General features: G+C 42.1%; 3 protein-coding genes and 2 non-coding genes across 7 annotated transcripts; 2 read left to right on the plus strand and 3 right to left on the minus strand.

Annotated features, from left to right (window-relative positions):
• The first annotated feature begins 3,014 nt into the window (after positions 1-3,014).
• PRDM10 (PR/SET domain 10) lies at positions 3,015-103,889 on the plus strand. The gene is made up of 22 exons (XM_060605238.3): positions 3,015-3,128; positions 38,479-38,666; positions 40,940-41,104; positions 43,102-43,161; positions 55,641-55,866; positions 57,686-57,927; positions 59,369-59,572; positions 64,766-64,838; positions 66,921-67,038; positions 70,311-70,440; positions 71,433-71,675; positions 77,804-78,151; positions 79,599-79,754; positions 85,510-85,689; positions 86,612-86,722; positions 87,679-87,879; positions 88,556-88,699; positions 89,092-89,262; positions 90,960-91,100; positions 94,055-94,226; positions 98,123-98,226; positions 100,866-103,889. The coding sequence occupies exons 2-22, from the start codon at positions 38,598-38,600 to the stop codon at positions 101,064-101,066; spliced, it is 3,459 nt and encodes a 1,152-aa protein (XP_060461221.1). The 5' UTR covers positions 3,015-3,128; positions 38,479-38,597; the 3' UTR covers positions 101,067-103,889.
• LOC132662623 (U6 spliceosomal RNA) lies at positions 16,690-16,791 on the minus strand. Its single transcript, XR_009602640.1, has one exon. It is a non-coding gene; the product is annotated as a U6 spliceosomal RNA (small nuclear RNA).
• Positions 103,890-104,804: 915 nt separating the features above from the next.
• Positions 104,805-144,397, plus strand: NFRKB (nuclear factor related to kappaB binding protein). Of its 3 annotated transcripts, none has more exons than XM_060605234.3 (27): positions 104,805-104,913; positions 105,971-106,051; positions 107,201-107,356; positions 109,883-110,084; positions 118,787-118,914; positions 119,634-119,808; positions 120,357-120,494; positions 121,124-121,197; positions 121,978-122,062; positions 122,468-122,648; positions 122,929-123,037; positions 123,257-123,383; positions 123,633-123,698; positions 128,061-128,140; positions 128,462-128,508; positions 131,086-131,146; positions 131,565-131,739; positions 133,530-133,636; positions 134,001-134,124; positions 134,337-134,416; positions 134,552-134,772; positions 134,883-135,153; positions 135,774-135,983; positions 138,564-139,331; positions 142,137-142,243; positions 143,061-143,196; positions 143,312-144,397. In XM_060605234.3, the coding sequence occupies exons 3-27, from the start codon at positions 107,222-107,224 to the stop codon at positions 143,435-143,437; spliced, it is 3,933 nt and encodes a 1,310-aa protein (XP_060461217.3). In that variant the 5' UTR covers positions 104,805-104,913; positions 105,971-106,051; positions 107,201-107,221; the 3' UTR covers positions 143,438-144,397. The 3 variants fall into 3 exon arrangements, with proteins under 3 accessions (XP_060461217.3, XP_060461218.3, XP_060461219.3); XM_060605235.3 differs by having other exon boundaries at positions 131,089-131,146; XM_060605236.3 differs by having other exon boundaries at positions 120,393-120,494.
• Positions 144,398-147,803: 3,406 nt separating this feature from the next.
• Positions 147,804-186,078, minus strand: TMEM45B (transmembrane protein 45B). Its single transcript, XM_060605237.3, has 6 exons — positions 185,896-186,078; positions 152,952-153,148; positions 150,789-150,995; positions 149,832-150,016; positions 149,131-149,276; positions 147,804-148,089 (listed from the first exon to the last, which is right to left on the minus strand). The coding sequence occupies exons 2-6, from the start codon at positions 153,130-153,132 to the stop codon at positions 147,981-147,983; spliced, it is 828 nt and encodes a 275-aa protein (XP_060461220.1). The 5' UTR covers positions 153,133-153,148; positions 185,896-186,078; the 3' UTR covers positions 147,804-147,980.
• On the minus strand, positions 165,628-165,738 carry LOC132662604 (U6 spliceosomal RNA). The gene has a single exon (XR_009602626.1). It is a non-coding gene; the product is annotated as a U6 spliceosomal RNA (small nuclear RNA).
• Positions 186,079-288,358: the final 102,280 nt, after the last annotated feature.

Here is a 288,358-nt window from a genome sequence, read left to right on the forward strand (position 1 = left end):
ATACAGTGTAATATTAGTTTCAGATGTAGGATTTAGTGATTCATCACTTACAACACCCAGTGTTCATCACCACAGGTGCCCTCCTTAATATGCATCACCGTTTAGCCCATCCTCCCTCACAACTCCCCTCCAGCAACCCTAAAATCCTCAGTGTTCTTTGCAGTTGAATCTGTTTTATGGTTTGCCTCTCTCTCTTTTATTCCCCTATGTTCATCTGTTACATTTCTTAATTCCACATACGAGTGAAATCATATGGTATTTGTCTTTCTCTGACAAACTTATTTTGCTTAGCATAATACTCTCTAACTCCATCCATGTCATTGCAAATGGCAAGATATTCTTTTTTATCGCTGAGTAATATTCTATTGCATCTCTCTCTCTCTCTCTCTCTTTCTCTCTCTCTCTCTCTCTGTATGTATTCTACTTCTTCTGTATCCATTCATCGGTCAATGGACATTTGGGCTCTTTCCATAATTTGGTTATTGTTGATAGTGCTGCTATAAACATTGGGGTGCATGTACCTCTTCAAATCTGTATTTTTGTATCCTTTGGGTTAATGCCTAGAAGCGCAATTGCTGAATTGTAGGGTAGTTCTATTTTTAACTTCTTGAGGAACCTCCTTACTGTTTTCCAGAGTGGCTGCTCAGTTTGCATTCCCACCAGCGGTGTAAGAGGGTTCCCCTTTCTCCACATCCTTGTCAACATCTGTTGTTTCCTGTGTTGTGAATTTTAATGGCTGCCTTCCCCCCCCTCTGCCCTTCCCCCATTATTCTAGTCTCAGCTCAAACGTTAGTATTTTAGAAAAGACATTTTTGACACTCTATTTAAATTGTCAGCATTTCCCTCTCCTTTGCTTTTTCCTGCTTTAGTTTCTTCACAGCACTTATCATCGCCTGGAATTATCTTGTTAATTTTCTTCTGATGCCTCTATTACATACAGTACATATTCAATAAATACTTACATGCCAAAAGGGGTGAATTTTACTGAGTGTAAATTTAAAATTAAAAATTTATATGAAATGCAGAGTCCTGAGTTTCACTCAAGGCCTTCTGAATAAAAAAATCTCTGGGGTGGTGTCTCCCTGTAATATGTGTGCACTCTAAAGTTTCAGATCATTTCTCCCAAGTCTGTGAGGGTAACTGGTGCTTTGCAGTCCAGATGGCCCCATTCCTCATGGCAACTTCCTCTTTTGGATTCCTTGGTGTTATTTCTGGTCAGCGGACCTCATTTGGGACCATTGTAATCCATTAAGGGGCATGTAATGTCAAATATCAAAACGGGGAAAGTTTTCTCTAGAGGTCAAGAGATACAAGAGCGGACCTGTCCAGTCTCTGGCATTGTTTGTCTGCTTACAGCACTAAAGGGGAACACTGGAGTGACTCTTTTAACCAATACAGTCTTTGTTAAGGCAACTGCTTCCAAGTGTCTGTCCACTGAAGAGTTACTAGCATCCGCCTTATCAGGCCCCAGATTACGCTTTCTTCTCAATTAAATTCAAGTGTTTAAGGATCGCTGAATTCTAAGTCCAGCGTGACCTCCATCTCTGTGGAGGAACAAGACATGGTCTAGTCATGGTCTACCTTACAAGGTAATCAACTGTCTTGAAGCTTGAAAAACACTATGTTCTTCTTTCCACTTTGTTTCCAGTGTTGTTTTTTTTTTTTTCGTTTTTGTTTTTAATAAACCAAACAGTGAGGAGGACATTGCTGAATGAATTTTACAAATTCCCCTCCCCACCAGTGGGTGTTTTCCAGTCTCAAGTCTTTTGCTTAGTTGTGCTTTCTTCCCCTTCTTCTTGGTTAGCCAATTAGTTTAGCAGTTTTGTATGTCTTATCATCATTAACACCCTCTATTCGTTTGAGTTCCAGCGTGGGAGGTACTTTTACATGCAAATCTGTCTTCAAAACAATGTAGCAAGGTAGATGTCTTGGAAGGGAACACTCCCTGAAGGTTCCAAGGTTCGAAGTTTTTTCGAGATTTAGTTGCCATTCTTATTCAGGGTGTGTAACGAGGGCTGGGCGTCTTGCTCCAAAGCTTGGGCTCATTTCTGTGCACTTGGCTGCCCTTTGGGGAGGCAATTTTAAGGGATGGTAGGATGTGGAAGCCTGAGGTTAAGAAATGAGTGATTGAGTTGCCGGTTCATCAGTGTTGGATAATATTTCGTGTTTCTGAAAATCATTTCCTTTTTCAGAATGGGAAAGGGTAAAGGAGAGATGCAGTGAGGGGCTCCAGGGTTGGGCAAGGACTGAGCAAAGACGCAGTCGCGCGGTCAGAGGTGGCGGCGCCATCAGCCCCAGGAGGAGCGGCGCTCGGATCGCGCTGCACTCCAGGAGGCTGGAGCCCGAGGCCCAGGAAGGCGCTTGACCACCGGTCGAGGCCGGCGCCGCCTTCGGAGTTGGCGCGTAGCATCCGTACAGCTGAGCCTCCGCAGGCAGGTCGGCTTCAGGTGCAAAACTGTGTGAGGGCGCCAAGCAGGAGCACGCCCGTAAGCCGGCGGCGCGCTCCCCCCGCCACATCCCCTGGTGCGGCTGCTCAGCACACCGAGCATCTCGGGTGTAGGGGGCTGGCTCGGCCCAGAAGAGCACTCCAACCCGTCTAATCCGGCCACCGAGGTTGAACGTTTCCCCACCTCCGCGGCCACGGGACCCTCAGGGCCGGCTTGACCCTGAATCCTAAGAGTCGGGTTTTCTGATTGGCTGAGAGTACAAACGCAAGCGAGCGCTGACTGAGACCCGCTCTTTGATTGGGTTTTAAATGAACAGCAGAGCACGAAATAAAGAGGCCTTCAGTCATTGGGCCATTGTGTGAATCTCCTTTTGGCTTTCTCTGCCGCCTGAATAAGCGTCTCAGGATCTTCGTCATGAGTCTTAAATCTGGGCCTGTCAGTTCGCCCCAGCATTACTCGTCTCTAAGCAGGGCATGGGGTTTACGCAGTTCAACCAATCATATGACGTCGAGATCAGGTTGCCAGGCAGATTATGCTAATAAGGCCCCGCCTTTTATGCTGCTCCCACTCTGCGGCGGGAAGAACCACCTGGAGGTGGCGGGGGGGGTTTGATTTCCATCACCCCTAGGGAGAGAGGATCGGGGACCCGCTGATCTTCCAGCTCCCCTCACCCAACGTCGTGTAAGTACCTAAAGGATTAAGGGAACCGGATAAGCCAGCGTCCAGAGTACCCCATCGACTGGGAGGGTGTTTCGTCTTTGCTTAGTCCCACCCAAAATGGCGCCAAGCTCTTTCCGCGTCTCAGAGCCCGGCCGGGGCCAACCGACCGCGGACCCGGGTGGGGGGGGGAAACTGATGGTGGTGGTGGGGGGGAGAAATCCCGGCGGCACCGCCCGATGGTACAGTCCAGCCGGGGCTGGGACAAGGCACCTCACTCGGGGTGGGGGGTCAAACCATCTGCACCTTCTAAGGGGAAAGGGGCAAAACCCCCTAAAGGAGCCCCTCCTGGCGCTGCGTTCAGCGATGGCTTCGGCGCCTCTTGGCCCCTGCCTTCCCCGCGCGCAGCCTCCCCTCTGCGACCCCCGAGTGGCTCGCACGCTCCGCCGGCCGCGCGCACCTCTCCTCCCCTGCCCGCGTTGGTTGGGCCGGGACGGCAGTTGGGCGCCCTGCGCGCTCCTGCGGCGGCGGTTGGGCCGGCGCTCGGGGTGCGGCGGCCGCTCGGGGTGCGGCGGGCGGTCTCCGCCGGCCCGATACCCGGGGGGCGGCGCGGGGGTGGCGGCGCGGTCCGGGCCTCGGGGCCAAGCGGGCGGTCGGCCCGCGTGATGGAGGGCTCCCGCGGCTGGGGCGCCCCGCTTTGTCTCGTGAGGCCGCGCCACCCACCTGCCATTGATTGCCGGTCCCCCCCAGTCCCACATTTACAAGCTGGCGTCGCCGGGACCCGGGGAGGCCGGGCTTGGAGGGGCGTGGGGATGGCACGTTTGGGTCAGTCTCGGTAAACAGCGTCCCGGGGGTGGGCAGGGCGCAGGCCGAGGTCAACCTGCGCCCGGTGTTGCGTGCAAAGGCGTGAGCCCGAGGCCCTTTGCGAGCGGGTTGGTTGTGTGTAGTTCCAGCCGATCATCAGCTTTCCTTAAGCATTTCTAAGTCCGCAGCCAGGTGTTAGGTACTCTACCAAGTAAGATGAAAACGCGGCGCTGTTGAATTTTGTGTGCGGGCGTGTTTAGCCTTGTTTGGAGGATTTGCTGGATTTCAATTTTCAAACAGTGTTTGTGTACATTTAAGCACAAGGAGGGCTGCTGGTGGTGCTGTCATCGAGGATTAAGTGTGCGACGAGTCCCACCCAGCTCAGCCCTGTGCCGAAGTCTGCGCCATCGTCTGTTCAAATCTTGTCCCCCCAAATTCTTGATCCTCAACAGTACTTACCTTCATTAAAAACCAAAAGAATCACTCGTGACTGTACTGTGGCCTCTTTGCCCGACCCATTCCTTTGACATCACTCTAGCTTTTGCAGTAAGCTCTTTGAAGGCAGGAAGGTACACTGTTTTGGGTACTCTTCTCCGCACTCCACACCCACTCTCCCCCCCCCCCCCCCCCACCTCAGTAGTTTGCACCTTCAGGAACCATACTTCTATGTTGCCGTCCAATTCAGAAAACAAAATTGTCATTGTTGGCGGCAAAGCCCTGTTGCAAGCAGTGTTGATTCAAACTGGTATATTTAGAAAGTTACTTCTACGTTTACTTTTTTCGTGAATTGAGGTGAACTTGACAAATGAGCCGTTTTAAAGCGAACAATTTAGTCGTCGGTCTACATTTTAAAATTTTCGACCAGGACATTTTTCCCACCTTGAGACTCCTTAAGAGGAATCAATTAAGATTGATTTATTCTTTGAGCATTAAACTGCTTTCTGTTTTTCTAAGTGAAGCATTTTTTAGTTTTCTAATGTTTTGCAGCACAAGTATTAATGTGTGCATCTGTATTGTACGCGTGAATATAATCAAGATTCTACTACAGACAAGGCATGGGCCCTGAATGCTTTCTTCTTAGATTAGCGTGGTATAAGGGATAGCCTGTCAATGCAATATAATCCTGTTGATTGGCACTGCGTCAGATTCCACCTGTCTAAATTTTTTCTCCCTAGTTTTAACAATAATACGTGATCGTTGTAGAAAATGCAGAAAACCTAGGAACAGTATAAAATACCATAACTGAAAGTAAAATTACCAGAGATAATCCCTGCTGCTATTTTTAGTGTGCTCCAAATCTTTTGTGTGTGTGTATGAAACATTTTTACAAACTCGGCATCACGTGTGTGGTTTTTGTATCTAGTTTCCGTTGTTTTTAATGTAGATGGGTAGGTACCCTGAGGACTTCGCTGATGATTTGCCACTTGCAGTAGTTTTCCCCATTACTTGAAGGGGCGTCATGAAATCCTCTGAACTGCAGGAATTACAGCGTTTGATTTCTTTTACTTTTTACAAACGTATCCTGATGGGATGAGTTTCTGTATAACAAGCAGAATCGATCAGAGTGCTTAATTTTACCTTTTAAGCACTAGTCAACACATCGTAACTACATACTTTGATTTGGTAAAAGTGATAAACGGTGAAACTCTTGTTTGCAATGTTTGAATGGTTTAGTGCGAGTCTGTTTTAAAATTGAATGCTGATGTACTTTGACCTATTACCACATAAAATACATAATCTCCGACCCTACCTCTTGCCCAGAGAGTGGAGACACACCCTGTCCAGCAATTTGTATGTATTTTTACAGGCAGAATTTACTGATTATTGTCTAAATTTATCATAAGTACTTCAATAGATTAGCAAATAAGAATTTGATCTGGTGTCTAGATCTTAAGACCCAGTGAGTTAAGAAAAAGGAAATGGGGGCTCCAGGGTGCCTCAGTCCTATGCAGCTCAGTTCTGGGGTTCCAGCCCAGCCTCAGGCTCTCTGCTGTCAGCTCAGAGCCGGGTTCAGATCCTCTGTCCCCCTCTCTCTCTGCCCTTCCCCCATTTGCTTGCATGCTCTCTCTCTCTCTCTCTCTCTCTCTCAAAAATACATAAAACATTAAAAAAAAGAAAAGAAAAAGGAAACGTTTGCTACCACCAAATCTTTGCTGAAGGGTACCTCTGGAATTCTCCTTGGGTATTGTGTGGGAGGAGGAGGGTGAGAGGGGAGCTCTGACTTCATTATTTTGGTTCTTCTCTGTTGAAGCCTTCCTCTCCCTCTTCTGGCATTTTACCGTTTACATGATTTACTTAAATCACTGCTAAATCTAGCCTCTGTCTTTTTTTTTTTTTTTTTTTCAAAGCCACATTCCTATTTCAAGATTTATGTGGAACATTCTGAACAGGTGCCTTTCCAGTTTATTGCCTACAGCATCTTCTGTGACATTGATACTTCACTATTAGTACTGAAACATTATTTCCAATTCCCTTATCCAAATCCTTCAGAGGCTTACACATTACCTGTGTAGATTTTAAATTTGTTCCGGTTATGGAAAGCACCTGGAAGTAGTTTTTTTGTTTGTTTTTATCTTTTGTTTTTGATAACTTTGAAATAGTTTAGAGATTACTTGGTGGGGGTGGTGAGGAAATGGGGAGGGAGGGGAGAAATTATGGATAATTCCAAATCACAATTATAGCAAGACTAGTTACAATGTAGAGGAAACAAATATCATAAAATCAATACTGTACAATACTTTAAGAACCTCCAGTACATTGCTGAAAGGTCATTATCTGCTAAAATGGCCCATTATTGTTTGTTATTCATTTCCTAGTTGAACTCTCATTTATTTCAACATTAGAATATTGGAGCTACATGCTCCTTTTCTTGACCCATATCCTTCACTTTCCGGGTCTCTCTGGTTGTGATCCACAGCCTCTTTCCGGCTGTGATCTTTATACACACACACACATACACACATATATATATTTAATTTATTTTTTTAATGTTTATTTATTTTTGGGAGAGGGAGAGCGAGAATCCCAAGGAGGCTCCACACTGTCAGTGCAGAGCCTGATGTGGGGCTTGAACCCACCAACCGTGAGATTGGGACCTGCTCTAAAATCAAGACTCAGTCGTTCAATCTACTGAGCCACCCAGGTGCTCCATGTTGTGATCTTTGAAGGGCTGCTCCTGGGGCACCTGGGTGGCTCAGTTGATTCAACGACTGACTCTATTCTAGCTCAGGTCATGATCCCGGGATCATTGGATGCAGCCCAGTGTCAGGCTCCACACTCAGCTTGGGATTCTCTCTCTCTCTCCCCCTCTCTTCCTCTGTCCCTCGCCCCACCGTGTACCCCCCACCCCTCTAAAAAACAAAATAAATAAATACATTTATTCAAAAAAGAAAAGAGCTATTCCTTAGATCTGTGCCGTCCAACATGGTAGCCAGTAGCCGTATGTGGCTATGGAGCACTTGAAATTTAGCTTGTGCTGTAAGTGTGAAATACATGCTAGATTTTGAGATTCGGTATGAAAAAAATTCAATTTATAAAATACTATAAAGTTTAGTATTTTTAAATTAAGAGAATTCTTTAAGTTTACTTATTTATTTTTGAGAGAGAGAGGGGGACAGAGAGAGAGGGAGAGAGGGAGAGGGGCAGCTAGAGGGGGAGAGAGAGAATACCACACAGGCTCCATGCTTACAGCATGGAGCCCAACCTGGGGCTCTGTCCCACAAACGTGAGATCATGACCTGAGCTGAAACCAAGAGTCAGACACTTAGCTGACTGGGCCACCCAGGTGCCCCTATTTATTTATTTTTAAGTAATGTCTATACCCAGTGTGGGGCTTGAACTCATGACCCGGAGATCAAGAGTCCCATGCTCTTCCAACTGAGCCAGCCAGGTGCTCTTAAAATACTGATTATATGTTGAAATGATAATATGTTGCATATACTAGGTTAAATAAATATATAATTGCAGTTAATCTCACCTGTTTCAACTTTTAAAAGATGTAGCTACTTAGATTTAAAATTACATATGTGGCTTGCATGTATGGCTTATATGATATTTCTATTGAACTGTGCAGCTTTAGACTTAGTTTGATAGGGGTGGGAGTGTTTCTAAGCAGTAAGCTGTAATAAGTAATTACCTATGTATTAATTAATATGTATTATTACATACACTTAGTACTTAATATGGAGTAAGTAATAAGATAATGTATTATCTTTTCCTTTCTATGGTTTCATCTAATAGATACTGCTAATGTGTACATGTGTCTGATTTTTTTCTTAGTGCTTATGATAGCTCTCTCAGACACATTATTCTTTTGAAGAAAATCTTAAAACCACCTCCAGATAATTGAGTTAACTGTTGAATTAATGTATTCAATTAATCATTTGAACTTAAAATAATAAAATGGAAATCTGTTGAGCACATAATCCATTAAAAAAAAGTTGAGCTAAGCATAATCAGCTGAATTTTCTCAAACTTGGTCTGCTACTTACTCATTGATTTTTATAATGAATCACTTTTGCAAAGATTTAAGAAATATTTCTAGGCAAAACTTGAAATTGAGAAAATCAAGCTCACAGTTCTTTTTCTCCTATGACTTAGGAAAAGCCCATGATAATTTGATTTCAATTGTGGAACATTTTGGACCACCAGCTCATGGGACAATTGTCTTTTTGTTTTGTTTTGTTTGTTGTTTTTTTAAAGTAGGCTTCATGCCCAGTGTGGAGCCCACCATGGGGCTTCAACTCACGACCCCGAGATCAAGACCTGAGCTGAGATCAAGAGTTGGATGCTTAACCAACTGAGCCACCCAGGTGCCCCTGGGATAACTGTCCTTTTAAACACAAAAGAGTCATAGCCTACAGATAAAATCATATCCCTTTTATACCTATAATTGAAAACATTGAGAGTTTTGCCTCAACTTACCTTTGTAGAAATATTTCCTTTTACTACCCTGTATGGAGGTTTGATATGGTGTAGCATTGAACAGCATGGGCTCTGCAGGGAAAAGAACCTAGATTTATAGACTAGATTCACTTGACTCATCTTGGGTCCATTACATAATATCTGTAAACTTAGTTTATCAAATCATTTGGCTAGTTTCTTAATTACTATTATTTGTTAATTTTTTAAAATGCTTATTTATATTTGAGAGAGAGACAGAGAGAGCGCAAGCCAGGGAGGGGCACAGAGAGAGAGAGAGAGAGAGACAGAATCTGAAGCAGTATCCAGACTCTGAGCTGTCAGCACAGAGCTGGACACGGGGCTCGAACTCAAAAGTGGTGAGATTATCATCTGAGCTGAAGTCGGATGTTCAACCAACTGAGCTACCCAGGTGTCTTGACTAGTTTCTTAATTGTTAATGGGGATAATAATAGTATCCCTCTCATAGTCTCAGTGTGAGGATGCTTGTCATTAATTAGTACAGTAGTATAAACAGCTCAATAACAAAGCAAATAGTGATCAGTGGGTCAGTATCTGTTTGCTGATTTTGGACCCTCTGCTTCAGCCAAACTGGTCTTCCCACTGTCCTTGCAGTATTCTGGAGATTTCCTTCATGTTTTCACTCCTTCATTTCTCAAATGGAATGTTTGTCTTCTCCTTGTACATCCCCACTCCCCTGCCCCCAACCCAGCCTCCTCCTCCAGTTCTGCCTACCAAATTCCAATCCATCCTTCTAGAGCAGTTGGTTGGTAATTTTTTTTTTTTTTTTGTTTTTTTGGTAAAGAACCAGGGACTAAATATTTGTGGTTTTGTGGGCCATATGGTCCCTGTTACAACTATTCCTTCACCCCTGTCGTGTGAAAGCATGGCTGTGTTCCAATGAAACTTTATTTATGGGCCCTGAAATGTAATGTAATATAACTTTCATGTATGATGAAATACTCTTTTTTTTCTAAGTCTTTGCAACTATTTTAAAATGTAGAAACCATTCTTAGCACACAGGTTATATCCAAAAATAGGTGTCGAGCCACACTTGGGCTGTAGTTTGCCAACCTCTATGCTAGAGCAAGTCGAAAGCACATAGTCTTTCTTCACTGAGGCCCTATTTGACCATGTTACTTGGAAGTGATCCTTTTGTCTCTGTCCTACAGGATTTTTGTACTGCTTTGTAATTAATAGTACCATTTATTGAGTAATTAATCTGTATCACGTAGCAATTATTTGTGCTTATGTCTTGTTTCCTAAACATGTTATAAATTCCTAGAAGTGATGGATACTTTTTTGCCTCCCTCGTCATATAGAATGCGGTACAAGAATGCCTTTTACTTACTGGATTCTAAATGTTTGGAGGAATAAAGCAGTGAGTGTAATTAAGGTATTCAAAGTGATTTCTGAAGTTTTCTTCCCTTCAAAATTATTTTTTTTTAAGTTTATTTGTTTTTGAGAGAGAGGGAGAGAGTGTGTGAGCATGAGTGGGGAGGGCAGAAAGAGAATGCCAAGCAGGTTCTGTGCTGTCAGTGCAGAGCTGGATGTGGGATTCGATCTCACGAAGTGTAAGATCATGACCTGAGCCGAAATCAAGAGTCCGATGCTTAACCAATTGAGCTACCCAGGCACCCCATTTTCTTCAAAATTCTTATTTTTGTGTGCAAATCTCTACCATTTTCTTAGCGTTGCTTGAAGATTTTGAGGCCAATCTGTTGGGGGTTATTTTCAGTCTTGCTACAAACCATGATTGTAGGCAACCTTAGTCTCATGTCCTTCTGGTAGTGGAAAACCTTTGAGTAAATGTTGCTTTGTGTTTTTGACCAACCATTTTAGTTGTTTTCTAAGGAGTTTGTTTATGTTTCATCCTTAATGTGTGACATTGACAGAACCATATTGTAACTACTTTACAAATGGAAAAAAAGGAGGCAATTTTAGCAAATGATTTAAGAGTGGTGGGAGCTAAGGCCAGGAGCAAGGTGTGTGGGTTCTCAATCCCAGACAACAGTGTGTATATTAACAAGATTTCAGTCTCTTACTTATTTATTCATCCTGTCTTGAAGTTGATGAATGAAATTATTCTGCATTGTAAGTACTTCATACATTGATAACTATAAGGACCTACAACCAGTAGGTGTTTAGGCCACTTGTTTATGTGACATATAAGTTTTCTCAACTACATTAAACCTGCTGAGGTGAGATATGACATAAGTACAAAATGATAATTCTAGAATTAAAACTAAATTATGGGGTGCCAGTGGAATGTGTGACTCTCGATCTCAAGGTTTTGAGTTCAAGCCCCAAGTTGGGAGTAGAGATTATTTAAAAAACAAAACAAACAAACCCCAAACCTAAATTATATAGCTGAAATTGTACTTTGATGAACTTTGTTTTATTGAAAAATTTTAAGTATGTTTATATTCATTCTTTTATATATGAATGATATATGAGTTATCCCAAACTCTAGCTGTCTCATCAAAAAAAAATGATATATTTTTATACATCATTTAAAAAATCATTTCTTTTTTCAGACTATAGGAGCTGTAGGACTTCTGGTTGGCTCAGTCAGTGGAGCATGTGACTCTTGATTTCAGGGTTGTGATTTGGAGCCCCATGTTGGGTGTAGAGATTGTTTAAAAATAAAATCCTAAAAAAAAAAAGTATAGGAGATATATTTTAAGTCTAACAAAATATGTATAAAAGACCTTTACAAAAAAATTCTAAAACTTTATCGAGTGACTTTAAGTGAAGTCTAAATAAATGAAGAAGATACACTGGGTCAAGGATTGGAAGATTGGATATTGCAGTATGTCAGTTCTTTGGAAACAGACTTATAGATTTAATATAATTCCAGCAAATTAAAAAAACAACAACAACTAGACAAGCTGATGGGGTGCGTGGGTGACTCAGTCCGTTGAGCGACCAACTCTTGATTTTGGCTCAGGTCATGATCCCAGGGTCATGGGATCGAGCCTTGTGTTGGGCTCTGTGCTGAGTGTGGAGCCTGCTTAAGATTCTCTCTCTTTCTCTTCCTCTCCCTTTGTCCTTTGCCCCCCCCCCAAAAAAAAAACAAAAACAAAAAACTAGACAAGCTGATGCTAAAATATCTGTCAATGCCTAAGAAAAGGCAAGAGACTCTTGAAAAAGAAAAAAAATAAATTGGAAAAACTTCTCTACTGGAAGTCAACAAAAGCTATAATAATTAAGACAGTGTAGTATTGGCACCAAGATAGACTAATTGATAAATGGAATGCCGCAGGAGTCCAGAAACAGATTCACATGCATTCAAACACTTTATTTATGACCCAGGAAGCATGGCAGTTGAAAGGCAAAACAATAAATCTTTTAAGTTAACATAGGAGAATATATCCATGACTCAGTATAGGTCTTGAATATTGAATCTTATTGTAGATAAGATGTTACCTGCACTAATAAAATAATGGGCAGAAGTCTTGAACGGGCCCTTCAGAAAAGGAGATATCCAAATGTCTAATAAACCGATAATAAGGTGTTCACCCTTGTTAATAATTAAGAAAATGCAAGCTATAACCACAGTGCCATATTCCTGTATACCTAAATTATAGTTGGCAATAACAAATTCTGAAGCTGTGTTGAGCAATATGAATATTCACACCTGGCCGATGGGAATATAAGTTGCTATGACTACTTTGGGAAAGCAGTTTGGTATTACCTAGAAAGTAAAAAAATATGCAGTCTCTAAAGCCCAGCAATTCCAGTGTTAGAGAAATGCATATACATGAGATAACCAGAAAGTATATTTGGAGTAATTTTCCTGATATGAGCTGACTCAGTTAACACTGAGTATTTGAGGGCTGCTATTTTCTGTTCTGTACACACAGGTAGCTTTTGTTTTGGTACAACTGTGAATTAATGTTATTTATATTTTCCCTTTCTGCTGAATATTTTAATACAATCTTCCATCCAATCTGTTGTTTAGTTCCTAAAATAATGCTGGGCACAAAATTGGCATTTAATAAATATTATGTTTCTAAAAATTGTTGTTTGAATTTTTATTATTTTTATAGCTTTGTAGTTACCTCCACTCTCTGGCCCATTTAAACCTCTTTGTGGGTTTGGTAAATTATAACCTCTTTGGGTTCCTTTGAGATCAAGCCTACCCTAGTGATTGCATCATCTGGTAGGAGGCCAAGGCAACAGCAGCAGGTCCAACCCAAGCGTGGGTTCTGGCAGCTTTGCCTAGGAGGACGCTGTGCAGCAGAGAAGGAAATGATCAAGCTCTGGAGTCAAAGGGATCTGGGTTCAAATCCCACTTACCAGCGTTATGACCTTGGACAAGTACAAATTTTTGGTTGTTGTGAAGATTCAAATTGAGTATTTTTAAATTTTTTAAAATGTTTATTTATTTTTGAGAGAGAGACAGCATGAGTGGGGAAGGGGCAGAGAGAGAGGGAGACACAGAATCTGAAACAGGCTCCAGGATCCGAGCTGTCAACACAGAGCCTGATTCAGGGCTCGAACTCATGAGCTGTGAGATCGTGACCTGAGCCAAGTTGGTCGTCCAACCGACAGAGCCACCCAGGTGCCCTGAAATTGAGTATTTTTTAATTTTTAATTTTATTTAAAATGTTTATTATTTATTTTTGAGAGAGAGAGAGAGAGAGCCTGAGCATGGCGGGGGGTGGGAGGGCAGAGAGAGAGGAGAACAGGGGATCTGAAGCAAGGTCTGTGCTGACAGCAGAGAGCCTGATGCAGGGCTTGAACTTGTGAGCAGTGAGATCATGACCTGAGCCAAAGTCAGAAGCTTAACAGATTGAGCCACCCAGGAGCCCCAATTGAATATTTTTTATTTTTTTTAATTATTTTTTTTTAATGTTTATTTATTTTTGAGACAAAGGGAGACAGAGTGCAAGTGGGGGAGGGGCAGAGAGAGAGGGAGACACAGAATCTGAAACAGGCTCCAGGCTTTGACCTATCAGCACAGAGCCCGACGCGGGGCTCAATCCACGAACCATGAGATCATGACCTGAGCTGAAGTTGGACGCTCAACCGACTGAGCCACCCAGGTGCCCCTTGAGTATTTTTTTTAAGAAGGCCATCTCACAATGCCTGGCATGTGATAGATGCTCAGTAAATGGTAATAGCTATAATTATTACTATTCCCTTGGTGTTTACTTACTAACATTGGATTTCCACAGTATACATTTTCATTAAGATGGACTATGATTATGCTGAATTTTAAAATAAAAAACTGCATCCATTAGGGGATTCTAATTTTGTGGTTTCCGTTAACTACTTCACTGAATTTGCAAATGAATCCAACATGTTTTAGTCTACATCTGAATGAAATGGTTTGTAGAATGAAAGTGTTTGTAGAGTAGATATGGCTGAGCTTTCTAAACAGGAATGCAATGCCACTATTTTGTTTCTCTTTATGGAAGAAAATGCTAATCATGTAGTTTTAAAATTCTATCAGTTTTAATTTGAAATATACACATTTTCTTTTTTTTTTGAAATATACATATTTTCTTGTGAAACATATCAGCTGAGAACCCTTGCTTATAGTTAAGAGATATTTATTCCCAAATCAATTGTTTAATAATGAAAACATATTAAAATGTCTTTTAATTGGAAGTAAAACTTTTCTGGATATACCTTTATGATCTAATACTTAACCTGGGGTGATCATAACTTTAATAGTTATTAACATTTATAATATGCTCAATACTATTGTACTATATTGTAACTTTTTACTTGTCTTCACATTCAATATTTTCACCTTGCTCTGTACTTTAAGAAATGTCCTGGCTTGAAGAAGAAAGGAAGGATGGAAGGGAGGGATAGAGAGAAAGAGAGAGAGAGGTAGACAGAGAGAGAAAGAAAGAAGGGAGGGAGGAAAGAAAGAAAGAAAGAAAGAAAGAAAGAAAGAAAAGAAAGAGAAAGAGAGAAAGACATGAAGGAAGGGAGGGAGGGAGGAAGATAGATAGATCCTGGCTTATAGAAGACAATTGTGAATACTAGACCATGCTGGCCTCCTATAGTTAGTTTAAGATGGAGGAAGTTGAAATTTGAAGAAGATTGAATTTTGATTACAAGTCTTACTCATATGCCAGTAAGATAGAGTTTTTATGGAGACAATAACTGCTTCCCCTTGTCATCCGTCTTGTTAATCAAATGCTTGTTTTTGACCATTCTGTGTTTTATTTTTAAATTTGCAAACAAGGGACTGAGGTTGAGGAATGAAAATTTGAAAAGGAACAGCAGGTGAGACCCACATTAACCTGTTGTGGGGGAGTGAATTGGATATAAAGGGAATTACTTCAAACTAGTATCAATTTGCTTTTTGTCCTGGGTCAGCGCCATGGTCCCGCCATGGTGCTGTGTATATTTCAGGAGTTGAAGTAGCCTGAACAGGTAGTCACGCTGTTTTCTCTTGTATTAAACACATAATGTTAATTAAGGAAAATTGTGTTCCAGAATAATTTCCTGCAACCAATTTTAATAGGAAATTCTTTTTTTTAAGTTAAAACAACTTAAACCACTTGAATTTAAAGAGACAGCTTAGCTCTGCCCCTGCCCTGCTCGCTTTTGCTCTCTCTGAAATAAGTAAACATTAAAAAAAAAAAGAGAGAGAGAAACAGCTTAGTACTTAAGATTATGCTTCTTTACATTATCCAGTAATTTATCCTAACAATTTGGGATTGTGATGGTTGAGTCATCGTGACGATGGAGAACCATCTGTAAGAAAGGCTTTTAGAGCTTCAGAACACCCATCTGCAGTCTCCTACTTAGTTACTGCAATTGCTAATTCAACAGAAGAGCTTGAGATATTTGGGCCAGATAGCTTTCTGTGTCTAGGTGTGCCAAGGCCACAGCAAGTATTTGTACCCCTGCCAGTTGTCTGGTGAAGCAATGCTACTGTTTGAAAAGGGAGCTGGGGTTAAATGCTTGCAGCTATGTAAATCTATTATCTGAAGTTGAAAAACATGGGTGCTCAATATTACTTGATGAGTCATTTGTAGCCATTCGTATCCATCGTTGAGTCTTCAAATGTTCCTCATACATCCATATTTACTTTGGAAGCTCTTTTCAAATGTTACTCATTAAGTAGACAGAACAGATTTGCTTGTTAGCAAGTGGCGAAGGGAAGCTGGAAAATCAAATACCCATCAGAGCAAGGTGGTTGGCAAGGAAGACCACCTAAATTAACAATTGCCTCAGCCATTTCAGAATTCTGACATAAATTCCACAAACATTTTAGAGAGGCTGGTAAGTTATGTATTTTGAAAGGTGTCGGGATTCTTGCTAAGTTTTTGTTTAGTAATAAAGCGTTTTACTTTGTTTTGTTTTTTTTTAGGTGATGACTTATAGCACTGAAAGTTTGTGTATGAATGTCTATTACTGTCACTAAGCCCCAGTAAGAATTCAGAGCTCTGATCCTTCCTTGCATATTAAAGGCAGGTCTTGGCCTAATTATAATCAGTCTCTCATATTACTTCTAGAATGATTTTCAAAAAGTGTTACTGCTGTGATAAAAGATTTTTCTTTCCTCATTTGTCCAAGGGTTGGCCAGATTTGGCTGACATCAGAATCACTTGGGGACATTTACTTATTTAGTTTTTTTTTTTTTTTTTAATGTTGATTTATTTATTTATTTTTTTTTTTTAATGTTGATTTATTTTTGAGAGAGAGACAGTGCAGGAGCAGGGGAGGGGCAGAGAAGAGAGGGAGACAGACAACCCGAAGCAGGCTCCAGGCTCTGGGCATCAGCACAGAGCCCACGAGGGGCTCAAACCCATGAGCCGTGAGATCATGACCAGATCCAAAGTCGGATGCTTAACCGACTGAGCTATCCAGGTGCCCCTATTTAGTTTTTAAAAATATGGAACACCACGAGTCTGCGTGCTATCCTGGTGTAGGGGCCCTGCTAATCTGAACGTCGTTCCAACTTTCGTATGTGTGCTGCCGAAGGGAACACCTCCTGGGGATGTTGAAAAACTAAAATTCCTGTGGTTCCCGCCTATGTCTGCACTGAATTCTCAGGGAAGTGAGTGCAGGGCTGGCTCAGTTGGTAGAGTATGTGACCCTTGATCTCAAGGTCATGAGTTCAAGCCCCATGTGGGGTTTAGAACTTACTTAAAAAAAATTCTCAGGAGTAAGGCTCTGGAATTTGTTTCTTTGCCTAGCTCCCTAGGTGATTCTGATAAAACCAGTTTGTGAACTTTGGGAATTGTAACTCTTTTACAGGCTCATCCTGTTCCAGACTTTTCTCTCTCAGTTAGTACGCCCTGAGCATGCCCTCAATTCCTCTCAAGTCTGGAACTTACTTAACCTGTTTTAATATATATATATATATATATATATATATATATATATATATACACACACACACACACACACACACACACACACACACACAGTAATATATAATATATAACAATTACATAATAACATAAATATTATGTATGTACACATATGTCAAAGTTCTTGATGTTTATTGCCAAATTGCTTCCTAGAAGGTCTTCACTGATTTAAATGCTCATCTTTCTTTTTCTTTTTTAAAAATGAGTTTGTTGAGGTATCATTCATATACTATACAATTCACTCATTTAAAGCATACAGTTCAGAGGCTTTAGTATATTCATAGAGGTTTGCAAGTGTCACCACAGTCAGTTTTGGAATATTTTCATTACCTCCAAAAGAAATTCCATAGCTCTCATCCATGTTGTCCTAATTCCCCATCTTCATTCTGCTGCCTACCTCTATTCATTTGCCCATGCTGCGTATTTCCTACAAGTGAAATCATTCAGTATTTGGTCCTTTGTGACTAGTTTCTTTGACTTAGCAGAGCACTTTGTACCTGGTCCTATCAGACATGCCATACTACAGTACTTTCCTTACTGGTGGCCACAAATAATTCCAGTTTTTTTTTTCCCTAAGTTTATTTATTTATTTTGAAAGAGAGAGAGAGTGCAAGCAGGGGAAGGGCAGAGAGAGAGAGAGAGAGACAGACAGACAGAGACAGAGAATCCCAAGCAGGCTCTGTGCTGTCAGTGCAGAGCCCGACATGGGGCTCAAACCCATGAACTGTGAGATCATGACCTGAGTCGAAACCAAGAGTCGGATGCTTAACCAACTGAGCCACCTAGGCACCCCGTTTCAGGTTTTTTTTTTTAAGATTTTATTTTATTAAAAAAAATGTTTTAATGTTTATTTGTGTGTGTGTGTGTGTGTGTGAGAGAGAGAGAGAGAGAGAGAGAGAGAGGGCATGAACAGGGAAAGGGCAGAGAGACGCAGAAGGAGACACAGAATCTGAAGCAGACTTCAGGCTCTGAGCTGTCAACACAGAGTCCAATGTGGGGCTCAAACCCACGAACTGTGAGATCATGACCTGAGCTGGGGACAGATGCTCAATGGACTGAGCCACTCAGGCACCCCTTATTTATTTTCAATGTTTGTTTGTTTGTTTATTTAGCGCCTGTGTGCACCCGCGCACCAGTGCAAGCGCAGGAGGGGCAGAGAGAGGGGGAGAGAAAGAGAATCCCAAACAGACTGAGAGCTGACAGTGCAGCTCCCATGAATGGGGCTTGATCTCATGTACCATGAGATCATGACCTGAGCTGAAATCAAGAGTCAGACAGTTAACCAACTGAGCCATCCAGACACCCCAGTTCTTCCATTTTTTTTTTTTTTTAATTTTTTTTTTTTTCAGCGTTTTTTTTTTTTTTTAATTTATTTTTGGGACAGAGAGAGACAGACAGAGCATGAACGGGGGAGGGGCAGAGAGAGGGAGACACAGAATCGGAAACAGGCTCCAGGCTCTGAGCCATCAGCCCAGAGCCCGATGCGGGGCTCGAACTCACGGACCGCGAGATCGTGACCTGGCTGAAGTCGGACGCTTAACCGACTGCGCCACCCAGGCGCCCCTCTTCCATTTTTGATAAACACAGTCATCAGATAGAAGAGGAAATGTTTTCCACAGTCTCATATCTTTGGGATTGCCCTCACTTTCCTACTGAAAGAGGCAGCCAGCCAGGCCTTGAGGGATCAGATCCTGGGCAGAGGGGATGTTTATGAAAATGAGCCCAGGCCTTCTGCACCTGCTTTTCCTCTTGGACCATTTTTCAGTTCTTGGGATGTATCAGGAGTCTCAGAAGCTGGTTGGAAGGGGCTTGCTGAGAAGTCTGAGAGGCAGAGAATCCAAAGAGCTTTAGGTAGTCTCTTGGGACTGGAGAGATAAAGATCCGAGTTGAAGGGAGTCATAACAGGAGGGCCAACATTTCAGAGGCAAGGAACACACAGAGAGGTGAGCCTGAGACTAGCACTGGTTTTCCTCTGAAGGTATTCACTGCTAAGCTCTGCTGGTCAAGGGGCTAACAAGCACAAAAGCAACAGAACAGAAGAGCATGGATTTTGGTAGTCTCACATTGCTGGGGTGATAGAAACTGGAACTCAGGGCCCAGCAAGGACAAACCTCCCTAGGTGACACCTCAGAGTCTCTGCTGCAACTCCCAGAAGGTCAAAGCTAGGAGCAGACCCAATCTTCTAGTTTCATAGACTGCAGAACAGCCAGGGGTCAGCTCCCTGGGACTCAGTGCCCTGTCCTCCTGCAGCCTGCCATGGGATGGATGGATCGTGGAGGAAGATGGTAGCTGCCTGTGGGAGAGGGCACCATGAGGCTTTCAGGCGGTGGTGGTGTCCTGTTCCTTGTTCCACCGCCTTTACTGTGTGAACATCCCTCAAGTCGGATGCTAATGATTTGTGCTCTTTTCTGTAGGCCTGTGATACACTCTGCTGCTTTGAGGTTCCCTCCTAAAATCTTGTGAGAGGAGAATAGAGGACTCCTGACAGACTCTCTTTGAAATTGCTTTCAGGTTTTACCAGCCAACTAGCTATTCTTTGTAAAAAGGAAAAGGCAAACATCAAGGTTTAGCATTCTTTAGAACTCACACTGAGTGGTGGTTCCTTTTGAACCCTCAAGGATTTTAATGTAGAATTGTGGGCTCAGACCCCCAATAAGACTCTTAGCCAAGGTTTTTCTTTTCTTTGAGGAAGGAGGAGGACTCATTGCCTGGTGGGAAGATTTCTGCATGGGAAGTAGAAGGGCAAAGGGACAGATAAATGGAGGGGGAAAAGAAGGCCAAGGTTACCATTTCAGTTCTGCTTCATACTGCTTGATACACTTCATTCCTTGCTTGTTTTTGTCATCCTGTGTTTTTAATCTTTATTGTTATTATTACTTTTAAACCTTAGTTCAGTTCTCTTCTGGTTACACAGTGTTGTTCTTGATGACGGCCAGAAACGAATTAGGAAAGTTTCTTTAGGATATATTCTGCCATGGTTTTTAGACTGTAACACATCAGCCTTGTAATATTAAAAGTGCAGCTTATTCTGAAATGTGCCTGCCATCATTGCTCATTTACCCCATTTCGGAAGTTTTTTCTGGAGTTTTTTTTTCCAATGGCATAAAATTTTACCTGGAGGGGCACCTGGCTGGCTCAGTTGGTAGAACCTGTGACTCTTGATCTCAGGGCGGTGAGTTCAAGCCCCATATTGGATCTGGAGCCAACTTGAAAAAAAGATAAATGAATAAAATAAGATTTTATCTGGCGGAGTTTTTCTGCAATCTTGAACTTTTCATTATTTGCTTCACTGTTAACACTTATAATAAATGTTAAATGTGAATGGTGTCAGTAAAAATACCTGGAGGACCCCACTGTTATCACTTGTCAATTTTTTATCTTTACCCTCAGACCTCTCTGGTGATACGGAAATATTCCAAATCCATAACAGCTTACTTAGAAACACTTTTTACCTTTGGAACCTAGTCAGAGGCTGTTGTTATTACATTTTAAGTTTGTTGAAAACTTTTATGAAAGCCGAGTTTCCCTCATTATTTTTCCCCCTGCTCGCACCTAACTGGCTTCCCTGATTATTTACTTTCTCAGAAACCCTTAGTTCCGTAGGCATATTTTCCCTAATTAACATTGTGTTTATTTTACTTCACTGTGGAATTAAAAATAATATTGTAGTCCTGTGACTCTGCCCTCAAGCATGGGTTTGCAGTAGCCCTTTAGCTGGGGCAGGGGGGCACAGTAGGGTGGGGCTGAGCCCTGGCAAACAGAGGGGGCTCAGGCTGACCAGACCCACGGCTGGGCAAATTATGCCACCTCTCCCTGCAGTCATTTCTCGCTCTGTGAAATGGCACACAGTGTGGCCTTAGTCTCTTCCCAGGGTTGAGGTCAAGAGCAAATCAACAGCATCTGTCGGGGCGCTTGGAACCTCGCTGGACGAGGTTCTAGTATTGTTCTTTTAAACGTCTCATTTCTAGTTTTTCTCAATGTTCCCAATTTGTTGTGAATTTTTAAAATTGCGACACTTACGTGACAGCTTGTTTATTAGACTTCCTCTTCCCAGGAAGATTGGAGAATTTGTGCTGAAATTTGTATAATTTTGGGATTTGCCCATCGCTACTTGCGCTACCAGTTCCTGTTCCTCCTTTAGAATGGAGTCCAGTACTTTTTTCTTTTCTTCCGAGTTCCGAAATGATCTCTCCCAGAAATCAGTTAAATGTAAAACCTCTACTTGCCATTCTAAGTGAGTGAACATAACAGAAGCCCTTTATTTTCACTTCACTTGGCCTAATTTTATAGCTTTCGAATTTCATACTACACCTCAGTCATGGAGTGGTTAGCAGCTGTTCAGAGCGCTCGTTTATGACTCTGTACTGTTGTTTTCTGAGTGATGAAGGTATGGGTTTTAAACAACTTCATTGGGTTGTTGTGCTATTAAATTGATTCACAAATTGATAAGTGGTCATTGCTTACACTAGTGACTATGGCACGGAAGGCACTCAATACACGTTAGCTATCCACATATCCTGTCCCCAGGGTTGGCCCTGTGCACACTGCGCCCCCGGGCCATGCCCCGGGCACAGTGCCAGAACCAGAGGGCTATGGTTAACAGTAGATGCTCCCGTGGCTGGTGGGATAGGGAGTTTCCCAAACTTTGCGTTAAAAAACATGGTGTAAAACCCAAGATGAATCAGGACAGGGGGCTGAGATCCAAGAAATAAATCTAGAACCAGAGTCAGGGAGTTTGTGGGGTAGGAAACCAGGATGTGAGGGAAAAAAGGAGCAGTTGAAATAGGTCCACAGGGCGGCCTGTACTGACTGGGCCTTTAATAAGAAAGTGAACTGAACTTGGCTTCCTTTGTACCCTCTCACCCACCCACCCTGCTCCCCCTAAAATGAAAGTCTCAGAGGTCTCTCTTGTCAGGGAGGTATTTGTACCAAAGAAGTGGGAAGAATGAGACTAAGGTTGGACAGGACGTTGGCAATAAGAGCAGTCACTTCTATTTATTGTTCACCTACTGTGTGCCAGACACTTAGGGGGTGCTTTATATGGCAACTATCCTGCTAGAAGAAAAGAACAGCTAATAGGCTGTCAGGAATTCCAGAGACAGGTGTATTGGAAGTCAGCCCCTTTGACCTGAGCTGGGAGTGATTGCAGTGGTGACCTCAGGAGTGCAGGTTCAATCTGGCTGGACGGAGGCCATTGGAGGGCAGGGTTCATCTTGGATGGGAGAATCGATTAGGGGCCCCGAGTGACCATGGGTAACTTCATGGTCCTGATGTAAAAGGGACCAGTAGAATCCCATGTCCAGCATGGTGGAGATGGTTGACCGTTACTACTGCAGCCATATGGTGTATTTTTATCTTAATTTGTTTTTGTGGTAAAGTATACATAAAATAAAATCTGCCGTTTAACCATTTTTCAGCGTACAATTCAGTGGAGGTTAAGTACATTCACGGTGTTGAACAACCATCATCGTTACTCATTTTCAGAACTTTTTCATCACCCCACACAGATACTTTACCCATTAAACAGTAACCTGCCCAGGACCTGGTAACCTCTCTTCTACTTTCTGTCCTGATGCATTTGACTATTCCAGGTACCTTGCCTAAGTGGCGTCCTACCATATGTGTCCTTTTGTGCCTGGCTTATTTCACTTAGCATAATGGCTTAGAAAAAAAAATTTTTTTTTAAAGTTTTTATTTAAATCATCTCTACACCCAACATGGGGCTTGAACTCATGACCCTGAACAAACCTAGATCAAGAGTCACATGCTCCTCCTACTGTGCCAGCCAGGTGCCCCCTTGGCATAATGTTTTTAAGGTTCATCCGCCTTGTAGCATCTGTCAGAATTTCCTTCCTTTTTAAAGCTGAGTAATATTTCATTATATGTATAAACCACGTTGTGTTTCTCTTTTCATTTGTTGATGGCACCTAGGACGTTTTTAACAGCAGTGTTCTCGGCACTTTACCAGGGTCCCATTTGTTCCCAAAAGGTCACTGTACTTAGTAGTCTGAGAATGGTGGGAGCCTAACAGGTGTCTCCTCCCCCAAACCTGACTGTAACTGCTGGGCATCTTTTACCTCAGGAAATCTCTAGCATGGGAATAATCTCATGTTCGGCTTTCCCTTCTAATTCTTACCCAGTTAGCTCAGAACAATCAGATTCACTTTTTGTCTTTGGCTTTTCTTTCCCTTCTCCTGCCCATCCCCCCTCCCCCCTGTCTATTTTGCTTGTTAGTTATTCCTTTCTTAGATTTCTCTCCACCCTGACTCTGTTTATTCCTGTGTTTTCCTGCCTCCTTTCCTCCCAGTCTTATCGCTGTCTTCTGGAATACTCGTATCTCCTTCTGTTTCCTTGTTGCTTTCCTCTCTTTTCTTCTTTTCTTGCCTTACTTACTCCCTTCTCTCTTTCCCCCAGTTAATTTCTTCTTGCTCTACCAATTTTAATTTATGGCTCAGAATTGACCCTAATTATTACCTCTTTCATTTAACACCTAAAGTGCTGACTATATTCTAGTGTTCTACGCACTTTGCAGATATTAGTGCCCTTAATCCTCTTTACACCTCTACGAAGTAGATCCTGTTCTTGTTTCTGTGTTATATACGATGACATTGAGCCACAGAGAGGTTAGGTAATTTGTGCAAGGCCAACCGTTGGTGAGGGGTGGAGCCAGGATTCGAACCCAGGAGTGTGGCTCCAGCTTATGGGCCTGACCCACTTTGCCACACTGAATGGCGTTCCCTAGCTCACGGGCAGAGGGGTTTTGTAGTTCATGGTCAAGTTAAACGTAAACAATGCTTGTCCCACCAAGCTCTAAATGTTTACAGGTGCCATATCCAGAAGTCTCATTGTAGCAAGGGCTCAGGGGCACAAGAGCACCTGGCCGGGGGTCCCAAACAGGGCACGCTGCTCACAGCTGTCAGAATCCAAAGGCAGAGAGAGCAGTGGTGGGGAAACAAGAAAGGAATTTATTTCAGTGAGGCCAACACTGGGAAGATAGTCCAGTGTCTCAAAGACTGTCTCCAAAGTGCCAAAAATAGTTGCAGGTTTATATAAGGAAAATGTGGGGCAAAGCTGGGTGGGCACGTGCAGGTGGGCAGGAAAGGTCAGGTCAATCATTGTCTTGGGGTCAGTCACACTGAGTCTTGTGTCTTGCTGGCCCAGGGCAGTCCTTACTTCTCGAGGGGGCAGGTTCGGTTCCCATCAGGGAAGGTTATGCTCTCAGAGCCTTCCATCCTCTACAAAAAAGAACCCAACTGGAAAGTTTAAGGTCAGAACAGAGGCAGTCAGAGTCTGTTTTCATCATCTTGTATCTTTACAGGAGTCTTTACAACTTTTATCTTACACTATTTGAACCTGTATTTTTTTCAAGTACCATGATTTTAAAAAATCATTTAATCTTAATTATAAAGGTGAAAAGTATTTTGACAAACTTATTTTCTAAAGAGGTAACTGATTTTCCTTAATACATTTAGTTTTGTTTTCTAGCTTTGTTTAATCACTGACATCTGACATCATAACATAACAGATGGTTCCTTAAATTTTTATTTCAGCTAAATTTATGTTATTTCAATTAAATTATTAGTAAGTGAACTTTTTTATTATCCAGGGAATCAAAATATAGTACGTAACATAACTTTAAAGGAAATATACAAAGCATTGTCCATCAATTTAAATTATCACCGTTTGGAGTGTAATCCATGTCTAAGTTGCTTTTTGTCTTCTACTCATCTTTACTGGGAAGGTTTCTCTAACTGGGGAGTCAAGGACAATAAGCTTAAAAAAAAAAAAAAAAGGAAAGCTAAGATAAACAGTTTTAGGCAGCGTAAGAAATCTCTGCCTAAAGCATCTTCTAAATCTTTTCCACATTCAGTCCAGTGGGGGCAGTGGGGTGGAGGGGTGGAGGGGTGAGAGCCCTACAAGTCACCGGCTCTGCTTTTTGCTCTCTTTATTTGCTGTGTGACTTGAAGTGATGCACCTAATCTCTGGTTTTTCAGTTTGTCATCTACAAAATAGAAGTTGCTCCAGATGGGTGGTTCTCAAACTACTCCCCGCCACCCCGCCCCTTCTGGCCCAACACTAGTGCTCTACAGCTGTACCAAGGTGTTCTTTCTTTTAAATAAAAATAAAGGGTACAATTTTCTTAGTTTTGAGTTTTTACCACATGAAATCTCATTAACCTTTTGTTGCTGTTTCTGTCAGTTGTCTTAGCCAGCACTAGGAGGCCACAAAAAAGTGGCAAAAAGAAAAAAAAATCGGGGAAAACTTGGAACCCTAGTCCTGCTTAATTGATAGGTCTTTCTTTCTTTCTTTGAGGAGGGGGAGGGGGAGAGGGAGGGGGAGAGGGAGCATCTTAAGCAGGCTCCATGCCCAGTGCAGAGCCCGACATGGGGCTCCATCCCATGACCCTGGGATTATGACCTGAACCAAAATCAAGAGTTGGACACTCAACTGAGTGAGCCTCCTAGATGCTCCTATTTGATCATTTTTGAAAAAATTATAAAGTGAGGTCAGATGTGATTTTTATGTAGTTTATGTAATGGAGTTATTTGTGCTGGAATCATAACACAGGTGAAGTGTTCTTAGTTTATAGGATGAGAAACAGTGTAGAATAGTGGCCAAACACACGAGCTCGGCAGCAGGATCACTCAAGCTCATATTGAGCTCTCCTACTTACTCTCACTAGCTCTTACTAGCTCAGTTGCCTGGACAAAGCATTTTACCTCTTTCTCAGTCCTTCACCCATAAGGTGGAGATAATAATATACCTACTTCATGATTATTGTGAGGATTAAATGAATCAATGCATATTAAGGTGCTTAGAACATGCCTAGCACATAGTAAGTATGTTACAAATGTTAGCTATTGTTATTCTGTAACAAATGTATTAATATCTAATGGTACTCAGCCAAGAACATTGATTTCCCGAGCTCTGTCTTTTAAACGTATTTGAGAGCCAAGGGCCTGGAATTTCTCTTCTTGTTCTGAAATTCTGTTATTCTATGTCATAGAATTGGATTCCTATAATCTTCTTGCTCCCTTTTTATAACTTAGTGCCTTACTGAACATGTTTTTTCTCTATACATAGAGTGAACTCACTTTTTTCATTTATCAAGTAGAATCTAATCTTAAATAGGGCTTTAGAAGGGTTTCCTTTCTGTTTCTTGACGTAAAGGTGTTTTTATATTACATACATTAGTTACAATTGTTATCTATCATTAAATACCTAATATACTTTATTCTTTGTCCTTAAGGCTGAAGAATCTGAAGCTCAGAGAGAGTAAACAAATTGTCAAAAGCTCTAAGTGGCAGATCCAAGATTCTAAGCCAGGCTATCTGACTCCAAAGCTTGCCCTGCTAGAAATACAGCAAATCTGAGTTCCTATTCCAGTTGCTGTAGTGTTTATGGAAACTAATTTAAAGCAAGCTCAAGCAGCTCTCCTTTAAGTGGAGACTAATTTCTATGTGAGTATTCTATTTTTTTTTTTTAATGTTAATTTTTGAGAGAGAGGGAGTGTGGAAAGGGCAGAGATGGAGGGGGACAGAGGATCCAAAGCAGGATCTACACTGACAGCAGCGAGCCCAGTGTGGGGCTCGAACTCACTAACTGGGGATCATGACCTGAGCCAAAGTTGGACGCTCAGCTGATTGAGCCACCCAGGCACCCCTCTATGTGAACATTCTTGAGGAATGATCTTTTTATACAAGGGTCAGCTGAAGTCACCATGTAGCTGTTCATACTCGTTCAAAGAAAGGTGAAAGATCGAACAATGACCATAAGCAGTTGTTTGTGTATCAGGTCAGCGAGCCTCTGGGCCCAGCCACATTCTGCTTGCCCCAGAAGAACCTCTTGTCTGTGCACACTTCTGTCCTCACCCTGAGGGGAGGCAGCTAGCCAGTCTCCTGCCTGGCCTGTGGCCTCTCTGTTTGCCACCCAGCCTTCTTGCGCTACCTTGAGGATTCCTCACCTCTGGCAGCACCGGGCTGGCTCCTGTGTTCCTGTGTGGCAGTGATAATATAGGTACAACGTGGGCAGTGGGAGCTCAGGGAAATATTAGGGCGAGATCTACACAAATACTCTGCCTCCTCCTCCCCTTCTGTGGTGACTGGTCCCCTTCTGTTCCCCTCATGAGCCCATCCACAGCTCCTTCTCCGGATTGAGACCCCGCTTCCTCCATTTTATTCCTCACACTTTTTATGTGCATTTTGCAAATCTGTCAGTCTCCCTCTAGCTTCTTTCTATGGTGTGTCTAGTGTTGGATTTCAGGGAAGGAGCCAGCAGTTTATGATAATTAGTCAGTTTGTAATGAGCCAGGAAAGTTAATTTGTAAGCGCACTGTCTGCAATGTGGGACAGCTCTTTCCGTATGAATAATGATGGCATATAAGGTGCCAGGCCAATACAGAAACCGCTGTTGAATTCTTAATGTTTCTGAGTTTTAATAATGTACCAATAATCCTATGGAATTTAATTTCTCTGTGTAACAGCATTTTCTTTTTATTTTTAATTTTTTTCTAGTTTAAAAAATGTTTATTTTTGAGAGAGAGAGAGAGAGAGAGAGGGAGAGACAGAGAGAGAAAGAGAGAGCACATGTGTGGTGGAGGTGGGGGGAAGGGCAGAGAGAGAGAAAGAATCCCAAGCAGGATCCGAGCTGTCAGCACAGAGCCTGATGCAGGGCTTGATCCTGTGAACCATGAGATAGTGACCTGAGCCAAAATGAAGAGTGGGACACTCAACCCACTGAACCACCCAGGTGCCCCAATAACTATGTATAACAACATTAAAATTTTTTAAAATGTATTTCTTTGTTTATTTATTTTGAAAGGGAGAAAGTGTATGTGCAAGTGGGGGAGGGGCAGAAAATGAGGGAGAGGGAGAGAATGCCAAGTAGACTCCACGCCATCAGCACACAGCCCGATGCGGGGCTCCACCCCACGAACCCTGAGATCGTGACCCGAGCTGAGATTAAGAGTTAGACGCTCAACCAACTGAGCCACCCAGGCGCCACTGTATACCAACATTTTAAAGTGAAATTGTGTTTATAGTTCAACCCTTATCTTAGGTACACATCTACCTTTGAAGGCAGACCTGTGCCTTGTCTAACACCTCTACATTCAGGTGATGAAGTGAGAGTCTCTCAACTTTAAGTCCTGGGCAGTTCTGGAGTAGTGGCTTCATTTAGCGCTCTAGGCCCAGTGGTGGTGGGAACTAGGCTGGTGGATGATGAGGGGGTATGGCTCAGGGGTGAATGGCAGGATGGGAACTCTAGGAAGTAGGAGGAGGGCAGGCATTTGGGGAGGCTGGGCACAGTAGCACGGTCCATTGACCTGTTTAGACCCAACCTTATTAGTAAACTGGCTGGAACAGCAGGCATGTATCTTTCCTTCTTCCTTCCCCTTACTCTTCAGTGTGGTCAGTCTTTTCATGCAAGTATTACTGGGATGAGCTGGGAATTGGGCCGCCTGTCTCCTCCACCAGACTGTGAATTCTACAGGAGCAGGGTTTTTGCTCACCTTTTTATGTGTTTGATGTTCACAAAGCATGAAAAAATATTGCTACCATTTCTTGAATGTTCATCATTATGCTATGTTATCCCAAGTGTTACCATGTTTTATTGAATCTAAGATGTCTATGGTAAGATACGTAATTGCTTTATGTATTGTTACAAAAGAAAAGGCCTTGCCAATTAAACTCTGATACAAGTGCTTTTGCCGCTTAGAATTTTTATTGTATACTTACTGAAAGAGCTCTTGTAGATTTATTTAAACGTGGATTTTTATCACATTGCTCTTATGCACACATAAAAGGGAAAATGTAAGTGAAATAAATTGATTAAGGTATTCCCCCAATTTTATCACCTCCAGAGTCTGACTCTTCAGAATCTTTTCTGACTCAGAGTCATTGATGTATCTTTGTGTCATCAAGAGTGTTGGTGATGCAGTATTTCTTAAAAGAAGGCATACTGTCTCCAGGAATCCCCTCCAAGCAGCTAGTACCCATTCTGGGAGTTTTAATCCCAGTGTTTTTTCACTCGATCTGTGGCAGGCTAGTGTTCCCCGTATCCCAGTAATAACAGTGCATATTCATTGCCATCACTGTCTCCCCAGGTCCTATCGGCCCTTGGTTGTTAAGGTTATATTCCCAGTGATGAATATTTGCTTCCCTAATCAGATTTATGCTCAGCTGCTGTTCCCATGCCTTTCAGTTTTAATGCGAAATTATAGTGTAATCTTTTTGAAGACATTTAAAATGGCAGTTAGACTCAGGGTGTCCAGTGTTGACAACATCATGACTCAGTGAAGCGAGGACAGAGCTAATGAATGGCTGTGAGCAAGGTCACACGCAAGCAGGCAGTGGCATCCACATCCTGACTGCCACCTGGAAGATAGTGACCACAGGACACAACAGTTGTAAAATGGATTCAGAAGTGTTAAAATGTGGGGAAAAATGCACTATAGGCTTGACAAAATATAGATTGTTAATTCCAACAACAACCATGCTGGGCAGATCATTTGGATTTTCAGATGAGAAAACTGGGGATCAGTGTGTGGCTTATAACGTCAGAGCTCCTAAGCACCTGGTAGATTTGGGAGAGTAGAACCCAGGTTTGTCTGATTATAAAGTTCATACTTTCAACTATACAACATTATTCAAGAAAAGATAACTAGACTAGAAGCTTCAAGGAGGCAAGGATTACTTACTTATTTTAATGTTTATTTTTATTTTTGAGAGATAGAGACAGAGCACAAACCGGGGATGGGCAGAGAGAGAGGGAGACACAGAAACCGAAGCAGGCTCCAGGCTCTGAGCTGTCAGCACACAGCCTGACGTGGGGCTCGAACTCACGAACCACAAGATCATGACCTGAGCTGAAGTCTGATGCTTAACCGACTGAGCCACGCAGGTGTCCTTGTTTTTGTTTTTGATACACTGATGTTTCTTTTTTTTCTATGTTTATTTATTTACTTATTTATGAGAGAGAGAGAGAGAGAGAGAGAGAGAGAGAGAGCGAGCATGCATGAGTGGGAGAGGGGCAGACAGAGAGGGAAACAGAGAATCCCAAGCAAGATCCGTGCTATCAGAGCAGAGCCTGACATGGGGCTGAACCCATGAACCACAAGATTGTGACCTGAGCTGAAACCAAGAGTTGGACACCTAACAACTGAGCCATCCAGATCTTAAGGACCCAGAATTGTACCTGGCATATACTAAGTACTTAATAAATAGTTGTTGAATAAAGTCTTTAGAGAGAGGATAGAGATGCAATCATGTCCTATTTTCCTGGAAATGAAATCTATACATTTTGGACAATGGGTAAAAGCAGGGAAGATGGGTGACAATTTTCTAGACAAAGTGTAGTGTGTAGTTTACCAGTTCCTTCAGGTCTTAGAAGAAGCACAATGGTGAGGAATGGAAGGATGTCCATCGCTAGCTAGGAGGCTGTCAGCACCAGGCTGCTGGACAGCACTAAAGTAGTTCCTGGACTCTTCCTTCCCATCTCAGATAAATCAAGATCAACAAGGGAGGTACCTAGCTGGCTCAGTCAGTGGAGTGTGTGACTCTTGACCTTGAACGTGAGTTCGAGTCCCATGTTGGGCGAGGAGCCTACTTAAAAAAATAAAATATTAAAAAAAAAAAGATCAACAGGACTCTATGAATTGTATAGTTAAAATAAATAAAAATGGAGGGACATCTGGGTGGCTCAGTTGGTTGAGCATTGGACTCTTGATTTTGGCTCAGGTCTTGATCCCCAGGTTGTGGGATTGGCTCTGCATTGAGAGTGGAGCCTGCTTAAGATTCTCTCTCCTCTCTCTCTCTCTCTCTCTCTTCCTCTGCACCTCTCCCACACTTGCATGGGCTCTCTCTCTCAAAAAATAATAAATAAAAAATAAATAAAATATTAAAAAATAAGGTTTTAAAAATAAAAAAGGAAAACAAATCTGAGAAGACTTACTATCCAGGAAATTTGTATATAGGGCATATGTTATTGGATCAATTGCTGGGTTTAAGAAAATACATGAAATGTTTTGAAAATTCTGAAAGTCTTATAGCTCATCTGTAAGATATAAAAGTTGACATATTTGGACACTACTATGTGCTAGATCTTGTGCCTAGAAGTTTTTCATATATCATGTAACCCTTATAATAACTCTGGGAGGTGATTACTGTCTTCATTTTACATATGATGATATTGAGGGCAGACAGTAAGTGATTTGGCCAAGGTTATATACCTGTGAACAGTTGAGCCAGTCTGGGAGCCAGGATGTTCAGTTGGGATTCTGTGGATTTTCTTCTGCACTCTGCTGCTTCCCCTCTAAGCTGTTTTCTTTTAAGTTTTTATTTATTTGTTTGAGAGAGAGAGAGACAGATGGTGTGAGCATGGAAGGGGCAGAGAGAAAGGGATAGAAAATCCCAGGCAGGGCCCGAGCCGCCAGCATAGAGCCCAATGAGGGGCTTGAATGCACAAATCGTGAGATCATGACCTGAGCAGAAACCAAGAGTCTGATGCTTAACTGACTGAGCCACCCAGATGCCCCTCCCCTCTAAGCTTAAGTCAGGACTAGACTTTAGAAACCACTTTACACTCTCATTTTACAATGGAGACACTGATACTAGGGGATATAAAGTTACTTAGTAGTGGAGTCATGTCTAGAATTTAGGTGGCTTTTTTCTTAAAGATTTGATTAAAAATTTTTTTAAATGTTTATTTTTGAGAGAGAAAGAGCATGAGCGGGGAAGGGGCAGAGAGAGAGAGGGAGACACAGAATCCGAAGCAGGCTCCATGCTCCAAGCTGTCAGCACAGAGCCTGACGCGGAGCTCAAACTCACAAACCTTGAGATCATGACCTGAGCCGAAGTCGGATGCTTAATTGACTGAGCCACCCAGGCACCCCTAAAGATTTTATTTTTAAGTAATCTCTACACCCAACGTGGGGCTTGAACCCACCACTCTGAGATCAAGAGTCACATGCTCTACTGACTGAGCCAGTCAGGCACCCTTTAGAATTTAGTTTTCTTGAGCAATTTATTAAACAGTAAGTAATTATGGAATGTCACACTGGTGTTTTAAGTAGTTTCGTAGCTACAGAAGCTGAATAGTTTTACAACTATATTTTAAAGAACAAGAACTACCAAGTGAGTATTCTAGGGACTGCTTTGGATTCCGGACACTTTCCGAATTAAAGAGTTCTCACCCTCTTGGGTTCCTTTATTTGCTAATGGTATTCTAAAATTATTGGGAAATGCGACTGTGAGCAGTATTTCACATCCTCGTTGCTAAATTTTACTGGCAAGCTTTCCTACGTGTAGATTAACTATTGTGTTGTTTTGCTCCACATCTGCTAAGTAGTTATTTCCTTTTTTTCTGCCCTTTATCCTTGCCTTGCGTAGCTTACTGGTGTTTTATGCCGTGTAATGCCTACTCCCTTATTTGGGTAAGATTAGAAACAAGATGTTTCAGTCTGGGGCAAATGTCCTGTCCCTTCCTGTTTTGCTTTTCTGCTCCTCTCCTTCCTTCAGGTGCCCTCTTCTCTGAGCCCCTTCTTGAGCACCCATTTGGGACCAGGTGTCCTGTTTTCCCTAGCACACTGGAATTGCTTTGAACACTCCATACAGATTATTGGGTACCTGGCACATGGCAGATCTGGAGTTCCTCTCATGAGCACACACATTCCTTGGCCTGTAAGAACTTAATAGTTGAGATTGGAGAGCCAGACAATTTGATAGAAACATGATTGAATACCTTTTTTTTTTTAAAGCTAATATGTGAGTGTTATGTAGCAGGCATTGTGTTAATAAGCACTTCACATTTATTATATCATGTCATTCTCTCAATAACCTTATGATTCCCATTTTACAGAGAAGGAAGGGGAATTTAGAGAACTTCTGTGTTCTGTGTGAGGTCAGTTATGTTTCAGAATTGCTACCCAAATCCAGGTCCAGAGCCCAAGCTCTTAACCACTGTGTTCTTGTACTGACTACTGCCTCTGCACAGGTCAGAGGACTTTTCCCTGTGTGTCCCCTGTGCCCTCACTCACCATGTGCCACGGTTGGAATTTGAAAACTAGTAACAACTTACGAGTCAGACAGCCTCTCTAAATGATTCAGCATCTTCCCTCAGAGGCTTCAAAGGAATTCAAGATCTGAACAAATGTAAAACAGTGTCCAAGTTATTATCACAGTATTGCTTGTAATAGGAAAAGATTAGAAATAACCTAAGTGTTGGGGCGCCTGGGTGGCTTAGTCGGTTGAGCGTCCGACTTCGGCTCAGGTCATGATCTCACAGTTTGTGGGTTCAAGCCCCGTATCAGGCTCTGTGCTGACAGCTAAGAGCCTGGAGCCTGCTTCAGATTCTGTGTCTCCTTCTCTCTCTGCCCCTTCCCCACTCATGTTTTGTCTCACTCTGTTTCTCAAAAATAAATATATGTAAAAAAAATAAAATAATAAAAAAGAAATAACCTAAGTGTTGATCAAAAAGAGATTGATTAAATGAATTAGAATATATTTATATAATGAAGTGATGCAGCTGTGCTAAAGAATGAGGAAATAACATATAGATGTGGGACAATATAAAAGGTAGGGCATTATGTGGAATAAACATAACTTAGAAGAGATGTTACTTTGCATAGAATCAATAGTATGCTGTCATTTGTGGTGGGAGAAGCAGAGAGTGTATGTATGTATGTATGTATGTATGCATGCTTGTATGCAAGCCCTGTGTCCAATGTGGGGCTTGAACTCACAACCCAGGGATCAAGAATTGCATGCTTTACTGACTGAGCCACCAGGCAGGCACCCCTCTATTTTTGTTTGTACATGCATAAAATATCTGTGGAAGGATAGACAGAGATTGGTAATATAGGTTACTTCTGTAGAGTGGTTAAGGGATTCCAGGTAGGGAGATTGTCTGCTATATACCTTTTGTGTGTCTTGAATTTGGATTTCAAATAATAAGCACCTTCCTAGAAATGAAAACAAATACAGAAAGGCTTTCAAGGCTGTGTATGTTTCACGAATGTGTGGGATAAGCCTGCCTTCGTCCTTGCTCCATCCCAGTGCCTGGCATAGTATGTACTTGCGTATTTGTGCAATCAATGAACCGCGTTGAGAAAAATATCTCAAATTCCTGTATAGGAAGGGTACAGCATCTCTTTTGTGGTATGCCTGCTAAAAATACATATCCTGGATCTAACCATGAAGAAACATCAGACAAACTCAAATTGAGGAACAGCCTGAAAAATAAATGGCCTGTGCATTTCAAAAATGTCAAGGTCATGGATGGCTAAGAAAGACTAGGGGACTGTTCCAGATCAGAGGGGATGGGGGGATATGACAACTGAACGCACTGTGTGCAATGCCAGATTGGATCCAGGGCCAGAAAGAAAGTTGTTTCTTTCACCATAAAAGACATTAACTAGACAGACAATTAGCAAAATATGAATAAGGTCTGTAAATTAGGCAATAGCACTGTTACATTGTATCTTCCTGGTTTTGATAGTAGTACCATGAGAAAAAGTCCCATTTTTAGGAAATAGGCACTTATGATTTTAGTCGTAAAGTGGCATTGTCTGCAACTGACTCTCAAGTAGTTCAGGTAAAAAGCAAAAGAGGGAGGAGAGAGAAAGAAAGAATGGTAAAGTAAATGGGGTAAAATGTTACCATTTGGTGAGTCTGAGTGAAGAAATACAGGTATTCTTTCTACCATTTTGTAGCTATTCTGTCAAACTATTAAAAAAAAAATATTTCCTGTATGGAACATTTTGTGATTTTATAATACTGAGCCTTTTATATCCTCTTATACAATTTTATAGTTTTCTTCATGTAGATCTTTATATCTTTGGTAACATTTAGTCCTAGATTTCTTTATGTATTTGTTCCTTTAAAAAAATAACAGGTGGGGTGCCTAGGTGGCTCAGTCGGTTAGATGTCTGATTCTTGGTTTCAGCTCAGGTCATGATCTCACAGTTTGTAGGACTGAGCCCCACAGTGGGCTTTGTGCTGACAGCATGGAGCCTGCTTGGGATTCTCTCTCCCTCTCTCTCTGTCCCTCCCGTGCTTACACACTCCCTCAAAATAAATAAATAAACTTAAAAAAAAAAAACAGCTTTGTTGACTTATAAGCCACATATTGTATAGCTTGCCCTGAATGTCTTTTTATACATGCTTAAATGGTACTGTTATATAAGGAAAGTATGCTTTTTTTAAAAACAATAATAAACTTTTTTAGGGTATAATGTACATATATTAAACAAATTTTTTTAAAATGTTTATTTAGTTTTGAGAGACAGAGAGAGAGAGAGGGAGGGAGGGAGCAGGGGAGGGGCAGAGAGAGAGGGAGGCACAGAATCTGAAGCAGGCCCCAGGCTCTGCTCTCAGTAGTGCTGAACCACCCAGCCTAATTTGCACATATTTTAATTGAATAGGTTGATGACTTTTTTTTTTTAAGTTTATTTATTTACTTTGAGAGAGAGAACCCTCAAGGAGGGGCAGAGAGGGGGTTGGGGACAGAAGATCTGAGCAGAGAGCTGGATGCTGGGCTAGATCTCACAAACTGTGAGATCATGACCTGAACTGAAGTCAGACACTTAACCGACTGAGCCATCCAGGCTCCCCTGTTGACACACGTATTCCCTCTGTAACTACCCACCAGTCTAGATAGATACAAGATAAAGAATATTTCCATTTATGAGAAAGTTCCCCAAACCCCTTTGTTTGTACATGCACCTGTTGGTAGATGTAGGTGTTGTTTCTAGTACCCTCTGATGGAGAGAAGAGTAGGCTGTATGGGGGGGTGACTGTGTGTGGTGGGTGTGGTTTCTGTGGGGGTAAGGCTGACAGTGCTGAGATGAAGCAGGAACAGTCTCCTCAGAAGATCAGAAGAGGCTGCCAGGCGGTTGGGATGTGGCAGTTCCTGTATTCCGGAGTAAGGCCCAGACATTGGATGTTCCCATCTTTTCTTTCTTTCTTCTTTGGGTCTTATTCTGGTTCAGAGATTGGAGTGTGTACAATCTAAGAATGTGCTTCTTGGCTTATTTCCATTGATAATGGGGAAAATTCTGACTGAATCTGGTCTTCCTTACCTTTGGTTTAATGGTGTTCTGAGCAGTTTTAACCTTTTCTGTTTACGTATGCTACTTTCATGGGGTGGTGGGAGGATGTATATCAGGCACAGTTGCCCTATTAAACAGCAAATCTCACGTGACTCTTAATATGTCAGTGTTTTATCATTATGAAAAGGAAAGATTGATTTCCTTTTTTTTTTTTTAATTAAAAGAAAATTTTTAAATGTGTATTTTTGAGAGAGAGAGAGAGAGAGAGACACTGAGTGTGAGGGGAGGGGCAGAGAGAGAAGGAGTCACAGAACCCGAAGCAGGCTCCAAGCTCCGAGCTGTCAGCACAGAGCTCTCAGCACAGAGCCCGACGTGGGGCTTGAACTCAGACTGTGAGATCGTGACCTGAGCTGAAGTTGGACACTTAAGTGACTGAGCAACCCAGGCACCCCAAGAAGATTGATTTCCTTAAAACGCCTATTTTGGAAAACAATACGGTTTCAAGATGCAGAGTTAGTGCATGTTGATGTTTAGTAAGGCTTGTGATTTGTTCATTAATTGCTCCTGTATTGACCAAATGCGAAACAGTCTACATTTGTGTTCACCAAATTGTGAACTCAGAAAACTCAGAAAACTCAGCCCTCCTCGCCTGCCATTTTTCCCTTGTTTTGTGACTTTTATGATTCTGCTATACATTTCAAGTAGGGGGTATAGGAGGTCAGTGTTTAAGCAAGTGTGCAGGGGAGAGCTGAGCTGGGGCCGTGCAGCATTCAGGAGTGCATGTGAACCCATCACTTATCTGTGTTTACCATCCAGGAACTTCATTCTCCTTATCAGCAGAGCTAAGAGAGCTACCGTTAGCTTTTTTCCCCTCTCTATTCCACATTGTTGACCTTCGGTATTTATTCATTCATTTATTTATTTTTTAAGTTAACCCTACCCCTAACATGGGGCTCGAACTCATGACCCCAAGACCAAGAGTCGTGTACTCTGCTATTGAAGCCAGCCAGGCACCCCAGACCTTCAGTATTAAAAAAAATTTTTTTTTGATGTTTGTTTGTTTATTTATTTATTTATTTATTTATTTATATAATTTATTGTCAAATTGGTTTCCATACAACACCCAGTGCTCATCCCAACAGGTGCCCTCCTCAATGCCCATCACCCACTTTCCCCTCTCCCCCACCTCCCATCAACCCTCAGTTTGTTCTCAATATTTAAGAGTCTCTTACGGTTTGCCTCCTTCCCTCTCTGTAACTTTTTTTCCCCCTTCCCCTCCCCCATGGTCTTCTGTTAAGTTTCTCAGGATCCACATAAGAGTGAAAACATATGGTATCTGTCTTTCTCTGTGTGACTTATTTCACTTAGCATAACACTCTCCAGTTCCATCCACATTGTTACAAAAGGCCATATTTCATTCTTTCTCATTGCCACGTAGTATTCCATTGTGTATATAAACCACAATTTCTTTATCCATTTGTCAGTTGATGGACATTTAGGCTCTTTCTATAATTGGCTATTGTTGAAAGCACTGCTATAAACATTGGGGTACAAGTGCCCCTATGCGTCAGCACTCCTGTATCCCTAGCAGTGCTATTTCTGGGTCATAGGGAAGATCTATTTTTAATTTTTGGAGGAACCTCCACACTGTTTTCCAGAGTGGCTGCACCAGTTTGCATTCTCACCAACAGTGCAAGAGGGTTCCCGTTTCTCTACATCCTCTCCAGCATCTATAGTCTCCTGATTTGTTCATTTTAGCCACTCTGACCGGCGTGAGGTAGTATCTCAGTGTGGTTTGATTTGTATTTCCCTGATGAGGGTTTATTTATTTTTGAGAGATAGAGAGATAGAGAGAGAGAGAGAGAGTAGGGGAGGAGCAGAGAGAGGGAGACAGAATCCGAAGCAGGCTCCAGGCTCTGAGCTGTCAGCACGGAGCCCGATGTGGGGCCTGAACCCACAGACTGTGAGATCATGACCTGAGCTGAAGTCGGACACTTAACCAACTGAGCCACCCAGGCGCCCCCAGACCTTCAGTATTTTAAATGAGGGTTACACCTATTTAATGAGTGTGTAGAACATAGCAAGCATGCAATACATTGTATTATCATTATAAATAATTTCTCCATTTTTACCTTTTTGTCCAGGTGTGTTATCTTTTACAAAGCTCTTTTTTTCTCTCTCTCTGTGGTTGAAACTGCAATTTACTAAAATGCATTTATCTATTTAAAGACGTGGTTCCTTTTCTCTCTCTTTCCAGGCACGTTGCAGAGAGGTCTTTCTGTCCTTCATGAACACACGCGTGGTGGACAGATGACTGTCCCCCACCCTGTGCTGTTCTAGGTGCCCTGGACGTGGAGCTGTCCAGTAGGGGGAAGGATGGATTCCAAAGATGACAGCTCACACGTGTGGTCTACATCTGCAGAACATGAAGAGAATGCTGCACAGGTGAAGAGTGGCCTTTCCAGCTTGGTACTGATAACAGTTTTTCAGCTGGGTACAGTTTGCGGACAGCTACAGAAATTGCAGCTTCTCTGTAGGGATGAGTAGCTGGGAGGGAGCAGCACACAGGACTTGCACAGGAGGAATAAGGAGGGTTTTATCACTTTGAATGCTCCATCAGTGTGAGTCACTATGATTTAGAGGAGCTCTGTGACCCCCCCCACAGGCTTCTCTGCCATTTCTGCAACTTATCGTCATACTTTGTTTCACTGTTGTATTTTATGTTATTGGCACTGAAAGCCTCCAACTGTAGTGTGTTTCTTTTATGTTATCTCCTATAGGGTTTTGATTCTTCACGTGTAATGAAGCACAAAGTATGTCTGTAGAGTGGCTTTTTCTTTTCTTTCAAATTCAGAATGTAAAGGTCTAATTGAAAGTGGTCCCATTGAGTCAACCTCTTTCGAGGTTAGTCACTTACTAAAATGTGGCCATAATGGATGATCACTGCCTTTTGGACTGTGATCATAGCCAGCTGCATGTTCTTTTGAATATTCTTAGCAAAGGCAAATGTCTGCTTTTTTGGTGTGGATTTGAATTTTGGGAACAGTCAGCAGTCATATGGAACCACACGTGGCCAAAGTATAAAACTTGATTTTTAAGCATTGTAATAAATATGCAATTTTAATTCAGTGTTTTGTTAAATTACATAACCTTAGTATTATAATCAAAATCAGGCAGTTAACATTGAGATCCTTAAATATACACATTTCATTTAGCTTAAGTAGTATGACAAATGTTACAATAAATAAAGTTGATCTTCAATACTTAAAAACAAACAAACAAACAAACAAAAAAACGTTCTAGTGATGCTTCTAGCGGAATAGCTGAGAAAACTGTGCTGCTTCTCATAGAAAACATTTTGAAGACAACTTTCATGTAGCTATGCATTTTGGTGTATTTTGTTTATAAACAAAAACGTAGTCCATTCAGAAACAGGGTCCCCATTTGTAGGTAACCAGATAGTAGAGCTCAACACCCCTCATTGAAGTCCCCCTTCTCAGTTGATTCTTTTCCTAGCCAAGAACTCTGATTTAGCAAAGTGCTGAGTGATGGAGACCAAGTTTTGATGTTAATGAACAAATCTAAAGTCACAAAATTATCATGTAGCACTTAAAACTGCAAATATGTTATAAGCTTAATTCTTCCAATAGACAAATTATATCTTCATAGACAATCAAATTTGTGTAGAAACTGGACTAATCACTGAGTATAGAAGTGGAGGTTTGTTTTATTTCTCTGATGGTTTGATTCTGTTTGGTCCCCAGGTTTCTTTCTGGGGATTAGATTTGCTTATTTCATCTTTGGAATCTACTATTCTCCACTGGAGAACACTGGAAGAAAACAAGTTAGGTCTGAAGCCAAGATGATATAAGAGTAAAGATCCCAACCTAACTTCAGTATCAGCACATAAATTATTTCTCTCCCAAAATGTGTACTTGGCCATCTGCTTCCATACCTTCAATATCAGGCATCAGGCTATGTGCCAAGCTCCAGCCTTCAAGAATTCAAACCTCCAAAGCTGACTACTCAGAAAGCATTTTATAGAATTCAGTTTCTGCTTTAGTTCTTGGTAGATAGAAAAATTACTTACCTTGGTGATAACTGCAGTAGTTTTCCAAAACCCCTTGAAAGTGCTTGATTAGAATTTCCTTACTGGCAAGGAAGAGTTCAGTTACACTCACTGATGTAGCAAACGGTCACTGACATGTGTCCATATAGACTTGGATTGTGAAAAAACATGTAGGAAAGAAAGTGACCTTGTGTTAATGTGTCTCCCGAAAGGCACTGTTAGTTATAAAGCATGATATTTATGATGTGTTGAGAGCCATTGGCTTTTGAGTTGACATTTTTTTATATTACAGAATAATTTGTATTTTGTATTTTGGTCATATCGACAACCAGGAATCTTCAGTCACATTTCCAGGTTTAGCTAACTGCCCCCTCAGGACTCCCCAAAAGAGATGTCTGCATTGGACATTCGAGGCAAAGAGAGATTTATATCAGTTGCTTAATATAAAGCAGTAAATGATCTGACAACAAGGTCATTGGATCCTGTCTCCAAGTCACTAATAGTGTAGATGAAGGTGTATCAATTCTTCTTTCATTGGGGATGTTTTAGAAATACAACCGTGTACTGTGCTTGGTCAGCCATACAGCTTTGTGAGATTGGTTTTGTTCTACAAGGACACTTTCTACCTACTTGCTGCTTTTTGCCCCAGGTGCACTTTGTTCCTGACGCTGGAACTGTGGCTCAGATTGTCTACACTGATGACCAGGTTCGTCCACCCCAGCAGGTGGTATACACGGCAGATGGTGCCTCCTACGCTTCAGTGGACGGTCCTGAGCATACGCTGGTGTACATCCATCCTGTGGAAGCTGCACAGGCATGTGAAGGATTATTGTTTGTAGTTCGTTTGTTAATTGGTTAACTCACCAGTGACTTCTGTGTTCATTCTCTGCCAGTCACTGTGCTAGGTGTGGTGATGTATGATATGCTTCAGATAAGATTTGTGCTCTTCAGGAGCTTATAACTATCTTGGCAGAGGAAGATGTGCTTTGTTTATTTAAATTAAATGTGATGAGTTAGAGCACTGCCTTCCCGTGAGTTCTTGTCCCAGTCACTATTGACTCTCAACTTGTTACTTTTCTTTGTATCAAGAACCAGGTCAAAAATGGCATTTAGTTTCGTATAGCTTAATCAAAGACAGATCAGTGAAAACCATACAGACTATTTCAGTTAAATATGTAAGCAAAAAGTCCTACTAGCTTATTAACTACTATTTATTAATTTACTGATTTGTAGAACTGCGATGGAAGCAAAGGTAAATGCTGCAAATTAGAATTACTTTTATTTCATTTTTTTCTCAGTGACTTGGGGTGTTAGTTTCCAAATGCATGACACATATATATACACGGGTGGGCACCTGGCTGGCTCAGCTGGAAAAGCATGTGACTCTTGATCTTGGGATTGTGAGTTAGAGCCCTATGATGGGTATAGAGATTACTTGAAAATAGAATCTTAAAAAAAAAACAACAAAAAAAACCCCAAACCCCCACAAATATTTAATTGTTAGTTTGTATGTTACCACTTTAGAATGCACAGAGCACTTCTAAATGTATTTACAAAAAAGTTCCATACTTTTATAGTAGAATCCTGGTAATAAAAATTTACCCTCATCCAATATTTAATCAAGAGACTCTAGTCACTCTCAAGAAGAAATAGGGCCCACCTAATTAATACCTTTCAAATTTATATGAAGGTGAAATCACCTAATAGTCAGATGGTACTTTCAGAATGCTTCTGCTGCATTTTAGTCACATAACTATGTTAAAATAAGTCATATAGTTTATGTAAAGAGCCCAACTTTAGTTTATTACTATGTTACTAAATGTCTGATTATGAAGAGAAGTACAAATGTCTGACTTACTAGAAAAATTAGATGTTTGACTTATGATAATTTTTTTCAGTTTATTTAAATTTAGTAATCTCTACACCCAAGGTGGGGCTTGAACTCACAACCCTGAGATCAAGAGTCACCTGTTTTTCTGACTGAGCCAGGCTGGTGCCCCCCTGACTTAACGATAAGTTTTAAATATCAAGTCTAAGAAATCTTACAACTGGCTGAAATTCTCCTATGTGTACCTCTGGAATCAAAACTCAACTACAGTTCTTATTCCCCTAGGTTTGCTAAAAGCTTGAACAAATTAGAGGAAAGAAAACTTTTCTGGATTGGTGATTTTTTGTGGTGCCCTGGCTAAAATAACTTTGAAGATTTTCCTTCTCTAGTTAGCTTTGTTGTATCATGACCCAAATTATTATGTGTTTATAATGAGAACTTTTCAAAATTATGATTTTACTGGCTTTATCCAGGGATGAATCTGTGGAACATTAAATTCAACTTATTTTCCTTCTCGTTCTTTTTTGCTAATGAGCATGCATTGTGTTTGAAAGATATCCTTGTGTATATACTAGTTTTCTGTGTGTCTGTGTCTCTATCCATTTTCGCTTAATCACGAGTCTCCTCCTGTGATGTATAGTGTCATGTGTGAACGTATGCACCCTTGTTCATGCCATGTCTTTTACGTTTCTGTGACATACCCTTTTAATTAGTGCTGACATTCAACCTCAAGAGAGATTTTGCTTAAGAGTAAAATTGTCCAGTATGTTAGCTAGTTGAGATGGTTAACTTATACAATCTCTTTGGAGCCCTCTGAATGAAAGGCTTTAGCTAAAAGTACGATTACTATCTTTATCTTCTTTATTAATGAAGGATTATTACTAGCTACATGGGAACAAAGCCTGTCAAGAATTTTTCCTGTGCAGGCAAGCTGTCTAAAGATTTATTGATATGTTTTTTGTTTTGTTTTGTTTTTTGCCTAGACTCTGTTTACAGACCCAGGGCAGGTAGCTTATGTCCAGCAGGATGCTACAGCTCAGCAGGTAATGAGTTGTTTTTTTTTGCCTTTTTATTGTTTACTGTTCCCTGGGATGTGCCCCCCTCCCCCACCCTATGCTGTGCATTCTCTGGTTGTCTATTTCTTATGTGTTACAAATGGTCTCTACTTCCTTTGATGAAAACAAAGCAAAACATAGCCCGAACACATTCCAATCAGTACATATTGAAATAGTCTGGTAATAAGAAAATGATTCATCAGGAAAATGTGAAAATTAAGTCTATCAATAAGATATTGATTCAAGTTCCAAAGAATAATCCTGAGTTAAAAAATGTCTCTTTTTGAATTTGGAAACATTTTGGTACTTTTCCTATTTTTAAATATTAGGGAAAACATTTCTATATGTAAATTTGATAGCACCCTTTCTTATCCTAGCTTCTGAAAAATTGAGATCCTTCTTGGTTTTCTTTTAAAATGTTTTTTTCCCCTTTTATCCATATTTCTAGTATGTTCTATTTTACTTTGAGGGATTTCTTCCTTATTTTCCTCCAGAGTGTGAAACTGGTAAAGAAGGTATAGAAGCTAGATACCCCTCAGTCTTACTGTAAAGGAGCGATGGATCCAAATGGTTTTATTTCCATGTTGGCTAGCGTGACTGTTACTTAGCGGTACTACTGAGTGTCATGAGTGATTATGAAGTAAATTCCCATTAGTAAGCACTTTGTGCATTTAAATTCTTTTAGTAGATGATTCAGATATTTCCATTTGAAATATGAACAGTAGTTTTGTTAATGTTATTTATGAAATCTAGAGAGAATTCTTAGGAGTCTTTGTCATTTAAGTTATAGTTGAATTTATTCCTGATTGATAATAATCTGCAATTTTGTGGTGTCTGTGAACTTGAATGAGAATTTGTCTTAATCTGTTGAGGCTGCTGAAATACAATATGATACACTGGGTGGCTTATAAACAACACAAATTTATTTCTCACAGTTTTGGAGGCTAAGAAGTCTCCAGGTGTCTGGGGATGCCCGTTCACGAGGGCTCTACCTTCAATACCTAATCACCTCTCAGAGGCCCCACCTCCTAATATCATTACGTTAAGGATTAGCTTTCTTTATTTTTATTCCCTGTGTAGCTAATATACAGTATTATATTAGTTTCAGGTGTGGGATTAGCTTTCAACATACAAATTTTGGGGAGACACAGTCCATAGCAGAGTTATTTTATTTTAATAGTTTTAAAATAATTAGGTATATTCTTGACAAATCATATCCTTTTCTGTATTTATTGATTCCATCAAGCAAGCAAAGGCTAGATTTAATTAGTTTTGACAACTTGGCAGAAAAAAAATTTTTTGTCTTTCCTAGGTGATTAGTTCATTTACTCAATTTTGGGGTAATGATTTTTTTTTTCATAAAATATTGAAGCAATACAAAAAACAAAAACAAAAAAAAAGAAGTACATAAAAAAAAAAAACCAAATTCTGTCCAGAAACATCCTCATTAACTTAATATTTGGTGACTATTATTCCAGACATCCTTCTAGACATACAAATAGATAAACAGGCATGGGGCGGGGGGGGGGGACAAATGGCATTGTGCCCTAATGCTGTTACGAATCTAAATGCTTTAAACTTAAATTGACTTGAGCAGAAGAAAACAAAACTGAGGTGAAAGTAAAGGAGGTTGGAGTCATCATGTTCTCCTGGACTGCACTTGAGCTCTAGTCCTGTGTTGTCCTTGGCTCCTGCTGTGATAAGAGCATCACTGACGCTGACACTTCCTCCCAGTGTCCTCACCACTGTTCTGTGTCAGGTGCATTATTATTGTGACTCATATATTTATGTCCTGCTCACTAACCACAGTTATTTAGAGTTTAGCTGCATTCTCTACTGGCATTTCAATCTGTAGAAATCTTGAGTCTAATTTTGATTATTTTCCTCATTCCTTCTCTGTCTTCATGCCTATCTGATACTTTGTCCTTGAAGTTTTCCTTGGAAGTCTAATGACTTCGCCAGCATATGAATCAGAATTTCCCTATACAGTGTATGTCCTTGAGATGTATAGGTTAAGACTATTTCAGGAGCGTTTTCATTTATCAGACTTTTGAAAATCTTTTCAGTTTCATTTGATATGTTTACTTTTCAGGAACATCAGTCACAAGTATATTGACTCTTCTAGTTCTGTACCTAATCTATTCTCTATAATCATTTTTATATCTGTTCTCTTCCATGTTATTGTGTAGTTTCCTTTGTGTCCACTGTGTGTGTGTTTTTCATTTTTTAATGAACTTACAACATACATCTAGAAAAGCACAAAAGATTGTAAGCATATAGCACACTGATATATTGTGAAGTAAGCATGCAGTATAACCAACACACAGATATATAGAACATTCCCAGCTCCTGAAAGCCAACCTCATGCTTCCTCCTAATCACTTCTTGTTCCTTCCTCCTCAAAGTAACTACTCTCCTGCTTGCTAACATCGGAGATTAATATTCCATGGTTTTGAACTGTATATAAATGGAACTATTTAGTATCATTTCCTTTCTTTGTGGCTTCTCTTGTTCAGCATAAGCCCCCAGAGATCCGTTTGTGTTGTTGTGTTGTTGTTGTGTTGAAGCTGTGGGGTTTTGTTTCCTTCTTGTTTTATTGCCATCTAGTATTCGGTTTTATGAATATACCACAATATATATTCCAGAGTGTGATCCTTTCTCCACTTTGTTCTTCAAGAGTTTCTTGGCCCCTTTTCCACATGCATGTTGGAATCAAACTGGAAGTGTCCACAAAAGTCCTGCAGGATTTATTTCGCTTGGAATTTCATTGTATCTATGAATCAGTTTGTGAAGAATTGACATCTTTATAGTTTTGAATCCTCCAATCTGTGGACATGATATATCCCTAAGTTTAAAATAAAAGTTAAAAAACTATCTTCTGAGTAGTGAATCTTACACATCCTTCAGTGGACTTATTCCTGGATATTTGGTGTGTTTGATGATATTATAAGTGGTATAATTTTTAAAGTTTTCACTTTTTTAAATGTTTGTTTATTTTTGAGAGAGGGAGAGACAAAGACAGAGTATGAGCAGGGGGAGGGGCAGAGAAAGAGGGAGACACAGAATCCAAAGCAGGCTCTAGGCTCTGACCTGTCAGCACAGAGCCTGATGTTGGGCTCAAACTCACGGACCAAGAGATCATGACCTGAGCCAAAGTCGGGCACTTAACCGAAGGAACCACCCAAGCGCCTCTACGGTTTTCATTTTCTAACTTTTATTTTGGATTTTCTTAACAAACAGTCATGTTGTCTATGAATACTGACACTTTTCTTTCTTTCCGATACTTTCTAAACCTTATATCTTTTAATTTTATTTCTTTTTTGTTCCCCTTTTCATCTATTGGCTGGGATCTCTAATACATTGTTGAACAGAAGTGGTGCTAGTAGGTTTCTTTTTTTTCCTTCCTGGTCTCAAAGGAAAAATTTTCACTATTAAAAATGATGTTTAATGTAGGATTTTTAAAATATATATATTTAAATGTCTATTTATTTATTTTGAGAGAGAGCACATAATAGGCTTAGAGAGAGGGAGAGAGAATCCCAAGCAGGCTCCATGCCTGGCGTGGCAGGGATCTCAGGAACCATGAGGTCATGACCTGAGCCAAAATCAGTAGTTACATGCTTAGCAGACTGAGCCACCCAGGCGCCCCTATGGATGTTGACTTTTCTCAAATGCTTTTTCTGAATCTGTTGAGATTTTTCTCCTCTTTTCTGTTAATATGGTGAATTATATTAATTGATGTTTACAAATTAAGCCAGACTTGCACTCTGGAATAAACTCTACTTGATCCTTTTCATATATGTCTGAATTTGGTTTGCTAATATTTTGTTTGGATTTTGCATATTTATTCAGTAGTCAATGGTGTTTTCAACTAGAGTATTCGATTTTTTTCTTTTAAAATGACTTTCAAATATCAAATCATTATGTTGTATACCTGAAACTAATATAATGTTATATGTCAATTACAGCTCATTTTTTAAAAAAAGAAGCAAAAACAGAAGTACTTTCATCTTGATTTTCTTCTTTTAATAGCATCCTGAAAAGCTACATTGTCATTATTGACTGTATAGCATGTGTGTGTGTGTATATATATATATATATATATATATATATGTATTTTAATGTTTGTTTAATGTTTTAATGTTTAATATTTGGAGAGAGAGAGAGAGAGAGAGCATAAGTCGGGGATAGGCAGAGAGAGAGAGAAGGACAGATGATCTGAAGCAGGCTCTGTGCTGACAGCAGTGAGCTGGATGTTGGGCTTGAACTCATGAACCATGAAATCATGGCCTGAGCCAAAGTCAGGTGTTCAACTGACTGAACCACCCAGGTGCCCCTGTATAGCATTTTATTATTTATATTCTCTGTTTATTGTTTTATATGTAAGTTATTTTCTTTTTTTGCTACTATATAGAACATTGCCATAGATATCATATCCACTTATTTCCTTAGAATAAATTCCCCAAAGAGAAATGATAGAGACTAGAGGTATTCATATTTAAAGTTATTTAAGAGCCAAGATTTTTTGTAAAAGTGAAAAAAAGATACAGATGTAAAAATCAAACAAGTTAAATAAAATCCCAGAATGCTAAATCTGAATTAGAATGTCTGTGTAAACTCATAATGTGTTTTCTCTTAAAACACATGTTTTCTAGTTTGGACCACTGAAAAGGTTTAGCCCGAGTCATCAATCCAGTAACAATGAGCCAGTGTGGTCTCTAATACAATTTTCCAATAAAAGGGAAATGGCAGATTCAAGCTCTGGGACAGGAAATATACAAGATGTGCCTCAAGTGTCTTGTCAGAATGCAAGGAAGGTAGTGAAAACTTCTGGGGTCCTGTGGAAAGAACTCACAATCCAGCTTGAAAATGTCAAAATGGGACATTTGACCTGTAAAAAAAGGAAGGCATCAACAATAGATTGAAATACATCAAATGTATTTCAAATCTGTAAGGTCATTAAATAGTAAAAGAAATAACTCATTGGTCACTCTTTGAGGATGTTGGGGACGACCACATTATTTGAAAAACTGGTAAATGTTGGAAAGGAATCCAGCCTTTCTCTCTGAATGCACTCAGGTAAATAATTACTTGAGGGAAATTTCTTTATAGGAGCATTCCAACTAATAAATAAAGAGAGGGTGATTGGCTTGGAATATCACCATTTTTCATTTCCTAATGAAATGGGGATCTAGGCAATGATCATCAACAATAGTCTGAAAGCATCAGGAAAAAGCTGATGAGGCACTTTATAATGGATGGCTCGACCTAACCCTCTGGACGTAGTTAATATCACTGAGAAGAGAGAACCATTCATTATAGGCCTCCTGGTGTTGTGTACCTCCTATTGCATTTTACAACATATGAAGTGTTCCTCCCCCAACACCGAACACCTGAATCTCATTACATCTCCAGATTCTACTTTCATCTTAGAGGAAGCACAGTAGACAAAATGGAACAAGTAAAAGACACAAAAGGATGCAGTCAGTGTAGTTGGACTGTGGGAAGATCTTTGGACAAATGGCCTATTTTCTTCCACATGTAAATTGTGAAGGAAAAGAAGAGGAACAGGAATTTACACATTCAAGGAGTCTTCGCAGACATATCCATCACATGTGATATGTGGACCTTGAGTCCTGATTTGAACAAACTAACTGTTCAAAAACAGCAGCATGAGGGGCACCTGAGTGGCTCAGTCAGTTTGGCGTCTGACTCTTTTTTTTTTTTTTTTTTTTTTAATTTTTAAAATTTATTTTTGAGAGAGAGAGAGCATGAGCAGGAGAGAGACAGAGAGAGACACACACAGAATCCGAAGCTGGCTCCAGGCTCTGAGTTGTCAGCATAGAGCCCAATGCGGGGCTCAAACTCACAAGCCGCTAGATCATGACCTTAGCCAAAGTCGAATGCCTAACTAACTGAGCCACCTAGGCGCCCCACAGTGTCTTGTTATTGGCTCAGGTCATGATCTCATGGTTATGGGATCTAGCCCTGAGTTGGGCTCCATGCTGAGTGGAGCCTGCTTGGGATTCTCTTTCCCTCTGTCTCCCTCTCTCTGCCACTCTTTCTCTCTCTCTCTCAAAATAAATAAATAAATGAATAACTTTTAAAAAATGCAGCAGTGTAAGACAATTGGGGAAATTCTAACACCAGCTACATATTTGATATTACTAAGGAATGATGCATACAATACAGAAGTTCTTTTCTTTTTGAGATATCTACTAAGCCATTTATTTATAGATGAAAATGTATCATGTCAGAAGTTTGTTTCAAAATAATTTAGTGAAGGGGAAAGTGAGTGGCAGGATAACTGAAATAAGGTTGGCGTTCAATTGATAATTGTTGAAGCTGAGTGATGGGCGCATGAGGTTTATTATACTGTTCTCGCTAATTGATGTGTTGAAAATTGTTTTATTTATTTATTTTTTATTTATTATTTTCTTTCTTTCTTTCTTTCTTTCTTTCTTTCTTTCTTTCTTTCTTTCTTTCTTTAATATGAAATTTATTGTCAAATTGGTTTCCATACAACACCCAGTGCTTATCCCAAAAGGTGCCCTCCTCAATACCCATCACCCACCCTCCCTCCCTCCCACCCCCCATCAACCCTCAGTTTGTTCTCAGTTTTTAAGAGTCTCTTATGTTTTGGCTCCCTCCCTCTCTAACCTTTTTTTTTTTCCTTCGCCTCCCCCATGGTCTTCTGTTAAGTTTTTCAGGATCCACATAAGAGTGAAAACATAGGGTATCTGTCTTTCTCTGTGTGACTTATTTCACTTAGCATAACACTCTCCAGTTCCATCCACATTGTTACAAAAGGCCATATTTCATTCTTTCTCATTGCCATGTAGTATTCCATTGTGTATATAAACCACAATTTCTTTATCCATTTGTCAGTTGATGGACATTTAGGCTCTTTCTATAATTTGGCTATTGTTGAAAGCACTGCTATAAACATTGGGGTACAAGTGCCCCTATGCGTCAGCATTCCTGTATCCCTTGGGTAAATTCCTAGCAGTGCTATTGCTGGGTCATAGGGTAGATCTATTTTTAATTTTTGGAGGAACCTCCACACTGTTTTCCAGAGTGGCTGTACCAGTTTGCATTCCCACCAACAGTACAAGAGGGTTCCCGTTTTTCCACATCCTCTCCAGCCTTTATAGTCTCCTGATTTGTTCATTTTAGCCACTCTGACTGATGTGAGGTGGTATCTCAGTGTGGTTTTGATTTGTATTTCCCTGATGAGGAGCGACGTTGAGCATCTTTTCATGTGCCTGTTGGCCATCCGGATGTCTTCTTTAGAGAAGTGTCTATTCATGTTTTCTGCCCATTTCTTCACTGGGTTATTTGTTTTTCGGTGTGGAGTTTGGTGAGTTCTTTATAGATTTTGGATACTAGCCCTTTGTCCGATATGTCATTTGCAAATATCTTTTCCCATTCTGTTGGTTGCCTTTTAGTTTTGTTGATTGTTTCCTTTGCAGTGCAGAAGCTTTTTATCTTCATGAGGTCCCAATAGTTCATTTTTGCTTTTAATTCCATTGCCTTTGGGGATGTGTCAAGTAAGAAATTGCTATGGCTGAGGTCAGAGAGGTTTTTTCCTGCTTTCTCCTCTAGGGTTTTGATGGTTTCCTGTCTCACATTCAGGTCCTTTATCCATTTTGAGTTTATTTTTGTGAATGGTGTCAGAAAGTGGTCTAGTTTCATTCTTCTGCATGTCGCTGTCCAGTTCTCCCAGCACCATTTGTTAAAGAGACTGTCTTTTTTCCATTGGATATTCTTTCCTGCTTTGTCAAAGATTAGTTGGCCATACTTTTGTGGTTCTAATTCTGGGGTTTCTATTGTATTCCACTGGTCTATGTGTCTGTTTTTGTGCCAATACCATGCTGTCTTGATGATTACAGCTTTGTAGTAGAGGCTAAAGTCTGGGATTGAAAATTGTTATTATAAACGGGAAAGTTATTTGCAGGGATGAGAGGGAGTTATTTTGTATATGTGCTGCGGAAGTGAGCACTTGGGAAAGTTATTTTGATAAGACTCTCTAAATTGCTTTGCAGATGCTGAAGAATTTACCTTCCCACTAACGATACGTGCGAATACCTATTTCCACTCACCCTTGCCACACTGAGTATTTGCATTCTTTTCAAATTTTGCCAATCTGATAGGCAAAATGGCATTTTGTTGTTTTAATATCAAGGCATAGTTTTAATTAGAAGTTTTGCTGCCCTTGGCACCTCAAAGAGCTCTTCATTTTCTCTAATCTCCAGAAACAATCTGCTCCTCTCATGTTTTGTAGTCAGAGAGCTCTCTGAGCCCTGGTGTTACGAGGTGGTGTAACTATTGGCTTAGCACCTTTCCTTCTTGCAGTTTCCTTTCAACCAGCATGGCTTTTATTTCTGCCTCTAATAAATACCTTAGAGATGGTCAGTTCATTCTGTGACCTGGAAAAATTCTAGATAGGAAGTTAAGAGTGACAGTTTACCACAGCGGATGAGTGCTTTTTCCCCTCTCCCCTTAGCAAAAACTTTCCTATTTTCAGTTGTTTATAGTGGTGGCAACATTCATCTGAAGCCTTTTTCATATATGTGCATCCCTTGTCCTTAAGGAAGACACTGGCACTCTCCAGACCTAGAAGCACGCTCTCCCCTTTGTTTCTGAAAATGAACATGTGTGACTCCCCACACACTGAGAAGGAAATATGCTACAATGATAATTGGTCTCAGTAGGAATCCAGAAGCATTCTGTTGTGTTTGCTGCTGTCCAATGTAGTTTCATATTTCACTTCTGGGATACATTGTATCCTGAAATGCATTATGTAATTTCAGAAATAATTACGGAGACTGATATTAAGTGGGCAGGAGAAAGTGTACCATAAGTTGAACACATTCTTTTTCCTTGTCCTGTGTTTTGTTGTGCATGATAAAGTGCATAGGATTAACATATTTTTGTTGGTTACTCACTTTCTGTGAGTGAACTTGGCACACACAGCTTGCCTCCTCACTGCCTGGTTGGTGCCTCCGGAGCAGGTGTGGTTACCTTGTTGCTCTGGTATTCAAGGTGTGTGTGATGTTTACCTCCTCTGGTGCCCTCCTTGAACAGACTTAACCACATAGGTGCCACTGTGATGGAGTGGAAAAAGCAGGGCAGAGTCTGAATTTGAATTCCCTCTCTGTCACTTAGGAGCCGTGTGGTAGTGTTACCCGACCTCAAAGGAATTTAAAGACATGCCTAGCTCTCCAGAAATGTCAGTTGGCTTTGAATTATTAATTAAACAAATTTGTAAGGTGTGCCCACTGTGTATTAAGGTCTGTGCTACCTAGAAATACACTGGTTACCTAGAAGTGATTATCATCGACACTAACGCTCACAGTATCTCGCGTGATTCTGGTCTATACACAACCTCTGCTTTAGCGTCAGTTCTTCAAGCTAATGCTGAAGGATTCAAGCCTTTTAGTCGCTACAGCCTTTCAGGAGTGTTCCAGCACGGGGGAGGAGGAGGTTGTTGGTACTATTTTAATGTCAGCTTTCTCAGCAGTGGCCAGAAGCCAGCGGTAACCTTGCCCAACCACAGTCTCTCTAGCAGCATCTGTTGGGAAAAAATGCATCACAGCTTCACTGGGATAACTCTGGGTTACTGAATTCATTCGTTTCGGTTGGCTCTGCAACGTGATAAAGAATTTATGTGGAGTAGAGGTGGATATATATGCTTTAGTTTGTTCAGTGTGTGATAACATTCATCACTAACGCTGGCATGAAATTTAAGTGGCTTCGAATAAAGGGTGATAAGGAAAACGCACTCTGAGATAGCAAGAATAGCTTGGTTGCAGGATCAGGAGAGGATCCGGGGGGAGGTGACGCACGCAGTTTCATTGCCAGAAGTCCCTCGTTCTTTTCCTTGACGAGTCTCACTTCAGTGGATGTTTTATCCTGTTTTTATTGTGATGCTGAAGCATCTCCCAGGATTTTGTTCTCTCATATAAAAGCTTCTAAAAGGCCCTGAGCCAGAGATGGAATGTCATATACGAGTCTGGCTCCTGGGTTAAATGAATGCATGTTTAAACATGCTCATGCTATTTTGAGGTAACTGATTTTATCTGCTCTCTGGAGCCTGAGTGCTTCAAATATTGGGCAGTAATCATAAGCTGCTGTACAGCTGTCCAGGTCAGATTCTGTAAACACAGACAATACTGTTTCTTCATGGAGTTTGAGAAGTTCTTAGAAGCACGACTGAGGAACACCTGGGTGGCTCAGTTGGTTGAGCATCCTACTCTTGATTTCTGCTCAGGTATTGATCTCAGGGTCTTGGGATCAAGCCCCTCATCGGGCTCTGTGGCATGGAACCTGCTAAATGTTCTCTCTCTCTCTCTCTCTCTCTCTCTCTCTCTCTCTCTCCCTTTGTCCCTTCCCTCTCCCCTGCTCACGCACACTCTCTCTCTCACTTAAAAAAAAAAAAAAAGAAGCACTACTGAAAAAGGACTTTCTGTGAATACAGTAGAGTTCCTTTACGTGGCTGAAGAGATTAATGTCATTTCCTAAAGGGCCAAATGTATTTCTATAAATGAATCTTCATTGAATCCCTGCTACATGCTCTTTTAAGGTTGTGGAGGAAGTATGTGATATCTCAGTCCTTAAAGAACTTGTGATAATAGTTGATTATTATTAAATCAAGCAGTTACTAAATGCCAGATACTCTACTACTGGCCTCATATACATAGTGTTTCATTTTATCCTCACAACAACTAATGAGGCATGTATGACTATGTCCATTTGACAGGTAAAGAAACTGAGGTTCAGAGAGGCTTTATTAACTCACTAGTGGGGCCGGGATTTTAATCCAAGTCTGTGTGAGTCCAAAGCCCATGGTCTACTTCCTCGAGGTGCAGTTGGAGAGGCAAGAAGGACTCACATGCAAATGCACGCTAATTGAAACCTAGATGGTGTTTGGCACTGGATACAAAGCTATGAGAAATAGCTAATGTGTGAGGCGTCAGAATCAAGACTCTAAAGGATCTTGGCAGACTGGAAGAAGAGAAAAAGTAACAAAATGAAATTACTGGAGATAAATGCAAAATCTGCCTGCCCCCCCCCCCCCCCATTTAAGTAAAAATCAGCTATTTAAGTCATGAGGAGGAGTAAAATGGTTTAATAGCACTCTGTGGGAGGAAGAAAGGACTCAGGGATTTTAGTTATTTTCAAGTTCAAACTGGGTCAGTAGTGAAACAATGGCTGTCATCAATGCTAATGTAATCTGAAGCGATATTCATTTGAAAATGTGGACTCCATTGATGAATACTTGAAGACAACAGGATGGTGAGGGATCTGGAAATTTGGCCATGTGAAAATGCTTGAATGAGGCAGGGGTTTTGGTCTTGGAGTATTTGCAGAGCCTCTTATCTTCGCCAATTCTGTCCTACTTGAGAGGAAAGGTGCAGGCGCTGCCTCCTGCATGGAGACAGGGAGAACTCGGCCTCACAGAACCATCACTGAATGATTCCAAATGATCTGACCTGTCTGGTGAGATGATGAAATGTTGGAGCAGAGGGATGTTGTAGAATGGGATTCCATGACTCCAAATGCTACAGGGATCAGAGCAGAGGAGAATCAGGGAGGACTAGAGTGGTCAGAGATGGTTCATGGAGAAACTGGAACACGACAGGGTTTGGGAGATTGGTGGGGGAAGAGCCTTCTGGGCGGGGACGGCAACATATGGGAAGATAAAGAAAAAAGGAGTAGGCATTTAAAAAACTTGCTTTATTTATTGAACAGGAAAGTGACATGACTTGAGTACGGGCAGTGGAAATAAGATTGGATAAAAGAACCTGGGGTAGCATATAACCCCGTGACACTTAGGTAGGGAACTTTTTAAGGTGTCTTAAAAAGGTGTCTGCACTGTCAGTACAGAGTCCAACACTGGGCTTGAACCCACGAACTGTGAGATCATGACCTGAGCTGAAATCAAGGGTTGGACGCTTAACCGACTGAGCCCCCAGGCACCACCCCCGCCCCCTGCCGTGTGTTTAGTTTTAAAAGTGAAGTGGTTGAATATTGGTCAAATTATTACTTACACTGTGTTGTGTCCACCCTGAAAAGGCAGGAGGGGACCCCCCCCCCCACACACACACACACATACGCACACTCAAAATTGAGTTCAGATGTTGAGACATGACACCACGGATACACTGAGAAGGTATGGAAAGGTTTGAAATCTCTGAGGAGACAGGGCAGGCACTAAAGCAGGGAGCGCCCAGGCTTTCTTAACAGCTTTCCCAGATGTGGGGTAGAAATTGCAAAGATGAAGGCAGCCTAGAGCTGGAAATAGTTTCTTCTTCAGGGTCTTGAAGGGAGCTGATGTGATGAACATCTTCCACCAGAACCTCGTAGTGTGTGTGTGTGTGTGTGTGTGTGTGTGTGTGTGTGTGTGTGTGTACCAGCCAGGTGAAAGCAAATGTGTGCTAACTTTATGGCTAAACTTTGTCCAGGCCTCATTACCGGTGCATAACCAGGTGTTACCTTCAATTGAGGGTGTGGACGGTTCAGACCCTTTGGCAACACTGCAGAACCCTATGGGTAGACTGGAGGCCAAAGAGGAAGAGGATGAGGATGAGGATGAAGACACTGAGGAAGAAGAGGAGGAGGATGGTGAAGACACAGACCTGGATGACTGGGAACCGGATCCGCCTCGGCCCTTTGACCCGCATGACTTATGTAAGTATGAGCTGTTCCTTGGGAGTGTGTGTGGTCACAGCAACATGGTTACCATGTGCTGAGGGCTTCCTGTGTGCAGATGCCGTGCTTCCTGCTCTGCGTGTGCCATCGTACTCAGTCCCCGCCGCAGCCTGTGAGGGAGGCGCTGATGCTTTCTCGTGGGTTCAGATTTTAGTGATGAGTGAACCGATGGTCAGAAGAAGCTAAGCAGCCTGCTCTGTGAGTGGTTCACGTCACGCAGGAATGAGTGGTGGATCGGGTTCGGAGCCCAAGTCTCTGAGACCAGCCCTTGAGCTGTCACACCACTGGGGTACGTTTGTCCAGTCCTGGAACTTTCTGCCACTTCAGCTTCAACAAGTTTGCTTTGTTGTCTTGCCTCTCTTCACAGTAACCTTTTAAACATGCCTATTATATTGTAGGCACCGGTGGTACATTTTCTGAGTTACTTAATGCTTTCCATAGCCTTTTGATGGGGTTGGTCGCTTTCCAGAGATGATGTTAATTGAAAGTCAGGATTGCAGCTCAGGTGGTCTGGCTCCAGTGTGACCCCCGTTAACTGCCACACTTACTGCCTCTCTGTACTGTCTGCTTTGGGAGAGAATGGGAGGGTTCCTGCTTTCACCTACCAAATCATTGCTGCTTTTCATCGATTTTCATGCTTACATGGAGAAGTTCGTATCTCATTTAGTTGAATTACTGAGGCTGTTCAGAACTTTGTGGACGCGCCAACTCTTTCCTGGGACCTTCTGTGTGGTGATGGGAAAGTCTGTGTGCTTGGGGCCAGTGCTCACCTCCATGGGCAATAGAGAACTTCCTCATTTTGTTTTTCCTTGAATTCCTGAGTTTTCAAAGCAACTCTTTAGTCAAATACACATAAGGTTACTTTATCTTACAAATAGTAATACAAAGTAAGTCTCTGTTATTGGAGAATTGTAGGAATTGAAAAGTACCTATTTCCTAAGCCAGGTCATCACACAGCTGCAGTTGGGTGAAAGACGTTTGGTTAATTAAATGTGGTTAAGGGTCATGAGTAGGATGCCTGTGTAGTCCAGGCACTTTTCTCTGTTTTGTGGTCATTTATATCTAGTGCTGGCAGTTAGCTTACAAATAGGTACCACTGGGAAAGAGAGACTGAGTGTAGATGCTGAGTGCAAAGTTATCACTCCTAGAAAGAGCTGGAAATGTGTCCTGTCTGGTCTGTGCTAACTATCATTCAAGAGAATGCAGGATGGAATGCTAAATTCATTCATTCATCTTAGCATTATCTTCCCACAATATACATTGAAATCTCAAACTCTGCATCGTGCTCTGTTTGAGTTAGACATTCCCAGACAATAAGGCTTCTATGACTCCCTTTGAGGAAACTGATTAAATGGTATTGTCAGGGTTTTTTAAATAGCTTCACTGAGCTATAATTTACATACTATAAAATTCACCTATTTTGTCTTACCAGATTTTGCAGCATTTATCCTAATAAGCTCTTCTTTTTTTCTTTTCAGAACTGTTATAATTGATTTGTAAATTTAGTGGACTACTATGTGACTTAATCTCCAGTAGAGAAATAAATCACTGCCTGTGTATTATTTTTGATAGGCACAAGCAAATTCTGGCTTTTAGAGGAAAGGGACAGGATTTTATTGGTCTACAGTCTATGAAAGCTGGTATATTACAATTGAACGGGTAGTATAATTGTAGGAGTTAATTGGATTTTGGCTTGCAACCTTAGATTGGGGGGGGGGGCAGGCTTCAGGTTAGAACTTTTTACTTGAGATCAGGTGATGTTCAGGAATTTGACTTTAAGATTTTCTTTCTTTTGCAGGGTGTGAAGAGTGTAATAACGCTCATTCTTCAGTGTGCCCAAAGCATGGCCCCTTGCATCCAATCCCCAATCGGCCTGTGCTCACTAGAGCGCGAGCGAGCCTCCCCCTGGTCCTCTACATCGACAGGTTCCTTGGAGGGGTGTTCTCCAAAAGGCGCATTCCCAAGCGCACCCAGTTTGGCCCTGTGGAGGGACCCCTTGTCAGGGAGTCCGAGCTGAAAGACTGTTACATTCATCTGAAGGTAATTTCTGCTTTATTATAGTTCACTCTTGCTCTTAATACCTTTTAAAGAGGCACATGTTTTCCTACTGATTTTCTTAATTCCATAGCAGTTGTTTGCTAGTATTTTCTTTCCCTGCTGAATTTGTTTGGAAGGGAAACATTTTCTCTCTCCCCAATAAATTGGAGATTGCAGTTTCAGCCCCCTCCGGGATTATTCTGAGAGGTGGCCATTCTCAGGGGCTGCATTGTCTGCTGGAGCTGCTGTCACAACTACCACAGTCTGGGTGGTTTCAAGAACAGAAATTTATTGTTTTTCATAGCGCTGGAGGCTGGAAGGCCAACATGCAGGTGCTGGTGGGGTTGGTTTCCTCTGAGGGCTCTCTCCTCGGCTTGTAGACAGCCTCCTTCTCTCTGTGTCCTCATGCCTTTCCTCTGTGTGCGCACTTATCCCTGTGTCTCTCCATGTCTCCCAATCTCCTTTTCTTTCTTCTTTTTGTTTAAATATTTATTTTTGGGAGAGGACAATTTCCCTAAAATAGGAAGACTACTTTTCAGTTTCTGAAACAGGTCTGTCCTGTTGAAGCTGTTGTTAAAGAACGGCTCACCTAATATTAAAGTGTATTTATACTGATCCCTGTTCTTCACATTTGATGCTTTTGCTTGTATCCAACCTCTGTGCTGTCTGCTTCTTGGAGAGCCACTCTGGAGAACCACGAAAGGGCAGCAGGAAGGGAGAATATTTGGGGTGTGGTTTTTGAGAAATCATCTGTTGTCATGGGGAGGTTTTCTTTGGTGAATGCTCAAGATCTCCAAGAAAGAATGTTACTTTGTAAAGAGAAATACATATCACTAGGCTACTCATAATTTTTTTTTAAATGTTTATTTATTTTTGAGAGAGAGAGAGAGAGAGAGTGCGCGTGAACGGAGGGAGGGGGGCAGAGAGAGAGGGAGACACAGAATCCAAAGCAGGCTCCAGGCTCTGAGCTGTCAGCACAGAGCCTGACACGGGGCTTAGACCCACAAGCCCTGAAATCATGACGTGAGCTGAAGTCGGGAGCTTAACCGCTTAACCGACTGAGCCACCAAGGTGCCCCTAGGCTACTCATTAGAAGTGAATGCAGTTGAATCCCTAAAGTAAGTAACTTGTAAGGAACTAGAGAGTACTTTGCTTTGATTTCCCGGCTTATTTACAGCATTTTTTTGATGTGTTAGTTAATGATGAAGCCTCAACTGAAGCTACAGTGAGATTGTTAACTTTAACATTTTGCCAGGTAATTCTCAGAAAATGTCCTTTTCCTTTTACATTTGGCAAGACACAGTGCCTGTATCTTTCTAGATACAAAAGGAAGAATAAGGATACATGGTTAATTTAAGGAGCAGTGTTTTGTATATTACTACACTAATGCATGTTAAAAGTTTTGTTTTTTTGGTGTGGCTTTTTACATTCTCTTTGGTTACAGGTTTCTCTTGAGAAAGGGGACAGAAAAGACAGGGATTTGCATGAAGACCTGTGGTTTGAGTTGTCTGATGAGACCCTGTGTAACTGGATGATGTTCGTACGTCCAGCCCAGAATCACCTGGAGCAGAACCTGGTGGCTTACCAATATGGCCACCATGTGTATTACACAACAATAAAGAATGTAGAACCCAAACAGGAACTGAAGGTACAGTGCTGGGGGCCGTGGTACCTTTGTCAGAAATAGTGATTGTTTCACGCTTTTCTTCTTATTTTTTCTCTGAAGTGGGATTCTTATAAAAATGTTCCTTTTCTTATAATTTGCTTACTTATTGAGTACCTGCTGTGTACAGTACATCTGTGGTAATTCCATAAATGAAAAAGAATGAGGGGCGCCTGGGTGGTTCAGTCAGTTAAGCGTCCAACTTCGGCTCAGGTCACGATTTCACGGTTTGTGGGTTTGAGCCCTGCGTCAGGCTCTGTGCTGACAGCTCGGAGCCAGGAGCCTGCTTCGGATTCTGTGTCTCCCTCTCTCTCTGCACCTCTCCCACTCACACTCGGTCACTCTCTCTCTCTCAAAAATAAACATTAAAAAAAAAAAACCAGAATGAAAAGTGTATGACTTTGGGGTCTGTCCAACGCCTACAATAAGGCCCATGGGTAAAGAGGTAGTTGTGTTTGGGGAACAGACTGGTATTTGTGATGGAGTGATTAAAGTTGGGGTCACTTAATGTCATTTACACACTCTGCAGAATTGGTTGGAAACAGGAAATCTTATAAAATCAAATTTAGATGTATAGGCAAGATCTCTTTACCAGATTACTTCGTTTTACCCAAAGAATTCTATGTACTGCCTTCTGATTTCAGGAATATATTTTGGGAGGATAACCATAGAAATTTGTCTAAATATTAACTCTTGATGACATAATGAAAATTCTGCTGTGATTCTAAGGAAAAATTCTTGATATAAATGAAAAAAGAGGTGAGAAATGATTTTATCAGTACATGAACACTGAATTGCACAGTGCTTCAATGGGGTAAGAGTGAGAAATACGTACCTTTTTAGGGGGAGAACAAAGACCTAGGCTTTGTTCAAAAGTTATACAAAACCCGTGTCTTTGAAACCATCAACTAGATGATTCATTAGCCCCAAAGAAAATATACGAAAGGAGATTCATATCTCATATTATCCATCACAGTAAATTCTTGATACCAAAGTGAATACTTCTCGACTGAGGAAGGGAGATTATTTTCTCTCTTAAATCAGTAGATAGAACTGTAGAGGTAAAGACAGGCAGAAACAATTAAATAAGACTATCAGTGTAACAAACAACCAAAACAACAGATGCAAAGGAAGCAACAGGGTGGGAGAAGTATTTGTAATACACGTTAAAAGGTTTAAGATAAAAAACAGAGAAAACACCTCTACCTTTTTGGTATCCACACAGACACATGACTGAATACCAGGAACAGACTTTATTTGGAGGAGGAATCACTAGTAAAGAAATATTAAAAAATGTTTTTTCAATGTTGATAATTATAAAACCCTTAAAACAACTCTGAGTTACTATTTTTATTAATTTAAATTAGCAAAAAATAAATGGATGTAGTACAATGAATGTGAGGGTTTAAAAAATAGGGATATTTGTTACAAAATTGCAGTATTTTATGGGATTATTTCTGGCTGTGTGTAGTAAAAATGTACTTGGCTTGGTAAATCCAGTCCTTGAAAATTTGTCTGAGGAAATAATTATAAACAAAGATAGAACTAGATACATTCTAATTTTGTAATGCCGTGTTTCACTGACTCAGATACCCAGGACTTGAAGATGAACCATTATTTTATACACCATTAAGAAAAAATATGTTGCCACTTTAAGCTATGTTATTGTGCTTATTTTTATCACCAAAAAGAGTAATTTTCTACTTATTGTAGGAGCTGTGTTAGACTTATTTAGAGATAATTTTGAAATCATACCACATTTCTGCATACTTAAAAAGGCACATATAAGCAGAAAATTGGTTAAGGTATAAACTGCCTTTGTGTACAGTGTAACTTTTTTTAAGTTTATTTGTTTTGAGAGAGAGTGAGAGAGCGGGGGGGGGGGGGGGGGTGGGGGGGGGAGTTGCAGGGAGAGAGGGAGAGAGAGAATACCAAGCAAACTTTGAGCTGTCAGTGCAGAGCCCAACTTGGGGCTCAATCCCACAAACTGCAAGATCATGGCCTGAGTTGAGATCAAGACTCAGGTGCTTAACAAAGTGAACCACCTAGACGCCCATAACATTTAAAAAAAACCCAGAATCACTGTTTTACTTTGTCATGGATATTTGTGTTTTGTTTATCTGTTGTCTTCTGTGCCATCAAGGTGTTTGTGATGCTGTAGTATTTAAAAAAAAAATGTTTATTTATTTTTGAGAGAGAGAGTGTGTGCAAGTCGGGGAGGGGCAGAGAGAGGGAGATACAGAATCCGAAGCAGGCTCCAGGTTCTGAGCTGTCAGCACAGAGTCCGATGCAGGGCTAGAACCCACGAACTGCGAGATCATGACCTGAGCCGAAGTCGGACGCTTAACCAACTGAGCCACCCAGGCGCCCCGATACCGTAGTATTTTTAAAATAAATGATCTACTGTTGCCTCTTGGATATTTTTCCAAACTACTGATGGCATTTCTGTGCAAGTTTTGACCCTATGCTTTCTCACTGACTAAACCCATATGTCTTTTCCCTCAATTAAAACACATATTTTTGGAAGTTAGGTGGTTTTTCATTAAGTCAGTAGGAAGTTTCTGACAATTTGATGTTTGGTATATTCATAGAAGTCCTATAAGGTGATCACACCAGCCTTGCATTGCTTTGACATTTCCTTTATTTATTCTCAGGGAGATGGCTTTTTTTTTCTTTTTTTCTTTATTTTGCATTTCTTGTCAAGTGTTAATAAGTCATGGAGTGCCGGTGGGGCACACAACTGAATGAGGTGAAAACAGTGTAAAGAGCATGGCCAGGTTTGTACAAGAGAAACGAACAGGTAGTGAAAGAAAGCTACATTACAGCAGTAATTGCAGAATGCCATGGATAGTGAGATGGTCTGAGATATTAAAATAGGAGAAATAAACATCTTGGAATTGATGGAATAGGGTAGAATTTATAACAGCAAAATGATAAACTCAAAATCCAACTACAGGTCCTGGTCAAGTAAATTACAGAACACAGATTCTGTAGAATATTATTCCACAATTAAAAATGAGGTCTCAAATATTTCCATATAGTTAAAATAGTGTGTCATAACAATTATACATGATTAATTCATTTGGCAATTAATATATTGAACTCCTGAAACTCTGTTTCAGACACTAAGAAGAGACAGACTGGTGCCTGTGTTCTAGAGGGAAAGTGGGCAGAAAGATGTAAATAAGCAAATACAGTTGAGCCTTAAACAAAACGGGGAGTAGGGGTGCTGACCCCGCAGGCATTTGAAAATCTACACAGAACTTTTGTCTCTCCAAAAAGTTAACTATTAATAGCCTACCATTGATTGGAAGCCTTACCAATAACATAAACACTTGATTAACATACATTTTGTATACTGTATGTATTATATGTTGTATTCTTACAATAAAGTAAACTACAGTAAAGAAAATACTATTAAGACAATCATGGCGGCGGGGGGGTGGTGTGCCTGGGTGGCTCAGTCAGTTGAGCAGTCTGACTCTTGGTTTTGGCTTGGGTCATGATCTCGTGGGTTCATGGGATTGAGCCCCATGTCAGGCTCTGCGCTCACGGTGTGGAGCCTGCCTGGGATGCTCTCTCCCTCTCTGTCCTTCCCCCTCTCTCTTTCTCTTTCAAAATAAATAAATAAGTATTAAAAAAAAAAAAGACAGTCATAGGGAAGAAAAAGTGCATTCACAGTACTCTACTATAAAAAAAATTGTGTATAAGTGGACCCATGCAGTTCAAATTCCTGTTGTTCAAGGGTCAACTGTAATATCAAATAGTGGTAGGAACTATGAAGGAAACAAATGGTGCAGAAAGAGCAGATAGCAGGCAAGGGACCAATTTAGAAATGCTGGAGAGGGAAGGCCTCACTGAGGAGATGATAAGTAGGTGAGGGACTATGGAATGGGAAGGAGCCAGTGCTGTACAAGGGCTAGGGGAGGTGAAGGGGAAGAACCCAACACTCCTGATGGTGGACCAGCAAGGGCAAAGGTTGGGGTGGGAAAGATCTTAGCCTGTTTGAGAAACTGCAAGCAGGCCCTCTTGCTGAAAGGCAGTAAGGGAGAGAGAGAAGACCTGGAGTAGATCATGGAGCCCTTTAGAGACCGTCATCGAACATGGCATGTTTTTTATGAGTGAGAAGCTGTTTAAACATGGGAATGATGAAATCTGATTATGTTTTTAGAAGCCTTCTCTGCTCCTGTGTCAAGAATGGATTGGAGGGAGCAAGAGTGGAAAAGAGGAGGCTTTTAGAACAACAGGCAAGAGCGCGTCTTGGCATGCATCTTGGTGGGAGAAGCAGAGTTGGAGAACATTTGAGCTGTTCACAGTTCTTGCTGAAGGATGACAGAAGGACACTTAGAAATATGAGATACCTTTTAGGTTTCAAGTCTGAGCAGTTGGTTGGAAGGCAGGGTATTTATTGAGATGAAAAAGATGGCCAGGGGTAGGGGTGCAATAGGGAAGCAACTAGAATTCAATTCTGGACATGTTAAGTTTGAGCTGTTTGTAAAGCATGCCAAATACCAGGTAGGCATGGAATGTATGTAGAAGGAACAGAGAGGGAGGGTCTGGGATAGGGATATTAATTTGGGAGCTGTCGACGTAGAGTTGGTTGGAAATAGATGTGGTCGCTTTAGGGAAAAATAAGAAGGCCCTGGACTTGGATTAAGCTCTGAGGAAGCTGAGAAAGGAAGAGTCCGACGAGACTGAGCAGAAGCAGCCAGTGAGATTGGAGGGAGGAGGAGACTCAGGAGAGTGTGGTAGCGTTTGAAATCCTCATTGGTGATCCCAGCAAGACCATTGGGTGACATGTTGGGGTGGAAGCCACTATGATTCCAGCTGTGTGAAAACCCGTGTTTACATACAGATAAAACAACCAGAAGGCTATGCTTTATTTTGATGAAGAGACTATTAATATTATCTCTTGTGAAGTTGTTCTGATAACAAAAACAATTTTTTAAAAAGGAAAAAGAAAACACACAGTGAGTGTGTCTTGGCATGTGAGCTTCCTGACTGACCATCTGGTGTGAAAGAGATCGGCTCCCAGTGCGATCTTTTTGTTGTTTGTTTGTTTTTTGTGGGTTGTGGGAAAGCCTGAATTGTTTTATGCAAGCAGGAGAAAGAATTTACGCATGCACAGAACATCTGGTGATGTCCTTTAGTTCTTGATGCTGTACTTGGTTCTTGCAGGTGTGGTATGCTGCATCCTATGCTGAGTTTGTGAACCAGAAAATTCATGACATTTCTGAGGAAGAAAGGAAAGGTGATTGGACTTTTTTCTATTTTCTATATGAATTGTAAATTGTATATATTACATCATTATGCAATCTCCCAATTTTTCTACCTCTATATATCTAATGATATTCCAGTATTTTTTTGTTTTGTTTTGTTTTGTTTTGTTTTGTTTTTCCAGCTACATATCCCTGTCTAATTCTAGGATCAACTGACAGGGACATGTTTACATTTCTTTCATGGGTGCTGGAAAACAGTATTTAATATAATGAAAACCTCCAAATACTAAATTAGAACCTAGACCAGAGGATGATCTCTATCTAGATTTAATCATCTCTGAGGACATTAGCAAGACAGGCATTGACTTTGTTTTTGATATAAATATTAGTCAAGTATAATTTACATACAGAGAAATGCACAAATCATAAGTATACAGCCTGATGAATTTTCATAAAGTGAGCATATCTATGTAACCTGCATTCAGATCAAGAAACACAACATGAGCTGTACCTTGGAAGTCCATTGTGCCTTTTTCCAATTCTTCTTCACTCCCAAGTGTAATGGATCTCCTGACTTCTGATACCACAGATATAATATGCTTGTTACCAAATTTCATATAAGTAGAATTATATGATGTATGTCTGGGAATATTTTGCTCAACATTTATTTGTACAATTTATCCATATTGTTGTATATTCTTGTAATTCGTTCATCCTCATTGCTATTTGGTGTTCTCTTGTATGAATATACCATAATTCATTTATCTATTTAACTGTAGATGAAAATCTAGGTTGCACAGTGCACTTCTGACACTACCTGGGTTAGGTTACGTTTTTCCAAGTTAAAGGCCACGTCTTTTACAAGACTCTCTTCACTTCATACACTATCTGCAAGCTTGGGGTTCCCATGCTACCTGTATTTCTGACCAACTAACTACAGTTTAGGGAGCTAGTATCTCTTTAGGCTAGATAATTTACCAGAGTGACTCACGGAACTCAGAAAAGTGCTATACTTAGGATTATAAAGGACACACATCAAGACCAGGCAAATGAAGACATACTTAAGGCAGGGTTTGTGAGGGTCCCAAATGCAAAGCTTCCATGTTGCTAGGCCATGTGACTTCCTTGGCACAGTGATACGTGATTTCCAACCAGGGAAGCTCTCCTGAGCTTCAGTGTGCAGAGTTTTTATTGAGGCATCACAACATAGGAATGGTTGATAGAATCATTTGGGCACACGATTGAACTTACTCTCCAGCTCTTACTCCCTGGCTGATACCACCTGTTTCAAAGCCCCAACCCTGTAATCACATGGTTCAGCTTTCTGGCACAGGCAGCCCCCATCCTAAGTCATATTAGCAGAAACTCAGGTATGGTCAAAGACCACAACGAATAACAACAAACACTCCTATTACATGGGAAATTCCAAAGACTTACAGGTTATTTGCCAGGAACCAGGGATAAAAGCCAGCCAAATTCTTTATGATGCAACAGGGTTGTTTCCAGTTTTGGGCTAATTTGAAAAGTGCCACTGTGAACATTCTTCTAAGTGTCTTTAGCGAACATTTGTGTATATTTTTGTGGGGTGTGTATTCAGGGGTGGAATTGCTGGGATCGGGTGTGCCAATAATCAACTTTAGTAGATATTTAGTAGATACTGTAACATTTTATTATTGAGCATTGACTTTTAAGGTTTTTTTTGTGACAAAATATGCCTTCAGATTATAAAACCTGGATCTGAATCACTAAGGTATCTGAATCCAGATTTCCATTGTAGCACATTTCTGCCTTTCCGGTGTGGTGAGGTTGTGTGTGTGTGTGTGTGTGTGTGTGTGTGTGTGTGTGTGTGTCTGTTGGGGAGGTGTCAAAGGGTAGTATGACAGAGTTTGTTCTTTGATGTCATACATGAATGTAGAAGAAAATAAGATCCTAACAACTACTCTTTGTCAAACTGTAGCCTTTGATTTTATCACAAAACAGTAATGCAAACAGCAGACACTACGTTTATGAACGCTGGGCTACCCGTGAGATGACATTGGTGGAAGTACTGGGCACTTGAGTTTATCACTGTCTGTTGATCATTAGCCTCTATGATTTCTCTCCTGTGACTACAGTTCTTCGCGAGCAGGAGAAGAATTGGCCCTGCTACGAATGTAACCGCCGATTTATAAGCTCGGAGCAGTTGCAGCAGCATCTCAATTCCCATGATGAAAAACTGGATGTGTTTAGCAGGTATAATGAGAGAGAAAGTTTCACCAATTCAGTTTTTAAAGGTCCACATTCATTTCCATGTTTTCTGTAAATTAACGAGTGTTTCTGTGTATAGACAGGTAATCAGGTGGGCTGCTGAGGGAAATTATTTCCCGTTCTTCTTCTTCTTCTTCTTCTCCCCCTCCTTCTTCTTCTTCTTTTAAATGTTTATTTATTTGAGAGAGAGAGAGAGAGAGCAGGGGAGAGGCAGAGAGAGAGAAGAGAGAGAATCCCAAGCAGGCTCTGTGTTGTCAGTAGAGAGCCCAAAGTGGGTCTCAAACTCATAAACCGTGAGATCATGACCTGAGCTGAAATCAAGAGTTGGATGCTTAACCGACTGACCATCCAGGTGCCCCCACTGAGGAAAGTTTCTTATCTGTCATTTCCTTTGCCCCACCCTCATCCTCATTTACTATTTACTTCTTTTCCAGCATGACCAGAGTACCCAGCAATAGGAGATCCTTCCCCCTCAGTTATATCTCCCCTAACTTGAGATTCTGGGATAGGAATTCTTAAGATAGCATATTCTGCATCTTTGATTTGTAAACTTTTTTTCAGAAGTAGGATTTCTTCATCAAACTTAATCATAGGTTTCATTCCACTGTCTGAAAGAAATAAATCAGAGAGAATCATATAGGATGGGGTAGGCTGGAGCCAGATCAGGTAGGCTTTGTGGATAATGGTAAGAAATTTGGATATTATTCTAAGCATGATAAGAAGTCTTAAATGGTTCTGATCAGGGAGTACTTGTGATGTGAATTTATGTGTTGAAATGTCATGCTGGATAAAAAAAATGTCACTTTTGCTTTCATTGGAGCAAGAGTGAGGACGGGAGGCCAGCTGGAAGCTATTTCAACAGTTCAGGTCAAGAACGAGAGTATGTTGGACTAGGGTGATGGGACAGATGTAGGGTTGCCAGCTTTTACAGGACTTGAAAAGAGAAGAGATGGTGTGACAAGGCATTTAGGAAAGTAAGAAAGTCAGTGTTCTAGGGAGGTACAGCATGACTGCCTGCAAGGTAAGAGCTCCCTTGAGGTTCATGGTCATGACATTAAAATAAGACCACTAGCATGCTGGGTGTCATTTTCCAGCTCCGTTTGCTGCAATAATGTCAGTGCAGAGCAGCTGGAGAATTGGATTGCACAGTAGTTTCTCCCAAGCACGTGCAACACAGCAAAAGTGATGGAGCAGGGATGGCAATCGAGAGCATACACGAGGGAGTGCTGACAGCGAACGACTTTGCTTAATGTGTGGAAAGAAGGGAGGGAAAACATCAAGAAGACTTAAGACTGCAAATAGGTGACAAGGACTAGATTGTAGGTGGTAGTGAGATAGAAGGATTGTTGAGTCCAGGTATTTGAGGATGTGCGCTAGAAAGCTAGAGATAGCTTTAGAGTGGACGATGCACAGAATTGGCGTAAGGCGGGAGGCTCTGCACTTATTGAGGAAAGCAAGGTCTAGGATATGACCATGGGAGTAAATGTCTGAAGTGGGTGGAGGACACAGTGAGAGTTGAGTCATTTTCTGTCAGGTGTCCCTAGAACTCTGTTCATGGCTCTATTATAGCACTTTTTGTGTTTTATTGTGATTTTTGGTTTACGTGCCTGCCGCCTCTACTAGACTTCTGAAGGTAAAAACCGTCACATAGAACTTGTCTTTATTGCCTAGCACAAGCGTGACACATGGTTGGTAAAGATATTTGTAGGCTAGCTGTTAAAAAGAAATTTGAGACAATTAGGAAAATTTCAACTTTGACTAGATTTAATAATATTGAACAACTATCAGATTTTTTTTAAGGTGTAATAATGGTATTGTGGATATATATGAATCTTTTTAAAGTATTTATTTATTTTTGAGAGAGAGAGAGAGACAGACAGAGCATGAATGGGGGAGGGGCAGAGAGAGAGGGAGACAGAGAATCCAAAGCAGACTCCAGGCTCTGAGCTCTCAGCACAGAGTCCAACGCGGGGCTGAACTGAACCATGAGATCATGACCTGAGCCGGAGTCGAATGCTTAACCGACTGAGCCACCCAGGCGCTCCATAATATGAGTCTTTATGTTGTGGAGACGCTTACTGAAATATTTACGGATGAAATAACATCTGGGACTTACTTCACAAATAATCTAATGGGGGCGCCTGGCTGGCTCAGTCAGTAGAACATGAGACTCTTGATCTCAGGGTTATGAGTTCAAGCCCCATATTGGGTGTGGAGCCTACTTACCAAAAAAAGTAATAAGTAACTAAGAAAAAACCTAATGGGTGTTTGTGTGTGTGAGTGAAATAGTGGGACTATGATGGAATAAAATTAGCCATGAATTGCTAAGGATTGAAATTAGGTAATGGGCACATTGGTCTTACTCTCTACATTTGCCTAGGCTCAGAATTTTCAATAGTAAGGAGTCTTTTAAAAGTTCTGGAACAACATATAATTTTTGTTAAATTGTGAAATAGATGAGTGGAAGAATAAAACATGATCTGATTAATTTTATACATATCTCTCGCACACATCTCCTTTTCTTTTAATTCCAGTGTAGTTAACATACAGTGTTATATTGGTTTCAGGTGTACAACATAGTGATTCAATAATTCCATATATTACTCACTGTTCATCAAGTAAGTGTACTCTTAATCCCCTCACACATGCATCTTCTGAAAGAGATTTTAATGATACACTTTCTGAATTCGTTTTATTAAGGAATTTTTGTATGCTAGGAATCTATTAAAGGGGATGAAATTGATTTGGTGTTTACTAGGCATGTTATGGAACAATTGAATTAGAAGTTTGTTTTGAGCTTCCAGAAGCTTATGGTAAAACAAGAAAGTTCTTTTGAATCCAGCCACAGTTCTTGGAAGGAATAGGAAGTGAAGCAAGGAGACAAGAAGGAAAGAATGGAATCTCGTTTCTAGGAATGGCTATAAGGCTTAGCGCGTTCTGTCCTGTCTGCATTTCTCATGGCATTTCAGAGATATGTTTGTGCTTCCAGAACTTTCAATAATGAAATGGTGTCAGTGCTTTGAGTTTTTATAGCTCCTTTTTTTCCTGAATAATGTAAAAGCTATCTAGATGGCCAGGATGAGACGTTTAGAAAGTGTATATTATCAAAACGACTGTTCCTGTTAGAAAAAGAATCAAGACAAGTAGTAAAATGAGAGAAAATCAAGATTCAGGGCTCATCAGGACCATCGAGGGAAATATTTGTTAGTGAGAACTGTGTAACCATGACTGTTTATAACCCAATCTTTTGTCCCCAGAACAAGAGGCAGAGGAAGGGGACGAGGCAAGAGGCGATTTGGCCCAGGTCGACGGCCAGGGCGCCCTCCAAAATTTATCCGCTTGGAAATAACCAGCGAAAATGGGGAAAAGTGTGATGACACGACACAGGTATTGGGCGAGGGAAGAGCTCCTTCCTTGTCAGATGCTTGCTTAGGGGACCTGGAGCAATTACCAGGTTTCAGTACAAACATCCCCCCAGAGGCTGAGCATCCTGCCATGCCGGTGCTTTGTCGCCTGTTCCTTAAAGGGTGACCGGAGAAAGGCAAGAAGAACGTCTTCTTTTTTTTTTTTATTCATAATTTATTTATTTTTTAATTTACATCCCAGTTAGTTAGCATGGAGTGCAACAATGATTTCAGGAGTAGATTCCTTAATGCCCCTTACCCATTTAGCCCATCCCCCCTCTTATAACCCCTCCAGCAACCCTCTGTTTGTTCTTCATATTTAAGAGTCTCTTATGTTTTGTCCCCTTCCCCTATATTCATCTGTTTTGTATCTTAAAGTCCTCATAGGAGTGAAGACATATGACATTTGTCTTTCTCTGACTGACTAATTTCACTTAGCGTAACACCCTCTAGTTCCATCCACGTAGTCGCAGATGCTAAGATTTCACTCTTTTTGATTGCCGAGTAATACTCCATTATATATATATATATATATATATATATATATATATATATACACACACACACACACACACACACACACACACACACACACACACCACATAAGAAGAACGTATTCTTGAATGTTACAACAAAAACCCAACATTGCTGCCCTCAAGATTTGAGATTGATCAGAGATATTACTGGGGGACCCTGTTTAATCCATTGAAACAGTTGAAATGATTATATTCCAGAAGAGTTCTCCCATTAGAGTCCTTTCCTCAAGAAGTGATCTGGAATATCTCCTAGTTTTCACAGCCTGGGGATGGTTTTCCCAGAAGGAGAATTTTTTTTTTTTTTTTTTTTTTTTTTTCTGGGTATCATGACTCTAGCCATTTAAAAAATCATGCAGGAACTCTGAATCTTAGCTGGCGATCTCTGTAGCACGAGTCTCTACCTAGGTGGGGAAATAATTCCTGGTTGTTGCAATTTCAGGACTTGCTACATTTTTCCACCAAGGAGCAGTTTGATGAGGCTGAGCCAGCGACTCTGAACGGGCTGGATCAACCAGAGCAGACTGCTCTCCCCATCCCACAGCTGCCACAGGACACCCAGCCTTCTCTGGAGCATGAGCCAGAGACTCACAGCCTGCATCTGCAGCCCCAGCATGAGGAGAGCGCGCTGCCTGCCCAGAGCACTCTGACGGCCGATGACATGCGCAGAGCCAAGCGTATCCGAGTAAGTGGGGAGCGCGGCTCCTCCCTGATGAGGTGCTGCCCTTTCTCCAGTCAGCTGGCTTTCGAGGCGCCACGTTTCCTGACTTACTATTCACCGTCCACTTCGAAATCCTGCATCTAACCTACCACATGCTTGATTCCCTTATTTCGGAAGAACGTATTCACTACTTCTCAATGTCTTTGTGTCCTGTGACAGGCTGGAATGGCTGGTCCTAGATCCCACCAGTTTAGTAATGACACAGAAGCCTGGCTTTTGGCAGCTTCGGGACAAGAATAGTTCAAATAGGATCATGCTCTGGATCCCTAAACTCACAGATTGGAAATGGGGAAATAAGTCCACTTAATTATAATAATGATTTACAGCGAAGCTGTATCTGTGATTTACAGCGAGGCTGATCTGTGACTAATGAGAGCTCTCAGGTTAATTCTGGGTAAATGAACTTGGTTGTCTACAGTTTCCAAGGGGAGACTGGCAAATGTCATTACTCGTCAAAGCAAAGGGACCCGTGGCCGAGTTGATATGGCAGGTACGCTTTACACACCCAGGACAGCTTGAAGTTTAAGCTCCAGGTTCAGAGTTGGTCAATACCTCACTTCTGTGGCCTGCGTCTTGACTTTAGACCATGTGGCCACGGGACCTCCTTGGCTTCCAGATCAGATGTGTGTTAGTCTTTTTTCACAGATAGCCTCAGAGTCTGAGTTAGTTGCTGCAGGGGATGCATGTGGAGAGCAGGATAAGTGCATGTGCTGACCAATTTACATCCAGAAGACAATTACTTATACCCCTGTCTGTGGCAGCAGGGTATATACTTTTATTGTACTTTATATGTGGATAGAAAGAGGGGTTTTTCTGTATAACTTCTCAGGCTTCACAATTTCTAGGTAGGTGATTGTTTTAGCTTATGTTTCTTTTGGACTTCTCATTTGCCTATGGGCTAGAAGGGACCTTGAAAAATAGTTCAGTCCATGCCTTCATGTAAAAGTACATTTAAACACTTTCAGCTGTGTAATAGTATTCAAACATCCTTTTTAAGGGTCCTGTGATGAAAACACATAATACTCTTGGCTCCATGTATATTCTTTCAAAAGGACATGTAAACATACACAAACATAGACCAGAAAGGCAAAAAGCTGTGAATTAATACCTTCCCATCTGTCATTCTACATTATTTCTCAATCTTCGTTTTACTCTCCTGCTCAATTACTGTCTTTTCTGCTTTGGCCATTCTGAATTTTTACTAAGTTCAGAGAAATGCTTACCAGATTTAATTTTTTTTGAAGGAAAAAAAACAACCTCAAAGCCCACACGTGTAGTGAAGTTGTGGTTGTACAAGCGTAGTGTGGTTATAACCATACTTGCATTCTTCAGTGAGTTGGGTGACTGGTTTAGGTACAGGGTTCCTTGTGTCAAAGCCAAAGCCATGTGCATGTGGCTTCTGGAGGTCAGTCTTAGTTGAGCTTTTGTTCTTTTTCCTTTCACACATTCTAAAAAGTAGGGCTATGTATTTTTTCATCTTTTCTATCCAGGTTGGTAATGACCAACTGAAGGGAAGTCTTCCAATCCAATTGGTAATGTAACTATTTTTCTCTCCTCTAATGCTGCCTGCTCAGTTGGAGCTGCAGGTAGGTTTGTTTCCTGTGTCTCACGTAACAGAATGTTATTTAAGTGTTTGCCTGACCTGCTCTTCTTTGCAACCTGTACGTGCTAAATCCTGGTGGAAACTACAATTTGGTTGCTACAGTGAATGCTAATTAGTTAATGAGCAACAATTGATCTTCAGATAGGTCAGTGAATAAATTGTGGGCGGCAGATTCCTCCTACACAAAATAAAGGGTAGGACCAAGCGATCTCCAAGGTCCCTTCCAGCTCTACAACGACTTGAACGACTTGTGGGATAGTTGTGAGATCTGACTATAGGCTCGGCACTGTGCTGGGGGCACAATACAATTTTCACACGAGTCCTGTCCTCTAGGAGCTTATAGTCCAATTAGGGAGATAATGGTCATGTAAGGTGGCTTACAGTTGAGTGCTAAGTTTAAAAGTATAACCTGTAATTGTTACCAAAACTGGGAAGCTAGGAAGGCCAAAGAAAGAGGAAGCAGTCAGGGAATATGGATGCAGCAGTTCATGGATGATGTGAGATTTAAACAATCTGGGAGAGAGACAGGAAGAAGGTAGGCTGTTTCTGTGGATGGTGGCCATAGGATCAAAGGCCAACACACGGGCATGTGCTTGGAATGGTTATGGGATAGTGCACATAGTAGCTTGACCCTAGTGGGTGCCAGGTGAAGGACAGTGGAGAGTGAGATTTGTTGGCTAGTCCACCAAAGGCTTTGAAAGCTGGGTAGAAAACAGACAGAGAAAAGTTAAAAGTAAATTAATTAATTAAAAAGCCAACAAACAGGGCCCCTGGGTGGCTCAGTTGGTTAAGCATCTGACTTTTGATTTCAGCTCAGGTCTTGAACTCAGGGTTGTCAGTCCAAACCCCAAGTTGGGCTCCATGCTGCATGTAGAGCCTACTTAAAAAAGTCAACAGGGGCGCCTGGGTGGCTCAGTTGGTTGAGCGTCTGACTTTGGCTCAGGTCATGATCTCGCAGTTTGTGAATTTGAGCCCCACATTGGGCTCTGTGCTGACAGCTTGGAGCCTGGAGCCTGGTTCAGATTCCGTGTCCCCCTCTCTCTCTACCCTACTCCCACTCCCACTCTGTCTCTCTGTCTCAAAAATAAAAATAAAACTTAAAAAAAAGTCAACAGGATTTATTTCTTTTTAGTGTCAAGATCAAAATAATATGCAAATTGATCAATTAAATTAAGTTTCCTTTAGCTATTAATATCAAACTTGAGAATCATTATAGGTATTTGTCTATAAAGAATGTTGTCTCAGAATTCATTAAAAATTTTTTTAATTAAAAATTAAAAAAAAATGTTTATTTACTTATTTTTGAGAGAGAGAGTGAGTGAGTGCAGGGGAGTGGCAGAAGGAGAGGGAGAGAGAATCCCAAGCAGGTTCTGCACTCTCAGTGTGACCCAGCACAGAGCTCAAACTCAAGAACCATGGGATCAGGACCTGAGCCAAAATCAAGAGTTGGATGCTTAAACGACTGGGACACTCAGGTGCCCTTTAATTTTTAAATGATCTTATTTTATTTTTTAATTTGAGAGAGAGAGAGAGAGAGAGAGAGAGAGAACACTCGTGAACAGGGGAAAAGCAGAGGGAGAGCGAGGGAGAGAGGGAGAATCTTAAGCAGGCTCCATGCTCAGTGTAGAGCTGGATGTGGGGCTCGATCCCACAACCCTGGGATCATGACCTGAACTGAAATCAAGAGTTGGACGCTCAACCACCTGAGCCACTCAGGTGCACCTAAGAACTCATTTCATTGTGGGTTGAATCCCTTATCACAGGTTTTACCAACCATAACATTGTGGTACCATTGAGGATCTTATATACCAAATAGTATGGCATGGTTGGCTGATGGCAACTCAGGGATCTGAAGATCCATAATGGATCCATCTGTGCTGCTTCTGCCACTTTTCGTGGTTTGCTCTAGAAATATGTGCCAGCACAGCTCTGAACTACAGAGGATACAAGTGGCCTGGAAGTGGGTTGGGGTGGGGACAGTTTTCAGCACTTTCACTGCCCCGTGCTGTGTGGATTACATGAGGATCATTAGATCAGAGAAATACGGTCTTCAGGGCTTCATGGGGATTAGAAAGATGACAAGAACAAGGTTTGTGGACAGAACTAAGAATGAGGAGCCCGGTGGCTGGTCAGTGATCAAGTGTCTGAGGACACTCCTGCTAATCAGGAATGGCAGAAGACTTATTAGCATAATAGTCCAAAACAAAATCGAGTTCTGAATTTGGTGCCCAAAAAGGAATGGAATCCCTAGTGGGACCAAGATCAGTGGTACATTGTGTCTGCCCTTGGAAACCTTATCAAACTTGGATAAAGGAAAACTGATTCTTACCTGCCAAAAGCACTCTAAATCTTGAATGTCTGAACCTCAGGACAGTATTTGTTTATTTGCAATATTTCCATTAAGTTTTAGAAGTAGCCAGAATAGTGTAAGCTTTTATGTAAAATAAGTATTTGTTCAGGCAGAGTAAAAAGATTAGGTAACTGCTGAACCGTATAACAGTGCAAGAAAGCTCTGTGGCTGACGTGAAAAAGGGCTACTGTTTAAGATCTCTGCAGATACTATAAAAGAGACCTTGAAAAAATTCATCTTGATTTTCATATGGAATACATTTCATTAATTCTGAAACTTTTATTGAACACTTCCTATGAGCTAAGCTATATGTCAAGGGATTTGGATACAAAGGAGAATAAAATATGATGCAGTCTGGAAGCAACCTCAGTCAACTTGGGAAGACAACAGAATTTCTAAATACCTACTTGAGATAAATGAGTAGGTAAAATGTCTCTCCCAGCCCTGTGAGAGACCCCTGAAGAGGAAGTTTTCTGTCACATAGTAACTGTGTTCAGAATTTCCACTAACTAAAACATAATTATTTTGCTTTTCCCCGAATGATTATTTCACTTTAAATTCAGTTTAGACATTGCTTCTTGTAAGTAATTTGAAAGTAAGGGGTTAAGCATGGTTCCTTGTACTTTTTTCATCGCACAAATAATGCGTTAAGGTCTCCTTTAACCCTTCAATTACTATTCCCTCATAGTTTCATAAGCATACCCACTCACAGATATATTTTTTTGAAGGATTATTTTTCCTTCTCCTAGCTCTCTAGAGCATTCTCTCTGGCCTTTTGAGGAACTAATGAATGAGTCTTCATTATAGTATAACTAAAATACTGATTCAGAATTCTCTGTGTGAAAGATGATTCTGTTGATCTGCTCTCAGTAGAGCATGAGCTGTTTTTCCAGCCGTAGTGATGAATTTGCATTGAATATCCATCCATAGTCTGCCACTAGGATTCCCTGTAACAATTGCATGAATTTACAAGATAGCTAATCAACATTAGAAGTGCGATCTGTGACTGAAAAAAAAAAAATTGGCTGGTCTAGACAGAGAACAAAGTGATAAGCTTAACTTTCTTAGCATGGCCTTCTAACCAGTGGAACTAACTAGCTACACTGAGAACTTGTCTTCTGCAATTTCTAAGTAGGAAGTGGTCAAATACACATATTCCATTTATGATGGGTGTTCATGTATCTTGTGTCATGAATAAACATGTTCATATAAATCTGTATCTTTCATTTCTCTCTCAAGTTTCTTTTCTTAAATTGAAATATAATTCACATACCATAAAATTCACCCTTTTATAGTGGCTTGTAGAATATTCCCAAAGTTGTACAACCATCACCATCATAATTCCAGAATATTTCCCTCACCCTCAAAGAAACCCTGTATCCATTGCCTCCTTCCCTGCCCCTGGCAAGTACTGCCCTTCAGTCCTTTTTATATCTTTTATTTCCTCCTAAACATTTTAATCAAGCTTCTAATTATTTTTCTCAAGAGCTTCAGCAAGTAACATTTGGCTGACTTGCTCCAACCTCATTAATGCGTGTGTGACTTATCCCACATCATTTCTAATAAATCTTCTATTATTCTACTCCATTCGGGGATTTATTTTTTTATACAAATCCTTGATTGGGAATTATTTTTTGGGTCTTACTTAAATTCTTTCACCCCCTCCCCCCAACATCCATAAATATTGTGAGACATAAAAGAAATTTGTCTTTTCAGCATTTGGGGCTTGCTTTGTTTTTAATGTCTTCACCAGAAAAATCTTCTTTCTTTAAAAAAAAATTTTTTTTTTAATTTTTGAGAGAAAGAGAGAGAGAAAGAGAGACAGAGAAGCAGACAAAGAGGGAGAGAGAGAATCCTCAGCAGACTCCATGCTGTTAGCATAGAGCCTGATGAACCCTGAACCTGAGATCTCGATCCCATGAACCCTGAGATCATGACCTGAGCTGAAATCAAGAGTCTGACGCTTAACTGACTGAGCCACCCAGGCGCCCCTGAAAGACTTCTTTCAACTGTGTGTCCCAGAGTTGAATTTCTATGGAAAGTCTGACTGCAGAGATCATCCTACTTGTCTATAAAGGTGTGAGCTGCTTCTGCACTTGATTTCCTCACTAAATAATCGTATTTGTGTGTGTCTTTCAGAATGCAGCTCTTCAGCATCTGTTTATCCGGAAGTCCTTCCGGCCTTTTAAGTGTTTGCAATGTGGGAAGGCCTTCCGTGAAAAGGACAAACTGGACCAACATTTGCGCTTCCACGGGCGGGAGGGGAACTGCCCGCTGACCTGTGATCTCTGTAACAAGGGCTTCATCAGCAGTGCGTCCTTGGAGAGCCACATGAAGCTCCATTCAGATCAGAAGACTTATTCTTGCATTTTTTGCCCAGAATCCTTTGACCGCCTTGATTTGTTGAAGGATCATGTGGCCATTCATATCAATGATGGCTGCTTCACCTGCCCAACCTGTAAGAAACGATTCCCAGATTTTATCCAGGTGAGTGTCTACTCCTGAGATTCCTGTACACTTTCTTCTTTGGTAAGAGACACTTCGATGTTTGGGAAATTGAGACTGCCTGCCGCCTGCATTTTCATCCCTTCTTTGAACTTTACGGTTGAGAACGGTATTTCTTCAATCAAGCTGCTTTTGATAAACAAAAGATTATTATGACCCTCAATTGTCCAAATCAGACATTGGCATTTAAACATTTAAGTTTTATTACAAGTAACAAATACCCAGATCTGATTATAATTTTTACAAAGTCTTTCTTAATCTTTGCCAGTACCCTCTACTCATAAAATATAGAGAGCCTGTGGAAGACATACTCCCATTTCCTGGCCTGGAAACATTTTCTCTCTACTACTGTGGTATCCTGTCTTGCTTTACTAAGGTCATGCATTTTGGAAGGAAACAAAGAGAAAGTTGGTATATAATATACTTTTGTGTCAAGCACTGACCTCCTTCCTTGGACTATAGTCTGGAGCAAAATAGGTGAGGATAAATTCCAGAATATTCATGATTTCATTTGGACTTCAAGTGATGATATGCTAGTTCTATGCTAGTCAATGAGTAATTAAATATAAATATCTAATGAAAAATATTCTCTTTTAAAAAAAATTACCCAAATAAAAGATCATAGTTTTATTAGTGTTGGGACTCTTGGTAATTTTATCACTTCACACAAGCAATTAGCAAGTGGCTTAAGGCAGAATCTAATGGCAAAAGAGACTCAAAAACAACGAAGCAAAATGTCTTACAGAAATACCTTGATATGACTACTTAGCTCTCATTCACAACTCTCATTCATTGGATATTTATGGCTAAGAGAGTTCAGAGGTCATATTCCTTTATTTAAGTTATCGAAAAGTATAGGGAATAAGTCTCAGTTAAGGAGAAATGATGCTGGTGATTGTATTTTTCTCATAAATGCATAATATATTTTATGTCATCCAATTCATGTCTTTATTCTTCAGAACGTGATTTAATAGAAAGATGTAAAAGGACCAATTACTAAAAGGGGCTAAATTGCTTCTGTACATGTTGGAGGCAGGAAAAAATGAGAAAGAATTATTTCTTTATCTTTCTGCAGATAATTTTTAGCAAGATTCATTTAAATCCAAAGGAACTCTGCTTTTAATCTTAAAGAGAGAGAAGGAAAAATGGGTCTTATGTGATCGGGGCTTTGACTAAGCAAGTACTCTTTCTTCCTCTTCTTCAAATTCAGGTTAAGATTTGTAAGGCTTTCTGGCTACTTGTTCTGTTTCTTTGTGACAGGGATACTATGTGTGATTGAGACCAATTATCAATCACATCTGATTGGATTACACCGCCAGGTTGATGAAAATCCATGGTAATGCATTTGGCTCCCTCTAGTGTTGATAAGCCACCTTTTGCCATTTCATTTGGTGCTTGAGTCCTCTGACTCTTTCGTGTTTTCTGCCAGGTGAAAAAGCACGTGCGAAGCTTCCACTCGGAAAAGATCTACCAGTGTACAGAGTGCGACAAGGCCTTCTGTCGTCCTGACAAACTGCGTCTCCACATGCTCCGACATTCGGACCGCAAAGATTTCCTGTGTTCCACATGTGGAAAGCAATTCAAGGTATGTAAGCAGGGAACAGCCTAAGGTAGTTCTCATGCTGCTGAAATTATGTCAAGCTAAGGCCTGTTCATTTCATCAGTTAATCACCTACTTACAAAGAACTGAACTTGAAATGCATTTTATGTCTCATGTTTGACTTAGTTATTATTATAAAATTAAGGAAAAAAACTCACCTTAATTTCTCCAAATAATTAATTCAAATTGCTGAATAGAGTAATACCACATCTCCTTAAAAGATCTAAATGCATAATGAACAGAACTAAGTTGCTATTGAGGAATTCCTAAGAGAACAATACATTTACTTACCAAATCAAGAGATTTTTATTGAGCACTTATGAAGTATTAGAGCCTGGTAATTGAGCCCTGAAAGTCGTAGGACTCTCATCTAAGGGAGGTGGGAAATCTGTAGAACACTGAATGGCTTAGACAACTTTAGGGGAATGGTAATGACTCCAAGGATTAAAATAAGACATAATCGGGGTGCCTGGGTAGCTTAGTTGGTTGAGTGTCCGACTCTTGATTTTGACTCAGGTCATGATCCCAGGGTTGTGGGATCGAGCCCTGCATTGGGCTTTGCACTAAGCAAGCTTGCTTGGGATTCTCTTTCTCCTCTCCCTTTCCCTCTGCCCCTCCCCCATTTGCTCACTTGCTCTCAAATAAATAAACATTAAAAATTTTTTTAAAAATAAAATGAGACATAATAAGTGTCAGTTACCTGCCTGGAATTTAGAAGAAGCAAAGGAAAAACCTACAGGAGAATCAGATAAGAATTAAACAAGTAAATGTGGAAATAATAAAGTGTTCTTCGTTGGGAAATCAGATGGTTTGCATTCAATAGAGAAACTCCAGTAATATGGTTGTATGTCATGCTGTCATAGAAATGAAAAGAATCAGAAGTGGATGCAGGAAGGAAAAACTAATTTGAAAAAGTTGTATTACATAGAATGTGTAGACATTAAAGAGAAATAGGGAGTAATTTTCAGAGTTTAAGTTGATGTATTGTGGAATATAATCCTGATAGCTTTCAGTATACAGTAGCATGGTTTAGAACTAATGTGAAAGGTGTAAATGGGCCTAGTATTTTTTGTTGTTGTTTCTGAATCAAAAAACAACACCAACAGTATATGTAAAAGGAAGGATCCCTGTCTTATGATGTTAACCGGTTGGCCATCCATCCATCCTATCCATTCCATATTTTTTCATAATCTCTTTTGTGCCAGATGTTATTTTCACACCATGCAGGTAAAACACCTTGCTACTTTCATGTTCTCCTTTACCTTCACCCAGTGTATTACACAGGGTTCAATCAGAGAAGCAAACCCACTAGAGTTGTGCAGTAAAGGATTTTCTTATGGGAATAAGAACTTCATTATAGAAGAAGAGAAGTAAGAGTCTGGCAGGAAAAGTTGGAGGATCAGAGAAGAGTCACTAAGGCACCCTTCTGAAGCCCTGGTCTGTGTAGATAATGGGAATTTACCTGGGAGTCTGGGAACCCAGGCACCTGCACCAGGCTCAGGAAAGAGAGCTGGTGCTGTCCATGGGAGGCTGGTGCTGCCTGTGTTAGTGAACGCGGACTGGCCAGCGGCACCTGCTCCCAGGAAGAGGGCTGGTGGCCTAGTGGGAGACAACAAGGGTGAGTGAGGCTGTCCTGCATCTGACCCACAGCCTCATGGCCGCTGCTTCATTTCCACCTTGCAGTCTGGCGCGAGCCTCTTTCTTAGCTAAGACTAACTGGGAACCACACTGGGAAGGGGATCCGTGTAAATGTAGTTAGTTCCCTTTAGTCAGATTGACACATTATAAAAGCACAATGTACCTACAACCCATTTTTCAGACTATAGTGAGTTATTTTTCTAGAGAACAAATCTGATGCCATGTCCCTTCAGAAAAACCCTTTAATTTTAATTAATGTTCTTAAAGTTTATTTATTTATTTTGGGAGAGAGAAATTGAGAGTATGCCCGAGTGGGCAAGGAGCAGAGAGAGAGTGAGAGAGAGAGAGAGAGAGAGAGAGAGAGAAAGAGAGAATCCCAAGCAGGCTCCATGCTGTCAGCACAGAGCCTGACACGGGGCTTGATTCCACAAACCATGAGATCATGACCTGAGCCAAAATCAAGAGTTTGACACTTAACCAACTGAGCCACCTGGGTGCCCCAAAACCCTTTAATTTTAATAGCCACCTAGATAGATTCCTAAGTGCTTATCACTTAAAAGTCACCACAAGGCACCTGGATGGTTCAGTCAGTGGGGTACGCAACTCTTGATCTCAGGGTTATGTGTTCAAGCCCCATGTTGGGTATAAAGTTTACTTAATTTAAAAAAGTCACCACAAGATTTGGCTCCCATAACAGAATATACAGAGTTGTCAAATCACTAAATTGTACACTTGAAACTAATGTAACCTTGTGTGTCATTTAAACTCTAGTGTTTTTTTCGGGCGCCTGGGTGGCTTAGTTGATTGAATGTCCGGCTTCAGCTCAGGTGATGGTCTCACAGTTTGTGAGTTCCAGCCCTGCATTGGGTTCTCTGCTGTCAGCACGGAGCCTGCTTCAGATCCTCTGTCTCCCACTCTCTCTGCCCCTCCCCCCACCAATGAATTACAATAAAAAAATAATAAACTCTAGTGGTTTTTTTTTTACATGTTTATTTATTTTGAGGGAGAGAGAGAGGGAGAGAGAGAGAGAGAGTGTGTGTGTGTGTGTGTGTGTGTGTGTGTGTGTGTGCTCGTGTGCAAGCAGCAGGGTGGGGGGCAGACAGAGAGGAGGAGAGAGAATCCCAAGCAGAGCCTGATGCAGGGATCGATTCCATGAACTGTGAGATCATGACCTGAGCCGAAATCAAAAAGTTGTCCACTTAACTGACTGAGCCACCCAAGCACCCCTACCCTCTGGTTAAAAACAGAATCTGGCTCCCAGTTACCTCTGCATTTCCCCCTTCCACTTTGTACTCTGTTCTACTGAACTGTGTGCTTTGCTTAAGTGTGGCATGCTGCCTCTCCTGGAGGCTTTGCATCTGCTCTCCTTTACACCCCACCCCTGCTTGAAATATACTTTCCGACTCTCTCATCATTCCACCCAGCTGATGGCACTTCGTAGAGGTGTTTCTTGCTGCCCTCCCCTCCACTGGCTGAAGTGCTTCTGCTTCTCCTGTGTGTTCCCCTAGGACCCTTTACTTATAACCTTGTCATAGCACTTATACTGAGTTGTAATTGTCCTACTACACGCTCCATGAGGGCAACACGTGTAAAGACAAGGCAGGACCTTCTGGCTTTTAGGAGCTCTCAGGGTTTTTCTTTCTTTCTTTCTTTCTTTCTTTCTTTCTTTTTTTTAAATTTTTTTTAATGTTTATTTATTATTGAGAGAGAGAGATACAGAACATGAGCAGGGGAGGGGCAGAGAGAGGGGGAGACAGAGAATCTGAAGCAGGCTCCATTCTCTGAGCTGTCAGCACAGAGCCCAATGTGGGGCTTGAACTCACAAACTGTGAGATCATGACCTGAGCTGAAGTCAGTCGCTTAACCAACTGAGCCACCCAGGCGCCCCGGTTTTTTTCTTTTCTTATAAAATTTTTTTTAATGGTTATTTGTTTTTGAGAAGGTGCAGGTGGGGGAGGGGCAGAGAGAGGGGTACAGAGGATCCAAAGCGGGCTCTGCGCTGACAGCAGAGGGCTTGATGCAGGGGCTTGAACCCACAAACCATGAGATCATGTCCTGAGCTGAAAATTGGACACGTAACTGACTGAGCCACCCAGACGCCTCAGGAACTCTCAGTTTAAAGAGAAGATTAGAGGGACACCTGGATGGCTTAGTCTGAGGAGCGTGTGACTCTTGATCTCAGAGTCTTGATTCGAGCCCCGTGTCAGATAGAGAGATTACTTAAATAAATAGCACTTAAAAAAATTATTACTGCTACTGTAATAAAGAAAAGAATAAAATGCCATGAGGATGAACTCTGACTCCAGGTGTAGGAGAGACTTCATAAATAAGGTGACTCTTGAATTCATGAAAGGGTGGGGAAGAGTTAGCCTGCTAGAGAAAGGGACAGGAGGAGGAGGGAGGGAGAGAGGGATAAAGACACCCCAGAGGCATTTTAAAGCTGGGCTGAACTAAGGCACAGGCAGTGGGCACGGAGAAGAGGGCCCCTATTCAAAACAAACGTCTGAGGGAGAATTGGTAGGACTTTGTGTCTGGATGAAAGGCTGATGGTTAGACAACGAGGGCTTGGGATTTGTAGCTTGGGAGGCTAGGTGTTTGGGAAAGTTGGTGATCCGGCAGCAAGATTTAGGCAGGAGGAGAGAGTAGGGGTGTAATGGATTGGTGTTAGGGCTGTTAGGATGGAAAAGCCTTGCTGAGATTTGTCCTTCGGCAAACATGTCTGTCTCTGCATGCAGAGCACAGAGAAGTACTATTAGTAGGCTTTTGGACTTAGGCAGTGATTCAGTAAAAATAAATTGGCTTGTTTAAAGGGAATAGGTGGGGGAAATTGGTGAATATAGAAACGTAACAGAAGTCTGAGGCGGTGACTTTGATCACTGTATCTAAAGAGACTAAAGATAAATACTGTTATTTAGGGCGGGGTTTGTAATCAAGACTTTACTGCAAATAAGGAGACTCTCAAATTCTCTCCTGGGCTTTCCAGGAATTAGGTGGGTGGCAGTAGGAGGAAAGAGCAGCTGGGTGTCGTGCAGAAGGGAGAGGTAGGTGAGGGGTGCCGAGCTTTGGAAATCTGAATTCAGCGTGGTTCCTGATACGTGGTGGGCACTCAAGAAATACTTGTTAAATGCACTGAAAAATGCAGTGGTTAAATAAAAGTCCCTATACGGAAACGTGGGGAGGACTGTTCTGGTGAGCAGGATCAAAATCTTTATAAGACCAGGGCGCCTGGGTGGCTCAGTCGGTTGGATGTCCAGCCTTGACTCAGGTCATGATCTTGTGGTTCGTGGGTTCGAGCTCCATGTCGGGCTCTGTGCTGACAGCTCGGAGCCTGGAGGGAGACACAGATTCTGCGTCTCCCTCTCTCTCTGCCCTGTCCCTGCTTGCACTCTGTCTCTGTCTGTCTCTCAAAAATAAATAAACATTAAAAAAAAAAAAAAACCTTTGTAAGACCAGTAACAGTTTAATCATATGTGTAAGAGAAGAGAGCCATGCTGGATAAGGGAGCTGGCATTTGTTTGAATTCGTTTTTACTTGGGATGGGCTCTGCCTGATTTTCTCTCTACGGACTCATATCAACCTGTATCACTAGATGAGGTCATCAAACTAAGATCTGTGACCTAGACCGTAATGCTCCATCCACAGTGGGCCATGGAATTGTTTACTTGAACCTCTAAATCCACAAAATGAGAAATTCTTAAATTTATGTGGGATTTAGAAGAATATCATAACATTTGCTAAAATGTGTGGGAATTGAGCATTCATGTGGCTTTGTAGATCTAGTATTACTTATCATCCATTATCAATTTACCTTGTGGTTTGTAATACCAAACCTACTCCATTATCCTTTGATCTCTTCCACATACACGTGAAGTCCTTCTTCTCAGAGACCAAGGCTCAGTGGGACACACTTACTTGCTAGTGGACAGAGTAATCCCCGGTCATTTTTCATGTCCTTGTACCCTCCAGCACCCTAGCAACTCAGGTGCATCATGGCAGGTTGTGCTTACTAGGAACTTGTATTGCTTTTTTTAATCCTTTCATTGAAAGCTTTTCTACCCCTGCTCCCCACTCCCCTGCCTTTTCAAAACTTCCCTCTAAATAGCGAAAAGACAAACTACGGGAACATATGCAGAGGATGCATAATCCTGAGAGAGAGGCCAAGAAAGCCGACCGCATCAGCCGCTCCAAGACGTTCAAGCCTCGTATCACGTCCACGGACTACGACAGCTTCACGTTCAAGTGCCGCCTGTGTATGATGGGCTTCCGGAGACGGGGCATGCTGGTCAGTGCCAAACGGCTTCCAGACCCACCTATTTCTGTTTATGGGGCTGGCTTCTGTGCAGTATCCTGTACGAGATTGGTCAGTAGGTTCTGTCCGTGGTTTGGGGAGAAGCCGGAAGTGCGTAATGCCCAATAGGGTTCTCTCCTTTCCAGGCCCCCCTGCCCTCCTTTGCCGCAGCTCATTTCTGGTGACCTCTTGGGAGAGGTCTTTTTTTGTCACTTTTCATTACTAGTTTTCTTTGCCTTCACCCTTCTCAATCTCTGCTCTTATACTTTATTTCCCTCTTCTCTTTTGTGTTCCTGAACATATTTTCTGGTGAGGTCTTTCCTTGTCTCCAACTGCTCCCTTTTCCAGATGTGATACGACACTAAAAGGAAACTGCCCCTCAAAGCTGGGTATGTGAACCCAGGTTAGCAGACACCTTAGGGTAGCCAGTTCACTGCCCTCAATTCATTTGGACCTCATTACGGTTTTGGCAGAATATATTTCTGCTGGCAGCTAGAGGCATAGGGCATTATTTACAACTTAGAACCTGAGTTTGCATCTCATTCAGTGTCCTCAGTAAGGCTAGGGCACTAAACAATGAAAGACAGGTTTGCATCAGGAGAATTCAACAACGAAATTCGTGCCAGCGTAATTTTCAATTTTCCATCAGCGGGTCTTCCAGTCAGAGTGTTAATGGAATCTGCAGTGACCCAATTCCCCTTCAGTAATTTGCTGAATTACTGTTAGCTCCCGTCAACGGTGACTGTTAAGGCTTGGTGTCAGATGGGCCTGGCAGTGCTGGTTCTGGCCACATGCCCTATTGTTTTGGGGCACTGCTTCAGAGAATGCCAACTTCCAGCAGTCTAGACCAGGGGCGTTTGGTTAGTGTCTGTCTGTAATGGCTCTCTTTTTCTCATTTGCTTCTTCCCCTCTTTAGGTAAATCACTTATCAAAGAGGCACCCAGACATGAAGATAGAAGAGGTGCCAGAGTTAACTCTGCCCATCATAAAACCCAACCGCGATTACTTTTGTCAGTATTGTGATAAGGTAAAAGACAACGTGTCTCTCTGGGAGCCCTGTGCAGAGCCCATGTGTCTGCATGTATAAATACATACTCGGATCTTGCAGTTACTCTTAACAGATGGTTCCCTGTCTCTCGGTAGTTTTCCATTCAGATGAGAAAGGGCTAGAAGCGCAGCCTCATTTTAAGCCAATTTTTTTTTTTTTTTTCTGAAGCATTAGTTGACTTTGTGTTTAACACTTTTCCTTCATTCTGTGATTTTTGTTATAAAGGTAGAGGCTTACCAGGAGCTTAGTATATGAATTAATTTCAAATTCCTAAGCTCCAAAGTGAAGATGTTCATCATCCTCCTTGTAAAATATACAGGTTTTGGATTTCTAGAAGATTGAGTAGGATGTAGAGAAGTTTTGCAACGGAAGACTCTTTGTACTATTTCATTCTTACTTTTGTGCAGTTACAGAAAGACAGAATATACACGTATTGTTCCATTGCAATATTGTTCCCTTATACAATGTAGTTGTGTCAGCTTAAAACTGGGAAGCTTTCTAAAGTGTAGATTCATCATTTCAGGTACTAGTCGCTATTAGACTTGCCATTTTGGAGGATTCTTTGGCATCTAGTACTAGTAAACATATGGGAGCTTTTGCAGAAAGGCAAAATGGGATGAATGGGCCTTTGAAACAATCCTTTTTCTGTGATTATGTAACCACCTCTTAAACTTTAGGGTAAAGCGTATTTTTATTATTGCTATCTTAGATATATAAATTCCAAGAAGATACTTAGCATATCTATATTATGTTCTTATTTTATTTATTTAGGTTATATCCTTATTATCCTTTAATAAATCTGTTAATATATTTTATTTTGGGCTACATGAATGCTTTTTCTCATTTCTCATACCTAACAGTGGAACCGTTAGTTTGCTTTAAGTAAGAAAGTGGAACCGCATACCGCTTTCATGGTGGAGCATTTGAATTTGCAGGTTTATAAAAGTGCCAGCAAGCGAAAAGCCCATATTCTGAAGAACCATCCAGGGGCTGAGCTCCCACCAAGCATTCGCAAACTCCGTCCAGCTGGCCCTGGAGAACCAGACCCCATGCTGAGCACCCACACCCAACTCACTGGCACGATCGCCACCCCTCCCGTCTGCTGCCCTCACTGCTCCAAACAGTACAGCAGCAAGGTATGGGGAAAGGCTTTGACTGCATCTGAATCAAGGTCATTATTCAAGGAATCTCTTAAGAGAAGGTGGTGATTCACTTGCTCTGAATTGATGGGGCACTAACGGAGTTGTTTTCCTAGGTCAGATGGCTAAGGAGCTGCTTCCTGAGAATAGGGACCGCAAGTCCAAAATGAGAAGAGAATAGTGGAATTTCCCCAGTTAATGCATCTCATACATAGGCTGAGCACTCGATTGGTTTCCTCTTCCCTTGGTCTGCGGAGGGTCTCATATTTGAATATTCTATGATCATAGTTTATGAGTTCAGGCTTACAGGAACACTACATAGGAACTTATGTGATAGATCTTGAAAAGGGGTCATTCTTGGTTGGGGGGAGGTTGTGATTGATTGCTGTACGTATTGGTGGATTAGGGGATGCTATGAGGTATTCTGACCTTGCTTGACATTGTGGGGGTCACATGAATCTTCAATTTCTTTTCAGCCTCTTTCTTTTTCTCTTTCATACTGTTGTGCTGCTTTGGGAGGAACAGGCGTGGCGTCAGCATCACTCTATTTTTTTTTTGTTGTTGTTGTTTTAAGGCATTAAAGACCTTAGGAATCTTTGGAGGGTTTACATTTGAGAAGGGTGGAAAACAACAAATTCTAGTAATTATTCTTGGTTTTGCCATAATTTTTCAGACCAAGATGGTACAACACATTCGAAAGAAGCATCCAGAGTATGCCCAGCTCCCTAACACCTTACATACACCACTGACAACAGCCGTGATCAGTGCTACCCCAGCTGTGTTAACCACAGACAGTGCCACTGGAGAGACCGTGGTGGTAAGTGTGTGACCGAGGAGGGCACCTCACCTCCTTCAGTGCCTATCACAGCTTCCATTACCACAGCTTGTGTTTATCTTGCTATTTAATTGGCTGCAAATGTAGCCCATTTTCCTTCAGTTTTCTGCACAGGGCATTATGCTTATGGTTGGTTGGTCTCCTAGTCGATGCTTTCCAAAGCTCTCTGTACAAGGGGTAGCAAGAAATATTCAGTGCTGCTCCTCTGTGGCGAGAGGGTAACTCCATTGGGCCTGACACAGAGAGATAGATACAGATATATAGGTAATCTTCCAGCATCTTCTCACCTTTGGATTTTTTCCTATCTGAGCTCAGGGCTAGTTTGTACAAGCAGGAGTGTTACCAGCTAATGTGTTTTTTGGTGACTTTTCTAGACAACAGACCTCCTGACCCAAGCCATGACAGAGCTGTCCCAGACGTTAACAACAGATTACCGGACGCCGCAAGGGGACTACCAGAGAATTCAGTATATTCCTGTGTCACAGTCTGCATCTGGTCTTCAGCAACCGCAGCATATACAGCTGCAGGTGGTGCAAGTAGCTCCGGTACCGTGTCACACTTACTTCTCTTTACCTTCATGCATGCCATGTTGCCACTAGCCAATATGGCAGGCGGGCCATCACAAGCACCCAACTCTCAGAGCTGGGGCTGGACCCGACGGAATGTGCTTGTGCACCTAAGTTCTGAGTCTAAGGCATTCGTAAACCCCTCCCCGTCCCCCCCCGCCGGCTATAGAGGGCTCTGGACTCAGCAGCATAAGAGATTCCTCTCAATAGCAGTGTAGAGATTTTAGGCTCGAGTGTACGCTGTAATCCCGTGCCATTGCAGGACAGTACCATATGAACTCTTTCGGAGCCTCTTCCGGACCCTTGAGCACCAAAGTTGACTATGTGGTGAGGAACCAGTTTGATAAGTCCCTATGTGGGCATCGAACAACTAACATGAGTGGGAGGTTGTGAAGAGTAATTGTGAGTTTTGAGTGTCGGTCAATATCTTATTACTACAGAGGTATAACTGTGTTCCTTCTATCAGACGATTAGTAGCTCATTCTCACTAATTAGGGAGCTAGAAGAAGGAATCCTCCCTAAACTATTGTTTTACTTAATTATGCTGAGGAAGTGTACTCCAAATGAACAAACTTGTTGCTTTGAAATCATTTGGTCTCTGAAAGTTTAGAATTAATACCAGAGTGGGAAATGGGGAGTTGCTACTGTCATTGACTGTTCTTGACCTTTTTTTCCCTTTGGGAAGGTTCTTAGCTTCAGCCTTTGGAGGAACCTTTGAATCCCTGAAGTTGCCTGTAGAGTATGATGTATATGTACATTATTCTAGAAAAGGGGACTGTACTTTAGCCAGGTTTTCAGAGATGTCTGGGATACATAAAAGGTTAGGAAACACTATTATAGTGGGTCAATAGTGACAAAAGCTAAAAGCAAACTCTCTTGTTTGATCTCTTTTAACTGATCAAGGGTAGGTCATTAAATTTAATTGAAACTTAATGGAAAAAGACTTGATTCCTGAGAGCTTCTCATTCCAGCTTTTTATAAGGAGCTGTATTCCTTCTATCTCCTTCTTTTCTAGAGTTAGTGTTAGTGGCTTCTGTTTTATAAGCATAATATTTATTAATTTATTTATTTAGAGAGTGCATGTACGTGAGCAGAGGAGGGACAGAGAGAGTCACAGGCAGGCTCTGCGCTCAGCACAGAGCCCGATGTGGGGCCTGATCCCATGACCCTGGAATCATGACCTGAGCTAAAATCAAGAGTTGGACTCTCAACCGACTGAGTTACCCAGGCACCCCACATAAGCATAATTTTTAAAACTGTCTTCTTTTCTGGACCACTTAGGTAGCTCAGTCAGTTAAGGGTCTGACTCTTGATTTTGGCTCAAGTCATGATCTCACGGTTCGTGAGTTCGAGCCCCGCATCAGGCTCTGTGCTGACAGTGTGGAGCCTGCTTGAGATTCTCTCTTACTCCTTCTCTCTCTCTCTCTCTCTCTCTCTCTGCCCCTCCCCCACTCACCTCTGTGTCTCAAAAATAAATAAGTAAACATTTAAAAAAAAAAACCCAACTGTCTTCTTTTCTAACATTTACCAGCTTGGCTCAGGTATGGGCTCTCTGGGAGTGAGGCTAGGCTGTCGAGTTCCATCTGCTCTTCTGCTGGAATATTGTCCTAGCTGAGTATCTTCTCTGGAAGGATCTCCCTTACTCTCCATCAATATGCATCTGGTTCTCCCTCCAGGCCACATCCCCTCACCAGTCTCAGCAGTCCACCGTGGACGTCGGCCAGCTCCACGATCCTCAGACCTACGCCCAGCATGCCATCCAGGTGCAGCACATCCAAGTCACAGAGCCCACTGCCCCTGCTTCGTCGTCATCCCAGGTATGCTCTCCGACTGTTCACCCGGGGGGTAACACAGCCTAGGAAAGTTTCATGCAAAGGGTAAGGTGTTAATAAATATTTTTTGAATGGATGTAGCTCTGCTTTTTCAATAACAGACTCTGTCATTCAGACACAATAAGACTCCACAAAGTCACCTTCCTCACCAAAATTCAAGAAACACCTTAGCAATTGGATACTATCAGACAGTCCTTTAGAATAGGAAGCAAAGTCTCTAGGATGTAAAATCACGGGGCTCCGTTTGGTCAGGGGAAGCTAATCACTGAAAGCAAGTGTGTCCACAATGCCAATATTAAAACTGGAGGTGTGGGGGGGGCACCTGGGTGGCTCAGTTGGTTAAGGGTCTGACTTCGGCTCGCGTCATGATCTTGCCATTTGTGAGTTCGAGCCCCGTGTCGGCCTCTGTGCTGACAGCTCAGAGCCTGGAGCCTGCTTCAGATTCTGTGTCTCCCTCTCTCTCTGCTCCTCCCCTGCTCATGCTCTGTCTCTGTCTCTGTCTCTCTCTCTCAAAAATAAACATTAAAAAAATAAATAAAATAAATAAAATTTAAAAATAAAATAAAACTGGAGGTGGGGCACCTGAGTGGCTCAGTAGGTTAAGCATCTGACTCTTGATTTTGGCTCAGGTCATGATCTCACGGTTCATGAGTTCAAGCCCCACATTGGGCTCTGTGCTGACAGTACAGAGCCTACTTGGGATTCTGTCTCCTTCTGCCTCTGCTCCTTCCCTGCTTCCTGTCTATTTCTCTCTCAAAATAAGCAAAGATAAACTTAAGAGAAAAAAAGAAACAGGATATGAAGTGAAGGTATCTGAACCAGAAAGGATGCATGTAGTCCCGCCTCTGATATCCACTGGTTTCGCATGCCATGTGCCTAGGTAATTAAAAGTTTTAAATCATGCTGACAGACCGTTAAATAAAATATGTTCTTTGCAACGACATGGATGGAGCTACAGAGTATTATGCTGAGTGAAATAAGTCAGTCGGAGAAAGACAGATAGCTTATGATTTCTCTCATATGTAGAACTGAAGAAACAAAACAAGCAAAGGGGAAAAAAAAGAGACAGAGGCAAACCAAGAAACAGACTCTTAATTATAGAGAACAATGTGATGGTGACAGAGGGAAGGTGGGTGAGGAGATGGGTGAAATAAGGGATGGGGACTAAGGAGGGCACTTGTGATGAGTACCAGGTGTGGTATGGATGTGTTGAATCACTTGTCCATCTGAAAGTAAGATTACATGCTATGTTAACTAACTGGAATTTAAATAAAAACTTAAAAAATGTTCTGTTTTCCAACTTGATATATACATATACTTTCATAATAACAAAATTGAAAAGTATGTGTAAAGTAATAATTGATTCTAAATCACATGGATAGAGCCAATTCTAAATTGCTTGCATTTCTGCCAAATGCGTGGGTGGCACTGGCAGTTGCCTGGCTGGGGTGGGAAGAAGTGGGAGAAAGGATTTCTTCCCTCCTTTGCTGGCTCTGTGCCCTTTGAATTGCTGCAGAAATCCATAGGATAAACACCTACTTTCTCCGCCTTCCTGTTTACCGAGGGCCGTTGGCGGTGGGAGGCTGCGCCTCTTGCCATCTGACGGCCTCTCCCCTCCCTCTAGTGTGAGGTCCAGCCACCGCGAGGTTTCTGTTACTTACTTCTCCCAGTCCCAGATAGGCTGCCTCTGTCCACAAAGGGCCCAACCTCCCTCCCCCCCACCCCCAGCATCACACCACTAAGTTTCTCAAAGAGGCTGGAGGGACTCCTGTGAGTTCCTTTTCAAGAATATGGTGGCACGGGGACAGCCTTCCCCAAGACAGCTCTCCCTTTCTTCTCATGCAGCCTCCAGCCTGCACCTCACAGGGCCATCTTTGTATCCACATAGATACTCTGACCCACACGTCTCAGCTTCTTCCACATTCTTGCAAATGGGGATCCAGTGGCCACCCCCTTGGTTCCACGTGCCCAAATACCATTAACAGAGCCTGTATCCAAAAGATAGGACCCTTGCAGGATGACAGACCCAGGGAAGACACTTGTGCAGCCCTGGAAGTGGGTACAGGGCTGTTTCCACAGGGAATGGGGGACTCTGGTTCCCAACATGTCACCTATAAGGGGATACATATTCCAGGTCTGTGGTCTAAGGATGGGTCTTGCCAGGGTCTAAGGACGATGTGGATATATGGATAAGTTATAAAGGTTCAGAAGAGGGAAAGATTATGTTTAGCAGGGAATCAAGTGTATTTATGTGCAAGTGGTGTTTGAATTAGGTCTTGAAGGAGGGGTAGGATTTTGACATGGTAGTTGGGGAAGGCATTGAGATCTGAATGTGCTCTCATTGTGAGTAAAGACACAGAGTGGGCAACTGGTGCATTTAAGGAAAACTAGGTTAGTAACAGGAAATGATGTTTGAGAAAACAGTTAGAAAGGCAGTTTGGAGCTGGCTTAAACACAAACGATGGAGCTTGGACTTTATCCTGTGGACAGGAGTAAGCCTCTCCACTGGATGTCTGCCTGTGTACCTGTGTTCATCTCCACTAACTGGGTGGGATTTCCCAGTGTTCTCACTGGAAATGATAATTTCTGAGTTCTACTACAGATTCGCTTTGTGATACAGGCAAGTCCTTTAGCTTCTCAATTTTTTACATCTTATGTAATGGAGATAATTATACTTTCATTCACTTATCGTTCTGGTAAGCTTGGTGAAATTAATTTTGGGGATATTCTTGTAGATAATTCCTTGCAAGCTAATTAGGACTGCATCGTTATGATTGCTTTTCATTAATCCTGATCTTATTGAAAATACTATTATTTTAGCAGTGATACTTTCAGTGTTATAATTCATGTTAGCCAGATTTATTTTCTTCCGTTATTTGTGAGTCTTAACTATACTGGAAGTTCATTGTTTTCTACTCCTGCTTTGTCTTTCTCTCTAGGTATCTGGGCAGCCCTTGAGCCCTGCCTCCCAGCAGTCCCAGCAAGGGCTCAGTCCCTCCCATATACAAGGCAGTTCCTCCACACCCGGCCAGGCTCTCCAGCAGCAGCAGCAGGGCTCCTCTGTACAACACACCTACCTACCCAACGCTTGGAATTCTTTCCGTGGCTACTGTAAGAAATGGGGATAATGCTGTGTAGCTCATGGGTGGGGAAATCTATAGCCATGGGTCATAGTTTCATTAGCTTTAGAAATAGATTTTCTGGATTAAATTATCACTAGCCATTTTCTGCAGTCTGTAGTGCATGTACTTGAATGAGTTTCATGACCAAGTTCAAAGCAGCATTCTGATCTCAGAGAGCCACCCATTTCAGAGACATGAGGAGCACTGCCAGAGGAAGTAAGTGGAGGCAGGTAGACTAAAGAGCAGAATAGGTGGTTGTAGGATATGTTGATTGCCTTCATATCAAAGGATGTGCTAGATCCTGGGTATACAAAAAATTTATATTGACATTCGTATCAGTAACACCACACAATAATAATGTCAATTATTATTAAGTTCTATTAAGTTCTCACTGTGTGCCTGGAATGATTCTAAACCATATATATATTGCATTCAGGATTCACAACAACCTGTAAGTATAATTATTTTTCCACAATTTATTTATTTATTTTGAGAGAGAGAGAGCTAGCAGGGGAGGGGCAGAGAGAGAGAGAGAGGGAGAGAAAGAATCCCAAGCAGGCTCTGCACTGTCAGCACAGAGCCTGATGAAGGGCTCCAACATATGATCCGTGAGATCATGACCTGAGCCGAAATCGAGAGTTGGACACTTATGACTGAGCCACTTAGGAACCCCTATAAGTACAGTTGTTATTTGTGCTTTACAAATAGGGAAATTCAGACACAGAGTGATTTGCCCAGGGAACATAGTACCTAGTTTCTCAAGTATTTTTTAGAGGATTGGAACCCAGGCAGTCTGGCTTCAGAGTTTATACTCCAAACCACCCCACTGTGGGTGGCCTCTCCTTATAAGATGGTCTTTGGCTCAAAGAAATCATTATCTAGTAGAGAGAAAGAGATATGAGTAGTTGCTTTCACAGCTCTGCAATTAGTGTTACAGAAGCAGTAAAAGACTGACTGCTCAAGGTAACAGATTTGGTGGGGACAGTAGTCTTGGATATGAGCTGCAAAGTGTGAGATCTTTATGGTCAAAGATCTGGAATAGAGGAACAGTTTGACCTCAGGAGCAGGGACTATGAGCAGCAGAAGTGGAGAAGAAAGGGAGACCGGTGCTGATCATTCTTCTACTATTGATTTCCTTCTTTGAGTCCGTCTCCACTGTCATTGATCTTTGGCCATGTTATATACATTTGGTATGGAATCAGGCTCAAACTCTACCTTTTAGTTGTATTTACAATCTACTCTCTTAAATATTGGTGGTCACAATGAGGGTTTAGTCTTGTTTCTAGTCAGGGAAAGATTCCTACTCATGAAATACCAGAATGCTGGTGAGTACACTGATATTTACACTAAGTTCAATTCCTATTAAAGAAATGTGGAATCATGAAGATTGCCATGGTAATAATAGTATGAGCTAGTATTCCAACCTGAAGAAAAGATTGTGGAATTTAAGGTTTTTTTTTTTTTAATTAAAAACAATTTTTTTTTAATTAAAAAAAAAAATTTTAAGTAGGTTCCATACCCATTGTGGGGCTTGAACTCATGACCCTGAGATTAAGAGTCACACATTCTATTGACTAAGCCAGCCAGATGCCCTTGGAATTGAACTTTTTTTTTTTTTAATTAGGGAAAACATTTAAAATATGCAAAAATAAAATAGCATAATGAATGCTTTTGTAGCCATTATCCAACTTCAGTTATCAACTCAGAGTCAATCTTGTCTCCTCTGTACCTCCTATCATTCTTTCCTAGACCTCCAACTATATAATAATCCATATTATTTCATCCATAAATATTTTATTTAAAAAAAAAAATTTTTTTTAATGTTTTATTTATTTTTGACAGAGAGAGAGAGAGACAGAGCATGAGCAGGGGAGGGGCAGAGATAGATGGAGACACAGAATCTGAAGCAGGCTCCAGGCTCTGAGCTGTCAGCCCAGAGCCCGACGTGGGGCTCGAACTCGTGAACCACGAGATCGTGACCTGAGCTGAAGTAGGACGCTCAACCGACTGAGCCACCCAGGCGCCCCCATAAATATTTTCTAAAACACAACTCCAGTACTGTTCTCAAAGCTAGAAATAAATGACAGCAATTCTTTAATAACCATCATATACCCAGTGTTCATGTTTCTGTTACTGTCTCGTAATTTTTCTTTTAATAATTTGTTTGTTCAAATTGGGTACCAAATAAGTCTCAAGCATTGCAATTTGTTATTTCTTTTGAGTCTTTTTTAAGATTTTAATTTTTAAGTATTCTTTATACCCAATGTGGGGCTCAAACCTACAACCCCGAGATCAAGAGTCACCTGTTCCACTGACTGAGCCAGCCAGCCCTTGAGTTTTGTTTTTTGTTTTTTGTTTTTTTTTAATGTTTGTGTTCTCTCTCTTTTAAGTTGCAACTTCTGTGTTGAAGAAACTGAGTCATTTGTTTGGTAGAATTTCTCACATTCTGGATTTTGCTGTTGGCATTCCTAAATTATCATTTAAGGTGCTTTCTTCTGTCCCTTTTATTTCCTGTTGACTGGAGGCTCAATCAAATTCAGGTTCAGTTTTTTCCCATAAGATATTTATGGCTGGTGGTGTGTACTTTCATCAGGAGGCACATAATGTTTGGTTGTCTGTCTTTTTCTTTGGTTCCACTATTTCATTAGGAATCATAAAGTTGTCATATTCTGATTCTATCATTCTTCACTCACTTATCAGCTAGGAAACTTCTGTAAAGAAAAAGTTTTTGTCTTAACAGATGATTCTGAGGTACAGTTTGCACAGGAAAGTATAGTTTTACACTTAAATATCCAGTTCATCTCCTTCATTTACTGATTTTAAAAATAATAAGTTATTTCCTAGTATTATCCAAGGTGACTAATGAGGGGTATGTGTGTGTATCTTAGTATCATTGTGTACTCATGAATTTCAACACATTGGATATGTTTCAAACCATTGTTACCCTTATTGATGCTAAGATTATGCCATCCTTGGCCAATGGGAGCATCTTCAAATTGGCCTCTGTGTCTTTTCTATATGACTCCGTAGTCTTTTTAAAACATTTTTTATTTTTTATTTATTTTTGAGTGTGTGAGAGAGAGAGAGAGAGCACACGTGCATGAGTGGGGGAGGGGCAGAGAGAGAGAGAGAGAGGGAGACACAGAATCTGAAGCAGGCTCCAGACCTTGAGCTCCAAACTGTCAGGGCAGAGCCCAATGCAGGGCCTGAACTCATGGTCTGTGAGATCATGACCTGAGCTGGAGTCAGTTGCTTAACTGACTGAGCCACTCAGGTGCCCCCTTCGTAGTCTTTTATAACATCTTGCATGCTGGTATGATCTCATGTTCTGGGCTCATCTTAGAAGGTTTCCTGCACCAGCTCGGGAATTAGCCAGAAGCCAGAAGCTTTGGGTCCTTTTAAAGGAAAATATTATATAAAGACCATCAACTGTATGCTAGGGTGAACTTTGTTTTTAATTTGCTTTAATAACACTGCGGTGAAATAGAATTCTAGTTAGATTACATTGTGATTACTAGGCAACAGTGGATACATTTGCCAGTGATTCAAATCCGAATATAAAAGGTAAAAATATGGAGCTAAGAGGTAAACCTTTGCAACTTATTTCAAGGTTTTAAAAAATCATTGAATATTTTGTTTTATGGATATTCAAAGGCTCATTTGGGAGTGATGCATTGATTGTTTCTGATATTTGATAATTCTTTGCTAACCTCCTATGATCATTCTTATCAGAATATCAAGAAATCATATCATTATAAAATTCTCACAGCAAGCAAATACATGAAAATGTCTCAATGGGGAATGTGGCCACTGGTTAAGTATTTGTTTCTACAGCTTGTATTAAAATCTGAGACCACTGAAATATGGATATTTCCTGTTTTTCAGCATCAGAGATTCAAATGATGACGCTTCCCCCAGGTCAGTTTGTGATTACAGACAGCAGTGTGGCCACTCCTGTCACCACTGGCCAAGTGAAGGCAGTTACGCCGGTAAGTTATCTGCTCATGAGGGCTTTCCTGTCCATCGTACTGCACCACTCTCCCCTCCCTCTATTTCCTATTCCTCAGCTTCCCATATCTGAGTTAGAAATACCTCCTCTGTATTCCCATAACCCCTTATGCTATATTATAACCCTTGTTTTAATTTGTTTAAATTATTGATTTACTGTATATCTTTTCCTAGCAGACAATGAATTCCTTGAAAGGTGTGTCCTGGTGTTTATCTCTTTATTCTCAGTGCCTTGCACAGGAGACTGGATTATAGCAAATGCTCAATAAATACCTATGCAATTAATAACTATAATGAACCTCCCAGGTCCATATACATACAGATTCACAATTGATTGCCTTTTTATGTGCTTTGTGGAGAGTATTCATGACTATTGGTCCTCAACTGGGTTGGGAGAAAATAATAAAATTAATGTTTTGGAGCTCTTTTAAACTATTTTATTTTATTTTTATTTTTTAAATTTATTTTTAAGCTTATTTATTTATTTTGAGAGAGAGAGAGAGCATGCACACGAGATGGGGAGGGGCAGAGAGAGAGGGGGAGAGAGAATCCCAAGCAGGCTCTGTGTTGACAGCGCAGAGCCCAATGTGGGGCTTCATCCCTCAAACTGTGAGATCATGACCTGAGCCAAAATCAAGAATTGGACGTTTAACCGACTGAATGCAGGGCCTGAACTACCCAGGGGTCCCACTTTTAAAATACTTTATTTTATTTTGTTGTTTTTAAAAATTAAAAAAAAAATGTTTATTTACTTTTGAGAGAGACAGACAGAGTGCGAGTGGTGCACGGGCAGAGAGAGAGGGAGACACAGAATCCAAAGAAGACTCCAGGCTCTGAGCTGCCAGCACAGAGCTCGACACAGGGCTTGAATGCACGAACCATGAGATCATGACCTGAGCCGAGGTCAGACACTTGACCGACTAAGCCATCCAGGTGCCCCTGAACTATTTTAAACATTCAACCCCCTTCCTGGTGAAAAACATTGCCATGAATTATCTTGTTATATTTAAATTAGGCAGGTCAATGTTGATTGTATCTGCTATCTCTGTTTTTGTCTTCACTGGTTTGTTCCGGCTTGCCTCTAAGTAATTAGGAAACAGAGTGTATAAATTTAAATTAAGAATTATACTTGTATGTGGCTAGGGATATTGGGAAGTCTTCCAGGGAAGACTGTTTCCCAAGAAGTCTCAGAGAGCAGCAGGGTAGTCTAGTGGCCTCAAAAACCTGATTGTTTTTCCCAGAGCATGCTCAGAGCTTACCCATTTCTCAGCACACAAACTCACATTCCCTAGTCTTAGGAGAGATGTATAAATCCAGAGTAACACTATTGTCAGTGAAGACCATAACTAATATAAAATGGAATAGTCTCGCTGGCATAATCAGTGAAATTTTTACTGCCTATGGGACCCACTGACTCTTTACCTTTCTTTGGCCAGGAACTCGTTTGAGAACCTGATTATAGCCAAGGATGTTCCCCTTTCCCTGCCACAACACACACACACACACACACACACACACACACACACACACACAGAGACACACATACATTTAAGGTACATTTTCCAGGGTTCGTAGAATTTCTAAAGCCTACCTGTGGACCACCTAGTAGTTCATTGACCCTAAGTGGAGAAACAGCCCCCTTCCTGTTAGAGAAAGACCCACATGGGAAACCAGATCATTATCAGAGATTGATGAGTGTGCACTCATAGCACATGGCCCTAGATATAACAAATGGTTATTTGGCTATGGCTTTTGTTCTGGACAGTGCTTGGAAAGGCTACTGTCTGGGCTTTCTTCTGTGACTTCTTTTTTCTAGCCTATATAGCAGACCAATCACCCTACCAATGGACACATTCTTTCTTTAAAAATGTTAACTTAAGGGACTAGCTAGCTCCAGGTCTGTGAAGGTTTCATGATCAGAGAAAGAATAATGACAATGCATATTTTCATAAAGCTAAATTTATTCAATGTAAGGGACTTCATTCTGCGATTGTATTCTTCCTATGCTTTTGAGTGTTAAAATTTCTCTCATTTGACAGTTAGTGTCTTAAAAATGACTTTACTTGGTAAAATAAAATTTGGGAATACTTATTATTACTTTTAATTTGCTCATCTATGAAATTCTGAAGTCTAGGAACCTCTGACCCTGACTACTGGTCTTGGGAGCCATTCTGCCTCTTTAAGGAAACTTTCTCTCTTCTGTGATGTATTTTGTATTACTCTAGCAAAGAAACTCACAAAAAACAAACAAAAAAAATTAATCTACAGACAGCAGTCTTACGAATTTCAAAATTCTTAGGAGTAGTACAATAATAGCACGTGTTTTCCTTTGCCACATAGATTACTGTCATGATGCAAATTTCTGTACCTGAAGCTCTTCACTATCTCATTTGGTAGAACAATCAAAGCGCTCCTTTAAATTACCTTTGTAGTCTCTTACTCTGATCCATCCCCTCTAAAGCACTTACATAAAACATCTAACATAGGTGTCTATTTTGGTGTTACTTTGTAACATCTCCTTTCCTATTCCTTCTTTCTCTTTCCACCAAGAACCTCCCCACCAGTTTTAGACCTCAGATTTCTAAAGATCTTTTGTTGGTGTGTTTGTTTTCTGTTCTAGGGTCATTATGTGTTATCAGAAGGTCAACCAGAATTGGAGGAAAAGCAAGCTTCTGCTCTCTCTGCGGGAGTCCAGGTTCAGCCAGCCACACATGGTGACTTGGACCCCCAGACCACCAGCCAACAGCAGCCCACACAGTACATCATTACAGCCACCACCAACGGGAATGGGAGCAGTGAAGTGCATATCACTAAACCTTAACTTCCACCCTGGAGCTAGAATCCAACAGTCACACCATGTCTTTTCTCATTCAGAAGTCTGAAAGCTTCCAACAGTTGGAACTCTTTTTTAAGATTTATCATTTACTCAAGAATTTGGAAACCACAGTTTTGACACTGTACACATCCCAGGGCTTCTTTTATCAAGGTCATCTTTACCAAAATGACTCTTCAAACCCTAGGAACTTCTGCCGTGGAATGGAGACCTTTAAGCGGAAAGTGGATTTCAAGGTGGAGAGACTTTGCCTTGCTCTTGGGTTGTTTTTTTTTAATACATTGGTGGGCCTTTCTTTTCCTTTGTGGAAATATTAAGTGGTGTATCACGTTTGTACCAAAGGTGGAGAAAGGATGTGCCAAGTTCATGGCCACTGGACTTCTTAATTCCGCGCCGTGGCACCATAGGAGAGGGGCATTTCATTAGGTCAGAACTGCTTCATCTTTTGAGTTTGCATTTTCAGTAACTTAACAAAGGGAGCCTATTGAATATGAAAATAAAAATGATGAATAGGTTTGACAGTGATGTTCTGAAGGAAAAATTTTTATCTAGATTTTTCTTATTGCTGATTAAAACAAAACAAAACAAAACAAAACAAAACAAAACAAAACAAAACAAAATGACTTGCCTCTTTGGGAAAACTGTTGGCAGGCCATTACTGGAAGTGCTTTGCACAGATGCTGGCCTTCAGCAGCTTAGGCCAGAACCTCCTGTTCTGATAGAAGTTACTTTCTTAGTCTACAATGGTAGACTCCCTGTAAGAGAAAAGGTTTGTTTGATGTCAGCAGAATTTGAACTCCTACATTAAAGCTTTGCCTCCCGTTCTCTGGTTGTGGTGTATTAAGAAGGAGGTATTCAAGATATCGGTACCAAGAAAAATTACTAAGATAATTATGTATAGATAAAGTGGAAAGCACTGAAGCCTTGTCCTGCCTTGCAGGATCCATTTACCATTCACTGGTGAAGGATGAATTCCTTGATCTTACCAGGTGTACATTCAACTCACATCATTCAGTGTATTTTAATACTTCTCGTGCTGTCTTAAAATGAACATTCGTTAAGGTTGGATGGAAAAGTGGCCCTCCTTATTTCTTAACACTTTTAACTTCTGCATATTATAACTCATCTGGACCTTTTGATAAGATGACCACCTTCACACTTAGGGGAAAAATAGAAATATTGGGACCATTTATATGTCAAGGCAATTATAAGGGATATGGAAGAAATCTAATCTTTATGTATCTTACACTGTCATTTGGGAGAGGGAAAAAATCTGCTCAGTGACAGTTTTTTGTTTTTTTTTTTACATGTGTTCCTGTTTGCAGTCTTGTTAACTATGAATTCAATGGGGAGAAAGTATTTCCCTTCTTTTTACTGTACATTCCAATTGTACACATAAAACATCGCAGAAATCAGAATGTATTTTAACAACTTTTTGTGACATACTAACGCATTTTTAGAGTACTTATTGTGTGATAGAACTTACCACTCCGGAATAGAAAGACCTAACTTCAATTTCAAATGAAGTTAGCTAATCTATTTTATTTACATTTCTGGGTAAAAACTCATTCTGTAAATTAAAAGTATAGGCTTCATCACAGTAAAGATACCTTCCTGGAAAGGAAACAATTCTGTTGAAATAACTTTACTAATATGTAGATTTTGCACTTTGTTTTTGAGACCTCATTCATTCAGTTATCCCTGAAAATTTGGGCACTAAGAGAATATGAGAAAGTTACTTGATAAATGTGTAGGAACTAGGGATGGACTCTATCTTTGGTAACAAAGAGGTAATGTCGATGTTTTCAATAGAAAATATTGACCCTGAGTCACAAAACAGAGACTCTGGGTCCCAAAGTCCCACAGTGTAATGATTGTAAATATCCTAGTGTCCGATCTAGAAAGACTAGGTGAGGAATATTAGACTTTGCCAAAGGTCCAGTTTAATTTTTACACCTTAAATTTGGCCCTGTTGGGTCCTTTTTAATTTGAACCAGCAAGGTACCTCCCCTTCCCTCAGGAATAACTTATTGATTAAAATAGAAATCTGTCACTGAACGGAATGTTCATTTTATGCCAGTTATTTCAAGTTGTAAAATACACAGAAGAAAATACTTTGGAAGGACCTCTTTGTTTCTTTCCCATCTAAGTTTTTTTTTTTAATTTTAATTTTTTTTTTTTTTTTACTTTTTTTTGTCCTTATGTGGAGTAAGTAAAGGATCTGAAACTATTTTGTATCAACCAGAGATGCAGGTGGCGGTAAAGCCAAACAACACTTCTTTAAGATCAGGTATTCTGCACGTTCATTCCAAGTTGAGAGATTTTCAAAAGGACTTGGATTTGAAGAGATGGTAGATTAAAGCCATCTGAAGACCAATATATGGGGGGAAAATGTGTGTTGCCAATGTTTATATTGTGGCCTCTCTTCAGACGCATTGGCACTCTAAACTTCAATCAGTGCAGTGTGAAAATTTCAGAGTAGGTTACGTATAGATTTTACATTTTTATTGTTTGATTTGTGCCCACATAAATAGACATTTCATCATGTAAAATTCCTATTATTCTGGAAAAACCTATTGTTTTGATCTTGAATTGTTTTCTGATTTGGAATTATCCTTTCAAAAAACTCTCAAGATATCTAGGGCTAAAAAGCACTTCATGAGATGCTAAAGATGACCCACAGGTTGAAAATGTTGACCCTATCCTGTTATTTAAATGTGAACATTTATTGTACATTCAGTGAGTTATAGTGTTAATAGTCTTGTGCTACTCAGCAGGTGTAAAAATTAATAAATATTTTTTTTTAATAAACATCTTCCTTGTTTGTATGTGTGAAGCTACTGAGATGGTTAATTTTTTTTTTTTTTTTTTTAATATTATTACGGTGTTTTGACTCTGGTTTACTCAGGTCAGGGTCTGGTCAGAGACCCAACATAAGGGAACTTAGGGATGACAACTATGGAATGGTGTTCCCCTGCCCTTTTACTTGGTGGTTCCTAATTCAAGAACTTTCCCATGGTCTAAGTGGCAGGGACTAAGGGTAGCAGGGGAGCAAACACTGGGCTTTGTTTGGAAACCGCTGTTTTCCATCAAGGGAGGAACATTAGTTTGGCCTGCCAGCTTTCCTGACATTTGCATCCAGTAGAGAGAGCTGAGTATGGTTTCTACAACATTGGTGGGAGTAGCTGTGGATTAAGTAGTCTGAAGCTGTTCTAAATAAGACCTGGTGAATACGAAAGGGACCTACATTCTTAACAAGAACGTTATCTAGTTTAAATTTAAATGTATTTCTTCGACGTGTGTACTTTCTTTCCGAAAGTCAGCGGTCCAGGGACAGGAGGAAGATATGAGGACACGCAGGGGCACAGGCTCCGAGTCTGCGTTCTCCTCACTGAAACTCAAGAAACTGATTTTCCCAGCTGTAAAATGAGAATAGTGCGTAAGAGCACACAGCTGTAGTACAAAGATAGGGGATAGAAAGTGCTTAGCACAGTGTCTGGAGCAAGGGCTCTCTGCAAAAGTTGGCTAATAAAATTGCATTCACTCATTCATGGGCCTCAGTTCACGGCCAGGTAGACTACAGACGGACACTGGCAGCTTCCAAGCCAGGTGACTGCAACCCAATATAGAGCAGCGCTGGCTTGCGTTGCCCCAGACCCCGCCCCGCGCGGCCCCGCCCCCGGCACTCTACAGGCCCCGCCCCGCAAAACCCCGCCCCTTCCGCCGCCCGAGTCCGGAGCGTGCGCGCACCGAGACGCCTTGCGGGAGCGAGCGCGTCCGGGAGCCCGCGGGCCGAGAAGCGCTGCGGGTAGGGAGACCCGCGCCTGCGGCTCAGGTGAGGGCGGGCCCGGGGCGGTGAAAGGGTTAAAGTGGAGCCGGGGAGCCGGGGGAGGGAGCGGCTGGGCCTCTGAGGCTCTCTGCTCCTGTGGGCCAGGGACCGGGGAACGAGCGTGTCGGGAGCCGGGCGGCCGGGTGGGTGGGGGTTAGGGTTAGGCACGGTGTGGGGGAGGGGCCGTGGGCGCTGAGGTGCAGCTTAGAGGGGCGGGACCCGGGCCTTGGGCAGGGCGGGGTTGGCTAGGGAGGGACTTGCTGGGGCGGCGGATTTGGAGAGAGCTTTTGCTCCGGAAACAGCCACGGGTTTAGCTTCTGCGTTCGGGAGGGTCCAGGAGGCCAGGCTAGCCCAGGTGCAGAGAAAAGGCCCTTGGTGGACGCCTTCCTGGTCTAGTTAAGGGGGCTAGGACGCCACAGGATTTAGAAATCCTTGGCTTCCGGGGTTCAAATCCTCTGGCAGCTACCTGCTTTTTGTATTTTGGGATCCTGTTCAGAATAGTAGCAGGACAAAGGTTGCCGCTCAGATAGATTAAATTTAGCTACACCTCCATGGTAGTTGAAGAAACTGTGAACAAAGTTGTGAAACGGGCGATCCTCCTAAGAGTCCGGTAGAACATTGGCTTTGCAGTTATTACCCTGTTCTATGTCAATTCTGTAAAGAGGATCCTACTCTGAACATCGGTTGCTGCTGCAGAAATTTTTTTTTCTGTTTTAAAGTTTTGTTAAACTCATGTGTCATGTGCTTTCTCACCTGCTTGGGTTATTTAGGCACCAAGAATGTTCAGGATGTTGTAATTCTCCATGTACTGAAAGGTGATGGAGTACAATTGCTTGGAGACCATCTGCTTTGTTCAACACTTATCTTCCTGCTGTATCTTTACATAATCTGAAATCTCTAAAAGATAACTTGAAATAATTTGTGGGAAGATGCTTACTTTAGTAGTATTACAGTTCTGTTTTTATCATTTAAGGATTTTGGAATCAATTCATTACAATACTGTGTTTACATGACTGCATTAAGTCATATAAACTGTTATCCATCTGGAGATTATTTATTGTAGGATTCCAAGATTGGAAATAGTACACAGGACCTGGTACAACCCCCCTTTGTCTTCCAGATAAGGAAATTGACACTCGGCAAGGTAAGATTTGCCTAACGTCACCGAGATTAAGCTAGAAGTTTGGCATTTTGACTGTTAAGTCTGTTTTTAGATTCCATTTTACTGCGCTTGTTAGGTAGGTATAGGAGAGAGAATGGGTTTAGCAAATGTTTGTAGAGTGATTCCTTTCAAACTCCCTGTGGTCCTGTTAGTTTTGTTCAATCCTATGGCAGTTTTACAGCTGATTTCTAGCCATTAGCCTAAGGAGATGCTCTCTGAAAATGTGTTAATATGTACATTTCTAAAGGTGACTAGTGGCGTTCAGTTATTATAGGAAGGAGAAACAACATTACATTTACATGGTTATAAATATCAGATGGACCTTTAGTTGTCAGATTGACTACTAAATTTATTGGCTGTCATGATCAAGTGCTTGGAAACCCCGGAGTTTATGTGGACTAAAGTCATATTACCATGCTCCCTTTCCACAATTTCAATTGAGAGTTTATACAGGAGGTATAGTGAATATCTGTTTGTAGTCAGGCAAACCTGAGTTTCAGTACTACCCCTGGGGTTGGGCAAGTTATTTGGCTGCTTTGATCCTCAATTTTAATATTTCTAGAATAGATATGATAACCCTGTCTCACACAGTTGTAGGAATTAAATGAGAAACATGAAAGGCCTTGGACTTAATAGGTCCTCATTAAATGACTTACTGTTAGCGTCTGAGCTTTACTAGTCTATATGGGTTGTCAGAGATTTTTCTTTGTGAAAGTACAACAAAGAATTACTAAAAAAACGAAACAATAACTGTTAGATTATTTTATAGCGGAGAGATTATTGGCCTGAGAAGTCTAAATTATGAACTCTGATCTGTTTATCCTTTAATCTCTAAGTCTCATTTTGCTCAAATATAAAATGAAGGTGTAAGAAATTCTGTAGATTTGGAAGCATTCTGAGCAGTAAGAGACCTACTAGAAAAGGTTTGAAGATTGAGATAAGAATGCAGTGGTACAAGAGTGCAGAGGTGTGTAGTTGCACTTAGGGTATGAGGATAAGGTATAAAACTAGACTTGAGATTGACTATTTTCTGGGCCAGAATATTTTCTGAAGGAGTGTTAATATCAGCCAGATCCCTTGGATTCCTGCCTTTCGGTATACCTAGAGGTATGACTGCATATATTTGTCTAGATTATCTGTGGAACATAAACAATGGATTCCTTGGACCATATGCTGACGGATCCCCTGGAACTGGGTCCATGTGGAGATGGCCATGGCACACGTATTATGGAGGACTGCCTCCTGGGGGGCACCAGGGTTAGTCTGCCTGAGGACCTTCTGGAGGATGTAAGTAGTAGCACCGCCACCACCTTTTTCTGTCGCCTTGTGTATAACTGCTATGCTAAACCTTTTCCACACCCTACAAGTTTTCAGTCTTTTGTGCTCTCTTTGGTTTCATTTTATATATTGCATTCAGAGTGATCTCTCTCTCTTTTTTCCATGCTGTTCTGCCATCTTGGCTCCCTCCCCCTCTCTCTCTTTTTAACGTAAAATTTTTAACATTCTGATTAAAGAAGAAACTATAAGCTACATCCTGCATGTTTAATAATATGTCAATATGATAGTATTATAGAAGCCCTATTTTTAACCAATTTTGACCAATTAACAAGAAATTGTATATTTTAAGGACAAAATTATGGTTATGTTTACATTAAATTGGTTACCCACGTTGTGGATCATGAAACAAAACCCAAACATACTATCTCTGTTAATAAAGTAACCCTGTAGTCAGTTAATAGCGCATGGAGATTTGTGTGCTTCTGGCCTCTTTCACGGGTAGGCTGTGTAAACACCATCATTATTAAGGTGGCTGCTACTTGTTAAGTGCTTATTAACACGCAAGGCACTACGTATGCCAAAACATGTATTTAACTATCTTGTTTATTTTGCCATGTTTTACTTATAGAGACAGGTGTAGAGTGTCATTTAGCAAACATTTATTTGTGCATTATACAATTTTAGGAGATAATTTCACTTAGTTATAATTGGTTCAGATTTTTCTTTCGTAATACGTCAAACATTGTAGATAGAATTAAAGCCACCATTTATTCTCTTTGCCACCTGAAGTAACAATTACTGAAGTTGACATATATATCCTTCTCATCCATGCTTTCTGTACCTACTTTTTCAAATAAATTTCTTCATGTTATTCGTTTAGTCAGCAAACACTTTATGAAGTACCTACTCTATGCCCGACACTGAGATACTAGGCTTAAAGTGGTGTGCAAAAATAGATTTACAGGGGAAGATCTTGGATACTGAGGTGCATTGGTACATGAATGCAGAAATGTCTACCAGGTGGTTGGATTTCTGGGTTGTCTCCTGCTTACGTTGGTGGCTCTCTGTTGTCCTTAGGATAATGTCACAAGTATTTAACACGTTTATAGGTCCCTTGCTCCTCTTTTCTTCTGTCTGCTGCCCCCCCTCATTTGTTTTCTTGTCCTAGCCATACATTGCCTCAACTCTTTTAATTATAAAAAAAGTAAAATGTGGGGCGCCTGGCTGGCTCAGTTGGTGGAGAGTGTGGCTCTTGATCTCAGGGTCGTGAGTTTAAGCCCCACGTTGGGCATGGAACCTACTTAAGAAAAAAAGTGAGATGTATCATAAGAAGAGCATATAAAATCCATGTTTCTACAGTATGTATACAATTGAAGCAGTAATAAAACACCCAACTAGCTACTACTTGGGTTAAGAAGTAGAATGGGCCCATTCAAGCAGTATCATTCAAGCTCCCATCTCATCCCTCTTCATTCTCCCCGCAGGTAACTGCTGTCCTTTCTTTCATATTAACTCTTACGTTTTTATGGTTTTGCTCTGTGGATTTAAAAAATTTTTATTTATGTATTTTTAAGTAATTTCTGTGCCTGATGTGGGGCTTGAACTCCTGACCCTGAAATCAAGAGTCGCGTGCTCTACTGACTGAGCCAGCCAGACACCCCTGCTCTGTGGACTTTTAACTCTCCTGCCTCATCATCTTTTTTTTTCCCCCTTTCCTTATCCCCTAATTAACTATCTTAAATGTCACTTCCTCTGGTATATGTTCCCTGACATCTTGAGTCTGGAAGGTGTGCTTCTCCTATGTGCTTATATGCACATTAGCACGTCTTAAGCAACATTGTAATTGCTTGTTTTCCCCTCCAGGCAATGTGTATACCATCCTGCTGCTGGTCTGTCTTGTGAGGTGACCTCAACTCCTCAAGTTCTCTCCCATGTTAACTGTTTGCTGCCCCTCATTTTAAGCTGAATTCATTGTCCATCATACCCCTTGTTGGCAGAAATGAAATTCTCTTTACTGAGATTGTTTTTCCTTTGGATTATTTTTAACATTAAAAAAATGTTTGTTTATTTTGAGTCGGGGGGAGACAGACAGAGAGAAGGGGAGACAGAGAGGGGGAGAGAGAAAATCCTAAGCAGGCTCCACACTCAGCGCAAAGCCTGACCTGGGGCTTGATCTCATCAACTGTGTGATCGTGATTTGAGCTGAAATTAAGAGTCAGATACTTAACCGACTGAGCCACCCAGGCACCCCTCCTCTGGATTATGATTTACTGTTGGGTATAAGATAGTGGTTTATATGTAGTCTTTATTATTCTCTAAGATTTGAGCATTAAATGAAGATAATTGACATTTTGGTTCAAACAAACTTAAGAACTTGGATGCAGTGATGGTTACACAGCACTGTGAATGTACTTAATATTACTGAGGTGTACACTTAAAAATGGATAAAATGGTAAATTTTCTGTTCTGTATATTTTACCGCTCATAGGAAAAGTTAAAAGCTTGTTTTTCTCCTGGTTTTCTGAATTCTCCTAGCCCGAAATATTCTTTGATGTAGTCAGCCTCTCAACATGGCAGGAAGTATTGAGTGAGTCTCAGCGTGAACACCTCCAGCAGTTTCTGCCTCACTTTCCTGAAGACAGTCTCGAGCAGCAGAATCAGCTCGTCCTAGCCCTGTTCAGCGGGGAGAACTTCCGCTTTGGGAACCCTCTGCACATTGCCCAGAAGCTTTTCCGAGGTATGCTGCTTGTCATTCTATTGTTGAGAGGAGTGGGAGAAGTAGGAACACATTCACTTACACGAACACTCCTTCTTCACTTATTGAACTTATTTTTGTGAACACATACTGGCTCAGAGACTCGTTGTGTGCAATACTTTGTCTAGGCCATTCTTTTCAGTAAAAATTTTTAACTTACATAGGAAACATAAATCATAAGTGATTGATTGTAGTAAGAACTGTGTAACCACAACCCAGATCAAGAAATAAAACATTACTAGTGTCTTACAGCACCCTTTATGACTAGGCTTTAAGAAAACTTAGAAATAGTTTACCATTTACTTGACCACATGTACATATGTGGATATATGTATTTGTGCGTCACACATACATACACCTTTTTCTCTTGCAGAAAACATGATACTTTCCTGCTAGGCACTTCAGCATGTATGTATCCTTTAACAAGGACATTCTATGTAATCACAGCCCCATTACCGCACCCAAGAAATTTTGCACTGAGCAAATAAGATCACAGACTGTCTCACATTCAGGTGTTCTCAATTGTTCCCTAAATCTTCTTTATAGTGGTCACTTATTTATTTATTTATATTTTGAGAGAGAGGGCACATGTGAGAGGGGCAGAGAGAGAAAGAATCCCCAGAGGGAGGGAGGGAAGGAGAGAGGGAGGGAAGGAGGGAGGGAGAGACAGAGAAAAAGAAAGTGGGGCTCACCTGAAGTGGAGCTTGTGTTTTACCTGAAGCAGGGCTCGTGCTCACCAGATGTGGGACTTGAATTCATGAACTGTGAGATAATGACCTGAGCCGAAGTCAGATCCTTAGTGACTGAGCCACCCAGGTGCCTTATAGTGGGTCTTTCAATTCAGGATCTCGTCAAGGTTCATGTATTGTGTTGGATTTCATGTCTCTTGGCTCCCTGAATCTGGGGCCCTCTGGCTTTTTTTCTTTGTCTTTCAAAAGCATGACTTGTTTTTTTTCAATTTAAGTTTAGTTGACATATAATGTTAGTTTCAGGTGTACAACATTGTGATTCTGTATGTATATTCTGAAGTAATCCCCATAATACATGTAGGTACCATCTGTCACCATATAAGTTATTACATATTATTAGCTGTATTTCTTGTGTTATATATACATTGTATCCTTTTGTCTTATTTTATAACTGGAAGTTTGTAGCTTTTAATCCCCTTCCCTGTTTTGCACAGCCTAACCCTTGCCCCCCTACAAGGCAGTCACCGCATTGTCCATATCTAGGAGTCTGTTTTTTTAGTTGCTCATTTGTTTTTCAGATTTTACATAAAAGTAAAATCATATGGTATTTGCCTTCCTCTGACTTATTTTAGGAAGCATAATATCCTCTGGGTCCATCCACGTGGTCTCAAATGGCAAGATTTCATTTGTTTTTTAAGCTGAGTAATAATTTCCATTTTGTATATGTAAAATGTTTATCCATATATTTATCTTTATCTATTCATCTGCTGATGGACACTTAAGTTGCTTCCATGGCTTGACTTGGTGCACATAGGGATACATATACACTTTCGAGTTAGTGTTTTCAGTCCCTTCATATAAATACCCAAAAGTGGAATTGCTGGATGGTAGTTCTTTTCTTCATTTTGAGGAACTCCATACTATTTTCCACATTGGCGGCACCATCTTTCGTTCCCACCATTAGTGCACAAAGGTTTCATTTTCTCCACATCCTCATCTACACTTGTTATTTCTTTTTGATAATAGCCATTCTTTTTAAAATTTTAAATGTTTAAAAAAATTTTTTTAATGTTTATTTATTTTTGAAGGAGAGAGAGAGAGTGAGCAGGGGAGGAGCAGAGAGAAAGGGAGACAGAATCCAAAGCAAGCTCCAGGCTCTGAGCTGTCAGCACAGAGCCCGATGCAGGACTTGAACTCACCATGAGACCATGACCTGAGCCAAAGTCGGATGCTCAACTGACTGAGCCACCTAAATGTTTATTTTGAGAGAGAGAGCGAGTGAGGACGAGCCGGAACGGGCAGAGTGAGAGAATCCCAAGCAGGCTCTGTGATGTCAGTGCAGAGTCCAACATGGCTTGATCTCAGGAACTGTGAGATCATGACCTTGATCTGATCAGAGATCCAGAGTCAGATGCTTAACCGACTGCGCCACCCAGGTGCCCCAATAATAGCCATTCTGACAGGTGTAGGTATCTTGTGGTTGTGATTTGCATTTTCCTGGTGATTAGTGATGTTGAACATCTTTTCACTTATCTGTTGGCCATCTGAATGTCTTCTTTGTATAAATATTTATTCAGGTTCTCTGCCCATTTTTAACTGGATTGTTTTTTTTGGTGTTGAGTTGTAGGAGTTCTTTATATGATGCAGATATTAACCCCTTATTGGATAAATCATTTGCGGATATATTCTCCATTCAGCAGGTTGCCTTTTTGTTTTGTTGATGGTTTCCTTTGCTTTCCTTTGCTTTTTAGTTTGATGTAGTCTCATTTGTTTATGTTTTGCTTTTGTTCCTCTTGCTTGAGAGAGAACCAAAAAAATATTGCTCAGACTGATGTCCCAAGAGTTTACTGCCTGTGTTTTTTTTCTAGGAGTGTTGATGTTTACATTTAAATTTTTAATCTCCTTTGAGTTTATTTTTGTATATGATGTAAGAAAGTGGTCCAGTTTCATTCTTTTGCATGTAGCTGTCCAGTTTTCCCATCACCATTTGTTGAAGAGACTGTCTTTTTGCCATTGTATATTTTTGTTTTCTTTGTTGTAAATCAATTGACTATATAATTTGAAGGTTTATTTCTGGACTCTGTTCTGTTCTATTGATCTGTGTGTCCTTTGTGCCAGTCCCATAGTGTTTGGATTACTGTAGTTTCACTGTGTAGTTTGAAACAAAGGAACGTGATATTTCGTGCTTTTTTTTTTCTTTCTCAAGATTGCTTTGGCTATTTGGGTGGTTCCATACAAAACACACTGATAGTTTTGAAGAGTCCAGGGCACTTGAATTGTAAAATGTCCTGCTTTCTGGGGAATTGTCTTGTTTTCTCATGATTAGATTTGGGTTAAACGTTTTGCCACGAATATTAAATGGGAAATTTTACGCCCCCCCCCCCCCCCCCCCCCCCCCCGCCCCAATCACTTCAGGAGGCACATGATGTCAGCTTTTCAATGTTGGTAATGATGCGTTTGATCTCTTGGTTAAGTGGTATCTGCCAGACATACTGATTGTAACGGTATATTTTTTCCTTCCTAATTAAGAAGGAAAATGTAGGATTAATACTTTGGGACCATGTGATATTATTCTTACCCCAAAGCCTTTGGTTTACTCAGTGGTTTAACATCCATTGATGATCCTTGCTTGAATCTGTTATTACACTGGGGATTGCAGAATGTTTTGGGGCCACTGTTAAGCCACCATTTCCTCTCCAATGGAGAGAAGCAGAGGGAAGCCTCTTCTCCCCTCTTTGGGGTGACTTTGCTTTGGCAGGCAGTCCTGAAAGTACAGTGCATCTTCTTGAGTTTTGTTAAACTGGGCAACGTGATAGCTACAAAAGCCTGGAGGGAACAGGCTTATCATTGCAGATCTTTCATTACCTCAGCTATTTTAAAACTAGCATTCCCTCATTTGGTGGGTTATTGGTTTAAAGACGAATTCTCCTCTGTAGTTGGCAAAGGTTTCCTGCAGCCAGCGGCCTTAGGTGGGAGTAAACCATCTCCTCCAGGAGAGCTTGCCTGGTTTTAGAGGGGTTCTGTCAGGGACTTGTGTAGTGTTTGCACTACACAAACACAAAACAATAGGACTGTCTGGTGAGGATACAGACAAGGAATGTCAAGACAGGAGTTCCTGTGTGTTTCACCCTGACCACTGTCATATTTCAGGTCTAGTGTTGCTGCAGATGTTTGCAGTTCCATGGTTGTTAGTTCTTTCTGAGCTGTCATTGTGTTCCCATATTCTTTTACCTTGGGCTATCTTTCCTGATTCTGTTTTAAATATCCTCCTGTTTCATAAAGGATCTTGTGTCATAAACTCCTCACTTCCCACTTCCAACCTCCACCCCAGCTTCCTGTGTTCATTTCCATTCTGACCCACTTTACTTGTCTCAGAGGAAGGAGGAGTTTTTTCTTCTGTTTAAGATTAACCTGTGCTCGTGATCCTTTCATCTTTTACATCCTCTGGGACCTTTTTTCCTCAGTTAACCATCCCTTCTGTCCTGTGGATTCACATTATTTCGCTATTCACTCCACATGCTCTTCTTCAGCCTATGGATGCGACCAGGGGTCTCAGACTAAAAAAAGTCCTTAACCATCTGTCCCCTCTGTTGTCTTCTGTCATTTGCCTTTTAATCTCTAAACTTGTTGAAAGGTATCCATAGATAGCTGTCTCTTTCAGTCATTCTTCCCGTTCCCTCATGGCTCTTACCTTATGACCTCACAGAGGGTGCTCTTACTAATGCCACCAGTGACTGCTTTTTTTCTTTCCCTTCAATGTTTTTTTACTTTTAAATTTCAGAGCTACAGAAGACTTCATAATAGACAAAGTCCCAAGATTTTATAACAGACACTCATATACAGTTGACCCTTAAACAACACAGAGGGGTGCCTGCTTCCCACCCACTCACAAATCCGTGTATAGCTCGATTCTCCGAGAACTTAACTAAAAGCCTATATTGTTGACCAGAAGCCTTACTTACAATAATCTGTTAACACTTTGTATATTGTATGTGTTACATAAATTGTTTTTACAGTAAAGTCAGCTAGAGAAAAGAAAACACTATTAAGAAAACCATAAGGAAAATACAGTTATAGCATGTACTGTAAAAAATCCACGTATAAGTTGACCCGCACAGTTTAAACCCATGTTCAGGGGCGCCTGGGTGGCTCAGTCAGTTAAGCGTCCGACTTCGGCTCAGGTCATGATCTCGCGGTTCGTGAGTTCAAGCCCTGCGTCAGGCTCTGTGCTGATGGCTCAGAGCCTGGAGCCTGTTTCAGTTTCTGTGTCTCTCTCTCTCTGTCTCAGAAATAAACAAACACTAAAAAAATGAATAAATAAAATCCATGTTCAAGGGTCAGCTCTGTTCTTCACCAGGTTCACCAGCTATTAATGTTAACATTTTACCACATTTACTCTCATCATTACTGCATATATGATTACCATCATTGTTTTGCTGAACCATTTGAAAGTATTGCAGACATTGCATCTCTGAATTTTTCAGCATTAATCTCTGAGGAATAAGAACATTGTCTTACATAACCACAAATGATCAGATTCAGAAATACTGTAACACAATTTTTCTGTATTTAGATTTTGTATATTAATATAAAACATAACGTTGACATACTGTTATATAGTCCATGCTCATATCTCACCAGTTGTTCCAGTGAGCATTTTTTCCTGCTCCATGTCTCTTTTATTTTTTTAAATTAAATTTTTTTTTGAGAGAGAGCGCACGTGCATGTGTGTGTGAGTGGGAGAGGGGCAGAGAGAAAGAGAATCCCAAGCAGACTCCACACTGTCAGTGCAGAGCTGGATGTGGGGCTTGAATTCATGAACATGAGATCATAACCTAAAGTCAGCCACTTAACTGAGCCAGCCAGGCACCCCGGTAGAGCACAGCATCTGTTGTCTTGACCACTTCCTCCATCTTGAGACTTTCCCCCACTTTGTATCAGTGGCTCTTCCCTGGCCTGGATCTCTTCCTGTGTCTTTGACACCCTATCCCCTACCCCACTTTCTTTGCTAACCGCTCATCCACTCATTGTTCTTGTCTGTTCCTGCTGTTGAGGCTCCTTTCTTATCTCCTTACTTGCCTTCTTCCACTCACCGTCTCTTCACTGATGACTGTTGTCTGGGCTGCTTTAGCAGCTGTCTCCACACAGCTCCCAGAGTGAGCTTCTTAAAACTCGCTTTGCAGAATATTTAGCAGTTGCCTTCACTTGAAGTAAAATTCAGTGCCTTCAAGGCTCTTTGTGACCTGGCCTCGGCCCACTTATCCAACTTCATCTGGTACTACTCCTTTTCTCCCTGTTATCTAGACCAGCGCTGGTCAATGGAAATATTACATGGGCCGTGTGTTCAAATTAAAAATTTCCAGTAGACATATTAAGAATTATAAAGGTAGTTAAGTTAATTTTAATAAGATTTTAATTTACCATAATTATTAATAATTTCAGTTGTATTTACTTCATACAAAATATTTTTAACAGACGTATAGTATTTTTTTTAAGTTTATTTGTTCTTAGAGCGAGTGCACGAGCAGGGGAGGGGCATTGAGAGAGGGAGAGAGAGAATTCCAAATTGGCTCTGTGCTGTCAGTGCGGAGCCCAACATGGGGCTTGATATCACAGACTTGATCATGACTTGAGCCAAAAAAGATTCAGATGCTTAACCAACTGAGCCACCCAAGCTTTCAAAAAGTGGGGGAAACTAAAAACTGAAGGAATAGAATTTTAAAGAAATACAGAGGCAAAAAAGATATTAGTCTAATTTTTATATATCAAATAGCATCAATAGCATTGAACTCTGGGCTTGTTTCTTGAAGGTCACACTTCCTATTTCCCTACAGCAGGCAGCATAGCAAGGTGGGTAAGAGCCTGGGCTCTGGAGCTAGGCTACCTGGGTTGAAACCTGATTCCCCTTTTATTGGCTGTGTGAACTTGGGCAAATTATTTAACTTCTCTGTGCCTCAGTTTCTTCATCTGTAAAATGAGGATTTAGTAGTGCCTTTTTTATGGGGTTATTATGAGGATCGAGTGAGTTAATATATGCAAGGTCCTTACATAGTGGTGGTTGTCAGGTCTGCTCTAAGCATTTGTTATTATTACTTACCTTTGATAGTATTAGGGTGGTTGGGGGGAAAAAGAGAAAAACACTGTGTAATTTGATCCCTCATTTTATCTTTTCTAAGATTTAGCTTCTGAATCTTGCCCTCTCAGTTCTCATCACGGCCCATCTGCTCAAGTCTAATACGTCCACAGTGGACCTCTCCTTGACCTGTTTATTTCAGGCAGTGATTTCAGATGCTCAGGTTCAATGACAGGGTACCATGTTCAGTTGACCTTCCCATTGCCCTGGTCCTGCCCCAGCATCAGAACTATCAGCAGGTCTAATCCCTCTCTCAGATATATATCTCAAGTCTCTCTACTTCCGTACGTGCCAGACATTGTTCAATGCTGTGGAGGTGTAATGGCCTTACATTCTGAGAAGGAAAAATAGATGGTGAACAAGCAAATACTTACTGGCATTAAGTACTTCAAAGAAAGAGGAGGGTAATGGGACTAGAGTGATGGGAAGGAGCTGTGTTAGAACTGGTGGCTGGCCAGGCCTTCTCTGATGAGATGACAGCAGAACAGGCTTAGCGAGGGTAGGAGGAGCAAGCTGTGAAAATATTAGGTGTTAGTAGGAAGCATTGCAGGTAGAGGGAACTTCAAGTACAAAGGCCTTGAGAAAGATACGTGGCCTGTTCAAGAAACAGCATGGAGGCCATTGGGGCTGGGGTAGAGGGAGGAAATGGGAGACTGGTGAAGATGAGGCCAGAAGTAGCCCAGGATAGATCGTGAAGGCCTGCCAGGCCATCTTTGGACCTTGGCTTTTATTCTAAGTGTGGAGGGAAGCCGCCATCATCTCACCTGGACCCTTGCAGTAGTTTTCCTTCTTCCTCCCTCCATGTCATTCTGCTTTAACCTCTTCAAATTATTTGTGTTCCACTTAGGATAAAATCCAGCTCCATCTGTGACCTGCAAGTTTCAGTGTGGTTGGATCTCCACCCAGCTTCCTCAGGCATCGCACGCCCCCCCCCCCCCCCCACCAGCTACAGCCCACTCTGTGTTAGTCATGCAGACATTTCCTTAGGTTTGGGGACATGCCAAGTTCTTGCTTCAGGTCCTCCCTTAGCACAGGCTGTTCCTCTCGCCTCTTCACCATTTTTACTTCTCATTTGTAAATTCCAATTTATTTTCCTCTTAATGAAACTTTTTAAAACGTTTGTATAACTTTTACCAGTCAGTTAACATTTTGCCACAGTTGCTTTAATCAGACTTCATTTTATGTCTCATTCTTTAGAGATCCCTTTCCTGAAACAACTCCTTACTCTCTACAATTTTTTCACGTTAATTTCCTATAGTACTTACAAGAGTTGACTATTTCTTTTTTTCTTTTTTATTCTTCTTCTTTTTTTTTTTTTTTTTTTTTATTTTAGAGAGCATGCAAGTGGTGGAGGGGGCAGAGGGAGAGAGAAAGAATCTTAAGCAGGCTCCACGCTCAGCATGGAGCTGGATGCGGGGCTTGATCCTACAACCCTGGGATCCTGACCTGAGCGGAAATCAGAGTCAGACACTCAACTGACTGAGCCACCCAGGCACCCCTGTTTATTTTCTGTCTCTTATTGGACTGTAGACCCCACATTGACATAGATTGTTTTCTTTCCCCCTGTACTATATTCTAGTTTGGTACAGAGTTTACCACACTTTAAGCATGCATTAAATATTTGTTGACCTGTCAGTACATCTATGTATACATGTATATGTGTATATATATATATATATATATATATATATATATATATACATACACGTATATATATATATATATATATACACATATGTATATATATATATACATATACGTGTATGTATATATATATATGTGTGTGTGTGTGTGTGTGTATATAGGTATAGATATCTAGGTATATATCTAGATATATGTAGTTGTACTTCTGTTCTTTTAAGATGGACACTTTAACCCCGAGGTGGTTAAGTACCGGCAGCTGTGCTTCAAGTCCCAGTACAAGCGATACCTCACCTCCCAGCAGCAGTATTTCCATAGGCTGCTGAAGCAGATCCTGGCTTCCCGGAATGTAAGTAATGCTGGGAACTAGATACCAGATGTGGACAGTGAACGCACAGATCTCATTACTTCAACGGTTGGTTCAGGTACCAAATACAAAAGGTAGCAAGCACTAAGAGGAAAATGCTGCCAGTTAAGCCATGAAACAGTTAGGCTATATCATTCTTTCTAACTAATTTTAAGATGTAGCCTGATTTCAGAGATGTGAAAATATGGGAAAGTACCTCTTAAAATTGATGAAATATCAGAGCTTCAGTATTTACCAAGGTAAACAAATGACTTTGAGATCCATCTTGGATTATTAAAAAGAAGCAGGTTGCTCTGCAGTTGCTATATGAGAGCACACAGGCCTCCAGATACCCTGATGGATTAATAGTGCATCAGGCCTCATGGCCTTGGGATCTGGTAAGTCTGGTAATCTTTGAGGCAAAGTTGTTACGGTTCTAAGTGGTCCTTAAGATTCGATATGGAAATAGTTGGGTGACGGGTATAAAAGTGTTCATTCTTGAAGGAGCAGTTCACCCCTCAGATTTAAGATACTTTGCAACATAGTAATCAGTAGAGGCCCTTTTTATTTGGACATACTCTCTTATGTGCATCTCTGTGATCTGAAGGGAGGGACTTGAGCTTGTTAAACAATGCCTTCTCTTGAAGAAGATGTAGTCTCCAGGGAATGCACCAGAACAAGCTTTGGATGATGACATGTATCCCCATCTGATTGCTTCCTAGGACCTGCTGGAGATGGCCCGACGGAGTGGCCCGGCCCTTCCCTTCCGCCAGAAGCGCCCTTCACCATCCCGCACTCCTGAGGAGCGGGAGTGGCGGACCCAGCAGCGCTACTTGAAGGTCTTGAGGGAAGTGAAGGAGGAGTGTGGTGACACAGACCTGTCCTCTGATGAAGAGGGTGAGTGTCTGGGGGCATTTGGAGTACCTGGGGTGGTGGATCTACACCAGCAACTTGTTCAGTTGGAGCCAGTGGTAGCCATTTATCTCCCCAGCAAGGAAGCCATCTCAGTTGTCTGTCTTTGGTGGGGTGGAAAATGGGGCTCAGAACCGCTTAGTCTTTGGGCACCGAGATGTTCCTGGTAGATGGGGTGTGAGTGCATACCTTTTTTAGCATTGATACTTAAGTGGCATTTGAGCTTAGATGAGATGAATCCCTGCACAGCAGGGCTCTCCACAGTAGGCCTGTCTGGTCCTATTGTGCCACTTGAGAGAACTGCTTTTCCCCTTACAGGAGAGTAGTAGTGACTGTTGGCCTGCTGCAATGCGACCCCATCACTCTGTTGAAGTCTCTCTTCCTGGAAGAGCCGTTTAAATGACCTAAGTGTGCTCCAGTTCGTCTGGAGAAGGGTCAGAAAGGAATGGTGGAACCCTGGCCTCCATGTTGTTGGCTTAGCCTTGTTGAACCCAAATGGCCACTTACCCAATCTCCCCTATTGGAGTCCACAGCCACGTTGGATTTACAAGAAAAATTTTCTTTTGAAGATCTCAGCTCATGGCTTCCGAGCTCTCCAGCGCGTTCTCCTAGCCCTGCGGTGCCCCTGAGGGTGGTGCCCACGCTTTCAACCACGGATATGAAAACTGCAGGTGAGAACTGAGTGATGCTGTGGATGTTTTGGGAGATCAGGATGTAGATCTGAGAACTCCCTTAGATAGAGGTGGGCACTAGATTCTTACCTGCCAGGGAATTGAAGCAGTGCTCTTTAGAAGTAGGAGATTGAGAGAAGTTTTTGTACAGTTCCACTTTTTTACAAGTTAGGTAGGCCTTCCTTTCTTCCTTTGTTTGGAAACTTCTCCTTAGTTTCTGATCAGCTGGTATTTTCAACTAAAGAAAGTAGATTCTTAAAATAGTACTTAGGAGCAGTTCAGTAATAGAACAAGAGGGGTAACCAGAGCTATAGCAGTTCCTTAGAATGTCTGTGAAATGAGAGAGGAATTTTTAATTGGGGTAGGAATCAAAGAAGAATGTTAATTTTTGGTGTGTTTTGGAGCAGCTAAGTAACTGAGGTCGTTGTTTTTGATTGAGGTAGTGAAAAGCTGAAGAGTTGATCCTGTGACTGTTTCAAGATTGTTTGGGCTTGTAGTACACAGGACTCAGGAGGGAAACACGGAGAAACATGTTATATTTGAGTATCACAAGTGGCCAGAAAGATTTGAATTTGAGCATCATGTTAGTGAATGACCTAGTCCATGTGGTTTGGTTCGTTTTCTCTCAGATAAAATAGAACTGGGGGACAGTGACCTGAAGATAATGTTAAAGAAGCACCATGAGAAGCGGAAACATCAACCAGTAAGATTGGGTGGGGTGGTTGTTAGAGGTTTTCAGTCTAATGTTTTTGGATTGGCTATTGAAAGATGAAGGTAGTGACAATATCATTATTTATGCTTCCTTTTCTGTCACTGTTGGGGGACAGGAGCAACAGTAGAGGCTAGTTAACAGCAAAGATAGGAGGAAGACAGATGCCTAACATAGCGTCTGATTTCATCTTTACAGCAAGACTGGTACATGGATCGTTATGTCCGTTTTACCTGTGTTCAGAGAGGTTAAGGAGCTTGTCGTTGCCCCTTTGGCTAGGAAGTCAGGGGTCAAATCCTGTGCTCTTCTCACTTTTTACTCTTTCTGTTCCTTCACTTTGACCGAATCAGGGTAATGCCAGGGCAATCAAGCCAGTCCATCTGGCTTGAGGGGAGGAAGAAAAGGCAGACCATCTAAGGTGAGATGGGAAGTGTCACACCCTGGAAGTCAGCAAATCCCTTAACTTCTCTGAACCCCATTCTCAGACTGTAAAGTACAGTGATACTTAACACGACTGTTTGAAGAGCACATAACATAAGGAATGCAAAAGAGCTTTATAAACTAGATGCTATGTAGTAGAAAGGTTGGAACTGAGTTCTCCTGTGCCCCTTACGCAGGGCAGTAGTTTTAATCTCCATACATTTTTTGATTCAGCATGATTTCCTCAAGTGCGCCCAACATCTGATTGTATCTGTTAGGTAAATTGGCAAAATCATTGGCAGTTTTAGCTCCTTATTTGGGCCTCTATAACAAATCTCTGAATATCACATCCAGGATCATCCGGACCTTTTGACAGGGGACCTGACTCTCAATGACATCATGACTCGAGTAAATGCTGGCAGGAAGGGCTCTCTAGCAGGTAATTGATATCCTCTGTAGGTAGTCATTATCTGACTGTGGTGTTACGTTATGTAGACTACTTACATGTGGCAAAAATAAATGAAACTACAGCTTTCCTTCTTGCTGATAACCTTTGTTTTTATCATTGCATCTTGTGGATTTATAGGTGGAAATGAATATAAAATCAGTACAGTAGATCTTTGTCTCTTTAATAGGTGCTAAAATTAACCTGTAAACCTTTATAACCTGTAAAATCTCTCACTAGGTTTGGTTAAAAAACAAAACAAAAACAACTAAATGTCTTAGTACTAAGACTTTTCTTTCTTCTACTGGTGGGTGTTGGGAAAATAACATGCAGATAACACCCCTCCCTTCCTGATGTACAAAATGCAGTTCTCTGATTTTTGTTGCCTTTTCTTCCCAGCCCTATATGACTTGGCTGTCCTTAAAAAAAAGGTTAAGGAAAAAGAGGAGAAGAAGAAGAAGAAAATAAAACTGATCAAATCAGAGGCAGAGGATTTGGCTGAACCCTTAAGCAGTGCTGACGGGATCCCACCTCTCTCACAGGCCCCTTCTCCGCTGGCTATACCTGCTATCAAGGAGGAGTAAGTGAACAACACATAACCTGCTCAAGGGTGAAAGGTTAACCCGGGGAGTGTACCTAGTGCTCATGTGGAATGAGCTGGTATATGTTGAATCTGTGTAAACACACACACACACACACCCCCCACAAAAGACCTGAGTCCCAGGGGACCTGCTAGGGAATTTGTATAGTGTGGTCCCTTACTGAACTTTTCTATGACTGTTAGGTTTAGAGGGCCTAAGCCATCTGGGGATGTTGTCTTCATCTTTTTGGTTGTTCTTACATATTTTTTCCTTTGTTAGGCCTCTTGAAGATCTCAAGCCTTGCCTTGGAATCAATGAAATATCTTCCAGTTTCTTCTCTTTGCTATTAGAGATCTTGTTGCTGGAGGGGCAGGCTAGCCTTCCTATGGTAAGAGTTTTGGAAAAATCAGGTGTACGTCAGAGTTTTTGAATTGTGGAAAACTTTAACGGTCTCAAGCTAGAGAAGAATAATTCTGGGTTCCTCCCAAAGCTCTGCAGTTAACTTGCTTTGTGACTTGCAAACATACTCTGGCTTGTTCTGGCACATCTCTGGAATTGCTGGTGTAGAGTAGAACTGTAACTGAGTTCTGCCTTTACTTTCCCTTAGCTGGAGGAACGGGTTTTGGATTGGCAGTCCTCTCCAGCCAGCTCCCTCAATAGCTGGTTCTCTGCGGCCCCCAACTGGGCAGAGTTGGTGTTACCAGCCCTGCAGTATCTTGCTGGAGAAAGTCGTGGTAAGGTACTTCTTTCTTTAGAGTCAAGTATTTTTTTCCCTCTTTGTTTATTTCATTCTCCTGGTAAACTGTAGGCTTCCTGGTTCAATCCATTATGGCTTTGCATAATGCTGTACCTTGGGGGGTCTCTGCTGTCCTGATACACTATCATACATTCAAAAGTTATCTCAGAGGTCAGGGATGGTAATTATTCTGAGTTTAGTGCTCTGTCTGACCTGTGTTCTTGTTCATGTGATTCATTTCTTGCAGCTGTACCTTCCAGTTTCTCTCCGTTTGTTGAATTCAAAGAGAAAACCCAGCAGTGGAAATTGCTTGGTAAGTAATTCATACTGCCTATCCATAGCAGTAGGTTTTCATTCTCTCACTTCCTCTGCTCAGCCTCTTTTGTCTTCCAGTCAATACAGTCTAGTAGAATCTTGAAAACAGCAATATTAAGCCTGTTTTGCTCAGTAAAAAAATCCTTCATGACCTCTTTAGTATCTCACACTAAGTTTTACTGCTGTATTGGATTTTGGCTTACCCCAGGTGGGGTGGGACAGCCCTTCTATTACAGTGCATCCTGATACTTGTGAATTTAAATCTGCAGGGGTATTTACAGTAGCATCCACATTTGAATTAATTGTACCTATGGTTTTAGATTAATGTGTAATAGTATACTGTTTTTCTTTCCTAACAATGGGCTTTGCTGTTGAGGATAATGTGCAGTAAGATGTTGGACAACTGTTGGGGCGCCTGGGTGGCACAGTCGGTTAAGTGTCTGACTTCGGCTCAGGTCATGACCTCACGGTTCGTGGGTTCAAGATCCGTGTCAGGCTCTGTGCTGACAGCTCAGAGCCTGGAGCCTGTTTCAGTTTTTGTGTCTCCCTCTCTGTCTGCCTCTCCCCTGCTCGTATTCTGTCTGTCTCTGTCAAAAATAAACATTGAAAAACAAAAAAAGATGTTGGTTAGCCCTGAATAAACTATTTCCAAGGATTGGGATTCTTATTTTTGTTTTAAATCTACAAAGTCCCCCTTACTAAGTTGTAGTATCATGCACCTGAAGTAACTTGGTGACAGTTATGACCCTGGTAAGAGGAAAATTCTGTGTTGATTTTCTGCTGAAATTCACAGACCTTTCTCTTTACCCTCTTGAGTGGTCTGTGAAGAAAGAGATGGAGAGAAGGTTGTGAACTCAGTAGATCCATTTATTTCTTACAATGTGTATTTAGCTTTTAGGTGTCAGGTATTATGTTAGGTGCTGGAGTATATAATGAATGTTCATTCAGATGAAATAATAAATATATACATTCTGGAAGGGGAAAGTACCAGAAAGGATGGAAGTTTATGTTGAGGTGTTGGTATATTCTGCAGAGTTGGGAGGACCTTCCTGAGGAAAGAACATTTCAGCAGAGACAGTAATGATGACTAAGAAGGAGCTAGGCAGGCTGAGGGGAAGAACATTCCATATGGAGGAAGCAGTATGGTTTTGTGGCGCTAGGGAAGATTCAATTCGAAAAGATTGCACGAGCCCACATAGAGAGCATGATAGTCTGGACCTGAAGAGGGAGAATGGACCAATTTGAGAAAGTTCTAGGTGGTAAAAGCCACAGGACTTGGTTATGACTGGCTGTGGGGAGTGAATGGAGAGTGCCGTCAGGCATCATTTCCTGCTAGATTTGTGTCTAGTGGTGAAGATGTCATTCACTGAGGTAGGCAGCCGTGGAGGACGTCTTGCCTCAGGTGAGGGTGAAGATCTTGAGTTTAGTTTTGGACATGCTGAGTGTGAGCTGCCTTTGAGGTATTTTAAGTATTGATGTTGAGTAAGCAGTGGGGTGTGTGGATTTAGAATCCAGATGGGAGAGTTAAGGCAGAGAGTTGTTGGTATGTCTGCAGGAATTGAAGCCAAGGCATAGGGAGGAAGTGTGAAGTGAGGAGAAAAGAGGGCCTTGGACTAAGCATTGAGAAGTTCCAAGGCAGAGCAGGCTGAGCAGAAGTGCCTATGGAGAAGTGACTATAGACTTGGGGGGAAACCATGAGATAGTTGAATCTTGGAAACCAGAGGAGGACAGAGTCAGGAAGTGGGAAGTGGTAATTAGTTTTGATTGGTCCTAAAAGTTTCAGTAAGATAAAGCCCACGGATCTGTGGACATAGAAGAAATGGTGAATTTCTTGTAAAAATGATTCTTTGTCAGGATGATGGGTATCAAGGACAGTGGGGAGCTGAAGGTGACCTATGATAGTTGACTGCAGCTCTGTCTGGCTCTGTAGGGCTGGTGGCTTGAAGTCAGCCTGGAGGAGTACTTATGCCCAGGGTGGCAGACTGTCTAGGACCAGATAATAAGGATTTTAAGTTCATGGACCAGATAAAACTGGCGGCCAGTTTGCTGACCATAATGCACTCTTGTAGATCTGCAGGTGCTACCAGTCAGGGCCTCCTTTCCTGTAGCCAGTTAAACCTTTACCTGTGCATGTCTGGTTAAAGAGACCGTGAATCTAAACATCTCTTTCTAGAGTTTTAGCAGTGGAGGGGACGAAAGTTAGGGAGACTTGTGGCCAAAGGAGGCATTTTTTTTTTTTTTTAAAGGAGAGAAAGTCTAAGAGAGTCCAGGTGTTGATAGGAAGAGTACAGTGGAGAGAAAGAAGCTGAAAATACAGGAGAGAAGGGAGAATTCACCATAAAAATCCCTGTGAAGATGGGGAGGGATTGGCCTTGGATGGCAGAAATGGCAGCACATTTCTTATTGTAGGCAGAAACAGTGGACACCCAGCAGTAGGCTGACGGTTGTATTGTGGGAACGTTGAGGGAGTTGGATTTGATGGCTTTTCTGTGTAAAGTAGGAGGTGAGAGAGGTGAGGTTGTCATGAGTAAGAAGGGGAGGTTGAGAGAATGGGGACATAGTTGCTGTGGTTATGGGAAGCTAGCTTGATCAGAGGTTATGTTAGATTGCCAGACAGCATTGAGGGTCCGTTGAGGCTGCTCATTGGGCATTTTTAGTGGTATTTTTTTGCCCTTTTGTGTGTTTTTTCTTTGGCAGCCCTCAGCTCTCTGAGATGAAGCATGGAGAATGTGGACAGTTGAGATTGTGAGTTTTGTGGGATTGGAATGATGTAGATACAGGAGCAGTGGTTAGCAGGTATTACTGTATTGGTAAGATTGCCACTGAAGTGATGGACACGGATGGAACCCAGTAGGGAGGGAAATGTGACAGAAGGGGGCTTGGAGAAGTGCAGGTGTCAATGGACTGGAAGCCCTGTTGAGTCACAGTGCTGTTTTGGTGGGAGAAGGGAAGTAAGCAAGGGTTCTGGATGACTGTGGTCTGGGAGCAGAAGGTGTGAATTAGCGTAAAGGCTGTCAGCTCTGGCTGTGTCCGGCAAGCGCTTGGAACTTTTTAAAAACACTGATGCCCTAGGTCTGACCCATAGACTTGTGTGGGACCTGAGCCTTAGTATTTTTAAAAGTTCCCAGGTGATTCCTGTGTGTATGTAGCCAGGGTTGAGGGGCACTGGATTAGTCATGTTGAGGATGTGGCAGTTTTAGCTAATGACTACATCCAGTTGTGATTGTGGGAGTGAGTGGCTGGGGTGGAGTGGAGGGAGGAGGTCATGAGGACAGAACCAAGGGGTTTGGATATTGGCTGTACCATCTGTATGGATGTGCCAGTTGCACAGTGTGGCAGGGAGTAGACTGGTGAGCCAGGTGAGCCAGAGCTCCCCGTGAGGAATGACTAGGTAAGCAGCTGAGAGGAGCAGGGGACAGGGTGGAACAGGTGGATGCTAAGATCCTTAGGTACCAGGCGTTTGTTTTATTTTGATTTTCCAGAAGAGCTGGGGGGAAATAGTTTGGCATCAGTGATGGGATGGAAGGAGGAGCTCCACTCTGAAGGGCGTGGCTGTGAGAGGATAGGCAGCTGGCACACCCGAAGGTTGAAGGACTCGGGAGAGGCCGACTTCACACCAGGCAAGGATGTGGAGGGAGCGATGCGGGAACAGGATTAAGGCTATAGGGAAACTGATTATGAAGAAGCATTTCTAGAGGACAGAGCAGAGTACGAGGAATCTTCCCAGGATAAGGAAGTTCAGCACATTCTGGGGATGGCGGTACCGCACATTGTCTAGTGAAAGCATGTAAGAGTCCTCAGAAGTGTCATCTCAGCTGCCTCTGAGAAGGGTAGGGCCCTGGGTGCTGTATTCTTCCCACAAGCTGTCGTGAGTGCTCGTCTCTCTAAGGAAGGTCAAGGGGTTCAAGCTTTTCTCTTGCCTGGGGGCCTTCTTGCTGCTGTGCCAGTTGCCAAAATGTCTCTGGTGACCCACTAATGAGAAGAAGCCTTTTCTGACCCCTGCCCCCCACCATGATAAGGTAACTTTTCTAGGGTAAGCTTCCATAATATCCTTTGTGACACCTACCACTTTGAGGTTTTATTAATATGTATTCTTGTGTCACTTGACTGTAAACTCCATGAGAACAGAGACTGAGTTCATGGAATAACCCTAGCCCATGCAGTGCCTGGCACACAGTGGTTACTCAGCAAATCCCTAGGGAATGAGTGATTTACCTAGGGAACATCCGGAAGTGGTGGTCCAGGCGATAGTATGTGCACAGGTCCTGATGGGTTTTCTCTCTGGCATAGGAAAAAGTGGGATTCTGAGTAACACTTTAGATTGTTTTATTATTATTTTGCCTTTTTGTTTTTCTGATAGGCCAGTCCCAAGATAATGAAAAGGAATTAGCTGCACTCTTTCAACTATGGCTAGAAACCAAAGACCAGGCTTTCTGTAAGGTAAGGTATTAAAGAAATACCAGATCTGGGGCGCCTTGGTGGCTCAGTCATTTAAGCAACTGGCTATTGATTTCAGCTCAGGTCATGATCTCACAGTTTGTGGGAGCAAGCCCCATCTCAAGCAGGAGCCTGCTTGGGATATTCTCTCTCTCCCTCTCTCTACCCCTTCCCTACTAGTGCACGCATGTGTTCTCACTGTCTCTCAAAATAAATAAAAAATTAAAAAAGGAATACCAGATCTTTCTTACTGGGTTTCCAGAGCCCTTAAATTAGCCAGAATTCTTTAGTCCATTTACCTGTTCATGTTTTCCTTTTCTCCAGCAAGAAAATGAAGACAGCTCAGATGCCACAACACCTGTTCCTCGGGTGTGAGTATAATACTTTAATGGTGGGTGGTTTTCCATGAAATTATAGTTTAAGGTACTGCCGTGGTTTTGCTGACATTTCTTAGCATGTTAGAGCCATAGTGGACTTTAAAGATCCTAGGAGTCCACTGATTCTTACCTGCCTTAACATACCTGAGAAGGGCAGCACATTCCCATCAGTAAGAGTGGCTTTCTGAGCAGAGGATTCTGAATTGGGGGAGGACTGCATAGTGGAGTCTTCGAGGTGGATGTAATCTATCTTGTAGGAGGGCTTACTCTTTTCCCCAAATTCTCCTTCAGTTCCCATTTGAGAAGGATTCATCTAGTCTGTCTTTCTCATTTTACCTATGAAGAAATTGAGTCATGAGTTTAAGTGACTTCCTGAAGGTTAGTGACAGGACTAGAATTTAAGCCTCTTGACCTCTAATCCTGAGCTCTTTATATTACATCATGTCATGTGACTGTTTCCAATCTGGTGTGGTCCCTTTTGTTACCCCCAGCCTCATTGAGATACAGTTGACATATAATATTGTTTAAGTTTGAGATGTACAACATAATTGATTTGATGCATGCATATATTATGAAATGATTACCATAATAGTTGCATTTATTATCTCACATAATTATCCATTCTTTTTTTTTGTGGTGAGAACATGTAAGATCTCTCTTCTTAGTATGTGAACCAGTATTGGTAACTGTAGTCATCATGCTGTGCATTCGATCCCCAGAACTTACTCGTTTTCTAACTGGAAGTTTGTACCCTTTGACCTGCCTCTACTCATTTCCCCCATCCTCCAGCCCTTGATAACTACCATTCTACTCTCTATTTTTGTCAGTGCGGCTTTTTTTAGATTCCACATATGTGAGATTGTACAGTATTTGTCTTCTCTGACTGACTTATTTCACTTAGCATAATGCCCTCAAGGGCCATCCATATTGTTGCAAACGGCAAGATTTCCTTTTTTATGGTTGAATCATATGGTGTCTTAAGGAATATATATGTTCATTGACTGGTAGGCAGTTCGGTTGTTTCTGTGTTGTGGCTCTTGTACATAATGCTGTAAATAAGGGTGCACATATCTTTTCAAGATTTCATTTCCTTTGGAAGTGCACCCAGAAGTGGGGTTGTTGGATCATATGATAGTTCTAATTTTTTAAGGAATCTCCATATGCTTTCTGTAGCAGCTGAAGCAGTTTAACATTCCTACCAGCAGTACACAGCAGTTCTCTTTTCTCTATACTCTTGCTAACATTTGTTGTTTTTTTATCTTTTTGGTAATAACTATTCTAACATGTGTGAGTTGATCTCTCATTGTGGTTTTGATACATGTAGATTTGCAAATATTTCCTCCCATTTGCTTTTTCATTTTGTTTTCTTTGCTGTGCAGAAGATTTTATGTGATGTAGTATCACTTGTTGATTTTTGCTTTTGTTGCTTATGATTTTGATGTCATGTCCAGAAAAGTATTGCCAAGATCAGTGTCCAAGAACCTCTTTCATATGTTTTCATCTAGGAGTTGTACAATTTCAGGTGTTATAGTTAAGTCTTTAATCCATTTTGAGTTGATTTTTGTGAGTGGTATAAGATGGGGTCCAAATTCATTCTTTCCCATGTGGATATCCAGTTTTCCCAATACTATTTATTGAAGAGACTGTCTTTTCCCCATTGAGTGTTCTTGGCTCCATTGTCAAATATGGAGCCAGTGGTTTGACCATACACAAAATGGTTTATTTCTGGTCTTTTGATTCTGTTCCATTGGCTTATGTGTCTGTTTTTATGCCAACAGTGTACTATTTTGACTATTATAACTTTGTAATAAAGCTTGAAGTCTTCATATGTGATGCTTCCCACTTTGTTGTTCTTTCTCAGGATTGCATTGACTATTCGAGGTTCTTTGTGGTTGCATATAAATTTTAGGATTTTTTTTCTGTTTCTGTGAAAAATGGCATTGGTATTTTGATTACGTTGAATCTATAGGTGATTTTGGGTTGTATGGACATTTTAACATTATATTTCCAGTCCATGAACATAGACTATCTTTTCATTTATTTGTGTTTTCTTCAGTTTCTTTAATCAGAGTCTTACAGTTTTTAGTGTACACATCTTTCACCTCCTTGGTTGAATTTATTTCTAAGTATTATATTGCTTTGATGCTGTGGTTCGGTTCTTTAGATTCCTGAATGCCAGCATGGAGGGCCAGCCTGAATGTGACAGAACTGTTTATGTAACAGGGGTATAGAACTCACTGTCTCTTGGAAGCAGAAAAACCACCATGTCATATTACAAATTTGAAGTCTTTTGTTCCTCTAAGGCTGAATTTTTTTGTTGTCATTACATGGGGCTTAGCAGCAGTACTGAAAACAGGTAAAAACGTCAGTCTCACTACCTAGTACTTTTCTGGATTTCTAAAACTCAAGTAACTTTTGGAAATACAGGAGTTACTTGGTAGGATCTGGAAAGTCAACTTTTGACCTTTGTGGGAACAGAGTACTAATGAAGGGACATTTTTTTCATGGTGCAAAGGAATGGTTCTGGGTGCTGGAGAAGGGGTGATGGATACAAAATTCTTTATGTTCCAGAAGAACTGACTATGTGGTGCGGCCCAGCACGGGGGAGGAGAAACGAGTTTTTCAGGAACAGGTAAGAAATACCTAGAACCCAGTGAAAATCTCTGCATCTGTGTGGCCATGCTGAGAAATCTCTGAGCCCGATTTTCTTGGAGTCCAAATTCTTAGAGGGAATTCATACCCTTAACCTTAGACATTCTGTTGGTTGAGATTGTTTGCTGGGGGGTGGAAATGGTGTGAGGAAAGGGAGTAAGAAATGTTTTGATGGGTTTTTCTTCCAGATAGCAAAATAAATTTACATTTATCTCTCAGTCCCTTTGGTAATGACTGTGGCTTTGGAGACCACCTAATTCCACTCTGGTTGGCTCAGTATTCCTAGTGGAATAGCCTGTTCCCGTTAGTCTCTCCAGGTTGATCTCCTACTGTTTGAGAGTGTTAGAAAGAACCCCACTAATTCTGACTTAGGTGCCTTGTTCCTTTTCTCTTGTTAGGAGCGTTACAGATACAGCCAGCCCCATAAGGCATTCACCTTTCGCATGCATGGCTTTGAGTCTGTAGTGGGGCCTGTGAAAGGTGTTTTTGACAAGGAGACCTCGCTCAACAAGGCTCGGGAGCACTCCCTGCTGCGCTCTGACCGTCCTGCCTACGTTACCATCCTGTCTCTTGGTATGTGCCATCTATTTCTTTCTGTCATCAGCTGTCTCTCCCAATCCCTGGAAGGGCTTTGAGGGTCAAATGTAGTTTTACGAGGCCTTGGAGTTTGGGACATGAAGGGGGATTCTACCCCCAGAGATTAATGCCAGGAATCAGTTTCTTCCCTGATGTCTTGGGCTCACGTTTACTTTCATTCAGGAATTTTTTACAGACCAGCCAACTAGCGTAAATGTGGAATTTGCTACCTCCAGGCTGATTCTTTCATTTTATTTTTTATTGTTTTTGAATGGATATTTAGCAGAGGAGATTTATTTTTCCATATATATATATATATATATATATATATATATATATATATATATTAAGTTTACTAGTTCTTTGAGAGAGCACATGCGTGGGGAAGGGGCAGAGAGAGGGAGAGAGAATCCTAAGCAGGCTCCGCATTGTCAGCTTAGAGTCCGACTCGGGGCTTGATCTCACTAACCGTGAGATCATGATCTGAAGCAAGATCAAGAGTCAGACACTTAACCGACTGAGCCACCCAGGTGCCCCTAGACGGATTCTTTAAAAAATTTTTTTTTATGTTTATTTATTTTTGACAGAGCGAGAGAGAGAGACAGAGCATGAGCGGGGGAGGGGTAGAGAGAGAGGGAGACACAAAATCTGAAACGGCTCCAGGCTCTGAGCTGTCAGCACAGAGCCTGATGCGGGGCTCTAACTCACAGACCACGAGATCATGACCTGAGCCGAAGTCGGATGCTCAACTGACTGAGCCACCCAGGCGCCCCTAGACGGATTCTTTTAAAGATAAGACGTTTAACCTTTTTTTGTGCCATGAAGCTCTTTGGCAGTCTGGTGAATCCTGCAGACTCTGTCTCAGGATTTTGTCCTTATTTATTGTTATTTATTTATATTTTTTATTTTTTTTTAAAGATTTTATTTTTAATCTATATACCCAACATGGGACTCAAACTCACAACCCCAAGATCAACAGTTGCATGTTCTACTGACTGAGCCAGCCAGGTACCCCAGGATTTTGTCTTTTTTTTTTTTTTTTTTTTTTTTTTTGTTTATTTTTGAGAGAGTGAGTGCAGGTGGGGAAGGGGCAGAGAGAGAGGGAGACACAGAATCCGAAGCAGGCTCCAGGCCCTGAGCTGTCAACACAAAGCCTCATGCAGGGCTTGAACTCATGAGCTGTGAGATCATGACCGGAGCTGAAGTTGGACGTTCAACCGACTGAGCCACTCAGGTGCCCCCAGGATTTTGTCTTTAAATGAATAAAATACTTAAGAGTTCTAAAAGAAACCAGCCCTGTTAAAATATTTATCAAAATCTTAAATTTATGGTGCAGAAATATATGTGTTTTTTATGTTATTAAATGACAGCCTTTAGTAGCAGGTCACTTAGCTCCTATAATTTCCGAATAGCGATGAGTGGAAATGGTATCGTGAGTTGTCTACAGTAGCTGTGACGTGTGTGATACGAAAATACCTGATTTCTGTCGCAATATCACACTACCGCCAATATAAAGTTTGTTACTGTTGCTCATAATTGAAGGAAATGCTAAATTTTAGTCAGATATATAACTTTTTTCCTCACCCGAGTTCACAGGCCTCAGTTTTGGCTCAGGGTGTCTGAAGTGTAGGAAACTGTCTCCAGAGGGCAGTGTCCACCTAGTGCTGAGTCTGACTAAGGCAGAGACACCTCAGTGAGCTTCTCCATACAAGAGCAGGTAGAGGGACAATGCTCCTCAGTGGCAGCCCTGCTTGACTCTTCGACTTTCCATTTTCTGATGTCCTCAGTTCGAGATGCTGCGGCCCGGCTGCCTAATGGGGAAGGTACCAGGGCCGAGATTTGTGAGCTGCTCAAGGACTCCCAGTTTCTGGCACCAGATGTCACCAGCACTCAGGTAGGATGGAAAAGAGACAATGTTTTGTTCCAAAATGGATTTAAGAAAACCTACAATATACAACATAATGATTTCTTAAAACTGAATGAAAAAGAGGAAAGGAGGAGATCCTGAGAAATGTGAACAGTGATGACCTATGACCCTTGCAGTCTGTGGAACACAGATTTCCCTCTGCCCTTTACTTCTGCTTCTACTGCAGCTTCTTAGGTCACTGTCTCCTTCAGGGGACAGCGCAGTCTCCCAGGAATCTTGCCATTGGTAGTATTGCCACCAGACTGAGATAGGATCTGCGACTCACACCCGGTGGTTTTTCCCTGGTGTCTGAGTCTGACTGGTCCCTTTTCCACTTTGTTCTGCTTCTCAGGTGAACACAGTAGTGAGTGGAGCCCTGGATCGGCTGCATTATGAAAAAGACCCATGTGTGAAATACGACATTGGGCGAAAGCTGTGGATCTACCTCCATCGGGACCGGAGCGAGGAGGAATTTGGTGTGTGAGGCTCTGACTAGATGAGGGATGCTTCTGAGTTATTGCCCCAATTCCATTCTGCTTTGCGATGACGTTCAGGCAGGATAGGAATATAGAGTCAAGACTTAGCCCGTTGGCGAGGCCACCAGTGAGGCCTTGGCTCTTAATGAAACCACGCTCCTTACTGTGCTGAGGTTAAACTGTTGCTGAAACTTAACCACCTTTGTTTGCAGAGCGGATTCACCAAGCACAAGCAGCTGCAGCTAAAGCCAGAAAAGCCCTTCAGCAAAAACCCAAGCCTCCATCCAAGGTGGTAAGTGACCTCCTGAGAGCAGCTGCCTTAGCGGTGTCAGGGATGGTGGCAGCCAGGCCTTCCCTGAATTCCCTGCATCAGGAACCATGCCATCCTTTGGTGACTTTGGCTAAACTATCTGCCTTCTGCTTGTAGAAGTCCGGTAGCAAGGAGAGTTCATTGAAAGTCCTCAGCAGTGGCCCTTCTGAGCAGAGCCAGATGAGCCTCAGTGACTCCAGCATGCCTCCCACTCCAGTCACACCTGTGACCCCCACCACTCCGGCTCTGCCTGCCACTCCGATCTCCCCTCCTCCTGTGTCCTCGGTGAACAAAAGTGGCCCTACTTCTGTCTCAGAGCCAGCGAAATCTAGCTCAGGGTAAGCTCTTTCACTGTTTTCTCCAGCTTTCTCCCTCCAGAGATCTTTTGTGTGTATGGCTTAACTTGCTTTATTTTTTAATCATCCCCCTTGCCCCCATTTTCTCGTAGTGTTCTTCTGGTGTCTTCACCCACAATGCCACAGCTAGGAACAATGCTCTCCCCGGCTTCCAGCCAGACTCCACCAAATTCTCAGGCAGCCGCCCGTGTGGTGAGCCACTCTGGCTCGGCTGGACTGCCCCAGGTGCGGGTGGTGGCCCAGCCTGGCCTTCCTGCTGCTACTCAGCAGTCAGCAGGGCCGACTCAGACACTGCCACAGATGCCAGCAGGACCACAGATGCGCGTTCCAGCCACTGCTACTCAGACCAAAGTTGTGCCACAGGTAAACGGGGATGGCAGAGCTGGACCTCAAGGTGGTCTGATGGGTCCAGTTGGCAGAGTGGGTAAGGACCAAGGAGCGTTAGATTATTGCTGCTGCTGCTGTTTAACACAGCGACTCATTTGTTGTTCAAAGCTGGCTAAGCGTTTTTAAGTCATTGTATTTTACATGTTGGGAGTCAGAACTTTTGAGAAGTTTAGTGATTTACCCAGGATTGTAACATCAGAATCCTGGTGGATGGAGGTGGAATGTGACTCTAAATCTCAGGCCCTTTCCATTGTGCCTCTCATCTTAGCCATACCGCTAATAGTTGGGTAATTTTAGAGAAGAGTCTTACTTCCTGCCTCAGTTTCCTTTGCTATAAAAGGGTATAATATTTGTTCTCCGTATGTAGGAATACAACAGGATGTTAAATGTGAAAGCTTTCTGAAAATTAAGGTGCTCCACACAGATACAAGAACTTTACAATGTGCATTTTAGAGTATAGTGAGCCTTAAGCACCGATAGAGCAGAAGTAGTCTCGGGGGAGCACTTCCTGGGCAGTGGCACATGCCAGAAGTGGCTCGCTGTGCCAGGCTGCGTCTCAGTATCTAATTGAGCTCTCTACCTCACGCTTGAACCAGACAGTAATGGCCACCGTGCCAGTCAAAGCTCAGACTGCGGCGGCCACTGTGCAGCGGCCTGGACCTGGGACAGGGCTCACGATGACAAGTCTCCCTGCCACAGCCAGCCCCGTGAGCAAGCCAGCCACCAGTTCTCCCGGGAGCTCCGCTCCGAGTGCTTCCACAGCTGCTGTCATTCAGAATGTCACAGGACAGAACATTATCAAGCAGGTCAGTGGAAATCTCTCTGGGTGGATCCAAATCCTTTTTCCCAAAGCAGAGGATGGTCAGAGATCTTAATGATTTGTAGCCTTTGATCTTTAGTTCATGGGTATTTCAGTGGTGAGTTCCCACCAACGGCAGTACAGGCTTCATAGATGCTGAAGATTTCCCGTTTCTTTCCAAAAAATTCAGCATGTAGTAGTTGAGCTTCTTGATTTGGAGTAGACTTCCCACGAATTTACTTAGCGAATATCTTGTGGTGTGACATTATACACTTTGTTGGCCTTTCTGTTTACCTTTAATAATAGTAGGATACATTTCTATTTTCCTGGCTATGAACATGCACAGATGATAATTGAACTTCAAAGAATGGTTAGGCAGTGGGCGGCTTGATCTCAGGCATGTGAGTTTGAGCCCCACATTGGGTACAGAGATTACTTAAAAATAAAATCTGTAAAAACAACGACACAGAATTTTTAGGTAAAATAGCAATGATAGGTGTGCTTATCATGTGCCTGTACTGTGCTGAATATTTTATAGATATTAAATAATTTAATCCTCATAACGCCACGGGGTAGGTGCTTTTGTTATTCTCGTTTTATAGATGAAGAAACAGAACCATATAATGGTAAAGTATTGTCATTTTTTTCATTAAATACTTACTGAGTGCTCTTTTGTGCCAGGCTCTGTCCAGAGTGTTGTGGATGTGGTGGTGTATGACATAGACTGAATCCCTGCTTTGTGGGCTTATCTTCTCCTGGGGCTAGGGGACAAAAACCACTTCAGGGACAGGTATAGAAGAGCTATGAACATCAGTAGCCAGGGGTAGGACTACAGAGTGACAGGGGTGCCATTTGAGCTAAGGTGATCTATGAAGGTCTGAGGGGAAGAATGATATTAGTGTGCTGTATTTTGATTATCTGGGGACAAAGCATTCTAGGCATAGGAGTAGTAAGTGAAAGTGCCACGAGTTAGTAATATGCTTGAAGAACAACAGGAAAGCCATCAAGCGTGTAGCTTAGTGGGCAAGTGTCAAAGTGTTAGAAGGGGGGGCTGCTTGAGAGGTTAGCTGTGGTTAAGTCTTGTTGGACTTTGATTTTCTCTTAAATGTGATGGGGAGCCATTGAAAGATTGTGAGCCAGAGCGACTTGATCTAGTGTACATTTACAGAACCCCTTGGCTGCCGCGTAGGACGGAATTCAAGGGACAGGAGCAGAAGCAGGGAAACCAGGGTGGAGGTGGTCGCTGGTGCTGGCTTGTGTGCATTGTCTTTGGAGGTAGGAGAGGCAGTGGGATTCCGGATATGGGGTTGACGGTAGAGCCAGTGTGATTCTTCTCCGGTGGGCAGATTATGGGGTCTGTTGAAAGAAGGGAGTTGAGTGTGCCCCACAGCTTTGGGCTTGAGTGATTGGGTAGATTGTGATATCATTTACTGAGATAGAAGAAAACACTGGGGTGCAGAGACTGGAATACAGACTGAGAGAAAAGTGTTGAAGTCAGCACCTATATCGGGTATACGAAGGTGTGAATGACATGAAGCTAAAAATTGATCACTCATTGGTTATGGGTAATGAGTGCACTTGACTGGGCCCAGCGGATTGGTGGTGGTTTGGGAATGGATTCAAAAGAGAATGTAAGATGAGGAAGTAGAGACAGGGAATGGACGCAGTTTTTAAGCAATTGCACTTTCAAAGAGAGCAGAGAATGGGGGCTGGTGGGAATGTGGAGTAAATGAGGATCTGCTTCTGTGTACGTTGGGAAATGTTAAAGCACATTTGCATTCTGATGGCAGCAGTCAGTAGAGAGGAGGAAATTGCTCATGCAGCAGGCAGTCCCTGAGGCTAGAGGAGTACATGTGTTACACATGGCCTTCCACAGGCATTGGTGCAGCTCCAAAGCCCATGCTTGATCACTGTGCCATACTCCTCTCAAAATTGAAGATCAGCACAACTACAAATAAAAGACATTTTTGAAACAGTTGGGGATATACAAATGTATATTATTAGATAATACTTGTAGGTCATTATTGGGTAATAATAGGTGGGACTTTTTTGTGTGAGTGTGGGACTTTTTTGTGTGAGTGTGGCCTGACGTGTGATCTGTCTTGGAAAATGTTTCACGTGCACTTAAAAAAAGATGTGTATTCTTCTGTTTTTGGATGGAATATTCCATGATCTCTGTTAAGTCCATCTGGTCCAATGTGTAGGTGATTACTATTATTTTTTTAATTTAAAAAGTTCTTTTCTGTGTTGGAAATATGTAAAGAAGTATTGATCGGCAAAATGCTATCTATTGGCCTACTTTAAAATATTCCAACTCCTCTGTCCAGCACCTCCCCACCCCCCCCCCCCCAAAAGTGGGGAAGGATAGATAAAACAAGATTGGCAAAGTGATAACTTTGAAGCTGGGTGGTAGTACATGGATTTGTTACACTGTTTTCTACTTTTGTGAATGTTTACCAGTTTTCAAAACAAAAGATTAGAAAAACGTGAAAGACACGTACCCACGAAATGGAGGTTTGTGTGATCATACTCATAACCATTTGAGCGCTGGGAATCCCCTTGTCAGTGCTGTCTCTTCCCTATCCAGGTGGCAATCACTGGGCAGCTTGGTGTGAAGCCCCAGGCAGGCAGCAGCATTCCACTCACAGCCACTAACTTCCGTATCCAGGGTAAGGACGTATTGCGTCTGCCACCCTCTTCCATCACCACAGATGCCAAAGGCCAGACGGTTCTGCGAATCACTCCGGACATGATGGCCACGTTGGCCAAGTCCCAGGTTACCACAGTGAAACTGACCCAGGACCTCTTTGGGACGGGAAGCGGCACTGCGGGCAAAGGCATTTCTGCCACCTTACACGTCACTTCAAATCCAGTCCACGCGACGGATAGCCCTGCCAAGGCCAGTTCGGCCAGTGCCCCTTCGTCCACTCCAACAGGTACCACCGTGGTTAAAGTGACTCCTGACCTCAAGCCAACAGAAGCCTCCAGTTCAGCTTTTCGCTTGATGCCGGCACTTGGTGTGAGTGTGGCAGACCAGAAGGGGAAAAACACAGTGGCTTCTTCAGAAGCAAAACCAGCTGCCACAATCCGCATCGTGCAGGGCCTGGGCGTGATGCCCCCCAAAGCAGGCCAGACCATCACAGTTGCGACCCATGCCAAGCAAGGGTCCTCAGTGGCCAGTGGGTCTGGAACTGTCCATACTTCGGCGGTGTCCTTGCCCAGTATGAATGCTGCCGTGTCCAAGACTGTGGCCGTGGCCTCTGGGGCTGCAAGCACCCCCATCAGCATCGGGGCAGGAGCCTCTGCTGTGCGGCAGGTCCCTGTCAGCACCACAGTTGTTTCCACGTCCCAGGCTGTGAGTAACATAGTGGGGAAGAATAGCCCTTCTGCTTGGGGAACTTGTCTTTTGAGGAATGGAAAGTAGACCCTGTCTCTGTCACTTCATTTGACCCACACAGGCTTATTTCCTACTAGGCTCTTTTGTTTGATTTTGAAACAAATTTCTGAAGTAGTGTGTACATAAGTGATTAAAATAGTACAGAAGTACATAGAGTAAAAAATAAAATTTCTTTCACCGCTCTCTACTTCTTCCTTCATGAGGACTAATTACTAGTATTTTGGCATTTATCCTTCTGGTCCTTTTCCCGAGCATTTTCGTACAGTGTGTACACATTCAGTTTAAACAAAAATTCCTGTGAGCTTCATCTGTATACTGTCCTGTGGATTGCCTTATTTATTTAAAAATATGTTTTGGGGATTGTTCTAGATCCTACACGGATATTGATGGCATTCTTTTTAATGATACCTGATAATCCACAGAAGGCATGTGCTTTACCCTTTCATCTGTTAAAGAATACTTTTTTACTGTTTAAGAGCAGTGCTGCCATGAAGAAACACATGAAAGTATTTCTGGAGCGGAGGTAGAATGGCTCAGGTATACATACTGAAGGTTGTGATAACTCTAGTTGTGCAACCAAAAAGGCCCTACCACCTTCCACTTCCATCAGCAGCTCTCCTGTTTCCCCCATATCCTAACAAATGCTGGATATCTTGTTTTTTTCTTTCTTTTTTGTTTTTTTAACTTAAGTACCCATCTTACTGGTGAAAAGAGTTCTTTTTCTGTTTCGTTTTCCTGATCTTTAGTGGAGTTGGGCATCCATTCATATGGAGATTGGCATGTGCTCTCAGTGCAGAGTAAATCTTTGCCACTTTTCTTCTGGGGTATTCAGCTTTTCATGTTTGGGTGGTTCTGTATATCTTCTGGATGTTAATTCTTGTCACATATAGAAAATGTTTTCTTCCAGCCTGTTATTTTTTAACCTTGCATGTGGAGCCTGCTCTACAGGTATTTTATCTGATTAGATCTATCAATATTTTCTGCTATGGCTCTTAGGTTTTGCATCTTGTGCCATTCTTACTCCAGGGTTATAAAGACACCAGCCTTCATTTTCACAACATTTTCAGGGTTTTAGAAAAGGTGTCATCGATAATCCATTTGAAATATATTTTGTGAATGGCATGTCTTAGATATCTCATTTTGTATTTCTTACTTTGTTCCAACATCATTGACTGGTTTATTCCTTACCTGCTAACTTGAAATACTACATTTATCATAAAGCAAATTCCCATATCAACATAGGTTTGTTTCTGGGTGCATGTGTATTTCTACTCTTTAGTTTCTGGATAAGGAGCCCTGTTCTGTACAGTGGGGTGAATACGGACAGCATAAAACACAGTTTTACGTTTCCTAAGCAGGCTGTATAATAAAACCTCAGCAATTTGGATAAAAGCCAGAGCGGTGGAGGAAGAACATTAGTAAAACCAACCAGCCAACAAACTCTGAAATACAGTGCGGCTTAAAAGGAAGTATTTATTTAGGTTCTCATATCACAAAAATTAAGGAAGCAAGGAAACAGTGCTTACTTGGTCCACTTTGCTCTTGACTCCTCACACAGAAAGGTAGTAGCCAGGGGCACCTGAACCTGAAAAGCATGTGAGGGGGTGGGAAGTAGTGAGCAGTGATTCTTTTCTCCATCTAGTCAGCTAGTTAGGCTAGTTCACCAAGGGGTGATTCCAGTTGGTGTTGTGGTGGTCTGAAACTTTTGACACAACTGAGGCATTCTTAAGAAAACCACCAGGAAATCCACCTGGAGGCACCATCTCAAGGTATTCTGTTTTCTGTTGGCATCTTTCAGTGCTTTCTGATGCACTACAAATTGTGAGTAAACTGTGGAGATTGGTATGGGGAGCTGTGACACAGTTTTGCACCTGAGGGCCCGGCTTCTTTAGCAATAGCTTGCTCAAGGGAAATGTCGATGCTTTTTCTTAGTATCCTAGCAACTACTTCTCTTGAATCCGTTTTTAAAATCAGATTCACAAAAGATTTTACTGTATGTAAATTTTATTACCAACCAGGGGTTAAAAAGCAGGTGGCCTAAAAACAGGTGATGCAGTGAGCTCATCTTTGCCATCCTGAAATCCCAAAGACTAGGCGTGGTCACCTTCTGTTTTGTTCCTTTTAGACCTTATTGGCTTTGGGGTTGGACTTTTCACTTGGTTGAGTTTATTATTAATGTCCCTTAACTAACCTCTTATCTCTGGGAGAGACGGAAAGCACCTGGAAAATGTGACCTGTTGCTAATCTAGCGTGCCCTGCTGTCTGCTCCCTACCAGTGAGCCTGCGCCCCAGTGAAGCAGTAGTTATGCACTCTGTTAACTCCTGAGTGCCTGTGTCCTTCATCACACTTCCTTCAGTACTGTGTGCCAGGTACCGGGAGGCACATGGATGATGAGGTGCCTGGCCTCGAAGGACCTCAGACTCTTACTGTGCTCAAGTGAACGCACGCTTTCCTTAGTGATTTAGTGCACCTATTTATCCTGCTGGCAGCAGTTTTATATGGTTGTTGCTCTTGTAGGTAGTGTGAACGAGGAGCTGCTACACAGATCAGAGACTACCTAAATACAGTATGTGAGCTCTTAACCACAGCCTATTGGCAGTTTTATGAGAGCAGCCTGGGCCCACACCTCAGAAATATCGGGACCCTGCAGTGTACAGGAAAAGAGAGTATCTGAGTGCTCACTCCTCAGTTCTATGGCCCTGTACGTGACACTTGGGGGTTTCCTTATCTAGCCTGTAAACCTGATTTCATTTTCTCTTTAGGGGAAGCTGCCTACGCGGATCACAGTTCCTCTCTCTGTTATTAGCCAGCCTATGAAGGGCAAAAGTGTGGTCACGGCCCCCATCATCAAAGGCAACCTTGGAGCCAAGTAAGTGCTGTAGTGATGGGCGGGTGGGGCTTCCAGGTGGCTCCTTGCCACACAGTGGAGAGGCAGCTAGTTTTTCTGGGGCTCTTCTTGAGTATTTCTCCTTTGTTGTGCTCACCAACAGTATTTATTGAACACCTAGTATCAGGTGCCAGGGACACAGAGAAGCGATTAAAATAGACAAAAAGCTGTGCTATCTTCAAGCTTACCTTGTAGGGTGAGGAGAGAAATTATAGAGTAAAATACCCTATGGGGTGGTGGTGTGTACTGTGGAGGAAAAGCAAGGAAGGGGATGACGGAACATTCTGTAATGGGGAGGGCTGGTGACATGGCTCAGATGGCAGTTTCCAGTGTGGGTGTTGGGGAAGGCCTCGCTTTCACATTTGAGCCCTGTGCTGTGGTGTTCTGAGCAGGAGGTCTTACTTGGGAAGCTGGCCTTCCTTTGGTCTTGACTTAAACCAGGATAAGGGGCATGATGAAATCAGTCTGATGGTTGGAAGGTGGCTGTTTTGGGGGAGAGTTTCTTGTCTGAAACACACACCTTCCTGGGGTTCTGTCCATTATTTCTGCTGATCGAGGTATGGATGTTGGGGTCATTGTATCCAGAGCCCTGGGGGCCTTTGGGCTTGCTCTTTTTTCATGGGAAGCATAGAAGCTAGGAGAAAGGTGGTCTCACCAGCTGGTTTCCATTTCAGTCTAGAATGCAGGAATTTTCACTGTGCTGCTGACCTTCCTGTTTTCCTTAAACATGCGGCCTCATTCTGGGCCAGAGAGAGCACCCTGCCTGTCATTATGCTTCACTGGTGCTTTCCATTCACAGCCTCGGCGGGTTGGGCCGCAATATCATCCTGACCACCATGCCAGCGGGGACTAAGCTCATTGCCGGCAACAAGCCCGTTAGTTTCCTCACTGCCCAGCAGTTGCAGCAGCTTCAGCAGCAAGGCCAGGCCACACAGGTAAGGTTCCAGGCAAACGGTGGGCTCTACCAGGCCTCTTTTTCTCTTGCTGTTTGCGCTCAGCTGAGGAGCTCGTTTGCAGCCTGTTGACCAGACCGTCTCTCTTTGCAAACAGGTGCGCATCCAGACTGTCCCTGCATCCCATCTTCAACAGGGAACAGCTTCTGGTTCCTCCAAAGCAGTCTCCACTGTTGTTGTGACCACAGCTCCATCTCCTAAACAGGCACCTGAACAGCAGTGATTCAGAGAGAGAAAGATGACGTCCGTGAAAGCACACACCCAGGCTGCCCTTCTGGCTTAAAGGAGGGGAGCAGGGAGGTTGTGTCGTCCTTCTCAGCTTGTCTGTTGAAGGGAAGGCCAGCAGTGGGATGATGGCAACAGTGACGTGGATTCTGCCACCACACTCCACAGTGGAGCATGCTGAGAAAAGTCCCCTCCAGGCTCCAAGGGCTGTTCCGCTCCGATCCAGGAGAAGCTCCTCTGTTTGGGGATGAAGTCATAGTTGTGCCACACGAGCCATGGTTCTCTCCTGAGAGCCAGACACCGGGGGAAGGCTTACAGCTGCAGATCGTGCAGACCATCAGTAAGCCTCGTTCTTGATGTGGATTATATTTTTTTTTAGCTTCTGGTCTTCTCTGTGACTAGTGGTCTAGATAGGAATTTTATGTCCAGAAATTTTTACGTAACTTATTTTTTTAAAGAACCTGTTGTATGTCTTTATCCAGTGGAAACCTGGGCTTTATAAAGCCCCCACTCCCCACTGCCCCGAACTGATTATTCTCTTGACCAGAATGGGAGAATAGCAGGATTCTCAGTGAGTTGGTGGCTGACTTGAGAGCTGCATGGCAATGGGGAGGCTGTCAGCTGGGTAAGAAACCAAGGGAGTGAGATAAGTGAGATAGCGTGGGTTCCCTGAAATGGGATTAGTTTGGCACTACCTCATAAAGATGAGGTATCAGGATCTTGACTGTGGTCCGTATCTTCATCTGCTGACTTTGTCCTCCTTGTCAGGCCTGTTCACACAGAAGTTCAGAGCCTGTGGACAGGATAGGCAAGTGCCAGCAGACATGCTGTTCTTGCGGCATAGACTTTATTGCAGTTCAGAGGTTACATGTTTTGCTTTGCTCCAGGGCAAGAGTCTACAAACCACAGCCCTGGGGTTGGCTACCCGTTTTTGTAAATAAAGACTTATTGGAACACAGCCCATGGCCATTTGCTTATGTATTATCCTTGGCTGCTTGCAGTCAGGAGGCAGAACTGAGTAGTTGCCAGAGTCCAGATGCTCCTCAGGCCTAAAATGTCTCTTATGTCCTCAGGCCCGTTAAGTAAAACTTTGCAGGCTTCTGCTCCAGAGTAGAGGCGGCAAGAGGAGAGAGTGAGTGGGTGTGCCCACTGGGCGGACGAGGCAGCACAGTCACAGGAGAGGTCGGTCAGGGTTTACAAGTCCTTTAATCCTGGCTGCCTCTCATTTCTCAGCCTCCGTCAAGCTGTGGCAGAGCTCAGAACAGTATTTTTAAATGTAGTAAGTAAGTAAAGCACTGGTTGTTAACAGTATATGCCTCTTTTGTATGGGAGCAGGGTTTGGATGGCAAGGCTGTTCTGCAGTGTCAGGGCCTCTCTCTCTCGTTTCCAGATTATTAAAGATGTGTCTTTAATCTGGAAGTTCAGTGATGATCTTTTATGGGGTCTGGTGAGGAAGTGGAGTTGAGGGGCAGAAGGTCCCAATGGTGTAGTTTAGAGGGGTTGCAAGGTGGAAGCTGAGTGATCAGGAAGATTGCAGAGAAGGTCAGGGTGGCTTGTGGCTTTTGAGACATTGCATTTGATTTTTAAAGCAGTTCTGTAAATAGACATCATCAACCGTCTTCTAACTTCTCATCCCTGGGAGAAGTGGTGAGTCTGAGTTGAAGTTAAAGAGAAAAAGACATAAATCCAGTCTTCTGATTTTAAGTATCCTTTCTTTTGCCTTCCTAGGGGAGGATGGCTGTATGTCATGCTGAGCTGTGGGGACAGTTGGAGCTAGGGTGGTAAGGCCAAGGTACAGAGAGCTGAGGCGAATTGGCGGAGAGGTGACTTGAGCTTTTGCTAGTAGTGGGGGGCCGGCACAGATGTCCCACTGGGAAGCGGGGAGAGGTAGGGACTGCTGTGAAGGAGAAAAATGGCCTTTTAGCTGAGTGGAGGAGAGCACGTCTGTGTTCTCCAGTACTTTGATATTTGCACATCATTGCTTCCTAGAGGCACATTTCACATGAAGAGTCCACGTGACAGTGTCTGAATGAGAAAACAGTAGAAATTTGAGGGATCCTGTCTCAGGTATTTATTGTTGGTTAAAACAAACCCCTTCCGAATTTACTTAACAAATGATTTCATGAAGATAGCCCTGGCATTCAGCCCCAGCCCTTCACTGACTTTTCTTTACTGAAGTCACCTGGCTGTGACTGTCTCTGAGTGCCTGCAGACATTTGTCTGCATGCTTGGGGAACAGGGATGTTTCAGGATGTTAGTGTAGGACTGACTCCCTGGTAAGTACGATTTGGTACTGCCCAGCCTGTCAGTGGAGTACTGAGGAATGGCAAGCCCCAGCTGGAGTTGTTGAAGTGACGTCACCAGCATTTGCATGCTGTGCAATGTGGTTCTGTGCATACAGACCTCAGGGGTCTTGTAGAGATGTGGTAGCGATGGTGGCTGTTTTGGGGGGGAGTAAGTCCAGAAGAACTCATGGCAGCCACTGAGCCTCTGACGCTGAGGTTCAGAGGTTGGTAAAAGTGGTCAGACCACATGTCTAAGACCAGATTCGGTGAATAGCGTTGTTTGTGATGGGTTTGTATTGTAAACCCATCTAAGAATGTTTTTCTCCAGGGTTGACCAATTCCATGAAGGTACCCCAAACTGCTGCTGTGAAAGGGATTTTACAGTAAGTTTCAATATTGTATATCTGGTCTTCACACCTCAACTGCTTGCTCTGGAGAAAATACTACATTTCCTTAGAGTGTGGTGCACTTCCCCCACCCTTCAAACCTAAAATGGAGATCTTTACTATGAAAGTAAAACTGGGAATAGGTTCCTTATACCCACCTCCAGTCTCTAAAGAAAGAATATGTTTTAAATTAATTGCTCATAGTGCTCGCTTCGGCAGCACATATACTAAATTAATTGCTCATAATAGATCCTTCAGTACTTGTTGAATGAAAGTTTGGTTTCCTAGTTAGCAGGCCAATGAAAGTAGACCCTGAAAGGGGACCACAGGTTCTCTTCTCATAACTGTATTTTTAAGTAGCTCATTCTTAACCTCTGACGTGTGACTTCAGCATTGAAAGGCTGGCTAACCGTGGGAGGTCAGCTTTCACTTAAGTACAGCATTTCTTCCAGAGAGCACCCGGTGCTTTGTGTAAAAGATCTCTACCGCATTTGTGGGAAGTAGCAGGAAGGAAGCCGGCTTTTGAGTCCTGAAGGCTGGCTTCCCAACTTGGTAGCTGTGTGACCTTTGGCTAATCAACTTCTCTGAAGAACCTAACGTGGCTTCCATTATAGATGGTTGTGTGAATCAGGTGGGATACAGTGCATTTCAGAGTGTGGAAAGTGTTGTGCAAACCAATGGTACTTGGTCTAGAAGACCTTTCAGAGTTGGCCTAGGCCACTTTTATCCGTTTGTAGAACTTTACCAACTCTCCATGTTCCTTTGTGATTTTGTCGCCTTTGTGCATCCTATTCTCTGTGCCTGGAACGTGCTTTTTTTTTTTTTTTTTTTTCTACAGGGCAAACTCCCCATCTTCTCCCCTCCCTTGTAGTTGTACTTACCCCTTAGGGCACCAGTCACCCTGTATGTAAACGCTTTCATATCTTCGCCATTAGACTGAATTCCTTGCTGGACAGGGATCTCCTTAATCCTTTCAACCATTTCAGTGCTGGCGCAAAGTAGATGTTTAATAAATATTTGTTGAAGGAGGTTTTTTAAAAAAAAGAAAAAACCAGATCCAGAACCAAGATTAGACTGTCAGGACTTTATATTACTAGTTCAAGAGTCACATGTTTTGCACGATTCTTACCCTTTGTTTTCAGCTGTATTGAAATTCAAGGTCTTCGGCAACCTGCCATTTTTCTACCTCATTATACAGACTTCCTGTTAGTGTCTTCTTATTAGAGTTCTTTTGAGGAGCCAGAACATTTGCGTTCCAGCTCTCAGCTGGGCCACTGACTAGCTTTCTGATTAAAAAAACAAAACAAAACAAAACAAAACAAAACAAAAAAACACCTTTGGCCCAACGTCGTGACTTATCAGTGATATTACAGTACTCTGGAATATTAATGGTAAATTAGGAAATGTTTAGTAACATTTAAAGTACCAAAGTTTGTGAACTATTTTACTTTAAGAAGTATGTGGTAGAATTGTATCTTTAAAATAAAGTCAGTCTCGTGTATTTACTTTCTGATAAGAAAGTACCTGTTTTCTTGAAGTTTGAAAAAGAGAGAAGTTATCAAAAGCAGGATGTTCTGCTGGATTCCTATCCCAGACTCATCCCGTGGCCACTTACTATTCTCAAACTTTCAGAGTCTTTTATTTCTCTTCATACTGAGACAAAAATAAAGGCTTGTGTCATTTTTCTTTATGAAGGATACCACAGCAGCACAAACTTTAGCCAATTAAATGAGAAAGTGCAAATACATAGAACCGTAAGAGCAGACCAAAGGAAGCATTGAAATGGAGGAGACAAGCTACACCTTTGCACACTCTAGCTATTTGTGCTCAAAGGGACATGTCCACCCCGCACTGATCACGGGTAGCCTCCTCACTCTTCATCTGAGCCAGTCAGGAGGGCCGTCTGGTAAGTGTGATCTGACTTCAGCTTCTGAATCCCAATGATTTCTCCTCCGCACCTCTTTAACCGAGTCAAATGGCTATAATAGAGCAACAATAAGAAACCATGAAATTAGCCCCCCGAATTCCCTTATTCTCTCAACCAAGGATGTTAAAGTTATCTACTGGTTCTTAGCGCATTTTCTTTGTAAGTCCACCAGATGCTGTGGTTGTCTGCATATCTTACTTCTTAGGCAGTGTTCACTGGTAGATACAGGGACTCATGATTAATAATATTTAATAGTTAATGTCATAACAGTCTAAACCTAGGTCTCCTGCCTCCCAGTGTATGTTTCACCGACCAGGCAGTAGAACTAAAGGAAACTGTGACCTTCTCTTCAGTTTGGTCTGCGTGGAACTGTGTATGTGATGTATATCTGCTTTGGGTAGGTAAATCAGAAACTAGAGGGGCAGCTACAATGACAGAACTAATAATAGCATATCCTAAAAGTCGCTTGCTCTGCAGTTCAGGACGGTCTGCCATTGACTCATAGGGTGACCTCGATCAAGTTACTCAGTCTTTCAAGCCTTGGTTTCCCCATCTGTAAAATGTTACCGTGTATACTTCATAAAATAATGAGGATGCAGTGGCGTAATAGACTTGTGCTTCCCACAGTGCCTGGGAGAGTGAGTGCACAGGAATGATCAGCTATCCCAGTAACCTCTGAACAGCCCTCAAAAGGGTACTTGCTGTCATGGCATCGTGTCTGATTGTCACATCTCTGGGGAGGAGGTGGGGCAGATCCAGGAACAAGGGTCTGCAGTCCAGTACCAATGCCTAATTCAGAGGTTTTCCTTTCACCCGACAGCCTTCCAGTCTGTCAGAACTGCCTTTGAAACCTGAGTCTGTGAGGTTACTACGACCAGACAGCCCTTCAGCCTTTCAATATCTCGCCCATTTGCAGGTGTAGACTACCTTGCACAGAACTTGGCAAGTATTTGGCACTCATGAAGTGGTGGAAGTTAGCACTGATTAGTTATGAAATGTGGGCCACTGGAAATAAAAATGCAGTGCAGTAGATTTTGGGGACAAGGGGTTAGGAGAAAAAAGCTAGACAAAAGTTGTCTTCCTTTGGACTTACCAGTAAACGAGAGAGTAGTTGATGGCCACAATGCAGAGGGCAGCCATGTAGTGCCAGCAGAAACACATGGTGATGAACATGATGTTTGCTTCATCTTTCTGGTCCCATTCGGGTCCTCCAAACGGTGGGAACAGCACAAACCCAATCTGGTGGGTAGTACAGAGAAGTCGGCCTTAGTTGGTTCTGAGAGGCACAAGCTTACGTCCTTCCCGTGCTACCCAAGTTTCCATGCATTCCCATTACCTCCTATTTCTCATACCTCCATTAGCATAGAAAAGGCCTTTTTGCACAGGAGAAATGACCTGAGTCAATTCTGGTTTTAGTATGGGCTTATTAAAACGAAATATCAGGGCCCACATTGCAAGTCAGCAGTTTAGCAAGTGGAGCTTGTAACAAACTATAGAAATGACCCCTGAAAGTACTGCATGTGGAGCCCTGTGAATGGGGTCAGCACCTCCACTGGGGAGGGCAGATGGGGAATTTCTTAATATGCTCTTTATGCTCCGTGGATTCTGCTTGTCAATCCGTGAGCAAGATATTAATGGGTAAAATTAAATCATGGGGCGGACATGGGGAGACCAGTGGCCATCTCAACCCATTCACATGGCATGTCAGTGCTGCCCCTACGTGACTTCTCTTGACAAACTGAGCGGGGCTCCCTGAATCCACACAATGTGAAGCGCACTGTTTTGAAAAATTACCTGCCAGAACCAGGTGCCCTGAAGAATAACAAGAGTGGTTCGGAAAAGTTGCAGCACAATGTTGTCCCGGAGGATCACCTCTAAGAAGATGCTGAAAGTCCCTCCAAACAGTGCACACAGCAGGAGTGAGTGGATGTGCTGGTCCAAGGGTGGTCGGTTATGGACATGGTAGTAGAAGAGAAAACCTGCACAAAGCCATTTCAGCCATCAGAGATTTGCTGGTTTCTACTCCATTGCTAGAATGCCCTCTTACACCTGTCTCAAAGCGAGATTTTTCAGCAGTTACAAAGTCAGTTTATGTGACGTGGGGCAACAGACGCAGATTAGATTTATTTTGTGTATGAAGTGGATATAAGTTGCAAAGGATGTGTCTTAAAATCTCTTAATCCGTGGTAGCTTCAATACAGGATGTGTAGGTGAAACACGTTGCTGATTCGTGACAAATCGTGTGTGTATGTGTACTTGAAATTCAGTTTTGCCCTGATTCAACCTTTCTTCGTCTCTTCCTGGGGTTCAGAAGTGAGGTTGTTGGATTACAAAGTGCCTTCTCATTACTCTGGTTAATATGAGTTATATTGGGAGATCTGTCCTAGCTGCTGGGTGGGTCTCCTGAGGTTTGCAATGGAGTCCAGGCAAGAACACTCCTGGGTCGGGGGTGGAGTGCAGTGTCTCCTCCGCCGGACAGAGGGAGTTCTCTGGCATGGGTAGCATCCATCCACGTTTTGGAGAGTTCTTGTGTGTTTCAGTGTGCATGTGCACTCAGGTACATGAGTGTGATGGGGGAGGGAGCAGGGAGAGGCCAAGTCCCATGCAGGTTTTTGAAATTCAGAGATTTGGATTTTCTGGGGAAGGTTATTATCTTTGCAGTACTTCTGGTCTTTATATTCTGGTCTGTTACAAAAGCAATTTGTCTGTCTCTTACTTTGTTATTTTTTTCCATCCCTACCCCTAAGTTACCTTCAGTGAATACTGCCATAGCCATAACCAATCTGTCCACCCCCAGGGGAACGTGGGCGATGAGATAGGTGAGCATGTCCACGATTCCCGAGACTGCAAAGAACAGATACATGGTGCTGTGCTGCCAGTTCATCAACTTCACCCACTGGTTTTCATGGTACAGGTGGAAGTAGGGCCCATCTGGAACAAACTGCTCTGCCAGGATCCCTGCAGGGAAGTGAGAGTGGAAATTAAGGAGGGAAGTGTAGCTCCGGGGCAGATGGGAAACAAATGCCCCCAAGTCATGAATGAAGTCGAGATGCGAGATGCGGGTGAAAGCCTACTTTGCTCTCTCAGATGCAGCTACTTGAGTATAAAAGAAGGCATTTGCTGAGGAGCCTGTGTAGACCTCTTGCCTTTGTTGTTTCTTTGGGGGTGGGGGTGCAGAGCAAGGAAGCAATAGAAACAGCCACACAGGTCCCCAGGATATTTGTCCAGTGGCTGAGATGAAGGCAAGGCATCATCACTTATGTGGGAATGTGGCTGGTACGTTCATCTCGGGGCTCAGTGAGCAATGAAAGAAGTCGCGGAAAGGAACAAGTAGGTGGCAAATAATGGAATCTGAGCAGAGACACGCTGGTGATAAAGGTACCTGTGCATGCCTAAGGGGGAGAAGCAGCTGCCAGGTGTGTCTGTGAGGGCTGACTTAAGTGCATGGTTTTCCTGAGCACAGAGTGAGCACCTTCCCCTAGCTTTCAGTCTCTGTGCCCTAAACACTGGGAGAAGCAGGTGAGGGCCCCTTCACTGCGGTGTCAGGAGACGTAAGCCTTTGAGATGGGGTAGCTCTCAGTTCTTGTCCCTTCTCTGTCTTTTGTTTAGGAAAGCAAAAGATTGGCCTTTATTCCTGGTGCCCATAACGTTCTTGGGGCCTCGAATAATCCTCCACGGCGACATTCTGAACCCTGTTCTCCAAACTTTGTTTTGTTTTAAACCCAGCCCCTTCCTGAATTTATGCATGAAGGAGCAAGGAATTGGTGTAAACAAGCTGGGAGAAGGGAGGTCCACTGACACTAGAATGGAAGTCCTGTGGCAGCAGGGACTGTTTGGTTCCCCCTTGTAGCCTTAAAACCTGGAGCAGTGAGTTCCTGCACATGGTAGGAGCTCAGGAGACGTTGAGTGACTATTAATTTTCACCCAGCAAAGAGGCCAAATATTTTTCTGGCTCTATTTTCTAGGCAAAGTTGATGCTGTCCTTAGCATTTAAGCCATATAGTTCCTGTCACTTCTCAACTCCAGAAAGATGAGATGCCTGGATGGTGAATGGGAAAATTCAGCTAGACCAGGCAAACCAAGCTAAGCACCTTTGCTCCCTCCAAGAGAAGCTGCTGGTGTTGCTTCCGTTCCTTCTGAGAGACAGCCAAAGTGATTCGTGGCAAAATGCAAGTGCAGAATAAGATCCCTCATTACTCACGTTACTCAGAGCGGATCCTGAGGAAGAACACTTTCTACTATTGGCACGGCTGGCCCTTTTTCATGTGGCCATTAGTGGAGTGGAATGGATGACCAGTCACGGTGGAAGGACGTGAAATTTTGTTGGAATGGGACACAGTAAGGGAAAATCCCTTTCAGACAGCCCTCTGTTGGCTTTTTTTGGGGGTCTGTTCCACTGCCTCTCTTATTAGCCGTCCAACATCAAGTTCCCGTCTTTGTAATTGCTTGAGATTTGGGGTTGGAGGATATGCCAAGGAAGTGGGTGGTAACTACTCTTGAGATTCTAGTGGACAACTGGAAAAAAGATGGTTTTTTTCTAAAACTAAACTCCATTTAGTACTTTCTTATAACTCATGTACATGAGCTCACTCTAATTTGTTCTATTTTTTTATTTGTGTTTTACCTTTTTCATAAAGTGTATCTTCTGTTCCTACATCTTATACCTGTGTCCTTCTAGGGCAAAGAATGTAGTTTATTTGGCAGTGTTTCATGGTGCACTACGATGTAAGGTGCTATTAACTGTTAACATTACAAAGCTCAGTGCACAACAGATACTATAAAATATTTACTGGCTGACTGAATATCCCTGTTTATTATCTGCTGGTGGAAACATCCATTTCACAGGGACCAGAAAATGGGTTCAAGTTCTGCATGTGATGGGGAGACCCCTGGACCAGATAAGCCCCTTCTTACCAATGACTGAAAACAAAGTTCGGATTGCGGCTTCAATGATCTCAAGGCGCTGATGGTAATGAGTCAGTTGGCTGCTTTTCCCCTTTTGGTGGAAGTATATCAGTGGATACTTCACTGACCACCACAGTCCAACTATCAAGAAAAAACTCCCTGGGAGAGCATGGCCCTTAAAGTTTGCCATCAGTGTTCTTGGACACCTAAGAAAATAGGGGACAGCTGTTAGGTGACTGAATGAAGAAAACATAAATGTATATTTTGGCAGGAAACACAGTGTGTGATTGAGGATTCCAGATCATAAGCCATGTTAAGAAGGATCCACTCATTCTCATAAAATAAGCCTTCATGTTATGTCATCAAAGTCCTGTCTGCTGAGTGAGTGCCCAAGAGAATACTCCTGGCTCAAAGGCTTTTTTAAAAACATGGGTAAAATAAAAGGGGGCTGGGGATGGGGAGGAGGGTAGGCAAATATTTACTGATCGCAGGGTGCAAAAGCTTACCTAAATGTGGAGAGAATTAAAGAAAATTCATCTATGTAAGTATTTTTTGCATATCAAAAACATTAAATCAGGAAGACATTTGTAATAGTTATGGTAAATGGCTATTGTGTTAGTCTTTTGCAAATAAGAAAATGGGCAAAAGACATGAATATGCAATTCACAAAATGATACAAATTGATAAATACTGTAATTCCAGATGACAAATGAAGGTATAATATCATTTTCCACCTAATTTGAAAATAATTTGAAGATTTAGAGATTTGAGGGGCACCTGGGTGGCTCAGTTGGTTAAGCGCCCAACTTTGGCTCAGATCATGTTCTCATGATCTCACAGCTCAGAGCCTGGAGACTGCTTCAGGTTCTGTGTCTCCCTCCCTCTCTGCCCCTCTCCTGCTCCTGCTGTGTCTCTCAAAAATAAATAAATGTAAAACAAAAACAAAAATCTAGAGATTTGATGCAGCCTTCTAATATAAAGGAATATGGTCTATATGATTCAAATTTGGCAAAAGTAAAAATGATTATATAGGGACATTCAGTTGACTAAGTGCCCCAACTCTTGACTTTGGCTCAGGTTATGTTCTCATGGTTTGTGAGTTTGAGCCCCAAGTCAGGCTCTGTGCTGAGAACTAAGAGCCTGCTTAGGATTCTCTTGTCTCCTCTCTCTCTGCCCCTCCCCCACCCATATATTCTCTCTCTCTCTCTCTCTCTCTCTCTCTCTCTCTCTCCTTCCTCTCTCTCTCAAAAATAAATACACTTTAGTAAAAATATATATATAAAAACACCACCTTATTCCAAAAAAGATAGCAGTCATGATTTATATTTATCCCATTTACAGTCATGCAGACTATATGATTAAAATGGTAAGTATTGGTTTAAGATGGCAGATAAGTAGGGGGACCAGGATTTTCCTCAACCCTCAAACACAGCAGTATTGAGGTCAGATCACTTGAAACACCCAGGAATTCGATCTGTGGAGTGGCAGAAAGATCTCCTCAGGTGGAGGGAGACAGCTTGGCAGGATCTAGCCTTGAGCTGAAACTCAAAGGTACAAAGATGCATGACTTTCTCCTGTCTCCAAATGGAGCTGGAAACATGGCTGTGCTCCTGGGGAGGAGGGAGCCAGCCCAGAATGCATAGCGCAGTGTAACGATCTCAGGGGTACACTGGAAGAGAACAGCCCCCTTCCTTGAGTATTGTGGGAAGAGGGTTTATTGCCTCTCGAAGGACAAGAGTTCCTGTAGGTACCAGCCAAAGACCTTTTATCAGCAGGGCAGGGTGGCACTACACCAGAACAGGGTCTACAAAGTGCAGGGCCCCTTAAGACATGGGGTTTTGAATCCCAGCTGAGTGCCTAGGAGGCACGAGAGACTGGAGCAGGGCAAGCTGACCCCCCAGCTACTCTCGGAGGGCTGCATGAACAGTGTGGTTTGAGACACTCGATCTGGGGAGGAGAAATTGGGGTGTTGCCATTTTTTCCCCGTCACCAACACAGTGGGGCTTCAGAGAGCAGCAGAGCCCCCAGTGGAGGGGGGACCTGCTTTTTTTCCTTTCTCTTTCTCTGAACTTAGCTTTGTAGTTTTCTCTGGTCTTTTCTCTCAATTTTCTCTTTCTGTGGGATCAGGCTCCCCCCCCACCGCCTTGTTTTCTTTTTCCAGGGTTAAACAGACAAAGCACATCTGGCTGAAGGTCCAAACACTCCACCACTACAAGCAGGGAGGAACTCTGCAGAGGACTGTCCAGTGGAATAGAGCAGCCAAATACACGACAACAGAGTGCATGCACCAAAAACACTTCCTGAAGTGTCAGGTCCTGGATAGGGTATGATCCCTTTTTAAAATAGTACTCTCAGGTGCAAGTCACATAACAAGCTTTTAAAATACACAAAAGCCAGAAACTTAGCCAAGATGACAAAATGGAAGAATCCTCCCCAAAAGAAAATTCTGGAAAAAAATCACAGAGAATTGCTCTCAAGACAGATATAAACAATATATCTGAAAAAGAATTTAGATTAAAAGTCATAAGACTAATAGCTGGCCTTGAAAAAGTATAGGAGACAGCAGAGAAACTCTGCAGAGATCAAAGACCTGAGAACAGTCACGATGAAAGTACTATAATTGAGGTGCAAAATAAACTAGACACAGTGACAGCAAGGATGGAAGAAGCAGAACAGAGAATAGGTGAAATAGAAGATAAAATTATGGGAAATGATGAAGTGAAAAGAAGAGGGAAAGGAAATTACTGGATCAAAAGGGGGGAAATTAGAGAACTAAGTGATTACATGAAATGAAACCGTATCTGTATCATAGAAGTTCCAGAAGAGGAAGAGCAAGAGAAAGGGGCAGAAGGTTTATTTGAACAAATTATAGCTGAGAACTTCCCTAATCTGGGAAAGGAAGCAGGCATTCAAGTCCAAGAGACACAGAGTACTCCCTTCAAAATCAACAAAAACAGATCAACACCACAACGTATCATAGTGAAACTGGCAAAATACAAAGATAGAGAATTCTGAAAGCAGCTAGGGACAAATGGTCCTTAACCTGTAAGGGTAATAGCATATCTTTCCACTGAAACTTGGCAGGCCAGAAAGGAGTGGCAGGAAATATTCAATATGCTGAATAGGAAAAATATGCAGCCAAGAATCCTTTATCCAGCAAGGCTGTCATTCAGAATAGAAGGAGAGATTAAGACAAAAACTAAAGCAATTCATGACCACTAAACCAGCCCTGCAAGAGATCGTAAGGGGACTCTCTGAATGGAAAGCAGCAAAGACTACAAAAGATCAGAAACATCACCACAAACAAAACCTACAGATAACACAATGGCACTAAATTCACATCTTTCAATAATCACTCTGAAAGTAAATGGACTAAATGCCTCAATCAAAAGACACAGGGTATCAGAATGGATAAAAAAACAAGATCCATCTATATGCTGCCTACAAGAGACTCATTTTAGACCTCAGGACACCTGCAGGTTGAAAGTGAGGGGATGGAGAACCACCTATCATGCTAATGGACGTCAAAAGAAAGCCATAGTAGCCATACTTACATCAGACAAACTAGATTTTAAAACCAAGACAATAACAAGAGATAAAGAAGGGCATTATATCATTAAAGCATCTATCCATCAAGAAGAGCTAACAATCATAAATATGCCCCAACATGAAAGAACCCAAATATATAAATCAATTAATCACAAACATAAGCAAACTTACTGATAATGTAATTATACTTACAACAATGGACAGATTATCTAGGTAGAAAATCAATAAGGAAGCAATGGTTCTGAATAACACATTGGACCAGATGGACTTAACAGATATATTCAAAACTTTTCATCCTAAAGCAGCAGAATACATATTCTTGAGTGGACATGGAACATTCTCCAAATAGATCACATACTGGTCACAAAACAGCCCAAGTACACAAAGACTGAGATCATACCATGCATATTTTCAGATCACAACGCTATGTAACTTGAAATCAACCACAAGGAAAAATTTGGAAAGATCCCAAATACATGGAGGTTAAAGAACATTCTACTAAAGAATAAATGGGTTAATCAGGAAATTAAAGAAGAAATTAAAAAATACATGGATGCAAATGAAAGTGAAAACACGACAGTCCAAACCCTTTGAAATGCAGCAAAGGCAGTCCTAAGAGGAAAATACATTGCAGCTCAGGCCTATCTCAAGAAACAAGAAAGATCCCAAATACACAATCTAACCTCACACCTAAAGGACCCCAAAATTCAGCAGCAAATAAACCCAAAACCAGTAGAAGGGAAACTGTAAAGATTACATCATAAATAAATGACATAGAATCCAAAACAGAGTAGAACAGATCAATGAATCTAAGAGCTGGTTTTTTGAAAGAATAAACAAAATTGATAAACCTATACCCAGATTTCTCAAAAACTAAAGAGAGAGGACCCAAATAGATAAAAATCATGAAAGGAAGAGGAGAGATCACAACACCACAGAAATACAAACAATTATTAGAGAATACTATGAAAAATTTTATGCCAAACTGGACAATCAGGAAGAAATGGACAAATTCCTAGATACACACTACCAAAACTCAAGTGGAAAGAAATGAAAATTTGAACAGACCCATAACCAGGGAAGAAATTGAATCAGTTATCAAAAATCTCCCAATAAATAAGAGTCCTGGGCCAGATGGCTTCCCAGGGGAGTTCTACCAGACATTCAAAGCAGAGTTAATACCTATTCTGCTCAAACTGTTCCAAAAAATAGAAATGGAAGGAAAGCTTCCAGACTCATTCTATGAAGCCAGTATTACCTTGATTCCAAAACCAGATAAAGACCCTACTAAAAAGGAGAATTGGAGGCCAATATCCCTGATGAATCTGGAGGCAAAAATTCTCAACAAAAAACACTAGCAAACCAAATTCAACAGTACAATAAAAGAATTATTCACCATGATCAAGTGAGATTCATTTCTGGGATGTAGGGCTGGTTCAATATTTGCAAATCAATCAACATGATATGCAACATTAATAGAAGAAAGGATAAGAACCATATGATCCTGGGGGTGCCTGGGTGGCTCAGTTAAGTGTCTGACTCTTGATTTCAGCTCAGGTCATGATTTCATGGTTCATGAGTTTGAGGTCCATGTTGGGCTCTGCACTCACTGCATGGAGTCTGTTTCTGATCTTCAGATATTCTGTCTCCCTATTTCTAGCCTTCCCCTGCTTCTCTTTCTGTTTCTCTCTCTCTCTCTCTCTCTCTCTCTCAAAAATAAATATTAAAATATTTAAAAAATAAGAACCATATGATCCTATCAATAGATACAGAAAAAGCATTTGACAAAATACAGCATCCTTAATAAAAGCCCTCAAGCGAGTCAGGATAGAAGGAACATACCCTTACATCATAAAAGCCTTATTTGAAAGGCCCACAGCTAATATCATACTCAATTAAGAAAAACTTAGAGCTTTCCCCCTGAGATCAGGAACACGACAGGGATGTCCACTCTCCCCACTGTTGTTCAACATTGTGTTGGAGGTCCCAGCTTCAACAACCAGACAACAAAACGAAATTAAAAAAGGCAGCCAAATTGGCAAAGAAGAAGTCAAACTTTCACTCTTCATAGATGACATGATACTCTACATGGAAAACCTGAAAGACTCCACTAAAAAACTGCTAGAGCTGATGCATGAATTCAGCAAAGTCACAGGATATAAAGTCAATGTACAGAAATCAGTTGCATTTTTACACACCAACAATGAAGCAACAGAAAGAGATATCAAGGAATAGATCCCATTTACAATTGCACCCAAACCCATAAGACATCTAGGAATAAACCTAACCAAAGAGGTAAAAGATCTGTACACTGAAAACTATAGAAAGCTTATGAAAGAAATTGAAGAAGACACAAAGAAATGGATAAACATTCCATGCTCATGGATTTCAAGAACAAATATTGTCAAAATGTCGATATTACCCAAAGCAATCTATACATGCAATGCAATCCCTAGCAAAATAGCACCAGCATTCTCCACAGAACTAGAACAATTCTAAAATTTGTATGGAACCAGAAAAGATCCCAAATATCTGAAGTAATATTAAAAAAGAAAACCAAAGCTGGAGGCATCACAATCCCAGACTATAACCTGTATTACAAACCTGTAATCATCAAGACAGTTATGGTATTGGCACAAAAACAGACACATAAATCAATGGAATAGAATAGAGAACCCAGAAATGGACCCACAATATATGGTCAACTAATTTCGACAAAGCAGGAAAAAGTATCCAATGGATAAAAGACAGTCTCTTCAGCAAATGGTGCTAGGAGAACTGGACAGTAACATGCAGAAGAATGAAACTGGACCACTTTCTTACACCATACACAAAAATAAATTCAACATGGATGAAAGACATAAATGTGAGATAGGAAACCATCAAAACCCTAGAGAAGAAAACAGGTAGCAACCTCTTTAACCTTGGCCGTAGCAACTTCTTACTTGACATGTCTCCAGAGACAAGGAAAATAAAAGCAAAAATGAACTATTGGGACCTCATCAAGATAAAAAGCTTCTGGGGGCATCTGGGTGGCTTAGTTGGTTAAGTGTCCAACTTTGGCTCAGGTCATGATCTCATGGTTTGTGGGTTTGAGCCCTGCATCAGGCTCTGTGCTGACAGCTGGGAGCCTGAAGCCTGCTTCGGGTTCTGGGTCTCCCTCTCTCTCTGTCCCTCACCAACTCATGCTATGTCTCTCAAAAATAAATAAACATTAAAAAAATAAAAAAAAATCTTCTGCACAGCAAAGAATATTAGTGAAACTAAAAGGCAACCAATGGAATGGGAGAAGATATTTGCAAATGCCATATTAGATAAAAGGTTAGTATCCCAAATCTATAATGGACTTCACAAATTTGGGGCGCCCAGGCAGCTCAGTCAGTTAAGCGTATGACTTTTGATTTTGGCTCAGGTTATCGTCTCATGGTTCATGGGGTTGAGCCCTGCATTGGTCTCTGCACTGACAGCTTGGAGCCTGTTTGGGATTCTCTCTCTCCCTCTCTCTGCCCCTCCCCTGCTCACTCTCTCTATCTATATCTGTGTCTCAAAATAAATAAACATTTATTTAAGAACTTACCAAACTCAACATCCAAGAAACAAATAATCCAGTGAAAAAATGGGCAGAAGACATGAATAGACACTTTTCAAAGAAGGCATCCAGATGGCAAACAGACACATGAAAATATGCTCATTGTTCATCATCAGGGAAATGCAAATCAAAACCACAAATGAAATACCTCTCACACCGGTCAGAATGGCTAAAATTAACAACTCAGGAAACAACAGATGTTGGCGAGGATGTTGAGAAAGGGGAACCCTATTGCTCTGTTGGTGAGAATGTAAACTGGTGCAGCCACCAGTGTGGAGATTCTTCAAAAAATTAACAGTAAAACTACCCTATGGCCCAGCAATTGCATACTAGGAATTTACCCAAAGGATACAAAAATGCTGATTCAGAGGGGCACATGCACCCCAATGTTTATAGCAATGCTATCAACAATAGCCAAATTATGGAAAGAGCCCACTGTCCATCAACTGATGAATGGCTTAAGAAGATGTTATGTAAATATACATATATACAATGGAATACTACTCACTGATGAAAAAGAATGAAATCTTGCCATTTGCAACAATGTGGATGGAGCTGGAGGGTATTATGCTAAGTGAAATAAGTCAATCAGAGGAAGACAAATATCATATGATTTCACTCATATGTGGAATTTAAGAAACTTAACAGATGAACATAGGGGAAGGGAAGGAAAATAAGATAAAAACAGAGAGGGAGGCAAACCATAAAGGACTTTAACACAGAGAACAAACTGAGGGTTGATGGGGGGAGTGCTGGGGGTGGGTTAAATGGGTTATTAGCATTAAGGAGGGAACTTTTCAGGTTGAGCACTGGGTGTTGCATGTAAGAGATGAATCACTGGGTTCTACTCCTGAAGCCAAGAGTACACTGTCTGTTAACAACTTGAAAATAAAGAAAATAATAATAAAAAACAACAACAACAACAAAAGATAAGTGTTAGCTAGAACTGATTCAGAAGAAAAATGATTCTAATCCTGGGGGACCTGGGTGGTGACCTAAAGAATGTGTAAAGTGGGAGAAAAACAGCAGGTGATGGTGATTAGAACATATCTGCTAGGAACATAAAGATGGTCTGCACATGCTATTCCAGCCCTGGCCATCAGGGACATCTACCCCTCTATCAGTGGTACATGGTCAGGGCTGTTTCACATCTGATACATTTACAGCTGAGGTCTCCACCCTTCACCAAGAACTTTCACAAGTTTTAAAAAAACTTTATAGTTAAAAAAAAAATCAAATTGCATTTAAAATTCTTAAAATGAAAAGCAGCAGCCCCATGTCCCATCCCTCCTCACCCACTAGTGAAACCACTTTAAACCCTTCCCATTGTTTCTTCTGGTACTTACTTCCACAATTCTCATTCATTTGTGCATGCTGCCATTTGTTATTATATCGTTGTCAGGCATTATCCACCAACTTCCTGGAGCTCTCTTATAACCTCTCCCTCCTCTTCAACCGGTCATGTTCACTGTAGTTACATTATGTTCATTTGCTTAAATCATTAGTTTCATTATTATGGCTCTGTAGATCCAAAGTCCTTACCAGAGCTGATAAATCCTACATGATCCTGAGCTATCTCTTTGACCTCTCTCCTACCCCTTCAGCCATGCAACACAGGGTCCCTTCCATTGCCTTCCATTTCCAAGCACAGACCCCCTCCTGCTTCTGGGCCTGGGCTGTCTGTTCTTTCTAGTGGTTCCCCACAGAGAGCCAACAGGTCTTTCCTTCATTTTCTTCAGGTATCTGTTCAAATGTTACTTTATTCCCTGACTACTTTGTGAAAAGTAGCAGGCATGTCCCACTTTCCAATCCAGGTATACTACTGCTTCTCCTCCTACTTTTCCTTCTCCCTCTCCTCCTTCTTCTTCTCCTCCGCTTCCTCCTCATCCTGGTCCTCTTCCTCCTCCTCTTCCCTCTTTTTTTTTTTTTTTTTAAGAATTCATTGTATGTTTATTATTTACAGCCAATCATTATCTAACAAATGCTATCTGGTGTACGTCTAAATTTTCTTTAAGGCATGGATCACTATCTGATATTGCATATTGATTTTCTTTTTAGCATCCAGCTCTATCCACTAGAATGTACACTCCCTGAAAGGAGGGATTTGATCTGTTTTGTTGTTGCCGTTAGCCCAGTGCTTACAGCAGGCCCTGACTTGGTAAGCACTCAAATATTTGTGGAACGAATACATGCTCATCCAAGTAGCATATTATGGGTTGTATTTTCACCATTGTTATTTTATTCTGGAATTAATATTTGCCTTGTTTTTCATTTGTTTACTTTCCCATATACCTAATCACTGTGTTTTTCCCCAAAAGAGCTAACAGATCTGCCAAATGTCCTCCAAATTGTCTAGATATTCAAACATCAGAAAACTTGTCAGTTCCATTTTATTCCTAGAGACCTTTCTTCCAGGACCTTTTATCCTCTGTCCCCAAAACTGGACTGGTTTTCTATCATCCTGGAGCATTTGGCACTATCTTTTAAATTCCCTTTGCCTTTTCCTGTTTTTGACCCCCCTGTTTCTTGGATGCCATTTATTCTTCTGTCCTGGTTTATTTCCATTAATATGCCTCTAGTTATTCCCCAAAATATGAACAAAAGGTAGATTCTTTGAGAATTTGTATGGCTGACAATCTCTGCATTTTTAAATAATCAAAACAGGCTTCCTTAATCTATTCATATTCATTGTAATTATTAACGTGGTTACATTTTGCTACTTGTTTTCTATGTCTCTTTTATGTTTTTTCAAAAAGACTATTTTTTTAGAGCTCTAAACAACAACAAATTGAGAGTAATGTACAGAGATTTTCCCTACACCTTTTGCCTGCACACGTGCATAGTCTCCCCTATTTTTGATACCACTCATCAGAATGGTGCTTTTTTTTTTTTTTTTTAAACCAAGGATGAGTCTACATTGACACATCATAATTACCCAAAGTCCATAGTTTGCCGGAGGGTTCATTCCTGATGTTGTGCATTCTATGGCTTTGGACAAAATTATAATGACATGTATCCATCATTATAAATAACACACAGAGTATTTTTACTGCCCTGAAAATTCCCTGTGCCCTGCCTGTTCATTTCTCCCCTTCCCCTACCTCTGACACCACCCCTTTTTATTATCTCCATAGTTTTGCTTTTTCCAGAATGTCAAATGTTGGAATCATACAGTATGTAGCCTCTTCAGATTGGCTTCTCTCACTTGCTAATAAGCACTTTAGTTTCCTCCGGGTCTTTTCACGGCTTGATGGTTCATTTCTTTCTGGCACTGAACAATATTCCATTGTCTGGATATACTGCAGTTTATTTATACACTCAACTACTGAAGGACATCTTGGTTGCTTCCAAGATTCTGGAATTATGAATGAAGCTGTTAGAAACATCTGTGTGTAGGTTTTGTGTGGACATAAGTTTTTATCTCCTTTGGGTAAACACCAAAGAGCAAAATTGCTGGATTGTATGGATAGTTTTGCAGGAACTGCCAAACTATCTTCCAAAGCAGCTGTACCATTCTGCATTTTCACCAGCAACGTATGAGAGTTCCTGTTACTTTACACCCTCCCCGGCATCTGGTGTCAGTGTTCTGGATTCTGGCCATTCCAGGAGGTATGTTATGCTGCCTCATCATTTTCATTTTCATTTCCCTGATGATATACTACGATGTGGAGCATTTTTTCATATGCTTACTTGTATGTCTTAGGTGAAGTGTCTGTCAAGGTGGTTTGGCCCATTAAATTTTTTTTTCTTAAGTTTTAAGTTATTTTGGATATCAGTCCTTTATCAGATGTGTCCTTTTGCAAATATTTTCTCCCAGTCTGTGGCTTGTCTTCTAATTTTCTTGATTTTTGTCTTTTGCAGAGCAGTAGTTTTTAATTTTAATGAAGTCCACCCTTATCAGTTACTTCTTTCATGGATAATGTCTTTGGTGTTGTTAACCTAACAAGGTATCACCATATGCAAGGTCATCTAGGTATTCTTTTATATTATCTTCTAGGAATTTTGCAGCTGTGCATTTTACATTTAGATTTATGGTACATGTGGTTGAAACAAAAGTTTCAAGTTTTGTGATGGTGTAAGGTCTGTGTCTAGATTAATTTTTTGCATGTGGATATCCAGTTGTTCTAGCACCATTTATTGAACAGACTATCTCTGCTCCATTGTGTTGCCTTTATTCTTTTGTCAAAGGTCAGTTGATCAAGGTATATTTCTGGGCCCTATATTTCATTGATCAATTTATCTATTTTTTTGCCAATACCACATTCTCTTGGTTACTATAGCTTTAACATAAGTCTTGAAATTGGGTAACATGAGTCCTTTGACTTTGTTCTTCAGTATTTTGTTGGCTATTCTGCATCTTTGGCCTTTCCATATAAACTTTAGAATCAATTTGTCAACATCCACGAAATAACTTTCTGGGATCTTGATTGAAATTGCATTTAATCTATAGATCTAGTGGGGAAGAACTGACATCTTGACAATAGTGTCTTCCTGTCCATGAACATGGAATATCTTTCCATTTATTTAGTTCTTTGGTTCCATTCATCAGAGTTTTATGGTTTTCCTCTCCTTATTTTGTTAGCTTCATACTTATTTCTTTAAAAAAATTTTTTTAAATGTTTATTTATTTTTGAAAGAGAGAGAGCATGAGTAGGGAGGGGCAGAGAGAGAGGGAGACACAGAATCAAAGTAGGCTCCAGGCTCTGACCTGTCAGTACAGAGCCCGACACAGGCTTGAACTCACAAACTGCAAGATCATGACCTGAGCCTAAGTCGGATGCTTAACAAACTGAGCCACCCAGGTGGCTCAGGTACCCCAGGTACCCCAAGTATTTCTTTTTTGCGGGGTGCTAATGTAAATGTTGTGTTTTTAATTTCAAATTCCACTTGTTCTCTCAGACCTTTTTTGTTCCTCTGTTCCTTGTTTACTGCTGTCTTTTGTGTACAATTTTTTTTAATGTTTATTTATTTTTGGTTGGGAGACACAGCACGAGTAGGAGAGAGACAGAGAAAGAGAGGGAGACACAGAATCCGAAGCAGGCTCCAGGCTCTGAGCTGTCAGCACAGAGCCTGACGCAGGGCTTGAACTCATAGACCGCGAGATCGTGACCTGAGCTGAAGTCAAACTGTCAACCGAATGAGCCACCCAGGTACCCCTAATGTACTATTCTAATTCTTCTTTTCATTTTTTTAAGCTATGTTTTTGAAACCTTATTTTTCTTTTTTAGTGCTTGCTCTAGGAATTACAGTATGCATCACTGTCTATTTTAGGTTAATATTAACTTAATTCTGGTAAAATATAGCAGCTTTGTTAATTTATAGTTTCATTTCCAACCGCCTTCATCATGCCATTGTTGGTATACATATCAACAGTCAATAAATATATTAAATATAAGTATGTGATATATATTATAAACCAACAGTATTGCAATTAGTGCTTCAAATAGGCCTTTTATTTTTTACTTTTTTTTATTAAATTTTGAGTTTTAATTCCAGTATAGTTAACAGACATATTAGTTTTAGGTGTACAATATAGTAATGCAACAAAAAAATATGGAACACTTCATGAATTTGTGTGTCAATCTTGTGCAGGGAGGGGCCACATTAATCTTTGCTGTATTATTCTAATTTTAGTATGTGTGCTGCTGAAGTGAGCACTAAACAGTCTTACATTTTTCAGGAAATAGAGACAGATAGTCTTTTATATTTAATTACATATTTACCATTTCTAGTGCTCTTCATTCCTTCCTGTGCATTTGAATAACCCTCTAATCTCATTTAGTTCCAGCATGAAGGATATCCTTTAATATTTCTTATAGAGCAGTTCTGTTACCAATGAATTCTTTCAGTTTTGCTTTTCTGGAAATATCTTTATTTCATCTTCATTTTTGAAGACTAGTTAGGTTGGATATAGACTTCTTAGTTGGCAGTTTTTTCTTTCAACACTTTGATTATATCATTCCACGGGCTTCTGACCTCCCATGGTACTGATGAGAAATCAGTTATTACTCATACTGTTATTTCCCAGTGAGTCACTTTTTTTCTTGCTTTCAAAATTTTCTTGTTGGGGCACCTGGGTGGCCCAGTTGGTTAAGCCTCCAACCTCAGCTCAGGTCATGATCTCACAGTTCCTGGGTTTGAGCCCCGCATCCGGCTCTGTGCTGACAGAGCACAGATATTTATTTTATCTCCCCAAAATAAATAAACGTTAAAAAAATTAAAAAAAAATTTTGTTTCTTGATATCTTTGGCTTTCAGCCATTTGACTCTGACATATCTTTGTGTTATTCATTTTGTAGGTTTTTTGTTTTGTTTTTGTTGTTGTTTTTATCTTGGCTGAGCTTCTTGGGTCTATAGTTTAATGTTTGTCATCAAACTTGGGGAGTTTCCAGCCATTAATTCTTCAATTATTTTTTCTGACTCCCTTTCCCTGTTCATTCCCATGTTTAACCCATTGAGCCAAGGATTTTCAACCTCCCAATCACTACCCTGAACCGCGTCTGTTTCCCCTGGCAGCAAAACTATTTGTTTTCATGGCTAGCACCAAGTTACTTAAAAGTCTTTGAGTGAAGGGAATTAATGGCAGCAGCCCCAGGCAACAAGGCCATAGTCTCCAACTGTTGTTACCTGAAGATCTAGTAGCTTTTCAAAAATAAAAGCTTCTGTTGAGAGCTTAGCTGAAGTACTCCATATTGCTGTCTCCTCCATTTTGTGTAGCCCGGTGGCCTGCAGGGGCGAACATGCCCTAGATAACAGCTGCAGGGTCACAAGTAAACGTAAGTTCAAGATATGAGTTCCCCAATGGCCCTTGTGATAAACAGTTCCCCTCCTCTCAGGGCCTTCCCCTTATGCAGCCCTTGAATAAGACCCCTGTGAGGCTCACCAAAACCCTGTTCTTTCTTGTTTGAATTGACCAACCCAGACTTAGCCTGGGAATCCTAAGGGCTCTATTTGTGGGTCCCAGTAAAGGTATGTGCACCAGGTCCTGCCACAGTCTCCATGTGTACTCTGCCTTGACCTCCCCGTATGGCCCCTTGAGGCAGGACTTGTACCTTCTCCACCACCTGGGAGTAATAAAATTCTCTATTTCAGTAGTATCTTGTTGAACAGAGACTCACCATCAGACACCTGGGCACCCTTCTTAGCAAATGTTAATTTAACAAAGTCACAACAGCTTCTCAATTTGTTGTCTGACTTTTGTTCATTACCAGTTCCCAGAAATGGCTGGTTTTGACAATTTTGTCTAGCTTTATACAATTTTTTGGCTTGTTTTCAGTTTTTTGCAGAAAGAAACTGCCTACCTATTCATTCTGCCTTAACTAGAAGGCCTTCTTCCCCTTCTTTTTTTTCATTTTTTTAAGACCCTATATTGATCAATATATTTTTTTAAATTCTAACGTTTATTTATTTTTGAGAGAGAGAGACAGAGTGCAAGTGGGAAGGGGCAGAAAGAGAGGGAGACACAGAATCCAAAGCAGGTTCCAGGCTCCAAGCTGTCAGCACAGGGCCTGATGCAGGGTTTGCACTCATGAACTGTGAGATCATGACCTAAGCCGGAGCTGGATGCTTAACTGACTGAGCCACCCAGGTGCCCCACTGATCAATATATTTTTTTAAAAACCTCCATTTTCTTTTCATGTTTAACTGAGGTCCCTCTCAAGATCAAGCCTGTTATACTCCCTTGTCTTCCTAGCCAGAAGTGCAGAAAAACCAGCTTTGCAAATCCTTCCTGTCCCTTCTCATTTTTTTTCCTGAGGAGCGGTACCCTAAATAAAGGCGGAGTCCTTGTCTGTCTTTCTGTAGTGCATACCACTTGTCAAACCCCACCCTTCCCTTTTACCTGGTTTAAGATGCACCTCAGTGGATGGTAGGGCCCACAGCATGTCTGTAGAAACTGTTTCTAAATTTACTTATGCTACTTGGAAAGCTGAATACCTTGATTTCGTGAGGGAGAGGAGCAGGGAGGTAGATTTCTTCCATTAATCAATTATTAGATTAGTTTATTTGCTTAGCTACATCATAGGACATGTGGTAGAAATACAGGATGGGTCAGTTTCAATAAGGAGAAACAAGGTAATAACTAATTTTAAATAGAAGAATAAAAATTTAGACTTCTGACAATTTTGATAACACCATTCAAACAGGCTAAGTCCCTGAGAAGTCTAGCTTAAAAAAATAATTTAAAAATAAGTATTAAATAAAAAAAAAAAGCAAATACTCAAGGGGTAAGCTGCCAAGAATTACATGGTACAAAATATTTCAATCTAAGGAAAACCCACAGAGAAGAAACATCAGAAAGTACTTCTGCAAGGACAAGTTTCCTAACATTCTTATTTTAATATATTCATTCTTTTTTGATATTGTGTGAGATAGCATGGGAGTGTGAAGGGAAGATTGAAGATTGAGTGTTTTGGAGAGGTGGTAGCTTTTTTTTTTTTTTTTTTTTTTTTAGTGTTTATTTTCTTTTTGAGAGAGAGCATGAGCAGGGGAGGGGCAGAAAGAGAGAATCCCAAGCAGGGTCCATGATGCCAGCACAGAGCCTGATGCCGGGCTGGAACTCACGAACCTCAAGATTGTGACCTGAGGTGAAGTCAGATGCTTAATGGACTGAGCCATCCAGGCAGCCGTGGAGAGGGAGGGGGTAGCTTTGAGTTAAAGCTGGCAACCAAGAAGACTAATGGTTCGTGTTATGTCTAAGGAGATCACAGGAAAAGGAACATCATTTGAATAAGAGGTTTGACATGATTTTCCTTGCCCTCCTCATCTTTAGCCATTTCCCCTCTCTATATTCTCTATTTTTCATTGGAGGTAAGTGAAATGAAGACAGGTTGATGGTGTCCAGAAGAGAAAATGCGGGTAAGAGTAAGGAAGAATAGGGGACAAGGAAAAGAGGACAGAAGAGTCATAGACATAGAGGGAGCAAAAGAGATGAAAAATTATGGCCAATGTCATTTGCCTGTACTTAAAAATAAAACGTGATATGGGCCTTAAAAAAAAAAGCCTGAATTTTCCCTTATTTTAGATGAAGAAAGTACACACAGTGGAAGAATAGGATGTATCTAGATGAGTGACAGACTCAAAACCAAGAAGAAAAATGAATTTTATTTTCTTCCTTGAGTGCCTGGGCTTAGCAACCAGCACCCTCCAACATTAGAACCAAGGACTTGGCTTTCATACTTACTAATACATACTTAATGAATTATGGTTTATCTTCACCATGGGATATTATGTAACCATTAAAAAGAATCAATTAGAGCTATACCAGCTGTTCTAGAAGGTTTTCCATGAGAGAGCTGGCTGAGACAAGCAAGATGGAAAAAAACTATTACTTATAATATGACTCCATTTTAAACAACAAAGGTAATGTCCTGCATATATGTATTACATATGTATACAGGTATATGAATATATGAACAGGGAAAGCAAAATGGAAGACTACTTTGAGGGTATTTAACACTATTCATTAAGTATTTCTGGCTCTCTGTCTTCTAGGCACATGGTATGATTGCACTTTCTGGCCCCCTTGTCGTTGGGTGGGGTCTTGTGAGTTGTGGGCTGAAGTGACATGTGTTGGTGCTGGGAGGAAACACATAATTAATTGGCAGTTCCAGACCCCTCAGAACACATTTCACTTTACCACATTACTATCAATGTTCATGACAGTAGCTTCTCCATCAGTCTAGATCCCAGAGTGAGGAGACATTGAGCAGAGCCCCAAACAAGCCATGATGAACACATGGCATAGGAAAAATAAACAGTTGTTGTAATGAGCCACTAAGCTTCGTGGACTGTTTTTATCTAGGATAACCTAAGTTGTTATGAGTCGTACAGATATATATGAGGTTAACATGTTACGGGTAGGATACTCAGGCTTTTGCAGTTTCTTTAAAAAAATATTGGAAAGGGGCGCCTGGGTGGCTCAGTCAGTTGAGCGACCGACTTCGGCTCGGGTCATGATCTCACGGTTTGTGAGTTCAAGCCCCGTGTCGGGCTCTGTGCTGCCAGCTCAGAGCCTGGAGCCTGCTTCTGATTCTGTGTCTCCCTCTCTCTCTGGCCCTCCCCCACTCATGCTCTGTCTCTCTCTGCCTCAGAAATAAATAAACATTAAAAAAAAATTAAAAAAATATTGGAAAGCTTTATCATATCAAAGGAAGAAGTTATGATGCTGTAAGAATGGTAGAATTTATACCAAAAAGGTGCCAAAGACTATTTTGGCAAATTGTATCTGGAACTGTCCTGACTCGTGCCTTTTCTTTCTGATATCAGACAGACACATTTTATCTTTTGAAATGGTGCCCAAGTTCTCCTTGGCTTGAAGATGGCTGTCTTCTCCCCGTGTCTTCACATACATCTTCCCTCTGTGTGTGCCTGTGTCCTCTTATAAGGGCAACAGTTAGATTAGAGACCTCCCTGATGACCTCATTTTAACTTAATTATCTCTTTAAAGAGATAATCTTTAAATATAGTCACCTTCTGACATACTGGAGATCAGGACTTCAACACATAAATTGGGGGATGGGGAGCATAATTCAGCCCATTGTACCACATTTTATTTATTCATCACTTAATTGACATTTCCATATACTTTTGTAGATTTAATTACTAAATCACTACAAAAGACAAATCAGATGTATCAAAGAAGACACTCTGAAGGTTTAAACAACCTTATTAAGTATTGCTGCTTTGTATTTCTGGGACAGTTTTTCTTAATGAAAATCGTCCTCATATGGTTCTAGAAGTCTCAATGCTTTCTTGCTATTTCTCTCTTACTTTTTCTTTTTTTAAATAACAGCCTTATTGACATATAATTCATATACCATAACATTCACTCCTTTGAAGTATATAATTCAGTGATTGCTGGTATATTCACAGTTGTGCAACCATTACCACTATCTGATTTTAAAACATTTTCATCAACCCCAAAAGAAATCCCACACCCATTAGCAATCATTCTCCATTTCCTTTCAACCCCTCTGACTCTGGCAACCACTAATCTACTTTCTATCTCCATGAGTTTGCCTATTCTAGATATTTCATTTAAGTGGAATCATATATCTCTGCCTCTTTCACATAGCATGGTTTCAAGTTTCATCCATGTTGTAGCATGTAAAAGTCCTTCATTCCTTTTCATTGTTGAATAATATTGCATTGTACAGATATGTCACATTTTGTTTATCCATTCATCTGGTTTTTAAATCTTAATCTTTTAATTTTTTAAAAAGTTTTATGTTTTAAGTAGGCTCCATACCCAATGTGGGGCTCAAACTCATGACCCTGAGATCAAGAGTTGCATGCTCTACCAACTGAGCTAGCTAGGTGCCCAATCCTTTATATTTTTACTGAAGTATGGTTGACATATAATATCCATTCACGTGTTGATGGATATTTGGGTTGTTATGAATAATGATACTATGAATATTGGTGTACAAATTTTTGTGTGTACCTATGTTTTCATTTCTCTTGGGCATATACTAGGAGTGGAATTACTTGGTCATATGGTAACTCTATGTTTAACATTTTGAGGAACAACCAGACTCTTTTCCAAAGTGGCTGCACCATTTTCCCATCTCACCAGCAGTGTATGAAGGTTCCAATTTCTCCACATCCTTCCCAACACTTGTTATGTTCATCTTTTTAATTTTAATCATACTAATGAGTGTGAAGTATATCTCATTGTTTTGTTTTATTTTGCTTCCCTAATGATTAGTGATGTGAAGCATCTTTTCATGAGCTTATTGGGCATTTGTATATCTTCTTTGGAGAAATGCCTATTCAAATTCATTGCCCATTTAAAAAATTTTTAAATTGTTGAGTTGTAATATCTCTTTATATATTATAGATACAAGTCTTGTATCAGATATATGATTTGAAAATATTTTCTCTCTTTTTAGGGGTTGTCTTTTTACTTTCTCTATTGTGTCCTTTGGATCACAGAAACTTTTGATTTTGATTAAGTCAGTTTATATTTTTTTCTTTTGTGGTTTGTGCTTTGGTGTCATATCTAAGAAGCCATTGCTTAACTCAAGACCATGAAGATTCAATCCTATGTTTTATTCTAGGATTTTTACAGTTTTATCTCTTACATTTATGTCTATGATCCATTTAATTAACTTTTGTATGTGGTGTGAAGTAGATCCAACTTCATTTTTTGCATATCTAATTGTCCCAGCCATTTGTTGAAAAGATTTTTCTTTCTCCCATTGAGTTGTCTTAGTGCCTTTGTCTATCTTCTACTCTTGAAAATGGATTTCATCAATCTTCAAAGAAGGGCCTTGCCTACAATAAGATGAAACTGTGGCAAAGAATGAGTAATTCAACAATTATGACACATATATTAAATGTTTTAATAGAGTGTGCAGAGTGTTATGACAATGAAAGTAGGACTCTGACTCAGCCTGGGAGAAATAGGAGAAAGATTATAGAGGGAAGTGTCCCTAAAACTTCCTTGAAAAACAGGTAAACATAGGTAGTGTGCGTAAAGCTCCAGACAGAGCAAATAGTACATGCCTAGACTAAGAAGCAGGTGTAGCCAATCATCCATATGGTCAGAATCAAGCTAGATAATGTTTCTTACTCTCTTTACCCTACCATTCCCACTTTCTTTACCAAGAAAGACCTAATGTCATTCTCTTCCATGGCTGGAATGCATTAAACCTTTAAATTGTCTTAGGTTGGGAATGAACAGAACAGTATACTTAAAAGTCAAATCAACCAGACATTGTAGTCCTATGTGCCCAAGAATCTCTGGAAAGGATATAAACCAACTCACAAATGGGCCTGAGGAAGGTTAAGTTAGAAAGATGCAAGTCAAGTTTTATATTAGTTCAGGCGAATTCTATTTCCTTAATTTCCCTAAAGGAAACTGGATTCCTACATGTTCCTTTAAGGGGGAAATACAGTCATATAATAGAAAGAGCACAAACTATGGAGCGTCAATCTTTGCTGCTTTTACTGGTAAGGTCATGGACAACTTCCCTAACCTCTCGGTACCGTTTCAGTACCCTTTCTTCCAAAATGAGGACCTTAACACTACCTCAGAAGCATCTTGTGAGGATTAACTGAGAATGTCTAGCAGCTAACTATAGTAAGTGTTTAACAAATATTAGTTTCCTCTCTTCTCTGGTGTTCTCATACTTATTCCTACAATTAATGGGGGAGAAACCTGGCTTCTCTTTTAGGAGAAGTATAATTATTGAACTAAGACTGCTGTATCTTTTAGTACTAACTTCAAGTGGGGAGAGGGGAATTATGTTGAACCTTTACCTGACCCTGGAGAGGGTAGTGGGTTTTTTCATTTTTTAAAATGTTTATTTATTTTTGAAGGAGGGAGAGAGAGAGAGACAGAGCATGAGTGGGGGAGGGGCAGAGAGACAGAGATGGAGACACAGAATCTGAAGCAGGCTCCAGGCTCTGAGCTGTCAGCACAGAGCCCAATGTGGGGCTTGAACTCACGAGCTGGCCCAAAGTCAGATGCTTAATCGATTGAGCCACCCAGGTTCCCCTGAATACCTTTTTAATAGAAATGGGATATGTGTTTGGTCAGTAGGCAAATAGGTAATGGGGAGAACACAGAATATTATTTTGAATCTGTCTTTGCCAACAGAAACACTTAGATGGCTTCTGGCCTGAGTTTACTTTGGAATACAACCAACCCTGCCTGACTCAGCTTTCTGTTACTCTGCAAATAACAAGCCTAATACCTCCCGCCTTCTTCTATGAGCTGCTTCGTAGTAAAATGCAGAGGAAGCACAAGGTACAGAGTTGAAAGTTCTCTGTGGCCCATGGCTGATGTGACTATGGTTTAGTCCTGAACTTCAGGCAGAGTATCTCTGCTCTATAGTAGCCTGGGAGCCCTTAAATAACTCTGGAGTCTGTCACTTTTTAAAAAATTTTATAGCTACTACTGTCATTGTTATTTCCTCTGTAAGTTGGTAGGTAGGTCTTTGGTCAGAAGGCTCAAGACCAGGATAAGAATTTGAGCCTTGTTCTGGCATGAGTTCATGATGCCGTGGAACAAAATTCCATGAATAAGAGCTCAGTTACCTCCCAAGTGAGTTTAGATTTCTAAGCAAAAGATGGTTTAATTCCTGCTTCCATTTTTTTTTTTTAATGGGATCCCATTAAATATGCTGGGTGCTGAGGAAACAATAAAATGAATAAGAAATGACCCTTCTTAAAATTTGTATGGAACCACAAAAGACCCTGAATGGTCTAAGCAATCTTGAAAAAGCAAAGCAAAGCTGGAGGTATCACAATTCCAGACTTCAAGTTGTATTATAAAGCTGTACTAATCAACAGTATGGTATTGGAATAAAAATAGACACATTGGTCAATGGAACAGAATGGAAAGTCCAAAGACAAATCCACAATTATATGCTCAATTAATCTTTGACAAACCAGGAAAGAATATCCACGGGGAAAAGACAGTCTCTTCAACAAATGGTGCTGGGAAAACTGGACAGCAAAGTGCAAAAGAATGAAACTGGATCACTTTCTTACACCACACACAAAAATAAATTCAAAATGAATTAAAGACCTCAAGGTGAGACCTGAAACCATAAAAATCCTAGAAGAGAGCACAGGCAGTTATTTCTCTGACATCGGTTGTGGCAACTATTTTTTCTAGTTAGGTACCTTAAGGCAGGGGAAATGAAAGCAAAGATAAACTATTGGGATTACATCAAAATAAAAAGTGTTTGCACAGCAAAGAAACACAACTAAATCACACAACTAAAGGCAACGAAAAGGCAACCTATGTAATGGGAGAGGATACTTGCAAATGACATATCCATAAAGGATTAGTATCCAAAATATATAAAGAACTTATAAAACTCAACACTCAAGAACCAAATAATGTGATTAAGAATGGGCAGAAGATATGAGCAGACATTTCTTCAAAGAAGACATACAGATGGTCAACAGACACATGAAAAGATACTCATCATCACATATCATCAGGGAAATGCAAATCAAGACCACAATGAGATATCACCTCACACCTGTCAGAATGGCTAAAATCAGCAACACAAGAAAAAATGGATGATGGCAAGGAGGTGGAGAAAAAGGAACCCTTGTGCACTGTTGGTGGGAATACAAACTGGTGCAGCCGCTCTAGAAAACAGTGTGGAGGTTCCTCAAAGAGTTAAAAGTAGAACTACTGTATGATCCAGCAGTCACACTACTGGGTGTTTACCCAAAGAATACAAAAATTCTAATTCAGAGATACATGCACCCCTATGTTTATAGCAGCATTAAATAAATACAATAGTCAAACTATGGAAGCAGCCCTTAGCACTCAGCGTGGAGCCTGACATGGGACTGGATCCCATGACTCTGGGATCATGACCTGAGCTGAAATCAAGAGGCGACACTCACCCGACTGAGACACCCAGGTGCCCTTTAATCTGTGCTTTTGATTGGATCCTCACCTGTGTCCTCTGAGTTCTAGCACTCATGAACTTCTCTCACCCTTTGTTGCCTTCTTCCTGTCAACTATAATCAGGCCCAAGAATTTTTCACACAAAATAATAAGAGAAAAAGGAAAAAGAAACAAAAAAATCTGTTTGGACCTGGGTCCCTGAAGAACCACTGTGTATCTCTCTTCCTATTTACCATTCCAAACATAAAAGTAATATAGCTAATGTATATAAAAGTTACAAAGAATAACAGCTGTGTGGCATGACTCAGCTTAACAGAACATTACTAACATCTTTGGAGCTTCCTATTGACACATCCTTGATAGCTTCCCTGACTTCCCTCTTGAGAAGTAGCATCATTTTGAATTGTGTGTTTAGCAATCACTCACTTTTGTCTTGCTCTATATTACATACATTTAGTACATACATGATCTCCAAACAACATATAGTTTTGCAAATTTTCAAACTTTATACATATGTTCTCAAAATAGGTGGATCTTTTTCTCACCATCTCACCTAGTCCAGAGCCAAAATGCCTTTGATAATAGGTTTATTTATAGACAATTACAGTTTCTAATATTAAAATTATTTGGAAAGTCATTAATTATTGAATTAAATTACCACTTAAATGAAATTGTCTTTGGATAGAAAGGGATTTTGATGGTTTGTGTACTGCAATCAAACATTGTCAAAATCAGTTAAATTTCATGAAAAAACCTGGAAATACAATTGCTGTCTCCATTTAGTTCTGCTCCTTCACCACCATGACACTAAAATTATATTCACAGGTGTCACCAAATCTCTTCATATTGCTTCATCAGTGGAAATCTTTAAAATATTATCTGAGTAGACCTCTCTTCTGTTCCTGTGCTACTCTGTAGTTGACACCATCCTTTAGTCACTCATTTTTGGAATTATCTACTGCTCTTGGCTTTCAAGATACTATTCTCTCCTGGCTCCCTTCATCTGCTATAATCTTCTTTTTCTCCCTTAAATGGTCCTCTTCTTTTTCCTGTCTCTTAAACACGAGCAGACTTTGGTCCACTGTTCTATATAGCTTCTTCTGGCAAGAACTCATACATACCCATAGTTCCATTACCACCTGCACGCTGATGACTCTTTTCTCTAGCCTTGACCTTTGCCCTTAGTTTCAAACTCATATATCTAACAACTTGCTGAACCAATAGACACACGAAAACATGTAGATTCTTCTTAGACACCTCAAAGTCAACATGTCCTAAAACTGAATTCATCATCTTCTTTCCCCACCAGATTGGTAATGGCTTAACATCCAGTTACTTCTAAATCCAGATTCCTAGGACTCATCTGAGACTCCCTTTTATCCCTCTCTCTGCCCTGCAGTGTCCCAATTCCCCAAGAGACTAAAATATTCTGCTTATTTTGGCTACCCAAATTTTCTGATGTTCTCTTTCCTTTCTAGTCCTACGATAGTTATCTCATTTAGGCTCTCATTGTCTTTTGCCTGGACCACTGCAGTGCCTCTAATCCTGCCATCCATAAATCCTTCTTCCACTCTGCTACCAGAGTCATCTGCCTAAGATGTAAATGTGACTACGCCACTATAGAATCTAAAATATTTCACTGACTAACCACCACCCAGATGTAGTCCATGCCCCTTTGCATTGCATATACCCAGAATGTGGCTCTTGGCCTGTCTCTCAAGCCTCATCTCCCATCTGTCCCCACCACAAACCTTACAGTGCTCATGCTATTCCCTCCACCTTGTGTGTCTTTTCTATTTTTTCTTCGCATGGCTTCCCTTTTCTCAGTTTTCAATAGGTGTGCCATATCTCCTCTAGAAAGCCTTCTGTGAACTTCCAGGCTAGGCTATGGCCCCACCTCTGTTCTAGCATAGTACATTACGCATATCTTGATTTTTATCACTTAGCCTGTTATATTAAAATTACACATTTACATGTCTTACTCACTAGACCATAGGCCCCTCAAGAGCAGAGATCTTATCTACTTCGTGTTAAAGTTCCCATAAATTTTCCCATAAAGTTCCCATAAAGCTTGCCATATAATAACAGGTCTTGATCTGAACTGAACTAAATCAACCTAGCCATAATCCTGAATCATGAGGACACTAACTCCTGAATCCAGTCATTTCTAAGGGTGCTGCTCTCATTACTTTTTCATATAATTTTTAGAGCAAGATGAGTCCTTGAGAGATCATCTAGTCCTTAAGAGATCATGCCTCTCAGACTGGTGTACAGGTAAGCCCCAACAGTCAAAATATCTGAAATCACATGACCAACATGGTTACCATCGTAAAGTTATCAATTTCACCTTAAGATTTTGGGGAAAATGATTTTCATGTTAAAACAGAGATGTGGGGTACCTGAGTGGCTCAGTCTGTTAAGCATCCAGCTCTTGATTTCAGCTCAAGAGCATAATCTCAAGGTTGTGAGATCAAACCCCACATGGGGCTCTGTGCTGACAGCATGGAGCCTGCTTGGGATTCTCTCTCTCCCTCTCTCTCTCTGTCCCTCCCCTGCTCATGCTCTCTTTCCAAAAACCACCACCAGCAGCAGCAGCAGCAGCAACAACAACTAAAAAGATGTATTTGAAGGTAGCATAAATTTTTTTAGCACTAAGGGAGACTATAGCTTATGCCATGCTGTTTTCAGCCAAGCCTCCATACCATGAGAATACAAGTTCTATGGTGAGTGGTAGCATTTGAGAAACACTAATCTACAAGATCATTTGATCTTGTAGTTTAGTTCTTGTTCTCTATAAAAATAAACAATCCCAGTGAGAAAAAAGCCTAGAAATTATCTCAAAAACAGCCAGAAGAGAGAGATTTTTCGTCCTGGGTCTAGGTTAGTTTAAACAGGTGTCCACCTGATAGGCAGGATAGGTCTTCTGAAATTAGTACATCAGTGTGCTTTGTGCAAAATATACCAGAAGACAAATGAAGGTAGGGGAGAAGAGACAGAAAAAAAATGTTAGAACGGAACAAAGAGAAAGTCTGGGTCAAAGTGGGGGCCAGATCAAAGAGAGTGGAAGGAAGCAAAGGACAGTACAAGAATGGCATGGAACAAGAGAGAAAAAAACATCCAAATAGAACTGTGATTAAAAATGGTGCCAGATGTAGGGTGTTTGGTGATAACCCAAGAAATTATTACATCTTCAGTAAGATGATACAGGGAGTTGTCACTCCTGGAAATTCTACCTGAAGTCCTGGTAGAAGATCTTCCCAGTCTTTTTTCCAACAGCTGTTCCACACATCAAATTTGAGAAGGAGGTACCATCTTCCAGAAAAAAAAATGGCATAAAAAGATGCAAAGGAAACAGAGGAAACATCAAGGGGACAAGTAGGAAGGGTTAATTTAAAATGGGTAATGGAGTCGATTTATCTAGGGCCTCTTATGTATCAAGCATGGTTCTAAGTGATGGCGAAACAGAGATAACAGGGCTGGGCCCCAGTCTTCAAGGGCTTTGCCGTCTTCTTTAAAGGTGCCTGAGAGGGAAGAGCCAACAGTACAAAATCTGGTATCTAATGCCTAGGCTTTCTGATGAAGATGTCTTTGAAAGCTAAGTCAGGAATCATTCCTGTGACACATATTATCTGGTGCCTTTTTGTGATCTAAAACTTTCCCAGCAAAGAAAAAGTGCTGACCCTGCCCTAAGTTTTGGGTATCACATGTCAGGCTAAGCAAAGAAAGAAAACAGTATGGATTTGCAGAGTGACCTTCAAGGGCAGAAATTCTCTCCCAAATTCTGTAACTAAGACATTCTTTGGAGGTATTAGGAAAATATTTTCTCAATATAACCTCTTAAAGAGAAATAAGAAGCTAACTATAATTTTCCATCTTAATTAAATATTCTTCTAAGTGTCATTATTAAGATTAAGATAAATATTGGCATGATATGGAGCTTCTCCAAAGGCCCTAACTTATTCTGGATTAAGTATTTCTCCGCCGATGGGTAATAAATGTTTCGCAAATGGTTATTCCAAAACAATTTGTTGTACTTGTGCTTACAAGACTTTTATTACACTAAAATCTCAGACCTTTTTATTTTTACTTATTTATTTTTTAAGTAAGCTCTATGCCCAGTGTGGGGCTTGAACTCACAACCTCAAGATCAAGAGTCACATGCTTTACCAACCGAGCCAGTCAGGTGCCCCAGAGCTTCTTGCTTTTTAATAGAAAAGAACTCACTCTCCGTGGAAGCCTGCTGATTGTCTCCCTGCTGCTGACAAAAGACACACAGAGGAACACAGGGGTACACAGAGGCAGCCACTTCAAAAGGGGGGTGGGGAGAGTCAAGAACTAAATTCTGAATGTTTGAATCCTAAACTACCACTTACCCACTCAAAACAAGAACCTTTCCTATTAAATGGATTACATAATAAATAAATCAAACTTACTAATGGTCTTTTCTCAAACAGGAATAAATGGCTAGAGATGGGGTCTTCCTGATGAGAAACTGATTAGACTAGAAAGCTGCTAGAGACACAATGATGAACCATCAAAAAAGCCTGCTCTGGATAATCGCCCTACAATGAAGCTCACAATCTGCAAGGCACACTCACAGACTATACATTTTGGCATTTTTGGTACACCATTCTTAAACACGGGCAGTTGAATAAAGCTTCTGCCATAAAAGGCAGAACAGAAACAACAGAAAAAAAAGGGGCCTTTGAAAATATACAGACACCATTTGGGATACTCTCAAAATTAGAAAAAAATCAGAGCTAATATTCTCAGGGAAATAGGAAAAGATACTGCATCCATAAAATAGGAGCAGGATGCTATAAAAATTTCTTGAAAGCCGCCTCACCCCACCCAAATAAAAGTCCTTGGGAATTAGAAATATGGTGATAGAAATGTAAAAATTTAATATAAGAGCGGGAATATTTATTAGAACTAAAAGATTAGAGATTTTTTTTTTAAATAGAAAAGATAAGAAACCAAGAGGGAAGATTCAAGAGATCCAGCATCTAAGTAATTTAACGTAAGTTGCAGAAAGAACAGAGGAAATTATGCGACAGAAGAAAACTGAAGAATATGATTTTTAGATTGAAGAGTCCTTTAAAGTATCCAAAACAATGACTGGGGGGAAAAAACCCAAACCAGTATGAACTAACAACATTGTGAAATATCAGAACATGAGGACTAAACAAAAGAAAACCCTACAAACTTCCAGACAGAAAAAAAAATGCATGGGATCAGAAATCATAATGGCATCAGCTTCTCAACTGAGCGATAAGAAGGGAGAAGAAAACGGAGCAATGCCTTCAACATTCTGAGGGCAAATTAATTCCAACTGATAACCTATATCCAGCCAAACCATCAATCAAATATGACGGAAGAAAAATGACATCATAAATGTACAAAGACTCAAAAAGCCAGGTCCTGGGGGGCCTGAATCTTCTATAATTTGGGGAGCCCTCTTTAAGAAAAAAATAATAAAATTACCAAAACAAAATTGGGTGTGAACATGAATATTTATTTAGATTGAGAAGAGAAATCACAACAAATGGGAACCTTGGAGATTCATGGCTCTTTCTTCTAAAATCTTTTCAGAAAATGTGCCCCAAATGCTTCATGATGGCGACCTGGCTTTTCCTCTCCACTTGTCAACTTTCAACAGTTTGCAGCCCTCACAGAGGCCCTGTGAACTTCAGCAGCTCCTGGATAAATTTGCCTCTGTCTCTACGTGGCTTTTCTCAGGAAGCCATGCTCCAGCAAGACCAAGGAGTGAGAGGGCACAGAATCCAAGAAACAGGAATCCGGTACAATTGACAAGGTGGCAGCAAAGGAAGCTCCCAGTGCAACAAGTAGCTCAGAATAACCAGTCTCAGAGAATATGGGGCTGGGCAGGGATGCTTCCAAGAAAAGCATATCAAACTGACTACTTACTTGATGCTTAACTCTCTACTGAGAGGAATTTTACCATCCTGTCAAAGTTTGAGTCAGAATTGTAATGAGTACTCAAAAAACCTAAGCAACTGAAGAAGAGGTAGCCATTACTAACTCCAGGTATAGAGAAAGGTTGTACAAGAAAGGAAGTGTAGAAATCATGGTGTATCGCATAGCTGGAAAAAGTCATAATAATGTAAACACTAAACATTGCTATATCAAAAAAAAAATAGGCTATAACTATATTAGGACCTTGCAAGAAAGGGAAACAAATATGAAAAAGAATAATGAGGGTATAAGAGAGCTACATCCTTATCCTCCCTGGTAGGATGTCAATAGATACTATCCAGAACTGGGAAAAGAATGAGAAATAGCCAGTATTAGCATGTTACTTGGGAATATGGTGGTAAGTATGAGAAAAACATAAATGAGAGACTGAAAGTCATTGCCTCTAGGGAGGTAGCTGTGTAGACTCAGTAAAAGCCTTGTAGAACTTGTGACTTTTAAGACTCTCCATTTATTTATGTTGACCAAAATCTAGAAACAGCCTCAAGAGGGATGAGACAGAAAGCCTTTGGAAATAAAATGAAGGTGCCTCTGATAAACTAGCCCCAATTCAATGTTTTTCAAATTATGATCCTGTGACCACCTGTGTTCAAATTATCTGGAGTGTCAGCTTATCATTCAGATTTATAGACTCATTCCAGACCGAAATAATCAGCATTTCTTGGGGGTGGACCTCAGAATCTATAATTTTAAAAAGTTCCCCTACACCCACTGCATTATCTATTGCTTTTTTAATAAACCAAAAAACAACAGGTAAAAATAAAATAAAAATAAAATAAAAATAAAAATAACAACAACCCATATAGAAACAAAGAGTCAATGACTCATAAAACATATTATGGCAGATGCTGCTAGTTGCTTACCCTATATCTATTTTCCCCTTCTTCCTTAACAGACTCCCTATTTTGTTATATTGGCAACATGGCTGGCTAAAACACTAGATTTGCTCAGGTTTTCCTATAATTAGGAGTGGTTATGTGACAGAGTTCTTATATGAATGAGGTATAAGCAGTCTATTGGGTGGAACTTTCAAGAGTGATATTATTATAAAAACAAGGACAGATTCAGCTGGCACATGCCTTCTGCCCTTCTTTCTGGTAAGCCCTCTCTGATACGAAGAGGTGCCTGTCTCTCAGTGAGGACAAAAGGTGCATGCTAAGGATGGTGGTGCAGGAAGACAGAGGAATCTGGCCCAATCCTCAACTTCTCACCCCCAGACATCCAGCTATTTGAGAAAAACAAACTCCTCACTTACTAAGTTATTGTAGTAGGGTTTTCCATTACTTGTAGCTGAATGAAGTCCTAATGACATCTCATCCTTGTTCAAACGTTTGTTTGGTAAGTACTGAACGCATTTTATTGAGTGCCCACTACGGGCACTGTGCTCAGAAAAACACAATGGGCCAGACCAAAAGGCTTTTTCTCTCACGGACTGTGGAATCCAGTTAGAGTAGGAGAATCTACGGATATTTGAGTCCAGGATTCAGGGAGGCTATAGTTTGCTGTCACAGACCCAAAACTGAACCACTTGACTTATGTATCTAGGAAATCCTCGAGGGACCACATGCTGGAAACAGCAGTAGTCTGAACACTGGGAAGCCTAGGTTTTAGCTGCAGTTCTTCAGCCAAGTAGGTTTGGGTACTTGCTTAATTTTTCCTGAATCCCCTTTTGTTCTCGGAAGAAACAAAAAGATTGGGCATGATAAATATTTCAGGCTATCCGCAGCTCTAAAATATTTTTGCAGTTACGATGAACAAAGATGGGCATGAAAGATACCAAACAAGAATGTTCCTAAATTTAGATTCTAAGAGTTCGTAGTCAGAGAGTATGGTAAGTAAATGTTCAGGAAAAACAAATCACAGACAACTCCTCACCCCCAAATTACACAAGCAAACAAAAGAGCTCCCCTGTAGGGAGCTGAGGTATTATGGAAGAAGTTCTGGCTTAAGGTTGGCTTTGCCACTTAACAGCTGGATAACCTCAGGCCAGATACTCAGTATTTCTGTTTCAGTTTCCTCAATTATGAAATAAGCTATTACTATTTCCTCACAGTGCTGCTTATGGAAATCGCCTTGTACTCTAAAGCTGCCGTGGTATCAATAATGGTTTATGATATCTAAATTCCACAGGGAAATACATGAGTGTACTTTGGTATCTTCAGCTTAAATTCTTCATCACAGAAGGCTGATAGAGCTTTTGAGTTTCAGGGAGCCTGGGTGGCTCAGTTGGTTGAGCGTCTGACTCTTGACAGCGAGGAGCGTGCCTGGAATTCTCTTTCTCTTCCTCTCTCTCTGCCCCTCCCCTGCTCCTGCTCTCTCTCTCAAAATAAATAAATAAACTAAAAAAAAAAAAAAGATCTTTTGAGTTTCTTTGTCCCTTCAGTAGTGCACCTTGTGACCCATTTTATTTTCACACAGAGAACAGACAAGAGAAACAAAAACAGCTCAAATTCAAATAATCTCTGTTTATTTCTAGCCCCCAGTAAAGGTTTGGGGGAGAAGACTGTTTAATTAAAAGGGAAGCTGAGTCCAAATGACATGTGGGGATTCCAGTACTTGTAGCCTCTAATTGTTCCTATTGGATATTGCATAGTATTGTACGTGATCTAGTTTTTGTTTCATGACCTGTCCATAGAAACAAATACAGATTTGAAATCTGTCTCATACATGCCCATTAGTTGATGACAGAGTGGTGACTTCTATTCTCTTACCGACAATTATAAAAAGTTTTGCAATAACAGGAAATTTGGCTATGGAATAGGCTCTACATGTGGTAAAACTGCCCTTACCCACTTTCAACAAACAAATGCATTTGAGGGAAAGAGATAATCCTTTAATTATAACCAACATAAGCAATTTCTGTACTTTGACCATTTAAACATGGCAGCCGATGTTAACTTGAAGGTGGTAAGGAGACAAGAGAGAAGTCTTTCTTTCTCTTTACTCCTTTTCTCCCCCAGCCCTTGCCAAATCCTATCTCAAAGTTCCATTTGCTAAGATTAGGCAAGAGACACACCAAGGACATACTGGGGAACATTCCAAACAGAATCACTGGTGTCAACGCGAGCTTTGATAGTCTCACTTGGGCCATCACAACCAATTCCAGAACCCACAGAATACATGAAATAAGTACGTGGTGATACTGTGCCTCCCATGGAACAACTGAGAATATATCAAAGTCCTTTAAAAGGAAAGTGAATGCTTGGCTTTCCTAATACCAGAACCATTAGTGCACAGCCAGAAATAATGCCTCCCTTCTGCTTATGTCAGGCACTCTCCCTTGGAAAATCAGAGAACCATATTCAATAAAGCTTTCGTATCAATTGCATGGCTTTCTCAGAAACTCTAGGAACAGAGGGTAACTACATCCTTATTGAGCCCATGAACTCTCAGTCCATGAAGAACTATGTTAGACTCTCAGAGTGTATGAGGAGTCTCCCCTGCGTGGTTTAACATGGACAAACCCCAGATTGTATTGAACAGGTTGCACATCTGGCCAAAGAGTACATGTTTCTTAGGAATGATAAGCCGTACTACCTATTAAAGTGAATGTAAAGACACGTAAAATTCTTATGCCACTTTATGAGCCAAACAGGGTGGTGAGTAGGGCAATGAGGCAAATGGTCAGGGATGGGGAGGAACATGGCACTCACTGAGGGAAATGGCGGAAGACGTGAAGGAAATGGTCACTTCTGTGACTCTTAGAAGAGGTAGCTGGCTAAAACTTTGAAAGGCTGAAATGCAAATCTTTCTTATATCTAGGGCTAGATTACGTTTCCAGAGGTTATCCTTCTGCACCCAGGCAGGGTCCCCTAAAACTATTTTTACGTCCAGTGTAAACCTCCCCAACCCCTGCTAATCTTACCTCTTTGCGCCTGACATCCGTTTCTACCCACTGAAGTATTAGTGGGAGCTAAATCATGACCCAGGAAACTTTATCAGTCAATCGCCTCTTATTAAATTCTAGGCTTCCTGGTTTAAGGAAGTATCTGGTTGGCGGTGTTTGTGGAGTGGCGCTAAAAGGACAGACAGTAGGAGGTAAGTGCCCACGGCGGTGTGGAGCTGGAGAGGAGCGGTCATGGGCCGGGTGTCCCCCGGATCCTCGGGTCCTCGACGGTGGGGTGGGGGGGAGAGGGGCGTTGGTGGAATGGAGGGCAGGGGCTTCGCCCTCCGAAGCTCCGCTCGCCTGGCCACACGGTCGACCTGACTGGCTGGGGACGCAGCAGTTTTCATCCTAGGGCCGCCGGCGACCCGACCCAGGTGCGCACGGCTCCCGGGCAGTCCAGCTCCTCCCCCTGCCCTGCCGGAGCCCGCTCCCCCCGCCGAATCCCCTCCCGTTCCGAGCGCCCCCCTGCCCTGTCCGAGCCCCCTCCCCATCGGAGGCCCCCTCCCCTGGCCCTGCGTCCGCGGAGTCCGAGCCCCCGGCCCGTGGCGGCGTCTCACCTGCGCGGAGCGCCTCCGTCCTGCGCCGACTTCGGCCGCCACCCAGCAGGTGCGAGCGCCCGGCCCGGCCCGGCCCGGCCCAGCAGCGCGACTGCCTGACCTCCCCACCGCAGACTGACCGCCTCCCCCCGCCGGTGCCGAACGTGCTGAGCCTCCCCGCTCTAAGGCCGAACTTCCCTCCACGCCCCCCGACACTCCCGCCGGGGCCCAAGACACGCCCTAAGGTGTGCTCCAACAGGGGCGGGGTCCTGGGCACCCGGGGCGAACTGCGACTAACCGTGACCTCCTATGATGCAGAGCAATTACAGAAACCTGGGAGGCGGCGAGGACTGTGGCGAAGAGGCTGTCGCAAGGAAGACTGTTTACCGAGCGACGCAATCAGTGAACACACCGACGAACTAGTCACCGATCTCCCTCCAGCAAAGGCAGGCACTTGTGTCCTATCCTGGACGAGAGTCCAGTTCTCTGGTTTAAGCTTGGGGTCACATGAGTTCATTCATTCATCCGACAGATCTGCCGCCTGTTACACCCGCGCAGTTCTAGGTGCTAGAGAAAGAGCTGCGAAGGAGACAAAGCCCTTGCTGGAAGGGGCTCCCTTCCTGCTAAGAAATGCACGCCTTTCTTGCAGTAGCCTGTGATCTCGGTGCCCTCATCTGTAAGGTAAGGGGTTGGCCTCCTAGTTTCCTACCCTAGCTCATAATCCCCTGTGGAAGTGAAAATCTTCCCCCGTAGCAAGATCTACGGCTCCGTCTCAGACCTACTGATCAGAATCTCCGGAGGAGGTCGTCAGAGGGACCGGTTAAGAGTTACTTAGGTGACCAGAGGAAGTCAGGGCTGAGAATGGCCCCTCTGGATCTCTAAGATGCCTTCCAGCTGATCCCATTGTTGATAGTCCTGGAAACCAAGAAAGTCTTCATGGAAAAGATGCTGCATGTGGGTTTTAAAGAAAGGCAGAGGATACACCCTAGCAGGGCGGCAGGGGATAGGATCCCAAGGGCAGCTTCTCTTGATCAAGTAGTCTTTCTTTTTTGTGAAGTCAAAAGAGACTTTTGAGAATAAGGCATCAACTTGAGCAAATCCTTCCTCTATAAAACAGAGTGAATGAGGCCTGGTGGAAGAGATAACGACAGAGAGGCACTGCTATCACTTAAAAGGCTAATGGAGCCACACGCCTCAGATGCATAATGCGCCAGTGCCTGGAGCTGGAAGACCACCTCTTTTATTTCCCATCAACTTGGGAATTTACTTAACTACTAGGTCTCATCTGGCACTTGTGCACATCCATTGTTTTTGAAATGGCTGAGAGGGTGGAGTCCTGGATGCCTGTTAGTTACCCTGGGGAACACCGTTCCCTGTCACCAGATTCCTGCAATGGTCAGGCTTTCTTTTTAGTGATCGTGTCCTCTAAGGCCATGATGATGAAACAGATGTGTGACTCCTCAGTAGTAGTTACTGGTGGGGGAGATGCTTCTTAACATTGAAAAATTGGAACTAAGAAAATTGTATCTGTTTCAAATTGTAATATCCAAGTGCGAGGACAAAATAGTTCTTACAAAGTAAGTTTGTCTTTAACTTGATCTATAAAAAGAACATAAATCAAATAGCTTAAATCAAACAGGTAACAAAAGATAAATTACTAATATATCAACAACCATAAGTTAATACAAGAACAGCTACCAAGTATGATAAAACCATTAAAGATAACAATGAAACAGGTTAATGTCTAGAAACAGATCCAATTATATGTGGGTCTTGATAAACACAAGGATGGCTTTTAATTCAATGGGAAATGGCTTATTTTTATAAACGTTGCTGACATAATTGATGATTCTTTTGGAAGATCTTATCATAGACTTGCTCATTATCCAATCTCCCCTAGTCATCATAATCCCAAGTGGGCAAATGGCCACCCAGAATGAGTACTATTTTTCCCAGCCTCCCTTTTAGCTAGGATGGATTATGTGACTAAGTTCAGGACAATAGGTTGGAAGCAGAAGTAGTATAGGCAACTATTCGCCTGAAACGAAGGGGACACACCCATCTTCTCCCTGCTCCTGTCCTGCTGACTGGAACGTGGAGATGGCAGTCAGCCATCTTGTACCATGAAAATGAACTGTGGAGTGAGGGATAAAAGGAGGCTGGATTCTTGGATTATCTCTCACAGTAGTCTCCATACCAGTCCTGCAATGCCCATCTCTAGATGACTATGTGAAAGATACATAAAACTGTATCCAGTATAAGTCACAGCTATCAGAGGTTTTTGTCACATGCAACCAAATTCATAACCTAACAAACGCAGACCATCTTTCCTCATGCTTTAGACCATGAATAAACAAAAATTGAAGATGGATTAAAGATCTCAATATACTATTTACTTTGCCCAGTAATTGCAATTTGGAGACTCCATTGTATGGAACTGATATATCATAAGAACCTTAAGGATTCGGACTGCAGAATTATATATTATTTATATTATATATTATTATATATATTATTTATAATAGCAAATGTTTGTCAGTGTGGGAGTAGTTAAATATGGTATAACATGTCCGTTATATGACATAGTGTGCAGTTACTAAAAAGGCTGAATTAGAATTTATATTTATTGACCAGGAAAATAGTCATAGGGTATTGTTATAGTTAAAAAGTTTGCAGAGAGGTAAGGGATTTTTTTCTTTTTCTTTCTTTCTTTCTTTCTTTCTTTCTTTCTTTCTTTCTTTCTTTCTTTTTTTTGTGGTAAAATATACATAACATAACAATTACCATTTTAGGAGGTGCCTGGGTGGCTCAGTTGGTTAAGTATCTGACTTTGGCTCAGGTCATGATCTTGCAGTTTGTGAAACTGAGCCCTGCACTGGGCTCTGTGCTGACAGCTTGGAGCCTGGAGCCTGCATTGGATTCTGTGTCTCCCTCTCTCTCAGCTCCCCGCCCCCCCCCCCCAACTCATGCTTCGTCTCTCTCTCTCTCAAAAATAAATAAACATTGAAAACAATTACCATTTTAACCATCTTAAATTGTGCACTGTAGTGGCATTAATGACATTCACATTAATGTGCAGTCATTACCACCATCCATCTCCAGAATTTTTTCATCATCCTGTACTGAAATTTTATACCCATTAAATAACTATCCATTCCCTGATCCTCCAGCCCTGGGTAACCACTTTTCTAGATTCTGACTCTGAGATTGACTACTCGAGTTTTCTTGTTTAATTGAAATCATACAGTATCTGTCTTCCTATGTCTAGCTTATTTCAGTTAGCCTAATGTCTTCAAGGTTCATCCATGTTGTAGCATGTATCAATTTCTTTCCCTTTAAGGCAGGAATATACACTACATACATTACATGTAATATGCTACATTTTGTTTATGTATTTATCTGTTGATGAACATTTTGATTGTTTACACCTTTGGCTATTGCAAACAATGCTGCCATAAACCTTAGTGTATAAATATCTCTGGGTTCCTGCTTCCAGTTCTTTGGTGTATATATCCAGAAGCGGTATTGAATCAAATGGTAATTCTATGTTTAAGTTTTTAAGGAATTGCATTACTGTTTTCCACAGCAGCTGCCCCATTTTGCACTCCCAATATCAGTGCACAGGGTTCCAATTTCTGCACACCCATGCTAACACTTGTTTTCTGGGTTTTGATAGTAGACATCCTAATGAGTATGAAGTAGTATTTCACTGTGGTTTTGATTTGCATTTCCCTACTGATTAATGCTGATGAGCATCTTTTCATGTGCTTATTGGCCATTTGTATATATCCTCTTTAGAGTATTGTCTATGCATGTGACTTTCCCATTTTTGAATTGGGTATTTTGGCTTTTTGTTGTGGACTTTTAGCAATTCTGTATATATTCTGGGATTAATATCTTATCAGAGATACATGATCTGCAAATATTTTCTCCTGTGGGTTGCCTTTTACCCTGTTAGTGTCTATTGATGCAAAAAAATTTAATTTTGATAAAACCCAATTTTCTATTTTTGCTTTTGTTGCCTATGCTCTTGATGTCTTATCCAAGAAATCATTGCCAAATTCAGTGTCATGAAGATTTCCCCTATGTTCTCTCTAAGACCTGTATAGTGTTATCTCTACACTTAAATCTTTTATCCATTTTGAGAAGATGTGGCATATACATAATGGAATGTTACTCAGCGATCAAGAAGAATGAAATCTTGCCATTTGCAATGACATGGATGGAGCTAGAATGTATTATGCTAAGTGAAATAAGTCAATCAGAGAAAGACAAATACCATGTGATTTCACTCATATGTGGAATTAAAAAAAAACAGGTGAACATATGGGAAGGGGAAAGAGAAGGGGAAAGAGAAGAGAGGGAAAGAAACTGCAAGAGACTCTTAATGATAGAAAACAAACTATGGGTTGCTGGAGGGAGGTGAGTGGGGGATGGGCTACATGGGTGATGGGTACTAAATAGGGCACTTGTGATGAGCACTTGGTGTTGTATGTAAGTAATGAATCACTGAATTCTACTCCTGAAACCAATATTGCACTGTATATTAACTGACTAAAATTTAAATTAAGAGAGGGGAAAAAAGTCTTTTATCCATTTTGAGTTAATTTTTGTATATGGTGTTAGATAAGGATACAACTTCATTCTTTTACATTTGGACATCTAGTTTTCCTGGCACCATTTGTTGAAAAGATTGTCCTTTCCCCATTGAATGGTCTTCCCCCATGAAGCGTCTCGGCACTCTTGTAAAAAAATCACTTGATGATATATATAAGGGTTTATTTCTGGGATTTTTATTTTATTACATTGATCTATATGTCTGTCTTTATGCCAGTACCACACTGTTTTGATTATTGTTGCTTTGTAGTAAATTTTAGGTCAGGAAGTATGAGTCTTCCAAATTTGTTTTTCTTTTTCAAGATTGTTTTAGTTGTTTGGGATCCATTGAGGTTCCATATGAATTTTAGGATGCATTTTTCTATTCCTGAAAAAAACATCTTTGGGATTTTGATAAGGATTGCACTGACTATACAGATTGCTTTGGGTAGTGTTGATATTGTCTTCCAATCTATGAACAGAAGATGTCTTTCCATTTCTTTATGTTTTCTTTAATTCCTTTCAACAATGTTTTGTAGTTTTTAGCATACAAGTCTTTCACCTCCTTGGTTAAGGTAATTCCTAAGTATTTTTTTTTTTTTTTGATGCTATTGTAAATAGAATTGTTTTCTTCATTTCCTTTTCAGATTTTTATTGTTGGTGTATGGAAATACAACTGATTTTTGAGTGTTGATTTTTCATTCTGCCACTTTGCTGAATTAGTTTGTTACTTCTTTTTTTATTAAAAAATTTGTTTATGTTTATTTTTGAGAGTGAGAGAGACAGAGCACAAGTGGGGGAGGGGCAGAGAGAGGGAGACACAGGATCCGAAGTAGGCTCCAGGCTGTGAGCTGTCAGCACAGAGCCCGACATGGAGCTTGAACTCATGGACAGCAAGATCATGACCTGAGCTGAAGTTGGATGCTTAACCGACTGAGCCACCCAGGCGCCCCTAGTTTGTTACTTCTAACAGTTGTGTGTGTGTATGTGTGTGTGTGTGTGTGTGTGTGTGTGTGTATAATAGGCTTTTCTACATATAAGAAAGATCATATCATTTGTGAATAAAGAAAAATTTATTTCTTCCTTCCTAACTTTTCTTGCTTAATTGTTCTGGCTAGAACTTCTAATACTGTGTTGAATAGAAGTGGAAAAAGTGAGCGTTATTGTCTTGTTCTTAATCTTAGAGGGAAAGTTTTCAGTATCTCACCACTGAGTATCATGCTAACTAACTGGGTTTTTCATATATGACCTTTATTATGTTGAGGTATTTTCTTTCTATTTTGAGTTTGTTGAGTGTTTTCTGTGAAGGGATGTTGAATTTTGCTCGGTGCTTTTTTCTGAATTCACTGAGATGATCATATCAGGTTTTCCCCCCCTCTAATTCTGTTAATATGGTGTATTATACTGATTGATTTTCATATGTTAAACTCTCCTTGCATTTCAGGAATAAGTTCCATTTGGTTATGCTATATAATCTTTTTTTAACTTATTATTTTTTTAAGTTTATTTCTTTATTTTGAGAGAGACAGAGGCAGCGTGAGTTGGGAGGGGCAGAGAGAGAGAGGGAGAGAGAGAATCCCAATCAGGCTCTGTGCTGGTATTGAACTCACAAAACTTCAAGATCATGACCTAAGCTAAAACCAAGCAACCAACACTTAACTGACTGAGCCAGCCAGGTGCCTGTGATATAATCCTTTTGAGATGCTGTTGATTTCTATTTGTTAGTATTTTTTAAAGGATTTTTGCATCAATGTTCACAGGGATATTGATCTATAATTTTCTTTAACTGTAGTGTTTTGATCTGGCTTTGGTATGATGGCCTCATAAAAATGAGTTAGGAAATGTTCCTTTCTCTTCAAAAATTTTTGGAAGAGTTTGAGAAGGATTGTTTTTAGTTCTTCTTTAAATGTTTGGTAGAATTAATTTGTGAAGTCATTAGGTCCAAGATTTTTCTTTGTCAGGAAGATTTTGATTATTGATTCAATCTTCTTAAAAGTTAAAAGTCTGTTCAGATTTTCTATTTTTTCATGGTTCAATCTTGGGAGGTTGTGTGCTTTGTCCATTTCATGCATGCTGTATCATTTGTTGATGTACAATTGTTCTTTTATAATCCTTTTTATTTGTATAAAATCAGTAGTAATGCCTCTACTTGTATTTTAGATTTTAGTAATTTGAGGCTTCTCTTTTTTTTATAGTCACTCTAGCTAAAGGTTTGTTAATTTTGTTAATCTTTTTGAACAACTAACTTTTGGTTTCATTGATTTACTCTTATTTTCTGGTCTCTATTTTATTGTATTTTTTAATTAAAGTTTTTGTTTTAAGTTTATTTATTTATTTTGAGATAGAGAGAGAGAGAGAGAGAGAGAGAGAACATGTGTTGGGTAGGGGCAGAGAGAGAGGGAGAATTCCAAGCAGGCTCTCCACCATCAGCGCAGATTCCAATGCGAGACTGGATCTCATGAACTGTGAGATCATGACCTGAGCCGAGATCAAGAGTTGGACACTTAACTGACTGAGCCATCCAGGGATCCCGTATTTTTTTTTTTTAGAGGGAGAGAGAGTATGTGAGTCGGGGAGAGGGGCAGAGGGAAAGAGAGAATATCAAGCTGGCTCCCTGCTCAGCATGGAGCCTGATGTGGGGTTTGATCCCATGACCCTGGGATCGTGATCTGAGCTGAAATCGGAAGTCCAACATTCAACCAACTGAACCACCCAGGTATCCCGTCTCTGCTGTAATTTCTATTATTTCCTTCCTTCTGCTAACGTTGGGCTTGTTTTTCTCTTCTCTTTCCAGTTCCTTCAGTTGTAAAGTTAGATTGTTAATTTGAGATCTTGATTTTAATGTAAGCATTCATAGCTACAAATGTCCCTCTTAGTACTGTTTTTGTTGCATCCCACAAGTTTTAATGTGTTGTTTTCATTCTCATTAATCTTTAAGTATTTCCTAATTTCCTTTGTGATTTCTTTTTTTGACCCATTGAGGGTTTAGGGTGTGTTGTTTAATTCCCCCACAGACTTGTGAATTTTTAAGTTTTCCTTCTGCTATTGATTTCTCTTTTCATCCTGTTATGCTCAGAGAAGATGCTTTGTATGATATCTATGTGTTTAAATCTATTGAGGATTGATTTGTGGCTTGACATATGGTCTATCCTGGAGAATGTCCCATTTGCCCTTGAGAAGAATGTGTATTCTGTTGTTGGGTGAAGTGTTTTGTATATATCTGTTAGATCCAGTTTATTTTTTCTTTTCTTTTTGTTTGTTGTTTTGTTTCACAATAATGACATACTACATAAACACACAGGTGGTGTGTGTGTGTGTGTGTGTGTGTGTGTGTGTGTTACATGTATGAGTAGAAAGGGAGGTGTGGAAAGCTACGTTGGTTACCTCGTGGGAATAACAATCGACAGGAGAGAGGCAGGGGAGAGATTAACTTCTTTCCAAAAGCATGCTCCAAGCTGAAGGACTGTCAAGGGTGATGGAATCTAGATCGGGTTGTATGTGATGACTATCCTAATACTGGGCTCAGGAGCAGGTGAGCAGTGGGGATTGCACTTTGTTCCCCTAATCCTCATGCAGAAACTGTGATTTGCCAGTACATGAAAGAAGCGCTCGATGGATTAGATTTAAGAGAAGCATGAGTGGCTCAAAGGGAATAACTTATACCAGCCATCTCTTGTGGAATACTTCACAATCACTTTAGACTCATTTCTTTGTTTAGTCTTGGTGGTGGCAGACAGTTCACGTGAGCTTTGACAGGTGTCCGCAGGTGCAATCACAGACTGCTTCCCCCACTTGTCTTTGCTTTGCTTCCTGCCTTGGGGCTGCTTTGAAGCTTGCAGGATGTAGAACCTTGGCAGGACTCCACTTGGTGGTCATGTCTGTACACCTGGGAATTCGGGAAGGATCAATGACAATGAAGCCACTCTCCATCAGTGGGGAATAGTAGCTAACCAATAAATGCTTTACTCTTTTGTCCCATGGGTGGAGAGTTCTGAGACATATTTCAAAAGTCTCCTCAAGAAGTACCGGTCAGAAAAGAAGTCCCAGTGGCCAACTTGTCCCTCCGTCCTGTGACACTCCTGCTCTCTGGAATCACCTTCCCGAATACACTACCTGCACACAAACTTTTTTCTCAGACTCTGATTTGGGGAAACCTGGGTAAAAGCAGGAGCTTTGTCAAAAGGCCACAGGAGGTAACTTGAAGGAACAGTCTGAAGATGGGAAAGTTTGAAAATCCAATAGAATGCCAACAATTTATAAAAACATATTGAAAACATAAGTCATAGTGATATGCAAAAGAGAAAGATGACTAAAACTGTTGAGCAGAAAGTGCATTGGTTACCAATCGCAGGAGAACATGCTAACTGCATAGAGGATAGCAAAGCTATCATAATGCCAACTACCAGGAATAGAAGTCCACACATTCTGGGGGAGCCTGGGTGGCTCACTTGGTTAAGTGTCTGACTTCAGCTCAGGTCATGATCTCACGGTAAAGTTTGAGCCCCTTATCCAGCTCTCTGCTGTCAGCATGGAGCCTGCTTCGAATCCCTCTCTCTCTCTCTCTGCTCCTCCCCCACTCTCTCTCCCTCTGTCTCTCTCTCAAAAATAAATATTAAACAACAACAACAAGAAATGAAGTCCATATATTCTGCTCACTGCATCTTGGTGTCAGAGTCGGCAAGGAAAACACAACACTGTAGAGCCCTGGATGGAACAATGCTTTACTCACCTAGAGAAGAGAGAGAATAAGATCATTTCTACTTGTGTCTCCCTCCAGCCCTGGCAGCCAGTGTAGGGCAGCTGGTCTGTAGGCACCCCCTCAGGCTACAGCAGAAGGACCCTAGCTCCTCCGCCATGGAGTCTGAAATACTGAATGCTGGTGGAGTGCCTGAGGGCCATTGACACTCATGCTTGAGCAGAAGAAAGGAGCACACACTGAGTCCGAAACAGGGGAAGGTACTCCCACACAAGGCTGTAAGGCCAGCACAGTTGTGTGGGCTCTTTGTCTCTTGGTGAGGAAGTGCTCTGGGCTGAAGGCCCATCCTTAAGGGGCCATGTGGGGGTTGAAAGTCTGCACCTGAGACTGCCTTTCTCAGCTGTCCACCCAGCAATCCTCATTCGACCACTGAAACAGCAGATGAAACATAGCAAATCCAACAGGACCACTGCCCACCTCGAATTTGGAGGCCCATAAACAATCTATATGGATACGGTTTGTTGCCAGAACCTCCTTGTTATTTTGAGATAGCACTTTACTAGGGTTAGTAGGAGGACCAGATCCAAGAGGATGGCCAGGCCTCCCTGGAGGACGGTCCTTAACCAGGAACCCCAAGTGCATGTGTTATTCCAGTTAAAGAAGTCAAAGAATTAGTCTAAGGGGATCTTCCAGCTGAAAACATTCCACCTGAGCATGGATTTTCTACAGCTTGGTTTCTACTTTCCTTGAATTATTATTATTATTTTTAAAAGCTAATTTATTTATTTTGAGGAAGAAAGAAGGAGAGTGTGAGCAAGCACAAGTGAGGAAGGGGCAGAGAGAGAAAGAGAGAGAGAATCCCAAGCAGGCTTCATGCTGTCAGTGAAAAGCCCGATGCAGGGCTTGATCCTGAGACCCTGAGATCATGACCTGAGCCAAAATCAAGAGTCTGATGCTTAACTGATAGGGCCACCCAGGCACCCCTGAATTATTGATATATACACAGCAAGGGGCGTTGGCAATAATACAAAAGCCACCCTGTTCCATCACCACCATGGCTAGTGAGTTCGGCGAGAATAGCATGGGGCGTAGTGTTAATATCTCCACTATAGTTAATGACAAGCTGTAAACCATTTTTTTTTTTCCAGGGCATATACCAGGTGTGAGGACAGTGACAGCAGAATGGAACCAGCTGTCTGATTGTTTTTCTTTCAGACTGTCTCTGGCAATCTGGCAATGTGTCACAAGGGTGGGGCTCTTCCAATTTAGAGTATCATTTTGTACAAACACCCGAGAACCCTGAAATTCCAAACAGCAAGCCCCATCTGATGGTGACAAGCACTTCATAGCCCCATATGTCCCTCAGAGAACATATAACTCAGAGGAACACATGTCACTCGGGCCAGGGAGCAGTCTTTATGAAAGTCTCTAGCCCAATTGTACAAAGCTCGTGTCAGGTTTAACTACAGGTTAGGTGACAAAGTAAAGTTGCATGATGTATGACAGTCTCATACCACTGATGATGTTTAAAGTCTGCCTCTCAATTTGTGTCTATGTTGGAGGAAAGCTTCATGCATGGGGTACCCTGTGGATAGGAACCTGCACTGAGGTTGTCATTCTCGAATTGGAACTTTCGATAGCTGTTGGGACGCCTGTGAAATTAGCAATAGACCACATGTAGACTATTTGAGTAGGGGGAGGAAATGCTCCAAATATATGGGTAGATACTTCAAACCCTCTGCTGCTACCACCGTGCCAATTTTCACCAATGTGTTGTCAATTCAGATACTGCTGGGTATCTGAAGGAACAACACGGGGAGAGATTAGTTTTCTTCTACCCCCTGACTACTTCAAGTATTTCATGTGGTCAAAGGTGTTCCTGTCTGTTACTTGGGGTACTGGCTGTCTAGGTATTGCAGCCCTGGGTCTCTGTCCCAGTCCCAAGGCTACTCCACGGTCACTCATTGCCTTGTTGCTTGATCCAGACCATTCAATCCTGGGCATGTAGTTCATGAAAGTCATGTTCTGCACAAACTTGGCACATCCCATAATGTCACCCACCTGAATGAAAAGATCAGCTGTCCTTGGCACCACTAGAGATCTCCTAGAACCCTGGTGCTCCTTGTAACCATCGCCTAGAAGCATCACCTCCAGATTAGTCAGGAGGCCCTGTCCAGGGTACTATGGCAGCCTAAACTGCATACCACTCCTGAGACATGTGCTCTAAGGAGAAAGAAGAAAAGAAAGGCCGGGCGTTCTGAGATTGGGATTTTGCAGGCACAGCCTGATCAGATGGCTTCCTGGTCCACCTTCACCCCGACCACGGTTAGTATTTCCCAACATGCATTGCAACGCCATATTTCCCTTTGTGTTGGAGTGCAATTTTTAATGTCTATACTGCCCTACTCAGGTAGGGGTACCACTCCACTACCAGGTCATCATGATATTCTTTCTTTAGTTGCTGTTTGAGTTTACTGCTTTATCATCTGATGGCTCCATTGGCCTGTGAGAGATAGGGCACATGAAAAGTCTATTGTTTTCATGAAAGCGCACCCATTGCTGTGTTGTCTGGGCAGTGAAAGCTGTTCCTTGGCTAAAGTGCCATAGAGTTTCTAAACATATGATTTAAGTTATTTTCAAGGGCAGCTATGGAAGTTCCAGTGTCTACATGTTGGACTGGAATGGCAACAACATAGCCTGAATAAGAGTCAAAAGTGGTGAGGCACCACTGGTGCCCATGGCTGGGGTCAGGAGCATGATGTGGTTAATCTGCTAGACCCTTGGTTAATGTGTCCCAATTCTCTTCTTTGGATGATTTGTGTCCATTAGCAAGATTCCCAAGATTTTACTGTTTCCTTAGTTTTGACATCTTCCAGGATCACTCCTTGGGCCTTGGCCTATTCTTGCATCTGAAGTAGACTTCCGTGTCCAGTTCATTGACGTATCCTTTGGGCTACTGTTGTTACCCATTGGGTACAAGCTTGATTGACATGAGAGTTCGTTCATGTTCCATTTTAAAAAGTCCTTTGCCATGAGCATTAACATGAGCATTAACATATATTTTTCCTTTCCAGGCAATAAGGTGCTGATATAATCCTTGTCCCCATACAAGGAATCCCTTAATAGTCAATCATTCAGTTGCCATTCTCCAAACCAGATGACTAGGCCATTGGCAATGACTCATGAATTGGTGAAAATGTAGCAAGCTTTGGTGGTATGGGTGGCCTGCACAATCACCACTGCGTGGAGTCCAGCCCACTGAGCAGAATGTCCATGTACAGTCCCAGCCTTTAGTTTTGCAGAGTCATCAGTGAGCCATGCCATATTGTCAGCAGGCACATCTTTAAATCTTGGGCCCCAAGTAGTCATGGGGTGGGGGCAGGGACAAAGCATTCCTTGTGGGTTGCTCAGTCCTTTCTGGTAAGCTGGCTTGCTCATGGAGGCTACTGGTCCCTTGAGGTTGTGACTGGGCCTGACCTTGGATATACCACTCCTAGTTAATAATTGAGCTCTATTGAACTTGCCCAATTTTATTAGTGGAGTCGTACTTGGATGACTTGGATGTAAGCATTCAAGTAAGAATGGGCATTTCAGGTCACAAGTCATAGGTGGTATCTGGCTCTAAGATGTTAGTCTCTACCAAGACCTGATTAGCAAGCCAGCAGTTGCTCTTTAAATGAAGTGTGGCTGGTGGCTGCCTTAGTCAACCTGTAGTTCCAAAATCCAAGAGGCCTACACACCCTAGTGGCAGTTTTTTTAAAAAATATTTTAATTTTATTTTTTAATTTTTAAGTAGACTCCACATCCAATGTGGGGCTCAAACTCAGGACCCTGAGATCAAGAATAGCATGCTCTTTTTCAAAAAAAAGAATGACATCTTGCCATTTGCAACAACGTGGATGCAACTGGAGGGTATTATGCTAAGCGAAGTAAGTCAGTCAGAGAAAGACATGATTTCACTCATGTGGAATTTGAGAAACTTAACAGATGATCATAGGGGAAGGGAAGGAAAAAATAAGATAAAAACAGAGAGGGAGGCGAAACATAAGAGACTCAAATACAGAGAACAAACTGAGGGTTGATGGGGGTGGGGAAAATAGGTGTTGGGATGAGCACTGGGTGTCATATGTAAGTGATGAATCATTGGATTCTACTCCTGAAGCCAAGACTACATTGTATGTTAACTAACTTGAGAATAATAATAATAATAATAATAAAATCCTTAAACATTAAAAAAAAAAGAAAGAAAATAAGAGTAGCATGCTCTATCAACTGAGTCAGCTGGGCATCCCCCTAGTGGCAGTTTTTTTGTTACCACATACACTAATTAGCATGTATAGAGGTTGTGGACAACTGTGGTGTTCAGGCCCCAAAGGTCTCAAATGCAGCAGCTGGGCCATGGTTTGTAGAACAGTTTTCAAGACTTGCTGCTTGCAAAAGGCATTTCAAATTAGTAGTATTTTTTTTTTAATTTTATTTCTTTATTTTGAGAGAGACAGAGACAGAAAGAATGGGGAAGGGGCAGAGAGAGAGGGAGACAGAAAATCCCAAGCAGGCTCTGCACTGTCATCACAGAGCCTGATGTGGGGCTCAAAACTCACGAACCATGAGATCATTACGAGAGTTGAAACCAAGAGTCAGATGCTTAACTGACTGAGCCACCCAGGCGTCCCTCAAATTGGTAGTTGTATAGGTCACCTTAACAAGGGGAACAAAAGAACATCCAAATTGGGATACATGCTGTAGTAGAGAAGGCCACCTCCTTTTTAATAGCGGGCTCCACCAGGGGCAACAATTATTACTCTATCACGGATACTTCTTTGGCTTTGTGCACAAGTGACCCTTGGAATTGCACCTGCTGTGCTGGGTCCTGTACTTCATCTGGGCTTAAAGCCCACTGCCATGAGTCATTGTATCAATGCCTAATGGCAGCACTGCCTCCACCTGTCTTTTGGCGGGCTCCACTACCAGATGTCATTAATGTAATGGATGGCCAAAACTCCTGTAGTGACCTGGGTTTGTTGACAGTCAAACCCCACACACTTGTAGTATGTTGAGCATATGAGCACCTGTCTGCCATGGGTCACCTCATTTACCCCCAAACGTCCCAAGCTCATTAATTTTCAGGTCCTTATGGGGACCTGAAAATATTGTCATGTGGGCACCAGTATCCAAGAGCTCCACGAGTCTCGATTTTTCTCTTTTCCCTTTTTATCCTGGCAGGGGTACAAGGCCACTGACCCACAATGGGGATCTGAAGACCTTGGCCCCATCCTTAACTGTGCCCTCCAGGCGGAGACATTTGTGTTTGCAATGTCCCTTTATCAAACAGAAACACCAGCCGGGCTGCCTGAGACGCCCCTGGCTTCTGTCCATCTATGTCTTTCAGCTTTTGTATTTTATTCTTAGAGAAGGATCTCATTTCAACAGTTCTGTTTTCAGCAATGCCATCGATGGTTTTTCACTGAGTGAAAACAGATCTTATTTGAGGCATGTAAATGACCGGGACTGGGTGGAACTCCCTGCACAGGACTCCCTTACTTCCCTTAGACACCACCAGTGACCCTACTTGTTCATAACCTTGGGTGCTTTCTAGGTGAAACCTGCAACTGGTCCCATACTCAGAGGGCAGGAAGAGACCCAAGAAAGAGGCAGACCACTTCAGATTGGTGGATGGCAGGCTTAAAAAGCAAGGGATGAGGTCCCAATAGTTCCTTTTTCTTTTACTTCCCTTGTCTCCGAGGACATGTCTAGTAAGAAGTTGCTGTGGCCAAGGTCATAGAGGTTGCTGCCTGTTTTCTCCTCTAGGATTTTGATGGTTTCCTGCCTCACATTTAGGTCTTTCATCCATTTTGAGTTTATTTTTGTGTATGGTGTAAGAAAGTGGTCCAGTTTCATTCTTCTGCATGTTACTATCCAGTTCTAGCATCATTTGCTGAAGAGACTGTCTTTTATTCATTGGATACTCTTTACTGCTTTGTTGACATTAGTTGACCATATATTTGTGGGTCCATTTCTGGGTTCTCTATTCTATTCCATTGATCGATGTGTCTATTTTTCTGCCAATACCATAACTGTCTTGATGATTACAGCTTTGTAATACAGGTTAAAGTCTGGGATTGTGATGCCTCTAGCTTTGGTTTTCTTTTTAAATATTACTTTGGATATTTGGGATCTTTTCTGGTTCCATACAAATTTTAAGATTATTTGTTCTAGTTCTGTGGAGAATGCTGGTGCTATTTTGATAGGGATTGCATTGCATGTATAGATTGCTTTGGGTAATATCGACATTTTGACAATATTTGTTCTTGAAATCCATGAGCATGGAATGTTTATCCATTTCTTTGTGTCTTCTTCAATTTCTTTCATAAGTTTTCCATAGTTTTCAGTGTATAGATCTTTCACCTCTTCAGTTAGGTTTATTCCTAGGTGTCTTATGGTTTTTGGTGCAATTGTAAATGGTATTGATTCCTTGATTTCTCTTTCTTTTGCTTCATTATTGGTGTGTAGAAATGCAACTGATTTCTGTATGTTAATTTTATATCTTGCGACTTTGCTGAACTCATGTATCAGTTCTAGCAGTTTTTTGGTGGAATCTTTTGGGTTTTCCACATACAGTATCATGTCATCTGCAAAGAGTGAAAATTTGACTTATTCCTTGTCAATTTGTATGCATTTTATTTCTTTTTGCTGTCTGATTGTTGAGGCTAGGACTTCCAGTACTATGTTGAACAACAGTGGTGAGAGTGGACATCCTTGTCTTGTTCCTGATCTTAGGGGGAAAGCTCTCAGTTTTTCCCCATTGAGGATGATATCAGTGTTGGGTGGTTCATATATGACTTTTATGATCTCGAGGTATGATCCTTCTATCCCTACTTTCTTGAGGGTTTTTATCAAGAAAGGATGCTGTATTTTGTCAAATGCTTTTTCTCATCTATTGGGAGGATCATATGGCTCTTATCCTTTCTTTTATTAATGTGGTGTATCATGTTGATTGATTTATGAATATTGAACCAGCCCTGCAGCCCAGGAATAAATCCCATTTGATCATGGTGAATAATTCTTTTAATGTACTGTTGGATTTGATTTGCTAGTATCTTGTTGAGAATTTTTGCATCCAGGCTCATTAGGGAGAAGGAAACAATCAACAAAATTAAAAGGCAACCAACGGAATGGGAGTAGATATTTGCAAATGACATATTGGATAAAGGGTTAGTATCCAAAATCTGTAAGGTACTTACCAAACTCAAGATCCAAAAAACAAATAATCCAATAAGGAAGTGGGCAGAAGACACGAATGGACACTTTTCCAAAAAAGACATCCACATGACCAACAGACATGAAAAGATGCTCAACATCACTCATCATCAGGGAAATACAAATCAATACCACAATCAAATCCTCAAATCACAAATCAACTCTTCAAATCCACAAATAGAAACTTTACACCTGTCAGAATGGTTAAAATGAACAACTCAGGAAACAACAGATGTTGGCAAGGATGTGGAGAAAGGGGAATGCTTTTGCACTACTGGTGGGAATGCAAACTTGTGCAGCCACTCTGGAAAACAGTATGAAGGTTCCTCAAAAATTTAAAAATAAACTACCCTATGACCCGGCAATTGCAATACTAGGTATTTACCCAAAGGATACAAAAATGCTGATTCGAAGGGACACATGCATCCCAATGTTTATAGCAGCACTATCAACAATAGCCAAATTATAGAAAGAGCCCAAATGTCCATCGATTGATGAAAGGATTTATATATATACATATATATATATACATATATATATATGTATTATATATACATATATATATGTATTATATATATATATGTATATATATATGTGTATATGTGATATAAAGAGATGTGAGGTATATATATATATATACATATACCTCACATCTCTTTATATCACATATATCACATCTCCTTATATCCATATCATACATGTATATATAATATATATATACATACACACACACACACACACACACACACATATATATATATATATATGTGCATATATATGTATATATAATGGAATATTACTCCAAACCCTGAGATCATGACCTCAGCCAAAATCAAGAGTCAGACCCTCAACTGATTGAGCCACCCAGGTGCCCTTTATTTCTTTTTCTTGTCTGATTGCTGTGGCAAGGACTTATAGTACTGTGTTGAATAGAAGTGGTGAGAGTGAGCACCCTTGTCTCGCTCCCAGTCTTAGAGGAAAAGCTTTATTTTACCTGCATTCTTCTATCCCCCAAACCAGTATTACGCAGTGCCAAGAAGGAACACCCCAGCAAATTCTCTTCCCCAAATTTAATTATAAAACTGGACCAAACGGTCAAAATAATCATTCCAGGGCTCTGGAAGTTGACCAAAGGCATATGACTAATTTAGAGTGGTTATTAATGAAATACTAAACTTTGAATAAAAACAGTAGGTTCTGTGATTATTGTACCTGAGACTGCTCCCATTCCTTCCACCTTCCACGTCAGTTTTTGGGATATTCTAGCAGGGTGTTCAAGCTGTGAATACCCACAGCTTCACCACCAGAGGGGTCTCACTTGGTTTTGAATGGACTTAGCAAAGTCTACTCCTAGCAGGATTGGAAGTGTTAGTTATGATCTCAGTAGCAAACAAACATGTAACATCAATGGTTCAGTTAGCCTGAGGTTTCAGTCCTGGATGGCACAGGCAATGAGGTGAGGGACTGGCCAAAAATTTAATAGAAGATCTGGAATATTTCAGGACAAGTTTCCACATGTCTGAACAGAATAGACCAGAGACGACCCAAGATATTCATACCAACAGCATGATCCATGAAAGAAAAATCTGGCACATTGAACATCATCAAAATGAAAACCTCAAAAGGCACCAGTGAGAAAATCAAGTCAAGCCAACAGAGTGGGAGAAACTATTTACAAATTATGTATCTGATAAAGGCCTTGTCTAACACTAAGAAGTTTTTCCATTCAATAATAAGGAGGCAAATTAAAAAAGGCAATTAAAAACAGGCAAAATATTTGAGCCTATATTTCACCAACAAAGGTATATGAATATCTCAAAGCCCATAAAAAGATGGCTAGCAAAATTAGTATTAGGAAAATGAAAACTAAACCATAATGAGATATCAATATACCCATAAAGATCATTATAATAAAAAATGCAGAACCCCCCCCAAAAAACCCTCAAGATGATGTCAATCAGGAATAATTGTGGAAATAAACATAAAATACAGACAATTATAAGAATTGGGGAGGATACGGATAAACTGAAACCCTCATATATTGCTTATAGCAATGTAAAGCGCTATGGCCACTCTGGAGTACAATTTGTCAGTTTCTTAAAAAATTAAACAAACTTATCATCTGACCAAGCAATTTCATTCTTAGGTGTGTATCCAAGAGAAATGAAAACTTGTGTCTACACAACAACTTATATGTAAATTTTCATAGTGTTATACATAATAACATAATATTCAAAAGTGGAACCATTTCAAATATCAATTAACTGATGATGGGTAATCAAAAATGTGTTAAATCTATAAAATGGAATACTGCTCGACAACAGAAATAAATGAGCTGCTAATATGAGCTTCAACATGTGAGAAGCTAGACAGAGAAGACCAAACGCTGTATGATTCCATTTATAAGAAATTTAGAGACGACAAATATATAGAGATTTAAAGCAGGTGAATGGTTGCCTGGGGCTGGAGCAGGAGCAGGAGCAGGAGTAGGGATTGATGGCAGTTGGGCAAGATGGAATATTCTGGAACAATGGAAGTATTCTAAAACTCAACTGTGGTGTTGTTTGCACATCTTTATAAATTTACTAAAAATCATTGAACTGTGCAGTTACAATGGGTGAAGTTTTTGGTAAGTTATACCTTAGTATAAGGTATTAAAAATCATAATCCGTGATGGATAGGGGGTGGAGAAGTATTGAGAAGCTGGGTGATAAGTAAGAAAAGTTCATTATACTATTCTTTCTACTTTTGTATGTGTTAAAAAATTGCATAGTAAAATGTTCTAACAAGCTGAGGGCTAGCCCTGTTACATGTGAATTAAGTTGGAGAATTTACACTTTCTGATTTTAAATTGTAATATACTAGTCAAGAGAGTTTGGAACTGGTGTAAGGACAGGCATGGAACAGAAGTGAAAGTCCAGAAATGAATTCTTAACATTTATGCTTAATCGATTTTAGACAAAGGCAATTTAAAGAGGATTAACAAATAGCCTAATGGACCAAAACAGAGAACTCAGAGATAGACCCATTTGTTTACATAAACTTGTATATGACAAATTTGGTGCCACAAATCAGTGCTTAGTAGATGGAGTTGGAAAAATTGGCCCATAAATAAAAAAATAAAACTGCTTCCTTTCCTTATCTTTACCTATTTATAGAGGTGGACTTCAGATGTACTAAAGATCTAAAGGCACATTTCTAAAAAAGCTTACATAAAAATATCTTTGTTACTGTTTAAGACCACAAAGCACAAAGCATGAGACAAAATAATTTAATGAATTTCATTGTATCAAGATTACAAATTTTCGACCTAGAGACAAGGTCAACACACAGACATAGATTGGGAGAATGTATTTGCAATATCTAAACCTGGCAAGAGACAATTAGTCTCTAGCTATTAGCTAGAATATGCAAACAATTCTTGTGAATCAACAATGAGAAACCCAAAAGAAAACTGGGCAAATGATACAAACAGTAATTTCCAAATGGAGAAACCCAAATGAAAAGTAATAAAGAGATACTCCAACTCAATAGCAACTGGAAAAATATACTGTGTATTAAAACACTGGGCATCAGATTGGCAAAAGCCAGAAATTGGATAATGCCAAATGATGTAGGTGTATTGGAAAAATAGGGACTCTCCTGCATTGCAGGAGGTGTGGTTACTGGTACAGTTTTATTTTCAGAGCACTTGTAAATATTTGGTTTAATTAAGCATTCCAGAGAAATTTCCACACAGGCTCACAGCAAGACAGGTACCTAAATGGTCATTGTAGTTGGAGACAACTGGACCAATGCAGGTGATACACAGTATTGGAATGTTGTGCAGCAGGAGAAGCAGCAATGAAATGTACACAATAACATGAATCTCTTGTAAAAACACTGCTGAGTAAAAATAGGAAGAAAGAACACCTTCATATAAACTTAAAGCACACACACCACCACCACTACCACCACCAATATGGGTGAAATATGGAACTAAGAAGAGACATACAAAACACTTCAAACCATGGTTAAGAGACACCTGAATGGCTCAGTCTTGGTTGAGTGTCCGACTCTTGGCTTTGGCTCAGGTCATGATCTCATGGTTCATGAGTTCGAGCCCCATATCGGGCTCTGCGTTGTCAGCTCAGAGCCTGCTTGGGATTCTCTCTCTCCCTCTCTCTGTCTCTGCCCCTCCTGCATCTCTCTCTCTCAAAATAAGTAAATAAACCTGAAAAAAAAAAAAAACAGCAAACATAGTTAACAATGGAGGTGAAGGATGCGGAAATGAGGGAATGGAAATAGAGAATGAGGATAGAAATGTATACATAAATTCAAAAACCCAGGGGACGGGTCTTGTGCAGACCAATAAGGATTACTTGCTGAAAACTGGGTAAAAGGCTTCACTCAATCATCTTAATCTGGGATCCAAAGGTGGGGACAGGTGAAGGGAAAATCACTTACGAGAACATCTTCAGATTAGTGGTTATTTGGAGTGATATAGGGAAGAAAAATAATGGGAGGGATCTGTATTGGTTACATCAGGATAGTTTAATTTTTTAAAATAGATAATATATATTCCATAGCCTCTGTATTAGTTATAGGCAATAGAGTTTATGGTCAAAATCATGGGCTCTGGATGTAGATTATCTGAGCCCAAACCCAAATCTTCCAACTGTGTGACTTAGTACAAGCTTCTGGACCACTCTGTGCCTCAATTTCTTTATCTGTAAAATGGAACCAATAATAATATCTACCACACAGGACTGATATAATTACCTAAATTCATGTATTTCATAGAAGAGTATATACATGGCATGTACTGGGCTTGGCACACAGCAGTAGAATATAAATGTTTTCTATTACTAGAGAGATCTAAAGCAAAAAGGACAAATGGCAAAGAGAAGAAAGGTACAAACAACCGAATGTAGGAAGAATAGAAAGGAGTCAAGTGAAGCAGGATTTGAAATCTCGAAGATTAGAAAATTCTGTAGAAATAACCTGTGTCAGTTGGGCTTTTGTTCCTCTTTCTTTTTAGCAACTTTTTGGCTTATTAGCACCAAAAATTGGGGAAAGGAAATCTGCCAATTCTGTAATTTTGAGGCAGCATGTGCTGCTAACGGGTCTGATGAGGCAAAAGAGTGAAATCTTGGCTAAAATATAGTTAATAGGTGTTTTTTTGAATTGATTTTTTTTTGATCAATGGATAGATTTTTCCCCCTTGTATATAGGTCATAGTTCCTGCTTATTTGCATACCTGGTAATGTTTGATTGGATGCCAGACATTGTACATTGTATGTTATCAGGTGCTGGGGTTTCAAAAATTCCTTTAGATTTTAATGGGCTTGGTTTAGAGTACAGTAAGTTACTTGGAATGGGTTTGATTTTATTGAGGCTTGCTTTTAGGCTTTGATAGGATAGGTCAACCCAACTTTTCATAGAGGGCTAATTTGGCCCCCCGAGGCACTATGTTTCTGAGCACTGGGTCCAATGTTCCAGGTGTTAGGGAGTCTTCCAACCCTGGCTAGTGGGAGCACGATTTCTGGCCCCATGTGATCTGCGTTCTCCTTTCTGGTGTTCATTCCTCAGCCTTGGAGGTTTCCTTATACGTCCTCAGCCAAAGACTCGAGGGACTCCTCTGTAGATCTCCGGAGCTCTCTCTCTCTCCAGTTCCCTCTGTGATACTTTGCTAACAAATTTTCATCACCTCGCCCTGCTCAAGCTCTAAACCTGTCTCCTTAACTCAATGAGAATGCTAGACTCGGTTTTGGTGTTCCCTTTCCGTGTCCAGTCTGGAAACTCTCCAAGTGGTGAGCTGGGGCACTTTAGCGGTCATCTCACTGTTTTTCCTTCTCTCAGGGATCACTGACCTGTGCTGATGGAGTTCCAATGTCCAAAAACTTTTGTTTCATATATTTAAAACTTTTGTTTAAGGAGGAAGGGTAAATGCAGTCTCTGCTACTCCATTATGATTGAAAACAGAAGCTGAATGTTGGTTTTTAATAAAGTTTTCATCATGTTTAAGTAGTTTCTTTCTATTCCTATTTTGTTTAAGTTTATTCATTTATTTTGAGGGACAACATGAGTGGGGGAGGGACAGAAAGAGGGAGAGAGGGGGAATCCCAAGCAGGCTTTGCACTGTTAGTGCAGGGCCCGATGCAGGGCCTGAACTCACAAACTGGGAGATCATGACCCCAGCCGAAATCAAGAGTCAGATGCTAAACCAACCCAGCCACCCAGGCACTCCCCTCCCTTCCTATTTTTTTTTAATGTTTATTAATTCATTTTTGAGAAAGAGAGATGGAGAGAAAGAGAGCATGAGCAGGGGAGTGACAGAGAGAGAGACAGACAGAGAGAGAGAGAGAGAGAGAGAGAGAGAGAATCCCAAGAGGCTTGGCACTGTTAGCATAGAGCCCAACATGGGGCTTGATCTCACAAACTTCGAGATCATGACCTGAGCTGAAATCATGAGTTAGAAGCCTAACCGACTGAGACACACAGGCACCCCTCTATTCACATTTTAATTAAAGTTTTTATTAGACATGCTTTTAAATATTAGGAAAAAACTTTCTTTGTATTTATTCATAACATCATGTAGGGTTTCTTCTTTAGTGTACAAATGTAATGACTTATATTGATAGGATTCCCATTGTTGAACAACTTTTGCACTCCTGGAATAAACCCTTCTTGGTCATGTATTATTTTTATATTATCATTAATATTATTTTTTAATGCTTACTTATTTATTTGGGGGAGGGGAAAAGAGGGGGAGAGAGAGAATCCCAAACAGGCTCCACGCTGTCAGTGCAGAGCCTGATGTGGGGCTTGATCCCATAAATGGTAAGATCATGACCTGAGCCGAAATCGAGTTGGACGCTTAACTGACAGAGCCACCCAGGCACTACAATATATTATTAAAAAACACTGCTAAATGAGCAATGTGATTGAAAGTCCTGGGATGACAGCCTCTCAGCCTAAGAGCAGACTGGATTGGTGACAACTAAAACATTGCATCACAAGAATGTATGTGTTCGGGCCTTGGGCATCAAAATAAAAAATTTCCCCCAATTAAGCTATTTAAAAATTCTGATGGGGTCACCTGTGTGGCTCAGTCAGTTAAGCGTCTGACTACTGATTTCGGCTCAGGTCGTGGTCTCATGATCATGAGATCAAGCTCTGCATCGGGCTCTGCACTGACAGCGTGGCACTTGCTTGAGATTCTCTCTCTCTCTCTCTCTCTCTCTCTCTCTGCCCACCCCCCCGACTTGAGTGAGCAGGCGCACAAGCTCTTTTTCTCTAAAAAATAAAAAAATAAAAATTCTGATGGGTTCTCTGTCATTTTCAGGGATTCCTTTTTACATTTGAAAGCTTTCTTCATGTTTTTCTTTTTATATGTTACATTGCTTGAATTTGTCCTACGGTGCACTGATGTTCTTTCCTTTTCTTCTTCTTTTTAGTATTTTTTCTCTGTATTTCACTGTGGATGGCTTACATTGCTATGTCATTAAGTTCACTGGTTTTTTCTTTATCATCATCTAATCTGTTGTCAATCCAATCTAGCAACTTTTCAACTCAGAATTGTATTTTTATTCTCAGAAATTCAATTTGGGTATTTTGGATCTTCCACGTTTCTACCAACATGCTCAGTGTCTCCTTTAACTTCTTGAACATTTAGGAAACAGTCATACACAACAGTTATAGGAAACTGTTTCAATGTTCTGGTCTACTTATTGTATAATCTGTGTTGTTTCTGGATTTGGCTTCATGTTTGCTTTTTCTCTTCTTTACGGATGGCATTTTTCTGTTTCTTTTGTTTTTTTGTTTTCTTTTCATGCCTGGTAATTTTTGATTGGATGCAAAACATTGTAAATTGTACCTCAGGTACTGTACCTAAAAGAGATTAGCAAGTGTCTCGGTGGCCACCAATTTGGCCGCAAGAGCTGGCATGACCCTCCTTCCTGTGGATGCAGAAAGGAAAGCAAGAGAAGTGGCCATCCTCTCCTGGAGCAGCTGCCTCCAGTCCGCACTCCAGCCTGAGGCACTTGCTTTCCCGTTACCGATTAGCTAAGGGTCTGTGCTCAGGCCAGAAGCAGTAATGGTGACTGGAAAAGAAGGGTCCCCTGGGAAAGTTAGTGGGTCCAGCTTCAGGACACAGTAAGTCTCAAGGGCAGATGAGGGGAGAGATTTTAGTATCAGTAAAGTGAATCATAAGAGACAGAGGAAAGCAGCTTGAGCAAAGACAGGAAGAACCAACTGACCAGAGGAGGGTAGGTGCTTGCAAAGAAGGTTGTTGATAGTGTCTAAAGGGATCCTTCTTGAACCACCCAGGAACTCTGATAACAAGAAGCAAGAATGAAAAGAAACTGCATCCCACTGTCTTTGCTGGGGTGAGCTCAAGACAGAAGCTATGCTATTATTTAAAAAAAATTTTTTTTAATGTTTTATTTTATTTTTTGAGAGACAGAGAGAGAGACAGAGCATGAGCAAGGGAGGGGCAGAGAGAGAGGGAGACACAGAATCTGAAGCAGGCTCCAGGCTCTGAGCTGTCAGCACAGAGCCCCATGCGGGGCTTGAACTCACCAGCCATGAACTCACCAGCCGTGAGATCATGACCTGAGCTGAAGTCAGAAGTCAGACGCTAAAGCAAATGAGCCACCCAGGCACCCCTATGCTATTATTTTTTAAATACTATTATTCTTGTCAACCATAGTCTTTGATATTAACCCTCTAAGATTAATGAACTTAGGGAATATCTGTTATGGAAGAAATAAAATTCTGAAACATTAATATGTATACACATGATATATGACTATGGTAATGTCTAACAACTAAGACTTGAGAACTATAGCTTGAAACTTCATGATGTTAGGTAACTTGCCACCTATGTCTGAAGGTTCTTTGGACACACAGGAAATCCCTTAGTGTTGCTTTAGTATGCACTTTTTGGTTTTTTTTACTGAGATCAAAGAAGTCTTAATGCATAATGCCTGAAGGTCACATGTGAGAGCAACATTAGTTTTGATGCTTGCATATGTGGCTTCAATATTCACATTTTCTATTTCTATTTCATTATTTGTCAGGTATATTCTGTGTGCCACTTAATGTCCGCTCCCCCCATAAGAATATCAACTCTTCAAGGGATCATGCTTTGTGGTTACCACATGTGGAGTGATTATGAAGTGGACAAACATTTTATAGGCCTTATGTTGCTTAACTTATACATCCCTCTGAGAAACTGAATTTCTTACTTTTATCTCCATTTTCAGGTTTAGGAAACTGAGGCATAACGAGGTAAAATAAGCTGCCCAAAGCCAGATGGCAATTAAAACGTGAACTCTAGAACTGTCTCACCCATCTCTGAATAGTACTCAAAACTGAGTATCTGACTAATGCTCGGTAGAATGTATAAAGCATGTAGTTGCCCCATTGTGAACACAAGATGGCGCTGCAGGCCCAGCCACGCTGCCTTGTTGGCGCAAGAAGAGGAGATTGGCTCTGTCTGGTTCACAGGTTGACCACTGCAGTTACTAGGACAGAACTTCTAGAATCATTGACCAAAACTGAAATTAGAAAGCGCAGATTCCTGAGGCGCCTGGGTGGCTCAGTTTGTTAAGTGTCTGACCCTAGGTTTCAGCTCAGGTCATGATCTTGCAGCTTTGTAGGTTCAAGCCCCACATAGGGCTCTGGCTGCCTGCTTGGGATTCTCTCTCTCCCTCTCTCTATGCCCCTCCCCCACTCAGGCTGTCTCTGTCTCTCTCAAAATAAATCAATTAACTTAAAAAAAAAAGAGGAAAAAACCCGCAGATTCCTTTGGGACTTCATTTTCCTATTTTTAGAATGGGAAATCTGTCACTTATCTTCAAAGAGCAGAAATGACATAAAATTGTGCAGTAAGTATTTTGTATATATCAGTGAGGGGACCTGATGATATCAATAAAATTATTTTACTCATATGCAGTGTGAGGACCCAGGACAGAGAATGGTGACATGGAATCTTCTTTCCTTAAGGTAATACTGCCTCCTTACCTCCACCCAGGATTATAAATAACTCCTGGTGCAGACTTTTTTTAATGTTTATTTATCATTGGGGGGGGGAAGAGAGAAAAGGAGACAGGATCTGAAGCAGGTTCCATGCTCTGAGCACAGAGCCTGACATGGTGCTCGAATTTACGAACCACGAGGTCATGGCCTGAGCCAAAGTCAGTCCCTTAACTGACTGAGTCACCCAGGTGTCCTGGTCCAGATTTTTTTAAGGGCCTACATGTACATGTGGTACCTTCTCCATCTCTGCTTGTCTCTTTTTCCAGCGATTCACAGCTCTCTTCATCAAAAAGTTCTGCATATAAGAATGAAGAATAACTATATGATCTCACATAAACTTCCTGAAGATAGTTACTGGCCCCACCAATTAGCTTTATTTATCTGAGTGATTCTGTGACCTTTTCCCAAGGCTCTCTCCTACCATTTAAAATAAATCTGGTGCTGGGGCGCCTGGGTGGCTCGGTCGGTTAAGAGTCCAACTCTTGACTTCGGCTCAGGTCATGATCTCAGGGCTTGTGAATTCCAGCACGGCATCAGGCTCTGTGCTGATAGCATGCAGCCTATTGGTATTCTCTCTTTCCCTCTCTCTCTCTGCCCCTTCTCCACTCATGCTTGTGTGCTCTCTCTCTCAAAATAAATAAATAAACAAAAAATAAAATAAAATACATCTGGTGCTTCTCCCGACAATCTCTTTGAGATCTGTACATGCGTCACAATATTCTAGTTGTCCACTGCTCACGGCCAGCCTCGGTGTGCTACAATCATGCAATCCATTTCTTGAAATAATCAAGTCTATATCAAACTTGAGTTTGTTTCCTTTTCTTTCAAATATATTTCTCAGAACTGTAATCCCACTCCAAAATATATACCCAACAGAACTGTATGCATATGTTTACTAAAAGACATGTTCTAGAATGTTCACAACGTCTCTATTACTAATGTCTCCAAACTGGAAACTGCCCAAAGGCCCAAAGGTGGAATGGATGAATAAACTGCGGTATATTTCCTCATTGAAATACTGTACAACAATGAGAATGAATTAACTACAGCCACACTCAAGAAGAAAGAATCTCACAAACTTACATCAAGTGAAAGAAGCCAGTCACTAAAGTATACATACTCTATGATTTTAAATTAAAAAAAGGAACAAAACAGGAAAGTTAATCTACAATGTTAGAAGTTAGAAGTTGCCCTGGGGTTGGGGGTGGAGTAGTGACAGGAAGTGGGGCTGGGGGCTTCCGGGATTTTGTAGTATTCTGTTTTTTGATCTGGGTGCTGGTTTCACAGATGTGTCCTCTTGGTGAACATACATCAAGGTGTAAATTTAATGACTTATGTATGTTTCTATATGTATGTTTTATAAAATGTACAAATGTCAAAAAGAAAACCACAGGCCCCAATGGGATCACTTAATGGTAAGGGCCTATGTCAGCAAAATAAGACTTAATACCTAATGTAACCTAAGTGCAGTTTCAGCCCTCCCTCCCCATGTAACCTTTAACCAGTCAACATGGAATTGCTTGGTCAGCACTAGAAATTTACTGATAGATTCCTTCCATTCCCTTTAGGAGGATGACCTTGCCTAAAACAATGGATTCTCTGCTAATAATTTCCTTTTTCTTACTCTCTATCTTTACAAACTTTTCCTTTTTTGCAGCCTGATGGGGCTCCTTTCAATTTGCTAGATGGGATGCTGCCGATTCATGAATCATTCAAAGGAGCCAATTGGATCTTTTAAATTACTCAGTTGAATTTTTGCTTAACACACAAAAAAATACAGAAATATATTGTCATATGTAACTGGACTCCATTCTGGGCTAGTTTGCAACTATACTTTGAAGGGAGCTAGGGCTTCGTATAGACCCTGCTGTATAAGAATCCAGGCCCTGGTTCTGGTCATCCCATGAGAGTAAGAAAGCAGATTTTAAAGGAAGCCATCTCCATGTCTTTACAGTTGTTGAGAAGGAAACCACAGGCCCAAAATGGTGTCACTTAGGCCAAGTCCGCAAACCAAGACTTCATGTCTAACCAGAGTGCAGTTGCAGTACCCCTAGGAATGCAACCTTTAACCAGTCAACAAGAAATATCTTGGCCCACACTAGGAAATTTACTGATAGAGCACTTCCCCGCCCCTTAGGAAGGCGACCTTGCCTTCCGAAATGATGCATTCCTTGCTGATAAATTCCCTTCTTTTTTTTTTTATGCCCTCTCTTTGCCTTTAAAAATCTTTCTTTTGTTTAGATCAGCGGAGCCTCCCTCTACTTCCTACACAGGATGCTGCCTGATTCTTACGTCATTTAATAAAACTAATTAAAAAATTTCCGTCGATTTTTTTTTTTTTTAACACAGTCCTTGTGTATTTAAAGGATGGGACCTGTATAGGAGCCTGTTTTCAGATTCATCCTTAATGCTCATCCATTCCCTGGTCCTCCTTTACAAAAAGTACGGGCTTGAGAATTCATCCCTCTCAGTGGTCGCTATGCTATTGTCTTCTCTGCATTGTTCTTGGTCTCCGCTGCACAGACCTTCCAAATAAGCATGCAATTGTCATCAGTTCGGAAGGCTATTTGGGAACATTGGCTTAGCTTGGTGATGTTCAGGGATCCCGGAAGGGCCCAGCTGTCGGGAGGCCCAGGGATGTCAGGGAGCTGGGGGAGTGGGGGTGGAGAGGAAGTCCTGGAAGTCTCAGGGATTGGGCTGCAGGAGGTTCTGAGGGGCCCAGAGGTAATGTGCTCTCTGACAAGTGTTCAGTCTTGGTGTGGAAAATTGGGAAAGGAAGAGGAGAAAAGGCAGGGAGGAGTGGGTTGGAGGGAAGCAAGGGAGGTTACTGGAGGTGGAGGAAGGGAGGCAGAAGAGAAAAGTGGCCAGCAGAGGAAGGGGTGGGGAAGTGAGGACGTTTAGGGGCACTAATGGTGTTTTGACATATTGTGTAGAGAATGATTTCTACAGCCTGGAAGAACTTGGGGACAGCTGTTAGGAACCTTTCATGGGATGATAGAAAAGTGAGTGGGAGCAAGGGGGGCGTGATGATTAACAGGCAGCTTAATGTGGGGCTGGAAGACGGCCTGCCATCTTTAGTGACTTCATAGGTGGTCACAGTTACAGCTTCCAGTTCTGTGGATATGGCAAAAACAGATCTCAAAGGTGCTGTGATGGAGGAGGGAAGATGAGTTCTCAGGGGACAAAAAAGAAGTTCCCCTTTCTATTTAATTATTTCTGTTTCAGCTCACAGGCCTGTAGAAGCAGCACATCACAAGTTAAAAACTCCAGTATCACTGGCCCTTGCATCCCTCTGATCTCACAGGAGAGCCAGACCCTTCGAAGTCTGCACCAAGGGTCTGGGGTCCTGGGGTATTGTGATTTATAATAAGAAATATATATTTGGCCACTGTCCCCATTTCTGTCACAGGGCTCCTAAAACTCCTGGAATTTCCTGTGATGAAAGCAATAAGGGTGTATTTTGTTATGTTAATGAGGTGACTTTTGGAAAGCCCTAAATGGCCTAAGAATGGGGGGCTGGTTGCTGTGGAGATCAACCCAGCAACTAGAGGGTTGGGACTTTCAGTTCCTGCCTGCCCCTCCCCCCCAACCCCAAAGGGAGAGGGGCTGGAGCTTGAGCTCAATCACCAATGGCCAATGATTTAATCAATCATGCCTATGTAATGAAGCTTCTATAAAAATCCAAAAGGATGAGGTTCAGAGAGCTTCTGGGTGCTGGAGAGGGTCTGGAGGGTCTGAGCCCCTTCCCATACACCTGGGCTTTGCTTCTCTTCCACCCCCCTTTTCCTGAATTATATCCTTTTATAATAAACTGATAATCTAGCAACTAAGATGTTTTTCTGAGTCTGTGAGCTGCTCTAGCAAGTTAAGTGAACCCAAGGAGGGGGTGGTGGGCATCTCTGATTTACAGACAGTCATTTGGAAGCATAGGTAACTCCCTGGATTTATGATTGGCATCTGAAGTGAGGGGGCTGGGGGGGGGGGAGTCTTGTAGGCCTGAACCCTTAACCTGTAGGATGGGATGTTATCTCTGAATAGACGTTGTTTCTGTGTGGATGTTATCTCGGGGTAGACAGTGTTAGAATTGACTGAAACTGTAAGACACCTGGCTGGTGTCTAGGAATTGCTTGGTGTGGTATGGCAACCCCTGCCCCTCACATTGGAATTGGGTACAGATTCCACATTGGATATGGTGAGCAGAAGCTTAGGTCCTACAGGAGCATTTCATGTGTTCGTGTAGCTCATGTACACATTAGCTCACACAGGACAGCAGCTGTATCTCCTGGGCTAGAAGCACCCCTGCACATTGCATATGAGTTTTGTAGATCTGCTCTACCATTGCTGTGCTGGGTACCTCTCTCTACTTGGAGTTACAGTTTAAGAGAGGGACCTCCAAGAAGGGATGCTTATGTCCCAGAATTCTGAAGACTTTATGTGAACTTTCTCCTTTTATGCTCAGAATGCTCTAAGGCCTCTGGGTAAGTGCCTGTTTGTTCCTTGTCATAATGAGTTCTAGCCCAGAAAAGTTCTTAGCACTCCCATCCCCCACACCTTACAAAGACTTCCATTGGGCATCTCGCAAATGCACCAGACTTACCTGGATCCCAGTGATGGACCCAACCTTAGTTTAAGCTCAGATTCCTGCCTTATCTAAAGGCCTGGCTTTTATTGAGGAACAGGCTGAGTTTATCTTTGGACTTTGTTCTTCCACTTATCTCCGGTTCCACTGTCTGGGGCCTGTTCTTTCTAATCTAGTGTTTGAATCACCACTCCTTACCTCTTCACCAAAACTCTTGTTCTCTGTTACTTTCTCTCAGAATCTTCATGCTTTCAAAAAGGCTAGGGACATTACTGGTCTCATAAACTATCTAACCTAATCAGAAAATCTAAAGGAGATACTACCCTCCTGCCCTGGGCTCTCCATCCCAGGCAAGATCAAAGGGTCCCTGTTTATAGCTGACACAATTGTGTATGTAGAAAATCCTAAGGGGTCTGTAAAAATCTTCCTAGAACTAGTAAGTGAATTTAACAAGATTCCAGGATATAAAGTCAATATACAAATATCAATTACATTTCTATATACCAGTGTATTAGGGTTCCCCAGGGGAAGAACCAAAGGGATGTGTGTGTGTGTGTGTGTGTGTGTGTGTGTAAGGAGAGAATATACGGAGTGTGTGCCTGTGTGTGTGTGTGCATATATCTATGCACTATTCTCTCTATTCTCTCTCTGAATATATATATAAGAGGAAGAGCAAGAAAGAGATTCATCTTAAAGTGTTAGATCACACAGCTATGGGGGCTGGCAAGTCTGAATCTGTAGGGCAGGCCAGTAAGCTGGAGACCCAGGGAAGAACGTGCTGTTCCAGCTTGAGGCTGAAGGCTCTCTAGAAGCAGAATTCCTTTTTCTGTGGGGGACCTAAGTCTTTTCTCTAATTGCATGAAACCCCACTCACATTATAAAGATTTTACTCAAGCTCTAGGGATTTAAATGTCAATCACATCCAAAAAAATACCTCACAGCAACATGGAGACTGGTGTTTTACCCAAAGCTGGGTACCATGACCTAGCCAATTCAGCATAAAACGAACTATCACCACCAGAAATAATGATTAGAAAATAAAATTAAAAACCAATACCACTTAAAAGCTCCACAAAATGAAATACTTAGATAAAAATCTCACTGATTTTGGTTGGCCAAAGAACTCAAAGACCTAAATAAATAAAGAGACGCACTGTGTTCATGAAAGGGAAGATGTAACATACAAACGTTGGCAATTCTGCCAAAATTGACCTATAGATTGAACACAGTTCCAGTTAAAATCTCACCAGGACATTTTGTTGATGTAGGCTTTAAAATTTATGTAGAGAGGCAAAGGATTAGAATAGCTAAAATGGTTTTGAAACGTACGAATAACGTTGTAGGAATCCCACCATCCACTTTTACGACACACCATGAAGCTTCTGGCATCAAGACAGTGTGGAATCGCAGGTTACACACTAATCAGCAGAGCAGAATAGAGTCCTGACATAGATCCAGCCAAACAGGGCCCGCTGATTTTTTTTTTTAAGTTATTTATTTTTGAGAAAGAGACAGAGTTCTAGTGGGGTAGGGGCAGAGAAAGAGAGAGACACAGAATCCGAAGCAGGCTCCAGGCTCTGAGCTGTCCGCACAGAGCCCGACGTGGGGCTCAAACTCATGAACCACCGAGATCATGACCTGAGCCGAAGTCGGACGCTTAACCGACTTGAGCCACCCAGGTGCCCCAGGACCAGCTGATTTTTGACAAAGGTACAAAAACAAACAGTTCAGGAGGGAAAGTGTCCTCTTTTCAATAAATGATGTTAGAACAACTGGACATCCATATGCAGAATAAAATAATATATAGAAAAGAACACTGACCTCAGAGCTCCTACAAAAACGAACTCAATGTAGATAATAGGTCTAAATATAGAATGGAAAACTAAAACTTTCAGAAGAAAACAGGGGTTTTCTCAAACCCTCGTGACCTGAGGTTGGGAAGCTATTTCTTAGGTGGGATACCAAAAGCATGGTTCATTAAAAAAAAATTGATAAATTGTTCTTCATCAGGATTAAAAACCTCCATGAAATATGAAATATCTAGTGAAAACACTAGATACAGCCTGTGAGAAAATATTCGCAAACCACACATGGTCATAGGACTTGTCCACAGGATATGTGAATACAGATAAGCACACACAAAAGAGTTAACATCATTAGGTATTAGGGAATTGTCAAGTAAAACCACGAAAGCATTAAGGTACTGCTAAGCCATAAGATGCCACTATGCACCGAAGATAGTTAAAAGTTACTGGTGATCCTAAGCACTGCTGAGAATATGGAGCAACTTCAATTTCAGACATTTCTGCAGGGGAATGAAAGGTGGTACAGCCATTCTGGAAGATACTTTGACAGTTTCTTATAAAGTCCACATACAGTTGCCATAGAACCTACTCCTTAGAGAAATGAAAGCTTACGTTCACATAAAAACCTGTATAGGAATGGGTTACCGATGCTCTACTTGTAATTGCCCAATCTGGAAACATCCCAGTGTCCGTCAGTGGGTAAGTGGATAAGCAAATTGTGGTACATCCATACAATGGACTACTACTCAACAATAAAAAGCAATGAACAATTTTTTTTAATGTTTATTCATTTTTGAGAGAGAGAACGCAAGTGGGGGAGGGCCAGAGAGAGAGAGAGGGAAACAGAATTCAAAGCAGGCTCTAGGCTTGGAGCTGTCAGCACAGAGCCTGATGTGAGGCTCGAACCCACAAAATGTGAGACCATGATCTGAGCTGAAGTCAGGCGGTTAACTGACTGAGCCACCCAGGTGCCCCAGGAATCAACTATTTATACATGCAACAATCAATGACACTTCAAGGTACGCTGAGTGGAAAAAGTTGTATCAACGAACAGTTCACAGATTGTATTTCTCATTCGTACGTCACTTTTTAAATTTTTAAAAAATGTTTTTATTTATTTTTGAGAGAGAGACAGAGCACAAGAGAGGGAAACACAGAATCCGAAGCAGGCTCCCGGCTCCAAGCTGTCAGCACAGAGCCCGACGCGGGGATAAAACCCACAATCATGACCTGAGCAGAAATCAGACGCTTGACCAACTGAGCCACCCAGGCGCCCCTCATATGTCATTTTTATATGAAAATTTTGAAAAGACAAATATTGATGGATCATAGATCAGTGGTTTCCAGGGTTTAGGAGTTGGGGAGGCTGTGATTATAAAGGGAGAGTATGAGGGAATTTTGTGGAGTGATGGCGCTACTTTGTACCCTGGTGTGGTGGTTGCATGGATCGAAACGTGTGTTAAAGTTATGTAATTGTATACAAGGGACTCTCCTTGTGTGATTTAAAAAATAAAATTAATAAAATTGTAGAGGATGGACAGTGGATTCTAATTCCTCCTCACTAAGGTGAGGCTGGTGATCTATAATCTTTGCAGCTACTATTAAAATGTCAACTTGACTTTGTGCCTCTTCTCCAAGGTCCGTGTATTTTGACTTGGATTCTTTCTTTGGATCCATTATGACTGAACAAAAAGACTTCCTTTTTTAAAAAACTTTTTAGTGCATTTGCTTCTTTTGAGAGAGAGAGAGAGCAGGGGAGGGGCAGAGAGAGGGAGAGAGAGAATCCCAAGTGGGATGCGGGGCTTGAATTCACTAACTGTAAGATCATGACCTGAGCTGAAATCAAGAGTCAGATGCTTAACCAACTGAGCCACCCAGGTGCCCCTGAACAAAAAGACTTCCTAAGTTTTCCTTGTCAACTCCAGGAAGCTGCTAACAATCTTCTTCTCTCAGCTGAGTGCTCAGTATGGGCCTATAGCTGTGTTCTGCACACTTTGATAATGGAGATTTTCCTCTCATTTATTGAGGTATCATTCTTCGATGGTGTAATACATAGGTATTAATCATATAGTTTGATGAGTTTTGACAAAACTGCACAGTGGTGTGTTCGTAAATGTTTAATGACTGGCTCTCTGGTGGAATAGAAAGCCCCTGCGTTGTAGTATTCGAATTGGTGTGGTATGAATACTTTTACCATGGTGAATTCCAAGCTACCGATGTCAACCAGCTTGCCAACTTCCTGAAAATTTAACAATCAGCACTCTTGATGGCTACTGTGGGTGCCAGCACAGCACTGCCTATACATACCTGTGTAACCATCACTGAAATCAAGACCTAGGACATTTCCACCACCCCACAATTTCCCTAGTGTCTCCTTGTAGTCCCTCCCCAGCCCCAACCTGTGCAAACTACTATTCTGATTTCTACCAGCACAGATGAGATGTTTGTATTCTAGAACTTCATAAAATTACAGTATTTATTTATTTATTTATTTATTTATTTATTTATTTATTATTTTGGTCTGGCCTTTTCTCCCCCTGATATTTAAGATTTACCCCGATTGTCGTGTTTATCCAGTTGTCTGTCCCTTCTATCGTGCTGTGGTATTACAGTGTATGGATAGACTACAATCTATCCTCTTGATAATGGGCACTTGGGTTCTTTCCCGTGTTGGGTTTTTCTGAGTAATCTTGAAAGGCTATGAAAGCAGGAGGTTCTCCTAATCTTGGCAAAGACTTTTTCTGGTGGAAAGAAGGGATGCTCTTGAAGCTTTATATTTTACTGGTGATAATAAAAGACCATCTCTGAAAGTGTTTAGTACATGGCAGGCATTATCAATAAACGTTAGAGTCTCAATTTGGTAGAATTCTGTTTCCAGGCCCTGTGACCAGAAACAGATTGCCAAGGCACCTGGGTGCCTTAGTCAGTTAAGTGTCCAACTCTTGAATTTGGTCAGGTCATGATCTCATGGTTCATGGGATCAAGCCCTGCACAGGGCTCTGTGGTGACAGCACAGAACCTGCTTGGGATTCTCTTTCTCCCTCTCTCTCTGCCCCTACCCTGTTCGTGCTCACTTGCTCTCTCTCTCTCTCTCTCCTTCAAAATAAATAAACTTAAAAAAGAAATACATTGTCTTTTGGAGAAGGGCCAGAATTAACCACTCTAGAGAAAAGAAAATCTAGACTATTTAAAAAAGTTTCAGAGATGCTATTTTTTCATTTGGTACATCCATTTCAGGAATATTTCACAATCTTAACAATGAGGAAAAAAAATTTCTATGTTAAATATTTTCTGTTATACTTTTGAAGCCTATTTATCATAAATAGTATCTGGTTTACTTTATACACATTTCATTTTTAATTTATGTACATTATCTCATTTAACTTTTGCTGTAACACACTGCAAGGACCCTCTCCTTTAAAGATATGGAACGCTAAAGCTCAGAGAGAGTTAAGTAACTTTCCCAAGTTCACAGAGCTAATGGAAATTTGATCTCAGTTGTCTGACTCCAAAATTTATGCTTTTTTTCACTGCAACATGCTTGCTGCCCTGTGTTCCACAACTCAGTATTGATAGGCAGCACCTATTATTGAAATAATGGCTGCCTATTTTGCTTTGATTCCGACTATTCTAGTAAGCACACCATCTTGTATTTTCACTTGCTTTTTCCATTTCACCAGTACACTTCCAATAAGCCCAATACTGCTTAATTTAAGTAAGCAAATTACCTACAGGAAAGTTTGAGTTGACAAATCAGCATGTTACAGAATGTTCAGTAGGTGGCGCTGTTTCCCCGACATTGCAATGACATCCACACGCCTTACGTCACTAGGGGGTGTTGTCCTGCTCCTGGAGAAGTGTTACTGCTAGGAGAGCTCCCTCTGACTCTTGATTCCCCAGAGCTGACACCAGAGCCACCGAATCAGTCTCAGCATATTCTTTTCCTTCAGTGGGGGACCTCGAAGTCCTATTTCTCCGTGTGCCCATTCAGCTAGAGTTCTTATGTTAATAGTCTTCTGGACCAAGTTTAATCCAGAGACAGGTTCATGTTCAGCTCTCCTAGAAAAGTACAGGACTGAGCAGAGCTTGCCCACTCAAGTACTAGGCAGAAGTCTATCTCCTCTCTCTTTTCCTCTTACCTTCCAAGGTATATCTCGGGTCCTACACATCCCAGGACCAAGACCATTTCATGCAGTATTCTCTCCGGGCTTCTTAGGCTCTTATCACTCTGAGAGGTGAGAAGTCACCAGGGTTTTGAAAAAGTCAAGGCATGAAAAAGTCGTCTGAAGAAGCCAAATGTAATGATCAATAAAGGTGTTCCAGGTCCACCCTGGCATTTGTCTGTCAGGAGAAGCCTGTCATTGAGACACAAAACTGGATCCTGTTAATATGCTATCACTTAACACAAATATGAATTTCTTTGGCAAATTCTTCTCAAGGGCAAAAGGAGTGCGCCTCCTTATCCCTGTTCTTGCCAAGTTAGCACCCTGGGGGTTTCATCAGAGACAGGTAGGAACAGGAGACAGGGAGGCTGGGTGACCTCCATCAGAGGTGAATGCTGCAAACCTGGGTTATCCCTTCCAGAACCATCTTCTCCAACTGGCCCTGGGCAGAGAATAGAAGGCTGCAGGCTTCCCAGCATCTTACCTCCTTACTTTATTCTAGCCATGAGGCCAACAATTTCATGGAGTCCAAAAGCCCTTTTATTTACTGCCACAGGTTTTTGGCGTCCAGAACTTCCTCTCAAGCAGGGGCAGGAGGAAAGAGGGAAAACCCAATGCTGGAAATGAAAGGATGTGAATCTGGTAAGGATAGAGACAATCTGAATGTCAGAGAAGGAGTGGGTGAAATTTTGGATGGAAAGGACCATGAGAAAATGATATCTTATCTGAACTTTTGCCCCATTCATAGAGGTGATGTAGGAGGGGCAAGAGGGAAGGAATGTAACATCCACTGAACTCACTTCTTAGACGTTTGACTGCAGTACCCCATGCCCTGTGTGAGTCCCAGGGCCAGCCCAGGATGTTGGTAATGGAGCAGAAAGACCTGAATTTGAGTCCCTCACCTGCCATTTATGTGTAGTTTGAGTACAGACTGAGGCTACTTTTCTCCTTTGTGGAATATGGATAGTAATTCTCCCTGTAAGTTTGCTATGAATATTAAATAAGATTGTTTATATATATATATAAAATATAAAATATATATTATATATATATATATATATACACACACATACATAAAATATATATTTACCTTGTTCTGTGAGTGTTCCACATGACAAGCAAACATTTCTAATAAATTATAACTTGATAAACGAGCGATGTCTTGCAACACAAGTAGTACACGACACCAAATGTCACATGATCACAACTGAGACAATGCTTCAAGTGGGGGAGGGGCAGAGAGAGAGGGAGACGCAGAACCCAAAGCAGGCTGCAAGCTCTGAGCTGTCAGCACTGAGCCTGAAAGGGGGCTGGAACTCGTGAGCTGTGAGATCATGACCTGAGCCAAAATCGATGCTTAACCGCTTGAGCCACCCAGGCACCCCAATGGTTCTTGCAATTTGCTTTGATATACAAGTGCTTTGGATTACAGGCATCTTTCTGGAATGAATTACGATCACAAGCCAAGGTTTTACTACATATATATATATATATATATATATATATATATATATAAAAGCCATTAGTACAGGACCTGAGATCTGACACACAAGAAATAGTGGTGACCGTTCTATTTTACTCCCTTAGGTTTAGTACCTTTGTTCCACCTTATAGAACTAATTCAGAGACAACACACATCATACTACTCAAAAGCAATCACATGAAAAAAATCACCATAATTTTGGCCAGTTAATATTTATGATATAACAAGTATTGGGCTGAGCACCGTGGACAGAAAGGAAGAAAGAGCACCCTTGAACTTTAGGCAAAGTCAGGTGTGTGAAGCAGCCGGCACTGCAATAGGAGCCTAGTTGGCACTTCACCATGAAGGGTTCAGGTGCCTGGCTCTATTGCCCTCGTGGCCTTCACCCAGGGCCAGTCTCCTGAGGGCCTGGGTTCCACCAGGGCCAGCCATTCCCTTCATGACAGTGGAAGGCTTGTTTCCTTCCTTGAAGACTTCCAGACAATTTTGACCAAAGAAAGGACTTTGAGTCAAGTTCTTGGAGTCAAGCACTTCAGTAGGAAGTGCTTACAGAAGCCAAATTTCAGTGTATGATCTGACTCCTGCTCTGACTCCTGCTCACCTCTCCAATATATTAATTTTCACATCTGCTGTGCAGCTCACAGTGCCCTGAACCTATGCTTAGTATGAGTACCTACGTACTCTTCAGGATTTCCAAAAGCACTCTTTGTTCCATAATGCACTTCCTTAGCCCCTTGGTAGATCTAACTATTCCCCCGCCATGGATTCCCTTTATGGATGTCCATCCCAGTCATTGCACATGACTATTTACTTAACCTTTCTGAGTCTTCTAGGCTCTCACACCTTCACATCTTCAGTGCGCTGCCCAAGGAAGAGCCCAGAACATGGTGGACATTCAGTACCAGCTTACTGAGTGGATGAATGAAGGAAAAATGGTATACTCCACTTTAGAAAGAACTTATGTAAGGTAGAAATTTCTGGGAGCACCTGGGTGGCTCAGTTGGTTAAGCGTTCAACTTGATTTCAGCTCAGGTCATGATTTCACAATTGTGAGATCAAGCCCTGGGTCAGGCTCCATACTGGGAACAGAGCCTGCTTAGTTCTGTCTCTCCCTCTTCCCCTCCCCCTCCTCCACTAGCTCTCACTCCCTCTTTCTCTCAAAAAAATTTTTTTCCCCATAAAAACCAAACTAAGCCAGTGTCTCTTTCAACCACACTAGTATTTTATGACTTGGACAATTGATCTGATGCTTTAGTCATTGTTTCTCTATAGACCCTAGAATGTATTTACATTTTTAAATAATTACCAGAGCAAGATGTTTACTTTTTACTTCATATATTAAGTCCTTCAAATAGTTGCTACCTTCAAAGGAAAGACTCTCCCCCCACCTCATGGAAAGCATCTTCTCAGGCGACATGTGGCAAGGTCCTTTCCTGTGAGGTGGTACATGGCTGCCATGTCCCTTGGCCTGGACTGAGGTTGGGAGTGTCTCTCATGGTTTTTGGAATGGCCAACTGGGATTGGGCTTTAGAGGTGGGGCTCAGGGATGTCAAATAATCTTATTACTTAGCATCAGAGGGTTTGAAAAAGTCTGTGGCAAGGGGCAGGAGGTGGGGTGAGGGACTTTTTTTTTTTAAGTTTATTTTTATTTATTTTGAGAGAGAGAGAGAGAGAGAGAGAGAGAGAGAGAGAGAGAGAGAGAGAAAGGCAGAGAGAGAGGGAGAGAATCCCAAGCAGGCTCCACGATGTCAGCATGCAGAACCTGACACAGGGCTCGAACTCACGAACTGTGAGATCATGACCTGAGCCGAAATCAAAAGTTGGATGCTTAACCGACTGAGTCACCCAGGCGCCCTGGAGTGAGGCATTGTTTCAATTTTGGGGTTGCTTTTCTAGGGCAATGAGAGTTCATTTGCCAGTTTGGGTTTGGTGCAGCCCAGTGGGGGGTTATCCCCAACAGGTGACTCCACTGACAAATTCCTCCCAAGATACTGTCCATTGACAAATTCCTCCCTCCCCGCTTCCTCCAATCAATGCAGAAGCAGGAAGGATCTGGAGGGGGGGGGGGTGAGGGGGAGGGGGAAGGCTATGGTTGGTGTAGCAGAGGGAAAAGTTGACTTGTCAGGGGCTGAGCCCAGAGCTGAGACACTGGAAAAAAGCTCATTGCGTTTTTGCCGCCAGTCTTTGCAGATTGAGCTGGCGGGGGGGGGGGGGGGGGGGGAAGATTCTGGGGTCTAGTTTCCTTTTTCTGGGAAGCATTATACTTCTTCCATTTCTCTTACATCATCTACCTCTCACGCGTCCACAGGGGATAGCTCTCCTGCAGCATTAGGGTGTGTATAGAGCCTGGGTTCTGGAACTAGACTCCCTAGATTCAAAATGTGGCTTTGCTTCTTTGTAGCTATGTGACCCCGGGGCAATTCACTTAACTTCTCTATAACTAAATCATCTCTTCTATAATGCAGGGTTCACCTCAAAAAGTGGTGGTGAAAATTAAGTAGATTGATACACATTAAATGCTTGCAACAGTACTGGCACATAATTGGTACTCAGCAAACATTAGCTATTATTGCTACCTTCCTCTTTTCCCAACCTCTCTCTTTGATGTGGTCTTTCTGTTCAGAAGGTACTCATTGATGTTGTGGAAAATACCATGGTGGACGCTGGGGGAGAGACTGAGATTACATGTGGTCTCTGCACTCAAGGGCTTATGATATGGAGAGGTGGAGACAGAAGCAAAATACTAAAAGTGAAGAATAAGTTTGTACTAAAATATGTGCTGCTGATATATGTATTAGGAATTCAAAAAAGGAGAGAGTAGTGTGGGTTGAAGAAGGGCTTCGTGAAAGAAACAGAACTTGATTTGGGTCTAAAAGACGGAAGAGTATGGAGACTTAATTTGCTGACTTGCTGCCATTTACAGCTCTCTGAATTGTTCTTGCTTTTATGGCAGTATGGCAAAAACAACTTTTACCGCTTAGCTCAGGAACATCCCCATGATGGCAGTTTACCAGGGAGCTTACACATAGGCTTAGCCACTGCTGCCTTTTTTTTTTTTTTAAGTTTTTACGTATTCATTTATTTAAGTAATTTCTACACCCAACATGGTGCTTGAACTCAGGACTCCAAGAATAAGAGTCACGCTCCTTGGACTGAGCCAGCCAGGCACCCTGCCACTGCTGTCTTCATAACTGGAAAAAAATGCAAAAAGTTTAGGGGCTCTCCCATTCCACTGAATATGGCCCGAGAGCAAATGGTCCCACTCTGGGGTTCAGCATCCCTCCCCAGGTCCCCCACACAACCACACCACAGATGACTGACTTCTAGGTTGGTAAATTCCATGCCACTTGCGTTGCCCTTGTTCCCCTCCACAAGTCTGCAAAGCATTAGGCATTGTATTAAAAGAAAAATACCTGCCATTGTGCATCCAGACCGGAAAAAGAGGATTGTCTCCCCAGAGGACACTCAGTTATTGTTCACTGAGAATTTTCATCTCTTTCTGTCTCTTTCTTTAGCTTTTGGGTAGGCTCAAGTGAAGCTGAGTCAATTTTGGTGACTTTGGTAGTTGAGGGTCAGCGGGTAAGAGTTGCTGACCAAGTGCCCTAGCCCAATGGTAGACCCCAAACTCTGGACACATGAGAATCACGTGAAGAGCCTGTTGAAGTTACACATGATGGGACTTTATGGCCAGTGATTCCGAGTCAGTAGGCCTTAAGTGATGCTCACGAGTTTGCATCTTTAACAAGCAAACCAGGTAATTCTGCTGAGGGTGGATCATGGACCACACTCAGTGAAAAACATTTAGAGACCACAGCTAATGGGGACTTTGGCAAAGGATGCAAAGGAAAATAGCCAGAGGCGGAGCTGAAGGCAGAGGGAGTGATTTTGAATGGTTCATAAACTGAATTGAATAGGACATTAGTTAAGGAAAACTGTCAGATCACAGACTCAAGAAGACCCAATGCAGGGATTTCCAGCTGTATTTCAAGGAGTACTCCAGTCCTCTGGAATCACCATCATGGGGATGCGGAAGTTGAGGATGCTACGGGAATGGTGGTTTGCGACCAACCCTACTTCACCCAGAACACCGTCACTCTGATCTACTTTTATCTATGTGGCTTTCACGTAAGATATCATTTGAAAAGTGGGAACTGCTGAGAGAGGTTGAAAATTCACTGACCTAGAGACAAAATTTCAGTCCCCGGAAATAACCATACTCTCCTTGAGTAGCTTTTGGAGCAATGTTCCATCAGGTCTTGATTGCTCTCTTTGCAAAGGAGGACAATGTTGGGCAGGATGCTTCTGTATTACCTGCTTCATTTCTCCCTTTAAGCCGCTTGTTCTATAATTTTCGTGTATTCCAGATCCATTGGAGGATCATCTGAAAGCTTTGGAACTTTCCTTAGAAAAATGTGCACATATGCACATACCTATAAACTTTAGCATTTATTTTCAGTGGGTCTCTTGGGCTTCATGAAGCCTATCCATGAGCTTGGTGATCATCCCCCATTCTAAACTTTATTTTATTTTATTTTATTTTTAGCAGAAGTTCCAGTGTTTTTTTTTTTTTTTCCAAGTCTTCTCAAGTAGACTGTAAGTCTCCTGAGACTGAGTGTAGAAATTGCGTATTCTCCAGAGAGGTGGTCTCTAAAGTGGAAGGGCAAGATGATCCATTGCAGTATAAGAAGAAAATATTAGAACTTCTACTTATATTTAATCATACCCAATTTTCTATAGCAACTTCTACTTTTCTGTGTGTTCTGTAAAGCTCATTATATTACTAGGTTATGTTATTTAAATAAACATGGCTCTATTGGGGTTGCCTGTTAAAAACTTACTATAAGGATACCTGATTTTAAAAGTTTGGAGTACCCTACCTTACAGAATTTTCATGGTTTTTTGATGCATTCTGTTGGGCAGTGAAGACTCACAAAAAAATTGTGTAATTGCTGTTCTCTGGGAACTTACAGTTTACTCTTATACAAGTAAGTGTCCATTGTGGATGGGGGATCTGACTGTGCATGGTTCACTTGACTCCAAGTCAGTAACTATATGATTAGATCACTGTTTGGAGAAGAGTCCCTTGATGAGTACTTAGAAAGTACCTGTTCATTTATAGAGGTTCCTCAAGAAACTAAAAATAGAACTACACTATGACCCAGCAATTGCACTATTAGGTATTTACCCAAAGGATACAAAAATACATATTCAAAGGAGTACATGAACCCTGATGTTTATAGCAGCATTATCAACAATAGCCAAGATATGGAGACAGACAATGGCCCAAGTGTCCATTGTCTGATGAATGTATACAGAAGATGTGGCATATATATATATATATATATATATATATATGTATCTATATATCTATATATATATGTATCTATATATATCTATATCTATATCTATATCTATATCTATATCTATATCTATATCTATCTATCTATCTATATGATGGAATACTACTCAGCCATCAAAAGGATGAAATCTTGCCATTTTCAAGGACATGGATGGAGCTAGAGTGTATTATGCTAAGTGAAATAAGTCAATCAGAGAAAGACAAATACCATATGGTTTCACTCATATGCGAATTTAAAAAACAAAACAGATGACTATATGGGAAGGGTTGGGGGGGAGAAGAGAGGGAAACAAACCACAAGAGACTCTTAAAGATAGAGAACAAACTATAGGTTGATGGAGGGAGGTGGGTGGGGGATGGGCTAGATGGGTGATGGGGATTAAGAAGGGCACTTGCTGTGATGAGCACTGGGTGTTGTATGTTACGTGATGAACCACTGAATTCTACTCCTGAAACCAATATTGCATTGTATGTTAACTAACTAAAATTTAATCTAAAAAAGAGGAAAACCAAGAAAGTATCCGTTCATACCCTTTGTGTATGTATGTGTGTATATGTATAAATATAAATGTAAATATAGATATAAATTTATATGCAATTCCTGGTCATGGCTTCTAGGAGAGATACCCCAGAGGGATGCCTAAGTTGATATGGAATGTGAAAGAGCTTGTCACATTTTACAACCATTTTAGGTAGAGAGGCACTATCAGTAATCGTTCTAGAATTTTTATATGTGAAGAGCTCAGGAATGGCAATCTTTTTGGAAGTACAAAGCTCGGGGTCTTATGTAGCAATTCCATTCCTGTTACTCAGGTTTGGTCTTAGGCAGATGGTGGACACTATGGGGTGAAGATGAACATTCCATAGTTCTTAGTGCTGCCTCGGGATCTTACGGGAAACCAAAACAGAGTTTTGAGGAAAAGGTAGCAAATTGGAGAGACCGGGGCAGAGGAGTCAGGACGAGGACTCAGCTGAAAAGAGAGCATACCAGCCCTTCTGAGGACTTCGCAGTGGGGGGAATCAAACCCCAAAGAGAGTATTTCTCATCGCAACTGCCAGACTGGACCCATCTCTCAACAGCTGTCAACCATTTATTAGTGGGACTCAACCGAAGCCAAGGGAAGGGGGAGGGAGAGCAGACAAAAGGAGAGAATAAAGTTGTGTTAATTACCAGTCCATTTCCATGATGCAGAGGTGACCCGGTCTGTCATCTCCTTCCCCGTGGCCGGTGTTTTGTCGGGTCTGACATTTGCAGCGAGTGCTCCCAGCCGGGCATCTGTTGCCCCCATCGCCATGGCGACAGCAGCTGCAGCAACGTGTCCTCTGAGAATGTGCTGCCCGAGGTTTCAGGAACCATTTTGGAAGCATTTGTCCCGACAGTGTCTGCTAATCTCCCTTTCATTTGTAATTATTTTATCGCCTTGATTCTCTGCTTTGGCATTGTTCCCAAAGCTAACTCTGCTCCCCGACACTGGGGTCCGTGGGGAGGTGTCAGCCGCCTCGGCCCCGTCTGGGTGGAGATGAAAAGGAAGTGGAAGGAAAGACTTGCTAGGGGCATGGTGTCTTCAAACGCGCCCTGTCTCCTGTAGGCAGCCCTGGGAGGGCCCGGGCTGATTGAAGTAGCCCGAATTATGAAGCCCAAAGCCTTTGAGGCCAGCCGCCCCATCGAGGCCAAGAATAATTGAACAAATAGTTTATCTGGCTAACCAACAGCTGTAGAGCCTAGGCGATTTGGAGAGGATTAGGGGCGAGCAGTGAAAGGATACTCCCACAGGGTCCTTCAAATCCTCATCCTGAATTCTACCAACAAAGAACACATGTTGAAACCCGGGAATTGCTTTTTAAGTCCGTTTTTCTCCCTTTCCAAGTGACTCTGTGCAGTGCTTCTGAGAATTTTAAGTGGCTATGGCAACCAACTTTGGGGTCCCTGCTACTGGATTCTTGGCAGTCGCTGCCTTTGGTTCCCCTAAACCTTGTTTTCACCCGAGACAGCTCAGACTCGTGTGGAAATTCTGATCACTCTGGGAGGTGCCGGAGGGTTGCTGCCTTTTCCTAAAGTCTACATTGCTGGCAGCTGTTGTAATGTCTAAGTACAGTGCCAGGGCCAAGTTCAGGTTAGGATGAAAGAGAGTTATGAGGGTGGCTGGATGGAGAGAGAGGGCATAGGAATCCCCTTCCCCATGTGAGAACAAACTGGCGGTGGGGGGGGGGGGGAAGCTCCAAACAGACCAAAGATTTAATTTTTTAAAATGCATATTTGTACTTAGATGAAAATTTGGGAGAATTTCTATGTTCAAACCTTTGAAACCTTGAGGTGAGTCATGTGTTTCTGTGATTGAAAACCCAGAAATCACACAAGCCATAGAAGATTGAGAAATTAAACACTATAAAAAAATGCTGCACGGCAAAAACACTGCGTGCAAATATGATTAACTGGAGAAAATATTTGTGATTAGGATCAGAAGAAAGGGCTAATCTTCCTAACAGATAAAAAACTCATAGACATCAATCGCCAAAAGAAAAATGAGTGAGGATGTGAACCGATAGTTCATAGGATAGAAAACAGAAAGGGGCCCTATATATATATAAATGATGTTCAACTTCATTCATAATAGGAGCGATGCAAATTAAAATTATTCTGAGATACCATTTTTCAGCCATCAGATCGGAAAAAGTCCAAAAGTTTGAGAACACACCGTGTTGTGTATCTGTGAGGAAATAGAACTCTCTTGCATTCATGCTGGCAGGTAAAAGGGAGAGTAATTTGACAATATCTATCAAAATTACAAACACATGTAACCTTTGACCCGGCAGTAACACTCTTGGGGATTTACTTTATAGAAAATTTCATCCTTGCAAAATGACGTACACAATTATGCCCCTGGTGTTTAACAACAAAAGACTGGAATCAATCCACATATCCATCGAGAGGGGAGTGACTCAATTAATTATGATACTGCCCTACAAGAGAGTGCTACACAGCTGTAAAAAAGAACGAGGAAGCTCCCTGGGAACTGATTTCCAAGGTATATTAAGTGAAAAAAAGCCCAAGTGCAGTGCGGTGTTTATAATATGCCCTTCTTCCTGTAAGTAAGAGAGAAAACATTATCTGCATTTGTATTACCTTCAAGGGACTCTGGGAAAGATGCACAGACTACTGTTAAAATTAGCTGTAGAGTCAGAAACAAATGGATAGTAAGTGGGGTGGGGTGATGTCACCGGATACCTTTTTAGGTAATTTGATTTTGGACTATTGTAATACTTATCCCCAAACAAAATAAAACTACTTCATGTAAAAGACCAAACAAACCAACCTGGGGAAAACATGTTCCCAAATACGGTCACAGTTGTAACAGCTGAGTTTGAGTGGGGTAGAGCAGAGAATGCACCCCCAGACTCTTCACAGGTGCAAGCACCCTGCTTGGGCTCCATGAGGCCAGTGCCTGGGGACAGTGTGGCTCCAGAACCCTCACCACTTCCGTAGGCCCATCCTGACTGGCCTGAGAAGGGGCTGGCACCAGAGAACTCTGGCCTTGTGGGTGACAGCCTGGGCAATGTATGCCTGTAAGCTATCTTGTGTGGCTTCTCCAGAGGTCCCCAATCTCCCTTTTCTTCACAAGAGTTTCAAATTTCTTAAAAACAAGGCTCTGCCCATAAAGAGTCCCATATTCTAAGGCACTTGAGAATTTGGGTCCTAGACCAGAAGCCCCTATTCATTTTCGTTGCATGAGAATCTTTAAAAAAAAAATTTTTTTTAAGTTTATTTATTTTGAGAGAGAGAGATGAGAGAGAGAGAGCTAGTGAGCGCTAACATGAGCAGGGGAGGGGCAGAGAGACACAGAGGGAGAGAATCCCAAGCAGGCTCCATACTGTCAGTGCAGAGCCCGATGCAAGGGGTTAAACTCATGAACTGTGAGATCATGACCTGAGCCAAAACCAAGTGTGAGAAACTCAACACACTGAGCCACCCAGATGCTCCCATGAGAATCTTTAAGAGAGGAGCAGTGACATGGGCTGAGTGCAGCAGCCCCCACGTTGCACCCGGCTCCCCATAGAGACCATCCTATGAGACCAAGAACCACAGACCTGGAGAGAACCACCTGGAGTCTGAGCAGCCTGCTTGGAGCGTGCTGGGGGCTCATGTATCCATTGAAAAACATTGACATGGTGCTAGAATATGAATAGAATACGGTTGAGGTGTTTTACAAATATTAACATATTTAGTTTTCATAATAACTCCATGAGGAAAGTATCCCCCAGTGTAGGATAAGGAAACAGGCTCAACGAGCTTACCCAACAAGCTTGATGTAAGCGGCTTGCCCAACATCCCATGATTGGAATATGGCATGGCTGGATTTCCAAATCAGGCATTCAATATTTACCTAACATACTATGCTAACTTTTATTTTCAAAATTGAGGTAAAATTCACATAACATAAACTAACCATTGAAAAATGTACAGTTCAGTGGCATTTAGTACATTCAAAATGTTGTACACCCATCACCTCTATCATGCCCCAAGGGCAACCTGTGGCATTCACTCCCTGTTCTCTTCTCTCCCCTGCCTCTGGCAACCCTCCATCGATCTACTCTCTGACTGGAAGGATAGGATAGATATTTTATCTAAATGTGACCTCTGTGTCTGACTTCTTTCACTTAGCGAAAGTTTATGAGGTTGTAGCATGTATCTGTATTTCATTCCTGTTTATGGCTGAATAATAGTCCCTTGTATGGATGTGCCACATTTTGTTACTCTTCTTCGGTGATGGACATTTGGGTCATTTCCATCTTTTTAAGTTTATTTCTTTCTTTATTTTGAGAGAGAGAAAGAGAAAGTGCCAGTGGGGGGAGGGGCAGAGAGAGAGAGAGGGAGAGAGAGAGAATCCTAAGCCCGCTCTTCACTGTCAGCCCAGAGCCTGACGTGGGGCTGGAACTCACCAGCCATGAGATCATGACCTGAGCCTAAATCAAGAGACAGCCGCTTAACCGTCTGAGCCACCTGGGCACCCCTGTGCTGCATTTTAACAGAGGTAAGGATGCTCCCACCTTCATGAATCTTAGTTCTTGGGGCTGTCACCTCTGCCATACTCCTTATCCTTTCTCCTGGACAAAAACAAGACAAGGAGTCAAAAGCCATCAGAGGCTGCTGAGTTGGGAAAAGCCTCCACTGGGGGAGAAAAGTGGGAAGTTAAAGTTGGTAGTGGAGCCCTAGAGTCTACGCTCACTCCCACCTGTGGAGTCATTTTTCAGCAGCCACTCAATCTCCTATTGCCAGGAAGGTGCCAGGGGGTGGAGGCCTTCCTGCCCGGCCTCAGTGTGGCAGAACAGCAGGCTTGCTGAGGCTGAACTCCTGTGGCGGGGGCCTCGGGGGCCTCTCCCAGCAGCTCTGAAGTGTTGCCAGTTCCCCTCCTGCCCTGGGGCATCGGGGACAGTGCTGTGTCAGAAGACTGGCAGTGGAGAGCTAGCTTCCCAATGTGTGGACACCCCCCTCCCCGCCCACAGAGTCTCCTTCCATGCTCCTCAATCTTCCATGGCTATTCTTTTGCCATTTCCAGCTTTTGTCAAGTTCGTCATTACATCATCTGTCAGCTTCCCCACTCCCCAACCCCCCCACCCCCACTCCTCTGGGGCTGATCGATTCCAGTTTCTCTGATTGGTCCCCATTTTCTTCATCTCAAGTTCTTCATGCCCTCCTTCCATCAAGTGGCCCAGAAATGACCTGTCTGGGGTTTGATTGGATCAGAATGAAGGCAGGGACAGTCACATTGTGCTTGAGGGTGGGGCCTCTCTCCTCTCCTGAAATTTCAAATTTTTGCTAAAAGCTTGTTTCTCCTTTTTTCCCCTTTGCCTTCACCCCCACCCCACCTTCGCCACCCCCATGGCTTTTGGGTTTTGTACCTCTTTCTTTTTTCTCTGAACTTTTCAAACAAAAACCACAAACTGGTGACTGTCGGGTTACGCCTGACCGGCAGGTATGTTTTTGAACATGTTTTTAAAAGTGCTTTTAAAGAATATGAGCTACCATTGAACAATCGGGGAGTTTAATATAAAAATCCAGTTAGCTGGCTTCTCATAAAAAATTGGCACGTCTGGCTGTGCAGTGCCTGTGCTCCTTCAGGGAGCAAGCAGCTGACCCTCGTGGTGGCTGCCTCTCTCTGCAGGGTCTCAAGTTCATCAGAGACCCACAGCTCACACAATGTACACCTGTGACCCTCTCCTGGCCCAGAGGCCCTCATTTTTTAAAATTGTTTTTGTTTATTTATTTTAAGAGACAGAGAGTGAGTAGGGAGGGCAGAGAGAGAGGGAGAAAGAGAATCCCAAGCAGGCTCTGTGCCATCAACACAGATCTGGACTTGGGGCTTGATCCCATGAACTGTGAGATCATGACCTGGGCCATGAAATCAAGACTGGGACACTTAACCGACTGAGCCACCCAGGTGCCCCTCAGAGTCTCTCATTTATATAACCTTCCCGACCTCTCTTGTACAGTTAGAAGCAGAACAGAATGAAATTACTTTGGAGATGTGGGTAAAGAATTCCAATCGACTCTGGACAAATGCCTTTACTTTTCGGTGAGTTCCCAGACCAGCCACGGCATCAATCGGTGGTCACCTACCTCAGAGATTTATTTTGGTAGGAGGCTGGTGGAAGCTAAGGAAACACTGCTGGGGCTTCAGTGATTTCGACTTCAATTTTGTTGACTTTGCAAGATATTCACTGAAAAGTTGCATCAGTATGTAAAATGCTTTATAAAACCGAGCAAGTATTGTTCCCTGAGGGAAAACATCTTTTCGCGGATGCAGGCTTGGTTTGCTGGAATGCTGAGAGAAGAGAAGACATTGCCTAAGACTCTAAGCATCCACCCCGTCACGAACACGACACCCGGAACACCCAGGGAATTAAGAAAATCCTTAATTAAAAAAGTAGCGTCGTCACTCAAGTCTGGAAGGAACAGAGGCAATGGGAATGTTTCAGGAAAGGAAGAGGGAAGAATTCTAAAAAGAAAAATGTTTGTGAAGGTGGGTACCTGTGTGTGTGCCGTTGAATGTCCATTTTTGCCCATAAGCCGACGAGTGCGGCAGTGTGAACATGCGTGACTGTGAAACTGGGGCGTGTGGTTTGTACGTGAGAAAGGGAGATTGCACACTCGTGTGTCAGAGTAAGGAGATTTCTCTTGCGTTCATTCCCCTTTCCAGATGTTTCCAGAAGCCTGAGCATTTATGAAGTTTCTACCGCTGTTGTCAACCGTGATTCTTGACTGATGTGTCTGTCACATCATTCTTATTCCTTCATTCTTCCTTCTTTGCCAAAGTGTCTTTTAGGACAGGAAAGATTTATTTTCAAAAGCATTTATTGAGGGGGCACTTGGGTGGCTCAGTTGGTTAGGGGTCCGACTCTTGATATCAGCTTAGTCTTGAGATCGAACCCCATGTCGGGCTCTGCACTGAGCCTGGAGCCTGCTATGGGATTCTGTCTCTGCCCCTCACCCACTTGCATATATGCATTCTCTCTCTCTCTCTCTCTCTCTCTCTCTCTCTCTCTCTCTCAAAATAAATAAATAAACATTTAAAAAAAAAAAAAAAACCAAAGCATTGATTGAGATCCTGTGTCTTGCCTGGAATGGTTCTATAAGCTGAGGATCTTGGGACAGAAAAGGGAGAGGAGGCCACCCTTCTCACGAAGTTTTTGTTTCTGGTGTGGGAAGACAGATGATGAAAATGGATGTGAAAACACAGACAAGTAGGATGATTTCAGGGAGTGTAAGTGCCACACATAAATGCTGCTCTAAAGGGGGTTAGTGGAGGTCCTGTGCGATGGCCAGGCCACCAGGCGGGGATCTGGAAGGAAGGTGAGTGCAAAGGCCTGAAGTGAGAGGAAGCTTCCTGTGTTCTGAAACAGCAAGGGGGGGGGGGGGGGGGGTGCGTGCGCTGCAGCCGCGTGGGGGCAGCAGAGGGCGGCCGCCGGCCCTCGTCTCTTGCAGAAACAGGTTTGTGTATTACTATAATTGCAGTGGGAATCCACTAAAGATTTTAAGTAGGGAGTGAGATAGCTTGATTTATATTGATTTATATTCCAGCTTCTGCGGAGATAAGCACTAGAAAGAGACAAAAAGGATGCTTTTGTTTATGTAAATTAGAAATCAAAACGGAGACATTTCCAAAAGTGTTCATTAAAAATAATAAACCCACTGTGGGGTGCCTGGGTGGCTCAGTCGGTTAAGCGTCTGACTTCAGCTCAGGTCATGATCTCACCATTTGTGGGCTCGAGCCTCCTGTTGAGCTCTGTGCTGACAGCTCAGAGCTTGGAGCCTGCTTTGGATTCTGTGTCTCCCTCTCTCTCTGCCCTCCCCTGATCGTGCTCTCTCTCTCAAAAATAAATAAATGTTAAAAACATTTTTTAAAATAATAAACCCATTGTACATTAACACAGGTAAAATGATTTCTATAAAAAAATATTTTCCAAAGCAAATACCTTTTAATAAGAAGAGTGGCATTGTTTTACATGTTTGCAACTCTTTCTAATGTTTGGCTTAAAAGAAGATGGTTCATGTCTCCTGCTTGCTTCTAATAAAATGTGTTGTAAGGTGTTTCAGTGGACATTTATGGAGAAAATATGGCTTTGCAAAGGTATGTAATTGTAAAGAGAAGTATTTAAATTTTTTTTAATGTTTATTTATTTTTGAGAGACAGACACAGAGCGCGAGTGGGGAAGGGGCAGAGAGAGGGAGACAAAGAATCCGAAGCAGGTTCCAGGCTCTGAGCTGTCAGCACAGAGCTGGACTCAGGGCTCCAACTCACAAACTGCGAGATTATGACCTTAGCCGAAGTCAGACGCTTAACCGACTGAGCCACCCAGGCTCCCTTAGAGAAGTATTTAATAGATAATCACGGATACTTTTCTACATAAAAAATTGGTAAGTGGTAGTTTCTGAAAGCGTAGTTGCATTGTGGAATCTGAAACCATGTGAATGAATTTCACATTCTGCTACATTAGAGTCTATTGGTCAATCTCGCATTTGAACGGATCTTTATGCGTGCATGATTTTGTAACCTCATGCATTGGTCATTTGGAAAATAATGACTCACTGAGTTATGCACATCTTCCAAGTGTTGACAAATTTCATTATGCAAGATAAAAATCGTCGCATTTGTTAATAACACACTGACCTCACTGGAAAAGTCTTTACAGCTGGGGAAGCTGTCAAGTTTATAGGGCAGATACAAGTTTTCCAAAATTGTGATTTTTGGTTGAAGGGTCAAGTATTAGTAACAAATACTGTCAACTGCTTTCATTGAAACGACAGGCTCTTCTCATTTAGTTTTTATGAAAATATCTCTAAATATCCACGTCTGAGTGAATGCAGTTTGTCAGTCACTCTTTCAAGTAAAAATAGCATTCCATGAAAAAAGCAGCTAGTTCAACTCCCAATTCAAATAACTCTCAATTGCTTACCCCCTAGACAGGGTTGTACTTTACTGTGCTACAAAAATGCTCTATGTAGAGTGTGTAACATTTTAAGAAGCTGTGTACTCAAGGATTAAGATTTAATAAAATCAATATTTTTTACTGTTTCATCAAGGAAATTCTTTTTTTTTTTTTTTTTTCCAAGTAGGCTTCATGCTCAACGTGGAGCCCAATGAGGGGCTTGAACTTATGACCCTGGAATGAACACCTGAGCTGAGACCAAGAATCAGATGCTTAATTGACTGAACCACCCAGGTGCCTCTCATCAAAGAAATTCTTTTTTTTTAAATATAATTTATTGTCAAGTGGGCTGACATATAATACCCAGTGCTCATCCCAACAAGTGCCCTCCTCAATGCCCATCACCCACTTTCCCCTCTCCCCCAACCCCCATCAAACCTCAGTTTGTTCTCTGTCTTTAAGAGTCTCTTGTGGTTTGCTTCCCTCCCTCTCTGTTTGTAACTATTTTTTTCCCTTTCCTTTCCCCATGGACTTCTGTTAAATTTCTCAAGATGCACTTATGAGTGAAAACATGATATCTGTCCTTCTCTGACTAATTTCACTTAGCATAACACTCTCCAGTTCCATCTACGTTGCTACAAAAGGCCATATTTCATTCTTTCTCATTGCCAAGTAGTATTCCATTGTGTATATAAACCACAATTTCTTTATCCATTCTTCAGTTGATGGACATTTAGGCTCTTTCCATAATTTGGCTATTGTTGAGAGTGCTGCTATAAACATTGGGGTACAAGTGTCCCTATGCATCAGCACTCCTGTATCCCTTGGGTAAATTCCTAGCAGTGCCGTTGCTGGGTCCTAGGGTAAATCTATTTTTAATTTTTTGAGGAACCTCCACACGGTTTTCCAGAGTGGCTGCACCAGTTTGCATTCCCACCAACAGGGCAAGAGGGTTCCCGTTTCTCCACATCCTCTCCAGCATCTATAGTCTCCTGATTTGTTCGTTTTAGCCACTCTGACCGGTGTGAGGTGGTATCTCAGTATGGTTTTGATTTGTATCTCTTCATCAAGGAAATTCTTAAGTGAAACTGGCATTTTTTCCCCCTGTGAGCACTTGGCACAAAGAAGGATGCAGCGATACCGGTGGAGTCTGGTGTTGCCACCTTGATTTGTGCCAAGGCACCAGATGTTTCGCCCACCAGCACAACTGTGAACACGGTGGAAACAACAAATAATATCTTAACATGATTTTGAAAATAGTTTGGACCTCACAGGCTCCCAGAAGAGTTTTGGAGACTCTTTGCTGGTCTGTAGATCACACTATGAGAAATACTGATCTAAATGACTGAGTGTTCAAACCACATAAACATTTAATGTCTTGACTCATAGTCATGCTGTATTAGAAACACCAATCTGATAAATTCAGCTTGTGCCACAGGTGGTAAAGAGAAAGTGTCCTTATAAGACAGTCTCTGGCCCATGAAAAACCATGTCTACTCTTCTCATTGTGCAGTGACCATTTTGCTGCACATCAATAGATATTAAATCTACAGCTCCCCCTTCATCTTTTTCAAGCCCTAATGTCTCCAAGTATTGACACTGAAATAGGTCGGTCTCATTCCGACTCAGCAGAAATGGGGTCAAGCTATATCTGATTTAAGGATAATAGCTGAAAATATCATTCGTTTTGTTCTGCCTGCAGGTGCCAGTACACGTCTAGACATAAAGATTTCTCACTTCATATGATTACTAAATTTGACCAGAATATTTTATTATAGGGATGATTGGTATCTGTGAAAAATGAAGTTTTGCAGTGCTATTCCATCTTGCACAATTTTGGAAAAGAGATTCAGGAACAGAGTTCCCCCACAGAGAGGACATTGGCTCTCATTTGGTACTTTAGACCTCTGTTACCTCGCTGTGAAACACACTCGCGTGAGTTACAATTACAGTCCTTCCTGCTGTTAGAGAGGAAAGGGAAACAGACTTGTGTCCACCCAAGGGGTCTGCCTTGGCTGACTCTGAATTTACGGTGGGGTGGGTTTAGAATGCTGCAGGGGGAGAGTACTTGGGGGGAGAAGGGGACACCAGACCAATATTTTCACCATCTTCCTTCTTCAAGATCTTATAGTCAATTTTTCATCTGTGAATGAAGGAGGCTGTGCTAGACGACTCCTAACAGTCCTTCCAGGTTTACACCTAGTGATTCTGGTGATTGCCTGCCGCCAGGGATCCAGGAGGAGGTGCAGATGGTTTCTTACAAAAGTACTCACGGTCATCTCTAGGGGGCGTGCCAGACCTCTTTACAGCCTTGAAAAGTCAGGCAGCCAATTCAGCAAGCGCTTCTGAGTTCCTTGGCAGGATGAAATTTACTGCTAGGGCAGGAATATGAGGCTGAATTAGTGAGGGGATAAGAAAAAGTGACAATGGCAGGTATTTCATCGGGAAGTACGCCAGGTAAATTGGTCTAGTGAGAATCCCAGATACGAAATGAACTAAAGGCTAATAGTGGACAAGAGTTTTGGAGAGATAGCAGAGAGGCGGAGATTCATAGCTGTTCTGAAAATGAGTGTATGTTTTCATCTAGCGCACATTTACTGATCTGGGACTGGCCTGGGCGCTGGGAAAGCAGTGGTGGGCAGAGGAGACACCAGGGGCAGCTTTCATGGGAAGCCTGCCCATTACAAAGTGTTAATGAAAGTTAAGACAGGCTAAGTTCAGACAGATGTTAATAGACAGCTGGGGGGTGTAATCTGGTCTGGGGATCAGAAATCTCCTGAGGGCAGCAGACCATAAGGATAAGTAGGAATTAGTGAGCATAGGGGTAGGTTGGAAGCAGCGGGGAGGGAGGGAGTTAGAGGGCTGGAGGGTGTCGAGGTGAAGGAAATAGCATCCTGGAAGACGTGGAAGGGACAGAGGCATGACGGACGTCCCAGGGACAGTGGAAGGGGGTCGAGTATGGCTCTTCTGTTGAGTAGGAGACGGAGGAGTGGGTAAAAAACGAGACTGGAGTGTTTGAGAGCATTCAGATCACGTTAAGGAGACTAAACTCAACCCTAGGGACAGTGGAAACCATTGGAAGGTTTTAGGGAAGGGACTCAGGGAAGGTCTTTCTAGCTGGAGCAGCGAATGGGTTTAGAGGTAGAACGACAACAGGCTGGGGTAGCTGTGAGGGGTGGGTGTGATCCTCCAGATGAGAGAGGAGGTGGGCTGGGGTAGTATGGAGTGGAGACATATTTAGAAGACAGGGAAACTGGGTTTTAGCTGAAGAACTTAGGGGGATTTCCCCCTCCCCAAAACTTATAGCTTCATTGACAAAATTAATAATGTTTTGTTCCTTTCAAGCAATACAGACAATGTGTAGAGATACTTGCTTCCGGTGAAACCTCCTCCCCCACGGAGGCAGATTGTTGCCTCTGTGTGGACAGGTAGCTGTACAGACCCGTCACTCTTCCTAAGGGGCCCTGTTTGCTTCACAGCTAAAATATTCTGGCATTTTCAGCCTTAGAGAGAAAGAGGACACTCAACCAGAGACCCTGATTAACGTGATGGTGTCTATTACTAGGGAATGGTTGCAAAAAGCTCTCAGCTCCATTTAAGAAACACTCTCCTTCTGTGATCTGTCAATATTTTGCAGCCCAGCTGTTTCCACCAGAGACCGTGGCAGAGAATGTAAGCCACTCGGAGCCTTGACTTGGGAGGACAGGGGGTGTGCCTCTCCCAGTCAGAGACACTGGCTGGGCTGCTTTGCAACAAGCCTCAAAAGTGAACCAAAGGCACTCAGAGGACGGGGGACCAGGTGCTGGGCCGTGTCAGAGGGCCAGTGATTGGGATTCTAACAAAGGGTTTTCCATCAGGTGCTGAACACGGGGTCCTTGCCTTCCTACAACTCCAGATTAGCTGTCCTGCACTAGGAACTTTGGAGGCCTGAGCTGGAGCAAACTGGAGTTTGCTGGAGATGTGGTCCTAGGAGCCCCAGGGGAGGGAACGCACACCCTATAACTCTAGAACTGCCCAGATGTTTGTGCAGTGACACACTCAGATCTAACTGATGGCTGGTCTCTTCTCTTCGCAGCCTCTTGTGCGTTCACAGGGACCCCAAGCAGCCTCATAGGCTTGGATTGCACAAAGGCTACTGTGGTTTCTTCTCCGGTCCTTCTTCTTCTCAGTTTCTGTGGGAGCAGGGGTGCAGGGATGCAGATGGGAAACAGAAGTGCTGTGTGATCGGGTGCTATTTCATCCTGGGAATTCTGCAGAACTTACACAATATACTCCTGAAATGCTATGTCAGATCTTTTTTTTTAAACATTTATTTAGAGTGTGAGTGGGGGAGGGGCAGAGAGAAGTGGGGACAGGGTCCAAAGCAGGCTCTGTGCTGACAGGAGCCAGCCCGATGCAGCGCTCGAACTCATGAGCCATGAGATCATGACCTGAGCCAAAGTTGTATGCTTAGCTGACTGAGCCACCCAGGCACCCCAGTTACTGTCAGGATCTTATTCGTCGAGTTATTCAATAAAATATTTATTGATGCATACTATGTACCAGGCCCTGTTCTAGCTTTACAGACTACATCTGTCAATAAAATAATGGCACTTTGGCAAGCAAACTATGGCACTTTAAAAAATTTTTTTTTAAATGTTTATTTATTTTTGAGAGAGAGAGAGAGAGAGAGAGAGGCAGACTGCAAGTGGGGGTCAGCGTGGTGGTGGTGCAGAGAGAGAGGGAGACACAGAATCAGAAGCAGGCTCCAGGTGGCTCTGAGCTGTCAGCACAGAGCCTGCTGCAGGGCTAGAACCCACAAACTGTGAGATCATGACCCTAGCCGAAGTAGGACGCTTAACTGACTGAGCCACCCAGGCACCACTATGGCACTTTCATTGTACAGATAGCAGATAATAAACACTAAATACAGTATTTTGACCCCTTTGGAGAGCATAAACTCCAAATCTGGTTCCGTCCATTCAGGAGGATGCATCATTTTCTCTTGACATCAGTTGTGGTGAAAGGGCCAATGCCGGTCAGGTTCTCAGAGCTCATCAAGAAACCTGGCTTGTAGACATGCTGTGGTAGCTGCTGAGTTAGGAAGATCAGTTCTGTTCATGATGTGGGGAGAGAGAGCAGGGTCAATGGGCAGATAAGTCAGGGTAGGAGAGCTGACAATACTGACTCCATCTTTGGCCCTCCACCTTGCTCACATTGGGTCACTCAATGGCCTCTCTTGGGGCTACATGTTCCAGGCCCAGTGGAGATGAATATCCGTAGCTTAGAAATGCACGCTAAGGCTGGGATGGGGGGAGGCTTGTTTTGGCCTCCCCTGAATCTGTTATCAGCTTGGCATAGTTGGAGATGAAACGTAGTCAGGTGGTACCACAAGATCTAATTAAAGGCAAGTTGTCAGTTGGGTGAATGCAAACCCTTGAGGTGTGTGTGAGCCCTTTAATCTCACTACAGTGCCCTTCTGTGTGTCCCCTCACTCTATAGAATCTGTGCACCAAGGTCTGGATTTTTCAGAGAATATGAGGCTGCCGGATCCCCTGTAAGTTACCCTGGATGAAACTATGAACTATATGGAGCGGCATGCTTCGTTCTCTGGTCTCAAAGTGCCTTCTCGATTAGGGGGATACTTTACTGTTCCTCCTCCACCTTCTAGCAGCAGTTCATATAGTAAATGAGCTGGTGAGTAAGATGGTAAAAGAGAAAAAATAGAGTTGATTAAGCAGAAGTTAGGTATAGTCCCTGTTTCCAGTCATCTATAACGCTCTACCCAGAGGCCCTGAAAATTTGGGCTAGATGAACGTGGATGGAGGTCAGAGAGCTGGGGGGGTAATCGCTTCAGAGCTAGGGAATGCTACGGCAGAAAAAAGGTGGGAAAGGCATCAGCCAAAGTGATGGCTTGGTTATTACAGGATTAATGTTCCCTGGTTTTCCCCTTCTCAGTCAAAAATGTAGGCAAAACCTGTGGTTCTTTCATCAGAGGGCTGGGATTGTAACTGACCAAGGGGCACAGGTACTTAGAATATCCCTGAACGGGTAAAAGGATCAGGCAAAGGGCCAAGCCTGGGCTGTTGCCGTGCATGTTTCAGTCACGTGGGCTCCACACGGTTTCCTCCTGACTTTGGACGCCCAGATTTCAGGGTTTAGTTTATTGTCAATGGAGCGAGAGTCAGGGGCATTTAGTAAACCTCTTCCTGTGTTTGCCAATAATTATCACCCAGTTCATAATGGGCTCTGCAATGCTCCTACTTCCTTTAATTAATTTGTCCTGTATTAATTATTGGGGTATTTTATTTTATAAGGGTGATGACTAACCCAGCCTGGCAGGTTCAGAACTGCCCTGTTGGCACTTGACTGACAAGGGCTTGGTCCTCCGATTCAGACTAAATCCATTCAGGAGGATGCATCATTTTCTCTTGACATCAGGTGTGGTGAGGGAGCTGGTGCCTGCCAGGGAACCTGGCCTCCCGGGGCAGAGATCTTGTCAGAGCTCGAGCTGCTGAGTTGGGTAGGTCAGTTCTGTTTGTGACTCCCATGGGGAGAGAGCAGAGCCAGCCAGCAAATAAAACCCCAAGGGCTGAGGGTCCCTCCGAGGAGTCTCTTCCAAGGCAGCCTTCAGACTGGAGGCCCCTTTACCAGGAACTACTTGAAGCTCAGATACTTGATGCCAAAAGCATTCTTTTGGAATATAACTTCAAGTTCTTCATGGACTAGGAAGATATTTCTTCCAACTTCTTTGTTCTCCTAGGTACTTTTCCTAAAGCTGTTCTTTATCCTTCTGGATCTGTGTTGTGGTACTTATATTCCACCCCCAGCCCCCAGGGTTTCTGCATTTTTATTCCAATTTTATTTTCAACTCCTATCTGAAATGTTATGAAGTTTAAGATGATAGAATTCGTAATTGTGGCGGACGCCGAAGCGTAATGCATTGTCGATCTCCAATACGGAATATGTCTCCATGCACAGACCTCTCCCACGCAGAGTCTTGTGGCAGCATCCCGCTTGGTCTGCACCTTCGCTGTCCACACAGCAGGCTCTGTCCATCCTTCCACGGTGATTTTTCCAGATCTCAGTTGAATTGTGTCGCTCCCTTCCTTAAAGTTCACTGGATTCCTATTGCCTACATAACAAGCCTGTAAGTCTTCAGCTTGGGAGACAGGTAGACAGGGCTCCCTGGGTCCGGCCCCACCCTCCCCGCCCCTGCGTCTGCTCCCACCACCCTGTCATCGTATTCATTCAGTCACAGAGCCTTGGGGAGCATTTCTGGAACATGTGATGATGGTTCTGTCTGCACACGCTCGTACATTTTGTTTGCTGCACAGACTATCAGGTCTCAGACTCATCCCCAAACGTGTCCTCTGCTTGAGCCCCTCGCTGTGAACTTACTTAAATGTTCCTGCCCCTGTGAAGCCTTCTTGCCTCATGCCAGGCCTGGTGATTTCCTCCGTTCTCCTCCCAGAGTTCCCTACAACCCAGACCCTGCCCAAGTGGCAATTATTCACTCTCTTTTGCTGGCTCCCTCTGTTATATCAGGCCCACCTTGAGGCTGGGACCTCGGCCTTATTTGTCTATATAATCCCAGGCCTAGTGGAGTACTTGCCTGCAGTAGGAAATGAGTTCCCACTTCTGTAGAACAGATGAAGGAATAAAGCTGGAATCTCCATCCTTCCTTTGCTTTAACAAAGATGTAGGGGCGCCTGGGTGGCTCAGTCAGTTAAGTGGCCAACTTCAGCCCAAGTCATGGTCTCACAGTTTGTGAGTTCGAACCCTGTGTCAGGCTGTCTGCTGTCAGCACAGAGCCCACTTTGGATCCTCTGTCCCCCTCTCTCTGCCCTCCCCCGCTCACACACTCTCTCTCTCAAAAATACATAAGTATTAAAATAATAAAAATGTTAATAATAATAAATAAGAAAATAATCATTTATTAATTAATAAAATTAATAAAAAAATATTTTAAAAAGATGTACATTATCCAAGAACAGAGTTTCTCAATTCTTAACAACCTTTGCCTCTTTTGAGAAACATCAAAATCTTTTCCTTTTCTTTAGTGTTACTGAAATTTCTGAACAAGTCAGACGTTGTTATTAAACCAAAACAAAGCGATGGCATTTTTGAATGCACTTGTCTGGTCTACACACACTGTGCCCTGCAAGGGCTGCAGTCCTCTTCTGCCCTGTCACTGCCCTGCTTAGGCCCTGGGTCAGTCAGTTCCCTGAAATTTTGCTGAAAGTCTTGGTTTTAGCACTGTGGCCGTTTGGCAGTTGGCTCTCAGCGAGGTGGCCTTATCACAGGGCAAGAGCACCCTGGTGTCAGGGAGACCTAATCCCTCTGCCAAGCATGGCCCTGCCCAAGCTTCCCCAGAAATACATCTTCCATGGTCACGTGGAAAAGGACTTTCAGAACTTTGTTAAGCCTGAACTCCACAACTCCATGAGCTGCAAGTTACTTTTCATATCAACCTAAATTCCTTCATGCTATGCTTTCAGTCATTTCCCTCCTGTTCAGCCCGAGACGAGGGCAGAGAACCAGCATCGTTTCATGCCGAGTAGGTCATGGCTTCAGAGGACGAACACTGCAGAGCAGATTTGCTTTTACAGCTGGCCACACGCCAAGTGTGTGTGTGTGTTTGGGGTGGGGTCCAGGTGGGGGTTCAGTCTACATGAGGGGCTGTTTTACTTGTCCAGATTTATGAGGGAGAGATTAGAAGGCAGGGGGAGTGGTGAGCCCTGGTATCAAAGTCAATGAAGGGAGTTAAGATAGTGTGACTTGAAATCAAAGTGTTGGACAGAATACAGACCGTGGAAGAAGGAGAAAGAGACAGTGGCTGAGTGTGGGCTTCATGGTGTGGGTAACAGGAGGGGTGGGACTCAGCCACCCTCCTAGAGTAGGTGATAGAGGTTCTCACTTGTCAGAGGCAGCTAAGGATGCTGTGTGAAGCAGAACCCCACGTTTGGGAATTGGGGGGAGGAGTTGGGGACAAGCAGACATGAGCAAATGTGTAATACCACCTGGCATGAGTGCACCTCCTTAGACCTGTGAAGTGTTGCATTAGGTTGGGTTGAAATGGACCATTCATTCAGTCTTTCCTTATGCTATGAGTCAGGCTCATATCCTGTATTAGGAAATGTTCTAGAAAAATCCCTTGGCCTGGGTCAGATATTTTGTGTCTGGTCCTCCCGCCAGCCCTCCATCCCTCACTCGCTGGCCTCTAAGGAGCCCTAGTCTCTGGGCAATCTCATACCCCCTTCTCCCCGCCCTTCCAATTGCCTGACTTTCTCTGGGTTGCTGCTCTCAGAATTGATTCACCTAACTGGTTAGGCTCCAAGCGAGGGGGTGAGAGGAGCCAGAACTACTTGCTCTGCCCTACTAAGTGCTCAGTTATGCTGGGCCTTGATTTTCCCCTCCTGTGATGTGGGCAGCACGCTGTTTCGCCTCCCTTGAGCTGCCTGCTTAACCATCGTGCTGAGTTCCCAGGGACTGCAGTGCCCTGCAGCTCTCCAGGATGCAAATCTGTAATTCTTACTTTTTGCCAAGCCTCTAGCATCAGCTCCAGTTTCATAACCTTGGTCACCCTGCCCCTTCCCCTCCCTTCCTGCACGTACAGAATTCTCCTCGCTAGCCCAGATGCACACCTGCAGGAAAACTTGGCCTGGACTCCTTTCCATCTGTCACCGCTTCACATAGCCTGAGTGTGCTGATGACAGATAAAGTAATTGCAGAGCATATGAATGACTTAATATTTGATGTGTTAAAATAATTTTTTAATGCCGAGCATTTGTTTAATTTATAGCTGGGATCCACGGTTTTTTCTCCTGCTTCCCACTTTTCACTTTGTCGCTCCCTCACGAGAGTGGCAGGAGCTCCATGGTTCGTGGGTTACAGGAGGAAGTAGAGATATTCTGCAGCACCTACGATGCCCATTGATTTCTGAATCTCCAGGCCCCTCGCTCAGCTGTCAGCATGTCTGATGAATGCATGATTAAATAGAAGTTGGCGTTTCATTTAACAACTATTTGCTGAGTACTTATATGTTCAAACACCACGCTGGACAGTACAACACAACAACGAACAAGATGGACAAGGCCCCTGCCCTCCAGGGGTTTAGAGTTTGGTGGGGAAGGGAGATAAATGAGTGATAGTAGCAATGCATGTTTGTTGCTTCAATGCAGGGAAAGTAGGATCTTGGTAGCCAGGGTGTCAGGAACTCACCTATGCTAGAAGTAAGGGATGAGCCTCCACAAGGAAGTGAGTTAACTGGAGGAACCAGTGTGGAATTTGGGCCAGTTGGATGGAAAGGTAGAAACAAGTTGTGTGAAGGTAGGAAGGCAAGACAGAGAATGGTTAGTTTGAGCAGCTAGAAGACGCTCATTATGACTAGAACTTAGGTCAGAAGAGAGAAGTGAGTCTGTAGTGATGGAGAAGAGCAGACCACAAGCGACCTTATAGACCATGCTAAGAAGGGGTAGAAAGATTTGAAGCAGGAGAGTGACATAACTAGAAAGATTCCTATGCTGAGACCGTCAGAGAAGAGTGGTTTGGGAATAAATCCAGCCAAGGAGGCAGAAATCTTCATCATCTTGACTCTTAGAGGTCATCCTGGCTCAGATTTGGGCTTGGGGGCTGGAAAAGACAATAAAAGAAATGGGCTTGGAGCACCCGGGTGGCTCAGTCAGTTGAGCATCTGACTTTGGCTCAGGTCATGATCTCATGGTTCGTGAGTCTGAGCCCCACATCGGGCTCTCGGCTATCAGTGCAGAGCCCGCTTCAGATTCTCTGTCCCTCACCCTCCCCCCCATCTCTCTGTCCCTCCCCTGCTCATGCTCTCTCTCTCAAAAGTAAATAAAACGTTAAAAAAAAAAAAAGAAATCAGCTTGATCTGTTAAGAAAATTTTTTTTTTGAACAGCAGAATATTCTCAGCTAGCAGCCATTTTGCCCTTTCCTTATTTGTGTCTCAAATGCTTCCTCACCTGTGGGTGTAGATGATCTTGTATTTAGAGTGAAGAAGGACAGATGAGAAGACTATGGCCTCCAAAGGGGCATGCGAGGTGTTAATTCCTCATCCCTGGTTGCAGACCCCTCAAAGCTACCAGAGGTGTGCTGGAGCCAGTGGCATGGGCTTGCCAGAGTTGACAGCCAGTCGCCGAATCTCTTCCCAAATCCACGACCAGTCACATCACATTCAAGTTTGACACTGGCTATGGGTGTGGGGGGAGATTTACAGCATCGAAATCAAGCAGATGCTTCCATGACTCAGGACTTCTATTTTTCCTCAAAAGCTGGTTGTTAAACATTCACCAGCACACCCCTGTCCGTCAGTCAACAGTCTCAAGCCCCGATGGTGAAGGACTTCTCTTGTCACATGTGTGGCATGAGGTGGCTGATCCTTCTGTAAAGTCTCCCCATCTCAGCATGGCTGGTTTTGGACTTTTCCCTGACACTGAATTGGTTTCTCTTTTCCTACCCACCTCAGCTGTCTAGGGTGTTGCTGATTCTAAAGACAGCGCGGACAAGGGTGTTGGGAAGGGGGGAGCAGGTGTCCGATCAAACAGCCTCCCTTCTGTCCACCATCCCAAGTGTGGGTTGGCAGCCTGTACTCCCACTTGTGTAAATCCTAATGTGTGGGCCGTTCTTCAGCCTAGGGCTGACTTCCCCATCCTTCCTCTGACTCCTTCTCCAGCGCCCACTTGGGGTGAGTATTTATGTGAACAGAGAGATGGGGAAAGTATAACAAATTAGTTTAGCTCATTACTTACCACTTGGATGATGGTTGACAGATGATGTAATGAACTTGGTGGGATGGAAACAGTTCTGCACGTGAAATGAGAAGAACTGGGCTCGAACCCATGCCTTCCCTCTTACTAGCCACACGACCTTGGCAAGTTCCCCAATGTCTTTGAAGTTCAATTTCCTTATTTGTCAGTGGGGATGATGATAATACCTACCACTGAAGGTCATTCTGAGGATGGCATGTGGAAATTCATCAATATGTTAATTCTTCTCCTTATTTAGGTGTTTTCTAGAACTAGAGCGACTTTTTAATATATGCAATTCACATGTTTACTCTGAAGAGATAATGGAGCATCAGCCTTGAGGACACACAATCCCAAATTTGTCCACAGTGGCCCAGGAACAATGCCAAGGTCACTATCCAAGCACCTGCCTCGGCTACAGTCCAGGGAGAGCTGGTCATTTGTTCAGTGCAAGAGCCAGTCCCACAGCCTCTGGAAAGGTATGGAACAGAGGGGACCACACAGGATTAGATGGAACTTTTCAAAATCCTACCAGAGATTAGGTTTGAATGGTAGGACCATGGGAGTTTTCTTGTTGCTCAATTTGTACGTTTTTACTTACGCATCAGGTCCTTCTGTCCTGTAGGGGGGTTGTCCTTTACCAGCTTCTGGTGGGGGGCAGGAAGGAGGAGGTGGATTGGGCCTTAAGGTCTGTCATCATCTCTGCTGTAGGGGAAGGGTTGACGCTTGCTCAGCATGGGTATTGCCCCTTTATCCCAAATACCACCATACCTGTCCTCTCAAGGTCAAGCATATCATTTCTTAAAGGGTTCCAAGAGTGTTACAGAACACCACCTCCTCTGAGAATTAGGGCAGGTGCGGTTATGTCACTTACCCACCACCTTTTGCCTCCTAGTAGGTGTGAGGGAAGAAGGGATGGGATAAGACCTCATCACTCAGGACTTTGTGACACGTCCCAGGACAAAACTCATTGCTCTCATTCTGAACATCTCTCCAATCCCTCATCATGTTCCTCCACAGTCCCCGCCTGAAGCCTCATCTTCCATTTGGGACACTCATCCTCACGTGATAATGTATCTCCTTGAGACTTTCAGAGCCTTCTGCCTCCATCATCAGCTGGATCTGATAGTGGAGTCTGCTTTGACTTAGGCTTTGCATGGTTCTGAAGGTGAGCACGATTGGGCAAGAGAACAGTGGGTCCTTCCACCTCAGGGAGCTTTATGAGAGGCATGTGATTTTATTGTAGGCCTATTAGAACCAAAGTAGGCATAGGAAACGTCGATTCCACTCTGGGCTGATGCAATAGAAGGTCAGGGTCAGTGGTGGTGGAGACAGAGGGATTGTAGAAGTAAAGGTCTGGAGAGTTCAGTGTTCCTGCAGGCATCAGAGTATGCAGGCAAGAAATTCACAGGACAGCTACAAAGTGCCAACCAGCAGAGGAAAGTGCACCAACCTCACCAATCAGCAAAGAATGCAAAATAAAACGGAATAGCAAGAATTCTTGGAAACTAGCCTGTGGAAAAACAGAAGTACAAAAAGATGTACGCACAAAGATGTTTATTGCAGTACTATTTGTAGCAGTGGATAATTAGAAACAATTTAATGGTACATCAACAGGGGAATGATTAAACGTTATGCAACAAATACTATAGCAGACACTAAAGCAACAAGTTAGCTCTTTATGTGTCTTGAATAGGAAAATGCCCTTGCTACATTAAAAAAATGTAGGTGCAGAACACTTTGTATAATATGTTCCTGTCTGTGTAAAAGAATTCTATGTGGACTGTGAGTGTGCATGTAGAAAGAGTGGAGGGATACATACCAAACTGTTAAGAATGGATATTTCTGGGGATTGAGATTAATTAGGAAGAGTGTGGGGGAAGCTATTGCTTTATTGAGATACAACTGACATATAACATTACATTAGTTTCAGGTGCACAATGTAATGATTTGATGTCCATATATATTGTGAAATGACCACCACAGTAAGTCTACTTAACATCTATCGGGATATATAGTTACAGAGGTTTATTGTTTCTTGTGCTGAGAATTTTTAAGATCTATTTTCTTAGCAACTTTCAAATATACAATACAGTTTTATTAACTATAGTAACCATGCTGTACATTATATTCCCAGGACTTACTGTTTTTTTATTAAAAACTTTTTAAAAAAATTTATTCATTTTTTCAGAGATAGAGACAGAGTGTAAGCAGGGGAGGGGCAGAGAGAGAGGAAGACATGCAACACAGCACAGAGCCCAATGCGGGGCTCGAACTCAAGAACCGTGAGATCATGACCTGAGCCGAAGTTGGATGCTCAACTGACTGAGCCACCCAGGCACCCTAGGACTTACTTATTTTTTAAGTGCAAGTTTGTACCTTTAAAAAATTTTTAAATTTAAATCCAAGTTAATAATGGTTTCAGGAGTAGAATTTAGTGATTCATCAGTTTCATATAACACCCAGTGCTCATCCCCACAAGTGTCCTTCTTAATCCCCACCACCTATTTAGCCCATCCCCCACCCAATACCCCTCCAGCAACCCTCAGTTTGGTCTCTGTATTCAGAGTCTTTCATGGTTTGCCTCCCTCTCTCTGTTTTTATCTTATTTTTCCTTCCCTTCCCCTATGTTCATCTGTTTTGTTTCTTAAATTACACATATGAGTAAAATCATATGATATTTGTCTTTCTCTAACTTATTTTGCTTAGCATAATACATTCTAGTTCCATCCACGTTGTTGCAAATGGCAAGATTCCATTCTTTTCGATCGCTGAGTGATATTCCGTTATATATATACATTATATATATACACACACCACATCTTAATCCATTCATCAGTCAATAGACATTTGGGCTCTTTCCATAATTTGACTATTTTTGATAGTGCTGCTATAAACATTGGGGTGCATGTGCCCCTTCAAATCATCAATTTTGTATCCTTTGGATAAATACCTACTAGTGTCATTGCTGGGGTTGTAGGATAGCTCTATCTTCAATTTTTTGAGGAACCTCCATGCAGTTTTCCAGAGTGGCTGCACCAGCTTGCATTCCCACCAGCAGTGCCAGAGGGTTCCTCTTCCTCTGCATCCTCGCCAGCATCTGTTGGTGCCTGAGTTGTTCATTTTAGCCATTCTGACAGGTGTGAGGCGGTATCTCGTTCACCCTTTTGGGAACTATTAATTTTAATTGTGCACACAATTTGTTGTTTGGATTTTTGTAATAAAGCTAAAAAAAGATATTTATAAAACTGAATTTGTAACACCACCTTCGTACTGTTCTCGGAGCTAGGAAACCCAGACCTAACATGTATCTTGGAATCTAGTCACTTTGACTAGTGACACTCAAATGAATGGAAGAGGGGTCTGGAAAGAGCAAGACTAATTGAATCAGGGTTTCCTAGAAGGGTCAGCAAGTTATGAAGGCACAGAGAAAAATAGAGCCAGTCACAAGCAGGAGCAAGGTGTCAGGTCCCTGGCTGGTACCAATGGGGCCCGCTGCCGAGGGTAACAGTGCTTCCTCCCTGTGTGTTTAGATTAATCCTCCGGGCAGGTGGGGCCTGGCCTGTGAGTGAGAGTCAGATGGCCCCAGCTGTGGAGACGCAGGGCTGCAAGTCTGTGCATGAGGCACAGCCCCACACAGCTGTGGTCTGGCCTGACAACGGATGGCTTTGAGGCCTGTTGGAGCTCTAGCCCAGATGGGTCCCTTCTGCACCAAGTGTGCTCCCTGCCTGTTTGCAGACAGGCTGCTGGGCAGGGCTGGCCGTTGGAGCCCTGCCCATGACTCCAGGAGACCGCAGGAGGCAGACATCATGTACCGTGGCTGCCCAGGCCCCAGAGAAGACGATGCCTGGGGGGGGGGCTGCCCGACCCCACTGATGCAGGCTGCCAGTTCAGCCTCTTTGCTGCCTTCTGTTCATTGTCTTCTAACCACAGGTCTGGAGGCCTCAACTGCTTGGAAAGTCGATAAAACAAGCTGGTGTATTTCCCCTTGGCACCCTGACAGGCTCCACACCGTGGGAACCCTTCTCTAGGAGTCTCCTTCGGGAACAGGCCTCCTAACAGGCGCTAGGCCTAGGCTGGCCCCTGCTGTCAGCGGCCCCGGAGTGTCCTGCTGGGCAAGTTCTGGAGGCTCATTGGGCGTGGAGGGAGGGGTCAGAGCTGCAGTGACAGCAGCTTCTCTGCCAGTGTGTCCCCTCCAAGCCTCACCACCCCTGGCCTTCTCTCCTCCTCATGGAGCAGCAGAAGAGGCAGGGAGCGAGCCTGGGAGTAGGAGTCAGAAGGCAGACTCTGAGTCCTGGCTTGGCCTTTGTGAGCTGTGTGGTCCTGGGCAGGTCATCAACCTCTCTCAGTCTCAGGGGCTCACCTGTAAAAAATGTAGTTTGGAAGCCTGTCTACTGCTTCGTGTTGCTGAGAGATGGAGTGCTTCTGAGGTGCCAGGCCCTGTGGTCCCACTCAGCCGGCTCAACTGTGTTCCTAGCTCGCCTTCCCCTGATTTATATGACAGCACATTCATTCGTTACGGCAATTTTCGGTCTTCCCCACTGGAGAGAACACTCTAGAGAGAAATCTTCTGACATAATTTGCTCCCTGTGCTTAGAGCGGTGTTTGGCATTGAGGAGTTGCTAGGAACTCTGCTGAATGAATGAATGGGTGTCTCTTTGAGTCCCCATAAGAACCCCGTGAGATGAGAATCCTTAAGTATCTCCATTGTGGGGCCCTGGGTGGCTCAGTCGGTTAAGCGTCAGACTTTGGCTCAGGTCATGATCTCACGGTTCCTGGATTCGAGCTCCGGGTCAGGGTCTGTGCTGACAGCTCAGAGCCTGGAGCCTGCTTTGGATTCTGTCTTCCTCTCTCTCTCTCTCTGCCCCTCTCCCACTCTCACTCTGTTTCTCTCTCTCAAAAATAATAATAATAATAATAAAAAAAAGTGTCTCCATTGCATGAACGGGGAACCCAGGACGTAGGGAAGAAAATAATTTTCATTAAGTCACATAAGAGCATGTGGTGTGGCTGGTGTTCAAACAAAGCACCTTAACTCGAGAGTCTAGACTACTTAGTCTCCTAAATAAAACGATGTCCTTGGAACTGTTGGCTAAACTGTAAAGTGCTGTGTAAATGTAAGGGTAGAATAATTTACCTGATGATCTAAAAAGGCTCTTCATTTTTGTACAGGGGAGTGGCCTCCGCCTTGAGCCCTGCCCACCCCCTCGCCGCCTCCATGTTTTAGGTAGCACTGTCAACTGTGGACTTCTTGCTGGTATTTCTTTTCTATATTATCCATAGCCAATCTTTAATCCAAGGCTGATTTACCCAGACCGCCCAGCACATTTCTCCACCACCTCCCGCCACGGTCAGCTGGTGGGGAGTGTGCTCAGGAGGTTATTAACCGCATTTTATTGCCAGCCTGAGCCCAACTTGGTCAGAGAGTGAAATTCCGGTCTGAGGCACGTTGCTTTCCAAAACCAAACAGATTTCTGAGGTATATTTTGCTAAGATAGGTTCCTGCTTCTCTCCTCTTTATCCTTGTTACCTGAGAATTAGTTGTCAATCCTTAAAATGGTTTTACATATAACATGGACTTATGGTACTCTGCTCCCATCGCATCACTTGTCTTGGCCTGGGTTGCACCTCCAGAGCCTGACTCGGACTTGATCCCACACCTTCCTCTTGTGCTTGCCCGGACTCCTGGCCCCTGTCTGCCTCTTGCTTTCTCCCTGTGTCCCAAACCACGAGTTTCACCTTGCTGGCAGGGCATGGATGTCCTGGTTGGTAATCGTTGGGGTTGAGGGAGGAGGGAGTGAGGGGCTTGATTAGGGACGTGGAAGAACAAATACAGGAAGGAGAAAAGCCAGAGAAGATGTCTCCCTCCTGACCTGTGTCCTCTGTTCAGCAGCGTGTTTCCTTCTGCTCCTGGGAAAGGCCTCTTGAAGATTGTTGCTGCTTCCTTGGTGGTGAGACAACAAGGCTTTCCACCGGGGAGGTGGGGGGGGGGGCGCGTATAGAGGTAGGGTTTCCTGTCCTCTTGGCAGGGAGAGGATGGCTTGCCAATGTCTTCCCGGGAGCAGGTGATCACCTTGGTGAGTCCTGAGGGGATCCTTGGCATCCGAAATCAAGACCAGGTGATAGAAGGAAAAGCACAGGCTTTGGAATCAGCTTGGTGTTGAATTCAGGCCCAACCTTTCCCAGGTGTGCAATGTTGGTGGTCATTTAACGTCTCTGAGCCTCAGTTTCCCCATGTGTAAAATCATACTTTCTCAGGGTTGTTGTGAGGCTTGAATGAAATGGCCTTTAAAGTGCCTTATAAACAGAGTGAATCTGTGCAAGTAATTATAACTGTATCCAATGGGGAAAAGTTTATTGACCAGCATTTCCCTTAGAAGGAGAAAACTAGTTTATTGGGGAAATACTTTGATCTGTACTTTGGAACAGAAGCTGAAATTTAGGGGGACTTGGATGCTGCACAGGCATGGGGACGGTTTGTATATTATGCTAGGGAGGTACAGGAGAAGGAGTATAAAGTGACCCCCCACTCCTTGGCCAGCTGCTCCATATTGAATTTCTCTGAATCCATGAGGTGCTTGTATACAAGTATATTTTTCATGGCAGTCGGGGGCTGGACTCACGTCTGGTATGATGTGGGGGCACGACAGAGGTAACAGGCACCAACAGACACCTGGAGGCAGGAGAATCTTGAAAAGGGAGGCACAGGAATTCACAGAAATTGTGGAAAGGGCTGTGTACCCTTGTAGGCCAAGAAATTGGGGTTCAGATCAGATTTAACAGATCATTTATGGGCTAGGAGTTACAGTGGGCATCTTGTAACTTACTAGCCCATCATCATCATCACTGCCCTTATTTAGCAGAGAGAGAGAGAAACAGGTTCAAATTAAATGCTTTGCTCAGTCAAGGTCACATAGCACCGATGGTGACAAAACCAGTCTTAAATTCCCTGTTGCCTGCTTTCAACCATGGCTGTGCCCTCTGAGCCAGACCACCTGCCCATCACGAAAGGCTTGTGGTCTCAGTTAACAGATGAGGAAATTAATCTCCAGGGGTTGCACAATCTGCCCAAGATGAGAGCTGGGCTCAATGCAGGGCACTTAGAAGGGGAAGAGGATGCCAGCAGGGAACTTCAGGTCCATGGGGAGCCATTTTCCTTTTATTTTTTAATTAATTAATTAATTAATTTTTTTGAGAGAGAGCACAAGTGAGAGAGGGGTACAGAAGAGAGACAGCACCCCACAAGGGGCAGAGAGAGAGAGAGAGGGAGAGAGAGAAGTGGGGCTCACCCAAAGCAGGGCTCCAGCTCACCTGAAGCATGGCTCCAACTCACATACTGTAAAATCATGACCTGAGCCAAAGTCAGATGCTTACCCAACGGAGCCACCCAGGTGCCCCGCCATTTTCCTTTTAGACAAATTACTTCACTTATCTGGGATGATCACCCCTATTACTCCTGTCTGTTAATTGCACTAAAGTTTCCCTCTATGCAAGGGGATTAGGATTACTGTCACCCAGGAGTCTGGCTCCCACACTCCTGCTTTGACTTCATGTCTGCACCTGCTTCATTCTTGCAGAGCCTTGGTCACACTTCAAAGCATCATCTCACACATAAAGGCTAAATTTAGCCTTAATCAAATAATTGCTGAACACTAAATCATTGAACGATCATTACCAACTCCAATTATTGATGACTAAGAAAGAATGCTTGAGGAAGAGAGGAATCAGTTACATAACTGAACCCTCATGGAGGTTTTAAAAAATAATCCTGTGTACATACAATTGTCTTCTTATTTCAGAAAGCTTAACACCTCTATCAGATGTCCTCCTAGAAGCCGTGGAAACCTCATTGGCCATGGAGATAAAATGGATGATCCCAGAATAGTTATAAGGGGAGCTGAGAGGAGTGTGTGTGTGTGTGTGGGGGGGGGGGTCAGAATAGGAGGCTGGGGCAAGGGGTCAGGGGTCTTCTCATGGCTTCTAGATCAGTATTCATCTAAACTATTCCATCAAATGGTCACCAACTAAATTCTTCAACGAGGGCAGGACAAATGAGGAAAGGCGAGGGAGAAAAGAGAAGAAAGAGTTTCCCCCAAATAGCTCAACAGAGGGAAGGTATAGGGTGACAGAGTCTTGGTAGGATAAACCTTTGTAGATAACTTGGGGCAAAATTTTATAGAGGTTGGAAGACCTTCTCTAGCACCAGACATTGATAAGAATGACTTAGTGATGGCCAAATGCCCACTTGCTATCCTGCATTCTGTACAGGAAGCTGCTTACATGATTTCCCCTCTCTGAGCACTAGGACATCAAATTCACGATTGAATAGTGGCCATCCAGTCCAAGAAGATGACAGAAAGATTCGTGAAGAATGGTTAAGCCCACTCTCTGTACTGAGCATTTGTACATGCACCCACTCCTGTACTCTGTGTTCAGTGACATCACTTTGGTTGTTTGCATTGGCTGTGGTGGGAGCATTTCCATCAAGAAAACTGGGAGACCTTCGGAGTTTCCCCTTTGCTGGAAAGCTGGTTTAAAAATTTACTAGCAAAAGGGGCACCTGGGTGGCTCAGTTGGTTGAGCGTCCAACTCTTGATTTCAGCTCAGGTCATGATCTCACGGTTTGTGAGTCCGAGCCCCACGTTGGGCTCCATGCTGACAGCATGGAGCCTGCTTGGGATTCCTTGTCTCCCTTTCTCTGCCCTTCCCCAGCTCTTGCTCTCTCTCTCAAAATAAATAAGTAAATAAATAAATACAGTTAAAAAAAAGAAAAAAAATTACTAGCAAAACAATGATAATGGCTAAAATAAAATAAAAAAATCTACTAGCAAAACACCTATGGGAATGGCTAAACTCAAAACCACGGTTTAGACTAAATACTGGTGAGGGTGTGGAGTGAAAGGAGTTCCCATTTGCTGCTGGTGGGAATGCAGAATGGCCCAGCCAGTTTGGAAGACAGTTTGGCAGTTTCTTACAAAGCTCGACAAAGTCTTTGACAAATGGGGCTACTAGTTATTTACCCAAATGTGTTGAAAACCTAGATCCACACAAAAACCCGCACACCAGTGTTTATAGAAGCTGTATTCATAACTGCTGAAAGTTGCAATTGACCGAGATGTCTTTCATAGGTAAATGGATAGACAAACTGTAGAATGCAGAATTTGGGATATATACTTGCCAAAGCCCATAGAATGTACAACATAAAGAATCAGCCCTAATGTAAACTGTGGATTTTAGTCAGTAATAATGTATCAATCTTGGTTTATTGGCCTCACGCTATTGCAGGCTCATCACACAAATGCAAGATATTAATAATGGGGGAAATTGTGGGTGGTTGGGTGGGGCAGGGTGAGAGGAAGGGTATGAGAATTCTCTGCATTTTCTGCTCAATTTTTTTTCTGCACACCTAAAACTGTCCCCCAAAAGGCTATTAATTTTAAAAAATGTGGCCACATAACTGTTAACGACTTACTGAACAAACCACACATGTTGGGCACAAGCAGAAAGCAACTTTACTCTTTTACACCATTGCTTTTGTCTGAATCTCTATTTCCTCTCCTTACAGATGTCGTTGGTTGATCCTGTAGCTTTTCTGGTCCTTCTCAAATATTAAAAAATCTTGTTTTGGAGCTATCACAGAGTCCAGTCCATTGAGTAATTCAAGTTTGAGTCTCTGGCCTGACCCAGAGCTTGTCCCTGCCCCCGGGTGCACCTGTCTCAGGCTGGGAGATGGGTGAGGGGAAGGGCATGGGTGGCTTCCTCACTATTTTACTTCTTTTCCCTTCCCCTCTTCCTTCCCCACTCACAAGTCTGCTGTTGACTTCTCTGGAGATGGAGGAAGGGAAGCAGGATATAATCTGGTTTTGGTGGCCTCTGGGATGGTAGCTGAACTCATCCTGGCTCACGGTGGAGCGGTTTCTATGGCTCCCTGGAGGTCTCTGTGCTGGGGTCTTGGGTCCGGTCAGCCCACCTGTATCTTTTTTTTTTTTATTTTTTACATTTATTTATTTTTGAGAGACAGAGAGAGACAGTGTGAGCAGGGGAGGGGCAAGAGAGAGGGAGACACAGAATCCGAAGCAGGCTTCAGGCTCCGAGCTGTCAGCACACAGCCTGATGCGGGGCTCGAACCCACAAATGATGAGATCATGACCTGAGCCGAAGTCAGATGCTTAACTGACTGAGCCACCCAGGCACCCCCCCCCCCCTTTTTTAAACATTTATTTATTTTTGAGAGAGCATGAGGCAGGAGGGTCAGAGAGAGAGAAGGGGACAGAGGATCTGAAGCAGGCTCTGTGCTGACAGCAGCAAGCCTGATCCGGGACTCAAACCCATGAACCTTGAGATCATGACCTGAGCTGACGTCTGACGCTCAACCGACCGAGCCACCTAGGCGCCCCCCACTCTGTGTTCTCACCCCCTGGCTCCCAGTGGCCCCCTCCTCAGCAGACAGTACCTGTTGGGGTTCCTCTGCCCTGGAGGTGGTCCTTGTGACTCAAGGTGGTCCTCGGGCTCACACGGCTCTCTCCCAGTCTCCCTTCTTCCCCTTCTCTGCAGTTGGGATCTGGCTGGCCTCTCACCTTTAGAGATTCCTGAGGTTCTCACCTTTGAACACTTTTGTGGTTTGTGGCTAAGGGTGAGGGGAAACCCCTCCTGCCTCCATGAGTGATATTCTTTCCAACAAACTCCTGGCTCCAATCTATGCCTATTGATCTTCAAGACTCAAGTGGGTGATGGGCCCAGGTACTGGATTGGTATTTGTGTCCTGTTTATCAAGTTCTATACTGATGTCATCCCCTCTTTATTTTTCTTAAAATTTTTAAAATGTTTATTTATTTTTGAGAGAATGAGAGAGACAGAGTGTAAGCGGGGGAGGGGCAGACAGAGAGGGAGACACAGAATCCGAAGCAGGTTCCAGGCTCTGAGCTGTCAGCACAGAGCCCAACGTGGGGCTCGAGCTCACAAACCAGGAGATCATGACCTGAGCGAAAGTCGGATGCTTGCCCGACTGAGCCACCCAGTCACCCCAGTCACTCCCTCTTTAGAATGTGGGGCCCCTGATACCCTTTTTCCCACAGCTCTGGGCCTCAGCTGACATTGAGATGAGAAAGAAAAAAAAAAAAGCACAGCCCCTGACATTCAGGAGCTGGCCTGGCACTCAAGGCTGGGCCACGTTATTCTCCCACTGGACATAAGTACCAATCTCAGAGTGCTCTGAGGCCATGATAAAACGTGGCAGAGCGAGGTGGCTTTACAACCGTGTCTGAGCACAGACAAAAACAAGTCACTGCATTTCATGCAAATACCAAACACACCCTCTCTTGGCTGCAGGAAATGACTGCTACTTTACCAATGACAGCTCTATCCTCATTCCGGCCTCCCCTCTGCTAGATAAGATTTACTGAGATACCCGGTCATACAACTGCACCCACTTTCTGAAATCACCCACTCTAGCATGAACCCCTCCTCCCTTCAGCCCTCTTGCCAATCACAGAATAAAAGGCTAAATCTTACAGCAAGCTCTGACGTCCTCTTACTGAGACACTCCATGGTTCCCTCACATGTACGTTCTTCCCCCCTGTGACAGGTATCCAGCCCAACCTGTGCGTTCCTGTGGCCTTTGGCTGAAGAGCTTTGGCAGAAACAACAGCAAAATTACGTTTTAACTTCTTATTGCATGTAATTTTCCCTGGACACCCCTTCTAGGACTTTTATTTATTCCACCCAGATAATAAATGATTCGCTCCTTCCCCCTCTCCCTCCCTCCCTCCTTCCTTCCTTCCTTCCTTCCTTCTTCCCCTAATCACAAAATATTTTCCATAATACCTTATCTGAAATCCTTGGGGACAGATTCTTCGGGGTTCAGATGTTTTTGAATGTTAGAATAATACATGTACAAATACTATGTGGCACCTCCAGGAGTTTGGGCAGTATCCTTTCTGCAGTGAAATATAAGCATGTTCACACAATATGAGATAAATATAGACTAGGTAAAGACGAATATTTATAAACTACGTAAAGTTTCATGTCAATTCAGGCCAGGTTTTTGTTGCAAAATGAGTTGGCACTCACTTTACTAAAACTTTTCATCTTGAAAGCTTTTTTTTGGATTTCTGAGTTATAGATAAGGGATGGTGGGTTCCTACAGATACATACATACATACCTATAATTGGATAAAAGTTAGAAAATACAGGAAACTACCAAGAAAAATATTCACACCCTTACCAGTCAGAAGTAACAACCATCAACATTTTGGTATATTTACATATGCAAAAAATACACACATAAATTAAACATACACACATATGTATATGCAAATATGTTTTGTTTCTTCCCCCCTCCAGAAAAATGATATTATATTCACATTGTTTTTCACTTAAAATATATAACAGACATTTCTCCATGCCATTAAATATTTTTAGCAGTTTAACATTCACTTCAGTTTTACTGTATTGTTGCACCATAGTTTATCAAGCATTTAGACTGATTACAATTCTTCATATTATAAATAATATTGTGATGAATATACTTATCCATATATCTTTCGGTGTGTCTCTAATTTCTTTCCTAGGATAAATTACTAGATGTGGAATTATTGGGTCAAAGGGTATATAAGACTTTTTTATAAAAGATTTTATTTTCTAAAATTTATTTTAAATGTTTATTTTGAGAGAGAGAGAGAGAGAGAGAGAGAGAGAGAGAGAGCCTGAGCAGACGAAGGGCAGAGAGAGTGGGAGAGAGAGAATCCCAAGCAGGCTTTGCACTGTCAGCACAGAGCCTGACACGGGACTTGATCTCATGAACTGTGAGATCATGACCTGAGCTGAAATCAAGAGTTGGATGCTGAACCAACTCAGTCACCCAGACTCCCCAAAATATTTTATTTTTAACTAATCTGTACACTTAATATAGGGCTTGAACTTAGAACCCTGAGATCAAGAGTCACACGCTCTGCTGACTCAGCCAGCCAGGAGCCTCAGGATTTTTTGAGTATATTTCGAAGTGCATATTTTTTTTTGTCACAGAGCTTAAAAGAGAAATTACTAAATGTTTTTCATGCATGCAAATGATTTTTCTTACATAGTTACTATTGATTTTGCTCATTATCATTGTTTTAGAGAATTCACTTATATTTAGTAAAAAGCGAAAGATTTGTACGATCTGAAGAGAAACCAGAGTATTCACCTATATTTAGAATAAAAATTTGTACTCAGAATAGATTTCCACGTAGTAAGCAGTACAAAAATTCCAAAGAAACAAAGTTCATATTCCATATTAATTTAGTAAACATTTTTAGAGAGGTATAAAAATCACTTATACTTTACATTTGTTGAACCTAGGAGGAATTTCTTGATTTAAAATTCTACTCATTACTGTTTTTTAAGTGATACTTCAGAAGCCCTGGTGTTAGATATCCATAGAATACCGCTTACCTCGTATGGTGAATCTGGGGATGTCAACATTTTAATAGGTTTATTAAAGTATAATTTACATATAATTAAGGGCCCATATTTAAAATGTACATTTTGCTGAAATCGGACATGTGAATATATCCATCACCCCAGATGTTTCCTCATGCCCCTTTATAGTTCCTCTTTCCCATCCCTGCTGACCACCCATACGCAGCTGTTGATCTTCCTGCCACAACAGATTAAAGGTGTGTGTTGTGTGTTGTGTGGTGTGTGGTGTGTGCATGTGCGTGCAGGCACACATTCTCAACACTGAGAGGTCCTGAGAACAGTGACACCCTAATAGCAGTAAGCACACTGAGAGCTCAGATCTTAGTTTCTAAATTCCATTCTCCACGAAAATGAGCCAGGGCTCCTTGGGGAAATGAAAGATTTCATGCATGTGGCAGAGAAAGGACATAATGATCCTGGAATATCTCCTTGTGCTAGAAAGTAAGGAAGTGCTCATACAACAATGGACACAGGTAGAGAGGACCCAGAAGCCAGGGGCCATGGGGTTCCCCATGACCAAATCTGGTATAATTTGAACATGAAAATGAATAATGTTAGTAACCAATTATATCCCATTGAATAAAGTTGAATCCAGGAGTCTGTAGGGACTCCTTATTTGCTTATTAAAGGGAATAAGCAGATGAAGAGAAGAGAAAGCCTCTCCTTGCAGTGGAATGCCAGCTAATACACTTAGAAGGAAAGATGAAATTAGAATGTCACCATTTGGCACCCATTGTGGAAGTGAATTCATCCAAGAAACATCAATGAATGTTAGAACTAGTGGGTGAAAGTTTGATGTGGATTGGAGTATTTTTATAGTCTCAAATAGTCTCCTACCTACAAAGAGAAAAGGAACAACTTAATAGTGCAGAAGCCTGGCAGATACCGCTTTAACCAAGTAGTCAGACTTAGCATCAGCTGTAATAAGGCAAAGTGTAATCATGTACCCACTAGTAGAATGTAAGCAGAACTTAATATCACTTCTGGGGCATTTTTGCCAAAAAAATGCATCACCTGAATCTCATCATGAGGAAACGTTAGACATATCCAAATGGAGGGACGGTCTACAAAATAACTGTCATATAATCTTCATAGGTGCCCTGGCCACGAAAGTCAGGGACAGCCAGGGAAATGTTTCGGATTAAAGAGGAGAAAAGAGACAGGATGACTAAAGCTACGTGCTGTCCTGGATATTACTGGGACAATTGGCAAAACTTGGATGGGTGTGGGGATTTGATGATAGTAAGGTAAATGATTAATTTCCTGATGTTTACATTGCATTGTTATTGTGTAGGAAAGTGTCCTTGTTGGTGGGAAATACATACCAAAATGTTAGTGCTACTCTTGGAACTGAACTGACCGTTGTTTGACTCAGTTGCCCCCTGGCTCTAGTGTTGCATGATCTCCAGCCCCCTTGAGGGGCCCGATCCTTCTGTTCTGTATGAAGGGTTCTCCGAGGGTCCCCCACTGGGGGCAAGCCTGGGTTCTCTAGGTGTAGAGGACAAGGACTATTTGAAGAACAATATGAAAGTGGGAAGTAAAGCAACTGAACTTTGTTCTATGCCTGGGACTTCCCCTACTCTTGCTGGAGTGTTGAAACCAGGAAACTTATTAACGCTATCTCGATCATATCAACATGGCATTCATATTAATATCTTGTGTGGAGAATGGAGTGAGTTAATTTTGGGAATTCCCCATTGCCATAGACGCGATCCCCAGAAGGATTTGGCCATGGGTTAGAAGGTTATTAAAGCTATAGTCTACACAGGTAGATACTGAGCAATCAGATCCTTGCTTCTTAAAGCTGTACAAAATCTGGACATCTGTTTCACGTTTATACATTTCTTCAGGATTATGAAAATTAACCTACCATCAAATACAAAAATCCAGAATTTGTTGGAACCTGGCAATCTTCATGTGGGTGAGGCAGTAAAGAGATAGCTCTTTTCTTTTTTCTTTTTTTTTTTTTTTGAGAGAGAGAGTGAGAGAGAGCGCGAGAATGCAAGCGGGGGAGGGGCAGAGAGCATCCCAAGCAGGTTCCATGCCCAGCACAGAGCCCGATACGGGGCTCCATCTCACCACTGTGAGATCATGACCTGAGATGAAATCAAGAGTCAAATGCGTAAGCAATTGAGCCACCCAGGTGCCCCAAGAGGCAACTCTTCTTGCTCTCATAGTTACTCAGCTTTGTTCCCTGTACTCAGGCTACCCTTTACCCACACAGCTGTCTCAGGACCCATTGCTACCATGATCTTCTCTGTTACAGGTGAGTAGGCAGTGGCCTCATTCCTAAGATTCCACCCCTTCCCTTGATTTTCATATAGTTAGCTCCAGGCCATTTGAACTGGCCCCTAAACTGGGTGGACCAGTTATCTCCCCAGGCATCTGAAGAAAATGACTATCTCCGGTCCTCTGCACCTGCCTCTCCCTCCACCTACCCCTCCTTCCGTCACAGTCCTTACCTCTCTTCTGTGAACAGAAATGAAATGCTGGCTCCTGAAAAGCGGTCAGTGTTCCATCACGCTCAAGTGTGTTCTGTTCAGCATGATCAGGCTGACAGTGGCAAGACCCAGTCCTTTCGGGGACTCACTGAAGTTTTTCACTATATAGAACTTGGCAGATCGTTTCGGTGCTACCTCCAGATCCCGTAGGTGAGCTGTTGTTTCATGACAGAGCTGGACCTGGAACTCCGGGACTAGTGTCCTTGACGTTACATCACACCATCGTCTCCCTTTCCTGGGGTACCCAGACTACTGCATGTCCTGTACAGAGATAACATTGTTTTCACCACCCTCCTCCCCCGCCCCAGCTTTAGAGGGCTTGCTCTAGTCAAGGCTTTGTGAAGTAGGACAAATGCAAACGCCAGTTCAGCAAATCTCTTATCAAGAGTGCCTCTAAATACGTAAAGAGGGATGACGGGAGACACAGCCAGGAGGAGAGCATAGTGCCTTGGGGCTGGGGACTAACCCTTTGTAACATGAGAGGATCCAGAGCCAAAAGGGATGAATTGGGAGATTGTGCATCTCTCTGGCTATAAACCGCCTCCTCAGCCCCATCTCCCCATAAAAAGTGATTTGGGATGAACGCTGGAAAACAGCCTGTGCGTACTTGGGAAAAGCAATTTTTCATGACATAATGATTTTGGATACAATCCCATTACGCTGGTGCCCTGCGGCTGTTTTTTCCATGAAGGCATTTCATAATCTATGATCTCCTCTTTGGGAGAAAGAGAGACACTTGGTCATGGGGGTCTGAGTAGGGAGATGGGTGAGAACTGACTTTGTTTTCTTTCAGCACCTACGTATGTTAAGGTTCTCCCTTAATATGGGTTTTCCTTGGGTAAACGCTGGGAGGTCCTTGGCTTGGCTCTGCTGTGTTTAGCAGTCCTGAGCTCTGAACAAGTCAGTTCTGGATGGAATATAAGAAAAACGTCTTATGGAAAATAGAGCCTTAATAGTCTGGATAAACAATGGCACAGCCATAGCTATGGCATCAACCACTACAGAAGAATAGCAAAACCCAAATACACCAAGTAGGACTTTATTCCTGTCATAGTTTGGTTGGCTCTGTGAGTTTGGGGCCAAACAAGACCAAGGTGTTTCCCCTAAAATGTGTGGTGGCCTAAGGTGGGTGGGACTCAAGTGTTCTTGGTTGGGGGACCCAGATGAGAGTCACGGATACCCCTTCATGGTTGACTCTAAGAGATGGGGTGCTGAGCAGACATTTCAGTGGAGAGAGACCACCCCTGACTCAGGGTGTGTCCCATGGAAAGAAGGAGAGGTGGTCAGCCTGCAAAGGGCAAGAGGCCCAAAACAGAGGAGGACTGTGGCTACCTAGAGTCATAATAATAGCACATTACTTTTCACTGATGCTTAATAGTTGACAAAGCACTTTGTGCATTGCTTCATCTACAGAAATCTTGTGAAATAAGCAGGACAGATACTCTAGCTGCAATTTATGGGCAAGGAATTCAAGATTCACAGAAATTAAGAGGTCTGTCCAAAGCCACACTGCAAACAAGTGGCAGAGCCAGGTCTGGAACTCAGATGTCCTGACCCCATGCTCAGTGTGATTGCCAAATGCAGGTAGAATGTGCTGGCACTTGAGGGATGTTAACAGGCTCACCTGTCTTGTAATCCTTACCTCTACTGCCCTAACTTGGAGCTCAGTATTCCCACTATGGATTCATTCTTTTAGGTCAAGGCATTGTCTCCAGCGAAGTCCCAGTTAGAGGCAAAAGGTAGGTATAGGAGATTATGAATTCCGCAAGCCTTTGCCTCATGCTAATGCCTTAAAAAATGTCTCTGTGGGGGTGCCTGGGTGGCTCAGTCGGTTGAGTGTCCGACTTCGGCTCAGGTCATGATCTCACAGTTCGTGAGTTCAAACCCCAAGTCAGGCTCTGTGCTGACAGCTCAGAGCCTGGAGCCTGCTTCAGATTCTGTGTCTCCCTCCCTCTCTCTCTGCCCCTACCCCGCTCATGCTCTGTCTTAAAAATAAAAAAACATTAAAAAAATTAAAAAAAAAATGTCTCTGTGACTTTTATGCTGTGTTGTGGCGGCAAGATCTCTCAGAGGTACAAACCTGCGTTTAACCCTTAGCTTCTTAGTTCCTTACTGTATTTGCTCTCAAAGATACATAGAAAAATCTTGTGTGGTGCCCTATTCTTGGGCCATCTTGGACTATTTATTTATTATTTCCTGGATACACCTTCACATTCTTAATTTCATACCTTTATTCAAGCACTTCTGTTTGCCTTCCTTGCCATAGTCTTCTTCTTCAAGTATAGTGAATGCTCTGTGAGCCCCTAAAAGGCCATCTCAAAATCCCACCTTTGAATATTCTGAAACTTTTAATGCAGTTCCTGACAGGGACTGTGGATGGAAGTTTGGGTGGGGCTTGTTGGCAAGTTTCTATCCAATGTGGTACAATCCCTTACACCTTAGTAGCCTTGGGAAGCTGGGGACTTTCTTGGGGATGGGCAAATATTTTATGTGACAGACACAATTGAATCCTGCTAATGGTGTGGAATGATTGTATCGGACCCTTAAAGGACATGTGGAATTTTTGAATTGTTCAGTCCACTTTTTCTACGTTGGAAACACATGAGTCTGCGCTATAGTCTGCAGCCATGTTGCCATTTGGGTAGTTCCCAGTGGAACTACTGAGATCCAGTGGTATCTGGAAAAGGAATTTAGACAAGATACTGTCTGTGATGCTTAAGAAGGAGATAGCATAATTATGTCAAGTTGTCATTGTTTTCTTCCCCTTCTCCTTCCCGGTTTCTTTTTTCTCTTTTTCCTTTTTTTTTGAGAGAGGGTGAGAGAGCACAAGCATGCGCATGTGCACAGGGGAGGGGCAGAGAGGAGCCCAATTCGAAACCTGACGTGGGGCTCCATATCTCACTGACTCAGCGTGAGATCATGACCTAGCCATTGGTCCAGCGTCTTTAGGGATACATAGATCATCTGCCCTGAACCTAGACTTCCAATACCGCAGGACAAACAAGATTTCCCCCAAAGAAGCAGAATTGTCCCATGTAGTTACAGTACCCTTAAGCAAGACCACTACGTATTGAAATCCATGAATTCACACTCCAGCTCCAACCCCAAACTGCAAAGTTCATTCTAATTGTTTTTCTCATTTTGGGTCTTTAACTCTCCTTGCTGATAGAGAAAGACTTGGTTCGCATTATCTTTAATATATCTACTTATTTAATCAATTCTCTGCATTAACAAATCTCCCATTAGCACCACCACAGCCATTCACACAGGATGCCCTCTTTACCACAGGGCATCATACCACAGGATACCATGGTATCCTGGGCTGGTGTCCCACTGTGCAAAATCCCTCCTCTTTCTGGGGCCCCTGTGTGGCTCAGTCCGTTAAGCATCTGACTCTTGATTTTGGCTCTGATCATGCTCTCACAGTCTTGTCACGGAGCTTCATGTCGAGCTCCACGCTGTCATTGCAAAGCCTGCTTGGGATTCTGTCTCTCTCTCTCTCCCTGTCTCTCTCTGTCCCCCACCCCCGCTGGCATGCTCTCTCTCAAAATAAATAAATAAATAAATAAATAAATAAACATAAATTAAAACAAAACAAAAATAAAAATCCCTCCACTTTCTGCCTGGGCACCAACATTCCACGCTGGTCCATGGGCGCATGGATGCTCTCTTTAGGCACCCAGCTGGGCCGGTCCCCTGGCGATGCTCTACCTGTTTTGGCTCTTATACTGCTGTGCCAGGTAGCCCTTACATGGACGCCCTCTTCACCTCGCTTGGGCTCTGACCACCTCTGTTCTGGGCCATCACACCCCCCATCCTCTGACATGGAAGCCTGTCTTGTTCAGTTGCACTCATGGATTTCAGACTGACTTGTTCTGGAAAAGGAGGGAAGGGAGAGGAAGAAGAGAGTGACCGTGAAGTTGTTTTATTCTTCAGTGAATTCTGTGACTAATAGGGTATGTTTCATATAGTTTCTTTACTAGGGAGAGTCAGCCTTTGAGAGGACAGTGTGTAGAGGCACAGAGTGTGGGCAAGAGCAAAGGCTCTGGAATCACCTAGAATCTGGCTTTGGTGCTTTGAGTTGGTGACCTTTAACGCCTCAGTTATCTTGTCTACACCATGAGGAGAAGAACTGTACTGACCCCGCAGAGTTGTTGAGGATTAAGTTAGACCATCCATGTAGAGTGCTTAGCAGAGATCCTAGCACAAGATAAGTATGCAATAAGAATGCTCTTATTAAGGACCCCCCTGTCAGGCAGCATGGAGTCACTTTTCCTACTTGTGACAAGAGGAGTCGGCTGACCTCAAGGGATCATTCTAGCTCAATATAGTAGTATTCTAGCATCAAACTACCTTAGGAAACTAGAGGGAGGGATGGTGAATCAAACTTGAGGCAGTTAGATGCTGCTTCCAAGGATGGTGTTTACCTGCACAGGATGGTGTCTCTGAAGAAGGCTCCAGGTCGGGGTACTAGGATGACAGGGCCACACAGATGATGAGAACAACAGATCGTCATCATTGCGTAGCGCTTTACAGTTTGCAGACATGGTCCACATGCACCATCTCGTGTCATTCCTACAACAGCCTTATGGGATCTCTTTCAGAGATCCTGGGGCTGGAAGCTTAAATGACATTACTCATAAGTAGCAGAAGTAGTAGGGGGTGGGACTCAGTGAGTGACTGCGTGGCAGTGCTGTGCCTGGCCCCACAGGCTAGCTAAATGGCTTTCCAAGAGGGACAATTCCAGGTGCTGATTCATGGTCTGCTCTCAATGACCTTTTCTTCAGCTGATGCACCCACCTCTCCTATATGGCTCTTTGCAGCCATACAAGGGTTGGTATATTTGGTAACAGAGCAAATATAACTACTGCTCTACCCTACCGGGGCTTAAGTTCTAATTTCAGAAAACAAAGGAGACAGCTAGTAATCAACAGAACTCTATTATTAGGATCACGAAAGGGCACAGAGAAGAAAGGGTGAGTCAGGCATTGGGGTGGGGATGTCAGACTGGTTTAATCTAGGACACCTTCCTGGAGGAGGTGCTACCACTGACTTATGAGTTAAAAGAGGGAAAAATGTAGTAGTCAAGGCTGCAGAAACCACGCCCTCCCTTCCTGGCCCTTCCCATTTCACCTCTTGTGGATCTGACAGTCCTGCTCAGGCATACTGAGGTTCAGTGGCAAAGGCCAGAGAGAGATCCCAGGCCATCTGACGTCCCTAGATTGGGGCCCGGAGAGAGATGGCGCTCCTCCCTCACCCCGTCAGTAATCTTGCTCAACCTCTCTTGCAAAACGAGAGTCTCAGCAGCTAGGGAGGAGATGTGAGAAGGAGTGCTTGCAGACTCCTCAAGCTCCCTGGAAGAAAGAGACGGTGTTTGTGCGAGGCTCTCCCGGAGCTGCCTGCCACAGCCCTGTGCGCTCCCATTCGTGCCCTGAACCCGGGGGCTGGGCACGACTGCCGAGTGCGACTGCACACCAACAAGCAGCAAGAGGAGCGTGTCTGGGCAGGTGGTGGACAGGGGCCAGATGCCTCCAGGTGACAGTGCAATAGATGATGGAAGACCAATTAATTTTTTACAACGGGAGAGATAGCTATAAGATTAACAAGCATTAATTATTTATTGACGTGCTGCCTATGCAAAAAGGGGAAAAAACTGCCCTGTATGGGGAAATTAATCTCTTCAGTAATCTCAGCCGTTGCTCGCTCCCCCGCCTGTGCGCGGAGGTCTTGTAGTCCGTCTCCAGGGAAGGGGTGAGATCACTCAGGAAGCAAGGAGTAACTTTTAGCAGTTTCGTTCAGGGTTGTCAGAAACACTCAGAAATCCTGGAGTTTCTACCTTTCTCTCTTTCAGTCTTTCTAGCCCCTGTACAGAAAGAGCAACGCTCTAGAACCCGACCTGTATCCCAGGTCTGCAGTTCTGACCCCAAAAGAGGCAAGTTGGGACAAACATTGGCACGTCACAGATGAGCTCGGCAGGTGGCAGGCACTGGGCACGTGGGCTCAAAACGGGGTCAGGGAGGCACGGGGGGGTTCCTCTTTTGACTGAGGACAAACCTGTTAGAGGCTATTTCGGAACAAATATAGGGTTTCTGAAATATCCCTTTTGGTCAGAGGAAATTGCTGAGATGTGTGGAGTCTGATCAGCAAGCTGGATCTCTCTGTCCTTCGATGGGATAAGGCTCAGTGAGTGAGGATTTGGGGGTCAAGATGTGGCAGGAAGATCTGGATTGCTTGGCTCTTGTTCCCCTTCACCCCACTTCTGCCCACCTCCAAACTGAGCTCCAGGTCCTTTCCTGTTCCAGATGCTTCTCTCCAGTCGTCTGTATCATGCTGTCGTAGAGATCATCTCGGTAAAAAGTCTGAGGGTCTCCCATACACTGCCTAAAATCCTTCCACAGCCCCTCAACCTATCCCTTGCTTGATATTCCGAGGTGGTCGGGAACCTCTGCGTTCTTCGTCCAATCTTGTACTGCCCAGCAGGTGCTCCGAAGTCCCCACAGTAAGTTCTGCGCTTGCCCCCTGGGCCTCTGCACCTCTGTACACATGGCTCTGCTCTGCCAAGAACCACCCCCATCCCCACCCCCACCCCTCCCACCTCCCGTCCACTGTCTGGCTTTACCAGTCCTCTCTCTAGACTGTTCCACTCACTCCTCTGTGAAGCCTTGGCTGACCTGCTAACACAATGGCGGCTGTTTTATCGTGAGCTCTAGCACAGCTGCACTATGAAAAGTGTATGAGAAGTGACAGAACTGTCTTCATCTTTGCATCGCCAGCCTCTGACGAGGGCCTGACGTTCATCCACTCACTCATTCATTTCTGTTGACTATTCACTCCGTGCCGGGCCTGTACGGATCACCAGAAGGTGCAGACATGAACGCGGCACACCCCAGCCTCATGGATGTTAGTGCTTTGCCATGAGCGCTGGTATGTGGCTGGAAACCTTAAGGAGTCAGCCTTTTAGAGGGAAGTGGTGGCAGGGAGAGGCCCGCGTTGCTGGCCTCCGCTCTTTGCAAGGGTCTAGCTCTCCTGAGGTGAAGGGGTGTAGGTGCAGTGGAGCCAGGAGACCTGAGACTTTAGCACATCCTTTCAAAAACGTCATTTAGGGGAAGCCTGGGTGGCTCAGTCGGTTAAGCACCTAGCTTCGGCTCAGGTCAGGATCTCGTGGTTTGTGAGTTCGAGCCCTGCATCGGGCTCTGTGAGGACAGTGTAGAGCCTGCTTGGGATTCTGTCTCTCTCTGCCTCTCCCCCATTCACGCTCTCCCTCTATCTCAAAGATAAATAAAAAACATTTAAACAATAATACTTTAAAAAAGTCATTTAGGAGCACAGATAATATGCTCGAACCTGACTTTATGGGAGGGGTGGAGGCTTTCACTGAGGTGGACACTGGATGGTAATCTCCCCAGCAACTAATAATTACAGTTGGGAGGAATACGGTGAAGGAAGACATCTGCGCTATGACAGCTTGTCATAGGCCCCAACATAATCTGGCCAGAGCAGGCCATGAACTCCTTTGAGAAAAGGAGTTGTCTCAAAGGTCAACTCCTTTGAGAAAAGGAGTGACATTAATGGATTTAATTCCCACATAGGGAGTAAATTCCTTTAGGTCTTGAACCCACCCATCCTGCAAATAAACCCTCTGACCACAAGGGGGCCCAGTTGAGCCTGGCCTGGCAAGAATTCTTCTCTCCTTGCAAACTGTATGCCCTTTGGTCAGTGCCTGGAGAAGCCAACAGCTGTCCTCAGAGGTCAAGGCCACCTTTGGGGTACCTGACACCTGGTCACTCCACACAGGGAGTTGGGAGGGAGCTCTTCCGGCTGGACCAGTCCTGGCATGTTGGAGTGTGCTCTTAGCGGGGTGATACCACCTGCCCTGGGACTTCTGCATGTAGTTCCATTATCTCCCCCAAGGTCACCAGGAGCCGTTTGCACACAGTTTGCCCAGCATTTAGGCCAAGTCCAAAGGTGCAAAGTGAGACCGAGAATCCAGACCTGAAATAACAAACTATTTGGGGCTCTGTTTCCAGCTAGCGTCCCTGTGATAAATCATGGGATCCACCTTCCTCTCAGGCAGCCGCAGCCACCTCCTTTGCCAGGGCTGAGGGAGCAAGGCATCTGAGTCCCCTGTAGGTCAGGAAGAGCTGTTTGTTCAGGGCTCCTGGCTGGCTACTCCCAGCCTGTCTCAGATGGGAAAGAACAGGATAGAGCAGTTTTTTTCCAAACCCGTCTTTACCCCTTGGCAAAATGGGTGGGCAGGCAATTTGAGAAACATCAAGGAGGTCCAATAGAACCAAAGTCTTTTCCTCACCAAGATTCAATCACACCTAAAATTCCACAGTTGGAAACGAATTCAAGACAGGCAGTGCCCTCACTTCAAGGCATCCCATAAAAATCGCCAATCACAGCTAAGCTTGCTTTGCTGTTTTGTGGTCTATAAGGTGCTTCTTCATACACGCCTCATGAATCCTCGTGACTTTTCTGGAGGACAGGCACCATCATCTACTTTCCATTTTATGAAGGAAAGACTGCCCACGGTCATCAGCCTCATTTCCAGGTCTTCTAGCTCTCAGTTCGGTATTCTCTCCATGATCTTGTGTACCATTCAAACTCCTTGATGTGGATGAATTTGTCTGATCGCTGGGCTATGTGGCAGCAAAGCTGGACAGCCCAGGAGCATCAGGAAAGAGGTGATGTAATCCACCTGGGGGGAAGGGGAGTAAGAGCCAAGGGCCTGAAGATGGGAAAACTCAGAAGGAAACCCAGGTGCACTGAGGGCAGTGTTCTCTTCATGCCAGGCAGAGCCTCCATTCTTAGGGTGTTTCAGGCCCCTTAGAACTGTGTGCACGCGTGTGTGTGTGTGTGTGTGTGTGTGTATTTTCACACTTACTGGTTTTTTGGATTGGATGAGAGCAGGCATATAGGCATAACTAGATTTAGTTAACTTCCATCACTATACACAATTGCAATTTTTTTCTTGTGATGAGGACTTAACATCTGTCTTAGCAACTTTTAAATATGCAATATAGTATTATTAACTATATACACCACACTGTACATTATATCCCCATGACTTAATTATTTCATAACTGGAAGTTCATACCTTTTGACCACCTTTACCTATTTCTCCCACCCCCTGCTTCTGGCAACCACCAGTCTGTTGTCTGTATCTACGGGCTTGGCTTGCTGTTTTTGTTGTTTAAATTCCACATATAAGTAAAATCATACAGTATTTGCCTTTCTCTGACTTATTTCACTTAGCATAACGTCCTCCAGTTTCATCCATGTTGTTGCAAACAGGAAGATTTCATTTTTTTTTTTTTATAGTCGAATAGCTTTCCGTTTATGCCACATCTTCTTTATCCATTTATCCATTGGTGGACATTTAGGCTGATTCCATATCTTGGCTATTGAAAATATAAGAACATGGGATGCATATATAATGAACATACATTTCAGCTAGTGTTTTGTTTTCTTTGGAGAAATACACAGAAGTGGAACTGCTAGATCCTATTTTTTGAAGAACCTCCATACTCTTTTCCATAGTGGCTGGATCAATTTGCATTCCCACCAGCAGTGCACAAGGGTTTCCTGTTCTCCAATCCTCACCAGCATTTGTTATCACTTGTTTTCTTGGCGATAGCCAAAAAACATGTGTGAGGTGATAGCTCATTGTGGTTTTGATCTGCACTTCCTTGATGATGAGTGATGTTGAGAATCTTTTCCTGCGCTTCTTGGCCATCTGTGTGTCTTCTTTGGAAAAATGCCTACTCAGATCTCTGCCCATTTTTAAATCAGATTATTATTATTATTTTTTTTTGCTATAGAGTTGTATGAATTCTTTATGTATTTTAGATATGAAGCTCTTATATATATGATTATGAAACCCTTAGATATATGATTTGCAAACATTTTCTCCCATTTAGTAGGTTGTCTTTTACATTGTTGGTGATTTTCTTTGCTGTGCGGAAGTTTTTTAGTTTGGTATAGTCCTATTTGTTTATTTTTGATTTTGTTGCTTTTGCTTTTGGAGTCAGATCCAAAAAAGGCCAAAGTCAAGTAACTTAGTGCCTATGTTTTCTTTGAAAAGTTTTATGGTTTCAGGTCTTACATGAAAGCCTTTAATCCATTTTGAGTCAATTTTTGTGTATGGTGTAAGACAGTGGTCTAGTTTTATTCTTTTTCATGTAGCTGTTCAGTTTTCCCAACACCATTTATTGAAGAGACTGTCCTTTTCCCATTGCATATTCTTGGCTTTTTTGTCATAAATTAATTGACCATTTTTGTATGAGTTAATTTCTGGGCTCCCTCTTCTGTCCATTAACCTTTGTATCTATTTTTAATGCCAATACCATATGATATTGATTACTATAGCTACGTAATATAGTTTGAAATCAGGGAGCATAATGCCTCCAGCTTTGTTCTTCTTTCTCAAGATTGCTTTGGCTATTTGGGGTCTTTTGTGATTCCACAAAAATTTTGAGATTGTTGTATTTCTGTGAAAAATGCCGGTGGAGTTTTGATAGGGATTGCATTGAATCTGTAGATTGCTTTGGGTAGTATGGACATTTTGACAATATTTATTCTTTCAATCCATGACTACAGAGAACTTTATTTTTTTAATTTTTGATGTTTATTTATTTTTGAGAGAGACAGAGTGTGAACAGGGGGGGCAGAGAGAGAGGGAGACACAGAATCCGAAGGAGGCTCTAGGCTCCAGGCTCTGAGCTGTCAGCAGTGGCCAATGCAGAGCCTGAACTCACAAACTGTGAGATCTTGACCTGAGCTAAAGTCAGACACTTAACCAACTTAGCCATCCGGGCTCCCCTAAAGATCTTTCCATTTATTTGTTTCTTCTTCAATTTCTTTCATCAGTGTCTTATAGTTTTCAGTGTACAGGTCTTTGGCCAGCAGGAGCTATTTTCTGTTTGGTTGGTACCCGTCTGAGCTGTGGTAAGCTCAGCTAAGCTTTTGGTAAGGACTGGTTTCCCACTAGTCTGTAGGGTGTTCCCACGGCCTCCTAAGCAGGGAGCTGGGAGTGGGCGCTGCCCTCAACTCCTAATGTGGAGGTTGGAGGGACCAGACGGACAAATTTGAAAAAGCAGGTGTATTTTTTGGTACATTTGATATTAAGCCTGTGGGGGAAATTTAGAAACATAAGTAAACATATAGCACAGGCACACTTTAAAAAGCTCATTTAATCATTCGTTAAGCAAATACTATTTGCATTAGGCCCCCCATAGATGCTGGGGTCACAGAAGTGAGCAAAACAGATGGTGCCCTCCCTTGTGGAGCTGACATTCTGGTGGCAGAAGCAGGCAATAGCAGGAAACATCATAAATAAGGACATTGAGGGGTATGTTAGGTGGGAAGTACTGGGAAAAACAAAAAGGCGGGCTGGGTAGGGCGATTAGAGTGGCAGAGACACAAGGTGACTGGTTGAATCATTAAATGAGATTCCAGAGAGGCCCCACTGGAATGGTGAGATTTAGCCAAGACTTGAAGGAGGTGAGGAGCTAGTGACACCAAGATTGAGGGGCAGGGTGTGAGTCAGGTCCGGGTGCTCAGGGAGCAGCTAGTGCAGTGGGGTGGGTGGGGGCAGGGGGGACAAGGGGAGGTCAGAGAGGTTTGGGGTTGGGGGAAGGAAGGTGGATCATGTGGGGCCTTGGAGGCCACCATAAGGACTTCAGATCTTATTCTGGGACAAGAGGGAAGCCACTGGTGGGTTCTGAGAAGAGGTAAGATCAGCCAGGAGAACTCCTTCTAGTCCTGGTGCTGCCACACACCTGCCATGACCCTTGGGCAAATCTTTGCTTTAGGGGTGAGATGAGTGGCTGGATTGGGGTGTTTCAAAGGCCTATTCTTAATTCCAAGGTGTTAGATGCAGACCACCCCAAGCAAACTCTTCACCAGTTTCTCTGTCTACCACAGAAAGTGCCATGGCTCCCTGGCTGACATTTCATTTTCCTCACTGTCCTTTCCCAGTTTGCCCCAGAGGCAAACCCAGGTCCCCAGGTGCATCTGGAAATGAGAGCCAGGGGCACTGGGAGAGATGGCTGAATTCCTTGGCTTGCCCATGGTTGCTGAGTGCAGCTCTTTCCAAAGCAATGACTTCTCCTGGCTGGAACCAACAGTAGAGCAGTCTCCACGGTGAGTCACGCCCATGGTCTGCCCCCAACAACCCCTACTGGGCTGGCAGGATTGCGATAGGGATAGGAAACAAGTGACAGGCCTGGATGAGTCCTTCTGGGAGGACAGCAGGAGGAGGCAGGCAGTGCTCTTTCCTGGGCAGGGTGGACGGATTTGGGTGAGTGTCAGTGACAGGCCATCAGGAGGAGGCTGGGGCAGCCTGCCTGTCACCGGAAGTGCATCTCTTTTACTCTAAGGGTATCAGAGACAAGCACCTCAGTCAGGAGACACCCTCCTTTCACATCTGACTGCCAGGAGCAGGTGCCAAAGATTCTTTTGATGCAGGATTGTTAGAAGGGAGGAATTTCCTTTTTCTTGGCAGAGGGAGTATGAAAATTAGAACAGGAGTGTTCAGGGCCCCTTTCTCCCCCACTATCTCCCTGCCCAGCTCTGGCCTTGCAGTGGGGACAGGCCATTTCCGCCTTTGCTTCTGTGTCCCTACCACCTCCAACAAACCATAGCTTCTGCTTCTCCTCCATTGCCAGCTGGCAGGTCCCCATTAGCCCGGTTTCAAGAGCTGGAAGTAAAACAATGTCATCCAGGCAATGGTTTTTTTTTTTTTTTTTTTTTTTTTTTCAACGTTTTTTATTTATTTTTGGGACAGAGAGAGACAGAGCATGAACGGGGGAGGGGCAGAGAGAGAGGGAGACACAGAATCGGAAACAGGCTCCAGGCTCCGAGCCGTCAGCTCAGAGCCCGACGCGGGGCTCGAACTCACGGACCGCGAGATCGTGACCTGGCTGAAGTCGGACGCTTAACCGACTGCGCCACCCAGGCGCCCCCAGGCAATGGTTTTGAAACTCATGGCTATCAGTGGGCATGGCTGCTAGGCCTGTATAAGAAGAGAGTCCAACTGAAGGAACAGATTAACTACTGAGTTTGGACTAGTGGATCCATAGCTTTCCAAAAGCACAGGCCAACTTTTCTGCATTAAAAAAAAAAAAAAATCAGGTTTATGAGGCGCCTGGGTGGTTCAATTGGCTAAGCGTCTGACTTCAGCTCAGGTCATAATCTCACCGTCCGTGAGTTCGAGCCCCGTGTCGGGCTCTGTGCTGACAGCACAGAGCCTGGAGCCTGTTTCAGATTCTGTGTCTCCCTCTCTCTCCCTCCCCTGTTCATGCTCTGTCTCTCTCTGTCTCAAAAATAAACATTAAAATTTTTTTTAAAAAGTCAGGTTTATTGAGGTATCATTTACATAGAGTAAAATTGATCTTTTTAGCTGTATATAGTTCACCGAATTTTGACAAATGTAAATCATCATGAAACCACCATCACTGATAAAATACAGAATATTTCCATCATCCTCATGCCCCTTTGTATTCAATCTCCTTTCACCCCCTGACTCGGCCAGGAGTATTTTTCCTGTATCAGATGGAATCACATGCTTCCTTTTCTCTAAATGTCTTAGTGTCTGTCTTCTTTCAGTTAATATTATGTTTTTGAGAATCATCCAAGTTGTTGTATCACTAATTCTTCCTTTTATTGTTGTGGAGGGCCATCACTCTATTTTTTTTTAAATTTTTATTTTTATATTATTTTATTTTTATTTTATTTTCTAAAATTTACATACAAATTAGTTAGCATATAGTGCAACAATGATTTCAGGAGTAGATTCCTTAATGCCCTTTACCCATTTAGCCCATCCCCCCTCCCATCTCCCCTCCAGTAACCCTCAGTTTGTTCTTCATATTTATGAGTCTCTTATGTTTTGTCCTCCTCCCTGTTTTTATATTATTTTTGTTTCCCTTCCCTTATATTCATCTGTTTTGTCTCTTAAAGTCCTCATATGAGTGAAGTCATATGATATTTGTCTTTCTCTGACTGACTAATTTCACTTAGTATAATACCCTCCAGTTCCGTCCACGTAGTTGTAAATGGCAAGATTTCATTCTTTTTGATTGCTGAGTAATACTGAGTAATACTCCATTGTTTATGGAGTTTATATATATATATATATATATATATATATATATATATATGAGTTTATATATATATGGAGTTTATATATATATATATATATATGAGTTTATATATATATATATATATATGGAGTTTATATATATATATATGGAGTTTATATATATATATATATATATACACATATGGAGTTTATATATATATATATATATATATATATATATATATATATACACAATAGCTTCTTTAACCATTCATCCATTGATGGACATTTGGGCTCTTTCCATACTTTGGCTATTGTTGCTATAGCCAAACATATCATGTTATAGCCCTGCTATAAACATGGGGGTGCATGTGTCCCTTCGAAATAGCACACCTGTATCCCTTAGATAAATACCTAGTAGTGCAATTGCTGGATCATAGGGTAGTTCTATTTTTACTTTTTGAGGAACCTCCATCTTGTTTTCTAGAGTGGCTGTGCCAGCTTGCATTCCCACCAGCAGTGCAAAAGAGATCCTCTTTCTCCACATCCTCACCAACATCTGTTGTTGCCTGAGTTGTTAATGTTAGCCATTCTGACAGGTGTGAGGTGGTATCTCATTGTGGTTTTGATTTGTATTTCTCTGATGATGAGTGATGTTGAGCATTTTTTCATGTGTCGGTTGGCCATCTGGATGTCTTCCTTGGAGAAGTGTCTTTTCATGTCTTTTGCCCATGTCTTCACTGGATTATTTGTTTTTTGGGTATTGAGTTTGATAAGTTCTTTATAGATTTTGGATACTAACCCTTTATTGTATATGACATTTGTAAATATCTTCTCCCATTCTGTAGTATGCCTTGTAGTTTTGTTGATTGTTTTGTTCACCATGTAGAAGCTTTTTATCTTGATGAGATCCCAATAGTCCATTTCTACTTTTGTTTCCCTTGCCTCTAAGACGTGTTGAATAAGAAATTGCTGCGGCCAAGATCAAAGCAGTTTTTGCCTGCTTTCTCCTCAAAGATTTTGATGGCTTCCTGTTTTACACTGAGGTCTTTCATCCATTTTGAGTTTATTTTTGTGTATGGTGTAAGAAAGTCATCCAGGTTCATTCTTCTGCATGTCGCTATCAGGTTTTCCCAGCACCACTTGCTGAAGAGACTGTCTTGATTCCATTGGATATTCTTTCCTGCTTTGTCAAAGATTAGTTGGCCATAGGTTTGTGGGTCCATTTCTGGGTTCTCTATTCTGTTCCATTGATCTGAGTGTCTGTTCTTGTGCCAGTACCATACTGTCTTGATGATTACAGCTTTGTAGTATAGCTTGAAGTCCAGGATTGTGATGCCTCCTGCTTTGGTTTTCTTTTTCAAGATTGCTTTGGCTATTCAGGGTCTTTTCTGGTTCCATACAAATTTTAGGATTATTTGTTCTTGCTCTGTGAAGAATGCTGATGTTATTTTGATAGGGATTACATTGAATATGTAGATTGCTTTGGGTAGTATCGACATTTTAACAATATTTGTTCTTCCTATCCAGGAGCATGGAATCTTTTTCCATTTCTTTGTGTGTGTCTTCTTCAATTTCTTTCATAAGCTTTCTATAGTTTTCAGTGTATAGATTTTTCACCTCCTTGATTAGATTTATTCCTAGGTATTTTATGGTTTTTTGTGCAACTGTAAATGGGATCGATTCCTTGATTTCTCTTCCTGTTGCTTCATTGTTGGTGTATAGGAATGCAACTGATTTCTGTGCATTGATTTTATATCCTGCAACTTTGCTAAATTCATGAATCAGTTCTACCAGTTTTTTGGTGAAATCTTTAGGGTTTTCTATATAGAGTATCATGTCATCTGTGAATAGTGAAAGTTTGACCTCCTCCTGGCCGATTGGGATGCCTGTTATTTCTTTGTGTTGTCTGATTGCAGAGGCTAAGACTTCCAATACTATGTTGAATAACAGTGGTGAGAGTGGACATCCCTGTCTTGTTCCTGACCTTAAGGGGAAAGCTCTCAGTTTTTCCCCATTGAGGATGATATCAGTGTTGGGTCATTCATTTATGGCTTTTATGATCTCAAGGTATGATCCTTCTATCCCTACTTTCTTGAAGGTTTTTATCAAGAAAGGATTCTGTATTTTGTCAAGTGCTTTCTCTGCATCTATTGAGAGGATCATATGGTTCTTGTCCTTTTTACTTTTTATTGAAGTAAAATATATATAACCTAAGATTTGCCCTTTTAACCATTTTAAGGGTACAATTCAGTGGCATTAATTACACTCATATATTGTGCAACATTCACGATTTCAAAATATTTCTAAAACTTCATCACCCCAAACAGATACTCTGTATGCATTAAGCAATAGCTCTTCCTGACCCCCATCACCTCAAATCCACTTTGTTTCCATGAATTTCCCTATTCTACACATTTTTAAATAAAATATTTTTATGTTATTTATTTATTTATTTTTAAAATTTTGAAAATGTTTATTCATTTTTTTTGAGAGACAGAGAGACAGAGTGTGAGTGGGGGAGGGGCAGAGAAAGAGGGAGACAGAATCCAAAACAGGCTCCAGGCTCTGAGCTGTCAGCACAGAGCCCAAAGCAGGACTCGAATTCACGAACTGTGAGATCATGACCTAAGCCGAAGTCGGATGCTTAACCCACCGAGCCACCCATTTGGATCGTTTCCACGTTTCAACTATTGTGAATAATGTCGCTGTGAACATTGGCATACAAGGATCTGCTTGAGTTCCTCTTTTCAATTGTTTTTTAAAGTACATACATAGGAGTGGAACTTCCAGGTCATATGGTAATTCTTTGTGTAACTTTTTGGGGAACTGCCAGATTTTGTCCACTGTAGCTATAGCATTTAACATTCCCACCAGCAAAGTGTGAGGGTTCCAATTTCTCCCCATTCTTGCCAACTCTTATTTTCCATTAAAAAAATTATGGTCATTCTAGTAGGTGCAAAACAGTGTCTCATTTTGGTTTTGATTGCATCCTAGTGACTAATGATGTTGACTATCTTTTCATGTGCTTATTGGCCATCTGTGTATCTTCTTTGCAGAAACATTTGCTCAAGTCTTTTGTCCATTTTTAATTGAGTTGTAGGAGGTGTTTTTTTTCTTATTCTGGATATTAAACCCTTACCAGATCAGTTATTTGCAAATATTTCCTCCCTTTCTGTGGGTTGTTTGTTTCATGCTCTTGATAGAATCCTTTGACATGCAAAGTTTTTAATTCTGATGAAGTTCAATTTACCTATATTGTTCATGGTGAATAATATTTAAAAAATTTTTTTTAACGTTTATTTATTTTTGAGACAGAGAGAGACAGAGCATGAATGGGGGAGGGTCAGAGAGAGGGAGACACAGAATCTGAAACAGGCTCCAGGCTCTGAGCTGTCAGCACAGGGGCCCGATGCGGGGCTCGAACTCACGGACCGCGTGATCATGACCTGAGCCGAAGTCGGCGCTCAACCGACTGAGCCACCCAGGCGCCCCATGGTGAATAATATTTTAAAGATGCTGCTGAATTTGGTTTGATAGTATTTGGCAAGAATTTTTGCATCTATATTAAGAGGAGATAGTGGTCTGTAGTTCTCTTTTCTTGTGATGTCTTCATCTAGCTTGGTAATGCTGACTTCATAGAATAAGTCAGCAAGTATCCCTCCTCTTCATTTTTTGGGGATGAGTTTGAGAAGGATTGGTATTTATTCTTCTTTAAATGTATGGTAGAATTAACCAATGAAGCTATCCGTTCTTTCTTTATTACAAGGTTTTTAACTTTTGATTAAATCTCCTTACTACTTTTAGGCTTACTTAGATTTTCTATTTATTTCTTTTTTTTTCTAAATTTTTTAAATCTTTATTTATTTTTGAGATAGAGACAGAGACAGAATGTAAGCAGGGATGGGAGAGGGGCAGAGAGAAAAGGAGACACAGAACTCGAAGTGGGCTCCAGGCTCTGTGCTATTAGCACAGAGCCTGATGTGGGGCTCCAACTCAAACTGTGAGATTATGACCTGAGCCACAGTCAGACACTTAACTTACTGAGCCACCCAGGTGCCCCTAGATTTTCTACTTCTTCATGATTTAGTTCTGGTAGTGCTTTTCGAAATCTGTTTAATCTAAGGCATCTAATTTGTTTTATTTCTGTAAAATCAGTAGTAATGTTCCCACTTTGTCAGTTTTGCTAATATTTTGAAAAGCCAACTTTTGGTTTCCTTGGTTTTCTTTTTGGTTTTTCCATTCTCTATTTTATCCTTCTCTAATCTTTATTATTTCCTTCCTTCTAAGGCATCTTAAGCTTTAGTCCCAGAAGTTGTTTTTCTTTTTCTAGTTTATACAACACACCTTAAATCATAAGGTTAGGTTTTTGAGATCTTTTCTCTTTTTTAATGTAAGCACTTACAGCTATGAGCTTCCCTCTTAGCCTGGCTTTAGTGATCCTCTTTGTCACTGTGTACTGTAAGTTTTGGTATTTGTGTACTTGTCTTCATTTCCCTTGAGATTTCTTCTTTGATCCATTGGTTAAGAGTGTGTTGTTTAAGGGGTGCCTGGGTGGCTCAGTCGGTTAAGTGTCTGTCTCTTGATTTTGGTTCAGCTCATGATCTCACAGTCATGAGAGTGAGCCCGTATCAGGCTCTGCACTAAGTGTAGAGCCTGCTTAAGATTCTCTCTCCCTCTGCCCCTTTCTCTCCCCCTCTCTCTCTCTCTCTCAAAAAAAAAAAGTGTGTTGTTTAATTTCTATGTAATTGTGGATTTTCCAGTTTACTTATGTTATCGGTTTCTAATTTCACTCCATTGTGATTGGAAAAGATATTTTGTATGATTTCAGTCTTTTAAAATTTATTACAACTTGTTTTGTGGCCTAGAATATGGTCCATCCTGGAGACTGTTCTCATGTGCACTTGAGAAAAATGAATTTCCTGCTGTTTTTGAGTGGAGTGTTCTGTGTATGTTAGGTGCAATTGGGTTATAGTGTCATTCAAATCCTCTATTTTCTCATCAATCTTTTATCTAGTTATTCTACCCATTATTGAAAGAGGGGTATAGAAATCTCTAATTATTATTGTAGGGTCATCTATTCATCCCTTCAATTCTGCCCATGTTCGCTTCACATATTTATGAGCTCTGATGGTTAGTGCATATATGTTTATAATTGTTATATCTTCCAGGGGAATTAATTTGTTTATGAATATAACGTCCTTCTTACATTCAACACAATCCCTATCAAAATAACACCAGCATTTTTCACAGAGCTAGAAAAAAACAATTCTAAAATTTGTATGGAGCAAGAAAAGACCCCGAATAGCCAAAGTAATGTCGCAAAAGAAAAACAAAGTGGGAGACATCACAATCCCAGACTTCAAGATGTATCACAAAGCTGTAATCGTCAAGAAAATATGGTACTGGCACAAAAACAGACACATAGATCAATGGAACAGAATAGAGAATCCTGAAACAGACCCACAAGTATATGGTCAACTCATCTTTGCAAAGCAGGAAAGAATACCCAATGGAAAAAAGATAATCTTTTCAACAAATGGTGTTGAGAAAACTAGACAGTGACATACAGAACAGTGAAACTGGACCACTTTCTTACACCATCCACAAAAATAAATTCAAAATGGATGAAATACCTAAATGTTGACAAAGGAAGCAATCAAAATCCTAGAGGAGAACATAGGCAGCAACCTTTTTGACCCTGGCTGCAGCAGCATCTTACTACACACATCATCAGCAGCAAAGGAAACAAAAGCAAAAATGAACTATTCGGACTTCATCAAGATGAAAAGCTTCTACACGGTGAAGGAAAAAAATCAACAAAACTAAAAGGCAACCTATGGAATGGGAGAATATATTTTCAAGTGACATATCAGATAAAGGGTTAGTATCCACAATCTATAAAGAATTTATCAAACTCAACACCCCAGACATGAATAATCCAGTTAAAAAATGGGCAGAGGACATGAACAGTTATTTATCCAAGGAAGACATACAAATGGCTAACAGACACATGAAAAAATGCTTAACATCACTCATCATCAGGGAAATACAAATCAAAACCACAGTGAGATACTACTTCATACCTGCCAGAATTGCTAACATTAACAACCCAGGACATAGCAGATGCTGGCAAGGATGTGGAGAAAGGGGAATCCCATTGCACTGTTGGTGGGAATGCAAACTGGTGCAGCCACTCTGGAAAACGGTGTGCAGTTTCCTCAAAAAGTTAAAAACAGAACTACCCTATGACCCAGCAATTGCACTACTAGGTATTTACCCAAAGAATACAAAAATACTGATTTGAAGGGGCACATGCACCTCAATGTTCATAGCAGCACTATCAACAATAGCCCAATTATGGAAAGAACCCAAATGTCCATTGGATAAAGAGAAGGTGGTGTGTACACACACACACACACACACACAGGGATATTACTCAGCCATCAAAAAGAATGAAATCTTGCCATTTGCAATGACACGCGGATGGAACGTATATTATGCTAAGTGAAAAAAGTCAGTCAGAGAAAGAAAAATACCATGTGATTTCACTCATATGTGTAATTTATGAAACAGAACAGAGGTACATAGAGGAAGGGAAGGAATAAGATAAAAACAGAGAGGAAGGCGAAAACCATAAGAGACTCTTAACCATAGAAAACAGACCGAGGATTCCTGGAGGGGAGGTGGGTTGGGGGTAGGCTAAATGGGTGATAGACATTAAGGAGGGCACTTGTGATGAGCCCTGGGGGTTCTTTGTAAGTGATGAATCACTAAATTCCTTCCTTGTCTCTTGTAACTTTGACTTAAAGTCTATCTTGTTGTTTGATGGGTGCTTGGGTGGCTGTTAGTTGAGCATTGGGCTCTTGACTTTGGCTCAGGTCATGATCCCAGGGCTGTGGGATTGATCCCCACGTTGAGCTCTGCACTGAGCGTGGAGCCTGCTTAAGATTCTTTCTTGTTTTCCCTCTCCCTCCTCCCTCTCTCACTCAAATTAAAAAAAAAAAGAGTCTATTTTGTCTGATATTAGTATAGCCACACTTGCTCCCTTTTGGTTACTATTTGTATGGGATGTTTTTTCTAACCTTTCACTTTCTACCTATTTGTGTCCTTAGATAAAGTGAGTTTCTTGTAGACAGCATACGTTTGGATCATGATTTTTATCCATCTGCCTTAGTCAATTTGGGCTACTATAACAAAATACCTTAGAATTGATGCTTTAAAAACAATAGAAATTTATTTCTCACAGTTCTGGAGGCTGAGAAGTCCAAGATCAAGGTGCTGGCAGATTTGGTCCTGGTGAGGGT

Source organism: Panthera onca, chromosome D1, assembly GCF_046562875.1.
Source record: "Panthera onca isolate mPanOnc1 chromosome D1, mPanOnc1 haplotype 2, whole genome shotgun sequence".
NCBI lineage: Eukaryota > Metazoa > Chordata > Mammalia > Carnivora > Felidae > Panthera > Panthera onca.

Bases quoted from the DNA above. Each gene is read 5' to 3' on its own strand.
- PRDM10 (XM_060605238.3), top strand. From the start codon at position 38,598: ATGGATTCCAAAGATGACAGCTCACACGTGTGGTCTACATCTGCAGAA. The intron at 59,573-64,765 runs GTACAGTGCTGG...TGGTTCTTGCAG, and splicing joins AACCCAAACAGGAACTGAAG to GTGTGGTATGCTGCATCCTA. The intron at 91,101-94,054 runs GTATGCTCTCCG...CTTTCTCTCTAG, and splicing joins CTGCTTCGTCGTCATCCCAG to GTATCTGGGCAGCCCTTGAG.
- NFRKB (XM_060605234.3), top strand. From the start codon at position 107,222: ATGGATTCCTTGGACCATATGCTGACGGATCCCCTGGAACTGGGTCCA. The intron at 135,154-135,773 runs GTAAACGGGGAT...CGCTTGAACCAG, and splicing joins AGACCAAAGTTGTGCCACAG to ACAGTAATGGCCACCGTGCC. The intron at 143,197-143,311 runs GTAAGGTTCCAG...CTTTGCAAACAG, and splicing joins AGCAAGGCCAGGCCACACAG to GTGCGCATCCAGACTGTCCC.
- TMEM45B (XM_060605237.3), bottom strand. From the start codon at position 153,132: ATGGCAAACTTTAAGGGCCATGCTCTCCCAGGGAGTTTTTTCTTGATA. The intron at 150,017-150,788 runs GTAACTTAGGGG...GGCTTTGTGCAG, and splicing joins TATGGCAGTATTCACTGAAG to GTTTTCTCTTCTACTACCAT. The intron at 149,277-149,831 runs GTAATTTTTCAA...ACTACCCACCAG, and splicing joins AGGGCACCTGGTTCTGGCAG to ATTGGGTTTGTGCTGTTCCC.